The sequence below is a fragment of the Giraffa tippelskirchi genome, chromosome 5 (assembly GCF_054371585.1).
Source record: "Giraffa tippelskirchi isolate mGirTip1 chromosome 5, T2T-mGirTip1v1.2.pri, whole genome shotgun sequence".
NCBI classification, from domain to species: domain Eukaryota; kingdom Metazoa; phylum Chordata; class Mammalia; order Artiodactyla; family Giraffidae; genus Giraffa; species Giraffa tippelskirchi.
Genome location: NC_137279.1, coordinates 120844883 through 121048363, shown reverse-complemented (window position 1 = coordinate 121048363; position 203481 = coordinate 120844883). Strand labels below are relative to the sequence as shown.

Here is a 203481-nt window from a genome sequence, read left to right as displayed (position 1 = left end):
ACCTGATAACTGCCCAGTGTCCATTCTCTCCCTTCCCCCTTTAGCAGGCCTGAGAGCACTCAGTTAGAGTGACCCCAGCTTCTCCTGCAGCAAGGAACAGCCATGTGACTAAAGTTTTGGCCACTGGGGCATGTGCACAAGTGACCTGTGAAATTTTCCGTTCATATATTTAAAAAGGAAGCTGGCTGCCCCTCTTCCTTTTTATCTCATCTCTGCCAGCTGGAATATGGATATGCTAGTGACGGGAAATGTCACCCACATAGACAGGGGTAATATTCCAGGGCAGTGGCTCTTGAACTGTAGCATCAGAGTCACCTGGAGGGCTTGTTAACATACAGATCGCTGGGCCCCATCACCAGGAATTATGAGTCACTGGGTTTGAATCATTCCTAACAAGTTTCCAGGGGATGCTGATGCTACTGACTGGGAACCACACTTTGAACAATACCCTCTAAAGGGTAGTAGAGCACTAAGAAGATATTTGGGTGTCTGGACAACCCTGGGGGGATGGCGGGGCGGGCGAGAGATCTGTCTTTCATCTGGACTGCTTGTTATTTTTCTTGAAACCTCTATAGCTTTGGGTCTTGTTGTTACATCAGCTTAATCTACAGCAGCTAATCCATGTTAAGGATATTAAACTTCACCCAGGGAGGCAGTATACTGTAGTGACTGAGTATGGGGAGTGTGTGCATGCTCAGTCGTGTCCCACTCTTTATGATCCAATGGACTGTATGTAGCCTGCCAGGCTCTGTTCATGGGATTCTTCAGGTAAGAATACTGGAGTGGGTTGCTATGCCCTCCTCCAGGGGATCTTCCTGATCCAGGGATCGAATCTGCAGCTCCTTCGACTCCTGCGTTACAGGCAGATTCTTTACTGCTGAGCCACTGGGGAACCCCTTGAGTATGGGGAACTGGATTTGTATCTCAGTTGTGCCACTTCCTTAGCTTCCTAGATTTTGAGTAAGTTCTTTAACCTCTTGTGACTCTGTTTTCCCATCTATTAAGTGGATTTAAGTGGACAAGTTTCCCTAAACCTCACTCCCCCTTTCTAGACCATGTTCATCACCAGGACCACAGAACTCTGTGCCCAATGGCCATGAATGCACTTCCATGAGCTATATGAACATATTCTCTGGTGCTGCCCTTCTGAAGACTGACTGTGCCTTCCAGGTACCACCCTAGGTCTGAGATGTTACCACGGAGTGACTATAGGACAAAGATGTGAGTGAAACTTGAATGGGCAGGCTGGCATGTCCTGTGTTAAAATGAGGCCTCTCTGGCGTGTAATGATTGAACAGAGAGTGGGGAAAAAAAAGGGGGGGTGGCAGGTGAACTGTAGGTCAGAGGCAAGCTCTCCAAGTTGTCACATTTCAGTGGCATGGAACAATTTATAAATCTGAGAATTCTAAATTTGAGCCTAGCTTTTCAGTATATTTGTCAAGATAGGAGAATAGAACATATTTTATTTAACAGTTTGATAGCTTGATTTATGATTTTGAAATATTTAGACATGTGGCCTACGGACTTCTATCTGGACTCCTTGGCCTGCAAATTTAAGCCCAAGCCTGGTTACTGTGTTGGCCTGGCATGAAGACCAAATAAAAGATGACATGAAAAATACTCAAAACAATGGTACATGTGGTATGTGTGCATCGTTAGCAATGATGATACTTAACAATTCTCTTGAAGGCAACGTGGACCTAGTGAAAGACTTAAAGCAGAATATGACATTTGGTTACTATTTTTTCTACAAATATTGACTAAGGGTCTACTCTGTGCCTAGCATTGTTCTGGGAGCTGCCAATAATAGTGGTGACCAAAATAAAGCTCCTATTTCCAATGAATGTATATTAGAGTGGGGGGATGGGAAACAGATAAAAATAACTATTTTATCTTTAAGATTCAAGAGATGGATTTTGGTTTTAGAAAGATCATACTGGCTGGAGGGAGGTAAGATTGCATGTAGAGTCAGGAGCTTGTCGGGATAATTCAAAGAAGAGATGGGCTTCCCAGGTGGCTCAGCAGTAAAGAATCCAGCTGCCAATGCAGGAGACACAAGAGACTTGGGTTCCATCTCTGGATCTGGAAGATCTCCTGGAGAAGGAAATGCCAACCCACTCCAGTATTCTTGTCTGGAAAATTCCCATGGACAGAGGAGCCTGGTGGGGTCCATGGGGTCTCAAAGAGCTGGACATGACTGAGCACACATATACACAAAGAAGAGATGATGGTTGTGTGATGCCAGGTAGTGGAAGAGTGAATAAAGATCAGTGAAAAGAGTAAAAAAAACATTAACCTAGTAGAATGATGGCACATGGTGATTAACGGATATTGGGAGTAAGATTGAAAATAGGAATCAAGGGTGATAGCTAGGATTCTTAGGTACTGGAATACTGGTGATGCTGGTCACTGAAATTTAGATAGAACGCAGGAGAAGGAACCGATTTGGAGAGGAGGGGATCAGTTTTGGAGATTTGGGGTTTCAGATGCCCATAGAGCACCGACGTGGAGATGTCTGTAGGCAGCTTTATATCTGGGCAGATCTTTGGCCAGTTGGAAAGTATCTCAGTGGTGATAGCCAAAAGCAGCATGGCGCAGGCATTCAGTGGAAATGTAGAGGCAGAAGTAGTGAGGAAGTAGAAGCAGAAAGACAGCAGTTTTTTCAGGAGTCTGAGCTGTGTAGGCACCCTGAGAAGGAGGTGAAGTGCAAGGAAACTTTGATGGTTTAGTTGCTAGGTCGTATCTGACTCTTGCAACTGTACGGACTGTAGCCCACCAGTCTCCTCTGTCCACGGGATTTTCTAGAGAAGAACACTGGAGTGGCTTACCATTTCCTTCTCCAGGGGATCTTCCCAACCCAGGGATCGAACCCGGGTTCCTGCACTTCAGGCAGATTCTTTACCAACTGAGCTACCAGGGAAGACTAACTTGTAATGAAATTGACATTTTTGTAAGGCCAATGGAAAGCAAGCGGTGGAGGGTAGACTGGAGATTCATCAGACGGGGTAGTTCACAGAGCAAGTTGCTGCAGGGGTAGGAGGAAAGAAATTCTAATGAAAACTATTGACTGTTTCACCATGGAGAAAAACAAATGAAATCATTTATATATTCACTTATGGGCTTCGCTGGTGGCTCAGTGGTTAAGAATCTACCTGCCAATGCAGGAGATGAGGGTTCGATCCCTGTGAAGATCTCCTGGAGAAGGAAATGGCAATCCATTCCAGTATTCTAGCCTGAGAACTCCCATGGACGAAGGAGCCTGGTGGGCTACAGTCCATGGGGTCACAGAAACGTCAGACGTGACTTAGTGACTCAACAACAACAACAAACACTCATCCATTTGTTGATTCAATAACAAGTATATTAATTCTAACTAAATACTGCTCTGATGCTGGAAATAAGATAGAAAAAAACTCCCACCCTATATCATGTAAGTTCAGTAGTGTAAAACAAAAACAACCCCTCAAACAAAAACTGGGCCCCTGCCAGGCCAGGGCTAAATAGGCAGGGTTTTGGCAGAAGTGTATGTGATTGCAAGACACCTGAGCCCCCCAGCAGAGATTTCACTCATTCCCATGTAAGGTAGCAACAACTGGGACCAAGAACCTGGACTCTGAATCCCCCTGATGTGAGAGGAAGTTTTTATTTCAACAAGTTTTAACTATGAATGATTAGAGGGCTCTCTTGCAGGCTTATTGCCCTTGCTGTACTGAAAGCCTTAAGACAAATAATAACAGATAAAAGACACTGGCAAAAAAATCCCCCAACTCAACTAATTCCAGTTAGATATCACCTAAATGGACTAAATGCATTAGGTCCTGCTTAATCATACCCCCATATTAATGGGGTTATAGACTATAGTTAATAGACTATTAACTATTAATGAGTTAGTAGTCATTAACAGTTTTTGAAGGACAGACAGGGAAGCAAAGGAGGGGCATTTTCTGCTTCATCCTGAACAGGCATCCTGAGGAACAGACTGGAAAAAACTCCTGCCAAGTGACCTGAGACTACGTTACATGTTAGACAGAGTAGGTATATTTCAAGTGTCAGAGGAGGGTGGAGATATGTCAAATTTATGCATGGGCATTCAGAGAAAGTTCGAACAGAAATGGCCTTGGAAGTCACCAAGTGAAACTCCTTATTTGACAAGATGAAAACAATCCATCACAAGGCCATTTGGTAGATGTCCAGCTTAGAACCCAAGTGTCCTGAAAACCCACCTAGCATTTTTTTCTATTATGCCATGTTTCTGAATTAAATTTTCAAATAAATGACCTTCCCAGTGAAAAATGATTTGTGGAGGGTGATGACTTTTATGAAAAATTTCGCTTGTGGAAGATTCCAACATCAGACTGCAAATCTCTGTCTAAGACCACAGGATCAAAAATTCTGCAGTAAAAACAGATCACTCTGTCCTTTATAATGTGGATCATTCAAGCCCCTTGCTTTCTCCCAGAAACCCACTGCTATGTAACCTTCTGACCATTTCATTTTTACCCTCTATTTCATTACTGAAACAGAAGCCACACTTTAGAAAGGAGTTCGGTGATGAGAAAGAAAACTGAAATTTTGATTGCAATTAAAACTTGAGGATTTTCTGTATATTACAACCCATATCCCACCTTACCAAATAAAAAGTGAATTTCAATTAGGACATAAAGTAATTCTCTCTGAAAATGTGGGATGGAAAGATCAGCCCTGGGTCTTAGGAGTATATTTATCTCTCAGAAAAATCTCATCCTCAGGATGCATCAGACTAAGATGAAATACATTGGGGGTATGCTACATTTTATGCTAGCATTGATGGAAGGGGGGGAAAAAGAAAGAAATATGAAGCAAGGTGAAAAATAGGGTGATTGAGAGACAGAAAAGACAGAGAAACTTGTTAATTACAGGACTTTCTGAGCAAGATATTTTTCTTCCCTTTCACAAGTTAGAAGCTATTGAATAATTCATACCAGCATGGAAAGGCTGCCTTTTCCCTGGGTGATGTATAACTGAGCAGGAGAGAGCTTCGAGTGGGTTCACCGCATCAGCCACCACTCTAGCTTCTGAGCACGGGGGTGCTCTCCTCTTGAGCTCAGCTTCTGCTTTTGCAGCCAAGCATCCTTACTGCTGCTGCTGCTGCCTGCTTACCTGCCCACCCGCTCCGGCTTGCAGCCTGCCACTTTACTTTCTCCAGCCCTGCTGCCAGCTGAGGAGTCTCCCTGCAGCTGCTGGCTTCTGCCTAGGGCCATGTGTGGATGCTGCACTGGAAAGGAGGCAGTTGCTCCTGGCGCTGATCCCAGCTGAGTTTCTCCTGTTGACTGCAGGACCACAGATGCTGCCGCTGAGGAGATATTCGTTGGCTTCCTTCCCTCTGCTACCCACCAGCTAAGGACCAGCCAGAAAGTAAGATACCCCCAACCCCTTTCCCTCTGGCATTTCCCCCAGGTGGCATATCTCTGCTTTCTCCTGGAAACTAGGGGCTCCATCTGCCATTCCCACGTGTGTATCTGTGTGTGTATTTAGGAGAAGGGGCGATTGAGGGACAGAGATTGCATTGTTCCGTCCCAAGGCTTCCCTGGTGCCTGCTGAGTGCAGAGGCCTTTCTCCGGCACTGGAGACATTTTCGAGGCAGGCACTTGTCATTTGCCACCCCTGTTCTCCTCGAGCTCCCTCTACCCCCTTCCCCAGCCCATTATTCTGTCACAGCCTTTCGTGTCGGTGGCAGAGGGCTGAAGGGAGGTCTCTGCCCTCCCTGCAGGAGGGCATCAGGATGGCCCGCGCTGCGAGAAACCGACGCTAGCCAGCGAGGTGTGAAGAGTTGGCCAGAATGACCAACTCTTCCACGTCCACCTCCTCCACCACCGGGGGATCGCTGCTGCTGCTCTGCGAGGAAGAGGAGTCGTGGGCGGGCCGACGCATCCCCGTGTCCCTCCTGTACTCGGGCTTGGCCATCGGGGGCACGCTGGCCAACGGCATGGTCATCTATCTCGTGTCGTCCTTCCGAAAGCTCCAGACGACCAGCAACGCTTTCATCGTGAACGGTTGCGCCGCCGACCTCAGCGTCTGCGCCCTCTGGATGCCGCAGGAGGCGGTGCTCGGGCTCCTGCCCGCGGGTTCCGCGGAGCCCCCCGGGGATTGGGACGGCGCCGGGGGCAGCTACCGCCTGCTGCGGGGCGGGCTGCTGGGCCTCGGGCTCACCGTGTCCCTCTTGTCCCACTGCCTGGTGGCCCTGAACCGCTACCTGCTCATCACCCGGGCGCCTGCCACCTACCAGGCGCTGTACCAGCGGCGCCACACGGCGGGCATGCTGGCGCTGTCCTGGGCGCTAGCCCTGGGCCTCGTGCTGCTGCTCCCGCCCTGGGCGCCGCGTCCGGGCGCCGCGCCCCCGCGCGTCCACTACCCGGCGCTGCTGGCCGCCGGGGCGCTGCTGGCGCAGACGGCGCTGTTGCTGCATTGCTACCTGGGCATCGTGCGCCGCGTGCGCGTCAGCGTCAAGCGGGTCAGCGTCCTCAACTTCCACCTGCTGCACCAGCTGCCCGGCTGCGCCGCCGCCGCCGCCGCCTTCCCGAGCGCCCCGCACGCGCCGGGCCCGGGTGGTGCCCAGCTCCCGGCGCAGGCTCAGCCCCTGCCTGCGGCGTTGCACCCGCGGCGGGCGCAGCGGCGTCTCAGCGGCCTGTCGGTGCTGCTGCTCTGCTGCGTCTTCCTGCTGGCCACGCAGCCGCTGGTGTGGGTGAGCCTGGCCAGCGGCTTCTCGCTGCCCGTGCCCTGGGGCGTGCAGGCGGCCAGCTGGCTCCTGTGCTGTGCCCTGTCCGCGCTCAACCCGCTGCTCTACACGTGGAGGAACGAAGAGTTCCGCCGCTCGGTGCGCTCGGTCCTGCCTGGCGTCGGCGACGCGGCGGCCGCTGCTGTCGCCGCCACGGCCGTGCCCGCGGTGTCCCAAGCTCAGCTGGGCACTCGCGCCGCCGGCCAGCACTGGTGACCCGGGCAGGGCGCGCGGGAAGCGGAGATGCCCGCCTTCCAACGGCCTTGGTCACCACCGCCTCCTGCCCTTGGAAAGTATCCCCAGCCTGAACGAAGACTCCGGCGGGCGAAGCTCAGTAATAAATCGGTGCGACCGATCGCCTTCGACCCCAGTGGGATACCTGAACCGAGGTTTCAGTGTACATGTGGGCCGCGAAGTCATTTTCGACGGCCACCTGATTTTTACCCTTTGTTTCCGTGTTTTAGGGAAATCCTAAAGTCAGAACACCGAAAACTTCAGGAACTTGCACACTGACTTTTCGAAAGAACCGGTCAATTTCTTTTAACAGTTTTGGAAAAGCAGCTTTGTTACCTTGATTACCATTCCCACCTTCATCGTCTTATGATGTATATAAAGCGCCTTGAGTGTGCATAAGCCAAAGGAAATAATATTGATGAAGGAAATAATATTTATAAAGCATTTTAGGAAGTAACCTATCTTTAATGATGCTTCTGTTACAATTTAGCCTTTCTGTATTGACCTGAAGCGGAGAAGGCAATGGCACCCCACTCCAGTACTCTTGCCTGCAAAATCCCATGGACGGGGGAGCCTGGTAGGCTGCAGTCCATGGGGTCGCACAGAGTCGGACACGACTGAAGCGACTTAGCAGCAACAGCAGCAAGTTGCCATTAAGACCTCAGGCCCTTTGTTCTTAAAAGGGTTTTTATAAAGTAAAATCATTCCCAGATGAGACAGAATCTTAGCCAGTGAGGACGGAAACCCTCAAATTTATTATTTTACATTCCCCTTTGCACTTCTAAGACTGAAAATTGACATTAAGTGTTACAGTGACAGGTTTCTATTGTGTTGATTGATGGTCTGAACCAGCTATGGAATGTTGAAAAAAACAAGGACGCTATCTATTTTAGGAACCAGTGTCAAGTTTTCTATGGCATGCACATTCGTTCTTACCCTCATTTTGTCATCAATTTACCTGCCTTGTGAGTGTGATTGCGGCTGTGAACTTTCTGTACTATAATGGTTGCTAAGGAGAATAAGTCCTTCTGTTTTCTCTTAACATTTAAAATATCTCAATGCACATGATTTAATTAAACATGAATAACACCATGATTGTATAGCTAATATTAACCTCTATTGCATGCTCCTAGATGCTAGAACTTACTGAGCATGTGGTATACTAAAGCAATACCCATTGGACAAGGACACTGTACTTCTTCCAGATACCAGAAGAAGCAGCCATCAATTATATGAAAAGAGACATAGAGACACCTCTGGCTACCAAGAATTCTTGTCTTGACCCAACTTATGAGAAAACTCCCAGGTGGGACTTTATCTTGCAAATGAACCACTCCGCAAAGCCACCTGTGCTCTTTTAGGGTTTAGACAAGCCACACATTAGAAAGTAACAATTTTTTAAGTGTAGTTCATATGTATTACCATGACACTTAACATTGATATCGTATATGTTAAAGAAGGTATAATGAACTCAGTTATAAAAAGGAACAGTTCAAGTGGGAATCTGTTCTAAAATGTATAATTTGAGGCTTGCCATTTTCATCTCTTTTAGTAAATTTATTTAGGGATGTTCAATATTTGAAATGCAAAGCTGTGTGAAATCACTATAAAATTAAAATGAGAGAAAAGTAGTAAAATAATCAGTTACCAGCAATTCTGACTGCTGCTCACTACATCCAATCTGGGGCTGAACAGCCTCGACTGTGTAATTCAGAAACCAAATTGTTGGCCTCCTGGACGTTTGTAAGCCGGGAGACTGGGAACACTTGTACATGTGAATAATTATGGGAGTGGCAGGAAACTTTGACATGTTTGTAGAAAAACAAAACAGATGTGTTCATCACCAGTAGTCAGCAGTTATTTTACTAATCTAATCCCTTTGTGCATGCACCATTTCTCTCTTACTAAGGTTTCATCTGCTCCCATTTTTCTTGATTTAAATACTTAATTAAAGTTCAGACGACTATTCCTCTGTCTGTTTTTTCTTCTGTCTCTGGTCTTGAATATCTCTTTGAGAACACTATAACAGATGACACTGTATCCCAAAGCACTGGTGGTAAAAGCGACTTCTTTGTTCTGGCTCTATTTGATTCTACATTTAGTTTCTAAATTTATTTCTATCTTTTATAACTAAATAGGATACATATGCCAGCATTGAAAAGAAATAGGTATAATTTCCTTTCTGTAAGTGTAACTGATTTGGGGGAAAGGCTGCAACAACAGAGAATTGAATTTTACTTTTTTTGTGGGGAGGGGGCTGGGGGACACTTGTCTAAGTTCCTTATCAGAAGGTCTTCTTTTAATTAGGCCTTTATCCTTGTTTCTTGAGGTGGATGCTACAAACGATTTCCCCCGCTATTCCTGCAAACACTAGCCAAGCACATAAACTTAGCTTTTCAAGTATCCAATATCTTGCAGTGTTTCTGGCTAACACAGAACCACCTTTGCTGGCTCAGTGCCATGTGGGAGACCTACTTCAGGTTGTATTTACTGGTAATTAACTCCACAGGACTGATTCACTTTTAATTTAGAAGCAGAAATGATGTGTCTAAAAATGCCTTACTCAGGCAAGAGCTGGGAGTTGGGGTTACTGCTTTTACAAATTAAGTTAATGAAGATTGTGTTCCTGTTTAAATGAAACTACATATTATCCACTCAGGAATGAAAAGTCCTAATTACTGTTGTGGGCTGTCCTGCTTTGCTTTTGCTACTTTTTTTCTTTAGGTATATGCCTATTAAGACATATAGCACACTCCCCACACACCCATCCTTGCACTTTAATGGCTAAATTCTAGGATGTAATAGATATTACTCCTAGTGCTTTCCTGCTTCCAAAATGAAATATGTACTTAAACAGTAATTCTGTTTTGTACAGAGGCATCCATGGGTGTTTTTCTTTGTATTTTTTTAAAACACTGTAGGGCTTTAACTCTCTGGTAGAGAAAAGCCTTGAAAAGATCTGCTCACCAAAGAAACATGGGTCTGCTCTGGCCTCCTGGTTCAATGCAAATCTGTTCTTCTGGTGACAGCTGAATTGGCCGGCTTCATTGTTTCCCGTGTGACATTTATTCCATTCTCTCAGGGACTCAGACACTGCTCATCTGGCTCAATGGCAGTCCAGGGAGCTGACCTGACAAAAGGCGTCAGTGGCATAAACTTAAATGCAAGAACGCTGAGAAAAATTGTAGATGTCCCTCATGTTCAAAAGCCTGCCTGTAATGTTTCTGGGGTGTAGGGGTAAGAATGGATCTCTGGGTAGGAGCTCTTGGCCTGCAGAAACAAGGCTGGGACCCTTTCTTTCTGCCTCTCCTCTCCTAATCAGTATGTTGAGTGAGGGGACTCCCTGTGTGGACTCAGCCCAGGTCCTAGTTCTGCACACCTCCACCTCTCAACCAGCGACCCTGCCCAACTCCAGGATCTATGACACATATACAGGGGGTAGAGCAGAAGTGACTTCAAGCCATTTAGAAAGGGAATTCTGGGGATCTGGGTACCAGGGCAAGGCACAGGCTTTGCCTGGGGGAGGGCACATTTCCTTGGCTCACCTTTCTATGTGGTAAAGGAATTAGCCAGAGGAGGGTGGGAGCAGGTTCTTTAAAGCACAGGACCCAGATTGGGACCCTCAGTATCTCTAACCTAAGGGCAATGCTGCTTTCATATACTTCCTGGGTATCCTTTCCTAGCTTTTCCCACCTTAAACAGGTGCAGCATACACAGTTTCCCCGTGTACTTAATCACATCAAGCCTATTGTGGCCAGTAAGGAGGATGGTGGGGAGGGAGTGGGAAGGATACCAATGAAACCAGGGAGGTCAGATGTTGATGATTATTGAAAGGGCATGATGGGTAACTGGGATGTTTTGCACAGTTCTCTTTACTGTGTGTATCTTTGAAATTTTTCATAATGAAAAGTTTAAAGAAAAGTGAAGCCAAGGAAGAAGGAAGGAAGAAAGAGAAAAAGTAAAGAAAGAACAATAATTAAGGTACCTAAGGTTAAGTGGCAACTTAGAGGGAGGAGCTGGGATTCAAAGTTTTGTCTGAATCCAGAGCATGAGAGAGCATGGGAGCATCACAGCATATAACTGCTGTGCTGTCAGATAAAATCAGAGTTTTTAATCAAGTGTGGAACCCTGTCCATGATGTGTTGTTATCGTTCAGTCGCCCAGTTGCGTCCAACTCTTTTCGATCCCGTGGACTGCAGCACGTCAGGCCTCTCTGTCCCTCACTATCTCCTGAAGTTTACCCAAGTTCATGTACATTGCATCGGTGATTCCAGGATGTGACCATTCTCTAATTCCCCCACTCTCCCTCTCTCCTTCTTGTACCTGTCACTATACCTACTTGTTCTCTACACTGCCTTCTAAACATTCCCGTGGTTTGTGTCTGTAACTTGTTCATTCAAGGACCTTGCTAGTGTCCCCTCACATCTCATCACTTACCCAGCCCTCATCCTTCCTTCCTGGAAGGTTCCCTTTGTTTCTCCCCCTCATCAGAGCTCCTCTAGTCATACTCTCTGCCCCTACAGACCTCCCACACCTCTCTGATCTTACCACATACTCCCTTGTATTACCTCTGCTTTTATGTCTGTGACATCTCTGAAACTAGATAGAAAAGTGTTTTTTTTTGGTTTATTTTTTATTTCTTTATTTTTTAGAGCAAATACTGCCTTATATCTTTTGCTGTTGTTGTTATTGTTCAGTCGCTCAGTTGTGTCCAACTTTTTGTGACCTCTCTGTCCAGGCCTCCCTGTCTTCCCCATATCCTGGAGCTTGCCCAAACTCATGTTCTTTGAGTCAGTGATGCCATCTAACCATCTCATCCTCTGTCGTCCTTTTCTCTTCCTGCCTTCAATCTTTCCCAGCATCAGGGTCTTTTCTAATGAGTCAGTTCTTCCCATTAGGTGGCCAAAGTATTTGAGCTTCAGCTTCGGCATCAGTCCTTCCAATGAATATTCAGAACTGATTCCCTTTAGGATGGACTGGTTGGATCTCCTTGCAGTCCAAGGGACTCTCAAGAGTCTTCTCCAACACCACAGTTCAAAAGCATCAGTTCTTCAACACTCAGTCTTCTTTATGGTCCAACTCTCACATACATTCATGCTGCTGCTGCTAAGTCGCTTCAGTTGTGTCCGACTCTGTGCGACCCCATAGATGGCAGCCTATCAGGCTCTTCCGTCCATGGGATTTTCCAGGCAAGAGTACTGGAGTGGGTCGCCATTGTCTTCTCCAATACATACATGACTACTGGAAAAATCATAACTTTGACCATATGGACCTTTGTTGGCAAAGTAACGTCTCTGCTTTTTAATACAGTGTCTAGGTTGGTCATAGCTTTTCTTCCAAGAAGCAAGCGTCTTTTAATTTCATGGCTGCAGTCACTATCTGCAGTGATTCTGGAGCCCAAGAAAATAAAGTCTGTCACTGTTTCCGTTGTTTCCTCATCTATCTGCCATGAAGTGATGGGACCAGATGCCATGATCTTCATTTTTTGAATGTTGAGTTTTAGGCCAACTTTTTCACTCTCCTCTTTCACCTTCATCAAGAGGCTCTTTAGTTCCTCTTCACTTTCTGCCATAAGGGTGGTATCATCTGCATGTCTGAGGTTATTGATATTTCACCCAGCAATCTTGATTCCAGCCTGTGTTTTATCCAGCCTGGCATTTCACATGATGTACTCTGCATATAAGATAAGTTAAATAAGCAGGATGACAATATTCTGCCTTGATCTACTCCTTTTTCAATTTGGAATCAGTCTGTTGTTCCATGTCTGGTTCTAGCTGTTGCTTCTTGACCTGCATACAGGTTTCTCAGGAGGCAAGTAAGGTGGTCTGGTATTTCCATCTCTTTAAGAATTTTACACATTTTTATATTTTAGTAACCAGTTACCTGAAATATACTAAATAATTTATATATGTTTATAGTTGATAAGAATTTTGAGAGAGAAAAAGATTTGATCCTTTCCTTGACTGTATATTTTTCTCTTAATAAAACAGACTGAGAATAAATCCTATTTCCCAACTCATATCTTGCCAAAGGATATCCGAGAGTAATAATGTATGGGATTATGAGCCATGTGTATAAATCACACACTAACATTCAAAAAACTATGATCATGGCAGCTGAGCGCCAAAGAATTGATGCTTTTGAACTGTGTTGTTGGAGAAGACTCTTGAGAGTCCCTTGGACTGCAAGGAGATCCAATCAGTCCATCCTAAAGGAAATCAGTCCTGAATATTCATTGGAAAGACTGATGGTAAAGCTGAAATTCCAATACTTTGGCCACCTTATGCAAAGAACTGACTCATTGGAAAAACCCCGATGCTGGGAAAGATTGAAGGTGGGAGGAGAAGGAGATGACAGAGGATGAGATGGTTGGATGGCATCACCAACTCGATGGACAGGAGTTTGAGCAAGCTCTGGGAGTTGGTGATGGACAGGGAAGCCTGGTATGCTGTAGTCCATGGGATCACAAAGAATCAGACATGACTGAGTGACTGAACTGACTGACTGATCATTTGGAGGAAGATTTACATTCCTGTTATCCAAGCTCTGTTCACACTGACAAAAACAACAATAAGGAGTTTCAGTTCTAATTACTACTTTAAATTCAAGGTCAAATTACTGAACAAATATTCAATAATTAGACATGTACTTCTTTCTCAGGGCCTTGAATAGTAAAGTTTTGTATTTTTGATTTCTAAAAGCTTTAAATATTACTAATCAATGGCCATGCAATTTTGCTAAAATCCTAGGAGAAACAGCTGTGGTAACATCTTTACTTCTTGTCAGTTCACTGGAGATCAGCCAGCCTAGACCACTGCTATTTTTATCATACAGAAAGAGCTTCAGTTTTTAATCTTTCCTGTTGTAAATTAGGCCCATTTCCCAATTTTTTGTTCTCAAGTAGTATATAAGTATATAGGATCCTTTGTATAGTTATGCTGTAGTGGATTCTCTGCTTTTAGCTAAATGAAACTTCTATGAAATGTTGGCATGGTAGAATTCTATTATTGTACTACAAAAAAATTTGTCCCACTGAAGTTTTATTTCCTGAAAATACAGTGTGTTTTTCTATGTGAAGATTAATGTCTATTTTCCTAGGAAATTTGTAAAATATGGAAACAGAAGAAATTATATTATTCATTACCACTCAGCATTTTACTATACTCATCTACTTAAAAATTCTCTTTTCCTATGTATATTTAATTGTACATAAACCAGAAAGTATATATTGACATACATTTATAGGTATGTGTATTCATACACTTGCTTATATTTAAAAAGTGTAAGTAGAAGAAAGATATTATAAAGAGGGGCCTAGGACTTATAATAGTTAGCATATGTCCAGCTATAAGTAGTAGACTACCTGACTGCAACTCTTATTAAACAATGATGGCATTTCATCATCACACAATTCAGAAGTCTGCTGGCAGTTTCCTGAATTGTTCAGTAGAATCTTTTCTTTTTTAAAAATTTCCAAAAACCATTAGGGTATAAGGCCTTTAAACAAGCAGTTGTTCTATGTATTTTAAAATTAGAATTCATTAGAAACATTTAAAAATAAAGAACACACACAGAAATGCAAAATTCTGGCTTCCCTTGAGAAAGTGGATTATCTAAGCACACTGGTCTCAGCATTCTTGTAGAGCAAAAATAAGCTGCAGCAGTGGCCATTAGGAGGACCACACACAGTCCCATACAACACTGACCACCTGGCCTACTTCACTCATTTTATTTCTTCCTTGCCTGGGCCCTGTAGAATTTGGCTATTTGTTGCAACACTCCTACATGTGCAAGCTACCTTCCCATGTAAACTGCTTTCCATGGGGAGACTTGGGCTCCAATAACTGAATTCCTTCAGAAGACATTCCTTGCAGGGCACTGTGCCTAAGTGAGAGAAAACTGGGCAGCTAGGGGGCAGCTGTGATAACAGGTTTGTTCAGTAGCACCGTGATGTCAACAAGTGCCCAGGTTCTTTGCATCCTTCTGCTCCAGCAGCCTCAGTGCTGTGGTATGATGGTTCCAAGATGGCTGCTGCAGTCACATGACAGAATCCAAAACAGAAGAGAGGGGAAAAGCTTCTCCTTGCTTGTCTCTCTTTCATGAGAGATGAAATGCTAAGAAGCTCCCCCAAAGATGTCTCTGATCTTGTAGGTCACATGGTTACTGTAAGGAAAGTTGAGTTGTGAATATTTGGCATTAAAAAAATATATATCATGAGAAATCTATCCAGTGCTTGTCAATGTATGGGATTTATGGTTTGCCATTTGTACTGCTTGTTACCTACTCAGTGGATTTGATCTCTTTTTTGGAACTTATAGATGGACTGCTGGCTAAAATGAGTCTTTGTGCAATTTCTAATGTTTAGAAGTCATGTATTGTTAAGCCTGTTGCACTGATATAGGATCTTCTCTGACTCCTATTACTTAGCTTCTTGAGAGTGAATATATGGAACATGTGAAAATCTGCAGTATACCAGATCTCCTTCTGTTTCTGACCCTCTCATAGCTGGTTTCTATGAGAAAGAGGTTGATTTCTATGAAAGGGAACTCCTGCTGGGGTGGAGCAGGCAGAGGTGAGAGCAGTCCTCAGGCTTCCTCAAACATCAGGTCTCAAGTGGTAGGACTATTTCCATATTATGGTCAGAATGTACTGGGGTCTGGAAGTGGCCAGGAAATAGCATCCCCTCTTCACTCACTGAGTTTTGGACCATGCGATACATAAGAACATGTATGTAAATGGTGACCCACAGTATCACCTCTATATTGATGAAGTTTCGTTCAGAGGATGTAACTAAATGTAAAGCCTGAGACGGGCTTACTAATGCCCTCCCTACCAGTCTAGTCCTTGGTATAAGCAAGTCAACTGGCTCTCGCTGGTCCAGGTGAGAAGGAGGAAGACAGCACATCTCTTGGGCTCAAGACCTTGTTAAACTAGCTCTACTCTGAGAACTTGGCTGGTGGCTATTGCCTATCCCCTTCACCTCCAAGGGATAGATTAACAGATGGGGCCATACTAGCAATGGTGCCTTCTCTGGAGATCAGATAAATGGGAGAAAGGCATTCTCTTCTAAAAGACACTGAAAGAGGATGCAGTCAGGAGGAACAGGCAGGGTTCCGGTGTGTATGTGTGTGTGTTAGTCGCTCAGTTGTGTCTGACTCTTTGAGACCTCCATGAGCAATAGCCCACTAGGCTCTTCTGTCCACGGAATTCTCCAGGCAAGAATGCTGGAGTGGGTAGCCATTTCCTTCTTCAGGGGATCTTCCTGACACAGGGATTGAAACTGGATCTCCTCATTTCAGGTGGATTCTTTACCACCTGAGCCATCAGGGAAGCCCTGGCTTCCGGTAGATGAGCCATGCAGCTGTTCTTCTATCCAGATTTATCTGTTAAAGGGAATGCCTTGCAGTTTTTGGGAATAGGTAAACTGCCCATTGTATTAGGAGTGTAAGCCTTGTATCATTGAAACTAGACCCTAAATGCAAATTTAAGCTATAAACAAATGTAGTATCCAGATCCAGGAAAGAATAAATTTTGCCATATTCTGAAGTACAGTTGAAGGAGATCCTCGGTGTGGAAAAGAGAAGAATATACAAAAAAATAAAATTGCTTTCAAATATCTGAAAGGCTGTCAAAATAATTATGCCAACTTTCATTTATTGGAAACATACCATGTGTCAAGTACTGTGTCATGCACTTTATATATATCACCTTTTCTGATTTTCAAACAGCCCTATAAGGCAGTTGTGATGACTCCAATATTGTAGTTGCAAATGCTGATTCTTTAAGAGTTAGACTTGCCTAACTTTACTCAACTGACAGAGAAAGAGCTGACCACTGAATTCAAGTCCAGCTAACTCCAAACCTTGGCATTGCAAACACAACACCGAGTCGCAGAGAAGGGAGGAAATGGGTGAAGGGTGTGGTTCTAGGAGCAAAATTTGGCTCAGTAGGTGGGAGATAGATTTCAGCTTAATTTGAGAAAGAACTTCGTCTCAATATGCACTTAAAATAGAACAGGCTGTCTTAGGAAATTGCGACTTTCCTAATACTTGAGGAATTCAAGTAGGGTGTGGAGGACTAGCTCTGGAAAGAATGTCCAATATGTGGGAAGTTTTATCAAATCAACTCTGAAATGCCTTTGAAATTGAATTTCTAAGATTATATAATATTTCTTCTTCTGCTTGGAGGTGACAAAATCTTTCTCACTCCGAGCTTATAACATTTCAAATAATTAGTCCAAAAGACTGTGTTTGGCAAAAACCTTACCCACATCAGCCAACAGAGAAGCCAGCCTAGGTGACCAGGGATGTTTCTCTCTGGATGTGAATATGCCACATTCTTGGTGACTTTGCGTCATTTCTGCAGCTATTTTTGTTCATTTCCTTTTTGTTCTCACCTCATTCCCAAACTTTTTTTTTTTTTTTAATGGAAAGTGGGCTGAAACAAGTGCATTGTATTTAAAATTTCTCAGGCTAAATATCAGGGCCTTCTACCTGACTCACTTAAAAACTTTCATAAACACAACACTTTGAAAGACCTTGAGAAGACTTTTTGGATGAGAAATAAGCTATTATTGGCTATTGGGTAAAAGCTACCTTTGTTGAAAGTTCCTGGCTGAGTTTTTCTCGTGTAATGAAGTCCCCAGCAGATCTGAACCAAAGTCTGCTTGTATGTTCAGATTTGGTGTTACTGTGACAGTCTGGCTCCTCTCAAGGTTCTGACACAATGCGAGATGGATTGAAACACTAAAAGCTACCAATATAAAAACTGAGTAAAGAGTTATTTTGGATTTGTTGGAGACAAATAACAGACCAATAAACCTAAAAAATAAACCTAAAATTTATAGACGCTGTGCTTTCCAATTCACTTGAACAAAAATGTGAAACTCCTCAATTTATAAGCACTGAAATTTCCTGGTGTTGGAATATGGAAACAATGCCACATGCCTTCTTGATTTACTGGAAGTGAATATGGCTTTCTTTAATCTTTGTCATTGTTATTATTGTCATTACCATCATTATGAGTACCATAAAAATTTTAGTCACCAATAGCTCAAGGCAGAGCACCGAGTTAAATGCATTAGCTTTTGGTATTTAACAAAGTACCCTGGAATAGTGACTTTAAACAATAATCATTAATTTGCTCATGAATCTGAGAGTCAGAAATTTGGATGGAATTATCTGAGCAGTTCTTCTGCAGGTTTCAGCTAAACCCAGTCTGCAGTCAGTGGTGGTCCATGGTTTACACACCTGCCTGACATTTGATCAGCTCTTGGCTGGACTAGCAGTTGGATACGTGCATTAGTCCTGGCTCATTCCTGTGATGGTGGTCTCAGGGTCAAGTTTCTGCTCCTGCATTGGCTAATGTACATTGATCAAAGCAAGTTACAGAACCAACCCTGCCTCAAAGAAGGGAGGAATGTAATCATCTTTTCATGGGGCTATCTTCAAAGTCACCTTGCAAGACTGTGTGGAAGGAAAGGAGTTCTGGCTATTTTTGCAATGGACTGAAGATATTAATATATCATCCTTGTGCTTAAGGTTCTGACAATCTCATTATGGAGATAGAACATGAATAGGAGCGAACAACAAGTTGCCCCACATAAATATATATACTGTTAAATAGAATAGAGTAGGGAGTGAAGTCAGGATGGCTTCACCAATGGTGTGGGATTTGGAAGGATTGGAAAAGACCCTAATGCTGGGTAGGATTGGGGGCAGGAGGAGAAGGGGACGACAGAGGATGAGATGGTTGGATGGCATCACCAACTCGATGGACATGGGTTTGGGTAGACTCCGGGAGTTGGTGATGGACAGAGAGGCCTGGCGTGCTGTGGTTCATGGGGTCGCAAAGAGTCGGACACGACTGAGCAACTGAACTGAACTGAGGAGAGGAAAGTGAAGGTCGCTTAGTTCTGTCCAACTCTTTGTGACCCCATAGACTAGTTCTTGAGGCCAGATTACTGGAGTGGGTAGCTTTTTCCCTTCTCCAGCGGACCTTCCCAACCCAGGAATTGAACCAGGTCTCCTGAATTGCAGGCAGATTCTTTACCAGCTAAGCTATTCTGCTTTATTGACTATGCCAAAACCTTTGACTGTGTGAATCACAACAAACTGTTGAAAATTCTGAAAGAAATGGGAATACCAGACCACCTGACCTGCCTCCTGAGAAATCTGTATGCAAGTCAAGAAGCAACTGTTAGAACTGAACATGGAACAACAGACTGGTTCCAAATTGAGAAAGGAGTCCATCAAGGCTGTATACTGTCACTCTGCTTATTTAATTTATAGGCAGAGTGCATCATGTGAAACGCCAGGCTGGATGAAGCTTAAGCTAGATCAAGATTGTCAGCAGAAATATCAATAACCTCAGATATGCAGATGACACCACACTTACGGCAGAAAGTGAAGAAGAGCTAAAGATCCTCTTGATGAAAGAGAAAGAGGAGAGTGAAAAAGTTGGCTTAAAACTCAACATTCAGAAAACTAAGATCATGGCATCTGGTCCCATAACTTCATGGCAAATAGATAGGGAAACAATGGAAACAGTGACAGACTTTATTTTGGGGGGCTCCAGAATCACTGCAGATGGTGACTGCAGCCATGAAATTAAAAGACGCTTGCTCCTTGGAAGAAAAGTTATGACCAACCTAGACAGCATATTAAAAAAGTAGAGACATTCCTTTGCCAATAAAGATCCATCAATAAAGATCCATCTAGTCAAAGCTATGGTTTTTCCAGTAGTCATGTATGGATGTGAGAGTTGGACTATAAAGAAAGCTGAGCGCAGAAGAATTGATGCTTTTGAACTGTGGTGTTGGAGAAGACTCTTGAGAGTCCCTTGGACTGAAAGGAGATCCAACCAGTCCATCCTAAAGGGAATCAGTCCTGAATATTCAGGACATGAGTTTGAGTAAGCTCCGGGAGTTGGTGATGAACAAGGAAGCCTGGCGTGCTGCAGTCCATGGGGTCACAAACAGTCGGACATGACTGAGTAACCGAACTGAATTGAGGAGAGGAAAGGGCATTGTAAACACAGAGAGCGGTAAGAGCAAAGACAGTGTATTAGGTTTTCACTGTTTTCATTACAAATTGCCAGAAAATCTGTGTCCTAAAGCCACACATATTTTTTATTTTCCAGTTCTGTAGGTTAGAAGTTCATACGATCTCACCAGACTAAAAGCAAAATGTTGGCAGGCTGTGTTCCCTTCTGGAGGTTGTAAAGGATAATCTATTTCCTTCTCACTTGGGTTGTGGCAGAATTCATCTCTATGAGGGTGTAGAATGGAGGTCCACATTCTCTTGGAGCTTCCCTGGTGGCTCAGACAGTAAAGAATCTGCCTACAATGGTGGAGACTGAGTTCAATCCCTGGGTTGGGAAGATCCCCTGGAGAAGGGAATGACAACCCACTCCAGTATTCTTGCCTGGGAAATCCCATGGAGGCAGGAGTCTGGTGGACTACAGTCCACGGGGTCGAAAAGAATAGGATATGACTGAGTGACTAACAGTTTGTAAACTGAGGATAAGTCCCCGCTCCTGGAGGCTGTTGTTTTCCCTGACTCAGGGTCTCCTCCCTTCAGCTTCAAAGCCATCAGTGGGGAGAAGGGTGAATCCACTCATGTCTTCTGTCTTTCAGCCTTCTTGTACTTTTTAAGAATTTTTGAGATTAGATTGGATCAATTCAATCTAATCTAATCCAGATAATCCAGGATTATTTCATCTCAAGGTCATTAACTTTAACCTTAGCACAAAGTCCCTTTTGTCACAGTAGGTAACATCATCCTAGTTCTGGGAATTAGGACATGATGTATTGGAGGGGGGCATTATTCTCCCTACCCCAGACATGGCAGCAGGACTGTTTCACTGCAGGTGTGTTTGACTGCAAAGAAAAAGTTAACTTAAAGAAAAGAAGGAGGTAAGATTAAGTAGGAAGGGAAGATGATATTGATCCAAACATATTTTATGGTTGGATTTTTTAGGCTTGAAACTAAACATAAAGCTCACTCCTAGTGATTCTGAAACTTTTATCCGTATCTTTATTAACCAAGAAATGTATACCAAATTTTGATTTTTAGTGATTGTACTGGTGGCTCAGCGGTAAAAAATCCACCTGCCAATGCAGCAGACCTGAGTTCGATTCCTGCGTCAGGAAGATCCCCTGGAGAAGGGAATGGCAACCCATGCCATTATTCTTGCCTGGGAAAATCCCATGTCCTGAGAAGCCTGGTGGGCTACAGTCCATAGGGTCACAAAAGAGTCAGATGTGACTTAGCGACTAAACAACAACAATCACAAGACAATACTTTTTAAAATGTAAAATAATACCACAAATATACTTAAACAGCGACACCTCCTTTCCCCACCTCAGCCTGTCTGCTATTCAGGCCCACCGTTGTCCTCTACTCCTCCTCCCCCAATCACAGAACAGGATTCTGTCTCTGAGATCCCTCCTCTGTGTTGACAGCATTTCTATAACATTTGTTGACCCAGGAAGCTGTCTGACCTTGAAGCACATCACCATCTTCAAGACATTATGTAAGCTGCATTTGTTGGTGGGAGCCTGTGGCTCATTTTTATATGACTTGACCTTTTTACAAATATAGTAAAAAAGAAAAATCTATACTTATACAATGTCAATTTCTTATTAACCAATTGGATAGAATTTCATGGAACACTATGTCTCTGACTAGACTCACAGTCCAATTTTCTTTTTGTTTTCTTTGGACTGGACTGAGTTTCCCACACCCCAGTTTGAGTCTGCAGTGTCATTACTAAAAATCCCTGTTCTCAAGAATAGCAACAAGAAACCCACAAAAGGCTCTTTGAACCTCTAAGTTGAGGTGGAGATGAAAGGAGAAGTGCTTTTTGTCTTAAAGACTATCTTCCTTCTTCATGAAAGAAGTCAGTCTTAATGCTGAAAAATGTAAGAACAAGACAACTCAGTTGCAGAGATGAACATCTAAAAGCATAAAAGAATGGTAATTTGCTGTAGCTAAAAATAGACCCCCACCTTGATGCATTTGCATCACATGGGTTGTTGGCAGTGTGGCCAGCCTTCATCTGCAAAGAGACAACATCAGAGCCTGCAGTCAAAACTCAGATACAGTTGGTTTTAATGTGCTTTGCTTCTAAGTGGGACACATTTCAGTGATTTCTTCTTCTGACTTTCCTCACAGTGATAATCAGAGTCATAATTATTACATTCCTGGTTCCAATCATTTATCACGTGGCTACTCTGCAAACAATACAGTTGTGGTCCTTGCCTTTAGGGGACTTAGGTCCTGTAGGGGAAGGAAACATAAAGCAAGTAATTACACACATTATTCATTCATTACAGTTGGGATAAGTGACAACAAGCAAAAATGGTCAGCGTTATGTACATTTATAAAGGAAAACACTAAATTAGTTTTCTAAAATGATCAGTGCTCTCTGTAGCCTCCTGAACTTCATAAACTGTATCCTTTGTTTTGAAATCAGGTGATTCCTTCCTACTACCTTCATTTTTTTGGCTTTTAGAAATTGTCTTTACTTCCTAAAACTGAACCTCCCTACATACTCTTAGGGTACTTCTCTAGTGGCTCAGATGGTAAAGCATCTGCCTGCAACACAGGACACCTGACTTTGATCCCTGGGTGGGGAAGATCCCCTGCAGAAGGGAACGGCTACCGACTCCAGTATTCTTGCCTGGAAAATCCCATGGACAGAGGAGCCTGGTGGGCTAGAGTCCATGAGGTCGCAAAGAGCCAGACATAACTAAGTGAATAACATTTTCACTTCATTACATGCTCTCATAGCACCCTGTGATTAATCTGTAGCTCATATCTTGCATATATTTAGCAATTGTTTTGTTTATTTATTGGCCTATATGTCCCTGTAGGCCATAAGCTTCTCGAAGGCAAGACTGTGTCTTATTCAGTGACATATTTCCTATCACATAATACACACCAGATAAATGCCGAGAGAGTGAAAATGAGAGAGTCATTTCCTAGGCAGGTTGATAAGAAGTTTCGGGGTCCCCAAGGAGAGAGGGGTCTGAAATTCTCAAGGAGGAAGAAAGGACAAAATTTTTTTTCTTTTCTGTCTGCATTCCTTAGGATTATATAACAATAATGTATCCTGTCTGAGGACAGTCTCTGGCTAATTCTGTTATCTTAAAATGTAAATTATGGGAGTAGGTCTGTCTTTACAATGATTTTATAACAATAACATATCCTGCCTAAGGACAGTCTCTGGATTAAACCTTCTGGCTAATCCTGTTATCTTAAAATGTAAATTATGGGAGTAGGTCTAGTGAGGTCTTTACAACCTCCAGACATTCTTTTGATTCATTGGAGAGGATATAACTCCACCACTGACACTGGCAAGCAGGTACTCTTTCTGCCCCCTTCTGATGCCTATGTCAGAAGCTTTCTCTATCTCCTTTATACTTTAATAAAACATTATTATACCAAAGCTCTGAGCGACCAAGCCTCGTCTCTGGCCCCGGATTGAATTCTTCTCCGGAGGCCAAGAATCCCAAGAATCCCGCCGTCTTTACGTGGTTCAGCAACATACCTTTCAAAAGAGAGTCAGCTGACACTGGGACGCTCATCTCTTCAGTGAAGCCGTTTATCAGTTAAGTTCCCTCCTTCCCTTTCTCTTTCTCCCCTGTTTCTTCAACGTGGATCCTCACAGTCAGCTGTTCAATATGTTCAAGCTGACTCTTCCGCAAAGAAATCCTCCCTTGATTAGCTATCTCATCCAGACACTGCCTTATTTCTCTTCTTACCTTTATACCCCAGCTTCTTGAAAGAAGTATTTTCTCTTGCTGTCTCTACTTTCCTTTGTTCACCTAGTCCTCTGCCCCTCATTTTACCACACTCTCCAGCTTATCAGTGACCATGATCTCTTATCTAACTGACTTCTCTGCAGCATTTTACAACGTGGTCTTCCTTTGTTGCCATTCTTGCTGCTCCATCTTAGTCTCCATGGTGGGCTCCCCTTTCTCTGCCCACTACTCCTCAAAGGCTGGTTTTCCCAGTATCTTCAGTCCTGTCTCTCTTCTATTCTCAATGCACATAATCTCTCTAAGGGATATTATCCATTCTAGTGATTCAAACAACCAGCTGTATCCTGCTGATCCAGCCCAGATGTCTCTCCTGAACTTATATCTCTATTTACTCTTTTTTTTTTTAAAATAAATTTATTTATTTTAGTTGAGGGCTAATTACTTTACAATATAGTAGTAGTTTTTGTCATACATTGACACGAATCAGCCGTGGGTTTACATGTGTTCCCCTTCCTGGACCCCCCTCCCACCTCCCTCCCCATCCCATCCCTCTGGGTCATCCCATTGCCCCAGCCCTGAGCATTTGTCTCATGCATCGAACATGGAATGGTGTTCTGTTTCACATATGATAATATACATGTTTCAATGCTATTCTCCCAGAACGTCCCACCCTCACCTTCTCCCTCAGAGTCCATAAGACTGTTCTATGCGTCTGTGTCTCTTATTCTGTCTCACATATAGGGTTATCGTTACCATCTTTCAAATTCCATATTCTATTTACTCTTGATTGAATATACACACATGGATGTTCACCAATTCCTTAAACTCAAATTGTCCAAATCTGAACTAATGAACATTCCAAATTGGGAAAGGAGCATGTCAAGTCTGCATATTGTCAGCCTGCTTATTTAACTTATATGCAGAGTACATCATTCGAAATGCTGGGCTGGATGAAACACAAGCTGGAATCAAGATTGCCGGGAGAAAGATCAATAACCTCAGAAATGCAGATGACACCACCCTTACGACAGAAAGTGAAAAGGAACTAAAGAACCTCTTGATGAAGGTACAAGAGGAGAGTGAAAAAGTTGGCCTAAAACTCAACATTCAAAAAACAAAGATCATGGCATCTGGTCCCATCAATTCATGGCAAATAGATAGGGAAACAATGGAAACAGTGACAGACTTTATTTTCTTGGTCTCCAAAATCACTGCAGATGGTGACTGCAGCCATGAAATTAAAAGATGCTTGCTCCTTGGAAGAAAAGCTATGACCAACCTAGACAGCATATTAAAAAGCAGAGACATTACTTTGCCAACAAAGGTCCGTCTAGTCAAAGCTATGGTTTTTCCAGTAGTCATGTATGGATGGGAGAGTTGGACTATAAAGAAAGCTGAGCACCGAAGAATTGATGCTTTTGAACTGTGGTGTTGGAGAAGACACTTGAGAGTCCCTTGGACAGTAAGGAGATCCAACCAGTCAATCCTAAAGGAAATCAGTTCTGAATATTCATTGGAAGGACTGATATTGAAGTTGAAACTCCAATACTTTGGCCACCTGATGAGAAGAACTGACTCATTTGAAGACCCTGATGCTGGGAAAGATTGAAGGCAGAAAAAGGGGATGATAGAGGATGAGATGGTTGGATGGCATCACTGACTCAATGGACATGAGTTTGGGTAAACTCCAGGAGATGGTGATGGAGAGGGAAGCCCAGCGTGCTGCGGTCCATGGGATCGCAAAGAGTCGGACATGACTGAGCAACTGAACTGACCTGAACTGAACTTCCCCAACTAGCCTTCCTATGTTTTCTACTTTGGTAAATAGTATCACAGTTATGTGACTACTCATTATTCTTCACCTTTTAATTTTGTCACTACAAGCAATCCTCAGGATTTATCCCCTGCCCCTACCCCGCCAGAATTCTCTCTTTTTTATTATGGTTTCCAGCCCTGAGGAAGTATTCATCTGATCTTGCATGTTGACCATCTTTTCTGGCAGAGGCTTTAACATCTTAATCATTAAATTTCAGTTTCAGTATTGCTTTGAATCTTGGCTGTGTGTTGCTTTTTCTTGCCTTTTCTATAATTTTTTGTTTAAAGTTTTAAGAGAGAAGCTGAGGCAGAGAGCTTTATGCCTGGAAATGGGCATGTCTTTCCTTCTGCTGGGACTTTAGTGTGGGGATTTGAATTAATCTAGCTAGGAATTAAGGATTCAGGTTCACTTTTGCTATAGTTACTCTTGCATTAGACCTCAAATGCCTCTAGGGATCCCTTATGTTTCTGGTGGGACTAGTTTGTCAGCGGGTTTTCACAATGTCTGCCCCAAACTCTGCTTTAGGTTTTCCCTTTGCACTGTATCCAAGAGGGCCTGTTTCTATGCTCCTGCAACGTTCCCAATGGTATCTTACTGTTCCTTATTATTCATTGTTTTCCAACCTTGTAGGGGAGGTGAAGGGAGATATTTGTTCCTCTGATTCAGTTTTAGTCTCAGCAGGCACCATGTCCCTGAGTCTTGGGATGTTTCCTTTCCAGGGCTCCTACCCCTCCCACAGTTGCAGTTCTAGCTACATCATGTATTCCTTCACTTCTTCTTGGAGTAGAGAGTTTTCCTACAACCTTAACCAGCTGCAATGTGTTTTCACCAGAGCTCTAAGAGCAACAGTCCCTCTCACCTCTTTGGACCCCAGGAAATGTCAGCTGTTTTTCTCCACTCCTTTACCTTTGTTTGCTGTCTCTTTCCTGGCTTCTGTTCTGCAGACTTTCAATATGCTCAGGTCCTTCACAGCCTAACATTCATTAAATAGTTTATCTTCCATGAATCTACTTTCATAGTCCTCGCCTACTCCTCAGTCTTTCCAGTCTGGCCTCCACTGTTCTTCAGATATTGCTCTTGTCAAAGTTTCTATGGTCAGGATTGGGCCCTGTAGACCACGATCCTCAGAGACCAGATGACTGGATGCACCATTTGCAGATCATCTCTGCAAAATAATAACCAAGGAGTAGGAAAACAAATGCCAAAACATTAACCAAGCCAACCATGAACAAACATTACAGTCAATGATTTATAGTGGAGCAGAAATTTGCTCTCAAAAAGTAGCATTGTATAATGGGCTCCAGTTTCATCCATCTCAGTAGAACCGATTCAAATGTGTCTTTTTTAATGGCTGAGTAATATTCCATTGTGTATATGTACCACAGCTTCCTTATCCATTCGTCTGCTGATGGACATCTAGGTTGCTTCCATGTCCTGGCTATTGTAAACAGTGCTGCGATGAACATTGGGGTACACGCGTCTCTTTCAATTCTGGTTTCCTCGATGTATATGCCCAGCAGTGGGATTGCTGGGTCATATGGCAGTTCTATTCCCAGTTTTTTAAGGAATCTCCACACCGTTCTCCATAGTGGCTGTACTAGTTTGCATTCCCACCAACAGTGTAAGAGGGTTCCCTTTTCTCCACAGCCTCTCCAGCATTTGTTGCTTGCAGACTTTTGGATAGCAGCCATTCTGACTGGTGTGAAATGAATCAGTTCTACTGAGATGGATGAAACTGGAGCCCATTATACAGAGTGAAGTAAACCAGAAAGAAAAACAACAATACAGTATACTAATGCATATATATGGAATTTGAAAGATGGTAATGATAACCCTATATGCGAGACAGAATAAGAGACACAGATGCATAGAACAATTTTATGGACTCTGAGGGAGAAGGTGAGGGTGGGACGTTCTGGGAGAATAGCATTGAAACATGTATATTATCATATGTGAAAGAGAACACCATTCCATGTTCGATGCATGAGACAAGGGCTCAGGGCCGGGGCAATGGGATGACCCAGAGGGATGGGATGGGGAGGGAGGTGGGAGGGGGGTCCAGGAAGGGGAACACATGTAAACCCATGGCTGATTCATGTCAATGTATGGCAAAAACTATTACAATATTGTAAAGTAATTAGCCCCCAACTAAAATAAATAAATTTATAAAAAATAAAAAAAAAAAAAGGGAAAAAGAAAGGGAAAAAAAAGTAGCATTGACATATATACACCATCATGTATGAAAGAGATAGTTAGTGGGAAGCTGCTATATAGCACAGGGAGCAGGGAGCTCAGCTCAGTGCTCTGTGAAGACCTAGAGGAGTAGAATGAGGGGTAAGAGGGAGGCTCAAGAGGGAAGGGGGATATATATATATAGTTGTGACTAATGCACATTGTTATACAGTAGAAACTGACACAACATTGTATCAATAATGTATAACAGTGGAGGGAAAGCGATTTTGAAGTTTTCTTATTCCACACTGTAAAGTGGCCTATGTATCATCCATTTTAAAAGTTAAGAAGTTAAGAAATCAAAGCTCAGTGAGGTTGTCAAGAAGTTAGTAAGTTCAAATTTGTGTTCACTGACTCTAAACTCAACCCTCTGAAACTTCAGTAAAATGGCAAGGAAAGATCTGTCAAGTTTTTTTCACTTCTGGCTTCATTGTGTGATGTAAGAACACGTTGGTTAATTTGCACAGACAGATTGTTTTCTCACTAAAACAACCAAAGTCTTCATAGCATTTTGGATAGGCCTAAGTTGGGAAAAGAAAGTAATTCTGAGATTTGAACTCTGGATGAACTTCACATATTTTTAGTAGGCCTTTGTGGGTATTTAGTGGAGCCCGTTACTGTTTTTGATTAAGACTGGAATTTCAATTGTGCTTTGGATTTTCAAAATGTGTTTCCATAATTTTGTCCTCCTCTCCCCTTCTCTCCCCACTGCTCCCCACCTTCTGTACAATAACTCCCTCAGGTACATGCTGGGGGATAGTCAACCAGGATCACATACCAGGCTGTGGCATCAGCTGAGCTGGCAGTAATGCCAGTTGGCTGGCCATCCCTCTGAAAGCTTCCCACACAGATTAGTTTCAGATGTAGCAGTGTAAGTAAGGGCTCTGGTTGGAGGGAAGTTGTAAATAAAAGTGACAGCCTGTAATTTCCTTGTGTCTTTTGTTTTGAAATTTGTAAGTAGATTATTTGAGATATTAGTGGGACTCTTTAGACCTGTTCCTTTGAGGAAGAAACCCAGTTGACTTCCTCTTTTCTGACTTCAAGGGTAGCTGTACTCTCCTTAACAATTACATGTATTTTTTTCTGAGTGTGTTGTCTGTCACAGTTCCTATCTTACATACGACCTTAGCAGTAAAGTGCCTCTATTACTCTTCACACCTTAGGAAAAGAAAATTTTTGCATTTTACTGGTGTATAAAAATAAGCTTTAGCTTGCAGCTTTGCAGGATGCAGAAGGTTAGTCAGATCCTCTGTGTAGAGGAAGAGCCTCTCTGTGCTATACAGCAGCTTCCCACTAGCTATCTATTTTACACATGGTAGTGTATATATAGGACTTCTCAGATGGTGCTAGTGGTAAAGAATCCACTTGCCAATGCAGGAGACATAAGAGATGTGGGTTCGATCCCTGGGTTGAGAAGATCCTCTGGAGGAGGAAATGGCAACCCACTCCAATATTCTTGCTTGGGAAATCCCATGGACAGAGGAGCCTGGCAGGCTTCAGTCTATAGGGTCACAAAGCATCAGATATGAGTGAAGTGACTTAGCACACATTCATGCACACATTTATATGAGTACCAATAAAAAGAGAAATTCTTGGGTATAAATGTAACATAATAGATGCAAAATCTATATGAGGAAAATTACAAAACTCTGATAAAAAAATTTTAAAAGATCTAAGTAAATGGAAAGATATTCCACGCTCATGGATGTGAAAACTCAAGATGTCAATTCATCCCAGTTTGGTCTATAGATTCAATGCAATCCCAGTTGAAATCCCAGCACGTGGTTTTGTGAATACTGACAACTAATTGTCAAGTTTACATGAAAATGCAAAAGACTCAGAATACCCAATACAACATTGAAGCAGAAGAACAAAGTTGGACAACAGATATAAGCAAACATATGAAAAGATATTCAGCAGCATGTCACTAAGAAATTGCAAATTAAAACAGTGAGCTACCACTACACACTTATTAAAATGGCCCAAATCCAATCACTGACAATACCAAATGCTGACAAGGATGTAGAGCAATGGGAACTCTGATTCCTCACTGGTGTGAATACAAAATAGCACAGTCACTTTAGAAGACAGTTTGGTGATTTCTCATAATACTAATCAAATGCTTACCATATGATCCAGCAATCATTCTCCTTGGTATTTACCTAAATGAGTTGTAAAATTATTTCCCCTCAGAAACCTGCACGTGAATGTTTAAACAGCTTTCTTTGTGATTGCCATAAATTGGAAGCAAGTAAGATGTCCCTCAGTAGGGGGGCTGATAAATAAACTGTGGTATATCCATACAATGGAATATTATTCAGCATCAAATAGAAATGAGCTATCAAACCACGAAAAGATTGGAGGAAACTTAAGTGCATATGGCTAAGCGAAAGAAGCCAATCCCAGTAGGTATAGTCCAACTACATGACATTTTGGAAAAGGCAAAATGATGGGCACAGTAAAATGCTCAGTGTTTTCCAGGGGTTCATAGAAAGAGATGGAATGATCAGGTAGAGTGCAGGGCATTTTTAAGAAAGTTAAATTATTTCGTAAGATAATGTAATGGTAGGTACAAATCACAATACGTTTGTCAAAATCCATTGAAATGTACAGTCCCAAAACAAACTTTGATATAAACTCTGGACTATAGTTAATAATATTGGTTCATCAATTGTAACAAATTTACCAGAGCTATATAAGAGAATAATAATAGGGGAAACTATGTGAGTGTATGTGTTTGTGTGTGTGTGTGTGTGCGCACGGGCATAGAGGCCATATGAGAACTCAGTGTACATTTTGATCAATTTTTATGCAAACCTGAAACTTCTCTAAAAAATACAGTGCATTGATTAAAAAATTTTGAATTGAGAGTTGGCAGAGGACAAGATCAGATCATTTGGAGGTGAACACAGTTTGCACTGCTGTGCTGTGCTTAGTTGCTCAGTCGTGTCTGACTCTTTGTGACTCCACGGACCGTGTGTAGCCTGCCTGGCTCCTCTGTCCATGGGATTCTCCAGGCAAGAATACTGGGATGGGTTGCCAGGCCCTCCTCCAGGAAATCTTCCCAACCTAGGGATCAAACCCAAGTCTTCCACATTGCAGGTGGATTCTTCATTGTTTGCATTATCTAGAGGTTAACTAGCTCTGGAACTTTCTTGGAAACAAAAACACATGGGATTTGAGTATGCTTTTCAAAATCTCATTGCAGATGGAAACTTTGGACACTTAGAGAAAGAATGACAAGAAGATGCTTTCTGAAGGAAGATCGAGTATTTGTAGAAGTGATGAATTCAGCTGACACTAGCTCCTCTTTCCTCATAATCTCAAGTGATTGAGGTGGCTAGTACTTGAGCCCAGGAGGCTGACCTGGCTGCCACCCATAGCCACCACAATTAATGTACCTCACCCTAGTGACTAATGACATTTCTCTAGTCTGGGGAGACTCCTTCCCCTGCAGGTATCACAGTGCTGTTGGGCTCCTTTGAACCTAGCCTCTGTCCTAATCCCCTCTTTTTAAGCCCAGTACAAATTTCCCCAGGACTGGGGCAGAATGTTGAGATAACTCTAGCCAAGGGTGTTCCCAAGAGCCCCTGTCTTTTCTGAAAATCAACCACACTGTAGGAAACTCTTGTTATTGCCATCTTTTCCTCCCATCACCCATCCTCCAAAGTTTGGGATTGTGCCTCCAGTACAAAGAGGATGCTACTTTTCTAGTAGCATTGAGGGATAGTTCATGTGAATTCACAGAAATTGCCCTTGGCCATTGAACTTTCTCATTTCACCTTTCTAGATGGTTCTGAGTCTCCCTTTCTCTCTCTTTTTTTGCTTCTGAGATTCTTTTTAATATCCTGTTATGGATTTATTAGCCTTCAATTAACTTACACTCTTTTTGAATCAATGGCTTCCACTGTGCAGTTATAAACTCATTCAATGATACAAATGGAAGTGTCATGATCTGGCCTTGATAAGCTTGGTTTACCTCTATGAATGTACCAAGCTAGGACCATCTTTCTATTTTGGACTTTCTCGTGGGAGAATTTCTGATTCATAAAAACCTGCCAGGGGTAAATTTAGAGGTGACCTATAGCAATATGACCAATGTCCCTAAAAACACAATTGATATTATGGACATATTTCCCATAGACTAGGAACCAGTGTGTACAATACTGTGTTTATAAACTCACATAGTTGTTCAAAATTCAAATATGTCTACAGAACCATGAAAGTATGAAGATGTAAGGTGATTTTGACATGGCTGCAGATAGAATCAAACAATTGAGTGAAGCAGGAACAATCCAAACCCCCCAGGCTTGAGATAGAAACATGAGGAAAGATGATGTAGGATAGTCATCAGAAGGAAAAGAGGAGGAGAGGAGGAAAGAGAGGTCTGGTGGTCCAAAGAAGGCAGGCCAAGATTGCAGGGCCATGAAGATCTGGAGACCAGGCTACCAGTCAGGTCCCAGGAGAGAAAGAGTATGAAAAGGAAGTGCTCTAAAACCTGGGTAGCTTCTCTGTTAACCACCAGACTTTGTGTGAAGTGTCTAGACATCGTAACTACGTAATCTGAGGGAACCTCAGTCCACAGGTTTATGGATTCTAGATTCGTGTTTCAGACTAATCTCAGATGTTGCCTCCTAGATGCTGTGCTCCTCCCCTTACTTCACCCCTGAATGCTAGCCCTCACCCTTTCCTGAGCTCCAGCTACCACTGTTGTCTCATGTCATAGCGAATATGTGTTTGCCTCTTTAAGAGGAAGAAAAAAATGCTAAAGACAATTAGAGTATAAATAAAGTTTTCCCTCTTTCATAAATCAGAAATTTGAAATGCAGACACATTGGAGAGAAAATGCTGTGCTGAAGAAAGACAGTAGGACTGCTTTGGTTCTGTGGTTCTCTGAACCCTTTCTCCAGAGATGGGGGAGGTGATCCTGAGCCCCATGTTTGTTTGGACATTAAAGATCCAGGGATATCTGTTGGACAGACTGTACTGGATTTTAGAGCAAGACTGCCGAGGAAGCAAAGTTCAGGCTTTAAAATAACATCTCTCTGAGCAAGTGTCTTTCAACTGGGTGAAGGGCCTTGCATATTGGAATGAGACAAAAGGTAACTATGGGATTTTGAACTTTGGTAACTAGAGAGGGCTTGTGGGTTCCAGGAAGTTGCTTGTTTAGTTTTCTTAAAATATTTTTGAAAGAAAACAATGGATAGTTTTTATAAATTGACCAAGTTTTTACCAGGTTCTCAGTTACTATTCTCACTCATGGGTAGTGTCTGGCATAATCAACTGATTAAAATTAATGATTGCTGTGGGCTCTAGGCTCAAACTATTTTTTCTTTCTCAATCATTTTTAATTATGCATAGAAACATTTCAATGAAGGTAATTGAAATGCTATTATAATCTGTGAAATCCTGAGCAAATTATTTGCATTTCTGAGTCCATTTCCTTTTTGTAAATTGGGGATAAAGGAAGTTTGATGTGAGAAATAAATAAGCTCTTAAAGTGAAAATCTTAGAATGAAGGAGGCACTCAATAAATGCTAGTGTCTTCCTTCCCTCATCTCAAATATTTTAATGAGCTTCTTGAATCCTTTCTCTTTGTAAAGACTTGTAAATAAGGATGACTTGAGGAACGTTTCCCTACCAATTTGTTCTCATAAGAAAGAAAGATTTATTCCTTCAATGTTCACAGAGTGCTTTTCATGTGAAGGTGGATGCCAGGTGGTAGGGGAATGATGAAACTCCACACTGCACATCCCACGTCCTGAAGAAGCTTCTAGTGCAATGGACAGTGTAGAGCAGGACATGATAGGCATTCTGTAAATAGGCAAATAATGTACACTCTGGGAGCCTGTGTGGGAAAAGTAGGGTTGTTTCTGGTTGGAGTGAGCATCGTTTTGGGAAAGAATGGAGCCAGCGTTGACTGAGGGCTCACCAAGTGCCAACAGGATGAGATGATCTTGTACATGTTGTCATATGTAATCCTCATGGTAATCCTGTGTAGCATGGACTCACAGATCCATTTTATGGGTCAGAAAACTGAGGCTCTGAGATGGTAAGGAACTTACCTGAAATCACCCAGTGAGTGAATGGTGGAGTTGGGATGCTAAGCCAGTTTTATTTTATCTGTTTGCTCTTTTTTCTACTCCACACTGTTTCAAGGTCCGGGGGACAGATGATCATTCCAGGCAATGTATCCATTTTTCATAGTGGATATGATAGGGATGATAGAAGGCTCTTGCCTTTGCAGGTGAGAAAAGAACAGGAGAAAATCATGGACAGGACAAGGTAGTCTCACTTCTGGTCATGGGATCTTCTCAAGGCACCACTGCCTTGAGGGAGACCCACCAAATAACTGGATCTATAATCTCTCTTAGTGGAGCTATCTAGAGCTTAAATAGGAAATGCCACCGATGAATTAAAAACAAAAAAGCAATATGAGGACACTTCCGCCTGGCACGGTCACCTGAGAGCACAATCACACTTCTGGCTCTGCCATCCAAGTCCTGCTGCCCAGAAGAAGCCTCATGTGATTGTCCCTATGTGCCTTGGCCACCCACTCTTTGTAATCCTTTAGGCTTCAAGTGAAAGGGGCCTTTAGGTTATTGTTTGTGTGTGTGTTTTTTAAGAAATCGGGTTGACTTTTCTCCTTGTTTAGACAGAGAGTCTCTCTGGATAGTTTGGAATCTCTCCAGGAATGCTAACCTTCTCTGAAGGAGGTTGCCCTGAACAAGGAGAAATGCTTGCTCTTCAAAAATGACTCCTTAGGGAGGCCGCCAGCTGCTTCATTTTTGCAGAGTCAGGGAAGTTTCATCCTCAGATAAGGGATTTGAGAAGAGTTGGCTGTGATTGCCTGAAAAACTCCCCAAGGACAAACGTCCAGAAGATAGTTGCCCTCACTACCCAGGGGCCAAGGCCTCCTTGTTTATTGCCCCTTGTAACTTTTCCTGCTTTCCTCTTCTATCTGTACCCATCTTACACCCAGTTTGGAGTCTGGAAGGAATCACAGCTCCTGGAACAATATTTGGAATGATCTGTAGGGAATCAATTTATAATGTTCCTTTTTCTTTCATTCATTCATTTGCTAGTTCATTCATTATTTATTCATTCATCTGAGCAGAATTTTCTATTGTTAAGCAACACTTGTTACAGGATATCCTTGTTTTTCTAGCTACAAGTGGTGGAGAGGATGCCGACTTCCTTTGTTTTGTTTCTCTAAAGACCCTCTAAAGGGGGGTTTCTAAAGAATTACATAGCTTGATAAATGGCATTTCTATTCTTCATCAGGTGGTTGGAAACTTCTTTCATTGAAAGTGAACCAGTTTTCCAGCTTAGACTTCCTTAAGGATCTGTGAACATTCAAAGATGCAGAGAACCCAAAGCCTGTACTCTGTGACAACATAGAGGGGTGGGATTAAGAGGGAGGTGGGAGGGGGTTTCAAGAGGGAAGGGACATATGTAAACCTATGGCTGATTCATGTGCTATATGGCAGAAACCAACACAATATTGTAAAGTAATTATCCTCCAACTAAAAAGAAAATAAAATTAAACAAAAGAGTATACAGCAAAGGACAACCAGTGGGTTTAGGCTCTTGTATGCTGGCTAGAATCCAAGTCCATGCAGCACACAACTAGGAATGGAGCCTTCCCCTCTGGCAAAGGCACACTCCTGAGGGTTGTGGGTTGGTCTGAAGATACAAGTCACCGGGTGTGTCTTTCTCATTCCCCACATATCCGTTAGTAAAATGGTAGCACCTTGTGGCGTTTACATGTTAACAAGAGTTTTGTTCTTAATTGTGTCCCTAATGCATTGTCATGTGTCTCAAATGGTAAAGAATCTCCCCTGCAGTGCAGGAGGCCTAGGTTCAATCCCTAGATTGAGAAGGTCCCCTGGAGAGGGGAATGGCTACCAACTCCAGTATTCTTGCCTGGATAATCCCATGGACAGAGGAGCCTGGTAGGCTACAGTCCATGGGGTCACAGAGTGAGACATAACTGAGCAACCAACACTTTCACACTTTCAATGCGTCATCAGGGAGGATGGCAATATAAAGACCATAAAGAACCTCATTATTAATGGTGTATCATATGTAAAGAGAACATTTGCTATACCCTGAGGATATACTAGGGAGATTTTTATACTCATTTATCAAATCAAATGTCAGCCAGAATACCATTTTGAAACAGAAGTGACTCAATGCAGTGAGTAGGCTCCAGGCTATATTTTGTGTTATTTGATGTCTCCCATCAGTTTTGCCTTTTCCTCTCCCCCACTTTGACAGTCCCCTGTCTTTCCCCCTGGCACATCTCTCTTTCCTCTTCCATATCAAATCTGCTGTATCCAGAAATTACCCAAAACTTACTACCTCTTGGGGATAGAAATGGTTCAATTTGATATTTCACTGATGAGACTTTGAATGCAATAAAAAAAAATGAAGGCTTAAAATGCAGACTTTCCTATATGTGGGTACTGGATGGGAAGGTCTTTAACTGATGAGAGCTTCCTGGATTCCCTGGCATGAAGTAGGTTTGGTAATCTCAGTTCAGTTCAGTTCAATCGCTCAGTCGTGTCTGACTCTTTGCAACCCCACGAATTGCAGCATGCCGGGCCTCTCTGTCCATCACCAACTCCCGGAGTCTACCCAAATTCATGTCCATTGAGTCGGTGATGCCATCCAACCATCTCATCCTCTGTCGTCCCCTTCTCCTCCTGCCCCCAATCCTACCCAGCATTAGGGTCTTTTCCAGTGAGTCAACTCTTTGCATCTAGCCTCTGTTATTTGACTTTTCAGCAACATTTGACATATTAACAACTCCCTCTTTTATAAAACTCTCTCCTGTCTTGGGTTTTCTGTTACCATAATCAAAACAATTTTTTTTTTTTTGGCTGCACCTCATGGCTTGTGGGATCTTAGTTCCCCAACTAGCAAGCAAACCTGTACTCGCTGCACTGGAAACAGAGTCTTAGCCACTTGACTCCCAGGGAAGTCCCTATTACCATACTTTATGGCTTCCCCGTTTCATTGTCTGAAGCATCTCAGATTCCTTTGATGGGTCCATCTCTAATCAAACTCTGCTCAGAGTCAGTCTCAGACCCTTTTCTTTCTTTCTCTCCACTCTCCTCTAGGTTGGCTTGTCCATACTCATGGCTTTAAAAATCATCTTTGTGTAGATGACTGATTACATTTTTATATCCAGTCCCCTGAACTTTAGACTCATTCATTTACCAACTTAAGATAGCTAAATAAAAAACCTGGCCTTTTTATCTCTGAAACTTGTTTCACTACTTTCTCAGTGTTCCTTGTCTAAATAAATGATACACCCCAAAAGCAAAGACTTATGCTGGAAATTTTTAGAACCATCTTTGATTCCTCTCTTTTCCTCACTCCTTGTGTCCACTGCATCATCAAATCCTGCCAGTTTTCCTACAAAGGTATATCTGAAATCCATCAGCTTCTATCTACCTCCAGGGACACCATCCTGATTCATGCATCATTATATTTCCCTATGGGGCTCCCTGGTGGTTCAGCGGTAAAGAACCTGCCTGCCAATGCAGGAGACAAGAGTTCGATCTCCGGGTCAGGAAGATCCCCTGGAGAAGGAAATGGCAACCCACTTCAGTATTCTTGCCTGGGAAATCCCACGGACAGAGGAACTTGGTGGGCTAGAGTCAATGGGGTCCCAAAGAATCGGGCATGACTTAGCAACTAAACAGCAACAACAATCTCTTCTAGAATCCTGGAATACCTCCCTAACTAATATCTCTGCCTCTTTTCTTGCCCTCTTCCCCACCTCACCAAATTATTATTCAACAAAAAATGAAAACGTAGTTGTCAATAGTGAATACTCAGATGTGATTCTTTCAGGTGTATGGCAAAGTGATTCAGTTATACATTACACATATCTATTCTTTTTCAAATTCTTTTCGCATTTAGGTTATTACATAATATTGAGTAGAGTCCCCTGTGTTATACAGTAGGTTCTTGTTGGTTATTCATTTTAAATATGGCAATGTGTACATGTTAATTCCAAGTTCCTTAACTATCCATTCCCCATGGTAACCATAAGTTCATTCTCTAAGTTTGTAAGTCTATTTCTGCTTTGTAAAGAAGTTCATTTGTATCATCTCTTTTTAGATGTACTCCAATATAAAATAAAAAGTTAAAAAAGAGTGAATACTCAGGAATGATATGACTTGGGTTTGAATCCTGGCTCTGCCGCTTACAAACTACAGGAATTTAGGCAATTTATTTTTTTTTCTGTGCTGCAGTTGCCTCAACTATAAAAGGATGTTCCTAATAGCACCTACCTTACGGAATTATGATGACTGAATCTTTTCCCCTTTTGAATTGAGTAGAATTCTTATTGTTCAGTCACTAAGTCATGTCCGACTCTTTGTGACCCCATGGACTGCAGCATGCCAGGCTCCGCTGTCCTTCACTATCTTCCAGAGTTTGCTCAGATTCATGTGCATTGAGAACTCATTAATATGTCAATAAAATATGTCCCCCACACCCCCACCCATTCTTAAGATCTTTCAGTGGCTTCCTATATACTTGATATAAAATTCAAGCTCCAAACCAGATCTTCTACGTCCAGTGTGCCCTGGCCCTGGCTCCACTCTGACCTCCTCTCCACTCTCCCTCCCTCACTGTGACCCAGACACACAGTCTTCTCTGGGGTCTCAGGCATGCCATGCTCTTTGCGGCCTCAAGGGAATTTTCATTCTTTGTTCCCTCTGCCTAGAAACTTCAAACGCCTGACTCCTTCCCCTACTTCAGGCCCAGCCTCGGTGACACGTCTTCTCAGCAGCTTCCTCTGGCCATACTATTTAAGGTGGATTCCTTATCCACCTTATACCAAATACTTATTACAGTATTTGGTAATTTTATTTGTTTTTGTTTTCTCCCACCTCACCCACATGTAAGCAGCTCTGTGAAGGCAGAACCATGACTTTCAAGTTCATTGTTGGATCAGTAGTGCCTGGCACACAGTAAGTGCTCAATAGTTACTGAATGAATGAACAACTGCTAAGCCAACACTGACCTTCAGTAGGAAGTCAGGTGTGAGCCAGAATCCAGGTTCTGCAGGATATATCAGATGATATACCTATAAGTACTGGCCTCCCAACTTGCTTCATTGTTCAATAAAGCAAACACTACAGTGGAACTTTGTCAGCTAGTAAAGGAGGAGTCCTAGATATGGAGCCAGAGCTCTGGGCTCAGTCCAGGATCTGATATTAACTGGCTCTGTGACCTTGAACCGGCTCTATACATCTCAGAAACCCAGCATCTTATTGGAGAATGAGAGTGATTGAAATAAACAACTCTTAAGATTCCTTCTAGCATAAATATTCTGTTTTGGATGTCATGTTTTCTGCAGAGAAGAGAAAACTAGTGCAGCATTTAGCGTTCAAAGGAGAGATAAATCACACACTGAGTTTTAGGAGAATCAAAGAATCATGAGTGAGTGCTTGGAAAGTTTCTCTTTGGGAGTATCTAAGAATAAGTTGGTGCGACTTCATCCACTTGATAGTTATTTATTCATTACTGCGTATCCCCTGAGTCATGCTCACTGTACCCTGTCTGGAAGCATCTCCTCTCCATTTTCTTTGTTTCTATAGCTCACACCCACACCCACCCACCTACACCCACAAGCACACACACACACATACACACACTCACTGACTCATGTACACACCCATCTTCTTTATTGCTAAGCTTTTTTTTTACTTTTGCCACCTAGCAAAATCTCTCTTCTATCACCTTATGAAGAAGAAACATCCCTAATTCCATCAGATAGAGATCACCAGCTCTACCTCCACACAGAAAGGGAAGGCAAAGTCTCCATGTTTTCAACCAGCTCACTTGAAAGCGTTTGTGTGCGCCCTAGGTCCTGCCCAGAGCCTCCACAAATGTCTGCAGTCACTGCTTCCTCGCCATGCACTCAGTCACTTTTCCACAAGAACAACTATTTTCACAAGAACTATTTTTGACTGAATGAATATTAATAATCAATATCAATGCAATATTATTAATATTAATATTGAAAGGATATAATTTTAATATATTTTTATAGTATAATAGTACAATGTTTTATCTACTTTTAGGGATAATGGGATCTTCCAGGTTTTGTACAAAGGGAAGCTTCCATAAGTAAGGATCCATAAGGAGTTAAGTAGATCTGCTTAAAAATTTCCTCTCAGTAGATTTCAAGTATACAAGATTGTATTATTAAATATAGTCTCCATGATGTACATTATATCCTCAGAACTTACTCATTAAAAAAAGATAAGCTTCTCTGCACCATCTTTTATTGCTTAAATTCTACAAATTTTTGAAGGACCCACTCACTTGCTGCCTCCACTCTAACTTTTCTTCAACCCTTTGTTAGGAAGCACTCTGCCCTTTCTCTGAATTCCTGTAACATTTCATTCATTCATTTACTCATCTAGTCAACAAGTATGTACTATTTTGTAGACAATAACCTCTGCTCTCATGATGGTTATAATCTAGTGGGAGATACAAAAATGAATACATGTATATTATGTTATGCTCAGTCGTGTCTGACTCTTTGCCACCCCATGGACTGTAGCCTGCCAGGTTAGATGGAGATACATGTCATGGGAAAAAGGAGATGGGAAAAGGGTATAGAGAGGTCCAGTGTTGGGGTGAGAATGGTGTCAATTTTGAGTAGAATGGCTAATGGGGAGATGATCTTCCACCAGAGACCTGCTGGAAGTGAGGGAGTAAGCTGGGAGGGTGCTCTAGAGGAGGAAATGACAAGCGGAAGGTCATTGCGCCAGCAGAGGTGTGAATGAGAGAGTCTAACAGGTGAAGGGAGCAGATGCGTGATGGTGGGGGGATGGGCTGCGTATCCTATAGCTATTTAAGGGTTTGGCTTTTACTCAGAGAGTGATCAGAAGCCATTAACAGGGTTTGAGGAGAGAAGTGATGTTATCTGACTTAAATTTTGAAAGGATCGTTTTGGCTGCAAGGCTTCAAATAGGCTGGGATGAAAGCAAGAGTATTGTCAAAAGGATAAGACATTGGTGGTAATGGTGGAAGTGATGAGATCCAGTTAAATTTTGCAAATGTTTTGAAAGTAGATAGGTAGGAAAATATACTCAGATGTGGACTATTAGAGAAAGATAGGAAAGATAGGGAAGGGAGTAGGTTTGGGGAAGATTAGAAGTTTACTTGTGGACATGTTACTACAGAGGTTTCTCTGTGATATTTAGGTCTAGATTTGGAGTGAGGAATTGTATTTATGAGACTGGAGCAATTGGAGAAGTCCAGGCCGGATATGTAAATAAGTCATTTGTGTATAAGTGATGTTTAAAGATCAAGACATTATCAGGAATTGATGCTTTTATCTGTGCCCCTTTAAGCATGCTTTCTATATTTTATTATTAGTTGTAAATTTCCTCCCATCCATCGTTAGATTATTTTCTTGGGGATAGATCCTCTCTGTGAACTCTCACAGAGCCTAGCCCAGAACCTAGCTCCAGGCAGATCTTAGTAAATGATTTCAGTTAACAGTGCAAGACAGCATGATTAGGAGTTTAAACTGTGGTGGAGTTAATGCTAAAGATTTCAGCAGATGATGTGCTGAACGTGGTCTGGGAAGGTCTGGCCCAGAACATAATAGTATAAGGAAAGCAAAGGAACAGCATAAGGGGAGCAGAGACGGGAGAAAAGATCTAAGGCTTAGGGGAACATGAAAATGAGACTTGTTCTAGTTCTACAAAGATTACGCTAATTTAAGTAAAGACACCAAATCTGGAATTTGGAGACAGAGGATAAGATGGTTGGATGGCATCATCGACTCAATGGACATGAGTTTGAGCAAGCTCCGGGAGATAGTGAAGGACAGGGAAGCCTAGCGTGCTGCAGTTCATCGGGTTGCAAAGAGTCAGACACGACTGAGCACCTGAAGAGCAACAATAAAAGACTGAGCATTTGGCCCCCTTCCTCAAATTCATATGCTGAGAATTAATCCCCAGTGTGATGGTACTTGGAAGTGGGACTTTGGAAGGTGACTAGGTCAGGAGAGTAAAGTCTTCAAGAATGGATTAGTGCCCTTGTAGAAGAGACTCCAGAGCTCCCATGCATTCTTTGCGCCGTGTGAGGACACAGTGAGAAGGCAGCCATCTATGAACCAGAAGGCGGGTTCACCAGACACCAGATCTGCTAGAACCTTGACTGTGGACTTCCAAGCTTCCAGAATTGTGAGGAATGAATGTCTGCTGTTGAAACCACCCAGTCTATGGCATTTTTGTTATAACAGTTGAATGGACTAAAGTGATAAGAATAAGAGGAGGATTGAGGAAGGGGATGGCTTAATGTGGGGATTCTCAAATGTGATCCCTCTGGAGGATTTGTTATTAATAACACACAGATTGCTGGCCCCACTCCCAGAATTTCTGACTTGGTTGGTCTGGAGAAGGGAGGAGAATCTGTATTTCTAACAAATTTCTAGTGCTATTGTTGTTGCTCCTTTGAAGTCTGCATTTTGAGATTCACTGGCTTAGAAATAAGATAGTCTTTTCTTTTCCTTTTTTAAAAGCCAGTAATATGATTATTAATCACCTCTATAAGAGTAATAACCAGAAAATTATCTTTTCATAATTCATTAAACCTAATTTTTATACACAGTGGGGTTATAACAGGGCAATGTTAGTTGGTTCATTTTATATTCAGTTTCCAAAGAAGTTAACTGACATTTAATAGCTTGATAATTGATCTATGTCATCTTAAATTGTTGGTATAACCTTTGATGAAGAAAAGGAAAGTATTTCTGAAAGCTCAGGGCACCTTCAATTTCCCCCCCACCCCAGTTTTATTGAGATATAATTGACATACAGCGGTGACGGTATTTAGGCTGTACAGCATAATGATTTAAATCACATATATTGTGGATAATTACTACAAAAAGTTTAGTAAACATTCATCGTCTCATGCAGACACAAAATTTTTTTTCTTGTGATGAGAACTCTTAGGAGTTACTCACTTAACAATTTTCACATGTATCATACATTGATAGCTATAGTCATCATGCTGTACATTATGTCCCTAGAAATATTTATAACTGGAAATTTGTATCTTTTACCACTTTTACCTAATTTTTTCTCCCCTCATCATCTTCAATTTTAATTTCTGTCACTTGGGAATGAAAACTAGGTCATTGTAAATTCATGAAATTTTTCATAAGATTATATCAAAAGTCTCCAGGGGTAGCTCACGTAACTGGAAAACATGGGCTTTCTAAAATAAGTTGGCAACATGTACTTTGCAAAAATGTACATAACAAAATCATATTATGATTTGTTAAGTACTCTCCTGGAACTTTTGACTTTTCAGGTTTTTATTTCAGTCTTATAGATTGTGTCACTTTTTAAACAAGTCAATTATTTTTGCTGGCCATACTCAGTACCACCTCCAACTCTCAACAGACTTTCCCTTAAGCACTGGGACAAGATATGGCATACCTGGCAGCAACATACATCCTGAGGTGTGAGGTTATAGAATTGCAGAGCTTGAAGAGAGTGCAGATTATTATCGAGTCCAAGGCCCTTCCTTTACATATTTATTTATTTAATAATTATTTATTGAGGTCATATATGTTCCCAATGCTAAGCTAGATGCTGGGGATATGATAACAATTATAGTAGTAACCATGTCATTTAATATTTATACTTCCTGTGTGCTACACATATTCCAAAGTTTTACATCTTTTACTCTTTCAATAACCACAAGAAGCCTATGCAGTAGTACTCTATCTCTGAAAGTCAAGGGTAGGCAAACTATGTCCTATGGCCTGTTTTTGTAGGGCCCATGAGTTAAGAATGGTTTTTACGTTTTTTAGAACACTGTAAATAAAAGAGTGAGATGGAAGAATAAAACACTACAGAAACTGTATTTGGCTTTGCAAAACCTAAAGCATTTACTTTCTGGCCCTTTATAGAGAACTTTTACCGAGTCCTGTTAGAGATAAGGATACTGAGTCAAAAGGAAGTCCATTGTACCCAGGCAGTCTGTCTCTGGGGAAGACAAACTATTTCTGAATTGGTCACAATTAAGGCCCAGAGAGGTTAAAGAGAATTTTCCGAGTTGTGTAGTCAGTTACTGGCAGTGCTAGGACTTTATGCCAAGATTTTCAGTTTAGTGTCATTTCTGATACATTTCTTGATATTTCCTTAGACTAGACCTTAGAAATCATCAGTTCTCAACATGTTAAATACTTCAATTTCTTCTCCGATTTACCCAATGCAAAGTTATCTAATGAGGAGAACTCCAAGACAACTCAACTCATTTTGGGATAGGTTTAGGGCTTAGACATTTGTCAACAGATGTCTGGGTAGCTGATGTCCTTCATCTGAACCTTATCTTATGTCCTTGCCAGGCTTGCGCTGCTATGAAGAAGATGTAGCTCTAACTGCCTGGTTAAGTCTGAAAGCTTTTCCATGCTGACATCTTGTATTTTCTTCTCTCTCTCTTTCCTTCTATTGACTCTGCTACCACATGGTTCTGTAACAAGTTTTAGTTTCCATTTCTTAGGTTAAAATTATTTCTTGTGCTAAGCTGAAAACTGTAAATAGAATGGATGATATTCTTTGAGGAGCTTCAAAGTAAACGTGGGGGCCAGAGGGATGTTTAGGGTGGTACTCCATTACCAAAAGGAGTCTCTATACCAAAAAGGTGAGCTCTTCATGCGCCCTAAAGAGAAATCAGCCAGGTCACATGTCTCTGCCCACATCTGGTATTACAATATCCTTGTTCATTGCTAAGGGAAATGTCATTTCATTTGGGCTTAAGAAACAGGATGCAATCATCAGTAAATGATCAGTACAGATACTCACTTTAGATATGGGTAGCCAAGAATCAAAACCATGGGAGGAGAAACCAGCAACATGAAAGAGAAGCTTCAAAATGGGGAAAAAGTAATCCTGAGGGAATAGAGTTAGTACAGGACATAGGAATTTAATAAAATTCTGTTTATCTCCAGAAAGGCTTGAGAAGCTTTTAGACTTACAAAATAAGAGTAATTTCTACAAAAAAAGAGATAACTAGAGATCACAAAGGAGTTTTAGGGAATTAAAAACTTGATTTGCAAAATATCCCATACCTCTCCTTAAAAAAGTTGGATACAACAGCTGACAACTGGATTTGCAGTGAAGAACAGGTCTAGCCAGTAGAAATACAACACAAGCCACATATACAATTTAAATTTTTCAAGTAGCCATCTTATGAAAGTGAAAAATAGGTGAAATTAACTTTAACGATATGTTTTATTTAACTCAAAATATTATCATTTCAAATATAAGTGATATCAAAAATTATTTATGTAATATTTGCATTCTTTTTTCTTTTCAAAATGTTTGAGTGCCTGGTGTGTATGTTGTATTTACAACACATCTCATTCAGGACCAATCATGTTTCCAGCACCTGTAGCTGGTGGTTACCATATTAGCATAGATCTAGGAGGTTGAATTGAGGGAATTATCCCAGAACAGAGTAAAAATGGGAGAGAAAAATTAAGCACCAAGAGGGAGAGATATTCAATCAGGGATGAAAGAAGACAGGAAGAGTTAGAAGATGCTGTAGAAGTTTAAGTGAGACATGAAGTTTGTTGACAGAAGAGGATGGCAGAGGTGTAATTCTTAGTTTCTGTCTCGAGCATTTTGTGAGCAAAAGTTCTTTGTTTTTAAGGTGTACAACACAGAACATAGCCCCACATTTGAACTAGAGTTCAAATGCTAGACTTCAGTCCAGCGTTCTGCTAAGCCATTCTTTCTAGTACCACGCGATAAGACATCTTTTGGACACAGGAAACCTTCCTTCTTACCATCATTTACTGCAATCTGAAAAATAACTTGCATAATTTTTAAATTATACTAGAGAAGAAAAGGGAGAGGAACTTGTCTTACTGTGACTACACAGTTGTTTTTGTCAGTTTGCAAAGAGCATGAAAGCAAAGCACCAGAAACAGTAGTGACTGATGAAGGGAGAGCTCAGAACCTGATTTCAATGTTCTTTTATCAAGCACTGGGAATTCCCCCTTTCTGCTCTCCTGCCTAGCACTTTTCAGGCAGTAAGTGCTTCCAGCATCTTTTAAACTATGGAAAATATGAAGCCTGAAGACCAAAATAATAATGTTCGCTTCAGTTCTTTACACAGTGCCTGCTTCTCAGAAACTAGTTAAGGTTAAAAGAGGTCAATTCTTTAAAGTTCAGTGATAGGACAATCCTACCCTTGTTTTTAAAAGCAAAGCACTGGTAAATTTGTGTTTATTATCTGAATGTTCTTTATAATCAGAATGTACAGAGGTTCAAACCAACACATGCCAAATGTTATACAGTTTACCACGTGCTTTTCATATATAATCTCATCTAGTCTTCATAATTGTCCTACTAAGTAAGAGTTACCATCAGATTTTTAAAAGGTGAAGGACTATATTTTGAAAGACTCACTAACATGAGGTAATGTATATGAAGTGCTTAACAGAATGATTGGCACATAATATATGTTGAAAACTATTAATAATACTAATGGTAATGATAATTATTAATAATAATAATGATATTAACTTGCTCAATGTCACATAAGTGGTCAAGATTTGAACTCAGGAATTCCTGATAATTTTATGAGCAAATTAACTTGTCAAAGTGAATCTATCTTTATTCATTTTTTTTTATTATACAAGTAATGTACTTACACAGAGTTTGATAGAGAAAAATAAGTCACTCACCCATAATTCTACCATTTCAATATAATAGGTATTATCATACAAAATGAGGTTAGATTTATAAAGGCTTCTTTTAAAAAGTATTACTGATGCTTTAATTTGCCTTCTTCTTCCTAGAACCTTTATATATATATATATATTTTCAGAGTAGGAAAAAAGCACACTGGTTTTCCTCTTTTTCTTTCAATGGCATTAAAATGTCTACATTGCACATCTAATAATTCTAAGTAAGAACTACTTTGGATATTAACCCTCTTTTAGGCATTTGGTTTGCAAATATTTTTCCTGTTTCATAAGTTGCCTTTTCACTTGGCTGATTGTTTTCTTTGCACACAGAAGCCTTTCAGATTGGTGTGCTCAGTTGCCCACTCAGTTGTCCGACTCTTTGCAGCCCCATAGGACTGTAGCCTGACAGGCTCTTCTGCCCATGGAGTTTTCCAGGCAAGAATACTGGAGTGGGTTGCCATGCCGTCCTCCAGGGGATCTTCCTGACCCAAGGATGGAAGCCACGTCTCTTGTGTCTCCTGAATTGGCAAGTGGATTCTTTACCACTAGCACCACCTGGAAAATCCTTTAGATTGGTGCTGTACTTGTTTTTTTTTTTTTCTTTCCTTTCCTCTTCCACTGATCTGTGAGTCTGTTTTTATTCCACTACCATGCTTTTTTTTGGTTATTGTAATTGTGTAATATAGTTTGAAATCAAGAGGTGTGATGCCTCTTCTTTCTCAAGTTTGCTTTGGCAATTTGGGGTCTTTTCTTGTTCCTTATGAATTTCAGGATTTTTCCCCCCTTTTTTAGAGAAAAATGCTGTTGGAATTTTGATAGAGATCACCTGAATCTTGGATCACTCTGGGTACTACAGACATTTTAACAATATTTATCCTTCCAATCCATGAATATGGAATGTCTTTCCATTTCTTTGTGTCCTCTTCAATTTGTTTCATCAGTGTCTTATAATTTTCAGTGTCCAGTTCTTTTACAATAGCAAAACCCAAATTAACTGATTTAAAAGGGGGAAAATGATATGAATAGACATTTTCCCAAAGATTTTCCAAACAGATATATGGAAAGGTGCTCAACATCACTAATTATTAGAGAAATGCAAATCGAATACAGAAGGAGATATTACCTGACACTTGTTAGGATGGCTATTCTCAAAAAGACAAGAGATATGTATAGCTGACAGTATGGAAAACAAGAAGCCTTATAGACTATTGATGAAAATGTAAATTGGTTCAGTCACTATAGAAAACAGCATGGAGATTTTTAAGAATAAATGAAAAACAGAATAAGCATATGATCTAGCAATCCCACTATTGGGTATATATCCAAAGGAATTCAAACCAGGATCAGAGATATTGGACTCCCTTGCCCATTATAACATTATTCACAATAGCCACAATTTGAAAACAACTTGCAACCTAAGTGTCTGTTCACAAATGAATAAGAAAATATGGTATACATACATACTGGAATGTTATTCAGCCATAAAAAGGAAATAAATCCTATCATTTGTGACAACATGGATAAACCTAGAAGACATTGTCTTCCTGCTCAGTCACTTAGTCATTTCTGGCAAGAATACTGGAGTAGGTTTTCATTTCCTCTTCCAGGGGATCTTCCTCACCCAGGGATTGAAACTGCATCTCTTGCATCGCCTGTGTTGGCAGGCAGAATCTTTACCACTAAGCCACCTAAGAATCCCCAGAAGACATCATGTTTACTGACTTAAGTAAAATAAGTCAGACAGAGAAAGGCAAATACTGTATGATTTTACTTATATATAGAATCTAAAAAAGTCAAACTCATAGAACCAGGGTAGAATAGTGGTTACCAGGGACTGAAGGGTGGGAAAAATGAGGAAATGTTGATCAAAGGGTACAAACTTTCAGTTATAAAGAGAATAAATCCTGGGGACCTAATGTACAGCATAGTGACCAGTTAATAATACTGTATTTTGTACTTGAAATTTGCTAATGGAGTAGATCTTAAGTATTCTTACCATACCAAAATAAACAAATAAATAAAAATGGTACTATGTGAGGTGATAAATATGCTAATTAATTTCATTTTGGTAATTATGCATACACATACCAAACTATCACATTGTATACCTTATATACAATTTTTGTCAATTATACCTCAATAAAGCCAGAAAAATTTTTTAAAAATTATAAAACATGGCTCCTTCCCCCATTTCCAAAATGAGAATTAGTATTGTGGACCGGTAATGGTTCAGGGAAAACTTTATAATTATAAAGATAAAATGTAAAAAGATTAGTAGCTGTGGTTATAGAAACACCTAAAACTTAAGTTAATTGAAGTGTGAAATTAATTTATCTGGCAGAGTTGAATACATTTTATAATGAACAAATTATCCTTCCCATCTGTTCTTTGATTAGTATCATATTGCCACAATGGGTGTTGGGGAGAGACGTTTATCAGTTTTTTTGCCCTCTTACACACCATCTCAAGGTAAGTAAAAGTTCACTCATACATTTTACTGCCTACCCCTTACCCCCAGGTAATCTCTTAGAATTGATTGAAAATAACTTTATCTATTTAGACTGACCTCTAATTTTTAACAATAAGCATTAAAAATCCAATTAGAAATTTAATGAAAATGTGACTTTGCTAACCTCTATTAGATGGTTTCCTAAACTCCAGGAGTTTTTAGCTCATCAAAGACAATAAACCTGCTCATGAGACTTCCTAGAAAAAAATATAATTTAATAAACAGTATACAACTGCCATCTTTCCTCAATACTTCTTCTTATACTTCTGCAACAGCTTCCTATCGAATTATTTTGTCTCCTTTCTCTCTATCCCAAATTCATCTTCCATACAGCCATTGGAGTGATTTTTCAATAACACACATTTGATCATATTATTCTCCAACCCTTGCCTCTAATATCCTTCAGTGGCTCCCTGTCACCTTTAGGGTGAGTCTGAACTCTTTGTCATGGCATAAAAGGTCCTCCATGGTCTAGATTCTGCCTATTTTCTCAGCCTTATACCTTTTCATTTCACATTGTACAATCACAATGGATACAGCCGTATCTATAACCCAACGTTCCTAAAATATGCTGTTGTCTTTTCACACCTCTTTGCCTTTGTATCTGCTATTCCCTTCCCCTAGAACACTATTCCAGGGTAAGTTTCTCATCCTTTGTACACAGGCTATGCCTTGCCTGCTGGTTACATTTTCCAACAGACTCACTATACTAATGTGTTCACCAACCCCCACCTCCTTGTCCCTCTGGAATCAGGTAGACTGCTTTCCCAGGTTTCCTCAAAGTTAGATACAGCCTTGTGAGTTCTGATGAAAGAAATGTGGGTAAAAGTGACTTCCAGACCTGACCCCGAAAGCCTCCTGAATAATACTCTATGCTCTCCTTAGTTTCTCCTTTTCTGGTCAGATGCAAAGGATCCAGTGGAGGACTCCAGGATCCTAGGGAACAGTAGACCCCCTAGATTGAAGGTGCCTGCTTGCTGGTTGGGCCATCTGACTAGGAACACCCGTGAGGACTTACATCTGAGCAAAGAGTGAACTTTTACTGTGTTAAGTCCCTGAATGGTGAAGATAGGTAGTAAATAATAAAAAAAATTGTAGTGTAATTTCAGGCAATGATAGTGCTGTTATGCAAGATAAATCTAGGTAAGGTGATGGAGAATTAAAGGTGTGGGGTCCTTTATCATGCGATCAGGGAAGGCCTTTCTGGGGATGTTATTTTAAGCATTGGGTTGAATGAAGTGACAGATAAGTCACATGAAGTCTAGGGAACTGGAAAGGGAAATAGAAAGTGTTAAGAATCTGATGTAGAAAATAGTGTGGCCATTTATACCTAGAATATCAATAGCATAAGGAAGAGGAAGGCAGCCAGTGTGGCTGGAGTGGAGGAAGAGAGAGAGAGAGGAAGAGAAGCAAGAGGGAGTTCAGGAGGGAGGAAGAGCCTTGGGTCATGCAGAGCCTTGAAGGGCCTGGGATTCTGCTTTCAAGGAAATAAGAAATCACAGGAGGATTGTGAGCAGTTGAATGGCACTTTAAAATGATCAGTCTGGCTGATGGGTTGAGAATAGCCCATGTCTTGGATTTCTGCGAACAGACTCCCACCTGTCCCATGTTGGGGGCCACCATAGGCTTTATCTGCAGTCCCTCCTGAGCAGTGAAGCTAAAGGTCCGTGTGCAATGTGAGCTTCATTACTCTCCCTTCTTATTTCTCTCCTTACCTCACTTCCCTAATTTTCCTGCCAATTTCACGAATTATTTGTAAAGGGCTTTAAAAAGTACTTTATTGAGCATTTTTAGATATTATTTAGGAGGCAGGTTTTGCAGTTTCTGGTCAACTACATTGCCAGAAACCCCGACTGCTTCTACTTGTCAGTGAAATAAGAAGCAGTCTTAGAACAGTTTTGTGGTTGCCAAAGGGAAGAGGAGGTGGGAGAGGGAAGGGTTCTGAATTTGAGAATAGCAGATGCAAGCTATCATGTATAGAATGGATAAACAACAAGGTCCTTCTGTATAGCACAGGGAACTATATTCAATATTGAAAAACCTTGAAAAGGAATATGAATAACTGAATCACTTTATTGTATAACAGAAATTAGCACAACGTTGTAAATGAGCTATGTGCTGTGTTGTGCTTAGTCACTCAGTCGTGTCTGACTCTTTGCGACCCCATGAACTGTAGCCCACCAGGCTCCTCTGTCCATGGGGATTCTCCAGGCAAGAATACTGGAGTGTGTTGCCATGCCCTTCTCTAGGGGATCATTCTGACCCAGGGATCAAACCAGGGTCTCCTGCATTGCAGGTGGATTCTTTACCAGCTGAGCTACTAGGGAAGCCCAAATCAGCTATACTTCAATAAAATTTATGAAGAAGAAGCAGTCTTTAATTGGGAATGAGAGTGGGAATAGTGATGAGAGGAAAGAGGAGACCAGCTTGCTTAGAGAGTGGGAGAGTCAATTCACTAGGGAAATTCAGGGTTTTTGTTTTTGATAAGGTCAAAAGGGATTGGGTGGGGATCAGTCATGTGTTCAGGATTATAGCAATGGGAAGTCTAAAAGACATAGTCTTTTCCCAGAAATGTAGACTAGTTGGAGAAACAGTGAGTAGTATCACAGGAAATAGCTAAAAGGCCTTATTTCATTCTTTCACCCATTTACTAACTTGATGACAATGAATTAATGATTATTTTAAAGCAGAAGACTGAGACACAGTCCCAGCTTAGATTCTAATAGGGCAAGGAAAAAAGATGAGTTCCCTAATAGAGGTGTGTACATCAAGGAGATGATTCCCAGGTGGCTTGGTGGTAAAGAATCCACCCACAATTTAGAAGATGCAGTTTGATACCTGGGTCAGGAAGAACCCCTGAAGAGGGAATTGGCAATCCATTTCAGCATTCTTGCCTGTGAAATTCAATGGACAGAGGAGCCTTGTGGGCTACAGTCCATTGGGTCACAAGAAAGTCAGATATGACTTAGGGACCAAAACAAAAACAGCAAACACCACCAAGGAGGCAGCATCCTAGTTTATCTGAAGGAGGGAGTGTGTGTGGTCAAGAACAGTGCAGGCAGCAATGCTGACACGTGAGGGGTGAGTGGGAGGCTCCAGGTACACAACTGGAATGGCAAAGAAATGCATGTAGAGTAACAAAAGACACAATGAAGAACTGAAAACAATGTAACTCAGATATGAAACTATCATTGGTGTAGTTAGGGAAGACGACATAAAAGAACGAGATTTGAAGAGTTGGAAGGATTTGAAAGAGAGAATTAATGGGGAGGAGACTTTAGGCTGGGAAAAGCATTTCCATCAAGGTTGGAATATTGTTGGCATATGTTGAGGTCATTAGGAGAAATACATGGTGTGGGTTGTCATCACCATAAACACTGTATATGCTACAATACCTAGTCTCTTCCTGCAGAATGTAGGGGTGATGCACTGGGAAAAGGCTAGATAGGGTGGTGGGACTTCTAAATTGTAGAAGATCTTGCCTAAGTCCAGGGTCCACCTCTGATGGTCAGTTGCTTTTGCATGAGTCTGAAAGGAGAAATTTCCCCCTATCTCTACTTTTGCCGGATAAAGCCTTCACACATTTCTGTACCCACTCTGGTTTCTTCAGGTATTTAAGAACATCTAGTAATGGACAAATATCCCTCAGGAGGGAAGCTAGGTGGCACTATGTCACTGCCCAGCCACTGGTCTTTCAAGGCCTAGGGCATCTTTGGTTTTAAATGTTTTGATGAATACAAAACTATTAGTGGAGCTTTGAGAGAGATGGTCTGGAAGCCTTCTAGAGAAAGAAAATGTGTTCCTTTCATGAATTTTTATGTAATGAACCCCTGTGATTTAAACCAGAATTAGCTAGCTGATCTGCCTAAATTCTGCTGTGAATGACAATTCTATTTGTAGATGAAGATCACATTATATTTTTTCTATTTGAGAAATTATTGTATCCTGTAAGTAAAGCATTATAGGGATCAAAGATATATCACTATCTTATTCTAAGCTTTAATAGAGAATAAAAAGCTCTTTTTGTTAATAAGAATTCAAAAGGTGAAGTTGAGAAGTAAAGCTGCCTACTTTTTCCCTTAGTAGTAGAATTAGAACTCCCACCAAGAGCTAATGACAGCTAAATAAGTATTTGCCTGGATAACCTGCTGCTGCTTTGATTTCCTCAAAGTTTTTCTTCCTGGGAAAAGTAGCATTGAGAGCTAGATTAATTTAATAACACTTTGTACCTGATGTAGCCAGTCAGCAGGCTTCAAAGCATAAGGTGCTTGCCTCTACAGCACAGTGGAACAGAAAATGTGTCTAGACATCCTCCAATAATAGAACATGTTGGTCTAAGACATAAATTTTCTGTGGAAGAAGTATGGAGGAGAGCACAGAACAAGTTTATCTAAGGTAGACTTCTTTTCCAGGGGCTTTGTAGTTTACATTAAATCTTGGCCTTCCTCCACCATCTTTCTCTCTTTCTCTTTTCTTCTCTTTTTACTTTTTGGCTTCATGCATTTGCCTTGCAGGATCTTAGTTCTCAGACCAGGGATCAAACCAAGGTCACTGCAGTGAAAGAGCCAAGTCCTAACCACTGGACTTCCAGGGCATTCATACCCCATCTTGCTCTTGACTTCTACTTAATATTGTATGCAATTATTATTGCCTGAAATGCAGGAGAGTCGCAGGAATCGCAGGTTCGATCCCTGGATCGGAAAGATCCCCTGAAGGAGGGCATGGAAACCCACTCTAGTATTCTTACCTGGAGAATACCAAGGAGAGAGGATCTTGGTGGGTTACAGTCCATTGAGTCTCAAAGAGTCAGACATGACTGAAGCGAGCTATCTGTATCTGTATGTTGCCTGAATTAAAATTAAATAAAACATTTAACTACAATCCTACCTAATGCTTCAGGATTCCCTGGTGTCTTAAATGGTAAAGAATCCGCCTGCAATGCAGGAGTCCCAAGTTGAATCCCTGGGTCTGTAAGATCCCCTGGAGAAGGGAATGGTATCCCACTCCAGTATTCTTGCCTGGGAAAGTCCATGAACAGAGGAGCCTGGCAGGCTACAGTCCATGACATCACAGGACTTTTAACCAAGGGTCAGAATGAGTAGCTAACACTTTCACTTTCACCTAACACTTCAGTTTCAGAGTCACCCTTTGTAGGAAGTTAGGGGGCAGTATAGACCACGGATGACAGTGTGTTTTGGGTCAGTAGAAGCCAGCAGAGGTGTGGTATAAACTCAAATCAGCATACTTTCTGACTTGCCCTGCATCATATATATACTACCCTCATGAATAGCTGCATTTTTTTTACATTTCTAACACTGTATTAAAATACGTGCTTTTGGCCCCTAGTACTATGAATAGGCTATGGTTTTTCCAGTGGTCATGTATGGATGTGAGAGTTGGACTATAAAGAAAGCTGAGCGCCGAAGAATTGATGCTTTTGAACTGTGGTGTTGGAGGAGAGTCTTGAGAGTCCCTTGGACTGCAAGGACATCCAACCAGTCCATCCTAAAGGAGATCAGTCCTGGGTGTTCATTGGAAGGAGTGATGTTGAAGCTGAAACTCCAATACTTTGGCCACCTGATGCGAAGAGCTGACTTATTTGAAAAGACCCTGATGCTGGGAAAGATTGGGGGCAGGAGGAGAAGGGGATGACAGAGGATGAAATGGTTGGATGGCATCACCGACTCCGTGGATATGTGTTTGGGTGGACTCCAGGAGTTGGTGATGGACAGGGAGGCCTGGCGTGCTGTGGTTCATGGGGTCACAAAGAGTCAGACATGACTGAGCAACTGAACTAACTAACTATGAATAGGTTTAAGTGTCCAGTTCAAAAATAATAGTATGAATAGTTACTCAAAACTCAATAAGATGTCAGGACACATTAAAAAAAATTGCAGTTCGTGAAATAAATACGGTAGAGAAATATTCTGTGAGATAATCAGGTTTTTAACTAACCTAATTTTGATGAACAAGAAAGTCGGAAAAAAAAGACAGAATGCTTTCTACTGTGTGTTTGTGTGCATATCTCAATTATCGCAGGTTAAAATCCATTGACTGTGGTTTCAAAAAGTCCCCAGTGTTTCTCTGCAGAGTATGTTTAAGCAATGTAAACAAAGCTAAACAAAACAACCCCTTCCACCCAAACATTAAATTCAGTTCTTGGTAAAAAGGATTGTTTCCATGTTTAATAAGACTTTTATTGTCAAAATATTTCTTTTCCCTTCAATCATTTCCTTTCTTTCTCTATTTTAGCCCACTAGGGGAGAAAATTTCTTTACTTCACATAGTCATGAGAGTCACAGAGATTTGAACCAGCCTGCAAACCCTGTGGCTTTACTATAATATAAAATCATTGCTGCTGCTGCTGCTGCTGCTAAGTCGCTTCAGTCGTGTCCAACTCTGTGTGACCCCATAGACGGCAGCCCCTCAGGCTCCGCTGTCCCTGGGATTCTTCAGGCAAGAACCCTGGAGTGGGTTGCCATTTCCTTCTCCAATGCATGAAGGTGAAAAGTGAAAGTGAAGTCTCTCAGTCGTGTCTGACTCTACACGATCTCACAGACTGCAGCCTACCAGGCTCCTCCATCCATGGGATTTTCCAGGCAAGAGTACTGGAGTGGGGTGCCATTGCCTTCTCTGAAAATCATTGCAATAATTCCTAATTATAATAGCAAACACTTACAGAGCACTTAACTGTGTGCTATGACCTTGGAGTACAGAATGAAGCAGGCAGGGCAAAGGCTAATAGAGTTTTGCCAAGAGAACACACTGGTCATAGCAAATATCCTCTTCCAACAACACAAGAGAAATCTCTACACATGGACATCACCAGACGGCCAACACCAAAATCAGATTGATTATATTCTTTGCAGCCAAAGATGGAGAAGCTCTATACAGTCAGCAAAAACAAGACTGGGAGCTGACTGCGTCTCAGATCATAAACTCCTATTGCCAAATTCAGACTTAAATTGAAGAAAGTGGGGAAAACCACTAGACCATTCAGGTATGACCTAAATCAACTCCCTTATGATTATACAGTGGAAGTGACAAATAGATTTAAGGGACTAGATCTGATAGACAGAGTGCCTGATGAACTATGGACAGAGATTCATGACATTGTGCAGGAGACAGGGAGCAAGACCATCCCCAAAAAAAGAAATGAAAAAAAGCAAAATGGCTGTCTGAGGAGGCCTTACAAATAGCTGTGTAAAAGAAGAGAAGCAAAAAGCAAGGAGAAAAGGAAAGATATACCCATTTGAATGCGGAGTTCCAGAGAAAAGCAAGGAGAGATAAGAAAGCCTTCCTCGGCAATCAATGCAAAGAAATAGATAAAAACAATACAACGGGAAAGACTAGAGATCTCTTCAAGAAAATTAGAGATAGCAAGGGAACATTTTGTGCAAAGATGGGCTCAATAAAGGACAGAAACAGTATGGACCTAACAGAAGCAGAAGATATTAAGAAGAGGTGGCAAGAATACACAGAAGAACTGTACAAAAAAGATCTTCATGACCCAGATGATCACAATGGTATGATCACTCACCTAGAGCCAGACATCCTGGAATGTGAAGTCAAGTGGGCCTTAGGAAGCATCACTACGAACAAAGCTAGTGGAGGTGATGGAATTCCAGTTGAGCTATTTCAAATCCTGAAAGATGATGCTGTGAAAGTGCTACATTTAATATATCAGGAAATTTGGAAAACTCAGCAGTGGCCACAGGACAGGAAAAGGTCAGTTTTCATTCCAATCCCAAAGAAAGGCAATGCCAAAGAATGCTCAAACTACTGCACAATTACACTCATTTCACACACTAGTAAAGTAATGCTCAAAATTCACGAAGCCATGAAACATGAACCATGGACCATGGTTCACGTGAACCATGAACTTCCAGATGTTCAAGCTGGTTTTAGAAAAGGCAGAGGAACCAGAAAAACATCTATTTCTGCTTTATTGACTAGGCCAAAGCCTTTGACTGTGTGGATCACAATAAACTGTGGAAAATTCTTAAAGAGATGGGAATACCAGACCACCTGACCTGTCTCTTGAGAAACCTATATGCAAGTCAGGATGCAACAGTTAGAACTGGACATGGAACAACAGACTGGTTCCAAATAGGAAAAGGAGTACGTCAAGGCTGTATATTGTCACCCTGCTTATTTAACTTATATGCAGAGTACATCATGAAAAACGCTGGGCTGGAAGAAGGAGAAGCTGGAATCAAGATTGCCAGGGGAAATATCAATAACCTCAGATATGCAGATGACACCACCCTTATGGCAGAAAGTGCAGAGGAACTAAAAAGCCTCTTGATGAAAGTGAAAGAGGAGAGTGAAAAAGTTGGCTTAAAGCTCAACATTCAGAAAACTAAGATCATGGCATCTGGTCCCATCACTTCATGGCAAATAGATGGGGAAACAGTGGAAACAGTGACAGACTTTATTTTTTGGGGGGCTCCAAAATCACTGCAGGTGGTGACTGCAGCCATGAAATTAAAAGACGCTTACTCCTTGGAAGGAAAGTTCTGACAAACCTAGGCAGCATATTAAAAAGCAGAGACATTACTTTGCCAACAAAGGTCCATCTAGTCAAGGCTATGGTTTGTCCAGTAGTTATGTATGAATGTGAGAGTTGGGCTATAAAGAAAGCTGAGCGCTGAAGAATTGATGCTTTTGAACTGTGGTGCTGGAGAAGACTCTTGAGAGTCCCTTGGACTGGAAGGAGATCCAACCAGTCCATCCTAAAGGAGATCAGTCCTGGGTGTTCATTGGAAGGAGTGATATTGAAGCAGAAACTCCAACTTTGACCTCCTGATGTGAAGAGCTGACTCATTTGAAAAGACCCTGATGCTGGGAAGGATTGGGGGCAGGAGGAGAAGGAGGTGACAGAGGATGAGATGGTTGGATGGCATCACCGACTCAATGGACATGAGTTTGGGTAAACTCTGGGAGTTGGTGATGGACAGGGAGGCCTGGCGTGCTGCGGTTCATGGGGTCACAAAGAGTCGGACACGACTGAGTGACTGAACTGAACTGAACTGAACTGAACTGAGGGTCTGTATTAAGCTCTTTATATGTATTAATCAAATGAATCCTCATAATAATTCCAAGAAGTAAATTGTCAACTCAGTAAAATTCAAAGCAATTTTCTTATATTATGCAAAGATTACTGGAGTCTTCTGAATGTTCTGGAGTTATTCTAAATCTGAAATCTTCCTTTCAGATCTTCCTTAAAGAAAATGTTCTAAGGATCTCTGCTTCTCCCTAATGTCCCAGTTTCCCCAAACAGAAAGCTGTTTGGAGACTTGAGAAGAGCATCTTATTCCTAGTTTTTCAGGTTAGCCATAAGATTACAAGATTACAGGTGAGGATTTGTTGCCCTTCTCAGCAGCTTTATTGAAAGGTGCATCACATTCTATTGGCTGGGAAAAGGAGGTTTGTTCTGTTTTTATTTTTTTAAAAAATGCAGAATTGTGCAATTTATTAAAGTCAGAGTTAAGGAATTCTTTCTTTCTCAGCAGGCCAAAGGCAAGCAATGCTCTGACAACTTCCTGCTATCCCAAGAGTCCTGTTGGAAGCTTAGATTGTGTACGTGAATTGCCCCCTTTTCATGTTCCTGCGGGTTAAGGGAGCATTTAATGTCAGCCAAACTCCTTGTCTTCTGCAGAAATAGGGGTAAAGCCAGCACAAAAGTTATTAGGGCCATTAACTGTTTCCTCATTCAGTATGACCTTGTTTTCCCGTTTTGATAACCCAGTACAGTACATTCTCTTGAAATTTGGCAGAAGCGATGCCAACGTTGTTGTCAATTAGCTTTATTAACTGCTTGTGTCCTTTGGAGGCTTGTTTCTGTATTTATTTCTAACATGGAGATTCTGGGTTTGTGATGGGCTGAAAATGTTCAACCTCTGCAAAGTGTCCCCAGGGCACACTCTGTCTGGTGTCGAGAGAGACCTGAAGCCCTGGGTCCATGTTATGTCCCAGCTTCACTGGTCATGGGCTCTGGGACATGGGACAGTCAGTCAATATCTTGGGGCCTCAGTTTCCTCAACTACTTTGTGGGGTTATGACATGACAAAACTATGACAAACCTAGGTGGTGGTGGTGGTTTAGTCTCTCAGTCATGTCTAACTCTTTGTGACCCCACAGACTGTAGTCCACCAGGCTCCTCTGTCCATAGGATTTCCCAGGCAGGAAACTGGAGTGGCTTGCTATTTCCTTCTCCAGGAGATCTTCTCAACCCAGAGACTGAACCCAGGTCTTCTGCATTGCAAGCAGAGTCTTTACTGACTGAGCTACCAGGGATTATATTAACTATCAAAACAATATTAATATTAATGATAATAACTGACAGTTATTGAGTGGTTTTTCAAGAGCCTTGATGGTGTCTCTCTGTTAATTCTAAAAGCAGCACTGGGAGGCAGGGACTATTATGACCCTGTTTCCAAGAGTTGACTGGGACAGGTGGGATTAGTACATTCTCTTATTTGTAGTCGTGTAGTTAGTAGGTGTGGTAGTTTGAGCATTTTTTGGCATTGCCTTTCTTTGGGATTGGAATGAAAACTGACCTTTTTCAGTCCTGTGGCCACTGCTGAGTTTTCCAGATTTGCTGGCATATTGAGTGCCAAAGAATGCTCAAACTACCGCACAATTGCACTCATCTCACATGCTAGTAAAATAATGCTCAAAATTCTCCAAGCCAGGCTTCAGCAATACATGAACCGTGAACGTCCAGATGTTCAAGCTGGTTTTAGAAAAGGCAGAGGAACCAGAGATCAAATTGCCAACATCTGCTGGATCATCGAAAAAGCAAGAGAGTTCCAGAAAAACATCTACCTCTGCTTTATTGACTATACCAAAGCCTTTGACTGTGTGGATCACAATAAACTGTGGAAAATTCTGAAAGAGATGGGAATACCAGACCATCTGACCTGTCTCTTGAGAAAACTGTATGCAGGTCAGGAAGCAACAATTAGAACTGGACATGGAACAACAGACTGGTTCCAAATAGGAAAAGGAGTATGTTAAGGCTGTATATTGTCACCCTGCTTATTTAACTTATATGCAGAGTACATCATGAGAAATGCTGGGCTGGAAGAAACACAAGCTGGAATCAAGATTGCTGTGAGAAATATCAATAACCTCAGTTATGCAGATGACACCACCCTTATGACAGAAAGTGAAGAAGAACTGAAGAGCCTCTTGATGAAAGTGAAAGAGGAGAATGAAAAAGTTGGCTTAAAGCTCAACAGTCAGAAAACTAAGATCATGGCATCTGGTCCCATCACTTCATGGCAAATAGATGGGGAAACAGTGGAAACAGTGTCAGACTTTTTTTGGGGGGGCTCCAAAGTCACTGCAGATGGTGATTGCAGCCATGAAATTAAAAGACGCTTACTCCTTGGGAGGAAAGTTATGACCAACCTAGATAGCATATTTAAAAGCAGAGACATTACTTTGCCAACAAAAGTCCACCTAGTCAAGGCTATGGTTTTTCCAGTGGTCATGTATGGATGTGAGAGTTGGACTATAAAGAAAGCTGAGAGCCGAAGAATTGATGCTTTTGAACTGTGGTGTTGGAGAAGACTCTTGAGAGTCCCTTGGACTGCAAGAAGATCCAACCAGTCCATCCTAAGCGAGATCAGTCCTGGGTGTTCATTGGAAGGAGTGATGTTGAAGCTGAAACTCCAATACTTTGGCCACTTCAAGCGAAGAGTTGACTCATTGGAAAAGACCCTAATGCTGGGAAGGATTGGGGGCCAGAGGAGAAGGGGACGACAGAGGATGAGATGGCTGGATAGCATCACTGACTCGATGGACATGGGTTTGGGTAGACTCCAGGAGGTGGTGATGGACAGGGAGGCCTGATGTGCTGCGATTCATGGGGTCGCAAAGAGTCAGACATGACTGAGTGACTGAACTGAACTGAGTGTCGGTGGTGGGGACCATACTTGAGGCACTCTGACAGTTTATTCTGAAAGTGGGACCCACAGCCCAGCAGCATCAACAACACCTGTGAATTTATTAAAAATGTAAATTATTAGGCATTCTCTTGCTTCTTTGTGTGATTTCTATGCGTATGACATGTTGAATATTCTAGTTCAGTGGTACTAGAACCTGTGTTCTCAATCCCTATATAGAGGTTTTCTGCATTCAGTGAATTTCTCAGATTGTCTGGAGCATTGCCCAGTTGACTCTGGTTGGTTATGTGGTTGTCTCCCCACTCCCTTGTCCCTACCCCACACTTTGTCCAAGCCCATCCCTCCTGTGCAAAATCATCCCCCAGAAAACGAAATGCAAAAAAGCCAAAATGGCTGTCTGAGGAGGCCTTACACATACCTGAGAAAAGAATAGAAGCTAAAGGCAAAGAAGAAAAGGAAAGATATACCCATCTGAATGCAGAGTTCCAAAGAATAGCAAGGAGAGATAAGAAAGCCTTCCTAAGTGAACAATGCAAAGAAACAGAGGAAAACAATAGAATGGGAAAGACTAGAGATAGGATAGACCCTTCAAAAAAATTAGAGATACCAAGGGAACATTTCATGCAAAGATGGGCTCGATAAAGGACAGAAATGGTATGGACCTAACAGAAGCAGAAGATATTAAGAAGAGGTGGCAAGAATACACAGAACTATACAAAACAGATCTTCATGACCCAGATAATCACAATGGTGTGATCATTCACCTAGATCCAGATATCTTGGAGTCTGAAGTCAAGTGGGCCTTAGGAAGCATCACTACGAACAAAGCTAGTGGAGGTGATGGAATTCCAGTTGAGCTATTTCAAATCCTAAAGGATGATGCTGTGAAAGTGCTGCACTCATTATTCCAGCAAATTTGGAAAACTCAGCAGTGGCCACAGGACTGGAAAATGTCAGTTTTCATTCCAATTCCAAAGAAGGGCAGTGTCAAAGAATGTTCAAACCACCAAACAATTGCACTCATTTCACATGCTAGCAAAGTAATGCTCAAAATTCTCCAAGTTAGGCTTCAGCTGTACATGAACCGGAAACTTCCAGATGTTCAAGCTGGATTGAGAAAAGCCAGAGGAACCAGAGATCAAATTGCCAACATTCACTGGATTATAGAAAAAGCAAGAGAATTCCAGAAAAGCATCTACTTCTGCTTTATTGACTACCCTAAAGCCTTTGATTGTGTGGATCACAAGAAACTGTGGAAAATTTTTTATGAGATGAGAATACCAGACCACCTTACCTGCCTCCTGAGAAACCTGTATGCAGGTTAAGAAGCTACAGTTAGAACTGGACATGAACAATGGACTGGTTCCAAATGGTTCGATGGCATCACCGACTCAATGGACATGAGTTTGAGCAAACTCCGGAAGGTGAAAAGCAGGGAAGCCTGGCATGCTACAGCCCATGGGGTTGCAAAGAGTTGGATACGACTGAGCGACTGAACAACAATCCCTCCAGCAGCTGTGTGTCTGATTCCGGGAATGGTCTGTACCCAGATAAGAAGAGGTCAAGGGCTTATGAAGAATGTCTTTTTCACTTGTGACTGCCAGTATCCTTCCCGTGATTCATGTGCCATCAAAATCAATGCACATCAATGTTTTGTTGCCAGAAACTGCTCTATTTTACAATTAAAAAATATACTCTAATATGAGAACTTATGCCTGTGAAATGCATAAATTTCTCCTTGTTTCTATAAGTAACTTCTGATAAATTTTATCAGTTCCAAGAGATTTCAAGGCATTTAGTTATGTGAATTAACTGGAAAACACTGCGTACTTTTCTTTCTGTTGGAAAAAATCAAGTTATGTTTATGACCTCCAAGGATAACAGATACTGTAAATACAACAGTTTCATGTATAGCCAGACTGTTGCATTAACTTTAAAGGGCCTTTAAAAATTCTTTTGGGAAAAAAATGGAATTTAAATTTTTTCTATGTGCCCTTCAATCGATCCTCATTACCATTCGATTATCAAAATTTTTTTTCCCAAAGAGTATGAATTCCATCCACTTAGTTGCAAATAGTGAAGGGTAGGATAGTTTCCACAGCAAACTCTGGAAAATTCTTAAAGAGGTAGGAATACCAGACCACCTGACCTGCCTCTTGAGAAACCTGTATGCAGGTCAGGCAGCAACAGTTAGAACTGGACATGGAACAGCAGACTGGTTCCAAATAGGGAAAGGAATACGTCAAGGCTATATATTGTCACCCTGCTTATTTAACTTATATGCAGAATACATCATGAGAAATGTTGGGCTGGATGAAGCACCAGCTGGAATCACGATTGCCAGGAGAAATATCAATAACCTCAGATATGCAGATGACACCACTCTTATGGCAGAAAGAGAAGAAGTAATAAAGAGCTTCTTGAAGAAAGTGAAAGAGGAGAGTGAAAAAGTTGGCTTAAAACTCAACATTCAAAAAACTAAGATTATGGCATCTGGTCCCATCACTTCATGGCAAATAGATGGGGAAACAGTGACAGACTTTATTTTTTTGGGCTCCAAAACCACTGTGGTGACTGCAGCCATGCAATTAAGACACTTGCTCCTTGGAAGAAAAGTTATGAACAACATAGACAGCATATTAAAAAGCAGAGACATTACTTTGCCAACAAAGGTCCATCTAGTCAAGGCTATGGTTTTTCCAGTGGTCATGTATGGATGTGAGAGCTGGACTATAAAGAAAGCTGAGCGCCGAAGAATTGATGCTTTTGAACTGTGGTGTTGGAGAAGACTCTTGAGAGTCCCTTGGACTGGAAGGAGATCAAACCAATCCATCCTAAAGGAAATCAGTCCTGAATATTCATTTGAAGGACTGATGTTGAAGCTGAAACTCCAATACTTTGGCCACCTGATGCAAAGAACTGACTCATTGGAAAAGACCCTGATGCTGGGAAAGATTGAAGGCGGGAGGAGAAGGGGACATCAGAGGATGAGATGATTGGATGGCATCACTGACTCGATGGACATGAGTTTGGGTAAACTCCAGGAGTTGGTGATGGACACGGAGGCCTGGTGTGCTGTAGTCCATGAGGTCTCAAAGAGTCAGACATGACTGAGCGACTGAACTGAACCGAGGATAGTAAGTGCTACATTTGTAGAGTGTTAAGAGAAATGTAACTGTAAAAAAGAAATGAAATTCCAGCAGGAAAGAGAAAAAGTATGTTTATACTTTTTAAAAAGTTTTAAACAGTACTATAAGAAAAATTCAGAAACTGTAATCAATTACAAGAGGAAAATAAAAATCATTCACATTCTTACTCTTCAGCACTATTAGCACTATAGTGTATATATCTTTCCAGAATATTTTGGCATATCTGGACAGTTATACTTAGCTCTATAATTTACCAAAATTTAAATCTTATTTTGTACACTGTTTTGTAGATATAGTAACTGTGGTTCTCCTTTAATATCAACCCATATAGATATGTACAGCTTTCCAGGGTGACTCTTTCTGCCGGAAAGACTTGTTTGCAGGCACTTACGTATTTCTGGTGGTATTGATGCCCATGTCACCTATGCTTGAGACACACTCACAGCCACTGGTACAGAATATAAGGAAATAATTGGGTAGATATAATATACCTTTTATAGTTGGTCACTTCAAAATCAAATAAAATGACTAATGTGAAGCGTCCAAGTCACCCATTCTACTGCCAATGGCTTCCTTACTTCCTTCCTTTCTTGTATTTTAAATTTATAAGTACCATGAAGTTCTGTTTTAGAGAGTTCAGCTTTCAGACATATTTTCTGTGATAAATTAGCTCCCTTTCTTTACTAGTACAAAAATTCCAAAATGAAGTTTGACTTCATTTCTTTTGTTCTTTTATTTTCTCAGGGAAATTCTGCCCCAGGGAAATCACTTTTAGGGAGATTCCAGGGATCAAGTTCAGGCCATTAGAACCATGTCTTAACTGTTTAGTTATTGGAAGTACTTAGGGAAAGAAACTTTACTGTAAATCTAAAAAGATCTAGGTTTAGGCCTTATCTACACATAAGTTATCTTGGGAAAAAAATTGTTGAATTCAGGGAAACTTGAGATAAGCTAGTTACTACTTAGATTCATTTTGCTGCATTTTTTTCTCAAGCTGATTTTTACGGGAGGCTAAAACCAGATTCTTTTTTGGTGGTAGGTTTTTGTTTTTCAGACATAAAATTTTCGCAAACAAAAATGTTTTGCCAAGTGATGTTTACTTTAAAAATACCAGTTCAAGAATACTCTGTCTGAATGTGATAATAGACAGTGGCAAATTCTTTATTTTGGTAAAGTATATTAACTGAAGAATATACAGGGCAGGCACTCAAATGAAAATCACTCCTTTATGCTATAAATCATTATACACAAGTAACAATACTTTGGGAACATAAGAACACATTCTTGAAAGTACAGTGAATTGTCCTTGTGTTAGTTGCTCAGTCATGTCTGACTCTTTGTGACCCCATGAACTGTAGCCCACTAGGCTCCTCTGTCCATGGGATTTTCCAGGCAAGAATACTGGAGTGGGTAGCCGTTCTCTTCTCCTGGGGATCTTCCAAATCCAGGGATCAAACTCAGGTTTCCTGCATTGCAGGCAAATTCTTCACCGTCTGAGCCACCAGGGAAGCCCAATCGCCCATGGATGGTCAGAAAGCATTTGTGCAACTTTAAGAATAAATGATTTTTTCTTAACTCATCAGAATTCTTCTACCAACTTTCTCTATGCAGATATATGTAAAACAATAGTTATCAAGTTTACCAATAATTTTCACTTTCTGCTAACCTGAATCACGAATATTTCAAGTCTTTTGTTTCTTTTCTTTCTAAAGAAGAGATAGTATTCATTATTATTTGTAAAGATTAAGGGTATAAATCATATATTTAAAATGTAACAAGTAATTCTAGTTTAGAAGCTAGGTCTTAGAAAGGAAATTAAAAAACCGAACCATTATGTACTTTTTATCTTAATTCTGTGACTACCCAATGTCAAAACAATCCACGAGAATAAGCCAAACTGGTTATTAGAAACCTGAGAGTAAAAATAGGTATCCAAGAGAACAAAATGTTCTTAAAACTCTAAATTGATAATTTATGCAGATGCTTCCTACTCAAGGAGGTGGAACATAATGCCCCAGTCCCTTGAGTATGAACTGTGTGTAGTGATTTTCTTCCAAAAATTACAGTATGGGGAAGGTGCAGAGTAGCTTTACAAAGAGAGACCTGGCAAACCCTGTCCCAGCCAGGTGGTCAAGGTGAACATTAATAGCTATTTGATATTAACAGATACGTTGATACCTTTTATCCTTGATATCGGGTGATGAGAGTGGTGCTTTGTGGTCTTCCTCCTCAAAACTCGTAACTCCAGTGTACCCATGAAAAAGCAAAAGGCAAATCTATTAGATGGGCATTGCACAAAATACTTGACCAGTGGTCCTCAAAACTGTCAAGGCCATAAAAAACAAGGAAAGTTTATGAAATTAGCATAACCAAGAGGAGCCTCAGGAGATACAATTAATAGCAAAGTGATAGCCTGGATAGGATCCTGGAACAGAAAAAAAGACATTATTAGTAAGAACTAAAGAAACTGGAATAAAGTATGGACTTTAGTTAATAATAAGTATCATAAAGTAAGCTTATTTACAAAGAGAAATAGACATAGAGAACAAATTTATGATTGCCAAAGGGCTTAGCCCGAGTAGGGGTGGGATTTAGTTCGGTTCAGTCACTCAGTCGTGTCTGACTCTTTGCAGCTCCATAAACTGCAGCACGTCAGGCCTCCCTGTCCATCACCAATTCCCGGAGTCCACCCAAACCCATGTCCACTGAGTCAGTGATGCCATCCAACCGTCTCATCCTCTGTTGTTCCCTTCTCCTCCTGCCCTCAATCTCTCCCAGCATCAGGGTCTTTTCCAGTGAGTCAGTTCTTTGCATCAGGTGGCCAAGAATTGGAGCTTCAGCTTCAACATCAGTCCTTAACAATGAACACCCAGGCCTGATCTCCTTTTCTATTGAGTTTGAACAAACACTGGTCTTGTTTCCACCAAAAAGAGGAAGGGGATACATAGATGGGGAAGAAAGCAAGCCAGTTTCTGTAAGCTCGAGATGATGGTGTCAGGCATCTGGTGGTGCTGATATAGCTCAGGCAGTTGCAGGGATGTTCTGAGTGACACTTCTCCTACTCCCTAAAGAATTAGTGCTCAGATAATGACATAGATGACAGGTTTTCATTTTTCCCTCAGTTTTCCTGCCTACATGGTTAATCTAAGGATGCTATATATGAAGAAGAATATGCGATTCTAATAAAGATGTCTAAAATAAAATTTTTGTATCCAAGAATGTGTGTGTGTGTGTGTGTGTTGTCACTTCAGTCGTGTCCGACTCTTTGAGACACCATGGACTGTAGCCCCCCAGGCTCCTCTGTTCATGGAATTCTCCAGGCAAGAATACTGGAGTGGGTAACCGTTCCCTTCTTTAAGGGATCTTCTTGACCCAGGGATAAAGCCAAAGTCTCCTGCTTGGCAGGCAGAGACTTCTTTACCATCTGAGCCACCAGACACTCAGGCATATCAGGTAAACACAGTTGTAACATATGTTAAGATTTTTAAGGAGTTGCATTCTGGGACCAATAATTTGAGCTCTCATTATATTTAGACAAATTCAAATTGAAAAGAAATACAAGCGACTGCAGTTACTAAACATTAGAATGAGATATTTAATGGAGAATAAATCCTCCTTTCTCCGAGGTGATCTGAAGAAGTGACACTGCCTAAAGGGTGGATGAGATTAACAGGACGTACCAAGCTCTTTCTCAGCCCTGCTTCAGTGCAGGTTCTTGTTGATGTGTTTTATTTTCTTAATTTGTTAGTTTCCCCATATAATTTTAAAAATTGATATGTTGTATTTTCACTGTTATTTAGTTCAAGAAATTTTGCTTTTGTCTTTTGGCCACATTGAATGTGGGATCTTAGTTCCCCAAGCAAGGATAGAACCTGAGACCCCTGCTGTGGAAGCATGGAGTCTTAACCACTGGACTGTCAAGGAAGTCCCTTGTTCATCATAAGCTTACATTAACCGTTTTACATAGCAGCTCAGATTCAACTATACATTTTAAATCTTATCTTCTTTCTAAGGCAGAAATATACCAGTATGCCAATATAGAGTGTTACTAGATCTACCTCTGTCCACAGCTGTTATAATAATTGAAAATAATACTAAGAATTTATTATACTTATAGGCATCAGGTCTAATGCTAAGCAGTTTATGTATTTTGTGTCCTCTGAGCTCTAAATTGTATAATTTACCTTTGTTGTTGTTTAGCCACTAAGTTGGCCCCAACTCTTTTTGCGACCCCATGGACTGTAGCTTGCCAGGCTCCTCTGTCCATGGAATTTCTTAGGCAAGAATACTGGAGTGGGTTGCCATTTCCTTCTCCAAAGGAGAACATTTAACTTGCTGCTTGACAATACCACCTGGATATCTCATAGGCATTTAAAACCTAACCAAAACAAAACCTACAGTTTATTCATTTCCTCCTGTAATTCAGATATTTTCCATCTTAGTAAATACCACCAGCCACTCAGTTGTAGATATACATAGCAGTCATCCTTGATTTTGTCTTTTATTCATATTTTGTATCCAATCTCTCAGGCAGTTCTGCTATTTCTATCCGACATGAATAGAATCTGCCTATTTCTCTCTAAATCCACTCTCACCACTTCAGTCCAAGCTGCCATCACTCTTCAGTTTGGCCATTGTAATAGCTTCCTTCCAACTTGCACAGTTGTTCCCTAAATCCAGTGTGCCCAGAGATCAAAGTGACCTTACCCCAATGTTTTACTATGAAAAATTCAGCAAGGTTGAAATAATTTTATAGTGAACTTTCATATCTACAACCTAGATTCAACATTTAACATTTTAGTTATGCGAATTTAGTTTGCCAAGGCAACTATAACAAAACACCACAGGCTGAGTGGCTTAGACAGCAAAAATGTATTTTCTCATAGCTTCAGAGGCTAGAGGTCTAAAATCTAAAAGTGTGGGCAGAGTTGGTTTTTTCTGAGGCCTCCCGCTTGGCTGGCACGTGGTTGTCTTTGCTCTGTCCTCACAGGGTTGTCCCTAGGTCTGTGTTGTCTATTCTCTAATCTCCTCTTTTTGTAAGGATACCACTCATATTGGATTAGGTCCTCCTTCATATGCCAAAAAACTGATGCCTTTGAACTGTGGTGCTGGAGAAGACTCCTAAAGGTCCCTTGGACAGCAAGAAGACTAAACCAGTCAATCTTAAGGGAGATCAACCTTGAATATTCACTGGAAGGACTGATGTTGAAGCTGAAGCTCTAGGATTTTGGTCATCTGATGTGAACAGATGACTCATTGGAAAAGTCGTTGATGCTGGGAAAAATTGAGAGCAGAAGAAGAGGGGGTCAGAGGATGAGATGGCTGGACGGCATTACTGACACAATGAGGGGGAATTGGGCAAACTTTGGGAGATGGTGAGGGACAGGGAGGCCTGGCATACTGCAGTCCATGGGGTCCAAAGAATTGGACTTGACTGGGTGACGGGACAATAACAACAACATACCATCTTATATTATCTGAATTGCCACTTTAAAAGTCCTATCTCCAAATACAATCACAATCTGAGGTGCTAGGGCTTAGAACATCAACACATGAATTTTGAGCCCATAACATGTAAGGGCTCACCTATACAATTCAGCCCATAATACATACGCTTGCTTCAGGACATTTCTGTCTCTCCATCCATCCCTCTGTTTATCCATTAGTCCATCTTAAGTTGGGTGCATTTCAAAGAAATTGCAGATATCAGTATTCTTGCCTCGAAACACTTCAGCATACATATATAATAGTTAACTGGAATTCAGTGGTTGTGTCAGTCAGTTCAGTCGCTCAGTCGTGTCCAACTCTTTGCGACCCCATGAATCGCAGCACGCCAGGCCTCCCTGTCCATCACCAACTCCTGGAGTCCACTCAAACCCATGTCCATCAAGTCGATGATGCCATCCAACCATCTCATCCTCTGTTGTCCCCTTCTCCTCCTGCCCCCAATCCTTCCCAGCATCAGGGTCTTTTCCAATGAGTCAACTCTTCACATGAGGTGGCCAAAGTATTGGGGCTTCAGCTTCAACATCAGTCCTTCCAATGAACACCCAGGACTGATCTCCTTTAGGATGGACTGGTTGTCTCTCCTTGCAGTCCAAAGGACTCTCAAGAGTCTTCTCCAACACCACAGTTCAAAAGCATCAATTCTTCAGCACCTAGCTTTCTTCACAGTCCAACTCTTACATCCATACATGACCACTGGAAAAACCATAGCCTTGACTAGACAGACCTTTGTTGGCAAAGTAATGTCTCTGGTTTTTAATATGCTATCTAGATTGGTCATAACTTTCCTTCCAAGGAGTAAGTGTCTTTTAATTTCATGGCTGCAATCACCATCTGCAGTGATTTTGAAGCCCCCCAAAATAGTCTGACACTGTTTCCACTGTTTCCCCATCTATTTCCCATAAAGTGATGGGACCAGATGCCATGATCTTAGTTTTCTGAATGTTGAGTTTAAGCCAGCTTTTTCACTCTCATCTTTCACTTTCATCAAGAGGCTCTTTAGTTCTTCTTCACTTTCTGCCATAAGGGTGGTGTCATCTGCATATCTGAGGTTATTGATATTTCTCCCGGCAATCTTGATTCCAGCTTGTGCTTCTTCCAGCCCAGTGTTTCTCGTGATGTACTCTGCATATAAGTTAAATACATTTGTGTAGTTCTTTAAAATTTCAATTCCTAAATTCACACCTGCTAAGGTTTGACTGTGTAACCCTAACCCTTATCAAGTATAATAGTAACTACTCCTTCAGAAATTTCCCTTATACCCTGCTCAGGCAATCCTTGCTCCTGCTTCCATCTCTGAGCAAACCAGACTTCTGAGTTTTTTCTACTGTAGATTAGCTTTGCCTATTCCAGAATATCATATAAATGGAATCATACAATATGTTGTTAAAGTATCAGTAATTCATTTCTTTTTATTGCTGAGTAACAATCCATTTAAGAACATATTGCAGTGTGTTTATAATTTTTCTAAATTGATGGATATGTGGACTGTTTCCAGTCTGGGGCTATTATGAATAAAACTGCTAAGAATAGTCTTGACATGAGCCTTTTTTTAAATGCACATTTTCATTTGTTTTGGGTGAATACCTGGGAGTAAAATTGCTGGGTAGGTGTATGTTTACTTCTAAAGCAGAGTGATCTTTTTAAAATGTGTCAGATAATGTCACTCCTCTGTTTACAATATTCCAATGACTTCCATTGCTCTTAGAAAAAAATTCCTCCCAAGTGTAAAGCCCAGAAACACAGACTCCTTTCTCCTTAACTCAGTCTCCTGCTACTCCCCTGACCACCTCCCTGGCCAGCATGTCCCACTGCAGTAGGTTTATCACACAAGCCAAGCATGCTCCCAGCTCACTCACATGCTCACTGTTACTCCAGTCAAGAACTTTATTCTCCCAACGTATTACCTGACTGATTTCTGCTCTTCTGGCATCAGCTTAAATGTTACCTTTTCAGAGAAAATTAAGCTTTAGAGAGGTTAAGTTACACAGCAGGGAGAGTCAAAATGCAAATCCATGTAAACAGACAGTCTGTCCCCAAGACACTTGCCCTAAGCATCTTAAAACACAAACCCTTCTTCAACTGTATGTCTTGTGATAGCTTCTCGCTGGCTCTCTCTCAGCAATCATTCACAGTTTATTCCACTTCAGTCTTTTATTTTTTAAAGATTTTTTTGATTTGGACCATTTTTAAAGTCTTTAATTTGCTATAATATTGTTTCTGTTTTATGTTTTGGTTTTTTGGCCACAAGACATGTGAGAGCTCAGCTCCCCAGCTGGGGATCGAACCTGCACCCGTCACATTGCAAGATGAAGTCCCAACCACTGGATTTTCAAGGAAGTTGTCAGTCTTTATTTTTTCTTTGCTTTTCCTATTCCCTGAAACTATTCTGACCAAGACCACCTAAATGTCAAATCTGGTGAAAATAGATTTCAGGCCCCACATGACTTTTCCTCTCTGTATCATTTGGTACTATTGATTCTTTCTTTTCCTTGCTATGTTGCATTTGGCTTACATATGCATATCCTTTCATGGTTTTCTCTACTTCTGTGGCTCCACATTTTTTGGTCTCTTTTAGGGAACCAAGAATTGGTACTCCATTGTTTACCCTCCAAATATTGGTGTTTCACGGTACTTCCCCAGGTCTTGTTCTTGTTGCAAACTCTGTATGTCCTCTCTGGGAGATCTCAATGACATTGATGGCTTCAATCACCACCTACATATTGGTTGTCTCCACAGCTAGATCCCCAGCTCAGATCTCTCCCTGAACTAGAGATCTGTAGCTTGAATACCAGTTAAACTTCTCCAGTTTCATGTCCCGGAGGAATTGAGATAATCCCCAAAGATGGGCCCTGATGAAATATGCTGATTCATCTTCAAGCCCCAAGGAGTCCCCACTCCTTGAATCTGGAATGACCAGTGAGTCATTCTTAACCATGATATGATTCCCAAGGCTATATCATTGGAAAACCTGCTGCTTTTGCACAGGGTTCTTAAAACACTTGCTCGATGGACTCTATCTCTTGTTACCCAGCTATCTTGCTGTAAGAAGCTCAATCCACATGGAGAAGCCACATGTAGGTAGAAAAGCCCAGCTGAACTCCTATCCAAAAGACGGCACCAATTGCCACCCACATGAGTGAGCCTCCTTGTACAACCAGCTCAACTGAACCTTCGGAAGACTGCAGCCCCGCCGACATCTGACAGTAATTATCTGAGAGCCCTCAAGCAAGAATTACCCAGCTGAACCCAGTTGACTCATAGATCCATGAGCAAAAATCACGAATTATTATTTTAAGCTACTGAGTTTTAGGATGGTTTGTTATGTAGCAATAGACAGCAGGAATAGGCCTTTCAGATGTAATATTCCCAAGCTGAACAAACTGTCCTTTTCTTCAACTGGGAGCTCCTCTTACATTCCCTGTTCTGGTTAACGTTGCAGCTTCTACACTAATCTGAAACTAGAAGTCATCCTTTCCTTTTCTTCTGGATCAACTTCTATATCCAGCCAGCTTCTCTCCTAATTCTATAAATTTTATCATTTAAATATTAATAGCTACTGTGGTTTTCCTTTCTTCACTCCCTGTTCCTATTCCCTTAGGCCCCTCACCACTTATCGCCTGTACAGTTATCTGACTGTCTTCCCTGATCTCCTGCTCGCTGCCCCCTCTGCAGTCCATTCGCTACTCTGCTGTTGGTCATCTTCCTGAAATGTAGGTCTGAGCTTGGGTATAAAGATTGTCATGGCTCCAATTGCTCTCAGGATCAAGTAAGAACTTTAGCAAGGTACACAGGCTCTTTATCATCCTATTATCTCTCTACTTTCGTTTCCAATGCTCCCTCATGACAGCTCTGCCCCATTCATGTCGACTGCTATTTCCCCCAGAAGGCCCTGTCCTCTCATCTCTGGATCTTTGCATATATCTTTCTGTATGCTATCCTATAATTGTTCAGAGCTCAGGCTCTGGTTCTCACTGTGGCTTTGACACTGTCTAGCTGTGTGATTTGGCCAACTATTTGGACTCTGTTTATCAGCTGCCAGAATAGGAATAAAAATAGAGACTCTCATCTGGTTCTTCTGAAGATTAAGAAGATTAATGCAGGTAACGAACGTAAAACAGTGCTTGGCACATTGTAAACACAGCAGTAAGCGTTGGCTGCTGCTAGTAGTTTTCCTTTCTCTCAAGTTGTCTTGGCCACCTGCTTCTTTCTCAATACTTATTTGACCAGAATATCCCATATGTCTTGCAAGGCTCCTTTCCAGTGTCTGACTTTCAGGGCAGTTATCAGGAACAGCTCTAACAAAGTTCTTGTTCTTGTTTCTATCTATCAAAGTCTTTCCCTTCCTGTCTTTATGCTTTCCATGCTCAGTCAGTCGTGTCCAACTCTTCTGTGACCACATGGGCTATAGCCCATCAGGCTCCTCTGTCCACTGGATTCTCCAGGCAAGAATATTGGAGTGGGTTGCCATTTCCTACTCCAGGGGATCTTCCCAACCCAGGGATCAAATCTGTGTCTTTTGTGGTCTCCTGCATTGGCAGGTAGATTTTTTACCACTAACGCCACCTGGGAAGCCCTTTCTAGATATCTTCTTATTGCATGTATCATCCTATATTTTGTATGTTTAATTACTAGATAGAAACTCTGGAACCTACTCTCAGCTCCTGGTACGTGATAACAGCTTAGTATGTACTTGCTGAGTGAGTGATGATCAAATGACCCAGTGGAAGAAACCAGGGCAGAAAATATTTCTGGTCAGCTTGAGGAAGTGAGAAGTAGGGGAAAGTGAGTGAAAGAGATAAGTTTTGATAAAGAACATTTTTGTGAATAAAACTTAGTTGCGGTATTGCAGCTCATATTTCGAAATATGAGAAACGAAGTAGATTTCTTCACCCAGGAAACAGTTAAGACATGACTGCAATTCATTTCAAAGAGGCCCAAGGAAAGTGCCCTGGAAGCAAAATGGCTTCTTCATGGCTCTGCTGCTGCTGCTGCTAAGTCGCTTCAGTCGTGTCCGACTCTGTGCAACCCCATAGACGGCAGCCCACCAGGCAGGGAACCCAAAATCCAGAGTTTCTGACAAGTGTTATTGAGGGCAATAAACAGGCTTCCCCAATGGCTCAGCTGGTAAAGAATCTGCCTGCAATGCAGGAAACATAGGAGACCCGGGTTTGGTTCCTGGGTCGGGAAGACCCCCTGGGGAAGGAAATGGCAACCCACTGCAATATTCTTGCCTGGAAAATCCCATGGACAGAGGAAACTGACAGGCTACAGTCCAAAGAGTCATGTTGGCAACAGCACCTAGTACAGTGCCTAGCCCATAATATGGGCCACGTGCTACATGCAACACTGTTTCCCTCAGCCTGGCCAGAGCTCAGGGTATCGCTGATGTGTAAGACTAGGGAATGAGTCTTTTTTCTCTCCCTGAAGCTAACAAAACTTTCCTGGGACTTGAAGCTCCTGATTTTGGCCTCCTTAATCAACCAATTCAACTAAACTCAAGTCAGAGGGGCAGCAACTAATTGGATTGCCAAGATAACCATTTAATGATGATCTTTATGACTAAGCTCCCAAAGATGAAAGTTAAGCAAGTAACTATGGTTAAAAAACTTTGTTGGATAAACATTGCCACTCCCTTGAAAATTCTGGAAGTTTTAGCTTGGGTGCTGACCTTTTTTTGCTGTTTATCTACTTATGTAGCACAAGCATTTCTTAAGTTTCCAATGTGTACAGAATGCTGCCCTGGGTTCTGGGAAATACAGTGAGCCATGCTTCTTGTCTCCAAGTTGGTCACATTTTAAAGTGGGAGTGCATATTCAAACCGCTTAACCATTTTAAACATAGAAAACAACTTTTACGAGCAACAGCTTTCAGCAACTCCAGACAGTCTTGCCCAATCATTTGGCCATGACATTGCCTTCTGTCACAGAAAAGAAGAAATTGTGGAAAAGTTGTCAAAACATTATGGAATTAATGGTATGTTCTTTCTAGCCTTTGGGCCTTTGTGTATGATAGTTCCTCTTTTTCCCACCCCCACCCCTCTATCTAGCTAACTAAAATTCATATTTAAAGTATCAATGACAATTTAATCCTATGAGCCCTTGCTGACAAGCCTCTGTATAACATTCACCCCTTCATGCAGTAGTTACCCTTCCTTTGTGGTCTCAATAGTGACAATAATTCTTCCCTTTTGATAACATAAATACAAGCTACTGTGAATTTTCTCTCAGTTTCTCTGTACCCTTTCTCCGGCTGGATAGTACATTCTGTGATTGAGGGGACCACATCTATCTTGTTCATCACAGTATTTCTAGTGGCCAGCACCTGGGAGCCATTCAACAGCTACTTGCTGAAAGCATGAACAAATCAACAATTGAATAGTAGAGCCAACATTAGAGTACAGTTTTCATCTACTGTTCAATTACTTGGGGCAATAACTTCCTAGATATTTTATGGATCTCCATTTCTGGGCTTATGCTGGCAGCAATTTGTTGCAGTGATACAGTGTTTCTTAAATACTTCAGTTACCTGTAGGATTTAGTACTCGTTATGGGAAGAAGGAAAAGATGCTACTGATCAGTAGTCACAGGCTTAATCTCTATCCAGACCAGTTGGCTCGTCACCAGGAGCTCGCTACCTTAAATTGAGTTTCCTCTGGACCAGCCATTTTCATTCATTACAATTGGCAAGCAGTCAAGAGGTGTGTGACAGAGTAGGAGAGAGGGTCTGAATAGCTTAGAGCAAACTACAGAAAGAATTCTCGAGATACAAGACCAGATTCCTTTTCCACTGCAAATAAGACCAAAATCTATGGAAATAACATGGAACATATCCTAAAAATACAGCAATAGAGGTGAAGGTGAAATAACCAGTGGCGTTTAATCTTTTGTGAAAGAATTTCATTTCAAGAAGCAAAATAAGGTAAATATATGATAAGTTTTGGTTCTGAAGTGTCTATTCTGAAGGTCACCAAAATAAGTTTTTATTTGGCTTTCTAAATCCAATTTTTGCTCTGTTAGTTCTTAGGGATTTTTTGAAAAAACAATTCATGCATAACTCCACTCTGTCCTGCTGTTTTCTAAAGCGTGCTCATCCAGAAAAGATTTCTTCTTCGTATTACAGTCTAGAAGCTTAGAAATGTGATATCTCCTGCCTGATGTATCCTATACTTCCCAGAATTTTTAAGACTAAGATGAATCATTGTAAGTGAAATGACCCTAGACGGAGAACACAGAGGGCTGGTGCATGTTTGCTGTAACCTTCCGAGAGAGCTCTTCATCTCGTTTACAAGTTCTTGAGAGATTGCTTTCCGTGCTGTGATGAATGAACCATCCAGACTGCCAGCCCTCCGCTGCCTCACTCTGCAGGAGTTGTTTCCTCAGAGGTCCTGTGCATCTGGACTGCCTTTTGTTTTGTTTTGTTTTTTTTAATTTTAAATTTATTAATTTTTATATGAAGGATAATTGCTTTAAGAATTGTGTTGGTTTCTGCCAAACATCAACATGAATCAGCCAGAGGAAGGGGGCATATGCATTACCTTTTAATCATAGGCCGTGTTATCCATTGCTGGTAAATAAAAACAAGCTGCCCCTTTCTGAATATGACTCTCTTTTTCCTTGTTCATTTTTTATTGTATGAAAATGACTCTACTTTTTAATCAAACACACCTGGATTGCTTGTTCACAATAACCATAAATTGACAATTACTCAGCTTTAATTTTTTTCCAATTTTTAAATTGTGGCAAAATAAAAAGAAGGCAAAAGGAGAAGGGGGAGGCAGAGGATGAGATGGTTAGATAGTATCACCGACTCAATGGACATGAATTTGAGCAAACTCCAGGGATGGTGAAGGACAGAGAAGCCTGGAGTGCTGCAGTCCTTGGAGTCATAAAGAGTTGGACATGACTTAGAGACTGAACAACAACAACAAATTCATATCATAAAATTTACCATCTTTACCATTTTTAAGTGTACAGTTCAGTGATATTAAATATGCTTGTAATATTGTGCAACCATTACTACCACCCATCTCCAGAATTCTTCCATTTCGTGAAACTAAAACTCAATACCCAGTGAACAATAATTCTACATTTTCCCTTTCCACCTAGCCCCTGGCAATCTCTGTCCTACTTTCTGTCCTCATGATTTTGACTATTCTAGATGTCTCATATGAACGAAATTGTATATTATTTTTCGTTTTGTGATGAGCTTATTTCATTTAACATAATGTCTTCAATATTCATCCATGTTGTAGTGTATTCCAGAATTTCCCCCCTTTTCAAGGCTGAATAATATTCCATCATACGTATAAACCATTCATCTGTCAATAGACATTTGGGTTGCTCCCACGTTTTTGCTACTGTGACCAATGCTGATATAAACATGGGGGTATAGATGCCACTTTGAGATGATGCTTTCAATACTTTGAGGATATACCTAGAAGTGAAATTGTTGGATTATACAGTTAATATAATTCCTTAATTTTTTGAGGAAACTTTTCCCATAGTGTCTGTACCATTAACATCCCCACCAACAGTACACAAGGGTTCCAATTACTCCACATCCTCTCCAACCCTTGTTATTTTTTTCTGTTTTTTTGGTTTGTTTTTATACTAGCCATCCTAATGGATGTGAGGTGTTATTTTATTGTAGTTTTGTATACTATTACAGGGAATATTAAGGTAAAAAATATCTTCACATAATTGAAGAATAAGTGTGAGGATGAGTTAAGCTTTTGATATTTCAGTCTGTAAATTGATCAATTATTTATTCAAAAGGAAATTGAGGCTATCTTCCATTGTTGTGAGGTCCCTCTGCCAATCAATATCGACAGAAACTGTATATGTATATGCATGTGTGTGTGTATGCTAAGTCGCTTCAGTCCTGTCTGACTGTTTGAGACGCTATAAACTGTAGCCCACCAGGCTCCTCTGTCCATGGGATTCTCCAGGCAAGAATACTGGAGTGGGTTATCACACCCTCCTCCAGAGAATCTTCCTGACCCAAGAATTGAACCTGCATCTCTTATGTCTCCTTATACGTATATGTATATGTAGGTGTTGAATTCTAAACTCAGAGGGATCTAGGATCAAATCTCACTCCTGCTACTTACTAGTTATGTGATCTCGAAGACTCAGTCTCCTTAACTATATTATTATTCTTACTAGGATAATAATATTCCCTATGCCAAGGGGTTCCTATAAAATAGTGAGATGTTAAATGAGTTATATGATTTAAGAGTTTAATGAAATAATGCATAAAAAGCACGACACACATTGGGAACTCCATAAATGTTATCTATGTTAATGATGGAATTTCTAGTATAAAAATGCCCTGCATTCTAAAAATAAGGAGAAGCTTTCTGGTTGAAACCAACCTCTAAATGGTAACAGGGAAACCTCTTCCAGCAGGGGTGTAAGGAAAAAAAAGAGTGGAGAAGATACTGTTTATAATCTTAGAATTCAGGAGAGATGCACTTTTTCATCATTTGGCAAATCAGAGATTTTTTAAAGACATCAGTTCAGTTCAGTTCAGTTGCTCAGTCGTGTCTGACTCTTTGCGACCCCATGAACTGCAGCACGCCAGTCCTCTCTGTCCATCACCAACTCCTGGAGTCCACCCAAACCCATGTCCAGTGAGTCGATGATGCCATCCAGCCATCTCATCCTCTGTTGTCCCCTTCTCCTCCTGCCCTCAATCTTTCCCAGCATCAGGGTCTTTTCCAATGATTCAGCTCTTCGCATCAGGTGGCCGAAGTATTGGAGTTTCAGCTTCAACATCACTCCTTCCAGTGAACACCCAGGACTGATCTCCTTTAGGATGGACTGGTTAGATCTCCTTGCAGTCCAAGGGACTCTCAAGAGTCTTCTCCAATACCACAGTTCAAAAGCATCAATTCTTCAGCGCTCAGCTTTCTTTGTAGTCCAACTCTCACATCCATAGATGACCACTGGAAAAATCATAGCCTTGACTATACAGAAGAAGGCACATTCAGAAAGAGTTAAAACAGCTTCCCTTAAAATGAATGAATTTCCCTCATAAACAGTTTTGCTCAAAGTTGATGAGACATACATTAAGAAATAAAGTTTCAATCTTGCTCAGGTCATGTGACCAGGGAACTAATTAGTCAATATCCTGGAAGGTCAGCTTGCTAAATAAAGCTACTGTTTATTAAAAATATTATTTTTATCCACCAAAATAATGTTATCTTTATTAAATGTCATTAAGAATCTACTTTGTGTAAGAAACTCAGCTTAGATATAAGGAATCCATAGCCCTGCCCTCAGTGTCCTTAAGCAGGAAAATGTGCTGATGTGCTCAGCTGTGGTCGATTTTTGTGACCCTATGGACTATATAGCCCACCAGGTTCTTCTGTCCATGGAATTTTCCAGGTAAGAATATTGGAGTGGGTTGCCATTTCCTTCTCTAGGAAGTGGGGAAATGAAATACACTCATTTTTAAAAAGTCATGCTCAGCATCAAGGGTTAAATGCTTTACAACTGATGATTGATAGCACAAGAAATCTAGAAAGAGAAGACATGGGCTCTGGTTCTGGTTCCACCACTTATTAACTCTGTAACCTTGGAAAATTCACTCAGCTTTTTTGAGTTTTCAAGTTTTCAAAGGCTAAATGAAGATAAGGTCTGCCCTACCATTCCCATAAAGTTGATATGAGTTTCAAATGAGCTAAGGTTTATGAAAGCACATAATAAATTATAACATTAGTGGATTGATCTGCAACGTGATCATTTTCCTTATTCTGTCACCTCATAGAATGAGACTCAAGCTTTCTCTTTTTTTGTTTTCTGTTTTTCAGGTTTATGAAATACCTGAAAGTTATATGTTTGTGTGTGTGTATCGTGTGTGTGTTACCACATCTCACTAAGCTGAAGAAGAAGAGATAAAGAGACAACCAGACTGCTGAGTAATATTTTAACACTTAATCCTAAAGATTGCAACAACAGGTTGTACCAATTTCAGAAAAGAGCCAGTGTCACTGTCGGTTTACAGTGGAGAAAAGAAACATTCATTTATGTAACAGCTATTCAATAAGTATTTATGAAGAGCCTTCTCTGTACCAGAGTCCTGCTTCTAAGAAAAGGCAGAGAGCTCAGTTTTAACACTGACCTTTGCTGGTAACTTCTTGTTGTTTTGTCTCTAAGCTGTGTCTGAACCCCAGAGACTGTAGCCCGCCAGGCTCCTCTGTCCATGGAATTTCCCAGGCAAGAACACTGGAGTGGGTTGCCATTTCCTTCTCCAGGGGATCTTCCCAACCCAGGGGTCAAATTCGAGTCTCCTGTATTGCAGGCAGTTTCTTTACCACTGAGCCACCAGGGAAGCCTGGTAACTTCTTGGCGTTGAGTAAATCATTCATCTTCCTGTCCTTTAGTTTCCTCCTGTGTAAACCGAAGCACACAGCGAATATTATGCCTGAAAATACTGTAATATAGAGACAAAGTGTAAAAAGGAAGGATATGAAACCCCTTCTGTTCATTCAGCTGTGAGAGGGTGGTGACTGTTACTCTTGGGAGTCGTGAGGGTGGGTAGTGGAAAGAATCATCTGTTTGTGGAAGCCAACATGGGCTTTGGGTTGGTACAGGAAATTGAGCGAGTTGGGTAGATGGGGAGGGAGTTGGGCTGAGATAAGACTGCCAGCTTCCAGAATGGGAGCTTCCGAGTATGTGATCGGAAATGACCTGTAAGATAGCACTGCTTAGTTTTTAGGGAATTTTAAAACTAAAGCTGTTATGGGCCAGAAGAAATTTTGTGGGGTGATGAGAGAGCTCAAACTTTGTCAGTAAGCCTAAAAGAAGATGATGGATCTACACTGGGTGACCCATTGGTACTTCTTTTTATCCTGGATTAAAAAATATTGCGTGTGTGGTTTCTCAGCTTACTGCAAAAACTATTAAACATAAGTGAAAGCAACATATAACTAAAAGATAAAGAAAAAGAGAGTTAATAAAATAATATTCAAGACAGGAACTAAAGTGGGCTAAGGGAGCCTCCTAAGAGGAAGAAAGTTAACATGCGTTAAGCTCATGTGAGTGCCTACAGGGCCCTAGGAACTTTCACATCCACAAAATAACTTCATCATAGCCACACAAGGTAGGCTGTCCAACAGATCTGAAAACCGAAGCATAGAGAGAGTCAGCAACTTGTCTAAAGTCAGGAATGACTCTGTTGTTGAGCTCGGCTCTGAGCTGTGGAGAGTGTGACATTCTTCTCAGAAACTGTCGTAAACTCAGCACCCTTGCCACAGTCACTTTATCATTAGAGAATGGTCTCTCTTGGAAAGAGGTGACCCGTCACATCTCTGCTGCAGTGTTAACGTTATCCAAAGATATTATTCCAGTTGGGATGCTTGGACTCAGGGGTAGGCAAGTGAGGTGTCTATTGTCACCCTGTGGTAACCTCTGGCACTGGCATTTCAGAAGCCTGCTCACCCTGCTTAGCTAGGGAGACCATGGGAAAGCCCGCTGCCATTTGAAAAAATGTCCAGTGAGAGTAGGCTATCCACTTACCAGAGGCAAATCTTTTTGAATATGCATAGTTTCACAGGCTCGGAGAATTTCAGAGCTGAAGAGGTCTGAGAGATGGAATTTTTGCTCTGCATTTCTGTCCAGGTTGTGAGCTTAGCCGCTCAGTTGTGTCCAATTCTTTTGCAACCTCGTGGACTGTAGCCCATCAGGGTCCTCTGTCCATGGGGGTTCTCCAGGCAAGAATACTGGAGTGTGTTGCCATGCCCTCCTCTAGGGGATCTCCCAAACCCAGGGATTGAACCCGGGTCTCCCTCATTGCAGGCAGATTCTTTACCATCTGAGCCACCAGAGAAGTCCCTGTCTAGGTTAGGGGAAAGCTAGGGCAAGAGTTCATTTATGGCCCTCCCATCCTGTCCTCCTGGACTCAACATTTTCCTGTCTGTGGTGCTGGGTGCATGATTAAGCTATTGAAACCATTTCCGATTTTGTAATGTATTAACCCAGGAATAGGGCACTTATCATTTGAATCATCCCAGCAGCATGTGTCAGAGTTGGGGAGGAAAAGCTTTCTTCTAAACACTCTGATCTTGGCTATTTAAGGTGACGATCTTGCACACTGTGGGAACTTGTGCATGCCTTGCTGATCCCCGGAGCGAGTTCTCTTAGCCCTAATGAACTCGGAAGTACCAGCTCCAAAGGTTCTGCTTGACAGTTCCCAGCAAAGATAAAACTGAAAATAGGAACCCTTTGGTTGCTGAGTGGGACATAAACTTGCTTAAGCAGCCTGCTGAAAGCAGCGGATCATATGAAAGCCACATGACAAACTAGAAATAATTGGAGCTTTAAAGATGCCAATGTTGATGAGTAAGATTTCTTTCATCAAAGGATCTTGTTAAAGCAAATTCACCCACTCATAAGTTCTTAAGTGCCATTATCTTTTACCCTGAAACATTTCACTTGCCCTGATGTGGGAAACTAAGTGATTTAATTAACACAGAAATGTCAGCCTTTATTGACTACAACTAACTTTCATGTTTTTTTGCTTTATTATTAATTCATTTGTTTTTCTACTCAGCACATCTTTAAAAACCTATTATGTGCTTAGTGTAGTGCAAGATACAAATAATACTTTATGCAACTTTTTCTGATTCCTCTAGTGTAATGCTATTTCTCCCTTTCCTGAAACTGACTGGCTCTTTGGGTTTCCCTGATGGCTCAGTAGGTAAAGAATTCCTCTGCCAATGTAGTAGACACAGGAGACACGGGTTTGACCACTGGTTTGGGAAGATCCCCTAGAGGCAGAAATGGCAACCAGTTCCAGTCTTCTTGCCTGAAAAATCCTATGGACAGGGAGCCTGGTGGGCTACAGTCTAGAGTCTTAGAGTTGGACACACCTGAACTCGAGCACAAGACAAGTGACTCTTTGTTCACAAGTCTACAAAGAAATTTATGATATTTCCCATCGTATTGTAGCAACCTGAAAGCATGTCTTATCTTACTGTTCAGAACTGAAGACAACTGAAGACAGACATGACACTTCACAAATTTTCACAATTTCATGATATTTAAAGAAGTCTTGGCACAGGGTATATATCCTCAGGATTGTGAAATGAATGACTGGATACTTGTTGAGCTGGATAGAAAGTGGATTCAATGTAGGCTAATTTATGCTGCCTTAACAAACAACCCCAAGATTTCAATAATTCACAAAACAGTGTTTTTTTCCTCATCTGTGTTAATGTCCACTGTGAGTTAGGTGCACCTCTACTTCCCATATTTTTATTCTGGCATCTGGGCAGGAAGAGCAGCTACTAATTGGGACAAGCTATCTGGTGGCAGGGGGACAAAAGAGATGTCAGAAACACTCTATGGACCAGAAATGGTATGTTAGTTTTGCTCTGATTTAATTGGTTAAAGCCAGTCATGTAGCAAAACCTCCCATGAAGGGCAGACAAGTATGATTCTTCCACAGAGAAGGCAGTGATTTGAGGATAATAATATAATCTACTAGAGAAGTCATCCTTACTTTAATAAGGAGTTTAAAATATAGTTGAGGAAGTAAGCTAGACACAGCCACAATTTTTAAAATGAAGTATAAGCAACAATTTATGGATGTAAGAGGAAAGAGGGATTTCTGTTGACTGGGGTTAGCCATAGAAGGTTTAATAGATCCATCCTTCAGATTGGACACTAAGATTTTGTGAGAAGGAAATGAGGAAAGTTAGTCTAAGTGAAGAAGAGTATTAGGAGACTTATGAAGGTGTTCAAACAAAAAGTGTACTCAGGGAAAAAGTGCATAGTACACTTTTGGTGGTGGGGGAGGTATGATGCCATATCTGAGCCACCAGGGAAGCCCTTTCCTATAGCTCAGATGGCAAAAAATCTGCCTGCAATGCAGGAGACCCGAGTTCAAGCCCTGGGTCAGAAAGACCCCCTGGAGGGGGGCATGGCAACCTATTCCAGTATTCTTGCCTGGAGAATTCCATGGACAGAGGAGCCTGTCCTCTCAGAGGACAGGAGGACAGGCTACAGTCCATGGGGTTGCAAAGAGTCAGACACGACTCACCAGTTGTTAGTGAGCAACTAACACCACCGCTACTACTAAGATGCTACATAGAGAAATAATAGTGAATTAAACTTCAGACTAAAAAATTTAGAATCTATTCAGTAGGCAATGGCAAGCCATTGGAGATTTTGGAAGCTAATTGAAGAAGTGGTTGGAGAGAAGCTGAAGACATTTATAAGACTATTTGAAGAGTCCAGGCAAGAGATAATAAAGGGAGAATCAGGACATTGATAAATATAATGAAAAAGACAAAACATATATACACAACCTGCAAAGGAAATCAGTTCAGTTCAGTCACTCAGTCATGTCTGACTCTTTGCGACCCCATGAACCGTAGCACACCAGGCCTCCCTGTCCATCACCAACTCCTGGAGTCCACCCAAACCCATGTCCATTGAGTTGGTGATGCCATCCAGCCATCTCATCCTCTGTCATCCCCTTCTCCTCCTGCCCTCAATCTTTCCCAGCATTAGGGTCTTTTCCACTGAGTCAGCTCTTCTCATGAGGTGGCCAAAGTACTGGCGTTTCAGCCTCAACACATATATGACCACTGGAAAAATCATAGCCTTGACTAGACGGACCTTTGTTGGCAAAGTAATGTCTCTGCTTTTTAATATGCTGTCTAGTTTGGTCATAACTTTCCTTCCAAAGACGCAATCAACAATACTTGAAAACTGATATGTTTGGGGAGAAAGGAGAGAAAGAGCAGAGAGAGCGACCAAAAGAGAGAGAGAGGAGGTGAAAATGACTGAAGAGTAGTGGTGTCATTAATGGAAAAATAAGAAAGCACTGACTTGGGAAATAGGGAAATAATAAGTTTTATTTTAGCCATGATGAATGTGAAGAATTTCAGATAGAAATGGTTAGCAGCCATATGGGTCTATGGGAATAGGGTTTAGGATTGTGGTTGCGATTGAAGATGTAGACCTGTGGGACCCCATAACGAGGTGACAATTGAAACTGTGGATGCACGAGAGATTATCAAAGGGGAATGTGGCTAAAAGGCAGAGTCTTGGAGACTTCCCACTTGCAGGGTGAGCAAAGATGAAGATACACTTGGGAAGGAGCCTGAGGAGCACTGGCTGGGAGCACTGTCCTGATCTGTGGACAGGGCAGTGTGGGAGCACTGAGCTGAAGAGGATCTGAGTAGGAGGGAGAGATCAGTAGTATCAAGCACTTTAGAGAGCACCAGGAGGAAGAGAAATGGGAAGTGGTACTGGGGTTGAAGGAGGAGATTAGTGGTGATGGATAAGGAAACAACTTCAGTGCAGTTTGGGGATGTTCTTTTGAGGTAATGAAAACTCTAGACATTGAATGGGGGAGGGGCAGTGCAAAAGAATGGAGTCAAGAGTACAGTGAGTGGGCTCTCTCCTGAAAAGAAGATGGACACATTCTGCAAAGGGAGGACAGAGGAGAACATGTACTAAGAGAGGAAACTGTCAGTGAGAAACAGTGATTTTTAAGGTAGCTCTTACCAAAGTAGAGAGTATTAAAGATGTTCATTCTTTGAAATTAAAAATAATTATATTATTGAAAAATTAGATTTTTAAAACCATGTATGTAAAATTAGTCATGGGAAGCAGAAGGGATCTTTCAAGTGACTACATTGAATTTATTATTATAGAGTCAATGATAGCTCAGTTGGTAAAGAATCTGCCTGCAATGCAGGAGATCCTGGTTCGATTCCTGGGTTGGGAAGATATCCTGGAGAAGGGAAAGACTACCCACTCCAGTATTCTGGCCTAGAGAATTCCATGGACTGTATAGTAGTCCATGGGGTCACAAAGAGTTGGACACGACTGAGTGACTTTCACACAGTCAAAGTCCAGCAAGGGCCTGCCATATACTCACATGCAACAAATAATTTGGGGAATATATTATTGAGCTACAGCATGAATAATTTTAGGAAAATGGGTTTGTTGCACGAGGCTCATACATTGGTCCAAGTGTCCTTTTGATGGGAGAAGAGCACTTTCAACATTTTTTGAGAGCATATTAGAGACCTTTTCTTCCTACTAGTTTGAGGTTGCTGGCATTTCTTCAAAGTGACTATGAATCTTGCAAACCACCAAGCTTTGAGGAGAAACAAGACCCAAGCAGAGCAAAACCTAGTAATATTCTGGGTCGTGATCTGTGATATGAGGAAGAACTGGTGAACTTAGCAAAGAGGGATGTTTACAATATTTATTTCTTCATTCATCATTCACACTCATTCAGCATTCTAAAATTTTTTTCTGGGCACCTGCTGCATGTGTCAGGTACTATTCTAAGTGCTGAAGACAGAGCCTCTTCACTGATGGAGACTACATTGCTGTGGATAAATAACAATGCTACACAATATCATGTAATGATGAGCATTATAAAGAAAAATAAAGCAAGTAAAAGAGATAAAGAATAAACTGGGACTGAGAGAGTTGGGTGGGACCACTGTTTCATATAGAAGTGCCTTGGAAGGTCTCTGATGAGCAAACACTAAACTAAGATCTGAAAGATCTGGAGAAAGCATGCCCTAGGCAGAGTGAACAGTTGATGCTAAGACTGTTCATTCCTGAGATGGGAATGAACTTGGTACGTTTTAGAGAGAGCCAGGTCTGTGTGGTAGAAGTAAAAAGAACAGGTGGAGAGTGGTAGATAGTTGGAAAAAGAGATAACGGAGAGATAGTGGAGAAGTTGGAAAGAGAGGCCAGATTATGTGGGCCTGGAAGGCTCTGTTTTCAGTGTGATGGGAAATTGTTGGATGGGTTTGAAGCAAGAAAGCAACAGGTTAGGGATTATGTTTTTAGAGATTGCTTTTTCTTTCTTTTTTGAGTATTATCTTTGTTTTCTTAAAATTTACCTAATTACACATTTACCAAATTTAATTTTTAATTATGTCTGTGTTTAACAACTGGCTTAGAAAATTCCTGAAAATTTAGCAATAAGAACTTGTGAACCCTTAAAGTTGACTCTACCATGTCTTAGAGGATTGCTTTGACGGCTACATGGAAATAAGCCATAAAAGGGCAGGACCTGAAGCAAGGAGACCAGTTAGTAAGCTGCTACAGTAATCCAGCAAGAGAAGATAGAGGTTTGGATAAGGATGACAGTGGTGGTGACAAGGAACTATGGAAAGATTCTTAGATGTATTTTTAATTTTTTAAACAATAGCTTTATTGAGGTATAATTCACATACCATAACATTTCTTGTAATTGTACCCATTTAAAGTGTAAAATTCTGTGGTCTCAGAGATAGATTTAACAGGGCTTGATAATGGAGTTGATTCAAAGTATGAAGGGAAAGACAGGCATCAGGGATTTCACTTGGGTTAGGGGATAAACAAGCTGATAGACATTGGAGTCTTTTGCTGAGATGCAGTGAAATGAGAAAAAGAAAAGTACCTTTATCCTTGGACTAGGAGATGATCTACAAGCACATAGAAAAATACTAGTACATTGTAAATGTAGAATATATTGGCTATTTCCCCCCTATGTAACATTTCCTCTCTGTTTTTGGACGAAAAAGTCAAACCAGAAGTCTAGTCACTGAAATCAGGATATAGAGTTAGAGGGTTTCAGCAGGAAGAATGATTTGATGTTCAGAAGTCCAACAGTGGATCTAGGAAGTTTTATATTTCCACTTTCTGGGGCTGGTGAGGTCTCTTAATTATGGCAAAGGACACATTTCTCCTGGAAGCCAGACAGCAAATTATCATGTTGGATATTTTTAGTGGGCCATACAATGGCTTCCATTAGCATCCTTTTATGGAAAAAGAATAAGAACATATATCAGATAAAGTATCCTTATTGTCTAATAAATCACTGATATGTAAAATTTGGTGATCTCCACTGGGATTCCCCACCATTAATTTTACCATCCTGACTTTGTAATGTGCCAACAGCTTTTATGAATTTTGTGTATTTGTATAGTAAATTTACAAACAAATTTTAAGATTTATATAGACATATATACATATATAAGACTTAAGCTTAACTGTAATAATTCATATTCATTACTAAAATTATGGATAAATCAACTGGAGAAAGGCCAACTGAGTTGCATGTGGGGAGGGAAATTCAGAGATAAAATTTTTTAATGGGAAGTAATTGGTTTGGATTCTTGCCTTATCCTGTACCTTGGGACTCATTTGTCTTAGTTGTCTACAATTACATAATCAACACTTAATGGCATAAGACCACAATTTATTATTACCTTTCCTAGTTTTGTGAGTTAACTGAGCTCATCTGGGAAGACTTCACTTGGGGTCCCTCATGCAGTTGTAGTTGTAGAAATGCTGAATTGGAGCCATGTGGAAGTTCAACTGGGCTGAGTTGAACCAAAATGGCTTCTTATCACAAACCAAGATGGTGTCTTATCACATATGTGGCATTTCTGAGCTCCTCCAAGTGGTCTTTTTGTTTAGCAAAGTATCTTGCACTTCTGATATGGCAGTTCAGGGCTCCAAGAGGTAGGACATGGAAAATTTCAGTCCTTACAAAAGCCAACTCCAAAACTGACACAATGTCATTCCCATCGTATTCTATTGGTTGAAGCACCTGGGGGAGAGCCCAGATTCTGGGTGGTGAAGGAATAGACTCCATCTTTAGATGGAAGTGTCACATGCATGTAGAAGGAGGAAAAGAATTGATGACAGCTATCTGGGAAATAAACTACACTTAATCAGCTTGTAATCATTTTCCTCTCATGCAGGGATTGCCAAACCTTTTAGAAAAGGCTATTTTTTTTTAAGATAATAATTTTTAAGTTTATTTCTTTGAAATCAGGAAAGAAACTAAACTAAATATCTGGCACCTAGCACTATATTAAGTCCATTCTATAATCAGAAAATCAGAAATTTCCAATTGTTTGGTATCATATAAGACTTACCCAACATCAGAAAATGTCGCTTCAGTCGTTCCGACTCTGTGCAACCCTATGGACTGCAGCCTTCTAGGCTCTTTGATCCATGGCATTCTCCAGGCAAAAATACTAGAGTGTGTTGCTGTGCCCTTCTACAGGGGATCTTCCCTACCCAGGAATCCAACCCAAGTCTCTTAGATCTCCTGCATTGGCAGGCAAGGTTTACCACTAATACCATCTAGGATGCCCCATAGAGTTCCTTATGCATTATTAAACCATTAGATGCTATTCCTCAAGAAAATAGGTAAGTAGATTTGGATTCTCCTGCAACTCTGTTGGTTTTCAGGATCAACTATTTGAATACTCTTTGATTTTATTTTTTAGCCTAGATCTATAGGCCAATAGAAAGAATAATTTCCAGAATCATCCTGGTCAATGGGATCTATTCATTGTAAGTGTACAGAGGTCCCTAGATATAGACAACCATATGTACCTTTTCAACCATGTACTGTGTGTCAGATCTGAAGTTGGGTTATATAAGAATGGGAAACCAAACAAGGTGGAACAAGTCCAGAACTGACCTAGAGCTGAAATATCTGGGAAGAATTGGCAAGACTTGGCAGGTATAAAATCAGGAGTCAACCAGGAGTATCGCCAGGAGTTTCTGAAAAAGTGAGTAGGGCAGGCAGCCCAAGCAGGACAAGAGTGAACATAAGAACTGAGCTGTGATCCAGGAGAAATTCTCTCCCTGGGGTGGTAGCCAAATAGCAGTAGAGAAGCAGAGCAGTAAATTATTAACAAGCTGCTTTGAATACTTAACAACAGAGATAGGGCAAAGCTGAGTGCAGGAAGCAGCAATTGAGAAACTATTCTCATGAGCTGGACCAATAATTATTTAAGACAGGGAAATCTTTTTAATTTTTTAAGAATTTAACATTTTTAATCGACTTATAATTGCTTTACAATTTTGTGTTAGTTTCTGCTGTACACAAAGTGAATCAGCTATATGTATACATATAACTCCTTCCTCTTGAGCCTCCCTTCCACCCCACCCCCATCCTATCCCCTAGGTCATCACAGAGCATGAAACTGAATAAAACAGGGAAGTCTTTTAGACTCAGACGCTCGACCCCTTCTAGTCATCTCTGAAGAAATTTCCCTCAGACTGGACAAGAATCTGTAAAATCCATAACACTCCTAGGTGTTGTCATTGTTATGAAGAGTTATTTCACACCCAATGGGATAATCAGAACCCATGTAAAATGTTTGCAGAGTGTTTGGCATGTGACACTCAGTGAATGTTAGTTTCTACTCTCTACCTTGCCTTTCTTTAGCGGTAAATCATGCAAAAGGCACTTAGCAAGAAGCAACTCTTGGTCCATCTCAGGAAGGCAGAGCTGATCTCGTTTTGTAAGCAATATATTGACTATTTTCAATTTGCTGGTTGCCACTCATGTAGCCACACACTACTGATCAATTTGAATAAAGTTATAGTCACCATAGTTTTCTGAATTGTACGTGTAGATTCCCACATAGGAACACAGTTGATGATCATGAAGAATGGTTGTTTACATAGTGTACAACATAGTCTGCTCTGATTCAAATTTCTCTGAAACAAAGTTAAATTGAGCCAAAAGAAGTTAAGACCATTAGAAGGAAAAACTTGAGGACAGCACTGATCTTGATAAGGACTTTGTAGAATTTTTTAGAAAAAATCTAACATAGACTCTCTTTTATTAAGAAATCTAAATAAATATTTCTATTTAGATCATTTCACCTCTTTCTGAGAATGAACACAGAATGAACACTTTCATGAGAGTCCAAACTCTTACATCCTGTATTAGCAGAACTCTCAGCAGCACACCCTGATATGGAGGACCAGTGATGAATACCGTAATTCAAGTGAGGAATGACAAAAGCAGACAATTTCCAGAACTGCCCAGTTAATCAAAAAGCCTGGAACTATTCCCAGGATGCTTTTTTTTAAAGTCTAGACAAAACCTCAAGATAACCTTTGTATAATTGATCTAATGCCAGTGGGATGTGAGAGGAGAGTTAGACATGTGCATTTTCAAAGGGATTTTTACAGAGAATAAGGTGGAGTAATAAAGAATAAAATGCAAATAGAAACTAGGACAGAAAAGGTAAATACAAATCATTTGTGTGTGGTGGTTGAGGGGAGGGTAGGGGAGGGCAAGAAAACATTCAAGGGGAAGAAGAAACAGTTCTGCAATGTGGAGGAAGTTGATCAGACTTCGGCTTCCCCAGAGGATAAGCACAATATAATTATTAACTTGTATTTGGCACCAGCTTTATTCTCTACACAAAGAATTAACTCAAGCTAGGAAAAACCCTGAGACGGAGGAGGAGACATTTTATTTGAAGGTGGGTGCCATGGATAAAATAATAATTGAAAATATTTTTATTCTCACTGATGACTTCCAAGTGGAAGTACCAAACCCCACAGTGACGAATGGAAAAAACAAAGCTAGATGAGAGCACTGTTTACATCCCCGTTGAAAAGTATTCCTTAGTGATTACTTGGGGTCCAGAGTGAGGTTTGTATTGCATCAAAGCTCTTATAATCGAGTCTAATTAGAGCACTTTCATCTTTCCAAGAATTTTTAATGACCAGAATATTTGGAACTTTGTCATTTCCTGATAGGCTCAAATAAATCACACAAATAATTCTCATTCGGCCCATATACAATGTATTAGTGATGTAGTTCAAGTACCTTCTGACTTTTCCCACTTGCTCCTTGCAATTTCACCTAGAATCATATCTGTTTCATTTGGCCAACTACAATTATAAAATCCTCTCTAAGAATGTCAAGTAACACAAGTGGATACCAGTAGAGGGTAATTTTTGTCTCCCTTATCACCACTTTTTTCCAATTAGCTAAAGTTCCCAAACATAGCCACTTCTATACTGCAGCAATTGTACTTCTAAGTATGTACCTAAAGAGAAATACTTCCGCCTCAAAGATATACAAGAATGTTCATAGTACCTTTATTCATAATAGCCAAAGACTTAAACAAACCCAAGTGTCCATCCATAGTAGAATATTACAAAACAATGAAAAAGAGCATGCTATTGTTACATGCAAAACATGGATGAATCTCACAGACATAGCCTTGAGTGAAAGAAGGAAGATAAGAAATAATTGTTTCCGTTTGTATAAAGTTCAAAGACAGTTAAAACTAACTCATGGAGATAGAAGAATAGTGGTCATCCTTGGAGGATATTGACCTGGAATGTGCACTGGGAAACCTTATGATAGTTTCATGGGTGTATACACATGTAAAAAGTAACTAAGCTGTACGTAAGATTTAAGCACTTTATTATATGTATATTATAGCTAAATTTAAAAATATAGAAGGAAATGGAGCCTTTTCAGAAGTTTATATTTGGAGATCCAAAATATAAGCTTATACTCAAGATATCAGCACTTCACTGATGATACACTGATGACACAATGATGACTATATCCAGTACTTCCCTGTGATTATAGTTTGTGGCCCAAATTTTAGAAAAGTAAACATAATAGAAAATTTTAATCAAAATAGCTTTCCATACATATTGGATATCAACAGTGATATAATCCACTGCTCATTGTACATGTGATTCATAGTACAGAATGTGGGTTCATTTATTTTCAGCAAATATTTTTAATCGTTTCTTTAATTTTTTTATCTTAAAATTTGTATTTAATTTTTGTGTTTTTTGGCCATGCTGTGCAGCATGTGGGATCTTAGTTTCTTCCTACAGTGGAAACATGGGGTTTTAACCACTGGACTGCCAGGGAAGTCCTTTTATCACCTCTTGTTGCCTTCAGGTTAAAGAATCCCCTCTGAAGTATGGTGAACTGAAGAAACCTGAATCAGATAAACAGCCCCCTTTATAGAATTCTCATAAAAAAGTTTATTTCAGTCTGCTTTGCTATGTTGCAAATACTTTACCAAAGGAGATTAAAGAAAAGGGAGCGTGAACCCTCCTCATAGAATGGTTTTACTTTGGTTTTCTTCAAATACAGTGGCCTCCCATTAGTGCATCTCTGATTCTGATAGTTAGTCTTCAGGAATAATCAATAAAAGTTTGAGTTTTAGACATCATTTAAAAAAGAACCAATTTTTAATCAATTGACTTAAAAATTCTTTTACCTTGATTTGGTTAATTTTTCTTAATGATTCAAATAAACCATTGCTCTACTTACAGGAAACACATGGTTCCATTCCAAGGAGGAAATGCTCTCTAGCATTTAGGAGTCTTGAATCCATTTAAGGAACAATACATAATGGGACAACAGAGAGCGTGAAGGATGTCATTGATAGGAAAGGTCCCACTAAGGTGCAACAGACACTTGTCATGAACGCCAAAGAAATCCAAGAGGTGAAGTCAGTTGGGAGCAATTTCTTTCTCAAGTGAATATCATTTCATTGGGGGAAAAACTGTGCCCTAATTGTCTACAGTGCAACCAAATAGCTGGGAGAGCACTCAGGTTCATAACCTCTGTCTCTGGTTCAATTTTAAAACTCAGCTTCTTGGCTGCTGTTTTGAAACCATGGGAAAAGGTCAATTGAATTTCAGCTGTGATCATGGAGAAATCAAAACTTAAGGACAAAACACTGAAAAAGTACTTGAGCATCTTGCAGAACCTCTGGAAGCCAATGCTTTTAAGGCAGAAGCCCTAGCCCCCGAGACTTGGTAGATAGATGGAAACCCAGAAGCAATGTGTAGTTGGGGTCTGATTAATTATAGGGTTTAGAGTGCACTCTTGATCACTGCTGCCTGCAAAATGAGTCTTGCACCAGCTGTTTATGGAGAGTTCTGGGTAAACTTTTCAGTCAATATCATTTGTACAATTGTACAGGATATATGAATATTAATAAATGTGGGGACCAAAAGCGGTGAATGTTATAATGTAGAATTTGGCAAGCAGTTATTTTAGTGGTTTAGAATTAATTTATTCAATGTCTACTTGTGTTGAACAACTACTGAGTACCAGCACTGTGACATACATTGGGTGTGCAGGTAGCCTCTAAGCTTGTGGAGCATACAGAACTGCTCTGAGACTAAATTTCTCTATCTTAAAGCAAACATCTCATATGATTATCATGAAGATTAAATGAGGTCATGCATTTCAACTTTTTCTACACTGTGTGGTAAATAGAAAGCCTTCATTTTATATGTAGTCATGGATGCAGACACAGACTTATGAAGGACAGGGTGCTGTGACAGAACATAGAAGGAGTGTGTGTTAATCACTCAGTCATGTCTGACTCTTTGTGACCCCATGGACTGTAGCCCACCAGGCTCTTCTGTCCATGGAATTTCCCAGGCAAGAATTCTGGAATGGGTTGACATTCCCTTCTCCAGGGGATCTTCCTGATCCAGGGATCGAACCTGGATCTCTTGCATTGCAGGCAGATTCTTTACTGTCTGAGCCATCAGGTAAAGGGTACATCAGTTAATCTGAGGGTGGAACATCAGGAAAGGCCTCCTTGAGGTAGTGAGTACTAATGTAAGAATGAATAGGAGAGAGCCTATAGAAGAGAAGGAGATGCCCTTTGGTGGTAGGGTGGTACAAGGGTGGCAAAGTAGTAGGTGCTTGGCAATGGTTCAGTTTCAGCACAGCTGGAGAACAGAGCTCCAGCTGGGAAGTTTTAGGAGATGAGGTGGTAGGTGAAATGTGTTGGTAAACCAGCTCTGGGGTCATTGACCGATTTTCATAGACTGTGCCTATCCTGACTGATTTCAGTCATCAATAACTTAACAAGGGGGCATGCCAAATTCCTGGATTTTTAAAAATCAGCTCTGTGGCAGTTGCAAATGACCTCTAGTATGCCCTGTGGGCTAAGAGTTTGGACTCTAGGGCAACAGGTAGCCCGTGATATGCTGGCAGCCAGGGAAGTAGAGCATTAGGTCCAAATTTCAGAAAGATCACTTTGGCTTCAGTGAGGACTTAGAGGCAAGTCTAGAGGCAAAGAGGCTGGTGTATACCAGAAACCCAGTGGATTTGAAATTCAAAAAAAAAAAAAGACTTAAAAGAGATCAGAGCAATAGATGATTGACCAGATGTGGAGGCTTAGGGAGTAGGGGCATCCAAGAAATACAACTGGGATTTGGGTTTGGGGGGCAAGGTAGACTCTGCACCATTCTCTAAGAGAGGGAACTCAGAGAGTAGGAAATGTGTGGAGGAGGCAGACTGGTGGACACATTTGAACTTACTAGTTTTAGCTTCTCATCCAAGTGATGAGGTCCAGGAGGCATGTCTCTCTCCTTGTCTCAGCCCAGATCTGGAATGGAGATTGAAGTTAGAAACGGTGATCAAAATTTGCTAGTGCCTGAGATCACTGAGAAACCTAGAGCAGAGCCTTGAGGACATCTCTGTTTAGGGGATTGTGCCAAAGAAAAGGACCACTAAAGGGACAGAGGGAGGTGGATGGACTTTTAGGAGCAGGAACAGAAGAGGATGATGGTGCTATAGAGTCAGCAGTGAGCCTTTCAAGGGGGTAATGATTAAACACCAATAACAAATCAATAAGGACTGGAAAGAAACTATTGAATTCAACTAGGAAGTTGTAAATATTATCCTTTTTAAGAATAGATTTAGTGAGTTCCATCTGCAGCAAGTTGCACTACGAATACAAGGTAATGACACTGTTGACACACAGTAAGTGTCAACAGTGTTTCAAAAAGCATAGTGTGGTAGTGGGATCCCATAGAGAGGAAAGTGGGATCTAGGGAAAGTGTACTGTTTGTAGGTTTGGTTTGTGTGAAAGGAGAGACATCTTAAAATGTGAATGATTTAGCAAACACTTTTATGATGTTTGCAATGGACCAGGCACTGTTCTAAATGCTTTACACATATTCACTGACTTAATCCTCATAAAAGGAGATAATCTTACGGTCTTCATTTTACAAATTGCAAAGAACTTGCCTAAGGCCACATGGCTGTCAAGGTGAAGTCAGGAATTGTCCCTAGGCAACTTGGCTCCACTAGTAGCTCAGTGATAAAGAACCTGCCTGCCAATGCAGGAGACAAAAAAGATGTGGGTTTGATCCCTGGGTCATGAAGATCTCCTGGAAGAAGGCATGGCAACCTACTCCAGTATTCACTCCTGGAGAATCTCATGGACAGAGGAATCTCATGGATATAGTCCATGGAGTTGTTAAGAGTCATGCATGACTGAATGATTAACACTTTCACTTTTCAAGGTACCTCCAAAGCTGGGAGGGGAATGGGGCCAAGAGCACGAGTGGGGAGATCAACCCCAAGCAGGAAGGAATATTGAAATAGGAGGAAAAGAGATAGAAATTATGGGTATAGTTGCAGGTAAGTTTGTAAGTTTGGTGACAGTAAATAGAGGCTTTTTCAAAAGTGTGGAGGAGAAATGGTCTGAAAGCATTAGTGGGGAGTAAGGAAGGTCCTGATTTAATTTTTAGACCCAAAAGCTTTATATGGGATGTAGGAAAAGGAGCAGCTGTTACTCAAGAGCCTGCTTGGTGTCTCAGGAAAGAACTATGTTTTATTTAAGGCAAAGAGAGAAGTGCCATGAAGACATAGGAAGCTTCATCATGGGAGGAGAGTGGTGGGAGACTCAGAGGAAAGATTTGGAAGAGAGAAGAGGAATGGGGAGTTGGGGCGACAAGAAATGATAAAATATCAGTAACCAGCAGGGCTTGCACCTTGGTTGGGGATCAAGAAGAGCCAGACTGTCTCTTCTATGTATTATCCAGGCTGGGGAACACCAAGAGGGAACTCCAAGAATTTAGTCTTCTGGCTGGGGGCAGGGGTGAGTGGGTTAGAAGAGGAAAAAGAGGAGAGGAGGGGACGAAATGGTGGGAGTGGTTGAGTGGTCAGATCACCCTGGAAGGGCAGTACTTCCAAATAAGTCATTGTTCTGGAAGATGAAAAGACTGCAGCCTTTGGCAGAAGTCATCATGATCAGATCCACTTGTGAAAGTTCTTGAGAAAGTCTTGCAGAAAGTTTCCTAATGTATATGTGTGTGTGAATGCTTGCGTGCACACCTGCTGAGAAAATTTTTCCTATCTGATGTCTTTGGTATTAAGAGTGGCAACTCTTGATTTTTTTTTTTTAACCAAAAGTACATTTCAGTGGATGGATGTTTGGACCAGGCTGGCTGTATCGCCTATCAGGAGTGAGCAGGGTTCCAGCCGCCTGGTCATCTGACTCCAGAGGGTTACTCTTGACCACACCATTCCACTGTGCCCCAAAATATCTGCATACATCAGACAAGAGGAAAACTGCTATAAAACTGTTATAATTATTAGAGAATCATTACAAACAAATAAAAGAAAGGACAAGAAAATCCCTGAAAGAGAAATGGGTAAAAGATTTGAATGAGAACTTCACAAAGAAAGAAGTAACGAGTGATCAATAAATACACGAAAAAATGCTGGCCCTTACTTATAATTAATGAAACACTTTTTCACCTACTGTGTTTGCAACGATATTTAAAACATGAATTCCACAGAGTGTACAGAGCATTGATAGCTACTTGTAATGAAATACTATATAGCCATTAAAAGAATGAGCTCTGCTGTGGAAAGAGCTTATGTAATGTAATGTTAAGGAAAAAAAATGAAGGTTCCAACTAATATGCATATAAGATACTACTTTAAAAATCAGGCTCTGTATGTGCAGTTGTGTGTTTATTAATGGTCAGAAAATGTTTGGAAGAATATAGCAGAAATAATTGCCGAATGTAACTCTGGAGAGTAGAATTGGAGGTCTAAAAGGATACAGACCATGGGGATGAGCGGAAGCTCTTTTTAAAAATATATCCTGTTAGGGAAAATTTTAAACATTGTCAGGCTGGAAGAATGATATAATGAGCCACCTGCCCATTTACCCATCACTCTGGTCCAACAATTATGAATATGCTATGCTATGCTAAGCCGCTTCAGTCGTGTCCAACTCTGTGCGACCCCATAGACGGCAGCTCACCAGGCTCTGCCGTCCCTAGGATTCTCCAGGCAAGAATACTGGAGTGGGTTGCCATTTCTTTCTCCAGTGCATGAAAGGGAAAAGTGAAAGTGAAGTCGCTCAGTCGTGTCCGACTCTTAGCGACCCCATGGACTGTAGCCTACCAGGCTCCTCCGTCCGTGAATATTACTTTATATTTTCCTTTTGTTCTATTTGAAAAAAATACCATTGGTTTGTATTGTTTTTTCTGCTAAAAAAAATCCAACATAATGAAAGTGATTTTCCCCAATGCCTTCACAACCACAGTCCAAACTTTAGTTTCTAGAAGCAGCAGAAGGCTTAGAAACTAGGGATCTGGGGAGGTTTAATCATGTTCCTCTTAAATTCTGTCAGCTCTGTAGCTAGAGGGACAGCTTACTTTATCCAGATACTATAAAACGATCCTTAATTTTAAAACTAACATCAAAGGAAGACTGTCTACCCACTAAGGGGAATTTAATTTGTTCACCACCCCCACCCATACCCCCTAGTCCATGTTTTTATTAAGGGACAACTTGATTTATCCTGCAGCTTATTTTTATCTCTTTGTTAAGATTTACTTCATTCCCACCAAAGCCCCAAACTAAGAAAACAGTACCTTCCTCTTCAGACTGGTGTGTCGTGGACAGCCAAGCAGCTGCTGCCAGATGTTGCCCTTGGTCATGGGGTCTGATGAATGTCTCATGCCAGAGGCTATGGGGAGCTTGGAAAAGTACATAGATCCCCAGGCCCCATTTGGGATATAGTGTGAAGTTCTGCAGACTGAAAATGAGGACCCCCCCCTCCTCTCTGCATCTATCCATCATTTACTCAACAGTCAATCTTTCCATACACCCTACCCTCTGCCAGACTTTGTGCTAGAGTTAGGGTCATAAAGTTGAGCAACACATGGCCCCTGCCCTTCAGAAGCTTATCAAAACTGGAAAGAAACTTTAAAGATTTTCTCTGCTTCTTCTTCCCAGATTGCTTTTCCTATCTTGTCTATATATTCTTACTCATCCTTCAGAATTTAGCCACGAGTCACCACCTTGGATGAACAAAACTTGCAGTTTATTGCTTCCTTTACCAGGAACACCCTTCCTATCTTGTCCACCTCAACTTACTCATCCTGAAAAACTGGGGCCACCAGTCCCCCTCACTGTAGCCTTGCCTAACTCCTCAAATCCTGGCAAGTTACTATGCTGATCAGATTGCATTGTAGATTCTTACATGTTTACCTCCCTATGGAGCAGAGCCTTTGATTCTCCAGTTTGTACACAGTGCCGAGTATGTATGTTCATTGAATTAATGCATAAAGAAGTGTAACAAGCATAGTTTTTTTGGGGGGGGGGATTCATGTCATTTTTTGTCATACAAGCACCTTGAAGATAATCTCTGTGGCTAGCAACCCCTTCACAACTGTCCCTCCTTTTCTCTGTGTTCTACCAAAACACAAATCTTATTAAATCTTGTCTGAGAAGGCCCGAGATTCCAAATAACAGAGCAGATGTATGTCTGTGGTCCCAGCCCCGAGCAACTAAAATGTAACACTCAGCCCTTTGAAAGAGACATTAGCGTGGGTTTCAAAACCATTGCTTGATCCTTTCCATTTTAAATACTTTAAAAAGAAATTGAAATTTACCAATATTATCACGTTTTTAGCATCTTGCTCTGAAGTCTTTGGACAGAGTGAAGGTCTTTGCAGGGCTTTTGTACAATTGTAGAACTCTTAAGAAAGACTAGGCAGCATACAGCAGGTGAAGACTCATACTGAATAAACACTAGATCAAGTCAGGGGACCTAGCTTCTCCTTCTTTTTGAAGCCTTAGTTTCTTCATCTGCAAAGAAGGAGGAGAAGGAGAAAAAGAAGAATGAAGAGAAGAAGAGGAAGAAAACGTATGAGGAGAAGGAGGAGAAGAACAAGAAGTAAGAGGAGGTGGAAGAGATGGAGGAAGTGTCCAAGTGCTTTCAAGGGTCCCTCATGACTTTAAGCTCAATGAATCCATGAGTCCATAACCCAGGACACAAATCTTTTCGGTAAACTGAAACAAAAAGTCAATTTTCTTATCTGATCTCATCTTCTATGAATTGCCATTGAGATATGGGGTAATATTATAATTTTTTTTTTTCCTGTTAACTGTTTTCTGTGAATTGACACATTTTTAGATAACAAGCTAGCAAGCAAAAAAAAGTCCCTTTGGGAAACTGACTTCAAGAGAAAATTCCAAAGTCCATTGTTTTATTTGATTTCTTTTTGGCAAAGATATCTTAATTCAAGTTGCTATTCCATATTTTGAATTTAATCCAATGGGAGAGGAGATTCCACACTTATTTATAACTCCCCTGCTGACAGCTCCCATTATGGGTGGTAACCCAAGATCTTTGGAGCCAGTCTGACACCTGAGTTTCCGGGCTGTGGCAGTTCCTGCCTGTCCATTCCACTGCTTTCCCAGCAACAGGACTGGCACAGGACCTGTTTACTGTACAGCTTTTTAAATTTCAGTGTAAGTTTTTGTCTAGCATCTATGATTCTGCTAAAACAAACCTGGCACCATTAGTTGATAATATTGTCTCAATTCAGATTTACATCAAATACCAAAATGGGAGAGGTAAAAACTGACCTCTACCCAAAAGAAAATTAGAATAACTACTAATAATTTTCATGTGCTGACTATATGCCAAGTCTTATCTCAATTCTTCCTCACACAACACTGTGAGACAGGTACTATTACATGCCTCATTTTATAAATGAAGAAACTGAGGTTTGAAGAAGTTACTATCAAATCTAAGGTTACTCAGTCCACCAAATTTGTGTTCAGATCCAGAATATCTGATCCCACAGTCTGTACATGTAACTACTGCACTATATTGCTGCTCAAGATACCTGAATGTGTATGCTCTCAGGGGCATCCCAGGTGGTGCTAGTAGTAAAGAACCCTCCAGCTAATGCAGGAGACACAAAGACACAAAAGAGATGCAGGTTTGATCCCTGGGTTGAGAAGATCCCCTGGAGGACTATCAGATCTGGGAGACTATTCTGAGCAGAACCAATGATATAAGATTTTTAATGGATTCCAAAATGATAATAGAAGCTAATTATCAGCATGTCTCCTGAATTAGCCACAAGACAAGTTTTGGATATTATAGATATAGAAGTCTTTGTTAAATAAAGGATAAGTTTAAGAAACATCTGCTGGATATCCAGGAAAATTAATCAGATAAATTAATAAACTGTATTAGTTAAGGTAAATGACTTCAGTTGTTATAGCACAACGAACATTTATTACTCCCAGTTCAATGTGGTTGGTAGATGGGTTCTGCTCCACACAGTCATTCAGGGCAGGATCTGGACTAGGGGTGGGGTGAACAGGGTATTCATCTCAGGTACAAAATTGAAGGGAGTCACTCAGTAATCAAGAGAAATAATATTTTAATGCAGTATTTTGGAAAAAATCAAAATGAATGCAAAAATGTTCATGATGAATAAAGTATTAAAATTTTAAATTAAGACAGGAACCAACAGAGCTGAGATAACAGTGAGGTGATTCAGACTATGTCATGCTGGCTAATTAAAGGCAGATTTAAAAAATCCAACTAAAAGTAGAATGACCTTTTACTCAGAAAATAGAAGTTCACAGGTGTGAGCAAAACAAAAACATACATTATTGCTCCCTCCTATCATGCCTAGAAAGGGAAAAAATATCCCCAGGCCAGTGGGGGAGCAAACACTGCATTTTCCCATCACTCCAGGTAAGAGATGGAGCACAAGAATGCAGACTGGAGTGAGCTTCGTTTTGGCAACCATAGGACCCCAAGGAACTGGTTTGCTCCTCAAGACTGGGAGGAACAGCTCCTTCACTAACAGGCTTTAGTTGGTGGCTGCCCTGACAAATAGCTCCAAAGAGCCTTTGGTTAAGGTAGTTATTATTTTCACAGCAAGCAAGATACCCAAAAACCATCTTAAATCATATTGCTGAGATATCAACCATTATCTTACATTTTGAATAATATTTATACCTAAATATAAACTCTTAAGGGGCTTCCCAGGTAGTGCTAGTGGTAAAGAACTCTCCTGCCAATGTGGAAGAGATAAGAGATGGGAGTTCGATCCCTGGTTTGGAAAGATTCCCCTGGGGAAGGAAATGTCAGCCCACTCCAATATTCTTGTATTGAGAATCCTCATGGATGCAGGAGCCTGACGGGCTACTGTCCATAGGGTTGCAAAGAGTCAGACATGACTGAAGCAACTTAGCACGCACACATAAACTCTTAAACTACACACGTCATTATCCTTCTTTTGGAACCAACTTGGTATTTAAATACTCTCCCCAATTTTATATTTTTAAATTACCTGAACCTTAACATCTCTGAAGTCAAGATGTCTTATAATCAACATCTTATAAGTATAGCATTTCATTTTTTTCTTTAAAGCTGTTATTAAAGTAATGGTATGTCTTTCCATCAATGGCAATTTAGAATCAAGAAAGTGTGGTATTTCTATGAAACATGGTAGATAGCTTTATAATCTTAACATATTAAGAAGTCATACAAAATTATAATAAATATAGTAATACCTTGAGAGATAAACAGGCAAAGAACATGAACCTCCCATTCGCATAAGAAAAATATAACTAACCAGAAAATATAAAGAACTTTACTAGTACTTAAGTAAGTACAAACTAAACAAAAAGGAAACTACATTTCTGTCTTTCAGATTAGCAAAGAATAATTTTTTAAAAATCCAGTGCTAATATAGAGTGAAATAGAATGGGCACTACCATCAAATTTTGGTGAGTATATTGGTACAAAATTTCTGGAAAGCAATTTGGCTATATATGCTAAAATCCTTAGTGTTCACATCTTATTTATACTTTGTAAAGGTATTACATGAGAATAACCAGAAATAAATCAAATTTTATTCACAAAGACAGTAAATGGAAAAGTCAAGATTCTAAGTGTACATGCTATATTTCAGTTGTGTAAGGAATTCGGAAAAAAAATAAGATACCTACTTATGTGTACTTTACAAGTAAATGCATATTATTGTAATAACCAGAAAGAAATTTAAAAGCTGAAAGGAAAGAAAATGACCATAGAATATTCTGACAGAATTTTTATTTCTTCCCAAAGGAAAAGTAGGAAAATTTCTTCCCACATAGTTTGTCCTTGTATAAGACTTAACACCAAAAATTACACATCTGGGGACTTCTGAACATTTATGCAGCATAGTTTTTCAAGATTTTCTAGATTTAGGTGACTTACAATCTCAATTCTTGAATTTTAAATTTTTAGGAAAATTGTTTTGAAGCTTGTTATTGTAATTATTTGACTCTTTTTTTCACACACTGGCAGGTCATTGGTTAAATTTACCCTGTTAAACACCATCTTCCTGGATGAGGAAGTTTTCAATGTCTGCACTAAAAACGTTATTAGTCAGCTTTTTATTATCTCTTGCAAATAATAGTCAGATAGAGCTCCTGTATTATAAATGTTTATTTATCAAAAAATCCAACAGAAACTATATGCTGCTAATGAATAGCTGTGTAATAAGAATATTGCAAGATTTCCTTTTGATAGGACTCTTATGTCCAATTCAATATTACCTTTACTCAGAAGAATCTCCCAGAGGCCTCTGGCTGTTTTCTATTCTCCCCACCTCCAAGCCTCATCTCCAATCTTGAAATTTTAGTGTTGCTTACATATTCTTTAACAAACAACAAAATACAGCATGCCTTGATTTGTTCCTTTGATATCAGAAAAAATAATCGTTAAAACTGTTATCAAGTTTATATACTATGTAACTTCTTTATTTCTATAACTTCCTTCTTATTATAATTATTTTTTCATGTATTTGTACTTCTGATATTTTATTTAGGTACGCTGATATAATGCATATCATTGAGGTGCTCAAGTATCTTGCAGGCTAGTTAGGGGTGGTAGGGTTGTGGGGCAGTTAGATTATCAGCAATTATAGTTGAAAGTGAAGAGTATCACCGATTCTTTCATCCAACATAAGTTTATTGAGTGTGTGCCATTGGCCAGAGAGAGTTCTGGGCATTGAGATAATGTGAAGTATAAAGCATATGCTTTGCTCCCTGAAAGGACAGGGACTGGACACTCTGAGAGCATGGAAGACAGGTGAACTTCCATTAGTTGTTAATTCACAATACTCTCAGTTTCTTTTCTCCTCACCCCTTATTTCCAAACTCTAGCCAAGTGGGTTTCTCTTAATTTGTTTTAATGCTCTCCTTGTGATTTTGATACACAGTTAAGTTTGGGAACCCCTATAATGACTAAATAGCCATAATGATCTCATTCGAAAGCAGATGAAATTATTAAAAGGCAGCAGAAAAATGTTGCCTTGAATCATCTTGCTTCTACAACATCTTGCTGCTGTTAGAATTTTGTTTAAGAATGTAAAATCATTAATGGTATTGTCTCTAATTCTGTCCAACTATATAGATAAGACTCTTCTGTGCTCCTCCAGATGATTCTTGGCTTTCGTAAGTTATTGAATTAATAGCCAGCTGAAGTTATTTCTTCTGTTCTCATTTGAAATTATCTTCTTATAAAAATGATGCTGCAATTTAGTGTCTTGTTGTTCATCTGCTTGGTGCAAGCCTATGACTCTTATGGTTTTACAAATGTGCCATGTTTTCTTGCCTCTGGGCCCTTGAACATGCTATTCCATTTCCCGCTCATTGGTTCATTTTTATTCAGAAGTCAAGTGTGAAAAATAATTAATTATTATGCATACAAGATATCAAAAGATGTAACTTCCATGCTTCCTGTCATGGTAAGATTTACTGAGTAAATCTTTACATGGGTAAATCTGGATAGAGGAAGACAAGACTTGAGAAAGAGCTAGCTAAGGAATAGTAGCCAAGGGAAGGAAGTCCCAGAATGATGTTGGGCAGAAGGATGCAGAAATTCAGAGTGGAGAACTCTAAGGGAAAGAAAAGAGCTCTTGAGAAAGAACGTAGAAAACATTTAGCAAATATGATGGAATCATTAGTCACATAGAAAACTGTGCAAATGATAAAAGAAAGTGAAACAGAAGGTTTTTAATATAGAAAAATGTAATTCTTGCATATGCTGTCTCAGCAGTGAATAACAGTTGCATCATCTTTGCAATATATCCAGTATTTCTTTTACTGTTGTGATATGACTTTATTGAGACAAAGAGAGAAGAGAACTGAGTGTGTGAGTAGTGGTGTTTTAATGACATTAAATCCTCTATCAATGCAAAAAGTCAACAGGGGAGATACCAAACAATAATAGGCATATGGAAAAGTAAGATGGAAAAAGTGCCAGCAGAAATGGCTATGAGAATTCAAAGTAATTGCTTGAGCCAGGTATGGGTGAGGATGTGTACAATAGACTGCACTGCTGTTGTTTTCTGTGAAAGTCTTTTAAGTATTTTTGTTATCATTGTGTTTGAAATGTGCATATATTCCTTCATTAAAAAATCAAATCAACATGTATATATAGTAAGCAACTACTACATGCCTGGTGAAGTGCTGAACTCTGTAAATGATATAAGGAAGGCTAGAAAAAAACATTCTGACCCTTCCGGACCCTAAGAAGCCTTGGAGGAGATGAGCTGCTACTTGTATCTAAAACAAAGAGTACAAATGAACTTATCTACAAAACAGTAATAGAGTTACAGATGTAGAAAACAAACATAAGGCTATCAGGTTGCAAGGGAGGGGGGAATAAATTGGAAAATTGGGACTGACATATATACAAACTACTATATATAAAATAGTTAACTAATGAGGACCTACTGCATAGCACAGATAGCACAGGGAACGCTACTCAATACTCTGTAATGGCCTATGTGGGAAAAGAATTTTAAAAAGAGTGAATATATATACATATATAGTTGAATCACGGAGAAGGCAATGGCACCCCACTCCAGTACTCTTTGCCTGGAAAATCCCATGGACGGAGGAGACTGGTAGGCTACAGTCCATGGGGTCGCTAAGAGTCGGACACGACTGAGCGACTTCACTTTCACTTTTCCCTTTTGTGCACTGGAGAAGGACATGGCAACCCACTCCAGTATTCTTGCCTGGAGAATCCCAGGGACGGCGGAGCCTGATGGGCTGCTGTCTATGGGGTTGCACAGAGTTGGACACGACTGAAGCGACTTAGCAGCAGCAGCAGCAGCATAGTTGAATCATTTTGCCATATATGTGAAACTTACACAGCATTGTAAATCAACTATACTCCAATAAAAATGTTTTTAAAAAGCTCTGTGACAATCTAGAGGGGTGGGATAGTGTGGGAGGTGGGAGAGAATTTCAAGAAGCGGGGGACATGTGTATATCTATGGCTGATTCATGTTGATATATGGCAGAAACCAACACAATGTTGTAAAGCAATTATTTGCCAATTAAAAATAAATAAAAATTTTAAAAAGCGACAAAAGAAAAAGGTGTGACCAAATCTGAGAAGAAATGCAAGAAGTTTTGTATTTAAATTATATGTACCTTAAAGTTTATGAAAGTGTATAAAACAAATCGTGCTGTAGAATTTATAATTTCTTCCCTTACTCAAAAGGCAATGAAATTGAATCACTTTACTTTGGCTCCTCCTTAAGGATTTACAAATTTGACCCCATCAAAGTCTCACCAATAGCAAGACTATATTGAAGAATTAGCCAGACTTTGCCTTTGTTGGAGAAGGAAATGGCAATCCACTCCAGTATTCTTGCCTGGAGAATCCCATGGACAGAGGAGCCTGGCAGGCTACAGTCCATGGGGTCACGAAGAGTTGAACACTTTTGAGTGACTAACACACACACTGCATTTGTAACGAAATGGCCACTTTGCAATCTTCAATCTTAGCTCCTTAAAAAAGTTCTTAAGTGCTTCCTTTGTACCAGGCACTTTGTTCTTATGAGCACCGAGTTCACCTTCCCCTTTGCCCAATAACTGTCTTAAAGGATGCAGCAGAGATGACTGAAGAAGGACAAGCAAGTAAGAAAATCAGAACCAGAGGGTCAGAAGAATGGAGACAAAGAGGAAAACAGAGCACAAATGTTGTTTGTCAGGACTTCAGGGGCAGTTTCACATATGCATTTCTTGCCAATGTTGTATATTTTACTTGGACATCCTGTCACTTCCTCTGTACCCTTTGTGACAGCGCTATTTGTTAAAAAGGTTAAAATCCCAGAGGAAGCTGTTTATGTGGCGTGTTCCTTGGCAAGAGATTTATCTTCTGGTCCTCTGAGAAATGTTAAGTTACAGCATACAATTAAGCCTATTCAAGTTAAAGAAAAAAGAAAGTGAAGTTTCTCAGTCGTGTCCAACTGTTTGTGACCCCATGGACTGTAGCCTACCAGGCTCCTCTGTCTACGGGATTTTCCAGGCAAGAGTACTGGAGTGGGTTTCCATTTCCTTCTCCAAGGGATCTTCCCGACCCAGGGATCAAAGCCGGATCTTCCACATTGTAGGCAGACGCTTTACCGTCTGAGTCACCAGGGAAAATACAAGCCTATTCAAGTTAGAAGGTGTCAAATGTTCTTGAATAAAGAGAATACCAAATCTCTCGGGGGGAAGGTGTATCTCAGAGATCCACCATTGCATATACCCTGGAAGAATTTTTTCCCAAAGTTAACAAAACCAACAGTCTCAGAACCTGAGAACTGTCTGCCTTTTAGACTAGCAGATTTTGAAGGTAATACACATCTATTAGATTTTTTTAACTTTTTATTTTGTATTGAGGTATAGCTGATTAACAAACAATGTGATAGTTTCAGGTGAACAGCGAAGAAATTCAGCCATACATATACATTCCCAGGTGGCACTAGTGGTAAAGAATCCATCTGCCAATTCATGAGAAGAGACTCGGGTTTGATCCCTGGGTCGGAAAGATCCCCTGGAGGAGGGCATGGCAACCCACTCGAGTATTCATGCCTGGAGAATCCCATGGACAGAGGAGCCTGGCAGGCTACAGTCCAAAGAGTCACAGAGAGTTGGACATGATTGAGCAACTTAGCACAGCACTACTGGCATATTTTAGTTAGCACAATATTTTAAAAGTTAGTTCATGTTTAGTATATGTTAGAATTTCTTCTTTTTTAAGGCTGGATAATAATCCATACTATGTATATACCACATTTGTTTATCTATTCATTTTTGGGGATGAAGAAAGAATATTTTTATCAATTACTGTTTGAATTTTGTCTCCCCTTGGTGTCTGTGGCAGAGTTGGCTGGGAGATGATCATTTTAAGGTCCCTCTTCTATAGTGTAGAGTTGCTGGACAGCATTGCCCAGATAGAGATTACATTTCCTGGTCCCGTTTATGTCAAAGTGGGCCTCACAACTAGTTATTGTCAACAATGTGGGAGGGAGTGATACGTCACTTCTGAACTGATCTTCTAAACACCTGCCAGCAGGCTAACACCAGGGCAACTTTAAAACCAGGAGAAGGCAGAGCCCCAGGGAGAAATAGCCTGAGTCACCACCTTGAGGAAAGCCTCCCTGGAGAGCCTTCCTGTCGGGAATCACATTGGATTTTGTTAAGCCTCTGTGTCAAGCCTCTGTGATTTGGGGGCTCTTACTCAACTCAGGTGGCTTTCTTGGTGGCTCAGTGGTAAAGAACCCACCTGACAATGCAGGAGACATGGGTCGGGAAGATTTACCAGAGAAGGAAATGGCTACCCACTCCAGTATTCTTGCCTGGGAAATCCCGTGCACAGAGGATCCTGGCAGGCTACTTACTGTCTGTGGGTTGCAAAAGAGTCAGACACAACTTAGTGACTCAACAACATGCAACCCTAACACAGCTTTTAAGACTCACTTATTTCAAGTTTCTTTTCCTACCTTTCCAGCTCTTCTTTCCTATTGTCCACTGCTGACTTTTACCCTCTGCCTTAACTCTCGCTTTTCAGCTGCCAGGTCACATTTTCCTTTTTTTTTTTTTCATGGAAGGGCATTTTAGTTTAAATATAGCAGCATATACATGTCAATCCCAAACTCACTCCACTTTTTAGTAGTGCCTGTATCAATCCTTTCCTACCTAAGTGCTCTGCTATGATTTAATTAAGCAGAGACAGACCAAGAAGTATGTTAAGCCAGCTGAAAGCTGGGATGCTAGTCTATAAGGGGTGCTTAAAGTTTATTGAAAATTTTGTTTATACTGATAATTTTTTAAGGACGACCTGCACTAGCTGGAGTGAGGGCTGAGACCTTCCTGGAATCTGCTTCAGTAACAGCAGGTGGTCTCTAAGCTGCCTTAGGAAGCAGGTGGGTTGTGGGTAATGCAGGGCTGGGTGTTTGCTGAGTGGGGGGTTAGCCCCCAGCTCCTCTATACAAATGTGGAGCAAATATGAGAAAATACCAGTTTATGGAGGTAGATAGTTAGACAGCTCATGTCCCCCACATATCTTAGTCCGGCCCTGAGTTCAGGCCAGCAGTTTTTCTTTCTCTTTCTGAGCTATTACATTTAATTCCAAATGGATCTGCCATTCATTCTCCTCCCTGCCATCATGCTATCTTTGCCTTAAAACTCTGAGGTTGCAAATTGCCTGTGGTCAAACTCCTTTAAATGGATCTGATACGCCACTGGGAGGAGAGCAGGAGAGAAAAACCATTTAAATAGTTCAGGCTATCAGTGCAAATTTGTTGCATGATGTGAGGAGCTCAAATCAGGTGCTCTGTGATAACCTAGAGCGATGGGATGGGTTGGGAGGTAGGAGGGAGGTTCAAGAGGGAAGGGACATATGTATACCTATGACTGATTCATGTTGGTGTATTACAGAAACCAACACAATACTCTAAAGCAATTATCATACAATTAAAAATAAATAAATTTAAATAAATAGCGCAGGCTATGATGCTACCATCCCAAATCACGAGCTCATACCAAAAGATGAGGAAATGCAGAAGACATGAGTGTGCTACGCCTGGCTGTTTCTCATCTCTGAATCTTTACTCAGATTGTCCCTTCTTCCAGAATTCCAGAAGACTATACACTCATCTTGTAAGTCTTAGTCCAAGAGATACCCTTTCTGTGAAATCTTTTCTAACAAATCTCCTCACCTCCCCCTACCTCCACTCCCTCATTATCAGTTCTTTCTGTCTTTTCTCCCTTTCCATATCCAGGCAGTGGTTGAAGCATAAAAGCTTAGATTTTCCCAGCATTTAATCAGGTCCCATGGCAGTGTGAGAATAGTTACTGTGATATTGTTTTAAGGGAAGTTATATACATCCTGGTTACAATAAGGGGCACTGGAGCTCTATGGTTTATGCTATGTGCACACATGTTTAGTAATTGCTCCCCACTGGACTCCAAGACTGCCAGCATGTGGAGAACAGACCTGTCCTGTGGCCTAAACATAAGAGTTTGAATGTTTCCTTTGGGCAGAGGAATGCCCATTTATCTTTTCCTCTTCCTGAATCCCTTTCTTCATCTGGGTGCAATCAATCATCTTTTCGTTGAAAATAAATAAATTAAATGCCTTACAGGGACTTTCCTTTGCAACTGAAGTAAAGATAGAGGAAGATTATTCTTTCTGTCCACATTTGACAGGAAATCTCTGCCTTTCCAAATGTGACCCAAAGACCTACTAACCTGAAAGTGGTTGGTTTGAACTTTGTAACCAAAATAATTACTTAAAAAATATCTTTGGTGAGCACACTAGAAGTACATCACCACCTGCTGCTGTTGCTATTGTTTAATTAATAGTCTCCAGGTGACAGGCCAGCAAGACTGGACCAATAAGCACAAATAATTGAAATTAATAACAATCTTGAGATGCATGAGTTTTATTCCACTAAATGCTCATTATAAAACTATGGTTTTGAAGTTTTATAAGCAAAGAAGACAGCTGTGAATAAACCCTCTGTGTGGGCTTTACTTACCTTGAGTTCTACCACTAGCTCTGACTTTCCAGCTACACTCCTTTGTTATTAAACAACAGCGTACCTTACACATAGATTTGGTACTAAAAAGAGATACTTACTCCCCTGTTTAAGGATTTTTGCCTTAAGGGAGTTTTTTGTTGTTGTTGTTTGTTTGTTTTTGTTTTTTGTGGAAGTGGTCAGACACTGAGGTAGCATGGCTAAATGGTTCTTTCTTTTTTAAAAGACTATACTTTTTAAAAATAGAATTGGAAGAAGAGTAGAGAGATTTCCCATATATCCCCTATACTTGTACACACATTGCCCCCACCATTATCAGCATCCCCCATCAGTGATTGAACCCAGGTCTCCTGGATTGCAGGTTCAATCTCTGGGTCAGCAAGATTGCCTGGAGAAGGAAATGGCAAGCCAATCCAATATTCTTGCATGGAAAATCCCATGGACAGAGGATCCTGGCAGGCTACAATCCATGGGGTCACGAAAGAGTTAGGGATGACATAGCAACTAAACAACAACAACATATATTATTATACATTCATCCAAATCCATTGAATGTACAACATCAAGAGTGAGCCCTTAGGACTTTGGATAATTATGAGATGTCAATATAATAATAACCTCATCTGAGGTTAAAAATGTACCGTTCTGTTGGGGATGTTGATAATGACATGTCAATCTTCAATTCCGGGGTTGATGTGTTCCTATTTCTTCGAGGCCAGTTCTGGGAATTGTGGCAGTTTATGTCATGGCTACAGTCTGGTCATCATGTAGTTAATTTCTACCTGGTAGGAGTTTCAGTATCTATAAGAAAACTCACAGGACATGGCTTAGAATATTATCTATAGTCCTTGAGAAGGAACTAAAGATTCTTGACTATGCTTAATGACTAAACTGGGCTTCCCTAGTGGCTCAGACAGTAAAGAACTTGCCTGCAATGCAGGAGACCCTGGTTCAATTGCAGGGTCAGGAAGATCCTCTGGAGAAGGGAATGGCTACCCACTCCAGTGTTCCTGCCTGGAGAATTCTATGAACAGAGGAGTATAATGGGCTATAGTCCATGGGGTGGCAAAGAGTTGGACGTGACTGAGCGACTAACACTTTTGCCGTCCTTTACTTTCAATGACTAAACTATTATTATTTAGTCTTATTAGACTGTTTGCCTTTGTTTTTGCATTTTCTCATTTCTTTGATTAAACTTATCCTTTGGTTAAGGTTTTCCCACAAAGTCAGGCAGAGGACATAGTGGGAAAGGACCATAGGGTCTTGCTCTGTTTCACTATGACTATCCCTTGGTGGGATTTTGTGTGGACATAGTTTTCAACATCACTTTGCCAACAAAAGTCCTTATAGTCCAAGCCTTGGTTTTTCCAGCAGTCATGTAAAGATGTGAGAGTTGGACCATAAAGAAGGCTGAGCACCGAAGAATTGATGCTTTCAAATTGTGGTGCTGGAGAAGACTCTTGAGAGTCCCTTGGACTGCAAAGAAATCAAACCAGTCAATCCTAAAGGAAATCATCCCTGAATATTCATTGGAAGGACTGGTGTTGAAGCTGAAGTTCCAATTCTTTGGCCATCTGATGCAAAGAGCCGACTCATTGGAAAAGACCCTGATGCTGGGAAAGACTGAAGGCGAAGAGACAAGAGGGCAGCAAATGATGAGATGGATAGCATCACTGACTCAATGGACAAGAACTGGAGCAAACTCTGGGAGATATTGAAGGACAGGGGAGCCTGGCATGCTGCAGTCCATGGAGTCACAAAGAGTCAGACATGACTTAGTGACTGAACAACAAAGAACAAAATTTTCAACTCATTTAGGAAAATACCTAGGAGAGTGATTGCTGGGTCGTATGGTAAGAGTATATTTAATTTTATAAGAAACTCCAAAACTGTCTTCCAAAGTGGCTGTGCTATTTTGCATTCCCCCCAGTAATGTATGAGATCTCCTGTGGCTCCATATCTTGGTAGCCAGACATGATGTACCAGGTGAGAGGAAATGCTGTCAAAGCACCTTTCACAATATGGTGGTGAGGTGTGGGGGAAGGGGAAGTGTTCTAAAGTCTCTGATCAGGTCTCAGTCTTTTAATGAGCCTGTGCCTCTGGAGTGGGAACTTCAGAAGTGTTTCTCATTTTCCCCTCCCTGCCTAAGCCCAGACAGAAGGACTAGAACAGGTTGGGGTTGAGTATTTTCCTATATTCACATGGAAGGCTAGAGGTGACTGGAATTAGATAATGTTCTTCCCTCAGATCAGTTCAACTCTGATAATACCCCAGCAGGTTAGGCTCGGGTTAACTAGTTTCCCCTGAGAAGTTCATAATGCGGATAACTTTTATGGTTAAAAGTAAAAAATCTAAGACCACATTTATTCTCAAGCCTTACTTTATGCTGGAAAATCAAAGGTTGAAGTGTGTTATTTAATTGTTGTTTAGTCGCTAAGTTGTGTCCAACCCTTTTTCAATCCCATGGATTGTAGCCCGCCAGGATCCTCTGTCCATGGGATTCTCCAGGGAAGAATACTGGAGTAGATTGCCATCTCCTCCTCCAGGGGATCTTCCCCATCCAGGGATTGAACCTGAGTCTCCTGCATTGCAGGCGGGTTCTTTACCACTGAGCCACCTGGGAAGCTACATTATTTGATTAGAAAATCTCATAATTTGTGTTTGTTTTCCTCCTAACACTGCTTTAATTACTCCTGGCCCCAACATAGCAGAGCCATATTTTTCAGTGGGAAAAGATATTAAACTGATAAGAACAGAAACTATACTTGATTCTAGCCAAAAGGTCAAGAAATGATGTGAAAGGATTTTAATTTCCTCTTTGTGGTTCATAAAACAGCCCACTTACCCCTGGTGGAATTTTTTCTCCCTCACTGACAAGACAGCCACAAAATTTCCTTCCTCAAAATCCTTGGTTAGTAAATAGTGCAATATAGAGCTTGTAGCTGGCAAGTGGAAAGGGACTTGCCCATTGCTTTGCCCTGCTGTCTTAGGAGTAAGCCTGCACCTCAGCTCTGAGATTTCACAGGCATGGAGGGACCCTCAGCTTCTTCCATCCAGAGCTTCTCCTCTTTCTCCTCAAAATTGCCTCGATGAGGTGACTGACTCCCTCAGTCAACGACTGGAGATGAAGCTTGAAGAGCAAGTGTGCCCAGAGTAAATGCTTTTTGTTCTTACCCCTAGGTGTAAACGCTTAAAAACAGATTTGTAGTCAGAACAATGAGGAAGTAGGAGAAAGCTGGCTAGTGTGGGGAAAGGGAAATGGGGCTTTCCCAGCAAGAAGATTCTGAAATATGGACTGGGGGAGGGGAGAGGACTTACAGTGGCTTCCTCACAAGTTTTACCCAGTCTCACCTTTCACTAACACTGAGAAAGTACTTGACAGACAACTTGGGTGTCTCCCAAACAACTCCACCAATGAGACTCTTCCTCCCCTCTTGTCTCCATTGCTCATACATGGATTACTCTTCCCTGCCTAGAAAGGCAGTGAGTTCTTGGATGTTGTTGACTACTGAGAGAAGGAAAAGAACCCAGGGCATTCAGCTGCTGCTAAGAAAGGTCATTCCTTTGTTTCAGCATCTGGTTTCATTTTGTGCTTTCTGAGAAAATGCCATGTGTAGAAGAAATGATCCCTATTTCCCCTGAAATAGAGCATCGTGTGGAATAGTTGACAGCATGAGGGCTTTCTGTGCCATTCTTGGCTTCCATTGGCTGATGACCCAGAGAACTAGATGCCTCACTGCATTTATGACACTGGTTTCTCTCATGCTCTGAGGTGCAATGAAAGCCGACTACTTCTCGAATTACTTCCTTATGCCTCTCCACCTCTTTAAGGACTAAAGGGCCATTTCCTTTCCTAGTTTTAATTCATTCCAGAGTGTCTCTTCACTGTTTGATTAGAACGCTTGTTATGTATATTTTACTTGGCAAATAGAGTGTCACATTTTAATAGTGGTGTCCAAAAGATATGAGTTCAATACACGCTCTGTAGGTTTCTAGCTGAATGATCTTTGTCCAGTTCTGTGACCTTTCTGAATGAGTGTCATTGTCTTACAATGGGAATAGCAATACCTAATTGGGTGGTGAAAAATAGTGTGAAAATATATGCATTCTGTGTACATACATAATAATATTATTATACTGACATGTTCTAATTTTTCCAACAGTACAGCTGAATAGTGAGTGAATTGTTGTTATAATGATGTGTGTGTGTGCGTGTGCACACTCAGCTGTGTTCAATTCTTTGCGACCCCATGGACTGTAGCCTGCCAGGCTTCTCCTCTCCCCGTGGAATTTTCCAGGCAAGAATACTAGAGTGACTTGCCATTTTCTTCCCTACCCAGGGATCAAACCTGGGTCTCTTGGGTCTCCTGTATTGGCAGGCAGATTCTTTACCTCTGCACCATGTGGGAAGCCATGTTCTAATTTTTGAAACAGTACAGCTGTTTCAATGAGCAAATACAGTTGAACAGCTGAACAGTGAGCAAATTGCTGCTGTAATGATGTGTTTGTGTGTGCTCAGTTGTGTTTGACTCTTTTTGACCCCAAGGTCTGTGGCCCACCAGGCTCCACTTCTGTCCATGGACTTTTCCAGGCAGGAATATTAGAGTGAGTTGCCATTTCCTTCTCCAGGGGATCTTCCCTACCCAGGGATCGAACCCAAGTCTCTTTGGTTTCCTGTATTGGCAGGCAGATTCTTTACCACTGTGCCACCTGGGAAGCCATGTTCTAATTTTTGAACAGTGAGAAAATTGCTGCTTTAATGGTAAAAACAACAATAATATCTATAGGACATCACATTTCACCAAACCCTTTACATTCATTTTCTTTTACCAACATGGTTTGGCATAGCAGGTATTTTTAAATATCTACTTTAGAAATTAGAAGTTGAGAATCAGAGAGACAAACTTAAAGTCACACAGTTGGTTAGCTAAATATTGTGTATCCTGTTGTTGAGAGGAGGACACTGACCAAAAAAAGATAAGTGACTTGTTGAGAGGAGCAAAGCTAGTAAGTAGAGGTGGAAACTGGAACTTAATAGAGATGAGGGCAATTTGAATTGATATCAAATCCCATGATCTTTTTATCATAGCTAATTAATTTTAATTCTCAAGAAAATTTCTGCTTCACATATCACTTTCTGAGACATGAGTTAGTATTTCCAATTACCAGTAGCAGCTTCTTGAACTGCACTGGTTATAGTCTGGTTATTTAAAAATTTTATTCTATTTTTATTTTTGGATGGTTTTCTTATACAAACTTTCTCTTATCAATTTATTACCCTTCATATTTCCCTTCTATACAAGCAGACAAATATCTTAACACATTTTAATCTCCTTAAAAAAATTCCTTTTTGTACCCTGTCTCTAACTTTTGCCTGTTATTATTTTCTGCAGTTTTAGTTCTGGGTTGATATAAATCATCTTTAGCATTGGATTTTTTGTTTGTTTTTGTTCTTTTTTTTAAAGATAGCAATAACTTAAAAAAAATTTTTTAAAGGAGGTTCCCTGGTGGTCCAGTGGTTAAGAATTTGCCTTCCAATGCAAGGGACTTGGGTTCAATCCCGGCCAAGGAACCGAGATCTTATGTGCTGTGAGGCAATGAAGCCCATGTGCCACAACTAGCAAAGCCCACGTGCCACAACAAAGACCCAGTGCGGCCATTTTTTTTTTTCTTAAAGAGCAACAATAATTTTTAGTAAGTTTATTAGGCCAATGTTTCTATCTCTGGGTATAGTGCTCTCCTCCCCTGTACTCTGCCCTGAGAACTCTAACCACCTTGATCTCCCCAGACTCTCAGCTTGGCCTCAGGGAATTTTCTGAGCTCTGTGATCATTCTCCTCCAGTCAAGGTCCAAAAACTCTCTCAAGTCAGTAGTGGGAGGAATCATAGAGTTTACTTGTTTGTTTTCCATTTCTCGGGGGTTACCATCACTCATTTTCTAATTCCAATGTCTTGAAATCCATTGCTTATGTATTTTGTCCAGTTTTGGGCTTCAGACTAGAGAGTAAAGCTGGCCCTTGTTACTCCATCTTTGTTGAAAGCAAAAGTTCTTGTGCCTCAATCTTTCCATAAATGTTTGTCCTTCTAACAAATAGAATGTACTAGAAATGAGACTCCTGAGAGATAATTCTCTATGGGTCTCTTGCATTTCCTCATGTCTTCCAAGCAGAGGCAATGACCATATTTGTTCTATACTAACTTTTGAAGGATATTTACGTAATAAACTGACCTAGAAGATAATATCTCCCTCTGGGGCAAAGAACAGATTTGCTTAAAGTCTTAAAATAGAGAGTGTCTCTCTCCAGAGTGAAGTATAAAAATGTTTATTGCTCAGTAAAATATATTTGCATTTCCTAAGCTCAATGCTCCTGTTCTATAAATGCAACCCAGCGTGTGAGGAGCTTGACCCTCTATGAGACACCCTGTGAAACTGGGGCTCAAGGCATTAGTGGGAGAGAATGCTTATTCTCCATCCACTGCTTTTACTGCAGTTAATGAACTATCCTCTGTCTTTGACCCTGGAGTCTTGTGTCTTCTGCCAGCATTCATGAAAATGTGGCAGGCTAACCTGTTAGCTTGTAAGCAATGTAAACTCTCATACTCATCACAGCTCTTGACAGAAAAATTGAATAGTCTAGATTAGAAAGCAGTACAACTTCCACTTGGCTTATTCTCTTGAGGAGCATGCCTTGGGAGTCCTGAGTCGATATGCTATACGTTTGACTACCTTGAAGCCCATGTGCTGGAAAGATTACATGGAGAGTCTACATTTGAGATACTGAAGGAATTCCAGCTGCTCTAGTTGTCAGGGGTTTGAGTTTCTTCAGCCCAGGAGCCAGTCACATGAGAGAGTGAATCTTCAGATTATACTCAATACCAGCCTTTGAGCCATACTGATAAGCGGTGGTGGGAAGTGGGCAGAGAGAGTCTGCCTGCCTAATTTGCAGATTGGTGAGCAAAAGAAAGGCTACTGTTTTAAACCACTAAGTTTTGGGGTAATTTGGTATATAGTACTGGGTAACTGAAACACTATGTCATTTATAGCTTCCTTCTGAACTTTTTGCTGGTTTTGCCAAATCGCTTTCTCCAAACGGTTTATTTTTTGTTGTTGTTGTTTTTTAGTTTTTAAATTCTTAATTATTTATTTGGCTACACCAGGTCTTAGTTGGGACACGTGGGTTCTTTGTTGCCATAGTCAAGATCTAATTCCCTGACCAGGAATTGAACGCAGGTCCCCTGTTTTGGGAGTTCAGAGTCTAAGCCACTGAACTGCCAGGCAAGTGCTTCCAAAAGGCTTTTGATTTTTTGTTTGTTTTTTTCAAAAAAGGTTCTTGCATAGTAAACTTGTGAGACCTAATATGCCCAAAAATAAATGTATTTTTCAATCACATTTCAATAATAGTTTAGTTGATTGTGAAAGTACAAAAGTGAAGTTCTTTTCTTTCAAAATAACATCTGTTGTTTTCTTGCATTCCAGTTACTGTTAGAAAATCTGATGTTACCTTTATACTTACTTCTTTATAGGTGATCTGTGGTTTGTCCCAACAATATTTTAGATTTTTTCCTTTCTTAATTGTTTTTATATTTTATTATGAGATATTTAAGTACAGATTTTTTCTTATTTACACTATTTTATACTTTATGAGCTCTTTCATTCCAAGGTCTGAGTAGTATTCAATTGTATATATGTGCCACATCTTCATTATTCATTCATCTGTTGATAGACATTTAGGTTGCTTCCATGTTTTGGCTATTGAAAACAGTGCTGCAATGAACATTGGAATGCATATATTCTTTTGAACCATGTATTTCTTCAGATATATGGCCAGGAGTGGGATTGCTGGATCATATGGTAGTTTTATTTTTAGTTTTTTAGGGAACCTCCCATACTGCTTTCTTTAGTGGCTATACCAATCTTTTGATTCTAAGATAGGATTTAAAGGAAAACTATTGCATTATTCCTTTTAAGATCTCATTATACCATTCTGCTCTTCCAAAGTTCAGTGACCTCCTGGAAAGATCACCACTCCCCTGCTCATCTTAGTCTTACCACTACAAACTGCCAAATCCCAAAGATGAAACCAAATCCAGAAGATGGTGATAATCAGGTCTGATCATAGACCTTCCACTAAGAGATCACCAAGATGAATCCCATCTCTTATGTCCTTCTTAGTAAGTCCAAGCTTCACTATCAGTAACTCTCTGTGCTTTCCTTTGTTGTTGTTGTTCAGTCCCTCAGTCTTTTCGGACTCTTTGCAACCCCATGGACTGCAGCACGCCAGGCTTCCCTGTCCTTCACCATCTCCTGGAACCTGCTCAAACTCATGTCCAATGAGTCAGTGATGCCATCCAACCACCTCATCTTCTGTTGTCCCCTTCTTCTCCTGCCTTCAATCTTTCCCAGCATCAGGTCTTTTCTAATGAGTTGGCGTTTTGCATCAGGTGGCCAAAGTATTGGAGCTTCAGCTTCAGTATTAGTCCTTCCAGTGAGTGTTCGGGGTTGATTTCTTTAGGATGGACTCGTTTGATCTCTTTGCAGTCCAAGGGACTCTCAAGGGTCTTCTCCAACACCACAGTTCAAAAGCCACAATTCTTCAGAGTTCAACCTTCTTATGGTCCAACTCTCACATCCATACAAGATTACTGAAAAAACTATAGCTTTGAGTAGATGTACCTTTGTCAGCAAAGTAATGTCTCTGCTTTTTAATATGCTGTCTAGGTTGGTCATAGCTTTTCTTCCAAGAAGCAAGTGTCTTTTAATTTCATGGCTGCAGTCACCATCTGCAGTGATTTTTGGAGACCAAGAAAATAAAGTCTGTCATTGTTCTCATTGTTTTCCCATCTATTTGCCATGAAGTGATGGGGCCAGATGCCATGATCTTTGTTTTTTGAATGTTGAGTTTTAAGCCAGCTTTTTCACTCTCCTCTTTCACCTTCATCAAGAGGCTCTTTAGTTCCTCTTTGCTTTCTGCCATAAGGGTGGAGTCATCTGCATATCTGAGGTTTTTGATATTTCTCCTTGCAATCTTGATTCCAGCTTGTGCTTCATCCAACCTGGCATTTTGCATGATGTACTCTGCACATAAGTTAACTAAGCAGGGTAACAATATACAGCCTTGATGTACTCCTTTCACAATTTAGAACCAGTCTGTTGTTTCATGTCCAGCTCTAACTGTTGTTTTGTGACCTGCATACAGATTTCTCAGGAGGTGGGTAAGGTGGTCTGGTATTCCCATCTCTTTAAGAATTTTCCAGTTTGTTGTGATCCACACAAAGACTTTAACTTAGTCAATGAAGAAGTAGATGTTTTTCTGGAGTTCTCTTGCTTTTTCTATGATACAACAGATGTTGGCAATTTGCTCTCTGGTTCCTCTGCCTTTTCTAAATCCAGCTTGAACATCTGGAAGTTCACAGTTCATGTATTGTTAAAGCCTAGCTTGGAGAATTTTGAGCATTACTTTGCTAGTGTGTGAGATGAGCGCGATTGTGTGGTAGTTTGAGCATTTTTTGGCATTGCCTTTCTTTGGAATTGGAATGAAAACTGACCTTTTCCAGTCCTGTGGCCCCTGCTGAGTTTTCCAAATTTGCTGGCATGTTGAGTGCAGTACTTTAACAGAATCCATCCTTTGGGCTGGAATGCCATCACCCCCACTAGCCTTGTTTATAGTGATGCTTCCTAAGGTCCACTTGACTTCACACTCCAGGATGTCTGGTTCTAGGTGAGTTCACCCCATCGTGGTTATATGTATCATTAAGATTTTTTTGTGTAGTTCTTCTGTGTATTCTTGCCACCTCTTCTTAATACCTTTTGTTTCCATTAGGTCCATACTGTTTCTGTCCTTTATTGTGCCCATCTTGCATGAAATGTTCCCTTGGTATCTCTAATTTTCTTGAAGAGATCTCTAGTCTTTCCCATTCTATTGTTCTCCTCTATTTCTTTGCATTATTCCCTTAGGAAGGCTTTCTTATCTTTCCTTGTTATTTTTTTCGGAATTCAGTATTCAGATGGGTACGTATCTTTCCTTTTTTCCTTTGCCTTTCACTTCTCTTCTTTTCTCAGCTATTTGTAAGAGCTCCTCAGACAACCATTTTGCCTTTTGCATTTCTTTTCTTGGGGATGGTTTTGATCACTGCCTCCTGTACAATGTTACACACCTCCATCCATAGTTCTTCAGGCACTCTATCAGATTTAATCCCTTGAATCTATTTGTCATTTCCACCATACAATCATAAAGGATTTGATTTAGGTCATACCTGAATGGCCTAGTGGTTCTTCAATTTAAGTCTGAATTTGGCAGTAGGAGTTCATGATCTGAGCCACAGTCAGCTCCCGGTTTTGTTTTTGCTGACTGCATAGAGCTTTTCCATCTTCAGCTGCAAAGAACATAATTAATCTGATTTCAGTATTAACCTTCTGGTGATGTCCTTGTGTAGAGTCTTCTCTTGTGTTGTTGGAAAAGGGTGTTTGCTATGATCAGTGAGTTCTCTTGGCAAAACTCTGTTAGACTTTGCCCTGCTTCATTTTGTACTCCAAGCCCAAACTTGCCTGTTACTCCAGTTATCTCTTGACTTTCTACTTTGGCATTCCAGTTCCCCATGATTCCCTAATTCTGTGCCAATTATTGGTCTTCCAAGACTTTCACTGTGATCTCTAGAATTTAAGATTAGTTATCTGCAAAATCTCTAATAATTTCTAACTTCACTAAGCCTTTCTTTCATCTTTTTATTACAATATAAAACTGGCTTGGCTTGATAACACTGTTTCCACTGGAGTCCTGACAGATGGTGACCAAGACATGCCACTGAACTTAAGTTGAGATTAAGGATGTTTCTTCTTCTCAGTGCCAATTCTCAAGCATTAGTCTTCTCCACTACTTCTCAGAGCCCATCTTCTTTAACGTCCTGATAACTTCTGGTGACCCTACTTTATTCATTAATTATTTTGATACCTGGTTCAATCTCTTCCTCTCAATTACTCCTACTTTTAACTTAATAGCTTGAATACCTTCATGGACCTGACCTCTGAATTCTTTGACCTCTTTGCTCATAACAATCATTGCCTCTGTCAAACCTTAGTCATTCCCTCTCACAGTCATTCTCTAAAACTTGTCATCACCCAAACTATTCATAATCGAAATTTTGGTATCAAGATTCCTTTTCCTTTTTTTTTTTAAGTCTTTACTGGATTTGTTACAACACTGCTTATGTTTGTTCTATGATTATGTTTATGTTTTTGACCCTGAGGCATGTCAGATCTCAGCTCCCTGAACAAGGATTGAAATCTCATCCCTTGTATTAGAGCAAAGTCTCAACCACTGCACCTCCAGGGAAGTCCCAAGATTCCCATTTTCTGACTGCCAACTCCTTATGTTTTCTTCAGTTCATTTACAGTTCACTGTCTTATTGCTACCATATACTGTATTCCAGATACACTCTCACCTCCTGTGTCCTTGTTTTTCTCCATTTTCCATACCTGGCAAACCCTGAACTTTGTTCATTCAACATTACACCATGCAGAATTTGCACTGCTGAAGCTAAATCTGCTTGGGGCAAAATCAGTGATTTTTTTTAGGAATGTGATTTCTTAAGATGTTCATTTCACACCATATTCTATATCTCAGGCTACTAACACCTTTTTTTAATAGATAAAAGAAAATGGGAGGAGGGATTTCTGAAAAACACTCACCATCCTCTTTTTCAAACACTTTGTAACTTTCACCTGGGGTTTGCTTTGTTTCTCTGTCTTTTCTAACTTTCCCTCTGCTAGTTTACTTCTCTTCATATTTTTTGTTTAGTTTTACTAGAATGTGGACTCCACAAAAGCAAGCAGGGATATTATTTGCTTTGTCATCACTGTACTCTTGAGGACCTAGAACAGTGCTTGGCACATAGGGGGCAATGTATTCCTTCCCTGGTGGTTCAGATGGTAAAGAATCTGCCTGTAATGCAGGAGACTGGGTTCGATCCCTGGGTTGGGAAGATCCTCTGGAGAAGGGAGTGGCAACCCACTCCAGTATTCTTGCCTGGAGAATTTCATGGACAGAGGAGCCTAATGGGCTACAGTCCACGGGGTTGCAAAGAGTCAGACACAACTGAGCCACTAACACTTTCACTATTTGTCTATTCGTTTTGTCACCAACCTTAGCTGTGGAGGGGAAATAGACATGTTTATTTCCAGGAGTTCAAGTACAAACATTGGGACATGTAGAGTAAATACAAGAGCTCAGAGCCTCAGCCACCAGCAGAAAGTCTGTTTAAGGCATAAAACAGCAATAGTGTCCATTTTTTTAAATGCCATGCAATAAGATTTCCATGAGATTCCTGCAAAGAAATATGTGCCTTGCAAAACGACCTGTGTTAGTTTACTTAGACTCGTAAAATCTGGGCAGGTAAATATTTAGCCAGCATGTCTATGGTTCTTTAGCTACTCATTTTTAGCCTAGAAATCATAATGATGAAAGGGAAGGACTTTGCAAGCCATCTGTCCTGCCCCTTTCTGTTTTGCAGATGAAAACACTTGGACCCTGGAAGTAAAGTCTCAGTCTTTAGATTACACTTTTTATTTATAGAGGCAAAACCCAGGTGTCCTTACTCCTGACTACTTCTTTTTTCTTCATGTTTCTTGTTTAGTTGCTAAGTCATGTCCTATTCTTTTGAAACCCCATGGGCTGTAGACTGCCAGGCTCCTCTATCCATGGAATTTCCCAGGCAAGCATACTGGAGTGGGTTGTCATTTCCTTCTCCAGGGGATCTTCCTGACCCAGGAATTGAACCCTTGCTCCTACACTGCAAGTGAATTCTTAACTCTGAGTCACCAGGGAAGCCCATTTTCTTCATGGCACCCTACAACTGTTAAAATGTCTTCCTAAACAGTTTAGTGCAATGCTGAGCTACAGTTCTTAAAAATGGGTCTAAGTTACAAAAAAACTTGTATGTTGTTTAAGAATATGGGAACTTTAGCACATAAATTTAAATAATTATGTTTTAAAGGATGATTTCTTGTGCTTTAGGGGTAAGCTAGTCATAGATATGCTAGCCAAATGGGAGAAAAATATTTTTATTGTTTTTATACAAAACTCTGGTCATGGTAAATCCTAAGGCCATTCCAAAACTAAATATGTAATTTATTTATAGATCTAATATATTTTGGTTTAGAGTGATTTTCTCCCATTGCGTTTGCTTTTTCTTCTTTCTTATGTTTTTATTTGTCCCTATCTACCATAAGCTCATGAAATGCCCTCTCCAAGTCTCCCCTTACAATGTAAACAGATGTTTCATAACAATTTTGGAACAGATGGGGACTTGAATATTTTCATCTCCTCAATTCCTTAGTGTTGCTCATGTTGCAAATGAAGAATGGCGTTAGAATCGTTTGGGGCCAGGAAGTCGGTGGGACAGTCTTATGGTACTGGTTTCTGAGGAAATCCCACTTAAAGCTGACTGGAGGCAGCTCCAAGAATGGTTAGGAAGTGTGTTTTGATGCTCAGGGGCTCTAATTCTCCTTCTAAACTCCAACAAGAGACAAAGAGAATTCCTCTTTTGAAGTTAAGAGTCTTAGCCCCCAAGAGTGAATCTGAGCGAGTGAATGGTAGACAGAATGGATAAAGGGGAATCAAAAAGTATAAGCTTTCTGTTATAAAATAAGTCACAGGTGAAAAGTCTAATTTGAAAAGACCCATGCACCCCAGTGTTCTTAGCAGCATTACAGTAGCTAAGACATGGAAGCAACCTAAATGTTCATTGACAAATGAATAGTTATAGAAGACGTGGTACATATATGCAAATGGATATGTACATTGGTACATATATGTAAATGGAATGTACAAATGGAATACCACTCAGCCATAAAAAGAATAATATAATGCCATTTGCAGCAACATGGATAGACCTAGAGACTATTATACTAAGTGGAGTAAGTCAGAGAAAGACATATATCATGTATCACTTAACATATGGAATATAAAAAAAATGATACAAATGAACTTATTTACAAAGTAGAAATAGACTCATAGACATAGAAAACAAACTTGTGGTTACCAGAGGGGGAAGGAGGGAGGGATAAATTAAGAATTTGGAATGAATACATGTATACATTACTATACATAAAATTGATAAAGAACAAAAACCTAATGCATAGCACAGGGAACTATATTTAGTATTTTCTAATAACCTACAATGGAAAAGAATCTGAAAAGAATTATGTACACACACACACATACATATATGTATGTGTGTATATAACTGAATCACGTTGATGCACACCTGAAACATTATAATTCAACTATACCTCAATAAAACGTAAAATAAAATAAGTCATGGGGATGCAATGTACAGCATAGTGAAACTTAAATTGTTAGTCACTCAGTCGTGTCTGACTCTTTGCAACCCCATGGGGTATAGCCCCCTAGGCTCTTCTGCCCATGGAATTCTCCAGGGAAGAATACTGGAGTGGGTTGCCATTCCCTTCTCCAGGGAATCTTCCTGACCCAGGGATTGTACTTGGGTCTCCTGCGTTGCAAGCAACATAGTCTCTGTAGCTAATAATACTGCATTGTGTATTTGAAAGTTGTTAAAAGAGTAGATCTTAAAAGTTCTCATCACAAGAAAAAAAATTTGTAACTATACATGGTGATGGATATTAACTAGATTTATTGTGGTGATAGTTTCACAATATATACAAATATTGAATCCTTATGTTGTACACTTGAAATTAATGTAGTGTTATATGTCAATTATGCCTCAATAGGAAACTAAAAGTCAGTCTGAACAATGTGTTCCCATACTGTCTGCTCATGCTTCTGATTCTTCTACACCTGCAGCAGATTCTGAAGGCTCAGCAAAATTTGTTCTAGTACTTAGCCTTCAAAAATGGCCAGAGGTGGGAATTAGTACAGAGTAGAGGAAAGTTATTCCAAACAGTAGAACTGAAATACACAAAGACACCTTTGTCCATGTGAAATGTTGAACTTAAATACATGGGGTAGTCAAAGCATAAATGATTAAAGCCTAAATTCTGTGAAATATACTTATGAAAGGGAAAGGAGAAATAATATTTATATTGGCAGTCTTCTTCCTATTATTATTTTGTCCAATAATTAGTGCCAGGTTAAAAATTCAGTAAGTCACTCTTATCAGGTATATGTATTTATTAAATAGACATTTCTTAATGATAAGTAACAGGTTCCTCAAAATTCCAGAAGCCACAATAAATCCGTGATGAAGTAGAATTTAACCAATGAGCCTTCCTGTAGTTTGTTTTCCAGAAAATGTCAAACTTATATCAGGTTGCTAAAATATATTTTATTTTCTTTCTTTTTATTTATTTATTTGTTCTTGGCTATGCTGGATCTTCATTGTTGTGTGGGCTTTTCTCTAGTTGTGGTGCGCAGGCATCTCATTGCAGTGGCTTCTCTTGTTGCAGAGCAAGGACTCTAGGGCATACGGGCTTCAGTAGTTATGGCATGAGGGCTCAATAGTTGTGGCCCCCAAGCTCTAGAGCACAGGCTTAGTAGCTGTGGCATATGGGCTTAGTTGCTCTGGAGCATATGGGATATTCCCAGATCCTGGATCGAACCCTGCATTGGTCTCCTGCAATGTATCCTGCATTGGTAGGTGGATTCTTTACCGCTGAGCCACCAAGGAATCCCACATTCTATTTTCTATTTATAGAGAACGGTAATCAAGTGGCCTCTCAATTATGTGGAAGTTCTTCTCTGATATGGTGCAGTTATTCTTCATTCTGACTTGGGAATTATGTTCAGCTTCATTTATATATCCCCAGGGCTAGCATGTGCCTGTATAGTGTTTCTCGGTAAACATCTTCTGAATTGAGCTGAATTTGAAAACTGTGACAGGCATTGCTAATTGCCTTGTTAGTATCCGTTCTCTTTTTCTTATACACAGAATTCTGATTTATTTGGGGCAACAATGTATTCAGTTAAAATATTCAATCTTTCACCTTTTTCAGTGAGATGTAACTGTAAGTCACTCCCTGGGACTTCTTGGAAAGCTCTTTATTTTTTTTTTCTCCTTTATTTATTTATTTATTTTTATGAATTTATTTATTTTAATTGGAGGCTAATTACTTTACAATATTGTAGTGGTTTTGCCATACACTGACATGAATCCGCCACGGGTGTACATGTGTTCCCCATCCTGAACCCCCCTCCCACCTTTCTCCCCATCCCATCCCTCTGGGTCATCCCAGTGCACCAGCCCCGAGCACCCTGTCTCATGCATCGAACCTGGACTAGCAATCCATTTCACATATGATAGTATACATGTTTCAATACCATTCTCCCAAATTATCCCATCCTCGCCCTCTCCCACAGAGTCCAAAAGAGACATCTGTGTCTCTTTTGCTGTCTCGCATATAGGGTTATCATTACCATCTTTCTAAATTCCATATATATGTGTTAGTATACTCTATTGGTGTTTTCCTTTCTGGTTTACTTCACTCTGTATAATAGGTTCCAGTTTCATCCACCTCTTTAGAACTGATTGAAATGTATTCTTTTTAATGGTTGAGTAATATTCCATTGTGTATATGTACCACACCTTTCTTATCCATTTGTCTGCTGATGGACATCTAGGTTGCTTCCATGTCATGGCTATTATAAACAGTGCTGCAATGAACATTGGGGTACACATGTCTCTTTCACTTCTGGTTTCCTTGGTGTGTATGCCCAGCAGTGGGATTGCTGGGTCATATGGCAGTTCTATTTCCAGTTTTTTAAGGAATCTCTACACTGTTCTCAATAGTGGCTGTACTAGTTTGCATTCCTACCAACAGCGTAAGAGGGTTCCCTTTTCTCCACACCCTCTCCAGCATTTATTGCTTGTAGACTTTTGGATAGCAGCCATTCTGACTGGCAAGAAACGGTACCTCATTGTAGTTTTGATTTGCATTTCTCTAATAATGAGTGATGTTGAGCATCTTTTCATGTGTTTGTTAGCCATCTGTATGTCTTCTTTGGAGAAATGTCTGTTTAGTTCTTTAGCCAATTTTTTGGGTCATTTATTATTCTGGAATTGAGCTGCAGGAGTTGCTTGTATATTTTTGAGATTAATTCTTTGTCAGTTGCTTCGTTTGCTATTATTTTCTCCCATTCTGAAGGCTGTCTTTTCACCTTGCTTATAGTTTCCTTTGTTGTGCAAAAGCTTTTAAGTTTAATTAGGTCCCATTTGTTTATTTTTGCTTTTATTTCCATTACTCTGGGAGGTGAATCATAGAGGATCCTGCTGTAATTTATGTCGGAGAGTGTCTTGCCTATGTTTTCCTCTAGGAGTTTTATAGTTTCTGGTCTCACGTTTAGATCTTTAACCATTTTGAGTTTATTTTTGTGTATGGTGTTAGAAAGTTCTAGTTTCATTCTTTTACAAGTGGTTGACCAGTTTTCCCAGCACCACTTATTAAAGAGATTGTCTTTTCTCCATTGTATATTCTTGCCTCCTTTGTCAAAGATAAGATGTCCATAGGTGTGTGGATTAATCTCTGGGCTTTCTATTTTGTTCCATTGATTTATATTTCTGTCTTTGTGCCAGTACCATACTGTCTTGATGACTGTAGCTTTGTAGTATAGCCTGAAGTCAGGCAGGTTGATTCCTCTAGTTCCATTCTTCTTTCTCAAGATTGCTTTGGCTATTCGAGGGTTTTTGTATTTCCATACAAATTGTGAAATTATTTGTTCTAGTTCTCTGAAAAATACCGTTGGTAGCTTGATAGGGATTGCATTGAATCTATAGATTGCTTTGGGTAGTATACTCATTTTCACTATATTGATTCTTCCAATCCATGAACATGGTATATTTCTCCATCTATTTGTGTCTTCTTTGATTTCTTTCATCAGCATTTTATAGTTTTCTATATATAGGTCTTTTGTTTCTTTAGGCAGATAAATCTTAACTGACCCATCACAAGCACAGAAATTGAAACTGTAATCAGAAATCTTTCAGCAAACAAAAGCCCAGGACCAGATGGCTTCACAGCTGAATTCTACCAAAAGTTTAGAGAAGAGCTAACACCTGTCCTACTCAAACTCTTCCAGAAAATTGCAGAGGAAGGTAAACTTCCAAACTCATTCCATGAGGCCACCATCACCCTACTACCAAAACCAGACAAAGATGCCACAAAAAAAGAAAACTACAGGCCAATATCACTGATGAACATAGATGCAAAAATCCTTAACAAAATTCTAGCAAACAGAACCCAACAACATATTAAAAAGATCATACATCATGACCAAGTGGACTTTATCCCAGGGATGCAAGGATTCTTCAATATCTGCAAATCAATCAACATAATATACCACATTAACAAATTGAAAGATAAAAACCATATGATTATCCCAATAGATGTAGAAAAAGCCTTTGACAAAATTCAACATCCATTTATGATAAAAACCCTCCAGAAAGCAGGGATAGAAGGAACATACTTCAACATAATAAAAGCTACATATGACAAACCCACAGCAAACATTATCCTCAATGGTGAAAAACTGAAAGTATTTCCCGTGAAGTCAGGAACAAGACAAGGGTGCCCATTCTCACCACTACTATTCAACATAGTTTTGGAAGTTTTGGCCACATCAATCAGAGCAGAAAAAGAAATAAAAGGAATCCAGATTGGAAAAGAAGAAGTAAAACTATCCCTGTTTGCAGATGACATGATCCTCTCCATAGAAAACCCTAAAGACTTCACCAGAAAATTACTAGAGCTAATCAATGAATATAGTAAAGTTTCAGGATATAAAATTAACATACAGAAATCCCTTGCATTCCTATACACTATCAATGAGAAAACAGAGAGAGAAATTAAGGAAACTATTCCAATCACCATTGCAATGAAAAGAATAATACTTAGGAAAGCTCTTTAAAAGGGGATAATCTCCAATGGTTTTTTTCTGTTTGTCCTTTGCCTTTCTCTGGTTTTCTTGCCTGAAATACAGATGTGATGTTTGGAGGTGAAGCAGCTGTCCTATGATCATGAGGGTTAGTGACAAGCTATAGATGACAATCCCTTAAACTAGAATAAATGTTGGTTTTCAAAGTTTTTCTAAAGTAGCTGAAACAGCTTTGAACTGCATATCCTTAGCTCTCACACTCGTTAAGTCACTGTGACAGACTCCTACTGCATAGGGCCTAATGGAGTAATAGACATTGATTTTTTTTTTTTTAGCTATCCAGAGCACTTCTCAAAGTGTGGAGGAATTGACATTGTAGCATCTACTGAAGGGGTCTTTTAGGTTCCTTTCTCATTCTGATATGCCCTCCGAAAAGGAATTGCTCCTCCTCACCTTGGTGACTGTGGCTGCATACAGAGCTACTCTTACTACTAGGAATGTCACTTGCCTCTGATGTGTTAGAAAAAGTGAGGAACTTTAGCTCCAGAGAGGCCCATAACATAACAAATTGATTACTTGGAAGTCCTAAAACAGTTGCTACAAATGTGGTGGTTATGAAACCAGCTGAGAGAAATATGCCTGAAACTTCTCAGGGTCCAACCAGAGTAGCATCAGAAGATGCTTAGAATTTTGAAATGGACAATGAGGGAATTGGTGAAGTTAGACTAGAAAGGATGGATAACACAGAAACAAAATCTTAATATTGGAGGTCACCTTAATTATCACCCAGTTAGATATCTCATAGAAGCAAAACCCGACCTCTACCACCTTTTTAGGAGGTGTCACCACCCTCGCTTGAAAACCTGCAGTGACTAGGAGTTGATGAATTCTTAAGGGGACCCATTCCACTGCTGAAAATATTTAGTAATTAGAAAGTCCTTCTTCACAGTGAACTTAATAGGGTTGTATTTAAATAGTATTACATATCATTTTGCTGTTTATATTTAAAGAGATTTCACACAATCATTTTTGATTTGATAATCATAAAGTCATGTGAATTACTTGAAATGGTACTATTGTCCTTATTTGAGCATGTGTAAATAAAGTGCAGAGAGGCTACCTATGCTTGTACAAGGTATATTTCCTACATAAAGGAGTGGATTTGTATTTAAGACTAATGAGATCCAAGTCAAGATCTCTTTCAAATTGTTAATTTGTCCATTCAGTGTTGATTTACTGAGCCCCCTACTATCTACTGGTCACTGTATTAAGTGCTGAGGATCTACTGGTAAATAAGACACACACTCCTGATCTTCTTGCTGCTAATAATCTAGTAATTACTACCAAAAAGCTCTACACTTAGCCTTTGATATAACACAGTGCAGCAAGTATATTCCTTCCTCCACACATCAGTCATTCAATTATCCATGGCCTTCGTGTGTCTCTTATACAAACTAAATATCCAATTCTTTCAACAGCTCCTACCAGGCCAGGGATTTTGGAGTCATTTATCACCCTTTCACTTTCTTCTAGATACCCTCTATCTTGTCAGTCTCTCACATAAGGCCTAGAACCTTGAACTGACACCTCTGCTCCCAATATGGTCTTAGAGACCATGGCCTCAGGTGACGTGAAGATTGAATGCTATCTTGATTGAGTGCACATTGAGATTATCAATGTCTATTTTGGTTTCTCATGGCACTGCTGGCATGTGTATACATCGTGATTCACTAAAACCATCAGACAATCTTCCTATGATGACCATCAAGTCAAATCTCTTTCATATTTTACTGAAGACTTTGATGTTCTACATTTAAATGTGGAACCTTAATGCATTCCATTAAATTTCACTTCATCATCTGGACAATTATTACATCTTTTTGGATCATCCTTATCTTGATTCTAAGGTTAGCTATCTTTCTCTTGCATTATGAATGCTAACAATCAAATCTTCTATGTTAATGATAAAAATGTTGAACTGAACAATTTCAAACACAGAATACAGTAATGCTCTATCCAGTCTCAATATGTTATCTTTATATTTGAATTTCTATTCAATCATTCATTGTGTAAATTTTAATGAATACCTTATTCTAGTCTAGATGCGATCATGGAAAATGAAACTTTGAGTTTTGTCAGTTAGGAACAATCAACATGTTAAGAGGTAAATGCAGCCTGACACGTGCTTCACTGCCAGTGTGCTCTAGTGGAGAGGTCACAGAAGAGAATACAGTCAGCTCAACCTGAGAGGAGCAGGTATGATCTTAAATGGCATCCAACTCAAAGATATCATGAGGGACTTTTGCTGAAACAACTATGAACTAATTCAATAGATTAGATATTTCCCCATTGTTCTAAGTTTAGAATCCTATTCAAGTGTGAAACAGAAGTTTTTTGCAATAACTTGTTCTTGGTGATCCCATTTTGGGATCCTATTGTTCATTTTTATCTTTACACTCCAGAGAATTACATTGAAATTCCATAATTCTCTTTCTATCTCTTCTGAGTTAACCAGTCAACTTACATGGTTCTGATCATCTTCTTCCATGACATGAGCTTGTAAAGGACCTGTAGATTACTTGTTCATCAGCTAATTTTGCCTGAAGCTACTTTTCTGATCCTTAGCTATTTGGCAGATGAAGTCACACTTACATGCTATTACAGTCACTAACTGCTTCCACTTCTTTTTCTTTCCTTATCCTTGAATGGGAGCCTCATATGCACCCAAGAGGAGGTCCAGAACCTCTCCAGCCATGAGGGACAGTTATTAGTTCCAAATCGCAGTTATGGTCTTCCTCTGTCAAAAGGCACAGGGCTGTTTATTTTAAACATCCCTTGGAGCCTGTGAGCTTTGGATTATTTTTTTTTTTGGTAGAATCCAACATTTTTTCTCATTCAGTAGTTACATATTATTGCTAACATTTTGGAAGTTTCTTTTCCAAGTTTAATTTAAACTATTTATGGTTATACTTCTTTGGTACCTGCTAAGTGTAAAAACATGCATTAGACTTTGGGAAGGCAGAAGTAGATACAATGATGAACAAAAACTGGTCTGAGACCATGGTAGGAACTGATGGTCCACAGGGGAGAAAGACCTGCACATGTATAATACAAGGAAGTGGCTGTTCTCGTTTTTTTATTATGGGCAAGTGTTTTGCAACGACTGAAGTACATATGTGCAAGGCAAAAACAGCTATTTAAAAATATCTTTTAAAAAGTCATTTCACTAGAGAGGAAAAAGAGCATAAAATTGTCCTCATCTCGTAGAAGAGAAACAAATTATTTTTCATGTTTTAACCTTTTGTGGTTAAGTCTCACATTCTAAGAGATTTACCACTTCAGAGGAACTCCATCATTTGCATTGCAAGTCTGTATGTAAGACTCTCAACTATCCAGCAACTGAATCAAGAATTAATAACTTTCCTAAAACAAAAGAAGAAAATTTTTCTTTTCTTTTGGTAGCATTCCATTATTCTCTACTCAAGAAAATCATTTCAGAAACTTGATCTTTGCTGGCCAAAAAACTATTTTGTGAATAAAATGTATGAAACTCAGAAGCTATGCTGTCTCCCTTTTTAAAAATAATTCATCAAAAGAAAGCGTCTTTTCCTTTTCCTTGCAAGAGAAAATACAGTCTCTGTTTCTGAATTGCAAACATATCTTCATAATGGAGAAAAATCAGTTCACATGACATAGTGCTTGTTCAGCCACTTCAAGAACTAGAGTGTAATTTACTCTTTCTCTGTCTCTCTTCTCCCCAATTGGATTCAGAAAGTCTCATTCTGAAACAAACATTAGCTTCATGCAAAAAATATCCTTTTGGAATGAAAAGCAAGGAAAAGTTTTAATTTTTAGCTTTGAAAGTGTTTTCTTTTTCTATCATGGAGAGAGCAGTTTCAGCACTGAGTGCCACGGAAGGGGTTAATGGCTGGACTTGGCTGGGTGTCAGTTAAACTTTTTTTCTGGCTCTGCTCCAGGTTTCCCCTTGAAGGGATTTTCCTCTGCTTCTGCATCTCTGCAACAAGATCTTATATAAAGAGCTGACTTTCTATTTCATTCCTCACCGAACCTCACTGGCTTTAGGAGCTCAAGACTCTTCCCAGAATCTTCAAGAGGAACGGAAAGAAGCGTTTTGGAATCATTATTTTCTCATAAGAACAGCAGTGTAAATGCCTAGGAAGATGTTTGTGATCTTTGGAGTCTCAAATATACTTTGGATGGTGTTTGCAGTTTGTAAGTTCTTCTCCTTTATTTGCTCCAAATGCTAGCTTCCCATTTTAGCCCTGACTTTGACTTCAGTCACTTTGTTATGATAATAAAGAAAGGCAATGTGTGTGCTTCGTCACTCGCGTCCAACCCTTTGCAACCCCATGGACTGTAGCCCACCAGGTTTCTCTGTCCATGGAGTTTCTCCAGGTAAGAATACTGGAGTGGCTTGCCATGCCCTCCTCCAGGGGCTTTTCCCAATCCAGGAATCAAACTCTGGTCTCCTGCATTTCAGGCAGATTCTTTACTATCTGAGCCCCCAGGGAAGCCCTGGATTTTTAACGAGTAAGAAAACTTAATTTAGCCTAACTTTCAATGTGCTACTGACTACTGCTATTAATATGTACCATTATATTGTCATAGTTAGAGCAGCAAAGTTATTGTTTTTTGGATTTTTTCAATGTTGCATGAGTAATTAGATTCCGTTTCTAAGAAGGTCTGTCTCTTTAGTTTCCTGCACTTGATAATGAGATAAAACTTGGCTAATGACAAAACAACTAATGGGCATAAAGGTCAGAAGTGAGAATTCTCAGAAGCAAAGATGATTTTAACAACTTCTTTTGGCAGTGACTCCTGTGCTGCCTTGCGTTACTTAGAAGCAGTTTAGGAAAGAGATCAGCCAGATCTGGGTGTTATACTAGAACAGAGCAGAAGGGGTAGAATACTGAACCAACGAGTGGTAAGCTTGTTTTTCTCTTTTTGCCTTCACAGCTCAAGCTTTCAAAGTTGACATGTTCCCAAATGAATCCAAAATTTTTGCTCAGATTGGTGACTCTGTTTCACTGACTTGTAGCGCAACAGGCTGTGAGTCCCCATCATTTTCTTGGAGAACTCAGATAGACAGTCCACTGAACGGGAAGGTGAGAAATGAGGGGACCACATCCACGCTGATCATGCATCCTGTTAGTTTCGAGAATGAACACCAGTACCTGTGCACGGCGATTTGCGGGGCTATGAAACTGGAGAAAGCAATCCGAGTGGAGATCTACTGTGAGTACTTTAGACAATATTTGATTTTCTCTCCATTTTGCTTTAAAATAAGTTTTTTAAAAGGATAATTTTAAAAGAAAAAAAGAAAAAGGATATTCATGTCCAGATTCTTGGCTAGGGGCCATACTACAGCAAGAAATCTAGAAGGGACAGCTGAATCTACCACCAGACTAGAGACCCAAATCTTGGCTTCTGTTTCCAACTCTGCCACGAATATGGTGACCATGGGTGAGGTTCAACTTCTCTAGGCTTCAGTTTTCTTTAGCCATAAAGTGAAGTTCTCTAAGGTTCTTTTTATTTTATTTTATTTTTTTGTGTGTGTGTGTTTAATTCAATTGGTTTCTTACATGTTTACTTGTCCATATGTCCAAATGACTTATGAATTCTATACTTCAGGGATTTTCTATTTATTTTTATGAAATTTGGTACTTAAAATTAGTTTAAAGTTTAAGGAGGAGATATATAATTTAATACTGGGCTTCGGTACAAAAGTTCCCCCTTAGACAGAAGAAAAATATCTGCAAACTTTTCACTCATTTGACTTCAGCAGAGATAAATTTAGAAGGTTTTATTTCTGTTTTTGTTTGGTGCCATTAACTCTTAATGCTCAACAGCTTAACCTCAGGGATATTTGGAAAATGAACTCGATTTGCCTAGTGAATGTAAATGAATAGCCTTTGTTTACTAACCTACCAAAATGTATTTCAATCCATTCTCAATCCAGCAAGAAAGCTAGCAAAACAGAGTGAAAAAATAACCTGAAATACATCACTTGCATTCTGGTTACTGCTCCTGCCAGAAAACCGGAATCCTTGATAGTCATCTCTTTAGGAAGACCTTATTTGATTATCTTTTCTAATTGTGTTGCTTTTCTTTTCCTATAGTGGAGCTCAACGTGGTCCAATAACCTTAACTGATTCTTCAATAATCCCTTATGTAGCTAATGCTTCTCAAGAAACTGTGCTTGGCCAGCTGCTTTCAATTATGCTGGTTGTACCTGCAGAGTTTATGTCTGCGAAGCCTTCTGAGATCCATGAAAAACTCCCTTATGTAAATACAGGGGAAAGTAGCCAGTTCTTACATTATCTGACAGCAAACTATGGATTATAGTGCATTTCTTTCAGAATACAAGGGACAAAATTGTTGGTGGAAAAATGAAAAGTACTGTTTCTTCACATAGCAGATTTTTGCCACTTCCTTTGCCTCTCCTTGCAGGAACCAAATAGTTGAAGATTTAAAAATGAAAATGAAGGCCCTTCTGGCTTTAATTATCTTGCCTAAAGTTTCTTTTTTTTTTTTCTTCAAGAGTGTCTGTCTTTCATTATATTTAACAGTCCTGTCTCCATTCCACATTTGATTGTAATGGTTTTTAGAGTTGGGACCTTTGTATTTTTCTTATTTCACAGTCTTGAATCAAGACAATATGTTATCATCATGGCGGTTTGCAACAGAAAGCAGCCTTGCAAAGAAAGCAATAGTGTGAAATGGTACCTCATTGTGGTTTTGATTTGCATTTCTCTAAAATGAGTGATGTTGAGCATCTTTTCATGTGTTTGTTAGCCATCTGTATGTCTTCTTTGGAGAAATGTCTGTTTAGTTCTTTGGCCCATTTTTTGATTGGGTCATTTATTTTTCTGGAATTCAGCTCCAAGAGTTGCTTGTATATTTTTGAGATTAATTGTTTGTCTGTTGCTTCGTTTGCTATTATTTTCTCCCATTCTGAAGGCTGTCTTTTCACCTTGCTTATAGTTTCCTTTGTTGTGCAAAAGCTTTTAATTTTAATTAGGTCCCATTTGTTTATTTTTGCTTTTATTTCTGATATTCTGGGAGGTGGGTGATGGAGGATCCTGCTGTGATTTATGTCAGAGAGTGTTTTGCCTATGTTTTCCTCTAGGAGTTTTATAGTTTCTGGTCTTACATTTAGATCTTTAATCCATTTTGAGTTTATTTTTGTGTATGGTGTTAGGAAGTGTTCTAGTTTCATTCTTTTACAAGTGGTTGATCAGTTTTCCCAGCACCACTTGTTAAAGAGATTGTCTTTTCTCCATTGTATATTCTTGCCTCCTTTGTCGAAGATAAGGTGTCCATAGGTGCGTGGGTTTATCTCTGGGCTTTCTATTTTGTTCCATTGATCAGAGTGAAGTAAGCCAGAAAGAAAAACACCAATACAGTATACTAATGCATATATATGGAATTTGAAAGATGGTAACGATAACCCTATATGCGAGACAGAATAAGAGACACAGATGCATAGAACAGTCTTATGGACTCTGAGGGAGAAGGTGAGGGTGGGACGTTCTGGGAGAATAGCATTGAAACATGTATATTATCATATGTGAAACAGAACACCATTCCAGTTTCGATGCATGAGACAAATCCTCAGGGCTGGGGCAATGGGATGGCCCAGAGGGATGGGATAGGGAGGGAGGTGGGAGGGGGGGTCCAGGAAGGGGAACACATGTAAACCCATGGCTGATTCATGTCAATGTATGGCAAAAACTACTACAATATTGTAAAGTAATTAGCCCCCAACTAAAATAAATAAATTTATTTGAAAAAAAAAAAGAAAGCAATGGCTCACTGAATTAGTGCGTTCCTTGACATTAAAAATTTCAAGTGGGAATATTAGTTACATGTTGAGTTAGGCATTTTGGGAGGCAAATCTGCCTTCCATAACTTAACGATTGCACAGGTGTACGTTTCTGGTGGATGAACGCCTGTTCAAAAGCCAATTATTTAGAATTGCTCTTTTCATTTCTTAGCATGTCTTGCCTAATGATTATTCTTTGCAATGATAGTCTAAGCTTCAGGTTTCTTATCTATAAGATGAAGTATATCTACCCTGACTAAAATAAAAGATTGTAACATACCATAATGATAAAAGACTGATATAACGTAGTGAAAGTCGCAGTAGTCATATGGAATAATAAAAATCTTGAGTTTAAATCCCAGCTTCACCATTACTAGCTGTGTGAATGTAGGAAAATTATGCAAATGTGCTGAGTCTATGCTTTCATATCTATGAAATGCAGTATCTATTTCTTAGGGTTGTTGTGAGTATAAAATAAAGTCATCAATGTTAAATGAATAACACAGGGATGGGCACGTATCAGTATTCAATAAACATAAGTTTCTTCTCCCTCCTTTTACTCTGGCAACATGCAACCCTTTGTACATGCAGGATCAGAACTGAAGAACTCTCTAACAGGTTGTTCTGATTTTGAACGCACCCCAAACCATGAAAGGCTAGTTAAACAATTTATTCTGCTGTATTAAGATTGTATTCACAAAAATATTAGACTTAGGTTACATTGATTTAAATCAGTAAGGGACTTTATACAATATGAACAAAAAATCCACATGCATGTACTCATTTGACTTTTGCAGCTTTCTCTAAGGATCCAGAGATTCATTTGAGTAGCTCCCCAGAGGTCGGGAAGCCAGTCACAGTCACATGTTCGGTGCCTGATGTTTACCCATTTGAAAGGCTGGAGATAGAATTGTTGAAAGACAACCATTCCATGAAAATACAGGAATTTCTGGAGCCTTCAGAAAAAAAGGCCCAGGAAACAAAGAGCTTGGAAGTGACCTTCTCGCCTACAGATGAGGATATTGGGAAAGCTCTCGTTTGTCAAGCTACATTACACCTTTATGATGATGGTACTCCACCCAAAGTAAGGAAAACTACAAAAGAACTGGAAGTCTACAGTAAGTACTTGTGTCTGTTTATGGGAATATACTCTTGGATGTATACAGGAATAAACCAAGCAGCTACAGTCAAGAAGGAACATGTTTGTAGTTTATACCATTTTGATTCACTGAGATCATAATTTTTGTCAACTGCATAATTCAATAAAAAGCACACTGAATTAAGTTTGAGAAAGTTGAACTTAAGGTATGGATGGCCCCATTAACTGTGACTTTGGTTCACTTAATTTCTCAGTCTATCAAGGGGGAATAATAATACCACCTGATTGGGGGTCTTCTTTGGTGGCTTAGTTGGTAAAGAATCTGCCTGCAATGCAGGAGACCAGGGTTCTATCCCTGGATTGGAAAGATCCCATGGAGAAAGGAATGGCAACCCACTCCAGCACTCTTACCTGGAAAATCCCATGGACTGAGGACACTAGTGGGCTATAGCCCATGGGATCACAAGACTCGGACCCGACTTGATGATTAACTCACCACCACCTAACTGGGTAGTGAGAAATAATAGGCTCAAGTGATACAATGTTTTAAATTATGTATTGTAAACTCTTATATCCTGCCTTGAAATATCAAGGTATAGAAGTTTTACAAGCAGCACTTAGTCTTTGTGTGAGTGTATATGTGTGTGCACACCTGGACACGTGTGCATAGGGTGGGAGAGAAGAGATACTCTCCGAGATGGCTGGGGGAGTTGAGGCAGTCTTGTAATCCCAAAGCTGTGTAGGAATGACTCACCGTGCTCTGTTCTAGACTAAAATGCTCTTGTCTTCTGTAAACACCATAGTTAAAAGGAACATTGCCTTCCTCAACATGTTTAGCTGAGACAGAATGAGATGGAAAGGATTTTATCAATGTTTTGAGAAGAATAGTCAGAGATAGGAGATATTTTTCCTAGAGAATGTAAAACTTGGAAATGAGAGCTATAATTAAGTATTTGAATGATTGTCATGTAGCAGTGGGATTTGGATTATCCTTTAGCAGTAGAGAGCTGAACTATGACCAGTGTATAGAAGTTAGTTACAAAGAGAAATATTTCAGCTCAATAGAGGGAAAATGTTCTAATAATCAGAGCTGTCCAGAAATCAAATGGACAATATTTACTGTAAGACAGCGAATTGCCTTGTGCACCAGAAGTGTTGAAGCTGACTTGCATGAACATTTGGCAAGGAAGCTGAGCTGGAATTTGTACCTTACCTGGGAGATTGAATCACATAATTCTAAGGGTTTTTCTTAATTTATGATTATCTATGGCCATCTTAAAACACCAAACATCAAAAAAAGTAACTCCATCAAATCAGTCAGAAACTGGATTGACTAATTTTTATGACTCAGCAATTCTTTATACTAGTTTGGCAGAGTATGTTAAATTGAGAAAGCTGTAAATACAGTCTATGAGAGAAACACAGTAGCCCTGTGGGGCCATTATGATGCTTAGCAATGACTAATACTGTGCCCTGCTTTCTCAGTCTCACCCAAAGACACAGCCATATCTGTGAATCCCTCCACAAGGCTGCAGGAAGGCGACTCCGTGACGATGACATGTACCAGTGCAGGTCTACCAGCTCCACGGATTCTCTGGAGCAAGAAATTAGACAATGGGAATCTACAGCTCCTTTCTGAGAATGCAACTCTCACATTAATTTCTATGAGGGCAGAAGATTCTGGGATTTACGTATGTGAAGGAGTTAATCTGGTTGGGAAGGACAGAAAAGAGGTGAAATTAATTGTTCAAGGTAAGCAGAAATTGAAAAAGGTGCCATCATTCAGATTTAAGCAATAGTAAAATAACTTCAATGCCAGAAATACTTCATTATGTTTTGAGTGAATGAGTGAAGTCGCTCAGACGTGTCCAACTCTTTGTGACCCCATGGACTGTAGCCTGCCAGGCTCCTCCGTCCATGGAATTTTCCTGGGAAGGATGCTGAAATGGGTTGCCATTTCCTTCTCCAGGGGATTTTCCCAACCCAGGAATCAAACCCGGGTCTCCCACACTGCAGGCAGACTCTTTACCATCTGAGCCACCGGGGAAACCCTGATTATGTTTTATGATGATCCATTTGACTGTTCTGTACTGTAGCACAATTATATACTCACCTTACTCATGTATTTTTTGGATGAAATCTGTCCTGCCAGAGCTTCCATGCTTCTGCTGTTTTGGTTCCTTTTCCTTTCTCATCATTCTTTCATTGCCTCAGCCCTTGGCTTTCTCTCTTCCTTCTGCCCCTTGTATGTGAGTATTCTCAGTTCCCATGTCTAGTTCTCCTCCCTTGTCACTTCCAAGATTTGAGCTATATGTTATTGATATATGCTGTTTACTCTGAAATTCGTGTTCCTATTCCATATCATCAAAACCTGTTGGTTCTACTTCAAAATGATCCCTCTTAGAATCTGACCTCTATTCTTCAAACCTCTTGCCATAGCTTTACTTCATCATCTCTCATTTGGGCTCCTGAAAGGTATTCTTAAATAACAATTCACTGACCATCAGCTATATTCCAGGCACTTTACATATGTTTCCTGTGGTCTTCAAGAAATGACTAAGGAGTAAGTACTTTGTATTCATTTTAGTGATGAGAGAATAGTGTCTCACAGAGATTAATAATGACTCTAATTTATCGTACATCTAATACTTGCCAGGAGTTTCCTTGCTACTTTATAAAATGTTACCACTTTAGTTTTTGCCACAATCTTATAAAGTGAATAAAAGCTCAGGCTCAGAATAGTTCACAATTTTCCAGGTCACATAACTCATTAGTGGCATATACTGTGATTTTAACATAGACCCGTTTAACCTCCAAACTCCATGATTTTTTAACTATGGCTAATTGTTTTTAAATGGTCACCCTACTATCATTCTGTCCCCCAACATAATCCTATGTGCTGCTACCAGAGTTATCTACTTGAAACAAGAAGACTGCACATTTTATATGACTTCAACTTGACCCTAATTGCATATAAATTAAAACTCACATTTCTTAAAATAGTTGCATAAAACTCTTCAGAATCTGGTTAGAAATGACTTTTGCATCTTCGTGGGTGACTCTGTGTCTGTTTATGCTATAACTTCTGCTTCGAATGTCCTTTCCTTCCTTACCTGGCAAAGTCTTAGCCATTCTTCAAGGTCAAGCTCATGTTAGCCTCCCAATTCCAGCTGGTGTTAGGCACAGTTAGTTTTTGATCCCTTCATGTACATTCAAGACTTCTTATGAGCTTGTATGTGCTTTTGTTCAGTTTAACATATATTAATTAAGGTGTGTTGTCCAAGAATTGAAGAATTGTGCTTGGTGCTGGGGGTACAGACATAAAAAGTTACAGTGATCACCCTAGAGGAACTTATAATCTAGAGATTGGCAGATGTATAAATAGATAATTTAAATATTTTTAGTAAGAGTCAATACTTATGTAAGTATGTCTTTCTGTTAAACTGGCAACTCCTTAAAGTTAGGGACTGTTGTGTGTGTGTTTTACGAGTACCTGCCATGTAGTAGGTGCTCAGTAGATACTGAATGAATAACTTGTGAACATAAATTAAAAAATATACTTTTTAAAATATGAAAACATGGAATTTGAACTTGCATGGCTAAAAAGATACAATTCAAACTCTCTCTCAAAAGATGAACCCGTTGGCTTTTAGGTCAGCATTTCTCAAGCATGTAAAGCTAATCTTTCATCTGGAATAACTCTACCCCATAATTAGCTGTATCCCATTTCAATGTGAAAAGGAAATGTGTTCTGGGATTAGGCAGTGCTGCTTTTCATTTTGCATCACAGGACATTAGCAACCTTAAGTGCTGAAGAGAGAATTGAACTTCAGTTATCTTAGACCTGGAAGATCCTCTGGAGAAGTGGAGAAGGGAATGGCTATCCACTCCAGTATTCATGCCTGGAGAATTCTGTGGACAGAGGAGTGTGGAAGGCTATAGTCCATGGGATCACAAAGAGTCGAACATGACTGAGCGACTAACACTTTTTTTCTATCTCAGAGTTACTCTTTCAGGAGTCATAAGTTTACATGGTAACATATGCAGCCACTGTAAAATACAATCAGACTGTTCACAGGCAGGAAGTAGATCTTTTTGTTCTCCATTCTCACAGTAGCATATAAGGAATTCAAAAACACTGGTTATTGTTCTGAGTGAACTTTCTCCTTCAAAAATCTGATAGCACGTCAGTTTGTTATGGTAATTTGAAGGAAGCATTCTTTGGAAGATACCATAACGGCCCTGCTAGACAAACCAAACTGAAAAAAATCTTCTGGTACAGATGAGAACCCTTTAAAATGTAGTGCCTTTAGATTATGTATATGCTGTGATTTCTTTTTTCTATCTCTAGCCGGCTATTTACAAGGGCGTGTTTCAGTGAGTTTTCTGTGGAGTCTCATCTGTCACTTTAAGAGGTACCCAACCACTCTCACTTTTGCTGGGGGAATAGAGTCAAGATATAAAATTCCTTTTCTCCCTAGACAGTAGTCATCTCAAAGCAGCTGGGGTGCCCCGTGGGGATTGCATTGGCAGTCAAAGAACTTTGCTAGATATTTCAGACTTAGGAGTTTGCCCTGGCATTTCAGCCATTGAAATAATTGTATTTTTATGTTGTATTAAGCAAATTTGAGAGGTGGCTTGCATACCATTTTAATGCTTAGATTTTGACTTTTCAGTGTGATTCTGAAATCACACTTTTCAGTGTGATTTTAGTATGCGTTTTCAGTGTGATTCTGTGTGACTTTCATGTTACAACTTTGTTCTGTTGATACAGAAGCTCTAAATACTGGTCTGTTACAGGTGTTGTTTCTAATCAGAAGCCATATTTACATAGCTTTTTTTCAGTACTTTCCTTAGATTTGGTTTTATCTCCACTTGAGGATATTTTGATTTAGTTGTTCAAGTGAAAAGCTGGAATCTTAAATCATACTCACCTGGCTTCAAGTCCCAATTTTGCTACTTGCAGGTTGGGTGAAGTTATTTTTCCTCAAGAAGAAAGGGAAGGAGGAGGAAAAGGAAGAAGGGAAGGAAAATATGGAAAAGTAGAATGAGACACTGAGAGTCAAGGAGAAGCAATGATACCAGATCATGAAGTTGTGTGGATTAAATGAGATAATATTAATATATGTAAAGTGGTTTAAGCAGTGCTTGACACACTGGAACCTTATATTTTTGAGCTATTGTCCCATAATTATAAGCATACGATAAACACATTTGAGCGGAACATGAATTTTTGTTATGACAAGGTGCCAATCTCTGTCTCGACATATTTTTATCCCTGTTCATTCTGTTGAATGAATGAATCACAGCATCTTATGTGTTTGTTCTTAAAAGACGTGGTTCCCTTCCTAAAAGTCCCAATGTGGAAAGCAGTAGTATATTCTTGGCACAGATGTTAGCTAAAAACAAGTCAGGAAAAAAAGACTGTATATTGAACTTTGGTGAAAGAATTTTATTTTTTCTTGTTCTTTTCTCCCCACCAGAGAAAATGTTTACTGTTGAGATCTCTCCTGGACCTCAGATTGCTGCTCAGATTGGCGACTCAGTTGTGTTGACCTGTGATGTCAGGGACTGCGAGTCCCCATCTTTCTCTTGGAGAACCCAGATAGACAGCCCTCTGAACGGGAAGGTGAGGAGCGAGGGCTCCAAGTCCACGTTGACCCTGAGCCCTGTGAGTTTTGAGAATGAACATTTCTACCTGTGCACTGTGATGTGTGGGCAGAAGAAACTGGAAAAGGGAATCCAGGTGGAGCTCTACTGTAAGTGGTTTTCAGAATTGTTTACTGTTTTGTTGTTGTTCCCAGTTCCATTGAAAGAAGCAGAATGGAAATCTGTGATACACAACAAGATCTTTGTGTTTAGGAAGGGAATTTAGCATCGGGAATGGTTCTCAAATCTCCAAACCAAAGTTTTTGATGCAACTTTGATGTATATATTACATAATACATATTACATATGAATCCAGCAACCCTGATCCTTAATTTGTGTCTTGTCTATACTCTTTCATCATGGACTTGAACATACTACATGTCCCCTGCTACCCACTCTACTCTGTTTGTATATGGTGTGTACAGAGATGGTTGTATGCAAAGAGGAGAAACAGTGCCCATTCGGATAATGGGGTGGGATGATGAATTATTCAAATTGGGGGGTGAGGCCCAAACCCACTGTTTTGAAGGCGTATTTGAAAGCCGATTGGCAGGATGCAGACATGAGGCAATGGGGAGCAGGAGAAAACCTGGGAGTTAGAATGATCACCAGGGATGATCAGCACAGCAGCTCAGGTGAAAAGAAGAACCAGAAGATTGCACTAGATTTGAGTATTGATTTATGCCACATACACATACTACACTTCTTCTTGCTATTCCTGTCACCTTAACAAAATCGTAGAGCTTCAAATCTCTATGAATTGACATTGCTGGAATTCCTCAGTTTATAATGAATGAGGACAAGATATGCAAAGTGATCAGAAAGTTCCCTGGTGGCTCAGAAGGTAAAGAATTCACCTGCAATGCAGGAAATGTGAGTTCGAGCCCTGGGTCAGGAAGATCATTTAGAAGAGGAAATGGCAACTCACTCCAATATTCCTGTCTGGAGAATTCCATGAACAGAGGAGCCTGGGGGTATACATAGTCCATGGGATTGCATAGTGTCAAACATGACTGAGCAACTAAGCACAGCACACACCACACACATTCTGCCTTGTTTTTATTCAGCAGAATCCAAGAGAACAATTGTGGATATTTTCCTCCAGAAATCCTGCCCAAACTTGTGTTACCCCTCAGGATTTTGCTCAAAATGAGTTAGGGTATGTCTGTAAAGGGATTTGAATCTCTCGAAAGACAGGCTAATTTATTGCTTTACCATGTTACCAAGAGTCCAGGAGCTGCTGATGCAGGCCCACTCCCAACGGCAATGAGAACCAGCAGTGAAGCCTTATGGTCATGTGGAAACATTAGAGAATCTGTCACTTGACAACATTTTGCTTCAGGAGAAAAAAATTTTAGGATTGCTCTTGATAACTGTTCTCTCACTTTTGTTTATTTGTATCAGATGTGTTGTAAACATTACTTAGAATCTGAATCTCTTTTGTTTTTTCTGAACTACAAGTATTATTCAAGAAACATTTAAAAATTTCGGCCTAAACCTGGCCATTCGAAATAAAAATGTCTAAACTGCATGGCTCTGTGAAACCAAGCCTGGGCGCTGAGCTCAAGGAAATAGGAATTCTGGTCTCAGCTGGGTGACTTACTAGATATGATGTCAAATGGCAGACTCTTAGCCTTTATAAGTTTAATAAGTCTCCCTAGGTATCAAATACATTCTCTGTGTGTTTTTCTAGCTTTAAAATAAGTTAATACCCATTAGATTATGCTGTTTTGAAGACTGAGATAATGAATATTAAGGGACTAGCACATAATAAATATCCAATACATCATGGAAAACATTTAAAATGTTTAAAATATATGTATACTAAGTAAGATGGTGGAAGCTAATATGTCCTTTGAAAGGACTAGTCCGTAGCTGTCAGCAAGACTGTATCACTAAGGAGAGAAGAGTAAGAAGTATATTTATTTCTTGGTGAGTTGATGCGCTAGGTATTTTTTGTTTCCAGCATTATTTATATTTGATATCATAAATATTTATATTTAATCTTGTGATGTATCTATTAGTAATCATCTTATCCCAGGTGAATTAAAACCTTCACTTTGAGAACTTTGCATTCAATAAAGATTAGTTCTGTTTTTCTTCCAGTGTGACATATAAACCTCATATTTTGCTTGATATTTGCAGCCTTCCCTAGTGATCCAGAAATTGAAATGAGTGGTCCGTTAGTGAGTGGAAACCCGGTCACTGTAAGTTGCAAGGTTCCTAATGTATATCCTTTTGACCGGCTGGAGATTGAATTGTTTAAAGGAGAGAGTATTATGATGAATAAAACCTTTTTGGAAGATGTAAGTAAGAAAGCCCTAGAGACCAAGAGTTTAGAGATGACCTTCATACCCACCACTGAAGATACTGGAAATGTTCTTGTTTGTCTGGCTCGGTTACCTATTGATGAAATGGAATTTGAACCTAAACAAAGGCAAAGTACAGAGATACTTTATGTTAATGGTAAGTACATGTGTGATGTATCCACAGTTTAATGTGAATTTTTTTTGATCATGTTTTCCAGGTAATAGTTAACATGAAGTTCATAGTTAAAACCATTGTGAAATGAAATAATTGAAAAGAAACTACAAAATAATGATTTATATTCCAAAAAAACCCCTCAAACTTAAAACAACGGTTTATTTGCGTATGATTCTAAGCTGGCAATTTGGGAAGAGGTCAGATGAGCAGTTTATTCAATATGATATCAAATGAACTCACATATTCATTTTCAGTCTGTTGGAAGTTCAGTGGGAGATGGTCTCAGGTAGCCTCACTTACAAGCCTGGGCCTTCTCTGGGGGTGCCTGGACCTACCTTTCTTCATATGAAGAGAGGTAGCATAGATTTAGTCACCATAGTGCAGGGCTTCAAGAGAGTGAAAATGAAGGTGGCTTCTTGGGGCCTAAGCTTGAAAGTCCTACAGAGTTACTTCTTCCAGGGTATATAGCTCAAAGTTAGTCACAAGGACAGCCTAGATTCAAGAGGTAGAAAAAGAAGGTCCACTTTTTAATAGGCGATTTACATAGTTCATGTTCATATTTAATGTACTATAAATGTCAATACACACTATCATTGACCATGCATTCTTTGACAACAAGAATGTTTCTATAGAATTTATTTCCATTGGAAAATATCCATGATATGTTCATATTCTACTCTGGATCATTCTGTATAGGGCTTCCATGGTGGGTCAGTGGTAAAGAATCTGTCTGCTAATGTAGGAGACTGGGTTCAATCCTTGGGTTGGGAAGATCCCCAGGAGAGGAAATGGAAACCCACATTGGTATTCTTACCTGGGAAATCCCATGGACAGAGAAGCCTGGCAAGCTATATTCCATGGGGTCACAAATAATCAGACATGACTTAGGGACTAAACAACAAAAACAATCATTTTGTATCTGCTAAAGTAAATGAGGGGAGAAAATTCCTTTGGTAAAGTTATCAAGGTTTATAAACTGTTCTAATCCACAAATACATAGCCAAGTTTTACAACACTGATAAAAACTCTTTGGAACTCAGAGTATAAACAGCCAAGCTAACAAGAGTCCCTACCTTTTCAGTTGCTCCCAGAGATACAACCATCTTGGTCAGTCCCTCTTCCGTCCTGGAGGAAGGTAGTTCTGTAAATATGACATGCTCTAGCGATGGCCTTCCAGCTCCAAAAATCCTGTGGAGCAGGCAGCTAAGTAATGGGGATCTACAGCCTCTTTCTGAAAATGCAACTCTCACCTTCATGTCTACAAAAATGGAAGATTCTGGTATTTATGTCTGTGAAGGCATTAACCAGGCTGGAATAAGCAGAAAAGAAGTCAAATTAATTATCCAAGGTGAGCTAAAGTGATTAAATGAGTTATTAGCACTATTCTTATTTTGGTTGTGCTACTGGTTTTGAACAAAGTCCTTTTAAAACAAAATTTTCTAAAACAAAATGTATTGAATGTTTTGAAGAGCTTGTGATGTTTCCTCTGCATGGAAATCTGGAATAGTACTTCTGCATGAGCCATTCCAAGTCACTTATCCTAAATTTCTTACAACCTCAAGTGGAAGGCTAGCTCTAGGAACTGTGCCAAGAGTTCCAGTTACACTTATGAGGCATTGATTGTGGTGTTGAAAAAGGATAGGAAGATGTATATACATATTTTGGAATTACTAAGGGCCCAGATGTTAAAGAACCTGCCTGTCAATGCAGGTTAGATGTAAAAGATATGGGTTCGATACCTGGATCAGGAAGATCCCCTGGAGGAGTACACAGCAACTCACTCCAGTATTCTTGTCTGGAGAATCCCATGGACAGAAGAGCCAGGTGGGCTATGCTCCATAGGGTTGCAAAGAGTCAGACATGACTGAAGCGACTTAGCGCCTAGCATACAAAATCATCACAATAAACTGTGGAAAATTCTGAAAGAGATGGGAATACCAGACCATCTGACCTGTCTCTTGAGAAACCTGTACGCAGGTCAGGAAGCAACAGTTAGAACTGGACATGGAACAACAGACTGGTTCCAAATAGGAAAAGGTGTACGTCAAGGCTGTATATTGTCACCCTGCTTATTTAACTTATATGCAGAGTACATCCTGAGAAACACTGGGCTGGAAGAAACACAAGCTGGAATCAAGATTGCTGGGAGAAATATCAATAACCTCAGATATGCAGATGACACCATCCTTATGGCAGAAAGCGAAGAAGAACTAAAGATCCTCTTGATGAAAGTGAAAGAGGAGAGTGAAAAAGTTGGCTTAAAGCTCAGTGTTCAGAAAACTAAGATCATGGCATCTAGTCCCATCACTTCATGGGAAATAGATGGGGAAACAGTGGAAACAGTGTCAGACTTTATTTTTTGGGGGTCCAAAATCACTGCTGATGATGATTGCAGCCATGAAATTAAAAGATGCTTATTCCTTGGAAGGAAGGTTATGATCAACCTAGACAGCATATTTAAAAGCAGAGACATTACTTTGCCAACAAAGGTCCGTCTAGTCAAGGCTATGGTTTTTCCAGTGGTCATGTATGGATGTGAGAGTTGGACAGTGAAGAAAGCCAAGTGCCGAAGAATTGATGCTTTTGAACTGTGGTGTTGGAGAAGATCCTTGAGAGTCCCTTGGACTGCAAGAAGATCCAACCAGTCCATCCTAAAGGAGATCAGTCCTGGGTGTTCACTGGAAGGACTGATGTTGAAGCTGAAACTCCAACACTTTGGCCACCTCATGCAAAGAGTTGACTCATTGGAAAAGACCTTAATGCTGGGAAGGATTGGGGGCAGGAGGAGAAGGGGACGACAGAGGATGAGTTGGTTGGATGGCATCACCAACTCGATGGACATGAGTTTGGGTAAACTCCGGGAGTTGGTGATGGACAGGGAGGCCTGGCATGCTGCGATTCATGGGGTCGCAAAGAGTCGGACATGACTGAGCGACTGAACTGAACTGAACTGGATTAAATTCCTCATGGTAATCTCATAAGATGACTGCTAGGATTTGCTTAGAAGGCTAAGAAGGCACCTAAACCTTTTATAAATTCTGAGATTGAGTAGCAGTGGCCTTTCACTCTGATTCATCAATTTAATGGCATAGAATCACCAGGATGGATTAAGTTAGGAGATCCAGATCCATTCTTTTCAAGATGAAGAGGCAAAACTGAGAACAAAATAATTTCTAGTTGACAGGTTGAAGCTCTAGGCAGTTTTGGGCAAAGTCATGAAGTAGTCAATTTGGATTTCCCTCATAACTTCCCTTTTGGGGTTGGAGGTCCTCTTCTTCACTAGGGCTGTCAGTTCCTCTCTTACCCCTTGGTATTATTTCCACTAAAGTGTTAGTGACTGTCTTGTTACCTTGTTACATAATTATTTGTATTTTAAAGGAAAGGAAGAAACTTGGAAGAGCAATGCACTACCTTAAAGAAAGCTCTTAGGATGTAGCTTTAGTTGAGGAAAGACTATCTAGTCACAAAGCAAATAATCTTAATGGGAACATCACTTATAAAATGGTGATGTGGTACCTCTCTCCACAGGTTGCATAGTAACAGAGATGTTGTATGTAATATACTAAGCTTAGGATAATAACTGGTGTGTTAAGGATTGTAAGAGCCATCTCTGCACAGCTTAATTTCTTGATCTGGAATGGTTTAGCTCAAAACTCAGAAGCCTTTTATATTTCAAGAAATAGTTGCACAACTTAGTGACCAAAAAAAAAAAATGTTATTTTCCACATTTGAAATCTCCAACTGTTTTTAAACACCCTTTCATTGGCTAAGGTTGGGTAAGAATTACATTAAGGCTGCAGTCCCCAAACTTTTTGGCACCAGGGACTGGTTTTGTAGAAGACAGTTTTTCCATGGGTTGGGGAGGGGACTCATTTCAGAATGATTCAAGTGCAGTAGGGTTCATTCTTCCATGAGACTCTAATGTTGCCACTGATCTGACAGGAGGTGGAGCTCAGGTGGTAACGCTAGCCATGGGGTGGGACAGTAAATATAGATGAAGCGTCACGTGTCTGCTGCTCACCTCCTGCTCTGTGACTGGGTTCCTAATAGGCCACAGATTGGTACCAGTCCATGGCCTGAGGGTTTGGCACCCTCGTATAAGGGACATGAGAGAAGCATGAGATGTCTTCTTTTATTAAAAATATGATCATTTATAAGAATCCAGTAAATGTTTGACTTCTTTAATTGCCCCTCTAAATATTTAATGCAAACAGTAAGCACAAATACCATCTTAACAACTATTGTTACTGTCATTAAATTAATATTGAATTTGTTTATATTTCATTCAAAGGTATCTTTAAATTCTTTCCACAGTTGCTCCAAAAGATATACAACTTACAGCTTTTCCTTCTGAGAGTGTCAAGGAAGGAGACACTGTCATTATCTCCTGTATATGTGGGAATGTTCCCCCAACTTTGATAATTCTGAAGAAAAAAGCAGAGACTGGCTACACAGAGCTAAAATCTACAGATGGTGCATATACCATCCACAGGGCTCAGTTAGAGGATGCGGGAGTATACCAATGTGAATCTAAAAATGAAGTTGGCTCACAGCGAAGAAGCCTAACACTTGATGTTAAAGGTTAGTTTGTTGTTTTTTTTTGTTTTTTGTCTCTTGTTATTTTTGTAACAGGTCTGAAACTTGGTGGATTGTAAAGAATTTCAACTGAATTCCATGTCAATTATGGTTACCTCTTAGCGTTTCCTAAAATAATCATGTACAGGGGCTCTGTCCTAAGGAGTTTAGCCAGGTTGTTGACATTTATCATAAATCAGTGTAGAATTCCCATTTGCTATTTGAAACATTGACAATTTATCATTTGTCTCTGAGGTCTTGCATTTCTTGTGTGTTTAAATGTATTTTCAAAACCTTTCTTTGGGAGTTATAGGGAAACTAAAGAAGTGGAATTGGCACATGGAAAAAGAAAGGCTTATCTAGACCCTTTTCCTTCCTACCCGAAGAGAGTGTCACTCTCTGAACAGAAGTGACTGCATATTTTCCAGATTGACTCTTTTCTGGATTTGAGAGTGATGATGTTAATGCTGAACAATGTAAAGGAGTCTCTAGACTACAGAATTACTTCCTTAGAATATCTAAGCTCCTTGTCCATCCTGCTGTATTCTGATGGAAAAAGGGAGGGAGGGGGCAACGGCCCCAGCAGAGGAATTTCAGGGGCCAGTTTAATTTCAATCCATCTGTGAACTCACAGTAGGATCTGTTGATCTTATCAGTGGAAGTAGAAAGTGTCAGCGTTTATTGCTCAGTCTTCCACTCCTTGAGTGGTAAGGAGCTCCTACTGTGTACTGGAAGCCAAACTTGAAATAAACATGATTATAAACAAATACAACTCTTAAGAGCCTTTGGTGCTGGGCTCCCAGAGACAGCAACTATCAATGTAAAGAGAATTTAAACCTGGGTCAGAAAATGGGTTCAAATTTTACTCATGTCATCAAATCTCTCAAGATTACAAGCTTTACCATGTTTTCTGTCTTCACAATACCTCCTCGAAACACAATATCCCTTGTATCATGTCACTCAAAATGACACACGGGTGTATATAATCAATGCTTCCAGATTTCTGGATGATTGAGATCTCAGTTATGAATAGGTTGAAATTCATCTATTCCTATTTAGTCCTTGATGTCTCCAGACCACCTTTAATTAAGCCTAGTTCCAGAGACTTGGATTCCTAACATTTTCATAATTCTTTTTGGAGTCAATGATTCTTTTTTAAAGACATATCAAAGCTTCTCCTCTTTTTAACTTTCTTATACATTGTTGTCTTTTCTAATTGCTTTATTAAGTTGATAACTTTACATATTTGCTATTTTTCACACATTACTTAAATGAGCAATTAAAGCACATTGTGGGCACTCAGCTAGAACCCCCAAACTAAATATGGTTTCAACTAACTACAAATGAACGGAAACAAAAATTTGATGTTTTCCTGGAAATTTTGAACTAGTCATCCTTTGCATTTGGCTGAGATTTTAAACTAATTGTGGTTTGTTTTGCTTAAGAAATATATTTGCTCAAATGTATTTCAATGATAGAAATTTTGGGGAGTCTTTAGAATTTTTAGCATTGATACAGGTAATATAAAACTATATTTGAAGGTTGCCCTGGTAACCAACTCAGCAGCAAATTTGTACTTTACTGCAGATGCCTGAGGGGAAAAACCAAAGGCAAAAGACAGTATAATACTTATTAAATTGAAAACAATAGGATCAGAAATACCATTGCCTACCATGTCATCAATACTGATGCCTAAGCATAATTATGATAATGAATATGTCATTAAAATATTACTCTCATACTCTTAGTTCTACTCTAGTAAGGGAAAGTAGAAAGATAAAGTAATTATCATTATGTTTATGATGAAGTTTTTTTAACTTCAATAATTCAAAAATCAGCTTCCCTTCATCTGACCCTAGTGATTCTTTTCTTCTCAGTTGACTTCTGGTGATTAGAAACCTCTAGAAGTGAAGCAATGATTATCAATGTCAAATCATTAATTTCTTTGAGAACAGAAACAATATAGAAGCCTCTTGAAGAAACTTACTATTTATGAGGTCATACTGTGCCGTGCAAGCATAAATATAAATAGAGATGAATCACCAGTAAATATCATGCTGTCTTCTTCAGATGTTCTTATAAGGTTAAAATGTTAAATACTATTGTAACTGTCAGATGATTTTTATTGTAGTAGAAAGAGTAGTAATTTAAAAGTTTTGTGACACTCTTACTTTATGAACTTGATTTATAACTAAATGACAATGACAGGATGTAGAAAGAAAACAATATATATTGCTATTCAAAAGATATTTATTGGGGAAAAAAAAGATATATATTGGGTGCAAGCTACTCCAAGCAGTGAGCCAGTTACTAGCTATTGAGTGGTGGATCAAAAGAAACTAGATACATGCCCTTATGTAATTCAGTTGGAAGGAGGGAACCAAAATTAATAGATAATCAAACACACAAATGTTTAACTATAAGTTGTGATGAGGGCTGTGGAGGGAAAATGTAGTGGGTTATAAAAGTATACAGGGAAAAAAGTGCATTTTTGTTGTTATTCAGTCAGTTATTTATGTCTGTCTGACTCTTTGCAACCCCATGAATCGCAGCACGCCAGGCCTCCCTGTCCATCACCAACTCCTGGAGTTTACCCAAACTCATGTCCATCGGGCCGGTGATGCCATCCAGCCATCTCATCCTCTGTCGTCCCCTTCTCCTCCTGCCCCCAATCCTTCCCAGCATCAGGGTCTTTTCCAATGAGTCAACTCTTTGCATGAGGTGGCCAAAGTATTGGAGTTTCAGCTTCAACATCAGTCCTTCCAATGAACACCCAGGACTGATCTCCTTTAGGATGGACTGGTTGGATCTCCTTGCAGTCCAAGGGACTCTCAAGGATCTTCTCCAACACCACAGTTCAAAAGCATCAATTCTTCAGCGCTTGGCTTTCTTTATAGTTCAACTCTCACATCCACACATGACTACTGGAAAAACCACAGCCTTGACCAGATAGACCTTTGTTGGCAAAGTAATGTCTCTGCTTTTTAATATGCTGTCTAGGTTGGTCATAACTTTCCTTCCAAGGAGTAAGTGTCTTTTAATTTCATGGCTGCAATCACCATCTGCAGTGATTTTGGAGCCCCCCAAAATAAAGTCTGACACTGTTTCCACTGTTTCCCCATCTATTTCCCATGAAGTGATTCCTAATTTAGGCTGGTCACAGAATGCCTCTTTGAGAAAGTAACACTTAAGCAAAAATATAAAGCTATCCAGAGAACTTCATATTGTCAAGAAATGATACAAATGCTGAAGAGGAATAATGTATATTAAGATGCCCTACTTCAGAGATACAAAATATAAAATTTTCTATATATTTCTAAAAAAGCCATCGGCAAGAATTCTTTCTCTTGCTACCTCATACATGATGTTTGACTATAATGGTTGCACTCTAGGTATTTCAAGACCTTTCTTAGAGAAGTGGTTAGTTATTTTAACTCATTAATAATCAAGAGTCCTAGTTCTTTAGGACATACTTTCATTTCCCGAAGCAAACACTCTTGTCCCATTCTTACTCTTCCAAATGAGCCCTAAACAGTTGCACCCTTCCTTCCATCGTGTTATTGGACCTGTATCTATGTGAGTCCAATTTTGTGGAAGTCAATAACTGTCATCTTTAGACTGATTTTGACCGTAGCAACTGCTAACTGCTGATTTGATTAATTCAGAGAAATGTGCATTTGAGTCCTCTTGATTCTACTGATTTAATTCACTTTTCTTCAGAGAACTAGTGGTACTATTAAAATAAAACTTGTGACTGTTATTATTAAACAATTTCTTTTTTTACCAGACATTAATTGCATCCATCTTGTTATTTTCCAGGAAGAGAAAGTAACAAGGACTATTTTTCTCCTGAATTTCTCGTGCTCTATTGTGCATTCGCCTTAATATTAACTGCCATTGGAATGATTACTTACTTTGCCAGAAAAGCCTACATGACAGGTTCATACAGTCTTGTGGAAGCACAGAGAACAAAAGTGTAGCTAATGCTTGAAATGTTCTACCAAGGACACTATCAGTTCAGATCCTCGATACTGCTCGTCATTCCATGGGGAAAACAGAAACTGGGAGTTCAGGCTTCCTTGAATGCAGTGAACACTTGGGAAAAACGGCTGCCTGTGGCCCTCACTGTGAGCAAGAAGCCAGAGGAAAATTTCTGCTTAAAAACTAGGCACTACCATTGAGATGACTGGAGTAATTTCTTGATGTGTATATACAATAACATGATTTGTATATATGTAAAACTATGCTGTAGCAAGGTTGCTTGGAATATCAGCACACTAGAGTCATCATATCTAAAATTATTAAAATGTTGCTTGAACTGATTGTTATAACTTAATGCGTCTTAATATCAGCTGGCAGCTGAACTATGTCATCTTTTTAATATTTTATTTCCTGTAACAAAATTTTATTCCTATAAAGTTCATGGGCAACAATTTCATGTTGTGTAAAGATGCCAGGGTTTTATATTGTCATAGGCAAACTATAAACCAAGAGGGCACTGGGTTGACTTTCAGGTACTTAAACACTTCATTCTATGGCATAATGGTTAACTGGATTTCTCTGGGTGGTACTGACATGGTACGGAGACATTTTTTAATGTTGTTTGTTCATCAGACTCTTGTGTAATTTTCCCAAGTGGTCTAAAAATGCAACTTCTTTTGATTTTCTTTTGTAAATGTTTAGGGTTTTGGGGGGGTTTTTTGACTAGTAAAGCGATGATTTCTGGAATTGAAAGAGTTGTGTATTTATTATAAGTTGCCTCCTTTAATTATGTAGTAGCTCTTTTGGTAATTTCAAGTTCCAAATACTGGAGCATTCAGACCCATAGAAATAATATCTACTTGAAGTGTGCTCCTCAGATTACTTTTATCAGAATCACCATGGGAACTTTACAGATACTTACTTATCTTGGGGCCATCCTAACCTATTAAATTGAAATACCTGGTTTGAAATGCCTTGGAACCTGCAATTAAAAAAAATTTTTTTTTAAATGTATTATGCACAGAAAGAGTGAATGCAGATGAACATGGACATGTTAAAGGGCAGCAAGTCAACACTTGTACCATTAAAGCGAAGAGATAGAGTGTTACTATTCTTCAGAGCCTCTTAGATGCCATTCATTGTAGCTCTGTTACTGAGACTTCAACAATATCTTGAATACCTTCCCTCTCCTTTCTTTGGGAATTTTATACCTGTATGTGTTCTTACTCACTCAGTCGTGTCCAACTCTTTGCAACCCCATGGACTGGAGCCTGCCAGGCTCTTTTGTCCATGGGATTTCCAGGCGAGAATACTGGAGTGGGTTGCCATTTCCTTCTGCAGGGGATCTTCCTGACCCAGGGATGGAACCCACGTTTCCTGTGTCTCCTGCTTTGCAGAAATATCCCTTACCCGCTGAGCAATTGAGGAAGCCCTTATCCCTATATATGTAACCCTAAGTAGAACATTGTTTTGTTTGCCAGCTTTTGAATTTTACATGCATGCCTGCTAAGTCACTTTAGTTGAGTCCGACTCTTTGCTACCCCATGCACTGTAGCCCTCCAGGCTCCCCTGTCTATGGGATTCTCCAGGCAAGAATACTGGAGTGGGTTGTCATTTCCTCCTCCAGGGGATCTTTCCAATCCAGGGATGGAAACACTGTCTCTTGTGTCTCCTGCTTTGGCAGGCGAGTTCTTTATCATTAGCACCACCTGGGAAGCCCCTAAATATAATCAAATGGTATATTTGATGGTGACTTTATTTTTCCCTCAAAATTATGTTTTTGGTTAATTAATCCATATTGATATATTTAGCTATGTCTATTCATTATAAGATTTTGCCACAACTTATTTATATAGTATATATATATATATATATATATATATCCTACTGTTGATGGATATTTGGGCTGTTTACAGTTTTTACAATATGGTCAAAATTTCTATAAACAATGTTTTACATATTCCTGAATTACATGTAAGTATTAACTTAGGGTGCAAGAATTCCTCTAAAGTGTATACATTCTAATGAAATTGCTGGATTGTAGGAAATGTACACTTTCAGGTTTATAAGGAAAGCTAAACTATTTTCTGAAGCAGTTGAAATAATTTATACTCCCACCAGCAGCGAATAAGTGTCCACATTACTAAACAGCTTACTGGTGACAATGTCTGACTCAGAAATTTGCCTTTTTTATGGCTTAAAATCATTTTCCATATTTTTTTAACTTGTATTTTCCTGATTACTAGTGAGGTTGAACATCTTATCATATATTTAATGACTCTGTGTTTAGGATCATTGGAGCTGGCCCATTTGTGAAGTATCTGTATATTTCTTTTGCTGTTTTCCTGGTGATTGGTTGTCTTTTATTGATTTCAGGGAGATTTTAAAATATGTTTATATATTTTAGAATATGTATATATATTACTGTAAAACAATGGGCTTCTCTGGTGGCTTAGTGGTAAAGAATCCACCTGTCAGTGCAGGAGACGCAGATTCTATCCCTGGATCATGATATATATACATACATATATATATATATGTAAAGAATAGCAAGGAGAGATAAGAAAGCCTTCCTCGGCGATCAATGCAAAGAAATAGAGGAAAACAATAGACTTGGAAAGACTAGAGATCTCTTCAAGAAAATTAGAGATACCAAGGGAACATTTCATGCAAAGATGGGCTCGATAAAGGACAGAAATGGTATGGGCCTAACAGAAGCAGAAGATATTAAGAAGAGGTGGCAAGAATACACAGAAGAACTGTACAAAAAAGATCTTCACAACCCAGATAATCACGATGGTGTGATCACTCACCTAGAGCCAGACATCCTGGAATGTGAAGTCAAGTGGGCCTTAGAAAGCATCACTACGAACAAAGCTAGTGGAGGTGATGGAATTCCAGTTGAGCTATTTCAAATCCTCAAAGATGATGCTGTGAAAGTGCTGCACTTGATATGCCAGCAAATCTGGAAAACTCAGCAGGCTACAGGACTGGAAAAGGTCAGTTTTCATTCCAATCCCAAAGAAAGGCAATGCCAAAGAATGCTCAAACTACCGCACAATTGCATTCATCTCACATGCTAGTAAAGTAATGCTCAAAATTCTCCAAGTCAGGCCTCAGCAATACATGAACCGTGAACTTCCAGATGTTCAAGCTGGTTTTAGAAAAGGCAGAGGAACCAGAGATCAAATTGCCAACATCTACTGGATCATCGAAAAGGCAAGAGAGTTCCAGAAAAACATCTATTTCTGCCTTATTGACTATGCCAAAGCCTTTGACTGTGTGGATCACAATAAACTGTGGGAAATTCCGAAAGAGATGGGAATACCAGACCACCTGACATGTCTCTTGAGAAACCTGTATGCAGGTCAGGAAGCAACAGTTAGAACTGGACATGGAACAACAGACTGGTTCCAAATAGGAAAAGGAGTACGTCAAGGCTGTATATTGTCACCCTGCTTATTTAACTTATATGCAGAGTACATCCTGAGAAATGCTGGGCTGGAAGAAGCACAAGCTGGAATCAAGATTGCTGTGAGAAATATCAATAACCTCAGCTATGCAGATGACACCACCCTTATGGCAGAAAGCAAGAGGCTCTTTAGAAGAACTAAAGAGCCTTTTGATGAAAGTGAAAGAGGAGAGTGAAAAAGTTGGCTTAAAGCTCAACGTTCAGAAAACTAAGATCATGGCATCTGGTCCCATCACTTCATGGGAAATAGATGGGGAAACAGTGGAAACAGTGTCAGACTTTATTTTTGGGGGGTCCAAAATCACTGCTGATGGTGATTGCAGCCATGAAATTAAAAGATGCTTATTCCTTGGAAGGAAGGTTATGATCAACCTAGATAGCATATTTAAAAGCAGAGACATTACTTTGCCAACAAAGGTCTGTCTAGTCAAGGCTATGGTTTTTCCAGTGGTCATGTATGGATGTGAGAGTTGAATGGTGAAGAAAGCCAAGTGCCGAAGAATTGATGCTTTTGAACTGTGGTGTTGGAGAAGACCTTTGAGAGTTCCTTGGACTTCAAGAAGATCCAACCAGTCCATTCTAAAGGAGATCAGTCTTGGATGTTCATTGGAAGGACTGATGTTGAAGCTGAAACTCCAATACTTTGGCCACCTCATGCAAAGAGTTGTCTCATTGGAAAAGACCCTAATGCTGGGAAGGATGGAGGGCAGGAGGAGAAGGGGACGACAGAGGATAAGATGGTTGGATGGCATCACTGACTCGATGGACATGGGTTTGGGTAAACTCTGGGAGTTGGTGATGGACAGGGAGGCCTGTCGTGCTACGATTCATGGGGTTGCAAGTAGTTGGACATGACTGAGAGACTGAACTGAACTGATACATATATATATATATATATATATATATATATATATATATATATATATACATACACACATAGCCACACATATACATTTATTCTGGATGTTAGTCCTTTGTTGGTTCCCCCTTGTATCCTTCTGTGAGTTTTACAGATTCAGGTCTTATGTTTATGTCTTTGTCTCTTTTGAATTTATTTTTGTATATGGTATAAGATAATCCCACTGTTCTTTATACTTCCTCTTTTTTAACTTTATTTTGGGTTACTATATTTTTAGCAATTACATTTTATCCTTCTTGTTGGCTTACTTGGTTTTTTTTAGTAGTTACTTTAGGTATTTGTTGTTTAGTAGCTAAGTCGTATCTAGCTCTCTGTGACCCCAGAAACTGGAGCCCACTGGAGACCAGGAGCCCAGGCTCCTCTGTCCGTGAAATTTCTCAGGCAATAATACTGGAGTGGGTAGCCATTCCCTTCTTCAGAGGATCTTCCTGACCCAGGAATTGAACCTGGGTCTCCTATGTTGCAGGCAGATTCTTTACCATCTGAGCCACCAGGGAAGCCCTTATTTCGTCCTAGTGCTTTCATAGATTTTTTCATTCTTACATTTCAGCTCACTAGCTTGTTCTTCAACTGTCTTTACTCTCCTATAATATCATGCATTGAGTTCTTTATTTCAAATTTTTATTTATGCTATAGTATTTCCACTTGGTTATACCATATAACTGCTAGCTCTTTCTTTATGTTAATAATATCTTCTTCATCCTTCTGAAGATGGTTATAATGATTATAATCACTTTAAATCTCTAGCTAATTAAGTCTTATTTTTCAGGTATAAGTTTCTCTGTTTTTTTAATCCTGGTATGAAATGTCTTGTTAGTGTGCCTGTGAGCTCACAGTCTTTAGGAGTATTCACTAACCTTCATGAGAAGGTTAAATTCCAGGCTAACTGTTACCCTTGTGGTAAATTTAAGGATAAGGGTAGACTTGGGAAGCCATCCCAGGAGGGGTGTCAAGACTCTCCATTGTCTCTTTATCATTCCTCTTGCCCACAGTTGACACTGTTCTCTGGCTAATTTTGTCATGCTTTCACCTAGGGGACTGCCTTTTCTTTTTCCTTTCCTTGTAACTGCCTTTTCTTTTTCCTTTCCTTGTAACATGCTAGATCTCTGTATCAGTCCAGGAAGAATCACTTGAAGGAAATATATCTATTTCTCTATATTAAGGGATTTGTTATAGTAATTCAAACCTACACAGTGGAAAAGAGCTGGTTAAACTGTCTCTGCAAGGCTGTTGTCTTCATTTCTGATGCTAGAGTTTGAAGCCTGCAGGGAAGTCAGTCAGAAGGGAAATGTGGATGTAAAGTCAGAGACAGCAAGGAAAAATTGGAACTTATAAGCATCAGCTGGAACCTGCAATGATGGATGGGAACCCATGTCAGTTCCCACTGCTTTCAATCTCAAGGCAGTAAGACACTGGAACCCTTCATTGTGTACCCAAACACATCTGGCTCTTGAATCAGAAAAGATGAAGGAGGTTCCGGAGAATCTGGATCATTTGATGTCCACAAAGTAAGCCAGCAAACTGACAATGCTTATGAGTTTCAACAGTTCCTGGTTATGTTGATTTTGTTTGAGAAAACAAACAAATAAGACAAGACAAGCAAACAAGAAAACAAAATAATCTGAGTGTTACTTCAGTTCTACTATCCAATATTGCACAAAAGTCTAACTGGAAATACAAAGAAATGAATTCTTGGCAATGTAGTTCATGCTAGCCAAGTTGATACATTCCAAAGCCACCACAACCTCAGCATATGGAAAGTGATTGACTTTATTGGTTCTGTTGTTTTGCTTTTCTGGCGATATGTTTCACACAGCTCTCTTCTTTTCAGACAAATTATTCTGAGGAGAAAGAGACAATTAAGATTATGCTCTGATCATAGGATTTTTAAAGAGTTCTTTATTGTACATTTCAGCCTAGGCATCAGAGTAGATGTGCATTTAAGGAAAGCTGGTTGTCTGAACTCGTCCTAAAGATAAGAAGATAAAGCTGTACCTTGACCAACACCTGCTCTTATTAGTACAAAATACCATTCACCTAAGAATATCATTCTTTCCTTTGGGTCCATAAATTAGAAACCAAGAGGGAAAAAATTCACAACTCTCCTATGCCTTTAATTTCTAACCCTGGCTTGTGACTGGTTAGTGCAACTTAATAGCATCCATCCTGGTCAACGTACTTCTATGTTGAATTTTCCACAATGTACTTCTATGTGGCTCTATGATATTAGGCCACAGGAAATCCAGGCAAATAAAATATAGTTGATGCTTTTTTAGTTGACGTAATGTCTTGCTACTTTCTTTGTTATATGTTTATGTGTGTGGGTGTATTAAACCTTTCCATATTAGCACTCATATATCTCTCACATCATGTTATTACTAAATAAATATTCACCTTTTGAAAAAAATAAAATAAAATATAGTTGAAATTTTATTCTTATTTGGACATCATAACTGAATTTAAACTCCCACAAATGACTAAAATTAAAGCCTGTAGGGAAGTCAGTCAAAATACCAATAAATATAGTATTTATACCATAAATAATGATGTATTAAAATTGTTTATTTTACTCAATATTTGGATCTTTCTTGGAAGTCACAGAGCATGCTGGTAAAATAATTATTATAAAAATGCTCCTAAATTAAGTAAAAAAGATAGAGAGAGAAAGCAAGAGATGCCAATGCTCTTGCTGTAAACTATTTTGGGAAGATATTTTGGAAGATAAATCTCCCAAATTAAGGACAGGCAGATATTATGCTTTCATTGTCTTAGAAGATCTGAGAGACTAAGTAATCAAAATTGAGCAAAGAAGAGTCTTCAAAACTTTAAACTTCACAAAGAAGTTTACCACGTAGAAGGGGACAAGTGCATTGACTGATTTTCCTGAAAAATGACAGTGTCTTGACAACGGCTATGAAAGCTTGATGACCCTTAACATCTCATGGAACAAAGGAGTCAGTAAAACAAGGTGAAGATGTTAAAGGGGGAACATAAGAAACACAAAAGAAAGATGTCAAGATGACAAGTTAAACATAACCCACAGAATAAGAAACGTCAGAAGCCTCCTCCACAGTACACCTACAAACACCTGCCCTTTTGTTAATACATAAAAGAGAGCCTCTCACTGTAACCCCTTCACTTCCTCATGGGGGTAAATCAGATGACTAGGCAGTGTGAGGGTGCCTGGTGGGAGAGATTTTACTGGGCAGCAAACTGAACAAATACATCCAGTAAACTGCATTTTACATTAATCAGTCTTTTGTTTGTTACTTCCAAATCCTAGATATTCAAGTCTTTCGACTGTACCTCATTTCTTCTGTATCACTCCACTCACAAAATCACAAAGCAATTAATAGATAAAGTAGGCATATTCACTGAATAAACCTTCTGTTTGTTAGGGAAGAATGGTATGGGATCCACTTTGACCTGAAAGCTTCTAATTTAAGCCAACTTTCAAAGACAGAAGATGTTCACATTCTTGTTGTATCTTTGATTATTTGAGACCTTACTCAAATTTGTAATCTACAGCCACAGATCTCTCATGACCTTGGATGTCTGTGACCTGGCACCAGAGGAGGACCCATTATGAGCTCAAGAGCCCACCCATTTGCCTTGGTGTTAAATTCCACCATAAAGCCAAGAGCCTTTTAAGTTTTGTTTCTACTTAGTAGTAAAAATAGTATTACAGCAAATACCACAATGGGATACAAAAAATAATGTATAAATAAATTATTCATATCAATTTCTCTAATCAAGAATTGCTATAGTTAACTCATTTCCAAGGCAAACTGTTCAATATCACAGTAATCCAAGTCTATGCCCCAACCAGTAAGGCTGAAGAAGCTGAAGTTTAACAGTTCTCTGAAGACCTACAAGACCTTCTAGAACTAACACCCAAAAAAGATGTCCTGTTCATTATAGGGGACTGGAATGCAGAAGTAGGAAGTCAAGAAACACCTGGTGTCACAGGCAAATTTGGCCTTGAAGTACAGAATGAAGCAGAGCAAAGGCTAATAGAGTTTTGCCAAGAGAATGCACTGGTCATAGGAAACACCCTCTTCCAACAACACAAGAGAAGACTCTACACACGGACATCTCATACACTAGTAATGCTCAAAATTCTCCAAGCCAGGCTTCAACAGTACGTGAACTGTGAACTTTCAGATGTTCAAGCTGGTTTTAGAAAAGGCAGAGGAACCAGAGATCAAATTGCCAACATCTGTTGGATGATCAAAAAAGTGAGAGAGTTCCAGAAAAGCATCTATCTATGCTTTATTGACTATACCAAAGCCTTTGACTGTGTGGATCACAACAAACTGTGGAAAATTCTGAAAGAGATGGGAATACTAAACCACCTGACCTGCCTCTTGAGAAATCTGTATGCAGGTCAGCAAGCAATAGTTAGAGCTGCACATGGAACAACAGACTGGTTCCAAATCAGGAAAGGAGTATGTCAAGGCTGTATATTGTCACCCTGCTTATTTAACTTATATGCAGAGTACATCCTGAGAAATGCTGGGCTGGAAGAAGCACAAGCTAGAATCAAGATTGCCGGGAGAAATATCAATAACCTCAGATATGCAGATTACACCACCCTCATGGCAGAAAGTGAAGAAGAATTAAAGGGCCTCTTGATGAAAGTGAAAGAGGAGAGTGAAAAAGTTGGCTTAAAACTCAACATTCAGAAAATTAAGGTCACGGCATCTGGTCCCATTACTTCATGGCAAATAGATGGGGAAACAGTGGAAACAGTGACAGACTTTATTTTTTTGGGCTCCAAAATCACTGCAGATGGTGACTGCAGCCATGAAATTAAAAGACGCTTGCTCCTTGGAAGAAAAGTTATGACCAACCTAGACAGCATATTAAAAAGCAGAGACATTACTTTGCCAACAAAGTCCATCTAGTCAAAGCTATGGTTTTTCCAGCAGTCATGTATGCATATGAGAGTTGGACTATAAAGAAAGCTGAGTGCTGAAGAATTGATGCTTTTGAACTGTGGTGCTGGAAAAGACTCTTGAGAGTCCCTTGGACTGCAAGAAGATCAAACCAGTCCATCCTAAAGGAAATCAGTCCTGACTATTTATTGGAAGGACTGATGCTGAAGCTGAAACTCCAATTCTTTGGTCACCTGATGAGAAGAACTGACTCACTTGAAAAGACCCTGGTGTTGGGAAAGATTGAAGGCAGGAGGAGAAGGGGACAACAGAGGATGAGATGGTTGGATGGCATCACTGACTCAATGGACATGAGTTTGAGTACACTCCAGGAGTTGATGATGGACAGGGAGGCCTGGTGTGCTGCCGTCCATGAGGTCGCAAAGAGTTGGACACAACTGAGCAACAGAACTGAACTGAACTAATAGTTAATGAATGAGGATCAAAAGAAGGAAAATTCTTCAATGAAGAGTTGAAAGAAATAGATGAAGAGTTGGGAGATGAGGCAACAATTGTTTTCTTAACAAATTCCATTTACATAAATTTTCCCTTTTCGGACATCAGGGAATGAGTTAATTATTCCCTCAGTTGACACATTATCATCACTGCTCAAAGCAAGAGTCCTTTTTTATTTTTTCTCTTTTTTTTCTGTTTTTCATTCCCATTCCTTCTCCCCACAGGCAGCCATTTTTATTATATTCAACATGTACCTTTTGGTTTGTACATGTTCTTGTAAAATGCATGTGTTTTTGCTTGCATTTAATTTATATAAACAATATCATGCTTTATGTTTCTATTTACTTTAAAATTTTCTTTTACTCAGGACCATATATTTAGGATTCATCTATGTACTCTGTGAGCTTCTTATGTAGCTCAGCTGGTAAAGAATCTGCCTGCAATGTGGGAGACCTGGCTTCGATCCCTGGGTTGGGAAGATCCCCTGGAGAATAGAACAGCTACCCAATCCAGCATTCTGGCCTGGAAAATTCCATGGATTGTATAGTCCATGGGATCACAAAGAGTTGGACACGACTGAATGACTTTCACATGTACTCTGTGTGGCGGCTTCCCTGGTGGCTCAGCGGTAAAGAATCCTCCTGCAATGCAGGATATGTGGGTTCAATCCTTGGGTCAGGAAGATCCCCTGCAGAAAGGAATGGCTACCCACTTCAGTATTCTTGCCTGGGAAATTCCATGAACAGAGGAGCCTGATGGGCTACAGCCCATGGGGACCTAGGAGAGTCAGACATGACTTATCGACTAGATCAACAACAACATGTACTATGTGTATACTTCGTTCCTTGCTTCTAACTACCATACAATGTGTACATTCTGCTTATGATACATTTACTTAATGACAATTTCCTCTATGCAGTGTTTCAGTGATGTGCACCCAGATTACCTCTAGTTACCTCACTCCAAATGGTGTCAAAGTCAGTGTTCATGTGATCCTTAAGAGCCTGTGTAAGAATCTCTTTGGACTCTCTAATTCTACTCCAGGGGTAGAATTGCTGGTGATAAGTCTAGAATATATTTAAAACACTCTAGTCTGGGGGTTGGTAGCCACTTTTTCTTATATGTAAAGTTGATGTTGTCATTATCATCACCATTTAACAGCTGAATAAATGGAAAGATCAGATTTTGAGCCGGCCACAGTCACTCAGTGAGCAAAGAGTGACACTTTATTTTCTGACTACAACGTTCTTCTCTACTCTTAGCATCATGTCACATTGTCTCCACAAGCTTGTCCTATCCTGAAACTGTGAAGTGGGTTAGATTTGTTTTATTACATTTCCTGTGGACTGTCTAACATTCCTTCATTTGTGATTATATTGTAATTAGCAAGGTTAGAGAAGGGAGATATACCGATCCCTTTTGGCTGAAGGCAACTCTAACTGATCTCATTTAACTGTTTCCTGGTGTACTGGAAGTAATGCCTCTATATTAAAATCAGGGACAGTCAAACACAGGCAACTTGCTGGCAATTTTTTTTTTAAGATAATTTACGGCGAATTTTTTTTTTAAGATAATTAAGATGATTGACTTCTGAAGATCTGTCAAAAAAAGGGTAATAACACTTTTAATTAGTACCCCTCGTATATGAGACACATAGAAAGCCTGACACCACAGGCTTGTGAGGGGGAGACTAGGTTTAAATCTACTGGGAATAGAAAATAGAATAAAGCCATCTTATGATAGAGTTCTCAAAAGTATTTCATAAACACTTAGTGTTAATAATCTGAGTGTTAGAACAATTAGATTTTGTAGCTGACTCAGTCATTTTGTATGTATTGTTTTAATGTTATTCCACATAGAGCTGTCACATTCTTCTGATACTGTCACATGGCAGCCCCAGTGAGCACACTGCAACACCTCTCTTATCAAGGCGAGGTCTCAGCCCCTAAGAAAACCTGATAGAGTCATTCCAGACATTCTTACATGGACATTTCTGTCTTTAACAGGGGCTTTGATTTTCATGCTAAATCAAAGATTCCTCTTGCCAGGAGAACGCATCCTATAATTCTCCACTGAGGCTTACTTCAATCTCAACTCAGGGAGAGGGAGGAGAAGGCTTCTTTTAGCGTCCCCTGGGATGCAGGTGTGTGTACTTGGGGAGTTGAAGGTTTTAAATCCTGTAATCCTTTTCCCAAGAGATTCTTATCCCGAACTCAATGGTTTTTATTCATCCATGTAATTTAGGAAAATTTCCCCTTTGACTCTTTGGACAATAGCAGCGTCACCAGTCACTTGAGCAGATGTCTTGTAGAGAACTTGTAAAACAAACACTAGCAAACTAGGTGTAGGGATAGGGCAGATTAGAATTTCAGAAAAAATTTCTCTTAAGTTCTCTCAATTGCCATGACATTTTTATTTTTCAAAAAGTCCACTGGAAAAACTGAGCTAATTTTAGACTGAGACCTGGGTATAATTATGCTTTTTACTCTAAACAGTCTTATGTATTTGGGCACATGATGGCAGGATTTAGCTGGACTAGACAAATGCCAAGATCTTGTCCATAAGCTGTTAAAGTATTAAACTTAGAGGAAAAATCAAATTACAATAGGAACTTAGAATATTATGCCTCTGCTTGCCTTCACTTTTTAATTTTTTGGATCAAGTACATAAAATAATGTTTTTTTGTCACCTTGACATTTCTTTTTATGAGTTAATATTCCCCAGAGCAGAACTATTGATACCTATGGAGGCACTGTGCTAAGAAGCAGATCAGGCCATGGGGATATGGTTCTGGTCCCTTTTGGACTCTTTTGGAGAACAGTGGTTTTCATACTTTAGCAGCATCACAATCACACAGATTGCTCAGTTCCGCCCCCAGAATTGCTGATTCAGGAGATTTGGGGCAGGATCTGAAAACTTTATTTCTAACAAATTTTCAAGTGATGTGTTGCTGCTGGTCTGGGACTACAGGGTCCTAGAATATCATTTGCCCGGTGTTGAGGCAGTGATCTAATTCCTCCATGTCAACCTCATTCCCAGATTACAATAGGTGATGGGCAGCCTTTGTGATGATATAGTGACCTTCTAGTTCAGATTCCAGAAGACTATTTTCCAGTAATAATCACCACACACACACCATCAACCCAGAAAATGGCGAATAGGGCAGTCACTCAATTTCTCCACTCTTCCTCTCTTCATGGTTCAAAACTGTAGTCTGGTTTAAAATTTGGCCAAAAATTATTTTAAATGCTAGGTGTATTTTGGATGAAGTTTCATCAGGTTATGGAAGAATTCAACAGAAACATTACAAATCAGAGTTCAGATATGTTCTCCCTCTCTCTCTGGAGTAGCTGGTATTTGTTGAGCATTTTCTGTTTACCGTGAAAGGTATTATTAATTCTATTTGCAGGATCTTATGTAATCCTTGAGACAATCCTATTAGATGAGTGTTCTTTTTATCCTATTTCATAGATGAGGAAAGCTTTACCTAGAGAGGTAAAGTAACTTCCCTCAGGTTACTCAAAAAAGAAATGATGGAATCAAGATTCGCAGTAGCATCTTGCTTCCAAATATATAATTCTGGAAAAATGAAACACTCTACCATTTACATTCTGTAAAATGGGACCTGCTACCCAAAGATAATGTGGGAATTAATGAGACAATAGACTTGTCAGGGGCTACAGAGAAAGGATACATTAGCCTACAGGATATTATACTTTGTAATATTTTAGATGCTACTCTATTTTCTACAACAAATCAAATGGCTACCTTCTGTAAACTTATCGTCTCTTTTACTTTCTTTGTACCTCTGATCCTTAAAGAATTATTTTTATGTACTTCTTCTCAAAATAGTCATGCATTCCTTTTCCTTGCTGATATTCAGTGGAACTACTCAAAATTACTTTATTTCTAGTGTGTAACCAATCCTAAAGGCAGATGTTCTGAGGTCACCAGAGACTAGTAGAAAGAGTTCACTTAGAATTCAAGTTCTGCTCCAGTCCTGCTGCTGCTGTCTGTGGTTCTGGTGGTCACTGTCTCCTGCATTTAACATTGGATGGTGTTGAGCTTCATCAGAGGGACTCCAATTTATCTCCACCAGAGTATAGGATGTATGATTTTCATTTTCACAAACACAGACTTGAGAGAAATCCATAAATATTTTTCAAGGATGCAGGAAAAATGATTGCCCATGTTTTTTCTCCCTAATTACAACTATAATAATGAACAGAATGTCTGTTGTCTTACTCACCAGTAGCAGATAAGATAGATTGTGGGTTATGAGCAATTCACAGGAAACTTGCTGTAACTCCACCTTTTTACTCTCAATCAGGAAAGCATTTCAGAAAGCAAGTGAGTAAGCCTGATGATCGTCATAGGCATTATCTGCAATCTAATCTATTTTTAAAAAAAATCATCTCCAAAGAGCAGCACTTCACCTGATCGCCACTCTGTGGTTGAGAACCACAGGACGAGATGATTTTCAGATCTCTTCCAACACAAACACCTCCTTTATGGCCTTGAAACTTTTGTCCAATAGACTTTCACAGTGGTCTTTCTGGATTGATTGCTTGGAAGATAAGTTACACAGCACCATTACTTCTAAGTTATGTTCAGTTTGCTAATTTAAAAGGAAAAGTTGTAGCAATTCGTTGAAAAAATTTAAGAACATCCCTGAGAATAAAATTGCCAATTTCATCACTGCTCCTGCAGGATCCTGAGGGGGGTGGAAAATGTCAGGCTGCTAGTGTCATCTGGCCTAAGAAGATTATTGTCATCTGAAGCAAAGATGCCTTCGGTCCCAGTTTGGAGGAAAAGACGGAACCCACTGATTCTTAGGAGCCCAAATCCTTTAAGTGGAAAATCTTTCAGATTAAAGCTATCTACTTTCATTTTTACATTCAGCATTTCTCCCTGCTTGTTTATTTCCCTTTGGGTTTTTAAAAAACATACCTAGGAAATTTATAGAAAATATTTTTAACCTCCATAAGGACATTGAAATTTTTGTTATAACTTTCTTTTTAAACATTTTAACCACTTAGTATTTATTGTATTTATTCTGGCACAAAGTCTTCAAAAACAGGATATTCTCCTTAAGTCCTATTTTAGCTATAATGTGGCAAATCACAGGCAGGCTTTTCTAATTTTTTATATGAAAGCTTTGGAATTTCCACAGCTTATGTTCCAAGCCAACAAAAATATACAGAGGGAATTTTTGAATTCAGCTGATTTACTTCACAACATTACTTCTTACAAATATAGTTACTAATCAGGGCAGTGAACTTTAGGTATGATTTGGAAATGAAAAGTTTGTTCTGCGAAATCAGAAGCAAACAGGATAAAAATAGTTTGCATCTGATGATACCACATCCCAGGAAAAGGTGATGCCTTCGTTATCTCCAAGGCTTTCCTGGACAGCCAAAAAAGGTCCAGGAAGACCAAAAAAAGTCCACAGTTGAGCTGAACTGAGATTGTCCACGGTTGAGCTGAACTGTGCTAGCAGAGAGGGCACTTAAACATGGAATCAGAAAACTTCACTTCTAGGCCTAGCTTTCCTATTACCTAGCTGTGTGTTTTTGAGGAGGCCAGTTTACCTCTCTGACCCTCAGTTTCTTCCTGCATCTAATGAAAATAAAAATACTCACCCTGAGGATAGAAGGCTCACGTGAGATAAAATATATTAAAGAATTAACAAAAATTAGAAAGCACTTTACAAATATGAGGTATCTTTATAAAATCTTTCTATAATTCAATTAACCTTTGAACATGGGATGTTTATTTTTTATTTTTTATTTTTTTTAATAAATTTATTTATTTTAGTTGGGGGCTAATTACTTTACAATATTGTAATAGTTTTTGCCATACATTGACATGAATCAGCCATGGGTTTACATGTGTTCCCCTTCCTGGACCCCCCACCCTCCTCCCTCCCCATCCCATCCCTTTGGGTCATCCCATTGCCCCGGCCCTGAGCCCTTGTCTCACGCATCGAACATGGAATGGTGTTCTGTTTCACATATGATAATATACATGTTTCAATGCTATTCTCCCAGAACGTCCCACCCTCACCTTCTCCCTCAGAGTCCATAAAATTGTTCTATGCATCTGTGTCTCTTATTCTGTCTCGCATATAGGGTTATCGTTACCATCTTTCAAATTCCATATATATGCATTAGTATACTGTATTGTTGTTTTTCTTTCTGGCTTACTTCACTCTGTATAATGGGCTCCAGTTTCATCCATCTCAGTAGAACCGATTCAAATGTATTTTTTTTAATGGCTGAGTAATATTCCATTGTGTATATGTACCCCAGCTTCCTTATCCATTCGTCTGCTGATGGACATCTAGGTTGCTTCCATGTCCTGGCTATTGTAAACAGTGCTGCAATGAACATTGGGGTACACGCGTCTCTTTCAATTCTGGTTTCCTCGGTGTATATGCCCAGCAGTGGGATTGCTGGGTCATATGGCAGTTCTATTCCCAGTTTTTTAAGGAATCTCCACACTGTTCTCCATAGTGGCTGTACTAGTTTGCATTCCCACCAACAGTGTAAGAGGGTTCCCTTTTCTCCACACCCTCTCCAGCATTTATTGCTTGTAGACTTTTGGATAGCAGCCATTCTGACTGGTGTGAAATGATACCTCATTGCGGTTTTGATTTGCGTTTCTCTAATAATGAGTGTGAACATGGGATGTTTAAATTGGAAAAGATGGGAAGACTAATTGGGATATTTTAGCTCATCAGGATATGATGTTTTTTTCATTGGTACTTATTGGTACTGCATAAAGAGCCCCTCTTACTACTAAGAGTGTCATTTGCCTCAGATGTGTTAGAAAAAGTGAGGGACTTTAGTTCCAGGGAGGCCCATAACAAATTGATTACTTGGAAGTCCTAAAAGAGACTTGCTACAAACATGGTGGTTATGAAACCAGCTGAGAGAAGTATGCCTGAAACTTCTCAGGGTCCAACCAGAGCAGCATCAGAAGGCTTAGAATTTTGAACTGGACAATGAGGGGATTGCTGAAGTTAGAATAGAAAGGATGGATAACACAGAAACAAAATCTTAACATTGGAGGGCACCTTAATGGTCACTGAGGTGGATATCTCAAAGAAGCAAAACTTGACCTCTAGCACATTTTTAGGAGGTGTCACCCAACCTTGCTTGACAGCTTGCAGTGACTAAGAGTTGGTTAATTCCTAAGGAGACCCATTGCACTGCTGAGAAGATTTAGCAATTAGAATGTCCTTCTTCACAGTGAACTTAATAGGGTTGTTTCTTAATACTGTGCATGCTAAGTTGCTTCAGTTGTGTCCAACTCTGTGCAAACTTATAGACTGTAGCCCAGCAGGCTCCTCTGTCCATGGGATTCTCCAGGCAAGAATATTGGAGTGGATTGCCATGCCCTCCTCCAGGGGATCTTCCCTATCCAGGGGTCGAACCCACAGGTCTTATGTCTCCTGCATTGGTAGGTTCTTTACCATTAGTGCCACCTGTGAAGCCCATATTTTAATATTGTTACATGCTGTTTATACAGCACTTTGATATTTGCATTTAAAAAGATTTCACACCATCACTTTTGATTTGATAATCATAAAAATCATATGAATCACTTGAAGTACTATTATCCCTGTTTGAGCATGTGTAAATAAAAGTGCTCCTTGGAAGAAAAGCTATGACTAACCTAGACAGCATATTAAAAAAACAGAGACATTACTTTGCCTACCAAGGTCCATAAAGTCAAAGCTATGATTTTTCCAGTAGTCACATATGGATGTGAGAGTTGGTCCATAAAGAAGGCTGACACTGAAGAACTGTTGTTTTTGAACTGTGGTGTTGGAGAAGACTCTTGAGAGTCCCTTGAACTGCAAAGAGATCCAACCAGTCCATCCTAAAGGAAATGAGTCCTGAATATTCACTGGAAGGACTGATGCTAAAGCTGAAGCTCAAAAACTTTGGTCCCCTGATGCAAAGAGTTGACTCATTAGAAAAGATACTGATGCTGGGAAAGTCTAAAGGCAAGAGGAGAATGGGAGTTGGATGGCCTCACCGATTCAATGAACATGAGTTTGAGTAAACTCTGGGAGATAGTGAAGGACAAGGAAGCCTAGTATGCTGCAGTCCATGGGGTTGCAAAGAGCTGGACATGACTGAACAGCAATAACAAACAAAAATTCAGGCTTCCCTGGTGGCTCAGTGGTAAACAATTCGCCTGCAATGCAGGAGCTGCAAGAGACGTGGGTTCAGTCTCTGGGTCAGGAAGATCACCTGAAGAAGGGCATGGCAACCCACTCCAGTATTATTGCCTGGAGAATCCCATGGACAGAGGAGCCTGGTGGGCTATAGTCCAAAGGATTGCACAGAGTCAGACACGACAGAAGCGATTTAGCATGCACGCATGCAAACAAAATTGCAGAGAGGCTAGCTATGTTTGTGCAAGGTTGCACAATTCCTAGATGGAGCAGTGTATCTGAATTCAGGACTAATGAGATCCAAGTCAAGCTCTCTTTCAAACTGTTATTTGTTTATTCAGTATTGATTTATTGAGTCACTACTATCTACTGGTCACTATATTAAGTGCTGAGGATCTACTGGTGAACAGGACACACACACTCCTGGCCTTCCTGCAGCTAATAATCTAGCAATTACCTACCCAAAAGCTCTACACTTAGCCTTTTATATAACACAGAGCAGCAAGTATATTCCTTCCTCTGCACATCAGTCATTCAATTATCACATGATTTCATGTGTCTCTTATCCAAACTAAATATCCAATTCTTTTAACAGCTCCTACCAGGCCAGGGATTTTGGAGTCATTTGTCAGCCTTACCACTTTCTTCTGGATACCCTCTATTTTGTCAGTCTCTCACATAAGGACTAGAACCTTGAACTGACACCTCTGCTTCCAATATGGTCTTAGAGACCATGACCTCAGATGACATGAAGGTTGAATGCTATGAGTGCACCTTGAGGTTATCAATATCTATTTTGGTTTCTCATGGCACTGTTGGCATGTGTACACATTGTGATTCACTAAAACCATCAGATCAGAGAAGGCAATGGCAACCCACTCCAGTACTCTTGCCTGGAAAATCCCATGGCTGGAGGAGCCTGGTAGGCTGCAGTCCATAGGGTCGCTAAGAGTCGAACACAACTGAGCGACTTCACTTTCACGCATTGGAGAAGGAAATGGCAACCCATTCCAGTGTTCTTGCCTGGAGAATCCCAGGGACAGAGGACCCTGGTGGGTGGCCGTTTCTGGGGTTGCACAGAGTCGGACATGGCTGCAGCTACTTAGTAGCAGCAGCAAAACCATCAGAGAATCTCCCTATGATAACCATCAAGTCAAATCTCTTCCATATTTTACTCAAGACTTTGATGTTCACATTTATGCGGGACTTTAATGCATTCTCATTAAATTTCACTTCATCATCTGGACAATTATTACATCTTTTAGGATCATCCTTATCTTGATTCTGTCATTTCTAAGGTTAGCTATCTTTCTTTTGCATTATGAAAGCTAGATAATCATATGTTAATGATAAAAACAGTGCAGATGAGGCTAAATGGTTAATGATAAAAACATCTCCTAGGTTAATGATGACTATGTTGAACTGAACAATTTCAAACACAGAACACAGTAACAGTCTATCCAGTCTCAATATTTTAATCTTATAGTTTAATTTCTATTAACTCATTCATTTTGTAAATTTTAATGAATACCTTATTCGAGGCTAGATGCGATGATGGAAAATGAAATTACCCGAGTTTTGTCAGTTAGGAACAATCAACATGTTAAAAGGTAAAGTGCTTCACTGTCAGTATGCTCTAGTGGAGAGGTCACAGAAGAGAATACAGTCAGCTCAACCTGGGAGGAGCAGATAGGACCTGAAATGGCATCCAACTCAAAGATACCATGAGGGACTTTTGCTGAAACAACCATGAACTAATTCAATAGATTAGATATTTCTCCAATGTTCCAAGCCTAGAATCTTATTCAAGCTTGGAACTGAAGTTATTTGCTATGACTTATTCCTGGTGATCCCATTTTGGGGATCCTATTGTTCACTTTTGTCTTTACACCCCAGAAAATTACATTGAAATTCCATAATTCCCTTTCTATCTCTTCTGATAGGTTAACCAGTCAACCTACATGGTTCTGATCATCTTCTTCCATGACATGAGCTTGTAAAGGACCTGTAGATTACTTGTTCATCAGCTAATTTTGCCTGAAGCTACTTTTCTGATCCTTAGCTAATTGGCAGATGAAGTCACACTTACATGCTATTACAGTCACTAGCTACTTCCACTTCTTTTTCTTTCCTTATCCTTGAATGGGAGCCTCATATGCACCCAAGAGGAGGTCCAGAACCTCTCCAGTCATGAGGAATAATTATTAGCTCCAAATCGCAGTTATGTCAAAAGGCATCAACCTTTGATGGGCATCAACCCTGTCAAAAGGCACAGGGTTGTTTATTGTACACATCCCTGGGAGTCAGTGAGCTTGGGATTTTTTTTTTTTTTGGTAGAATCCAACATTTTTTCTCATTCAGTAGTTAACATATTATTGCTAAACTTTTGGGAGCTTCTTTTCCAAATTTTAATTTAAACTATTTATGGTTGCACTTCTTTGGTAACCACTAAATGTAAACCATGCATTAGATATTGGGAAGGCAGAAGTGGATACAATGATGAACAAGAACTGGTCAGGGACCATGAGAGGAATTGATGATCCGATGAAGGAGAAAGACCTGCACATGTATAATACAAAGAAGTGGTTGTTCCAGTTTCTTTCTGATGGGAAAGCTTTTGCAAAAACTTAAGTATGTGTGTACAAGGCAAAAACAGCTATTAAAAAATATCCTTTAAGTCATTTTATTGGAGGGGAAAAAGAACAAAAAATTATTGTCCTTATCTCTTATATAAGAAAAACAAATTATTTTTCGTGTTTTTACTGTTTAAGTCTCATAGTCTAAGAGATTTACCATTTCAGAGGAATTCCATACATTTGCATTTAAGACTCTCAATTATCCAGCAACTGAACTGAGAATTGGTAAGTTTTCTAAAACAAAAGAAAAAAATTATTTCTCTTTTTTGTAGGATTTCTTCATTCTCTACTCAAGAAAATCATTTCAGAAACTTGATGTTTGTTGTCCAAAAACCTATTTTGTGAATGAAAAGTATAAAATTCAGAAGCTATGCTGTCTCCCTTTTTAAAAATAATACATCAAAAGAAAGGATCTTTTCCTTTTCTTTGCATGAGAAAATGTAGTCTCTGTTTTAGAATTGCAAATATATCTTCATAATGGAGAAAAATCAGTTCACATGACATAGTGCTTGTTCAGCCCCTTCAAGAACTAGAGTGTAATTTACTATTTCTCTGACTCTCTTCTCCCCTGTTGGATTCAGAAAGCCTCATTCTGAAACAAGCATTAGCATTTATCTATCAAGCAAGATATCCTTTTGGAATGAAAAGCAAGAAAAAGTTTTCATTTTTTAGCCTTGAAAGTGTTTTCTTTTTCTGTCATGGAGAGAGCAGTTTCAGCACTGAGTGCCATGGAAGGGGTTAATGCTGGACTTGGCTGGGTGTCAGTTAAACTTTTTTTCTGGCTCTGCTCCAGGTTTCCCCTTGAAGGGATTTCCCTCCGCCTCTGCAACAAGACACTTTATAAAGAGCTGACTTTCTATTTCATTCCTTACCAAACCTCACTGGCTTTAGGAGCTCGAGACTCTTCCCAGGCACCTTCAGGAGGGACAGAAAGAAGCATTTTGGAATCATTTTCCCATAAGAGCAGCAACTTAAAATGCTTAGGAAAATGTTTGTGATCCTTCGAGCCTCAGATATTCTTTGGATGGTGTTTGCAGTTTGTAAGTTCTTCTCCTTGATTTGTTCCAAATGCTAGCATTCCATTTTAGCCCTGACTTTGGCTTCAGTCAGTTTTGTTATGATAGTAAAGAAAGGAAGAAGGATTTTTGAAGAGTGGGAAAACTTAATTTAACCTAACTTTTAATATACTATTGACTATTGTTATTAATTTATACCATTATATTGTCATAGAGCAGCAAAGTTGATATTTTTTGGATTTTGGCAATGTTGAATGAGTAATTGGATTCTATCTCTAGGAAGGTCTGTCTCTTTAGCTTCCTGTACTGGATAATGAGATCAAACTAGGCTAGTGACAAAACAACTGATAAATGGGCATCAAAGTCAGAAGTGAAAGTTCTCCTAAGTGAACATAATTTCAATACCTTCCTTTGGCAGGGACTCCAGTGCTGCCTTGCATTACTTAGAAGCAGTTTAGGAAAGAGATCAGCCAGATCTGGGTGTTATACTAGAACAGAGCAGAAGGGGTAGAATACTGAACCAACGAGTGGTAAGCTTGTTTTTCTCTTTTTGGTTTCATAGCTCAAGCTTCCCAAATCGACATATTCCCAAGTGAACCCGAAATATTTGCTCAGATTGGTGACTCTGTTTCACTGACTTGCAGCACAGCAGGCTGTGAGTCCCCATCATTTTCTTGGAGAACTCAGATGGACAGTCCACTGAATGGAAACGTGAAAAATGAGGGGACCACATCCACGCTGATCATGCATCCTGTTAGTTTCGGGAATGAACACCAGTACCTGTGCACAGTGATTTGCGGGGATAAGAAACTGGAGAAAGCAATCCGAGTGGAGATCTACTGTGAGTACTTTAGACAATATTTGATTTTCTCTCCATTTTGCTTTAAAATAAGTTCTTTAAAAGTGTCAGTTCAGTTCAGTCACTCAGTCATGTCTGACTCTTTGCGTCCGCATGGACTGCAGTACGCTAGGCGTCCCTGTCCATCACCAGCTTCCGGAGCTTGCTCAAACTCATGTTCATTGAGTCAGTGATAAAATGATAGTTTTTTTTAATGATTAAAAGGATAGTTTTAAGAGAAAAAAATTAAAAAGGATATTTGTGTCCAGATTCTTGGCTAGGGGACATACTGCAGCAAGAAATCTAGAAGACAGCTGAATCTACCACCAGACTAGAGACCCAAATCTTGGCTTCTGCTTCCAACTTTGCCATGAATATGGTGACCATGTGTAAGGGGTAAGATTCAGCTTCTCTAGGCCTCAGTTTTCTTAGCCATAAAGTAAAGTTCTCTAAGGTTCTTTTATTTTTTTAATTCTTTTCAGGTTGGATCCTTATATGTTTACTTGTCCATGTGTCCAAATAATCTATGAATTCCATACTTCATTTATTCTAAAGCAATTTGGTACTTAAAATTAGTTTAAAGATTAAGTAGGAGATCCATAATTAATAATGGGCTTCGGTACAAAACCTTCCCCCTTAGATGGAAGAAAAATATCTGCAAACTTTTCACTCATTTGACTTTAGCAGAGATAAATTTAGGAGGTTTGACTTCTGTTTTTGTTTGGTGCCATTAACTCTTAATGCTCAACAGCTCAAACTCAAGGATATTTGGAAAATGAACTTGATTTGTTTAGTGAATGTGAATGAATAGCCTTTGTTTACTCGCCTACAAAAATGTATTCCAATCCATTCTCAAACTAGTAAAGAAAGGAAGCAAAAAGAGTAAAAAAAATAACCTGAAATATATCACTTGCATTCTGGTTACCGCCCCTGCCAGAAAACTGGAATTCTTGATAGTCATCTCTTCAGGAAGACATCATTTGATTATCGTTTCTAATTATGTTGCTTTTCTTTTGCTATAGTGGAGCTCAACTTGATCCAATAACCTTAATTGATTCTTCGATAATCCCATATGTTGCTAATGCTTCTCAAGAAACTGTCCTTGGCCGACTGTTTTCAGTTATGCTGGCTGTACATGCAGAGTTTATGTCTGTACAGCATTCTGAGCTCCTTGAAAGGCCCCCTTATGTAAATACAGGGGAAAGTAGCCAGTTCTTGTATCACCCAACAGCAAACTATATGGATTATAGGTGCATATCTTTCAGAATACAAGGGACAGAAATATAGGTGGATAAATGAAAAGTACTGTTTCTTCATATAGCAAATATTTGCCAGTTCCTTTGCCTCTCCTTGCCAGAACCATATAGTTGAAGATTTAAATAGAGAACAGATGTTTCTTCTGGCTTTAATTATCTTGCCTGAAGTTTTTCTTTTTTTTCCAAAAGTGTCTGTCTTTCATTATGTTTAACAGTCCTGTCTCCATTCCACATTTGATTGTAAAATTCTCTGGAGTTGGGACCTTTGTATTCTTCTTATTTCACAGTCTTGAATCAAGCCAATGTGTTACCATCATGGCGGTTTGCTATGGAAAGCAGCCTTGCAAAGAAAGCAATGGCTCACTGAACTAGTGCTTTCCTTGGCACTAAACATTTCAAGTGGAATAGTAGTTAGATGTTGAGTTAGACATTTTGGGAGGCAAATCTGCCTTCCATAACTTAAAGATCGCACAGGTGTACCTTTCTAGCGGATGAATGTCTTTCAGAGACACCATTTTCAGAAGCTAATTATTTAGAGTTGCTCATTTCTTAGCCTATCTATCCCAATAATTATTCTTTGCCATGACATTCTAAGCCTCAGGTTTCTTATCTATAAAATGAAGTATATCTGCCCTCACTAAAATAAATGACTGTGATATAACACAATGAAAGTCCCAGTAGCAATACAGAATAATAAAAGTCTTGAGTTTAAATCCCAACTTTACCATTACTAGTTGTGTGACCTTAGCAAAGTTATGCAAATATGCTAAATCTATGCTTTCATAATCTATGAAATGCGGTATCTATTTCTTAGGGTTGTTGTGAGTATAAAATAAAGTCATCAATGTTAAATGAATAACACAGGGATGGGCACGTATCAGTATTCAATAAACATAAGTTTCTTCTCCCTCCTTTTACTCTGACAACGTGCAACCCTTTGTACATGCAGGATCAGGACTGAAGAACTCTCTAACAGGTTGTTCTGATTTTGAACGCACCCCAAACCATGAAAGGCTATTTAAACAATTCATTCTGCTGTATTAAGATTGTATTCACAAAAATATTAGACTTAGGTTACATTGATTTAAATCAGTAAGGGACTTTATACAATATGAACAAAAAATCCACATGCATGTACTCGTTTGACCTTTGCAGCTTTCTCTAAGGATCCAGAGATTCATTTGAGTAGCCCCCCAGAGGTCGGGAAGCCAGTCACAGTCACATGTTCGGTGCCTGATGTTTACCCATTTGAAAGGCTGGAGATAGAATTGTTGAAAGACAACCATTCCATGAAAATACAGGAATTTCTGGAGCCTTCAGAAAAAAAGGCCCAGGAAACAAAAAGCTTGGAAGTGACCTTCTCGCCTACTGATGAGGATATTGGGAAAGCTCTTGTTTGTCAAGCTACATTACACCTTTATGATGATGGTACTCCACCCAAAGTAAGGAAAACTACAAAAGAACTGGAAGTCTACAGTAAGTACTTGTGTCTGTTTATGGGAATATACTCTTGGATGTATACAGGAATAAACCGAGCAGCTACAGTCAAGAAGAAACATGTTTGTAGTTTTTATGCTGTTTTGATTCACTGAGATCATAATTTTTGTCAACTGCATAATTTGATAAAAAGCGCACTGAATTAAGTTTGAGAAAGTTGAACTTAAGGTATGGATGGCCCCATTAACTGTGATTTTGGTTCACTTAATTTCTCAGTCTACCAAGGGAGAATAATAATAATACCACCTGATTGGGGGTCTTCTTTGGTGGCTCAGTTGGTAAAGAATCTGCCTGCAATGCAGGAGACCAGGGTTCTATCCCTGGATTGGGAAGATCCCATGGAGAAGGGAGTGGCAACCCACTCCAGCACTCTTGCCTATTAAATCCCATTGACTGAGGAGCCCCACAGCCATAGCCCAGAGGGTCACAAGACTCGGACACGACTTGGTGACTAAATCACCACCACCTGATTGGGTAGTGAGAAATAACAGGCTCAAGGGATGAAATGTTTTAAATTATGTTTTGTAAACTCTTATCTCGTGCCTTTAAATATCAAAGTATAGAAGTTTTATGAGCAATTTTTAGTCTGTGTGTGAGTGTATATGTGTGTGCATACCTGGAGACGTGTTCATGGAGTGGGAGAGAGGAGATGAGGTTTGATTGTTTCCATACTCTCGGAGATGGCTGGGGGAGTTGAGACAGTCTTGTAATCCCAAAGCTGTGTAGCAGTGACTCACCGTGCTCTATTCTAGACTAAAATGTCCTGGTCTTCTCTAGACACCATAGTTAAAAGGAGCATTGCCTTCTACAACATGTTTAGCTGAGACAGAATGAGATGGAAAGGATTTTATCAATGTTTTGAGAAGAATAGTCAGAAATAGGAGATATTTTTTCCTAGCAATATAAAACTTGGAAATGAGAGCCATAATTAAGTATCTGAATGACTATCATGTAGAAGTGAAATTTAGATTATTCTTTAGCAATAGAGGACTGAACTATGACCAGTGTATAGAAGTTAGTTACAAAGAGAAAGATTTCAGCTCAATAGAGGGAAAATGTTCTAATAATCAGAGCTGTCCAAAAATCAAATGGACAATATTTACTATAAGGCAATGGACTGCCTTGTGCACGGGAAGTGTTGAAGCTGACTTGCATGAACATTTGGCAAGGAAGCTGAGCTGGAATTTGTACCTTACCTGGAGATTGAATCACATAATTCTAAGAGTTTTTCTTAATTTCTGAGTATCTGTGGCCATCTGAAAACACCAAACATCAAAAAAAGTAACTCCATCAAATCAGTCAGAAACTGGATTGACTAATTTTTATGACTCAGTAATCCTTTATACTAGTTTGGCAGAGTATGTCAAATTGAGAAAGCTGTAAATACAGTCTATGAGAGAAACACAATAGCCCTGTGGGACCATAATGATGCTTATCAATGACTAATACTGTGCCCTGCTTTCTCAGTCTCACCCAAAGACACAGCTATATCTGTGAATCCCTCCACAAGGCTTCAGGAAGGCAACTCCGTGACGATGACATGTACCAGTGCAGGTCTACCAGCTCCACGGATTCTCTGGAGCAAGAAATTAGAAAATGGGAATCTATAGCTCTTTTCTGAGAATGCAACTCTCACATTAATTTCTATGAGGGCAGAAGATTCTGGGATTTATGTCTGTGAAGGAGATAACCCTGTTGGGAAAGACCGAAAAGAGGTGAAATTAATTGTTCAAGATAAGCAATATGTGAAAAAGGTGCTGTCATTGAGATTTTAGCAATAGTGAAATAGCTTCAATGTCAAAATTACTTCATTAAGTTTTATTGATGATCCATCTGACTGTTATGTAGTTTAGCACAATTATATACTCACCTTACTCTTGCTTCTTGGAAATCTTTCCTGCCAGAGCTTCCATGGCTCTGCTCTTTTGGTTCTTTTTCATTGCTCATTGTTCTTTCATTGTCTCATCCCTTGAATTTTCCTCTTCTTTCTGTCCCTTGGGGGTTTCTCTGGTGACTCAGATGGTAAAGAATCTGCCTGCACTGCAGGAGACCTGAGTCTGATCCCTGGATCGGGAAAATCCCCTGAAAAAGAGAATGGCTACCCACTCCAGTATTCTTGCCTAGAATTCCATGGGCAGAGGAGCCTGGTGGCTATAGTCCATGGGGTTGCAAAGAGTCAGACATGACTGACATTCACTTTTTTCTATCTCAGAGTTGCTTTTCCAGGAGCCATGAGTTTACACGATAACACATGCAGCAACTGTAAAGAACAATCTGAGACTGTTCATAGGCAGGAAGTAGATCTTTAACTTCTCCATTCTCACACTAGTATATAAGGAATTCAGAAAGAGCGCTTATTGTTCTGAATGAAATTTCTCTTCAAAAATCTGATAGCATATCAGTTATGGTAATTTAAGGAAAGCATTCTTTGGAAGATACCATAATGGCCCTGTTAGATCAATCAAACTGAAAAAAGTCTTCTGGCATGGATGAGAACCCTTCAAAATGTAGTGCCTTTGGATCATGTACATGCTGAGCTTTCTTTCTTCTGCCTCCAGCCGACTGTTTATAAGGACGAGTTTTCTGTGGAGTCTCATCTGTCACTTTCAGAGGTGCTCAAGGGTTCCCACTTTCACCAGGGGAATAGAGTCAAGATTTGAAACTCCTTTTCTCCTGGGATAGTAGTCATCCCAAAGCTGCCAGGATGCCCCATGGGGATAGCATTGGCAGCCAAAGAGATTTCCTAGATATTTGAGACTTAGGAGTTTGACCTGGCATCTCAGTTTTCAGTCCCTGAATTCATTGTATTTTTACATTGTGTTAAACAAATTTAAGAGGTGGCTTGCATACCACTTTAATGCTTAGATTTTTACTTTGTTTTCAGTGTGATTCTGTGTGACTTTCAATGGTACAACTTTATTTTGTTGATATAGAAGTTTTAAGTACTGGTCCATTATGGGTACTGCTTCTAATCGGAAGGCATATTTATATAGCTTTTTTTCAGTACTTTTCTTAGATTTTATTTCCTCATGAGGATATTTTGATTTAGTTGTTCAAGTTAAAAGCTGGGATCTTACATCACCTGGCTCCAAGTCCTAATTTTGCCACTTGCAAGCTGGATGAAATTATCATTTTTCCTCAGGAAGAAAGGGGAGGAGGAGGAAGAGGAGGAAGGGAAGGAAAATAAGGAAAAGTAGAAACAGAAAATGAGAGTCAAGGAGAAGAAGTAATGATACCAGATCATGAAGTTGTGTGGATTCAATGAGATAATATTAATACATGTAAAGTGGTTTAAATAGTGCTTGATACACTGGAACCTCATATTTTTGAGCTATTGTTCCACAGTAATAGGAATTTGATAAATACATTTGAGTGGAGAATGAATTTTTTTAGGAAAATATGCCAATCTCCATCTACAAATTTTTATCCTTATTCAATCTGTTTAATGAATGAATCACAGCGTCTTGTGGGTTTGTTCTTGAAAGATGTGGTTCCCTTCCTGATAGTCTCAAAGTGGAAAGGAGTAATATATTCTTGGCACAGATGTTAAGTGAAAAGAGGCCAGAAAAAATACAGTGTATTAAACTTTGATGAAAGAAGAAAATAATTTTATTTTATTTTTTCTTGTTCTTTTCTCCCCTCACCCCAGAGAAAAACTTTACTGTTGAGATCTCTCCTGGACCTCAGATTGCTGCTCAGATTGGCGACTCAGTCGTGTTGACCTGTGATGTCAGGGACTGCGAGTCCCCATCTTTCTCTTGGAGAACCCAGATAGACAGCCCTCTGAACGGGAAGGTGAGGAGCGAGGGCTCCAAGTCCACATTGACCCTGAGCCCTGTGAGTTTTGAGAACGAACATTTCTACCTGTGCACTGTGATGTGTGGGCAAAAGAAACTGGAAAAGGGAATCCAGGTGAAGCCCTACTGTAAGTGGTTTTCAGAATTGTTTACTGTTTTGTTGTTGTCATTGTTCCCAGTTCCATTGGAAGAAGCAGAATGGAAATCTGTGATACACAACAAGATCTTTATGTTTAGGAAGGAAGTTTAGCATTGGGAATGGTTCCTAAATCTCCAAACCAGAGTTTTTGATTCAACTTAATTGCCCTAAATCTTAAGTATATATTATGTATGAACTGAGCATCCCCAATCCTTAGTTTGTGTCGTGTTGATACTCTCTCATCATGGACTTGAACAAACTTCATACTCCCTGCTTTCCACCCTGCTCTGGGTGTATATGGTGTATACGGAGATGCTTGTGTGTAAAGAGTAGTGTCAGTGCCCATTCAGATCATGGGGTGGGATGACTGTTGCTTGGTATTCAAATTGGGGGTGAGGCCCAAACCTCCAGTTTTGAAGGCACATTTGAAAGCTGATTGGCAGGATGGAGACATGAGGCAATGGGGAGCAGGAGAAAACCTGGGAGTTAGAATGATCACCGGGGACGGTCAGCACAGCAGCTCAGGTGAAAAGAAGCACCAGGAGACTTCAGTAGATCTGAGTTATTGATTTATACCACATACATATACTACACTTCTTCTTGCTATTCTTGTCACCTTAACAAAAATCCTGTATAGCTTCAATCTCTATGAATTGCCATTGCTCGAGTTACTTGGTTTGTAATGAATAGGGGACAAGATATGCAAAGTGATCAGAAAGTTCCCTGGTGACTCAGATGGTCAAGAATCCGCCTGCAATGCAGGAGATGCGAGTTCAATCCCTGGGTCAGGAAGATCCTCTGGAGAAGGAAATGGCAACCCACTCCAGTATTCTTGCCTGAAGAATTCATGAACAGAGGAGCCCGGGGGCCTACATAGTCCATGGAGTTGCATAGAGTCAGACACGACTGAATGATTAGCACATAGCCCATATATTCTGCCTTATTATTGTTCAGCAGAATTCAAGAGAACAACTGTGGACATGTTCCTCCAGAAATCCTGCCCAAACTTGTGTTACCCCTCAGGATTTTGTTCAAAATGAGTTAGAGCATGTCCAGAAAGATATCTGAATCTCTCCAAAGAAGCAATGTGATTCCTTTACCATGTTACCAAGAGTCTAGGAGCTGCTGATGCAGGCACATTCCCAACAGCAATGAGAACAAGCAGTGAAGCCTTATGGTCATGTGGAAACATTAGAGAACCTATCACTTTGACGATATTTTGCTTAAGGAGAAAGAAAGAATATTCAGCATTGTTCTTGCTCTTCATAACCATTCTAATCTCACTTTTATTGATTTGTATCAGATGTATTATAAACATTATTTAGAATCTAAATCTCTTATATTTTTTTCGGAACTACAAGTATTATCCAAGGAACACTTAAAACTATCTGCCTAAATTTGGCTGTTGGAAATAAAAATGTCTAAACTGCATGGCTCTGTGAGCCCAAGCCTGGGCTCTAGATCAAAGAAATAGGAATTCTGGTCTCAGCTGGGTGACTTACTAGATATGACATTAAATGGCAGACTCTTAGCCTTTATAAGTTTTATAACTCTCCCTAGCTATCAAATACATTCTCTGTACGTTTTTCTGGCTTTAAAATGAGTTAACATCCATTAGATTAGGCTGCTTTGAAGACAGAGATAATGAATATTAAGGAACTAGCACACAGTAAACGTCTAATATATCACGAAAAATAATACAATGCTTAGAATATATATTTACTAAGTAAGTTGGTAGAAGCTGATGTGTCCTTTGAAAAGACTAGTCCGTAGCTGTCAGCAAGATTGTATCACTAAGGAGAGAAGAGTAAGAAGTGTATTTATTTCTTGATGACTTGATGTGCTAGGTATTTTTTGTTTCCAGCATTATTTATATTTGATATCATAAATATTTATATTTAATGTTGTGATCCATCTATTAGTAATCATTTTATTTCAGGTGAATTAAAACCTTCATTTTGAGACCTTCACATTTAATAAAGATTAACTCTGTTTTTCTCCTAGTGTCACATATAAACCTCATATTTTGCTTGATATTTGCAGCCTTCCCTAGTGATCCAGAAATTGAAATGAGTGGTCCGTTAGTGAGTGGAAACCCAGTCACTGTAAGCTGCAAGGTTCCTAACGTATATCCTTTTGACCGGCTGAAGATTGAATTATTTAAAGGGGAGAGTATTATGATGAATAAAATCTTTTCGAAAGATATACGTAAGAAAGCCCTAGAGACCAAAAGTTTGGAGAAGACCTTCATCCCCACCACTGAAGATACTGGAAATGTTCTTGTTTGTCTGGCTCAGTTACCGATTGATGAAATGGAATTTGAACCCAAACAAAGGCAGAGTACACAAACGCTTTATGTTAATGGTAAGTACATATGTGATGTATTCACAATATATTATGATTTTTTTAATCAGGTTTCCCAGGTAATAGTCAACATGAAGTTCATAGTTGAAACCATTGTGAAAAAATAATTGAAAAGAAACTACAAAATATTGATTGTTTTTTTTGAAAAAAAACCACCTCCAAGCTTAAAGCAACTGTTTATTTGCTTATGATTCTAAGCTGGCACTTTGAGAAGAGGTCAAATGGGTGGAATGTTCAGTATGGTATTAGATGAGCTTACATATTCATTCAGTCGATTAGAAGGTCGGTGGCGGGTGGTCCCAGGTAGCTTCATTCACACATCTGAGCCTTCGCTGGGGGTGTCTGGACCTTCCTTTCTCCATGTGGTGTAGCATAGATTTAGGGAATGTAGCATAGATTTAGTCACCAGAGTGCAGTGTTTCAAGAGAGTGATACTTCTTCCAGGGTATATTGGTAAAAGTTAATCACAAGGGGAGCCTAGATTCAAGAGGTAGAAAAATAGAGTCAACCTTTTCATAGGTGGTTTACATGGTTCATGGTCATGTTTAATGTACCATAAACATCAATACAGACTATCATTGACCATCCAATCTTTGACAGCAAGAGAGTAAATATTCATGATGCATCCATGTTCTACTCTATCATTCTGTATTGGGCTTCCCTCACCAGGGAAGTGGTAAAGAATCTGCTTGCCAATGCAGGAGACACGCGTTGGATCCTAGGGTGGGGAAGATCCCCTGAAGAGGAAATGGCAACCCACTCCAGTATTCTTGCCTGAGAAATTCCATGGACATAGGAGCCTGGCAGGCTATGGTGCATGGGGTTGCAAAGAAGCAGACATGACTTAGGGACTAAACAATAGCAACAACAGTTATTCTGTATCTGCTATAGTAAATGGGGGCAGAAACTTCCTTTGGTAAAGTTATCAAGATACAAATTGTTCTAACCCACTGAACACATAGCCAAGTTTTATAACATTAGTAAAACTCTTTGGCAGGGTATAACCAGCCAAGCTAACAAGTGTCCTTTACCTTTTCAGTTGCTCCCAGAGATACAACCATCTTGGTCAGTCCCTCCTCCATCCTGGAGGAAGGTAGTTCTGTGAATATGACATGCTCTAGCGATGGCCTTCCAGCTCCCAGAATCTTGTGGAGCAGGCAGCTAAGTAATGGGGATCTACAGCCTCTTTCTGAGAATGCAACTCTCACCTTCATGTCTACAAAAATGGAAGATTCTGGTGTTTATATCTGTGAAGGCATTAACCAGGCTGGAATAAGCAGAAAAGAAGTCAAATTACTTATCCAAGGTGAGCTAAAGTGATTAAATGAGTTATTAGCGCCAGTCTAATTTTGGTTATAAGATTTTCTAAAATAAAAAGCTTCGAGCCTTTTGAAGAGCTCATGATATTTCCTCTGCATGGAAAGCTCCTGGAATAGTTATCCCCGTGAACCATTCCAAGTCACCTATCCTAAAATTCTTTCAACCTCAAGTGGAAGGCTAGCTCTAGGAACTGTGCCAAAAGTTCCAGTCATACTTAAGAGGCATTGATTATGGTGTTGAAAAAAAGGATAGAAAGATGTATATACATATTTTGGAATTACTTAGGGCCCAGGTGGCACTAGTGGTAAAGAACCTACCTGCCAATGCAGGTTAAATGTAAGAGATGTGGGTTCTATCCCTGGATCGGGAAGATCCCCTAAGGAGGACATGGCAACCCACTCCAGTATTCTTGTCTGGAGAATCCCATGGACAGAAGAGCCAGGCAGGCTATGCTCCATCCCAAAGAGTCAGACATGACTGAAGCAACTTAGCACCTAGCATACAAAATCACCTTATCTAACTGGATTAAATTCCTTGTGGTAATCTCATAAGATGACTGCTAGGATTTGCTTAGAAGGCTAAGAAGCCGCTTAAATCTTTTATAAATTCAGAGACTGAGTAGCACTGACCTTGCCCTCTGGTTCATCAATAAAATGGCATAGAATCACCAGGATGGATTAAGTTAGGAGATCCAGACCCATTCTTTCCAGAATAGAGAGGCAAAACTGAGAACAAAATAATTTCTAGTTGACAGGTTGAAGCTCTAGGCACTTTTGGGCAAAGTCATGAAGTAGTCAATTTGGATTTCCCTCATAACTTCCCTTTTGGGGTTGGAGGTCCTCTTCTTCACTAGGGCTGTCCATTCCTCTCTTACCCCTTGGTATTATTTCCACTAAAGTGTTAGTGACTGTCTTGTTACCTTGTTACAATAATTATTTGTATTTTAAAGGAAAGGAAGAAACTAGGAAGAGCAATGCACTACCTTAAAGAAAGCTCTTAGGATGTAGCTTTGGTTGAGGAAAGACTATCTAGTCACAAAGCAAATAATCTTAATGGGAACATCACTTATAAAATGGTGATGTGGTACCTCCCTCCGCAGGTTGCATAGTAACAGAGATGTTGTATGTCATATACTAAGCCTAGGATGACAACTGTTGTGTTAAGAATTGTAAGAGCCATCTTTGCACAGCTTAATTTCTTGATCTGGAATGGTCTAGCTCAAAACTCAGAAGCCTTTTATACTTCAAGAAATAGTTGCACAACTTAGTGACCAAAAAAAAAAAATTATTTTTCACATTTGAAATCTATGACTGTTTTTAAACAGCTATTTGTTGGCTAAGCTGGGTAAGAATTACATTAAGGAAGCAGTTCCCAACCTTTTTGGCACCAGGGACTGGTTTCATGGAAGACAATTTTTCCGTGGATGGGAGAAGGGCCTGGTTTTGGGGAGATTCAAGTGCGGTAGGGTTCATTCTTCTATGAGAATATAATGTCACCACTGATCTGACAGGAGGTGGAGCTAAGGCAGTAATTCAAGCAATGGGCTGTTGTTATTGTTCAGTCGCTCAGTCATGTTCAACTCTGTGACCCAATGGATTGCAGCAAGCCAGGCTTCCCTGTCTATCACCAACTCCCGGAGCTTGCTCAAACTCATGTCCATTGAGTCAGTGATGCCATCCAACCATCTTGTCCTCTATCCTCCCCTTCTCCTCCTGCTTTCAATCTTTCCCAGCATCAGGGTCTTTTCTAATGAGTTGGCTCTTTGCATCAGGAGACCAAAGTATTGGAGCTTCAGCTTCAGCATCAGTCATTCCAATGAATATTCAGGATTGATTTCCTTTAGGATGGACTGGTTTGATCTCCTTGTAGTCCAAGGGGCTCTCAAGAGTCTTCTCCAACACCACAGTTCAAAAGCATCAATTCTTTAGCACTCAGCCTTCTTTATGGTTCAGCTCTCACATCCATACATGACTACTGGAAAAGCATAGCTTTGACTATATATATGGACCTTTGTTGGCAAAGTAACCTCTCTGCTTTTAATATGCTGTCTAGGTTGGTCATAGCTTTTCTTCCAAGGAGTAAGTGTCTTTTAATTTCATGGCTGCAGTCACCATCTGCAGTCATTTTGGAACCCCAAAATTAAAGCCTGTCACTGTTTCCATTGTTTCCCCATCTATTTGCCATGAAGTGATGGGACCGGATGCCATGATCTTCATTTATGAATACTGAGTTTAAGCCAGCTTTTCACTCTCCTCTTTCACCTTCATCAAGAGGCTCTTTAGTTCCTCTTCACTTTCTACCAAAAGAGTGGTGTTATTTGCATATGAGATTATTGATATTTCTCCCGGTAATCTTATCCCAGCTTGTGCTTCATCTAGTCTGCCATTTTGCATGATGTGTACTCTGCATATAAGTTAAATAAGCAGAGTGACAACATACAACCTTGATGTACTCCTTTCCTGATTTGGAACCAGTCTGTTGTTCCATGTCCAGTTCTAATTGTTGCTTCTTGATCTGAATACATGTTTCTCAAGAGGCAGGTAAGGTGGTCTGGTATTCCCATCTCTTTAAGAATTTTCCACAGTTTGTTGTGATCCACACAGTCAAAGCTTTAGCATAGTCAATAAAGCAGAAATAGATGTTTTTCTGAAATTCTCTTTCTTTTCCTATGTTCCAACGGATGTTGGCAGTTGGATCTCTGGTTCCTCTGCCTTTTCTAAAACCAGCTTGAACATCTGGAAGTTCTCTGTTCACGTACTGTTGAAGTCTAGCTTGGAGCATTACTTTGCTAGCGTGTGAAATGAATGCACCTGGGTGCTAGTTTGAACATTCTTTGGCATTGCCTTTCTTTGGGACTGGAGTGAAAACTGATCTTTTCCAGTCCTGTGGCCACTGCTGAGTTTTCCAAATTTGCTTGCATATTGTGTGCAACACTTTAACAACATCATCTTTTAGGATTTGAAATAGCTCAACTGGAATTCCATCACCTCCACTAGCTTTGTTTGTAGTGATGCTTCCTAAGGCCCACTTGACTTTGAACTCTAAGATGTCTGGCTCTAGGTGAGTGATCACATCATTGTAGTTATCTGGGTCTTTTGAATAATTCTTCTGTGTATTCTTCCCACCTCACTTCTCGAGCCATGGGTAGGGTCTGTAAATACAGAAGAAGCTTGGTCACTATTTGCTCACCTCCTGCTGTGTGACTGGGTTCTCAGCAGGCCACAGATTGGCAGCAGTCCATGGCCTGGTGGTAGGGGACCCTTGTATTAAGGAACATGAGAAAAACATAAGATGTCTTCTTTCATTAAAACATGATCATTTTACAAGAATTCAGTAAATGCTTGACTTCTCTAATTGCCTCCATAAATATTTAATGCAAACAGTAAGCACAAGTACTATCTTGACAGCTATTGCTACTGTCATTAAATTAATATGAAATTTGTTTACACTTCTTTCAATCAGCGGTGGTCTAGTTGCTAAGTCATGGCCAACTCTTGCGATCCCGTAAACTAGCCCACCAGTCTCCTCTGTCCATTCGATGACGATTGATTGTCATTCAATAAGAGGTACTTTCAAATTCTTTCCACAGTTGCTCCAAAAGATATACAGCTTACAGCTTTTCCTTCTGAGAGTGTCAAGGAAGGAGACACTGTCGTTATCTCCTGTACATGTGGGAATGTTCCCCCAACTTTGATAATTCTGAAGAAAAAAGCAAAGATTGGCTACACAGTGCTAAAGTCTACAGATGGTACATATACTATCCACAGGGCTCAGTTAGAGGATGCGGGAGTATACCAATGTGAATCTAAAAATGAAGTTGGCTCACGGCTAAGAAGCCTAACACTTGATGTTAAAGGTTAGTTTGTTTTTTTGTTATTTTTGCTTCTTGTTAGTTTTATAACAAGCTTGGTGGGTTGTAAAGAAGTTCAAGCGTTAGATGAATGAGTTGGCAAAATGGAACTGAATTCCATGTCGGTTATGGTTATTTCTTAGTGTTTCCTAAAATTATCATGTACAGGTGCTCTGTCCTAAGGAGTTTAGCCAGTATGTTGACTTTTTATCATAAGTCAGTGTAGAATTCCCATTTGCTTTTTGAGACGTTGACAATTCATCATTTGTCTCTGAGGTCTTGCCTTTCTTACGTGTTTAAATCCATTTTCAAAACCTTCCCTTAAGGGTTATTAGGAAACTAAGAAGTAGAATTGGCGCATGGAAAAAGCAAGTTTCTCCCCAGGTCCTTTTCCTTCCTACCCGAAGAGAGTGTCACTCTCTGAACACAAAGTGACTGCATATTTTCTGGGATTGACTCTTTACAGGATAATAATTGATAATGGTGATCTTAATGTTGAACAGCATAATGAGTCTCTAGACTGCAGAACTGCTTCCTTAGATATCCAAGATCCTTGTCCACCCTGATGTATTCTGATGGAGAAAAGGAGGGAGGCGGCAATGGCCTCAGCAGAGGAATCTCAGGGGCCTCTTAATCTTCAAACCCTGCTAATCCTACTGTGAACACACCATATGATCTGTTGATCTTATCAGTGGAAATAGAATCTGTCAGCCTTTACTACTCAATCTTCCACTCCTTGAGTGCTAATAAGCCCCCTTTGTGTACTGGAAGCCAAACTTGAAATAAACATGATTATAAACAAATACCAACTCTTAAGAGCCTCTGGCACTGAGCTCCCGGTTACAGCAACTACTCATCAATGTAAAGAAAATTTACACCTGGGGCAGAAAATGACTTAAAATTTTACTCATCTGGCCAAATCTCTCAAGATTACATGCCTCACCATATATTTTCTGTCTTCACAGTACCTCCTCAAAACAATATCAATACATCCATCTAGAAATGTTAAAGAAGGGGAAAATATCACTATTACATGTAAAACTTTTAGTCATCCACATGCAGTGATTATTCTGAAAAGAGTTGATCTGGCCAATGAAGTTACTATGTGTTCAAAGAATGAGACATTTACCTTGTATCATGTCACTCAAAATGACACGGGGGTGTGTGTAATTAGTGTTTCCAATGAAGTTGGGGACATTTCTGGACAGATTGAGATCTCCATTATGAGTACATTGAAATTCACCTATTCCTATTTCATCCCCGATGGCTCCAGACCACATTTAATTAAGCCTGGTTCCAGGAACTTGCACTCCTAACATTTTTATAATTTTTTCTGTAGTTAGTGTTTCTCTTTTAAAGACATATCAAAGCTTCTTCTCCACTTTTTAACTCTTTCTCATACACAGTTGTCTTTTCTAATTGCTTTATAAAGTTAGTAACTTTATATATTTGCTATTTTTCACTCATTACTTAAATGAACAATTGAAGTATATTATAGGCACTCAGCTAGAACCCCCAAACTAATTATGGTTTCAAAGAACTATAAATGAATGGAAACAAAAATTTGTCATTTTCCTGGAAATTTTTATCTAGTCAACCTTTGCATTTAGCTGATATTTGAAACTATTTTTTGTTTGTTTTGTTTTAAAAGTACATTTGCTCAAATGTAGTCCAATGATAGAAATGGTTGGGAATCTTTAGGGATTTCAGTGTTGATACAGCTAATAGCAAATTGTATTTGAAGGTTGCCCTGGTAACCAACTGATTGGCAAAATTTTACCATAGATGTTTGAGGGGGAAACCAAAGAGAAAAGATAATACAATATTTATTAAATTGAAAAGAAAACAATAGGTCAAAAATACCATTACCTACCATGTCATCAATATTGATGCCTAACTGTAATTTTGATAATGAATATCCCATTAAATTAGGACTCATACTCTGACTAGTTCTACTCTAGCAATGGAAAGTAGAAAAATAAGATAGTTATAATTATATTTGTGGTGATACATTCTTGACTTCAATAATTCAAAAATGGGCTTCCCTTCATCTAATGATTCTTTTCTTCTTGGTTGACCTCCAGTAATTAGAAACCCCTAGAAGTAAAGTAATGACTACCAAGGCCAAATCACTTATTTCTTCCAGGACTGAAACAATATATATACCACTTGAAAAAATGTAGTATTTGTGAGATCATACTGTGCTATGCAACTATAAATGTAAATAGAGATGAATCTCCAGTAAATACCATGATGTCTTCTTCAGATGTTCTTATAAGGTTAAAATGTGAAATAATATTGTAACTGTTAGATGATTTTAGTAGAGTAGAAAGAGTACTAAATTTCAAGTTTTGGAATACTATTACTTTATATATTCGATTTATAAAAAAATGACAAAATGATAGGATGTAGAAAGAAAAAAATTTATTACTATTCAAAAGATATTTATTGGAAAAAAAAATTTATTGGGTGCAAGCTACTCCAAGCACTGAGCCAGTTACTGGCTATACAGTGATGGATCAAAAATAAATTAGATTCTTATCTCATGTAATTCACAGTCTGAAGGAGGAAACCAAAATTAATAGATAATCAAAGAAACGTTTAACTATAAGCTGTAGTGAGAACTATGGAGGGAAAATGTAGTGGTTATAAAAATATATTAGGGAAAAAAAGTATATTAAGGTTCCTAATTTAGGCTGGAGGAAATGTAGGTCAGAAGATGCCTCTCTGTTTAAGTAACACTTAAGCTAAAATATCAGTTCAGTTCAGTTCAGTCGCTCAGTCGTGTCCTACTCTTTGCAACTTTATGGACTGCAGCACGCCAGGCTTCCCTGTCTATCACCAACTCCCGGAGCTTACTCAAACTCATATCCTTTGAGGCGGTGATGCCATCCAATGATCTCATTCTCTGTCACCCCCTTCTCCTCCTGCCTTCAATCTTTCCTAGCATCAGTCTTTTCCAATGAGTCAGTTCTTTGCCTCAGGTGGCCACAGTACTGGAGTTTCAGCTTCAACATCAGTCTTTCCAATGAATATGCAGGACTGATTTCCTTTAGGACTGACCGGTGGGATCTCCTTGCAGTCCAAGGGACTCTCAATAGTCTGCTCCAACACCACACAGTTTAAAAGCATCAATTCTTTGACGCTCAGCTTTCTTTATAGTCCAACTCTCACATCCATACATGACCACTGGGAAAACCATAGCTTTGACTTTGTGGACCTTTGTTGGCAAAGTAATGTCTCTGCTTTTTAATATGCTGTCTAGGTTGGTCATAGCTTTTCTTCCAAGGAGAGGAATCTTTTAATTTCATGGCTGCAGTCACTATCTGCAGTGATTTTGGAGCCCCCCAAAATAAAATCGGTCACTGTTTCAATTGTTTCCCCATCTATTTGCCTTGAAGTTATGGGACCAGATGCCATGATCTTAGTTTTCTGAATGTTGAGTTTTAAGCCAACTTTTTCACTCTCCTCTTTCACTTTCATCAAGAGGCTCTTTAGTTCTTCTTCGCTTTCTGCCATGGGGGTGGTGTCATCTGCATATCTGAGGTTATTGATATTTCTCCCATCAATCATGATTCCAGCAGCTTGTGCTTCATCCAGCCCGGCATTTCACATGATGTATTCTGCATATAAGCTAAATTCGCAGGGTGACAATATACAGCCTTGACGTACTCCTTTCCTGATTTGGAAACAGTCCGTTGTTCCATATCCAGTTCAAACTGTTGCTTATTGACCTGCATACAGATTTCTCAAGAGGCAGGTCAAGTGATATGGTATTCCCATCTCTCGAAGAATTTTCCATAGTTTGTTGTGGTCCACACAGTCAAAGGCTTTGGCATAGTCAATAAAGCAGAAGTAGATGTTTTTCTGGAACTCTCTAGCTTTTTCAATGATCCAGCGGATGTTGGCAGTTGGATCTCTGTTTCCTATGCCTTTTCTAAATTCAGCTCGAATATCTGGAAGTTCACGGTTCACATACGTTGAAGCCTGGCTTCGAGAATTTTGAGCATTACTTTGTTAGCGTGTGATGAGTCCAAGTATGCAGTAGTTTGAGCATTCTTTGGCATTGCCTTTCTCTGGGATTGGAATGAAAACTGACCTGTTCCAGTCCTGTGGCCACTGCTGAGTTTTCCAAATTTGCTGGCATATTGTGTGCAGCACTTTCACAGCATCATCTTTTAGGATTTCAAATAGATCAACTGGAATTCCATCACCTCCACTGCTTTGTTCATAGTCAGGCTTCCTTAGGCCTACTTGATGTCTGGCTCTAGGTGAGTGATCATACTGTCGTGGTTGTCTGGGTCATGAAGATCTTTTTTGTGTAGTTCTTCTTTGTATTCTTGTCACCTCTTCTTAATATCTTTTGCTTCTGTTCTGCCCATAACATTCCTGTCCTTTATTGTGCCCATCTTTGCATGAAATGATCCCTTGGTATCTCTAATTTTCTTGAAGAGATCTCTAGTCTTTTCCATTCTATTGTTTTCCTCTATTTCTTTGCACTGATCATTGAGGAAAGCTTTCTTATCTTTCCTTGCTATTCTTTGAAACTCTGCATTCAAATGGGTATATCTGTCCTTTTCTCCTTTGCCTTTCACTCCTCATCTTTTCTCAGCTATTTGTAAGGCCTCCTCAGACAACTATTTTGCCTTTTTGCATTTCTTTTTCTTTAGGATGGTCTTGATCCCTGCCTCCTGTACAATATCACAAACCTCCGTCCATAGTTCTTCAGGCACTCTATCACATCTAATCTCTTGAATCTATTTCTCACTTCCACCGTATAATCATAAGGGATTTGATTTAGGTCATACCTGAATGGTCTAGTGGTTTTCCCTACTTTCTACAATTTGAGTCTGAATTTGGCAATAAGGAGTTCATGATCTGAGCCACAGTCAGCTCCCGGTCTTGTTTTTGCTGACTGTATAAAGCTTCTCCATCTTTGGCTGCAAAGAATATAATCAATCTGATTTCGGTGTTGACCATCTGGTGATTTCCTTGCGTCGAGTCTTCTCTTGTGTTGTTGGAAGAGGGTGTTTGCTATGACCAGTGCGTTCTCTCGGCAAAACTCTATTAGCCTTTGCCCTGCTTCATTCTGTACTCCAAGGCCAAATTTGCCTGTTACTCCATGTATCTCTTGACTTCCTACTTTTGCATTCCAGTCTCCTATAGTGAAAAGGACATCTTTTTTGGGTGTTAGTTCTAGAAGGTCTTGTAGGTCTTCATGGAATTATTCAATTTCAGCTTCTTCAGCTTTACTGGTTGGGGGATAGACTTGGATTACTGTGATACTGAATGGTTTGCCTTGGAAACGAACAGAGATCATTCTGTCATTTTTGAGATTGCATCCAAGTGCTGCAGTTTAGACTCTTTTGTTGACTATGATGGCTACTCCATTTCTTCTAAGGGATTCTTGCCTGGAGCAGTAGATATAATGGTCATCTGAATTAAATTCCCATTCTAGTCCATTTTAGTTCACTGATTCCTAAAATTTCGATGTTCACTCTTGCCATCTCCTGTTTGACCACTTATAATTTACCTTGATTCATGGACCTAATATTCTATGTTCCTATGTAATATTGTTCTTTACAGCACTGGACTTTACTTCCATCACCAGTCACATCCACAACTAAGTGTTGTTTTTGCCTTGGCTCCATCTCTTCATTCTTTCTGGAGTTATTTCTCCACTGATCTCCTGTAGCATATTGGGCACCTACCAACCTGGGGAGTTCATCTTTCACTGTCCTATCTGTTTGCCTTTTCATACTGTCCATGGGGTTCTCAAGCTAAAGTATAATACTATCCAAAGAACTTCATATTATCATGAAATGATATAAATGCTGAAGAGGCATAATGTATATTAAGGTGCCCTACTTCAGAGATACAAAATATGAAAGTTTCTATATATTTCTAAAGAAATCATCGGCAAGAATTCTTTCCTTACTATCTTACAGGTGATGTTTGACTATAATGGTGGCATACTAGGTGTTACAATACTTTTCTTGGAGAACCGGTTAGTTATTTTAGTTCATAATGATCAGAATTCTAGTTCTTTAGTATATACTTATATTTCCCAAAGCAAACAGTCTTCTCCAGTTCTTACTCTTCTGCTGCTGCTGCTGCTAAGTTGCTTCAGTCGTGTCCGACTCTGTGCGATCCCATAGATGGCAGTCCACCAGGCTCCCCCATCCCTGGGATTCTCCAGGCAAGAACACTGGAGTGGGTTGCCATTTCCTTCTCCAATGCATGAAAGTGAAAAGTGAAAGTGAAGTCGCTCAGTCGTGTCTGACTCGTAGCGACCCCATGGACTGCTCAGTCGTGTCTGACTCGTAGCGACCCCATGGACTGCAGCCTACCAGGCTCCTGCGTCCGTGGGATCCTCCAGGCAAGAGTACTGGAGTGGTCTTACTCTTCTAAATGAACCCTAAAAATTTGCACCCTTCCTTCCATCCTGTTACTGAACCAGCATCTATTTGAATCCAAGTTTGTGGACGTCAACAACATCTTTAGACTCATCATGACCATAGCAACTGCCTACTGATTATTTGATTAATTCAAAGAAATGTGCATTTTGAGTCCTGTTGGTTCTTATCACTGCTTTGATTCACTTTTCTTTAGAGAACTAATGGTACTATTAAAATAAAACATGTGACTTTTATTATTAAACAGTATCTTTTTGTACCAGACATTAATTGCATCCATTTTGTTATTTTCCAGGAAGAGCAAGTAACAAGGACTATTTTTCTCCTGAACTTCTGGTACTCTATTGTGCATCCTCCTTAATAATACCTGCCATTGGAATGATTATTTACTTTACTAGAAAAACCAACATGACAGGGTCATACAGTCTTGTAGAAGGACAGAAAGTGTGCTAATGCTTGTAAAGTGTAGCTACTGCGTGAAATGTTCTACCAAAGACACTATCAGTTCAGATCCTCAATACTGCTCGTCATTCCATGAGGAAAACAGAAACTGGGAGTTCAGGCTTCCTTGAATGCAGTGAACGCTTGGAAAGAAATAGCTGCCTATGGCCCTCACTGTGAGCAGGAAGCCAAAGGAAAATTTCTGCTTAAAAACTAGGCACTACCATTGAGATGACTGGAGTAATTTCTTGATGTGTATATACAATAACATGATTTGTATATATGTAAAACTATGCTGTAGCAAGGTTGCTTGGAATATCAAAACACTAGAGTCAACATATCTAAAATTATTAAAATGTTGCTTGAACTGATTGTTATAACTTAATGCATCTTAATATAAGCTGGCAGCTGAACTATTTCATCTTTTTAATATTTTATTTCCTGTAACAAAATTTTATTCCTATAACAAAATTTTATTCCTATAAAGTTCATGGGCAACAATTTCATGTTGTGTAAAGATGCCAGGGTTTTGTATTGTTATAGGCAAATGATAGACCAAGAGGGCACTGGGTTGACTTTCAGGTACTAAACACTTCAATCCATGGTATAATGGTTGACTGGATTTCTCTGGGTGGTACTGATATGGTACGGAGGCATTTTTTGATGTTGTTTGTTCATCAGACTCTTGTGTAATTTTCCCAAGTGGTCTAAAAATGCAACTTCTTTTGATTTTCTTTTGTAAATATTTAGGGCTTTTTTTTTTTTTGTACAGTAAAGCAATGATTTCTGGAATTGAAAGAGTTGTGTGTTTATTTATTATAAGTTGCCTCCTTCAATCATGTTGTAACTCTTTTTGTAATGTCAGGTCCCAAGACTGAAGTGTTCAAACCCATGGTAATAATAAGCAGATACTTGAAGTGTGGTCCTCAGATTACTTTTATCAAAATCACCACAGGAACTTTACAAATATTTACTTATCTTGGGGCCATCCTAACCTATTGAATTGAAATATCTGCTTTGTAGCCTTGGAATCTGCAATTTTAAAATAAAATTTAAAATATAATATGCACAGAAAGAGTGAATGCAGATGAACATGGACACGTTAAAGGGCGGCAAGTGAACAGCCGTATGTACCATTAAAGTGAAGAGATAGAACATTATTGTTCTTCAAATCCTTTTAGATTCCACTTACTGATTGTAGTTCTGTTACTGCTGCTGTTGCTGCTGCTGCTGCTAAGTCTTGTCAGTCTTTTCCGACTCTGTGTGACCCCATAGATGGCAGCCTACCAGGCTCCGCCATCCCTGGGATTCTCCAGCCAAGAACACCGGAGTGGGTTGCCATTTCCTTCTCCAATGCATGAAAGTGAAAAGTGAAAGTGAAGTCGCTCAGTCATGTCCGACTGAGCCTACTTTTAGCGACCCCATGGACTGCAGCCTACCAGGCTCCTCCATCCATGGGATTCTCTCCAGGCAACAGTACTGGAACGGGTTGCCATTGCCTTCTCTGGCTCTGTTATTGAGGATTCAACAATATCTTGGACTGTACATTAACTTTTCCCTTTCTTTGAGGTATAAAATCCCCAAATTTTATACCTATATGCATGCTTACTTACTCAGTCATGTCCAACTCTGTGATTGTAGTCCATTTACCTTACCAGTCTTCTCTGTCCATGGGATTTTCCAGGCAAGAATGCAGGATTGGGTTGCCATTCCTTCTCCAGGGGATATTTCTAAGCCAGGGATCAAACCTGCGTCTCCTGTGTTTCCTCATTTGCAGGAAGATCTTTTACTGCTAAGCCACTGGGAAGTCCTTATACCTATATAGGTAACCCTAAGTAGAACATTGTTTTGTTTGCCAGCTTTTGAATTTTACATGTATGCCTGCTAAGTCGCTTTAGTCGAGTCAGACTCTTTGTCACCCCATGGACTGTAGCCTGCCAGGCTCCTCTGTCCATGGAATTCTTCAGACAAGAATACTGGTGTGGGTTGCCATTTCCTCCTCCAGGGTATCTTTCCAACCCAGGAATCAAAGTCCTGTCTCTTGTGTCTCCTGCGTTGGCAGGCAATTTCTTTACCACTAGTGCCACCTGGGAAGCCCCTAAATATAATCAAATGGTATAATTGACAGTGACTATTTTTCACTCAAAATTATGTTTTTGCTTAATTAACCCATATTGTTATATTTAGCTATGTCTATTTATTATAAGATTTTGCCACAACTTATTTATATAGAATATATATATATATCCTACCATTGATGGATATTTGACCTGTTTACAGTTTTTACAATATGATTAAAGTTTCTATAAACAATGTTTTACATATTCCTGAATCACACGTACCAATTAAGTTAGGGTGCAAGAATTCCTCCATAGTGTATACATTCTAATGAAATTGCTGGATTGCAGGAAATGTACACTTTCAAGTTTATAAGGAAAGCTAAACTATTTTCTGAAGTAGTTGAAATAATTTATACTCCCAACAGCAGCAAGAAGAGTTCACATTACTAAACAGCTTACTGGTGACACCCTCTGACTTTGAAACTTGCCTTTCTTATGCCTTAAAATGATTTTCCATATGGTTTGAATTTGCATTTCCCTGTTTACTAGTGAGGTTGAACCTCTTATCATATATTTAAGGACTCTGTGTTTAGGATCATTGGAGCTGGCCCTTTTGTTAAATACCTGTACATTTCTTTTGCTGTTTTCCTAGTGGTTGTTTGTCTTTTATTGATTTGGGGGAGATTTTAAAATACCTTTATATATTTTGGAATATGTATATATGTGTATATATATATATATATATATATATTACCCTAAAGCAATGGGCTTCTTTGGTGGCCCAGTGATAAAGAATCTGCCTGCCAACTCAGGAGACGCAGGTTCGATCCCTGGTCTATATATATATATATATATATATATATATAATATATAATATATAATATATATATTATATATATTATTATATATATATATATTATATTATATATATTATATATTATATACAATATATAATAAATAAATATATTTATTTATTTATTTATATGGGCTTCCTAGGTGGCACTAGTAGTAAAGAGCTCACCTGCCAAAGCAGGAGATGGAAGAGACAGGAATTCGATCCCTAGGTTGGAAAGATTCCCTGGAGGAGGAAACAGCAATCCACTCCAGTATTCTTGCCTGGAGAATCCCATGGACAGAGGGGCCTGGTGGGCAACAGTCCATGGGGTCACAAAAAATCTGATTTGACTAAAGCAACTTGCAGGCACACATGTAAAATTCAATATATATATATTCAATATATATAATATTCATATATATATGTGTGTATATATTTATTCTGGATGCTAGTCCTTTGTTGGTTTCTCCTATGTATTCTTCTAGGAGTTTTACAATTTTAGGTCTTAAGGTTATGTCTTTGTCTATTTTGAGTTAATTTTTGTATATGGTGTAAGATAATACCATCTGTTCTTTATATTTCCTCTTTTTCTGCTTTCTTTTGGGTTAAACAGTGTCAGACTTTATTTTTTTGGGCTCCAAAATCACTGCAGATGGTGATTGCAGCCATGAAATTAAAAGACGCTTACTCCTTGGAAGGAAGGTTATGGCCAACCTAGATAGCATATTTAAAAGCAGAGACATTACTTTGCCAACAAAAGTCCATCTAGTCAAGGCTATGGTTTTCCAGTAGTCATGTATGGATGTGAAAGTTGGACGGTGAAGAAAGCTGAGCGCCGCAGAATTGATGCTTTTGAACTGTGGTGTTGGAGAAGACTCTTGAGAGTCCCTTGGACTGCAAGGAGATCCAATCAATCCATCGTAAAAGAGATCAATCCTGGGTGTTCATTGGAAGGTCTGATGTTGAAGCTGAAACTCCAATACTTTGGCCACCTCATGTGAAGGGTTGACTCATTGGAAAAGACCCTAATCCTGGGTAGGATTGGGGGCAGAAGGAGAAGGGGACGACAGAGGATGAGATGGTTGGATGGCATCACCGACTTGGTGAACATGGGTTTGGGTGGACTCCGGGAGTTGGTGATGGACAGAGAGGCCTGGCGTGCTGCAATTCATGGGGTCGCAAAGAGTCGGACACGACTGAGCGACTG

General features: G+C 39.8%; 3 protein-coding genes and 1 pseudogene across 9 annotated transcripts; 3 read left to right on the top strand and 1 right to left on the bottom strand.

Moving 5' to 3' along the window:
• The first annotated feature begins 5749 nt into the window (after positions 1 to 5749).
• GPR88 (G protein-coupled receptor 88) lies at positions 5750 to 8952 on the top strand. Of its 2 annotated transcripts, XR_014054672.1 has the most exons (2): positions 5750 to 7099; positions 7219 to 7445. XR_014054672.1 is itself a non-coding variant. In XM_081493200.1 (1 exon), exon 1 carries the CDS (start codon positions 5819 to 5821, stop codon positions 6968 to 6970), a length of 1152 nt encoding a protein of 383 aa, XP_081349326.1. In that variant the 3' UTR covers positions 6971 to 8952. The 2 variants fall into 2 exon arrangements, 1 of the variants encoding a protein (XP_081349326.1); XM_081493200.1 differs by having other exon boundaries at positions 5819 to 8952.
• Positions 8953 to 32861: 23909 nt separating this feature from the next.
• On the top strand, positions 32862 to 156584 carry LOC145507183 (vascular cell adhesion protein 1-like). Of its 5 annotated transcripts, XM_081493159.1 has the most exons (12): positions 32862 to 32906; positions 48952 to 49024; positions 103203 to 103278; positions 134287 to 134436; positions 135181 to 135459; positions 138847 to 139167; positions 140634 to 140900; positions 144632 to 144907; positions 146943 to 147263; positions 148363 to 148629; positions 151596 to 151862; positions 155676 to 156584. In XM_081493159.1, the coding sequence occupies exons 4-12, from the start codon at positions 134373 to 134375 to the stop codon at positions 155834 to 155836; spliced, it is 2223 nt and encodes a 740-aa protein (XP_081349285.1). In that variant the 5' UTR covers positions 32862 to 32906; positions 48952 to 49024; positions 103203 to 103278; positions 134287 to 134372; the 3' UTR covers positions 155837 to 156584. The 5 variants fall into 5 exon arrangements, with proteins under 5 accessions (XP_081349285.1, XP_081349286.1, XP_081349284.1 ...); XM_081493160.1 differs by lacking the exons at positions 32862 to 32906; positions 48952 to 49024; positions 103203 to 103278 and having other exon boundaries at positions 134262 to 134436; positions 135181 to 135273; XM_081493158.1 differs by lacking the exons at positions 32862 to 32906; positions 48952 to 49024; positions 103203 to 103278 and having other exon boundaries at positions 134262 to 134436.
• LOC145507997 (U2 spliceosomal RNA) lies at positions 113925 to 114157 on the bottom strand (annotated as a pseudogene).
• Positions 156585 to 177236: 20652 nt separating the features above from the next.
• Positions 177237 to 200177, top strand: LOC145507184 (vascular cell adhesion protein 1-like). Of its 2 annotated transcripts, XM_081493164.1 has the most exons (8): positions 177237 to 177485; positions 178024 to 178302; positions 180711 to 181031; positions 184702 to 184977; positions 187032 to 187352; positions 188392 to 188658; positions 192262 to 192528; positions 199234 to 200177. In XM_081493164.1, exons 1-8 carry the CDS (start codon positions 177422 to 177424, stop codon positions 199389 to 199391), a joined length of 1953 nt encoding a protein of 650 aa, XP_081349290.1. In that variant the 5' UTR covers positions 177237 to 177421; the 3' UTR covers positions 199392 to 200177. The 2 variants fall into 2 exon arrangements, with proteins under 2 accessions (XP_081349290.1, XP_081349291.1); XM_081493165.1 differs by lacking the exon at positions 192262 to 192528 and having other exon boundaries at positions 177249 to 177485.
• Positions 200178 to 203481: the final 3304 nt, after the last annotated feature.

Bases quoted from the DNA above. Each gene is read 5' to 3' on its own strand.
- GPR88 (XM_081493200.1), top strand. From the start codon at position 5,819: ATGACCAACTCTTCCACGTCCACCTCCTCCACCACCGGGGGATCGCTG.
- LOC145507183 (XM_081493159.1), top strand. From the start codon at position 134,373: ATGCCTAGGAAGATGTTTGTGATCTTTGGAGTCTCAAATATACTTTGG. The intron at 144,908-146,942 runs GTAAGTGGTTTT...TGATATTTGCAG, and splicing joins AATCCAGGTGGAGCTCTACT to CCTTCCCTAGTGATCCAGAA. The intron at 148,630-151,595 runs GTGAGCTAAAGT...TTCTTTCCACAG, and splicing joins AGTCAAATTAATTATCCAAG to TTGCTCCAAAAGATATACAA.
- LOC145507184 (XM_081493164.1), top strand. From the start codon at position 177,422: ATGCTTAGGAAAATGTTTGTGATCCTTCGAGCCTCAGATATTCTTTGG. The intron at 187,353-188,391 runs GTAAGTACATAT...TTACCTTTTCAG, and splicing joins ACAAACGCTTTATGTTAATG to TTGCTCCCAGAGATACAACC. The intron at 188,659-192,261 runs GTGAGCTAAAGT...TTCTTTCCACAG, and splicing joins AGTCAAATTACTTATCCAAG to TTGCTCCAAAAGATATACAG.